At 43.7% G+C, this 285,346-nt stretch overlaps 5 protein-coding genes across 13 annotated transcripts; 2 read left to right on the forward strand and 3 right to left on the reverse strand.

The window, feature by feature from the left end:
* The first annotated feature begins 35,860 nt into the window (after window positions 1-35,860).
* On the forward strand, window positions 35,861-109,199 carry TRPC7 (transient receptor potential cation channel subfamily C member 7). The gene is given in 13 exon segments (XM_054642833.2): window positions 35,861-36,355; window positions 43,986-44,763; window positions 63,473-63,655; window positions 78,320-78,484; window positions 82,527-82,743; window positions 87,459-87,692; window positions 89,505-89,769; window positions 97,811-98,006; window positions 100,977-101,198; window positions 103,706-103,786; window positions 106,690-106,765; window positions 107,481-107,612; window positions 107,615-109,199. Coding segments are annotated over 13 exon segments (2,691 nt in total). The 5' UTR covers window positions 35,861-36,353; the 3' UTR covers window positions 107,755-109,199.
* Window positions 81,670-158,940, reverse strand: LOC143695300 (uncharacterized). 8 transcript variants are annotated; one of them, XR_013184408.1, is made up of 6 exons: window positions 158,810-158,935; window positions 135,764-135,957; window positions 130,743-130,844; window positions 128,270-128,493; window positions 124,090-124,384; window positions 81,670-82,773 (listed from the first exon to the last, which is right to left on the reverse strand). XR_013184408.1 is itself a non-coding variant. In XM_077186580.1 (5 exons), exon 1 carries the CDS (start codon window positions 158,359-158,361, stop codon window positions 157,795-157,797), a length of 567 nt encoding a protein of 188 aa, XP_077042695.1. In that variant the 3' UTR covers window positions 142,043-144,391; window positions 150,492-150,605; window positions 151,722-151,765; window positions 155,818-156,000; window positions 157,401-157,794. The 8 variants fall into 8 exon arrangements, 1 of the variants encoding a protein (XP_077042695.1); XR_013184409.1 differs by having other exon boundaries at window positions 135,764-135,913; window positions 158,810-158,908; XR_013184413.1 differs by lacking the exon at window positions 81,670-82,773 and adding an exon at window positions 87,128-87,266.
* On the forward strand, window positions 158,348-160,704 carry SMIM32 (small integral membrane protein 32). The gene is made up of 2 exons (XM_054643044.2): window positions 158,348-158,406; window positions 158,578-160,704. The coding sequence occupies exons 1-2, from the start codon at window positions 158,348-158,350 to the stop codon at window positions 158,954-158,956; spliced, it is 438 nt and encodes a 145-aa protein (XP_054499019.2). The 3' UTR covers window positions 158,957-160,704.
* Window positions 160,705-163,148: 2,444 nt separating this feature from the next.
* On the reverse strand, window positions 163,149-185,566 carry SMAD5 (SMAD family member 5). Of its 2 annotated transcripts, none has more exons than XM_077186579.1 (7): window positions 185,416-185,566; window positions 175,387-175,920; window positions 173,920-174,171; window positions 172,638-172,757; window positions 171,783-172,004; window positions 168,898-169,154; window positions 163,149-167,985 (listed from the first exon to the last, which is right to left on the reverse strand). In XM_077186579.1, exons 2-7 carry the CDS (start codon window positions 175,787-175,789, stop codon window positions 167,842-167,844), a joined length of 1,398 nt encoding a protein of 465 aa, XP_077042694.1. In that variant the 5' UTR covers window positions 175,790-175,920; window positions 185,416-185,566; the 3' UTR covers window positions 163,149-167,841. The 2 variants fall into 2 exon arrangements, with proteins under 2 accessions (XP_077042694.1, XP_054498809.1); XM_054642834.2 differs by having other exon boundaries at window positions 175,387-176,002.
* A 53,293-nt stretch (window positions 185,567-238,859) lies between these two features.
* TGFBI (transforming growth factor beta induced) lies at window positions 238,860-260,708 on the reverse strand. Its single transcript, XM_054642958.2, has 17 exons — window positions 260,515-260,708; window positions 256,222-256,320; window positions 249,990-250,054; window positions 248,852-249,009; window positions 247,737-247,901; window positions 246,876-247,022; window positions 246,041-246,182; window positions 245,270-245,482; window positions 244,996-245,133; window positions 244,612-244,757; window positions 244,312-244,448; window positions 243,682-243,812; window positions 241,702-241,826; window positions 240,697-240,799; window positions 240,419-240,498; window positions 239,739-239,763; window positions 238,860-239,575 (listed from the first exon to the last, which is right to left on the reverse strand). Exons 1-17 carry the CDS (start codon window positions 260,622-260,624, stop codon window positions 239,520-239,522), a joined length of 2,040 nt encoding a protein of 679 aa, XP_054498933.1. The 5' UTR covers window positions 260,625-260,708; the 3' UTR covers window positions 238,860-239,519.
* Between the last annotated feature and the right edge of the window lie 24,638 nt (window positions 260,709-285,346).

Below are 285,346 nucleotides of genomic sequence, written 5' to 3' on the forward strand. Positions count from 1 at the left end.
TAAATGCTTTATTTAATAGGAATTTTTCACTCAAATTTGCTATGTTTAAGTCTGGTTCTTGTGGGGTGCAGTGTAGATTTCACAGAAAGTAAATAAGAAAAGAGTAAAGGCTAGCTCTAAACAAACCTTTCTTGCTGTAGAATTTGTTTAAAGCAGAAGTTATTTCTACTACAAATAAATTACTCGCCATGAAGTTTCTTGAACAAAAAAAATGCATCTGAAAAATATGGGTGGAGAAAAATAAAACAGATTTTTCTTTTCTATAACAACTGTAAATCTAAAACCACCCTGCAAAGCTCCCTGTGCTTATTCTGGTTTTACATGTGCACAGGGGACACCATGTTCTTGCACTGAAAGACAGAATCCAGGGGTAAATAATTTTTCTAGGGAACCACATATCCCACAGATGGGCAGGGAAGATGTGTTCTCACCTGGTTCACAGCCAGCTGGCTTCATTGCTCAGGGCTCTCTGTTGCTTAATTCATATTTTCCTTGGTGCAGTCCTGGTTCTCCTCTTATTATTATGATCTTTTCTCCAGGTTGTTGTTGGTTCCTGATTTATGTCTAATGTCCTTGATATCTGGAAAGTACAGAAGTTCTTCAGACTCCATCTCTTTCCCTTTTAAGGGTTTTAAAGGCTCGAGTTTCATTTTATGCCTATGGGTTGTTACACAGGAAAAAACCAATGGAGGATCCTTAGAAATAACATTAATCTTACTCAGTGTCATTCACTTCAGGACTCCATTTTCAAGACATGCTTTCCCTGTTTCTCCCTCCCTGCCCTGCTCTGTCTTTTGGTTATTTAACTCCAGGTGTCCACTTTTCACTGGTTCCTAAATTTCTCTTTTTCTTTAACGCTGTCATTTAAGAGTGGATAAACCAGGAAGATAATGAGTCTCTGTCACAGAAATGAAAGTCATAAGGAAGAGCCAGCTTGATGCTAACTTGCTTTCTAGAGCCAATGGGAATTCCTAAGAGTGCAGAAAATGCATGCTTTTGGCTCATCCAAGCATTCAAAGCCTGCCTGTAGCAGGCTGATAAAAGCCAGAGATAAAAGTGCCTGGTGCCCTGTGTGGGGCTGTGTGGCCTGGGCAGCTCTGGCAGTGAAATTCTTTGGGTTGAAGGGCTCTCAGCCTCTCCTCTCAGCACATCCCTCCTGCTACTTGGCATGGGAAGGGCTTTGCCTCTGGAGACCTTCCACCATCACTGCTGCAGCTCAGAAGGGCAAAGCCAACACTGACAACAGCAGAAGGCTGCAAACTCCCCTAATCCCTGGCTCTGGGAGCACTGTCTAGGCAGAAAACCAAAATTTCACTCATGCTGCCTGGGCAATCCATGGGTGGATTATGATCTACCTCTGGAAAATCCGTGCCATGGACATGTTTGGTGTCTTCTCATTTAAATCTAAAATGCGTCATGAGGTGGTAAGAAAACTTTCCTTCAGTTTCTTTAGTTCTCCCTCATACCTCATTAGGCTCAGCAGCTCTGCCATGAAACATTATTTACATCTGTGCTCCTACTATTTCAAAAATAATGTGTGGGTAGACCAACTTGGAAAAATAGTACACAAAGAAAGCAGGATAGCCTTAATTAAACAAATTAGTGTTTGTCTAGTCAGTGTGATTAACTTTTGTCCCTGCAACACCCTGAAATGATAGCACTAACAAATATTGCAAGGCATTTTAAAATTAAATTAAATGCTCCTTTGATTACATTAAAGATAATGCATTTTAAATCTAGTCCTTCAGGAGCTGTTGCTCTCCAGTGACAGCACTGATCAATTTGCCTTGACTTTCCCTGCAGAAGTAATCTTTGAGTCTCCTTGAGTCATCATTTGATCAAAGGGCATTTGCAGCTGGGCTATTTGAGCAGTCTGAGTCGTCATCTTAATGTAAAGGTCCCAGGGGAAAGGAAAACCAGAGTGGATGTGCTTATGCATGGGGGTAATAAATTGATCTGAGTATGTAGATAATTACACACAGGTAGGAAAAAGCAAAAGGTTTGGAGGAAAAAAGCCCTGCTCTTTACAGCCTTGATAAAGAGCTGTTTGAGTTGTTATTTTTCCAAGAAAATCAAATCGCAACTACCAATTATTGCTACCTGCAGGGGAAAAACCATTCCTGGATTACACATGCAGGACAGAGAAGTCTGGTGCCTCATTTCTTGCACAAGAAAATGGTATGCACTGAGTATGCTCTTGGCAGGGAAATGAAAGCTGTAAGGAAAGGATATCTCCTGGATGAACTAAAATATAACATTAAAAATGTTGACATAAATATACATGAAATTACTAATACATATATACCAGTTTTAACTTGGAAGGATTTTTGGTATTTCTAACATAAATCATAGAGAGCATATTTCAAAATTATTTATAAAACTTGAAATCTTGATATTCTGTCTTGGACTTGTCTTCTTTTCTTTCCCTGAAATGCCAGGGGCACATGGTTATTGTTAAGGTGCTCAACCCAGCTTGGGAATGTTTTTCTTTTAAGCAAGCAAAGTGTGGTGACTTTTTCCAATGAAAAAAGCTATGATTAAAAGCTTATAAGTCAAAGAGCAATTTCCTGGGTAATGGGATATTTGCAAATGTATGCTGCAGTGGCTTCAGATATTGTGGTCATGCAGAGCAGGAGCTGGGTTGCTGCAGATCTCTGTTTTCTTGCTTAGACTTTGGCCTTCTTGAAATTCAATTACACAGATGCAAAATTCTCATTCTAACAGCAAGGACAGATAACACAGGGATAAAGTATTAGTGTGCACACACACACTGCCTTCTTGAGAGAAAACTAATATATCCATGTTGTTTATGCCATTCCAGTGCCAGCTGCAGGGACAGGAGTTTTTTGTCTCCAAACAAACCATGTACTCCTCAATCCCTGGCATGAAATCACAGTCCTGCAATCTGAAGCAGGTGATGTCTCCCCTGATAAATGAACCAATGGAGGAATTAAAATCTCCAGACAACCCTTTTCAGAGGGAAAACAATCTGTTCATCCCAATTCCTGACATGGAAGAAAACTATGAAATGTCAGCACCACTCTGTTGCAAAAAAAAAAATTAAAAACATTTTTGGGGAAAGTAAGGCAGGTTGGTCTGATATGAGGTGCAATATTGCTTCAAAGCACAAAGGACTTCCCAGAAATCCAGTGTGTTGAACAGAACACCAAAGTGGAATTTAAGATGCAAAATAAAAGCCTATAATCACACTTCATAGCTTCATTTTGAATTTGGAGACTGTATTAGGGATGAAGTTTAGTATTAAAGCTGTGGCTTGACATATCCCAAGGATTTGAAGCCTAGAGCTTGCAGTTCTCATTTATCTTTCTATTAAGCTCTCTGACAAGTTTCAGAAAACCAAGCAGTTGAATCTGCAGTTATTTGTGCTGCCTCATAGTAGCTAATAAAGCTGTCCTACTTCCTCAGAGGTATGTAAAAATGTAAATTGTTTTGAGAATTTGTTCGTTTACTGATGTATATTTTCCTTTTGCATATTTTCTAAATGAGTACCATGGCCTGGAGGGAGGGGGAAAGTCCTGTGAAATCCTACACTGCTATATATATTGAGATTTACTTTCTGGCTGCAATTCTACCTAATTATTACTGCTTTCTAAAATTGTTCAGTATAATGCCCAAGAGTCCCAAGACTAGAAAAAAATTGTATATTGTGAACAAGCGAAATTTGCTCATTAAGTTTAGTTTCCTCATGCTATGAGATATTTAAACAAATAACAAGCTTTAAACATCAGAGTAATTCTCTTGAAATCCTGATGCTTTGATAAATACTTAAGAAAAGCTTTTCATTGAAAGAGAAAACCATGAGTTTTTTTAAAACTATGCATTCTTTATGTATATGTTATGGCTCATTAAATCATCTCCTGACTTGCCAACTATAGCACAGATGATATTTTGATTATCAGATGCTGCCTTATGAGAAGAAATTGCAAATTCTCCCCCAGACACGTTGCTGTGGTGCAGGAAGGCTGAAAGAGCTGGGACTGAAGAGGAATTGCAGAAATTACTCAGCCTCCTTGAACATCACAGTGTGGCATTGGATGATGGAGAGGGATGTAATAAATATTCCTGTGGGTAAAATAGCTGTAAAAAGAGTGTTCTTTGTGAGTTACAGCATCTCACATATTTCTTTGGCCTCTTCCACACAGGATGTAATTTCACCATTGCTACCTAGACAGAAGGAACATAGAGATTGCTCCCATAGTATTTCACTGAATTTCAATTTTAATACTGAAATTTTCCAGTTACTCGTGGGATTTTCCTGATGGGATTGAGTCACATAGTTCCTGTTAAATTCTAAAGTAAATCCCCAAAGTCAGACTTTCAAAATCACAGGCTTGATGCTGTAACGTCAGTGATGATTTCACTCAATTGGGTACAGCAGCTCCCCATAGAACACAAATTTTTATTATCTGGAAAAGTCAAATCAGGTTTGATTTCCTCTGTGGGCTGGATTTTAGGAGGCAGATTTCTCTCACAAGAAAGGACAGGACACATTGGAAAAGCTTGAATATAGCAAACAATAAACCAAATAAACTGGACAGGCTGCTGGGTTTTGGTCTGGGCTTTGCATTCCCTGTTCCTGACACACAAATCAGGAATCAATTGAATGCTGTGGGGGTCACAGCACTCTCTCAATGTCTGTTTCTAGGGTTTTATTCCCCTCCCTGTGTTCAAGTGATCAGTTGCCATCCCCCTGTGCACAGGATCCTCCCCAGCAGCATTCATGGAGGGAGGACTTCAGACAGGGCCAATACAAGCAGAAACCAAAACAGTTTTTTTGTTAAAGCAGCTCAGTCCATCAGTGCTTTTCCCTCATTGCTGCATGAGTAGCTTGATGCTGGATACAGAAACTCTAAATATTTTATTACATTTGTACTCTGAGGAGAGGTGGATTTTGTTGACAGTCAGCTTTTACTATGAAAGGCTAGTACATGCTTCCAACATTGCAATCTATTTTTCTTGGATAAAATAGAGTGAGGGTCTTTTTAATAATAAAATGTGCAGCTCAGCTTTCAAAGAGTATAAATTTAAAGTACTCCATTGAAGTGCATTCTTTAAAAAAGTAATTTATTTTTTTTCCGGTTAAATTCAGAAAAAAGGAAAAATAATGCAAATAAATTTGTAGTTATCTCCTTGCAGAGGGGTAGGTATTTTTAGTGTTCATTAGTATCTATTTTGATGAGAATTGCAAAATTCAGATTACCATTCAGGTTTTATTCATATATTCATGCAGTTCAAAGCAGTTTTGAGTAGATGCTGTTTCCAGGTGGTTTGTAGCTTCTGTTAGAGGGTTTAATACCAGTGAATTGATGTGCTTTATTGCCTTCTCTTACCTGAATTATCCCCATTAGTCTTACTGAATTTGCTCACAAGTGTCATGGGACAAAAAAGAGGAATATTCCTGGCAATGCACACCCAACTTTGTGCATGCAAAAAATTACAGCTGATTGGGGAAAATTAACAAAAAATTTAAAATATCAAGCATTTTCCTTTTTTACACCATTCTGCTGAACGCTGCAAAGCCACTTTATATTTATAGATTTAATTCAAATAGTAAAAATCTCACAGACTATGGACAATATTATTGCATTTATGCAGCACCATGAATTTTTGGGTTGGATGTCTTATGATGCAAAGCAATTCATTCTTCATTATTCATGAAATTAATTTATACAAGCAGTGCCTAAACTTGCTCTCATAGAAACTGGAGAAATATTCTCCTTGCCTTCAGTGCAGGAAAGGACAAGCAACTGCAATATTATACATCTGGGAGCATAGACATTTCTGGAAAACCTTTTATTTCTCTATACAATGGGGTAAATGAAAGATTATGTTCAAACTTAAATGAAAAACCAGTAGAGAAATATCAATTCAGTTGTCTAAGAAGTGAGTAGTATTTTTTGCAAAGGATCAGTAAGCAGAATAAATAGAATAAGAGCTGAATAAATAAGGTTTGTATAGAAAAGAACTCCATGAGGGTATCACACAGCATTGAAGATGGGCTCTGCCAAGCAGCTCTGTGGGGAAATAAATGTATACTAAAGGGAGCCAGTGAAAGGTTGACTGAATACAAAATAATGTCAGCTTTGTGTCCTTACAGACTGAAAAAAACCATCCCCAAGCCCCCTTCCTGTCCTTACTTCAGATAAATCTGCTGTGTCCCAAGGGTATTAGAGCTGGAGGTGCCAGCTCACCTGGGCTGGAGGGGCACAGGCCCCACCTGGGAAAGCCTCTGGCAGCGCTTCCTACCATGAAATGCTGCTCAATCCCAGAGGAAATTCTTGTTTCAGTGTTAATCCTCTCCTCTGCTGGTCAGCCTGCCTGGGCTCTGGTTGTGGCTTGTCTCTTTCCAGGGCTCTGGATGTATTTTTCAAGCTTTTAGATCTTGGAGACTTTAAATGGAACTTAACCAAAAAACTCAACAGAGTCTTTCCTTGGGTCAGTTATTGATCCAATAACAGACCAAACCAGCTTCATTACATCATTTTCTGGCTGCCTGAAGTCAGATGGAGAAAAAGTTGCTTTCCAGCATTGTGGAATTACAATAACTTCATATATTCCCTCACCAGAAAGTCATCTATTCTCTCATCCTGCAATTAATCTTGCAAAAGAGCAAACAATGACATAGAATTAATCAACCACTGTGACAAAAAAATTGTGATGGAAAGATGAACCCAGCTAAAATTAATTTTTTGAGCGACAGCTTGAAGCTCAAACAAGTGGAAAACATGGTGCAAATTGTACCTAGCTTCAAGAAAGGGATTTTAATGAGAAATGCAATGGCACAGCAATACTAATCAGTTCTAAAAACACAGTCCACCTTGGGCTACTGAGTGAGTCTCATCCCCTTTCCTGCATTTTCCCTCTCCTGTGCAGCACAAAGATTGCCCTGCATCCATCCCCAGGCTGGGGGGAAGCGCTGCTGCAGCTGAGTGGGTTTGTGCTCATGTGCAAATGTCTGTGACAATGTCCTTTGGCAAATGCTGCATGAAAATATTGCTGATGGGTCTTCCCATGTATGCTGTGTTATTCACCAGGAATCAGCTGCCCAGGAAGGGCCCTGGGGGCTGGGTGGTGTCTGTCACACACTGGCAGCTGCCAGGCAAGGACAGGGACCTTGGGATCCTGATTCTGCATCATTCTGCAGCTGCAGACAGGACAATCAGCAGGGAAGTTCCACGAGTGCCAGCTGGGGCATTAAGCTTTGGTTCCTGCCTGAAATACAGCAGACACCACCACCTTCTTCTTTTTAGGGATGTTCAGCTTTGTATGCTTTGTTTCTTTAGGGTTTTGGGGGTTTTTTAGAGCAGAGAAATCTTGTGCCTTTCTTATTGACACTTCAGAGAAAATCAGGCAACCTGTCCCTCCCAAAATGCTTTTGTGCATTGATGGAAGAGGAGGAGGAGCCTGGTTAGTCCTCCCATGGATTCCTGGCTCCAGGTAAATTAATTCTCCCCTACTTTAATTGAACTTCACCTCAGTGAACAAAAGAGGTGTGTAGAACCCAGCTACTTCTCAGGTTCTCATTAACTATTATTTAGTTGCCTTTACCTGTGCTAGTATTTTCTAAGTAACTGAAAAGGTTCTGATTTTATAGCAATGAAATATTATCCTTACTTTTCTTTGCAAGTGTTTTGAAACTATCACTGCAGCCTTTTTCTTCCAGATTTTAGGAACTCAGCTGGCATGTACAAGGGTGCAGGTTTTATTCAAAGTAGCTTCCTAAATTTTCCATTTTGGAGCTAGAAAATGGTTCATTTACAGTTTATTTGTTCCTTTGGGGTTTTTTTTACAAGTGAAAGTATAAACCTACTAAATATTTCTGTAGTTGCAGTGGTGATAGTAACTCAGCTGCTCTTGGTTTCCAAATACTATTCCAGGATTGGTTTGTAAACAGCAAAACCAAGCTCACAGATTCCTTAGCAGTAAGCTGTCTTCTTATTTAAGTTTTGCTGTTAGATTTATTCATTGAAAGAATACTTGAGAAAAAGTACTATGAAATACAATTGTTTAAAAACTTTGTAGGAATAACGAGGTGCTTTACTGATAGAGTGATAAAATATGATTGCTTGGCTTGCAGAAGGCTTGTTGTATGTCTGCCTCAAATAGAAGGTCTATCCTCAGCTGTTTAATGATCATATATTTCTCTATGGTTCCTTAGAATGGCAAACAATGCACTAAAATGTACTAAAATATGGAGGTGAAGATGCCTTGATGTGCATGAGATACAGACTAACAGTGAATACATTGAATTTTTGTCTCCTTTTTGTTTCCCTCTTTCAAGTCCTTTCTAAAAATGTTGGTAATTGAATAGATAACAAAAACATAATGACATAGTGAATGATAGGCCTGACTCCCATGCAACACCCTTTGCTCTCCTCTAGGGAGGTACCCGGACACCACTAGAACAGGGCTCACAATAATCTCTGGGCTTCTGCAACTTATTCCCTTCATTTCTCAACATTCCATTGCATCTTTGCAGCCTTTTTGAGTGATGTTTCATACATACAATTAAGTGACAAAATCTATCCCTTCCCCACCTAAGGTGAGATGAGCTATTAGAAAATAATTTCCGAACAAATGTGTCACCATTGTGCAATATGCAGTTCCTGATTCTTAAATCCAGATTTTTGGGAGGAAATGAGATACAATTAATCAATTTCCTCCCCTCTTCCCTCCCAAATGGTAGTTTTCTTATTTTAATAAAACTCACCGTAATCATACAGAAAAAAAATGTTTGTCAAAAGAACACATATATTATGGCTGTGGAGCATGTCATGGTGTATAATTTGCTTTCTTTATCTTAGAGCTATTATTGTTTTCCTTCAAGTCTCCTATATTCAAGGCTAGATGACTTCAATTACTTCAGATCTGCTGTAGGTCATGTTTTCTGCTCCTACAGTCATCCACCCTTTTCATTTTAATTTTAAAGAACTGAGATAGATGAAACAATAATTTTCAAACAACTGCAACTTTAACTCCTGGTTAAAACTGGGTGAAATGGAATGGTTATTTATTTTTTTCTGCTAAGGAAAAAAATTGTTATGTTTTTTGATTGTTTCTGCAAACAGCTCTCAGAATCATATTTCAGATTTATATTGAGGCTATAGATTTTCAGAGCTATCTAGAATTAATCAAGAATCATACAAGAGCATGTGTGCAGTGTCTGGGCTCACAGCTCAGGACAGGCACTGCAAGTGCATCCAGTCCTGCTGGAAACTGTAAGGGCTCCAGCTGGCTCAGGAGTGCCCAGCACCTTCCAGACAGCCCTGACAGTGTCAGCAGCCTTGGCAGAGCACAACTGGAGGAAAGGATGATCAGAATGAGTGACCAGCTGAGTTTGGAGGAAAAAGTCAATGAATGCAGATTGCCCAAACCACAGGACAACATGCAGCTGTAGATTTCTGTCACTCCAGTATTTTGGAAGGGAGGAGAGCAAGAAGGACAGGGAGGTCCCAAAGGAGCATGAGAAACATCTGCTGCTCCTGTCCCCTGTGGCCCTGGCATATGGACCCGCTGGGAACTGGACTTTCTGCTCTGCTTTTCACACTCATCTGAGACCCCAGAGTGCTGCAGACACCCAGCTGTCCTTGTCTTCTGCAGCAGATGTGCTCTCCAGATGTCCCTGAGGCTCAGAAGCACATGTGGAGCAGCACCCAGCTTTGTTCAACTCCAGGGGAAGAGGGGGTTGAAAAAACCAAAAATATGTTCCAGGAGTTTGACCTGGTGCTGGCTTCAACTCATGGCTCTCCTGCTGTCATTGAACACTCTGGAAAGTCCTGCCAAGGGAGAGACTTTGCATTGTCCTTAAGAGCCTAAACACCTCCTTTACACTGATCACCTGTGCTGGTGCAAGCTGGAGGTCTCAGAGCTGAGAGCTAGTTATAGAGCTAGTTATGGGCTGATGGGACAGGGATTGAGCACCACATAATTCTTCAGTCCTTGTTGATGTATCCCCTGAATAATTTTTGAGGGAAATTTTCTAGGGGTTAATCATATATAGAACTATAAAAAAGTAATTTTGCCTCCTAAATGAAGATATTCCTTGGCAAGCCTTTTGAAATCCATGGTGAATCCATCCAAACATTTATTTATTAGTAACAAAGTAAACACAGCTTGAATGGAGTCAGTGCAGGAGTCAGTGCAGGAGTCAGCTCCCCGGGCAGCAGACTGCAGGCCCTTTACCTGGTGAGTAATTCTGAGTGTGCTGCTGCTGCACAGCACCCAAACTCTTCTTGAAGAGACTTTTCCAGAGCCTCTGGTCCAATCTGTTGATATTAGCACCTCCTGGCCATGGCTGACTCCTTTGGTTTATTTTATCACCTATTTCCCATCTCTTTTGCTCAGTGCTCTTCTACCCACCATTCTCTGTTAGGGTATGCATGCAGAATATAAATGTTTTGAGGATAGGAACAATTGAGTAGAGAAAGAATAATGAAAATTAATGGGGGGCTTTGGGTGACATTTATTGCCTCTTCTCCAATCAATATATTCATAGTTGGTGAACAATGCAGCGGAATAATTAAAAAAGCAAACAGCATATGTCCTTTCTCACTAGGCAAGGAACTTAATCATGCATCATTTTTCTACATCTGTCATGAGATTGTGGGTGCTGACACTTTTGAGTTGATAGATATTTTGCTCTGTAATTTGTTGAGTATGAAAGCATCCCTCAGCAAAAAAACATGAATCTAAAACATTGTTCTTGGACTTTTACCTACAAATTCTTATAAACATATTCCTGAATAAGGCAACATTCAAGAAATAATAAATGCTAATCCCAAGCATATCTTTATTTTTTATTGTCTTTTTTTACATTCCTCTAACTTCTTTTCTTTTAAGAACAAATAAACTTGATTCTATTAGCAATAATAGACAAAAGATAAGAGAGGGAAAACCACCACACAGCCCACATAACTCACACACCACAACTCAGAATGTCTGCACTACAAACAGAGGATGGGTGAAGCAAGGAGCTGGCTGATTTTTTTTATTTTTTGGATGCAATTTCACATGAGATGACCTACATTCCTGCTGTGTCTAAATGCACCAATAGTTAAAACAAAATACAAACAAAGAAAACACAGTTGTAGCCCAGAAAGAGGAGTGGAGTAATTTTGATTTATGATTGCTACTTTATTTTTCATTGTTGCAAGTCTCCATCAGCCAATATGACCAATCCTTCTACTGGACCATTTTTCTTGTCAATCACCTGCTAAGAATTTCAGACTCCCATTTTAAACAGTGAGTCTTTTGTTATCAGAAATCAGCTTTATCTTGAAAACAGTTATCTCTTAAATTGCCATCATGGGAGGGGTGGACTGGAGAAGGTTTATTTTCCAATTTTTTCCCCAAGAGCTTTCCTTTTATGCACAAAGCCTATGGAAGAAAAGGCATCGTTAGCACAGCATCAAAGAATCCAAAGAAAGGATAACCTTTTCTCAAAGCAGGGGCAACTATTAAATGAACAATTCATTTAATTTTTAGTCACCTTCTCCTTTCAAATGAAAAGCAATAGAAACACATGTCAAAGAAACCAATCATGGTAAAATCTCTGTGCAATAGGCAGACTCTAATAGAAAGAGATGATGGTACAAAGGACTGAAAAAAGCAGCTCTTCTTTCTTCTTCTCTCTTTTGTTGTGAACACAAAGATAAGTGCCTGCAATCAGATGATTTTAATGAACAATCCAGTTGTTTGGTCTGGATGGTATATTTCCAGATGCAATCTATAGAGGTGTTTGAATATGAACTGGTTCCTTCCTAAATGTTCACTCACCTGGCAGGGCAGCCCTGTTGCAGTGGATGTGCTTCCTCCAGAGAGAGCAGGCAAAGGGGAGGGAGAGAGCCCCTGCAGGAAAAAATGATTTTCAGTGCTTTTCCCACACACACACACACACTGTGCAAGGGTTCTGGTCTATTATTTTCTATTATGTTGTGCAGGACCTGCCTGGTTTGAGTGAGAAGTTCCATTTGCACTGAATAGAATACCTGTGGTAGCTGTAAAATCCCCAAGCTCTGGAGCTAAACATTCTGCTGTGTGCAATCAGACTAATACACAAATAGGAAGGCATGATGTGATCTTTGTTGCACTGACTATCTTGTTTTGGGAATGTCTGTGTGGGAGGCCTGATGCTGAAGTGGGAGACAGAAGATCACTGGTAGGAGTAACTGAGCATCATGTTACCAAGAGATTCATCTGGTAAGTACACAGAAAATCTTCAATATTCAGTGAAACTGTCTGGTTGGTAGCAAGATGCTTGGAGAAGTCATATGAACACATTAACAGGTCTCTTAAAATTCCAGGTAAATTTTGAGCAAGTCAGGATTTGTGGACAGCATTTGCTCCTAGTCATGGGCCTCTCTCCCCACACATTTTGTTACCACAATCTTTTTTGATGATATATTTAAAAAATCAGGCCTCAAGCTGTACTTTTGCCCAGAAGCGCCTCCCTTTTTCTTCTTTCCATCTCTTCAAAATCCAAACAAGTATTTGCAACACCTGAACATTACATTTATGCAATCAAGTCAATATTTTCTCAAAAGCAAAGTATAAAAAGTATCTCTCTTTGTAGAGAAGTTGAGATGACTCCAGTGTGTGAAGAGCACCAATATCGTAAACAATAATTACAATGTTCCTTTTCTCTTACTAATGGTTCTATTGCTTGTATTATTACTTCCTTTCTTATAAAATGAATTATGTCCCTGGAGCTTTGTGAAGGGATTCATATCTACTATCTAGGCCTGGGGAGGAGAGGAAAAATTCATATTCACTTAAAACATCTCATAGTGAAGTATGGAAATAATAACTAGTTAGAAAATTAAGGAGATTTCCATGGTTAGTAATTTGTGTGTAGTTTTGACTGTAACTACTAAGGCCTTATGTTGGATCTAAAAATATATCTTTATATAAATTAAAAAGATTAAATATACATGTTAGAAGTCTCCTGGGCTATTAGGTAGTTGTGTTTAGTTCTCATCTACTGGAAAAGATCCATTTTCAGCACTTGGTTTCAGCAATCTGGTACTGAGTGTGCCTTCCCCTGCTGGACCTTCATGAAGAGCACAAAGAGCACTCTAAATCCCATGAAATGAGGGTTTCTCACTCTCACAGCTGGCTGCATGGAGGGATTGTGCTTGGAAAGAAGTGGGATCTCACTGTGGCTTTGCACTGCTCAAGAGTACAATGTACAGGTTGAGTTCTGCAGCCTGTACCTGATGGTGACCTCCTGTGAGTTTACAGAGATGGAAAATGTCCCATCCTAGGGTGTTCTAGGAAATGTCTCCCAGGACATTGCTGCTAAAGGAAGCTCAGCTCTATATTATAATTTCTGTTCTTTTGGGAATACATATTTATCTGCCCCTTTACAATCAGGGTCCTTGTCTGACTGTTTTTCTTCAGTGTGAACCTTGAACAGAGCACAGTGCAGCAAATGTGGATTCAATTGTTTGCCTATAGAGATACACCCTCAGATTTCTAGCTGGAAGGCTCTAGGGATTGATATATGACATTTTCTTGAGATAGTAATCCAAAGTAATTAAAAACACAAGTCACGAATTAAAACATAACTTGAACAAAACCCAGAATTAAAATACGTATTTTATCCCTTTTATCTAGCCTTCTAATCAAAACAATAATGCTTTGTCTAGCTTGAAATGTTAATTGCATTCTATAGGTAAAGGATCAAGGGAAACAGTGCACATGAAACTGTAGCTTTGCAGGTTATGTATTTCTTGTATTTCTTGTATTTCTATGTATTTTTTGCAGGATCTGTATTTCCCTGCTGTGAATGGCACTGGGCCAACACGAGCCTTCCTGGGACAAGAGCAATCCTTACCCCTCAGCTCTAAACTGACCCTGTTCCTCCACCTTCCACAGAATCCCAGAATGGTTTGGGTTGGAATGGACTGAAAGCTCATCCAGTTCCCCCCTGTGCCATGGGCAGGAGCACCTTCCTCTAGACCAGGTTGCTCCAAGCCCTGTCCAGCCTGGCCATCTTTTTTTTCAGCTTAAATAAACGCATTTGCTTTCAGATGATAAAATAAATCAAGATTTAATATAAATAATTTTGCATTTTGTCTTGCATTTTTCTTATCCCTGTTTCTGTAGTCCTCAGTTGAGAAAATCCTGCATTACAGCTTCTTGATCCCTTTCCTAATGAGAGAAATTAAATTCAACTTATGTGACCTGCTGTGAACTCACACAGCTCTTTTGGGAAGAAGGGGAAGAACACCTGAAACTCACAGCTGTACTGGTCTCTTGAACAGAAAAAGACAATACCTGCTGAAAAATATAATATTCCAAGAATATGAGTGCTGGATATGATGGATGCTGACAGATAGATGAGAGTAAACAAGGTAATAGGAAGATATTTGTCAGTATGACAGGGGCTGGTCTTCGCATGCCCAAAGGCAGATTCCTATCAAGAGAAAAAATCTTGAATGTCTGTGAGTGGTAAAAATGGGGGGGTTGAGAATAAGCAATGAGGTGATCTAGCAAAGTTTTGGGGAGCTCAGTAAGAAAGAAGGATGGAAAGCAAGATGGTGAGATGTCTTTAGCAATCTGGCATGCAGATGGTCTGGGGATGGTCAGAGCTGGCCAAGGGCTCTGTGCTGCAGGGATGAGCTGGCCTGGGAAGGACCAGGAAAGGCTGGACACTCAATTTATACCAGCAGAGTGGGGAAGGCAGCAAAACGTGTGGAAATAGAGATGTCACACAGGCCATGCAAGGAAAATGATCTTTCAGCAGAATTCAGAGTGAACAAAGGGGAAGAAAAACTGTGGTGAAGAGATGAAAACTTTAAAAAGAACGTTTTGTCTCAGGAAATCTAGGAAAAGTTCTACTTTCTGGAAAACTTTTAGTTTTGGATTAAGGTGCATAAAAATCTGTGTGACCTAGAAGGGGAAATGAAGGTACTGCCTGGGAAGTAGGACTGGATGACTGTTGTCTACAGTGAGAGAAAAGAAGATTTGGGAAGATTATGGAAATTCCTGTGTTTAGCTATACTGGCCTTGAAACAGAGGATAAAAGCCATCAAAGGAACACTCCATAAAGGTCACTATGGTGTTTTAGAGAAATATCAATTAGTTAAATAGCTAAATTTTCTCATTTTTGGGAACTGGATCAACTTTCTGTCTACAAGTTCCTATTTCATAGGTACAAGGTACTGCCTTGCTCAATGAACAGGAAAATACATTTGTGTTACTGTTTTAAGTACCTAAAATTTATTTTAAATTTCTGTTACTATTAAAGGCTAATTTTTTGTGTGTGTATATAAATGGCAAACCTATGGAAAACTTCTACTTTCTTGTCCTTTCATTCCCCTGTTCCACTGCTCTCTCTTTAATTCCATGGTCCTTTCTCTCCCTACATTCACCTATGCAGAATAATTTCCAAAACTATTCAAACTCTCTAGGTTATTTAAGGCTACTGCCTACAAGCCATCCCAAGGGTTTTCTCTTTCAGTGTAGAACAATGTGTGCATGTTCCTGTCCCAAAACAACATCACCAGGCTCTGCAGCGTGGATCTCATGGTGCTAGAGAGGGGATGAGAAATGAATAATAACTTGTTCACTCCGGTTTTGTTTTTCATAGAATGAACCCTTTGTCTCCAGCTTAAGAAGAGATTCTGTGCTCACATTAAGAGGTGTACAAGGACAGAGTTCTACAGTGAAGCAGCTCTTGCTGAGGACTCAAAACATGCACTTCAAATTGTTCAGGAGCTGAAAGCTTTGGGAAGGACCAGCTCAGTCAGCTGCAGGAAACTCTGCTAATGTGGGGATTATGTGTAAAGTGTGATTTTTGTCTCTACCTCTGACAGAGTTGGGTTGTGATTTGGGGAGTGTCTCTTTATTAGTCAAACGTCAAAAGTACTTCTAGTACCTTTTTGTACTAATAAAAGTATTAAAGACAGAGATATGTGTTTGACACCTTAAACATTCAGAAATGCTTTATAGGTGGGGACTACACAACACTGTGGTGTTCTCCCTTGTGTGGTATAGAGCTGTTCTTACATCAATGGTTTGGATGACTCAGTCTTACATTTGTCTCTCAGGGACTGGAACCTTTTGTTTTGGATCTAGGCACCATCATTCAGCAATGTTTATATAGTGAAGTTTTCTATTTTAAGTCAGTTTCTATTTCCTTCCTGGCTATATTTAAAGAATATTTATTACTACAGACCATTTCCCCAGAATAACTAGATGAATATAGCTTTTCTAAACATTCCATAAATTAGAATTTTTTTCTTTATTACTTAGTGCAGCTATTCCATTTATTACCTTTTGTTAGGGACAAAAAATACTTTGGATCTTTCATTTTGCAAATAATTTACTGCAGGTTGGTTTGTTTCATTGTTGGTTTGTTTTATTGTATTCAGTGTTAGCTTCCAATATGGCAGGGGAAATAATTAAAAATTTGAGACACATTTTGGCATTGCATAAAAATACTGGGTTTTGCTTGGCTCCTAATTGCAGTTTCAGCTCTTGCTGTTGCTGCTTTCTGAAACCAGAACAGAATTGTCAGAATTTCTTCTGTATTAGAGGTCACAGACAGGGCAAACAAACACTGCTATTTCTAAATCATAAAGTTTGCCTAAAAAGGGTAATCATTAAGCTCTAATTTGATCAAAATATAAGCAGTGTCCTTGTAGCAGATCTCTGAGGTCTTTGAGACACCTTGGGAGAACTGAGAGATCCCCTGTGTCTTTTCTGCCTCTGATTGCCAGCACTAAGCAGGAGAGCAGAAATATGACATAGCCTCATGCTTTACATAAGGTCAACTCATTCTGCACAGGGGCCAAGTCCTTCTGAAAATAACAGCAATAACTTTTAACTTATTCTAACATCTCCAAATATTTGTCTAAATGATCTTGGTTTCTGTCCTCCTGCTGGGGTTCCAGCAGGGACAGAGGCAGCCAGGGGCAGCTCTTGTCTTTCATCCCTCTCCCAGGGTTTCCATCCCACCTTGGCTCTTCCACACAACTGCTCCTTCTGTGCCCTTTGCAGGACATTCTACTGAGCCAAATATCAAGGATAGATATTTGGAACAGAATTTTCTGGAACCCTGTGGTCTGGAGTCCCAAGTCCCAAATCAATGCTGCCACCTGCTCCTTCAGCTCTCATGCAGTGATGGATTGGAACTGGAATCCAAAGCAAAGGCTGAATTTATTGAGTCAAGAGAGGTCTGTTGCTGGCTTGATTAGAGCTTGAACTTCATCTTTTCTTATGGAGCCAATGAATATCTCTCTGGGCCACACATGCTAAGAAGTTTAAGCCTTTTTCTCTTTGAAAAATAAAGGTGCAGGAGTGCTGAACTTCCACATTGAGAACATTCGGTTGCAAAGTCAAGCAGCAAGTCCAGTGAATGCCACAAGACAAAGCCACATTCTGAGCAAGCCCAGGGATATTTGAGGTGTGCCAGTCTCCTTTCATGTACAGGCTGAATAGTAATGAAGGCAGAAATGTTTAAAGAAGGAGAACCAAGGCTTGTCCCAGGATTCAGTGGCTGGAGCAGAGCCCCCAGGGCTGCTCCTGTGCTGGCTGGGGCTGCCAGGAGTGTCTGAGCCTGCTGAGGCTGCAGTGAGATTGCAGGAGCAGCTTCTTGCAACTCTTTGGTGTGTCTGCCTTTAAATAAAGTATTTCTGTGTGCAATTCCCTCTGTTGGTTTATAAGGAACAGTTTTCATGTCTGCTGCACTACAAACTCCTCCATCTATCCGTGACTCATCTGGCAGCACAGCACAAAGAAACAGCCCAGATTAAAAATGCTTTCATACGTGGAGCTGATGGAGATTTGTTAATGTCTGAAACATTTTTCTCTTTTCTTTGGCTGCCACTGGCTTGCATTATCATTCCTAATCTTTTAAGACTCAGGGGAAAAAAAAAAAAAACAAAAAATCAAAAAAAAACCAAAAAAAAAAAAAACCAAAACCAAAAAACCAAACAACTAAAGAAGATAATTAAAGAGTTTTTAGTGTAAAAGGAATGAAGGAAAATTACCATCACAGTCTGTCCTTACATGGCTGCTTGATTTTTCTGCTCTTTAAGCAATATGAATTGGACCCATAGTTTGATTTCTTTCCATAGACTCATTTGGGGCTGTTATCTGTTTCACAAGGAAAAGCCATCAATTCTGACTTAATTTAATTTACTTTTATTGGAATACAATAGTAGAAACAGATGCTTATGTGTGGATTTGATTATACAGAAAATAAATCTTTTTAATGCTTTCAATAAATATGAATGGTTGCCCAATACTTCTCATTTTATTGCTGCATTTTTCAAACTCCCTTTGAAATTAGTTGAATTTTGATATTTATCTCAAGGTGACAAGTAAGCCTGAAAATCCTCTGGGTTTTTTTTTTCTTTTGCTTAAGGATGGCTATAGGAGTCTCAGGCTGTAGCTAACACAGAATCCACAATCTTAGAGATAATTTCTTAAAGTACAATTCTATTGTGTACACCCAATTACCATGGAAATCAAACCCCTACTGTTAGAACCTTTCACAGTTCATTTTTCAACTTAGTACACTATGAACTCTTGTTCTTCAAGTGTTATTAAATTGTCTCTTTAAAACTTCTTTCCAGTGATCACACACAAACACAGAATGACAGAGTACCCTGAGCTGGAATAGATCCTCAGGGATCACTGAATCCCAGCTCCTGGATAGGAACCTGCACAGGAACACCCCCCAAATCATACCCTGTGCCTCAGAGCCCAGTACAGCAGAAGATCAGTGTCATTGCTAAATTGGAAAGTACCTGATCACTCTGCAAACCTTCTGAAGCCACTTTCTACTACTGGACAATAATTATAGCTCATTTCTTCCAGAGCCTCATTGACCATGTACAGGGTATTAAAACTGCCCTGTTGTGGACATCAGGTGTGGACATTTCTGTTTGCCAGGGGACAGCTGCCACTTATCTCTATTCTAATCAAAGCATGAGCAGAAAACCTAAATTTCAAAGTGGTTAATGCAATTTAAAAGTAGAAATATTATGCTTAGAAGCCATAGATAGTTTTTCTTTTTATTCTGTATTCCCTCTGCAAAGGATAGTTGAAGTTACACAATGACTTTTTAGAAACTTTTGTTTTAGCACAAGAAGCACCACTGGGTTTTCCAGTGTGACCTATTTCAGCTGTTATGACAGCCTGAGGATCCTGTCGTTCCACTGGGTGGTGACACCCCTCGGTGAAGCCCCAAATGTCACCAGCACAGGCTCTAAACCTCCAGCCTGCTTTTCTGGGTGTATTTGCCACTGTGACTGGACTGACACTCAGCAGACAGTGTGGCTGGGGCACTCTGCTGTCACTGAATGGCAAAATGAGCATTGCTCATGGTTTGTGGAAGTCTGTGGGAGGCAGGAGCAGCATAAATGACACATCAAGTCTATTAAAGCAGCAGCTGAGTCTATGGCAAACTGTAGTTAAATCCTGACGGGGAGAGGCTTTTTAAATTACAATGCCAGGTGTTGGTCTCTTTTACCATGCTAAAATGTCCTATGGGTGATGAATTTTGTGTAGGATTCAGCAGGGATCAGGCTGTTTGTCCTTTTACATCCTCAGAGAGCCCCCCAGTAACCAGACAAGCACCATAATGGTCACCCAGCCTTGTGACAGGAGGGTGTCATCTTCTGTCTGCTATCAGCCAGAGCCTGCAGGACCTCAGTCCACAGAACAGGGATCAGCTGGGAGAAAACTTCCTACAAAATCCCAAACTTCTTCCAGAGATGCATCAATTTTGACAGGAATTCCCTTGGAAATTTCCACAAAATGAGGAGATGTGGCTAACAATTGCCTACAACAATCCTCTGGAGGTGTGAGAGGTTCAAACTCTTGGGACTGGATTTGTGTCCTGATGAGCTGCTGACCCTCAGCCCTTTCCTCAGCAGCACCAAATCCCAACACAGCCTGGCATGGGTCTAACAGGAGATTCTTCTCCCCTTTGCTGCCCCTCAGAAGCTGGGGATGATAGGAAATCATCCCTGGTGGTTTGGGAAAAGCCAAGGAGATTACTGGTCTCCTTTCTATTATGATATTCACTACAAACTTCCCTTCTGCAAGAAGAATCTTAATAAGGTAACTTTTGCCATCAGAGAAATTATATAACACTTGAAAATACAGAGTTCAAACCTTCCTAAAGGTTTAGATGTGATACATGGTATTAATTCACTAATTGCTAAATTAATTACTGCATGCAAAAAACCCACAACAACAACAACAAACAAAAAGATCACAAAATATCCCTTAGTTAAGAAATTGCTTAGGTTTTTCTGTTTGTTGGATGGGGCTTTTTTAAAAGCAAAAATCTGCACTGAAGCATTCTTTTGAACAGTCCCATTGCTCTGGTGGTGCTCAACATGATAGGGAAATCGTTTGATAGGAAATGAAATGCTAATTGTACCTAAAAAAGGCAGCATCTCTTCCATCTGCATAACCTGACTTGTATGGCTGTCAATAACACATCAAACCTCTAAACAGACAAGCCTAGTGTTTATGAAAACAATCTTGCCTTGAAATTTTGAATAGAGCAGAGCTTTTTTGGTTCTGAACACATTTTTTACCTTGAGGCAGCTGATGCATTTGCTGGGAGCCAGGACAGGAGTGGGGCTGGCACTGCTTAAATGAGATTGGAAAAGGAATAAAAAAAACTCTGTTAGTCACAAAGGAGTGTGCATTGCACTGGAAACCGTGCAAACTTCATCTAACATAAAGGGTATTGTCAATTACAGATAATCCTTGGTAATTAAGTATTGATCTCATTTGCTTTTTATGTCTGGCAGCAGGAACAAAGCCTGTCCCCAGGTAGCTGCCCCAGCTTGGTTTGGCACTTTACATGGCCCAGGCCATTTGAGCAGCACTCCCTCTGTGCTGGTGGGTTGGATGCAGCTCCCTGTGGGTCAGCTCTGCCTCTGCAGCTGTCAATGTGGGTCAGTGCCTGCCGTGAGGCTGCTCCTTACCTCTAAAAGCACAAACCCTCACACGCCACTTCCCAGCGTGCTGCGTTTGTCTGTCCTGTGAGAAAGCTCATTTTTCTGGAGCAGAGAGCTGGTTTTGTGCCATCAGCAGTGCTACCAGCCTCCTTATATCTGTCCTGGCCCACCTCTGCCACCAGCCCCCTGTGCCACAGCACTGCCAGCATCCTGCCTGCTGTGGCACAGCCGGGATATCCTCAGGGCCAGTGCCCATCATCTGTGCTGCATCACTGGGATGTGGATGCTTTCTTCCACCATTCAAAAGAGAACCATTAATTTACAATAAACCCCCAAAAATAACTCCCAAAAGAAGCCAAAACATGCAAGCAAAATGAAATCCCACCAACTGGCACTGCTGGAGAGGCAAATTGAGTGACTGTGGCACCAGTTTAAAGGAAGCAGTTCAGCAAAAGTTAAAAGAGAATTAAAAGCAGTAGCTCCTACCCACTACCCAATTTTAAATCTGTGTGTAGGACTCGTGATTGAGATTTACAGGTGTGAAAAATCAGTTCTGGAAGGGAAGTGCAGAGTGAGCTGATTGAAGGTAATATTCCACACCACTGGAATTAAAGACATGCCCAGTGCCAAACCATCTACAAGGGCTGGTCATGCACAAATTATTTTTTTCTGTGCGAGTGACTGAGCACTGGCACAGGTTGCACAGAGAAGCTGGGGGCTCTGCACCCTTAGAGGAACTGGAAAACTGTCTGGGCACAGTCCTGGGCACAGCTGCCTCTGGGTGCCCTGCTTGAGTAGGGGCTTGGACCAAATCAGCTCCAGATGTCCCTTGTAACCTCTGTGAATTCAAAATGTATGACCTAAAATGAGCACAGCAGTCCTTGTTAAAATTTCTTTCATTAATCAGACGGCTGTAGTGACCAGACTCTCTTGGGTTTGTGTCTTGCCTCATTTTTTTTTTTGTTCAGCCAAGAAATTCCTTTTTCTTTCCACCCAGGCTGCTGCTAAACTGTTTCTGTGAGTTTCCTGCCCTGAGCTACCCCAGGGTTTTCAAACCTGAGGCCAGCCTGGTTTTGTCCCAGCATGACTCTGCCTGACTCGTGCACTTCTGGCTGCCTCCATACAGACTGTGGGGGACCATGTCCTAGAAGGACCCCTCCTGTCACTCTAATCACACTTTAAGAGGAATCTGATCTTCACATTCTTTCCAATCTCTGCATGTTTTCAAATGGATTTTTTTTCCTTTTGCTGTTCCTTTTTTTTTCTTAGTTTCAAGCACCATTAAGAAGCCCCCCGCAGTTTTACCTCATCTTTCTGTGTCTACTGCTGTTGGTTTATAGGAAAAACATGATCTATGTATTTATCTAGTGAAACATGGTTATTTTTTCTCTAAAAGCACTCATGGCTATTTTTTCTCTTAAAGGACTTAAGTTTTCCCCTTAAGAAATCCATTGACTCTCATGTATCACTCTAAATACCTCTTCAATAGGCATATTGCTTTCTCTTTCATTAAAAACCTACTTCACCATCTCCAAAATACCTGTGTTGATATGAAAAACATCCAGATTTCCTACCCATACCAGAGGGGTCTGAACTAGGTGATCTATAAGGTCCCTTCTAAACCAAAATGTTCTATGATTCTATGAAATTAATTTGGCATATTTCCTTGCTCCTGTATACAAACCCTTGTGCAGCTTCTCCTGCCCTGTTTCCTCTGTTCCCACCATTTTGCCTCAATAGAAACCCACCAGCAGTACTTAAGTTCAAAACAAAATAAGCTCTAGGAGGGAACAGTTTTCTTTTTCTTAGGCAACACATAATTATCCACTCCTCAGTTCCTATGGAACTTGTTTTCCTATTAGGCTTACAAGGGGCTGCAGCTGTATTTTTCCCTTCAATCTCCCCCAAAAAAACCCTCATGTTGGATTTGCTTCCTGGTCATTTTAGAAAATCAGTTCAAAGCAAAACATCACCAAGTTGCCATATCTGGAAACTGCATTCCAGTGTTGATGTGCCTACACAGAGTTGGTTCCAGTCTTGTGGCAAATACTCTGCTCTTGTGATGCCTTAACATTTTGGCTTTTATATTTTTTGAATCCTGTACTGCATTAGTGCCTAACTCTAAACTCCATATAGAGTGTTAGCTGCTGTCTTCACATTTTGGGCAGACAAAACAATCCCTCTGGGCCTGAAATTCAAGGACAGCCTACAGCCTCAGGCCCTGAAAAGTATAAACAAAAGTGAATTGGGAGGAAGCAAACTGGGGGAATATTGTAACTGGGGAATATAACAGGACTTCATTACTTGAAGCTGTAATTGGAGGATTAACTCTAGATATGTAAGAGGACCAAACTTATATTTGTCTGAAAAACTCATGACCATTGTCCATCTTGGCTGTAGCCCCTCTCAGAGACTGCCCAGGGTGAACCTATTGAAGGCCTTTAATAAATACCTGCTCTATTCTCCTAACCTTGTCCAGCCTCTGCTCCAGGCAGCCTCTCCAAGGCATCCCTTGCTGTGGTGGAAGGGAGGGTTCTGACCCTGCACAGTGAGCACTGCAGTGCTCTGAGCTTGGCCCCAGGAACAGCTGGGGCAGCTGCAGCAGGGATGGGTTGGATTCCCTGTTCTGTGTAACACAAGCTGCTCAGGATGTTTGCTCAGGATTTCTGCTCAAAGATAAGAACTGGCTTGGAAGCCACCTTACAAATAGCCTCAGATTTGGTGTAACAAGGGTTTTGCCCATGCTGCAAAAACATCTCTCTTTGAAACTTTTTTATTTTAGCTTTTGACAGACTAAAACAATCTTATACTCTCTGCATTTTTATGAGGAAAAATTACTCTTCTGTTCTTTAATTCTGCGGTCCAAACAGTAATATTTGAAAGACTTCTTGTGAACAAAGCAGGGAGATTTTCCTTGTTTAATTTAGTATTCAAAGTAAGTAGAGACAAAAGATTCTAACCCCTCTCACAGTTAAAGCAGCAGAGTGGAGAGGCAGGTGGTGTGCACAGTTTCTCAAAACTGAAATAGATCTGAAAGCATAAAGTGGCCACAGTGACCTCTGTCTGTACAAATTACTCAGGTTGGTTTAGCTAAAAAAACTCCCATTTCCTGAAAGAAAACCCTGTAGAAAAGGGTTTTGAAAAGGCATTTCCTCAATGTGAGCCTGAGCAGGACCTTCAGTGCTACTTTCTAAATCTTTCCATGGAAACCTCTCAGCAGGGGAAGCATTAGGCTCTGAGGATGGTTAGCCTTTTTCAAAATAAGCATGAAAAAACATTAAAAAAATTGTTCTTGTCATAAATGTGAACAAAAATACATAAACCTGTCTCCAGTTATCAACTCAGCATCTTTATTTGTGAGAAAAAATGGGCAGGAAGGCTTCAGGAGGAGCATCATTCACAATATGTGGATGTGCTCAAGGGAAGCCCTGTGAACTCAGTGCTCTTTCTGCTAACTGGGTTCAGTTTTACTTTAGACCTTTGGTCATTTGCTGGTGCCACTGAGCCAGAGATTCTGTTCAAGAGCCCCCAGGTTCCTGTTTACTGTGTGCACTGCTCAGATGGACAAACCCACCAGTCATCCCTTGAGTATTCTCTTAAAATTCTGAACTGGTGGAGGAAATGATGCTGGATTTCCACTAGAACTGTGAAAAAGAAAGATTTCTCTCCTCTCCCATTATCACCCTGATAAATCTCTGTAAGATGCACCTTCTCACCTTTCCAAGCTTCCCTGAAGAACAGCATAAGGCAAATGGCTTTCATGAATCATCTCTTATTGACAGGACTCTCTACCTGTGTTTTGGGGAGATAAGGGCTTTTTATCTGGCTATCAAAGGTGGTTGTGGACAGAATGCATATGGCAAAAATTTACAGAACATTCTTTTTCCACTGCTTTAAGATGCACAGATACTTACAAATAAATACTGATCATAGAAAGATGATTTATTTACATTCATTAAATTTATTATGAGCCTTGGCCACGAGTTTTGTCTTAGTACAATGAAGCATCTCCTAAAGACTGAGTTGGAAATTGCACCACTGATGAAACCAGCATTTTGTAGTGGTGTTGCTGACATGGTTGACACTTTCTTCCAGTGGTGGTTCAATCCAGGTCTGTGAAGATGACTCCAGGAGTGACACAGATTCCTTTTGTTTCCTCCAGGAAGCGTTGGCTCCTGGCTGTACAGTGGCACGTTAGGCTGTGCCAGGCTGAGGGCTGTGTTACACCATCAGGCTATGGGTGCCACCCAAAAATGCTCACTTGGTGTCTGATTACCAGAAGATACAAAAAAACTAATCTGGATTAATTTGAAATTTTACTGAATCTCAGGGATTTTGTCACAAAACTCCTGCTGATTCCAGACAAAGCTCAAGGCCTTGTAATGATCAAGAAGATCTGACGTACCTATTTGCTTAAATGATCATTATAAAAAGGATTTTCATTCCACAATCTTTATTCCGATCACCACTGTGAAATCATGATAATAGATAAAGCATCAGCCACCATGTGTTATTCATTAAGCTGTGCAAACTCAACTGCAAGTGCAGAATCCACAGTAATTACATTTGGATAATTTTTTCAGGAAATATTTTTGCACAGCAGACATCTACCCAGACAATTTATTTGCAAAATACTGACTTGTGCTGGTTGGCATAAAAGGAGAGTTAGAACAATCAGGTTTCATTCTCACACAGTTTGGTGTCACTTTTCTAGAGCTGAGACTGCAATTTTTTGACTGAGCTTGAAAGAAGGATTTTAAGATGATGGGTCATTGACTGCTGGGTCCAAGAAAAAGGAGTGGAATCAGTTTGAGGTTTAAAGTGCAGTATCAGGACAGAGAAGGATTTAGGGTGATAATATTTGAGGGAAAGTCTTCTAAACAAATCTAAAGTTTTGGAGCAAAAGCCAAGGCAAAAAGGAGCTGTCAGGCTTGTCATGGTCAGGAAGACAAAAGGCTAGGTAGATTGTAAATTATCTAGCCCTTTTTTGAAAGAAATTTAGAAATTAGGCACAACCCCTAAATAATGTGAAGTTATTTGAAGTTAAGGAAGATGAAAGATGTCCTCATCTGGTGAATTAATTTACTGCTAAAGTCAGTCAATTGTTACCTCTTCAAATTCAGGGTTATTTGGTTGGATGGATGCACACAGGACCATCATCTTGTGGCAAGTGTTCAGTCTGAGCCTCATCCACTGCAGGCATAAATGCAGTGACTTGGTTCTTCCAAACTGGGATTTGTCCTTTTCGACTGAGATGTCTGTAACCATCCCCTAAATCATTGTCTACATTAATGTCTTGTCAGGAGGAGAAGAGGTATGCTGGGAATAGATCTAAGGCACCTAAACAAAGCACATCTCACCCTGGGAGTGCTTCATTCTTTCCTTTGACAGCAAAGAGAGGCTGTATGTCTAGTTCAGAGTGCCATTACCTCCTCTCTCTGTAAACCCCTGTCAGGAAAGATGAATCCCACGCCCAGGAGGTACAGAAAGGAGGCAGGGATTTCCTACAGCCACAAGTTTCTCATGTAGGAGGAGCCCTGTGGAAAAGCACAGCTCAGGCTGAGGTGTGGAGGATCAATGGGAGCTCCTTCACTGGGTGGAAATGACAGAAGGAAGGATGACCGGCTGCAGGTGAATAATTGCTGGGCAATTCCTGGGGGGATCGCAGTTAATGGAGTTGCATCTTAATTAAACCTCATCATTCAGAGCTTCCCTTGATTGCTTCTCTTTAACAGTAAATAGAGGAGGGAGGCAAATAGCACAGACTCTGACAGGAAAGTGGGCTGTTCCCATTAATGAGTGTGCATTGTGCAGTAGCTGCAGTCAGCAGTGGCATCAGGCTGGGGAGGAAAGGGGATTCTTACCACAACTGTCCTCCCCAGCGATTAGGAAAGCTCTTCAGGAGAGCTTTTGTGTTTAAGCACAAAGTCAAGACAAAAAATTATGCCTAAAATGTTATCTGAAGTGTTTTGAAAATAATACACAGCATAAGAGTTTCCCAGGCTGGCAAACTGAGGTTTGGGAAGAGCACTGTCCATATGAAGTAGGTGTGATGCTATTTATTCCACTCTTTGAGCTTTGCTTTAATTTAGGGAGAACTTAAGTCCTGGGGTCTAATGAGAAGGCTCATATATAATCAAAACAAAATAGGTTAGAAAAATATAAGCCAAACTGGCTAAAAGCAATTACTGACATTTTAAAAAACCCATAATCTCAAAAGTTTTCACTGAAAAACTGGTTCAGACTTCCTCAGACTTTCATCTCCCCAACCTGTGTTTGAGTAAAAGGAACCTTCTTTCACTTTTTCCTGCTCTTAGCTCATGTGGATCCATCCTCTAACCTACTTGGGTAGTTCTGGCACTGTTTGAAGAATAAATAATCTGATCCCTGAGCCCAAGCTGAACAGCATGAAAAAGGAGAAGAGTGAACCTACTTTCCACCACTATGGACAGATTTTTTCCTCCCAAGTAAATTTTTAATCAAAAAAAAGAAGAGAACATCCTACCAATGTCCTTTAGTCAGCACCACTCCTTTCTGAAGGGCAGGGAAGGTTATGTGGATCAGAGATATTAAATAAACACAGATGTTTTCCAGAAAGAAACTGGCTCTGAGGGTTCAGTGCACACTATTCAATATTGCCTTATATGCAGAATGTAATACACTTCAGTAATGATGCTTGAAAAAAAGTTTGGTGTCATAGTTAATCCTCTTTTGCTCAAATATTTGTATATTTTTTATCTATCAGCAGTGGAGACCAAGACTCAAAACTCAGTCACCTCATGCAAAATTCTTAAATATCACCATTGATTACTACATAGATTAAATCCAGAATATGAACATGAGGTATTTATCATTCCAGTTAGATTCACAAAGATTTGACATAAAATTCAGAATGTAAAAGGCAGGAAAGATTTCCAAGTCTTTCAACATTATTTGAAAGGTATGTTAAGTTTTTACTGCTTTCTTGTGATGATGTATCATGTATCTATTGTTCATAAATCCTGTTTTCTTGCAACCTTCTTTGCAAAATAGGAGCATGTCAAGTGTAACTTTAAATGACTTACAGATGTACACAACAAGGTGGAATGAAAGACCTATTTCCCTGCCTTTCAAAGATGACACTATTGACATTTTGTTTCCATCATGAAACAAGTATGTGGTTTCCAGAATGCTCAAATGCTGCTGCCTTTAAAATGAAGTGCATATCAAATGCTCTGAGGGAGTAATTCAAAAAACTCATTTTCCAGTATAGTAAAGAGCAAGAATTATGTGCTCTAGGCACATGAAGAAAACAAAGTAGATCAGGGTTAGTTTTAATGCAATGGAATTGTATTTGAAGACAATTGGCACACACTGATTTACTGCAATAGTACATGGGTTACATCTGTCCTCTTTTGAACTGATGTTGAAGGAATTTGCAGGGTCGAACTCCTCAGTTGCAAAGTTGCTAAATAGATGCTGAGGGGCTGTTATGCCTTTGATTTGCTTGGGTACCCAGCAGCAATCCCAGTTAAAACACCTGTGTGGAGCTGATCCTGACTCTTTGGAACTGGAAAATGCCACACCTAATACTCCTGACTGGAGAAGTTCCACTAGAGAGTTTCTGACCATCATGGCTGAGTTAAAGATCTCCCTGTGCTGAGTCTGGCACTTCCCATCTCCTGTGCCACACTGGGATTTGTGCTCTGAGTTCACCCTGCACGCTGCCTGTGCTGAATGCAGCAGTGGTGAGAACTGGAGATGGTGACAGCAGCACTGCAGGGTGTGGCACTGCTGGGTGCAGGCTGCTCTGCAAAGGATGGGGAAAGATGCTCTGATTAACGCTGCAACTTGTTAATCCAAATATCAAAACTCACTTGTCAGCTTAAAACTCCTATCTCTGAGCTCACTTCATTTGCCAGGGACTGCACTGAGAGTGATAAGAGAAATCTCATATCATGGAAGTATTGGTGTACAGTACGAAAGATGAGGTAAAGGAATGAAAGCTCTATTTTTCTCTTGAGTTTTTCTTATCCAAGAGGAAGCCAAGGCAGTGGCCAAACTGGTAATAGGCATTTAAGGCAAGTAATTGACTGCTAGCCTTCAAAAGGGATCTGATGTGGGTTTATTATCTGTCTCATTCTTCTTACAGCATATAATAGAATTTAATGCTGGAAGCCAGGTATCACATATCAAATACTGATAACTATTTCAGTTAGTCTCCAGATGAATGTTTATGGAATGCCTTCATTCTGTGGGTATTTTATTTGAAGAGATATGAACAAATAAACTTGTCCTCAGAAGAAAACCAGACTTTGCTGAATTACAGAACATGCCCAGAAAGATGCCTATCTATGGAACATGTTGCTCAGGCTGATTTTGTTATCATTGAGAGTAAGGACTTTGTTAGGCACATCTGAAGCTTACAGTCCTGCTGGCATGACATGGATATTCTTTATTAAAGCATTTCTGAAGGCTTAACAATTGTCTATTTTCTGTAAAAAATATCTGACCATGGGTCCTTGGAAGACACTCAGAGGACTTTGCTGGGATTCATCCACAGGCAGGTTCCACTTTGGGATCTGTTTTCTACTATTGTGGTCATTTAATGCAAGTATCAAATTGGGGCACTCTGTGAAATGCTGTTGAGATATATTTTCTTTGGTTTGTTTTTATTTTAATTCTACTATGCCAATCATATTTCATAGCACAACAAAGATGACATTAACACAAATTTTGCTAAAAGGCACTAAATCACAGACACACACAAAATATTTGTTTCAGATATTTTTTCTTCATCTTTTCTTCTGTGCTGAAAATGCACAGAAGAACATGAGGTACCCACAAATCTAAGCTTCATGCTGAACACAATGTTATGCAAAATAGCCTTTATCTTGTGGATTTTATTTAAGGAAAGAAAAACTGTTAGGGATTAAAGTGTTTGGCATGAAAGATCAAAGAAGGAGCAAATTGAATAAATAGAGTGTGTGGAGTCTGTTGATTTCATTCAATGTCCTGTGGACAAGGAATTTACTAGTGGTTTTGTGAACTAAGCTGTCATCTCTGCTAATTTTCTCTTCTGCTCAATCAATGTGTAGACATATTATGTCAAACAAATGCTTGGGATTCCTCCAGGCTCAACTTGGTGCAGTTAATAAACCTTTCACTCATCAGCTTTCAGTGCTTAATCTGGATTGCTTTACCTCCTCCTGCTGACTCTAGAGGCTGCTGAGAGGGACTTTATTCTCCTGCATAAAATTTTCAGTTATTTCAAGGCTTGTTACTTTCAGATAGAGAGATTGATCTGTGCTTGAGCCAATCCTTCATCTCTGTCACTGTCTCAAAGCCAGAAGAAAGGCCATTGTGTGGCTTTGCTGTCAAATGCTGCTGATCACACTGTGCTATTTCCAAAAACAACCGCTTGTGAATGTTCCTAACAATTTTTTTTCACTTTAAAATATCTTAAATGTCTAGTTCTATTTTTTTTTAATTATTTTGAGATTTCAAGTTTTTTAAGTACTGCAGGAAAGTTCACCTTCAGCCAGTTTGTTTTAGCTGATAACTCCAAGAGCACTGGCATCACAGCAGCATCCCTAAGAGGATGGGCTTTAGACAAGCTTGTTCTGGTGATAACACTGTTTACAAAACTGCTTCAGAGAGGAAGGAAGGCCAAAATCAAGCCAGATTCAGAACAATGTTTTGAGATGCTGACTTTCAGAACACATAGCAGGATGCTTTAGGACAGGCTGCTAACTACAAAAATCCTCAGCAGTGGTGCTGTCAATGCTGCTGTCACCAGCACAGTCTGAGCTCTCCATGTCTGCAAGGACTCAAGTGCAAATTTAATGGAAACCCTGATTTCAAAGGCTAAACTTTGCATTTTGTACTTCAGGCTCTTCTCAGGTAGAGTAAAACTGAACGAAGCAGGTCATCATCTGTCCCATGTTATATACTGTTTCCAGTGCACAAACATTTAGGTGGAAATCCTTCTTTTAGACACACACAGTTAATCAGGGTTCTGCTTCTTGGCTTCTTTAAATGCTTGAAGAAATGGAAAAGTTATCCTGAAGTGTTATCTCATTTCTGCTGTGAAAGAGAGGAGCTGGGAAGTGTAGCTGGGCTCCTGGGGCCTTGTTGGTGGCCAAGAGGCTCAGCAGGAGCAGGAGCAGCCCTGCCAGAAGCCTTGGGGAAGGTCCCCATGGGGGCTCAGAGCTACCCTCGAGTTCCCCACAGCACTAAACTGCCCCAAATTATCCCTGATCAAAAGTGGGTGAGAGAACAGCAGCATTGATGCTGTCACTGATAATATTATTATGATAATATTATTATTCTGATTGTTTTGGAAACCTATAGGATAAGCATGGCACAGCTGAGGGTTTGGGCTGTCATTGGTAGAGTTTGTGTTCATTCCCTAAAAGGCAACAAAAATGCAGTTTTGAAAAGGCCAGGAACAGTGCATATTTCTGGGGAGTGAAAAGTGAAAAGAGGTTTTTGTGCTTAAAATTTTAAAATAGAACTGAGAACTTAGTGTTAACATAAGATTTGCATTAAGTGGCCATTTCTCTAATATGTGGTTAAACACTTGCTTTAAAAACATTGTAAAACATCAATATTTTACATTTTTTTACTTTAAAATGATGCCATGTTTACAGATTATACTCTAGAACCAGATAGTGAAAATAGGTATAAAATATCTTACCTTGGAAAAGCAAAAATGTCTCTTTGACTTATAATTAATGTAATGTAAAAATAATTTGTGATTTTGCAATTTTCCAAGTTTGTTTTGCTCCCCCCAAAAAAAAAAATCCAAAAAGAGAATTTGCCATTGTGTTCTGATCCATAAATGGAATATTTTGGTTTATTTTATGTCTTTCCCACATTCTCAAGTATTGATTACATAAAGATTTTTTGATTCCAAACAACAAAAAACATATTCATCTTTTCTGGGGCTCTTGTTTCTGGTGTTCATGTGTATTGATTCCCATGAAAATGAATTACCTTATGTTGTTTTTTCTTTATGTACAATATTTTAGTGAAGAGTTTTATCAATAATTTTGTGCTTGGGAATACTTTTAAAGAAATGAAAATATTGAACAATCACAATTCTGTGAATCCTCTCTAGTAATCACACAATTGTATGCAATTTTGTACCTTGTGGGTTTCTTTTCCCTTAAGCAGTTATTTCATTTCAGCATAGAGGAAGATTTGGCACTAACAGATGTAAATGTTCTGTACTATGCAATTAGAATAAAATTCCTTTTCCTTGAAATTCTGCCAATTTACAATATTGTGAACAGAGGAACAAAAAAAAATGAGCTGAACATTATAAAAAATCCTGAGCAGGTCTGAGATGGAAAAAAATTAATGAAACACATAATAAGCTCTACCTATACATAGAATATTTCTTTTTTTAAATACTGGTGAGAGATATCATATTGTTCTATGATGCTTCTGGAGGGAGCAATATTTAACTGAAATGTAAGTTATTCAGACCACATCAGTAGAACTGCTGAGAGTGGATGGAGAGCACCATGAGAGGAATACAGCTGCTCTGACATCTAAATGCAATTAGAGGGTGGGATCCAGAAAGTATCACAGGGGGAAATGGCCATGGGGTCTGCAACCAGATCTGTTTGGGAAGCGTGCAGGAAGTGTTGCATAAAATCTGATTCCAAAAGACAGCAGAGGGAAAGGATTCAGAAGGGAAATGGGAAGAGTTTAGGGCTAATCATTATATGCTCAAGTGTGAGCGTGGCCATCTGGCAACTCGTCCCCAACCTGTACCCTCAGGAGAAAGGAAACTGTGGTGAGTAGAAAAGATGAGTAAAAATAATTAAACACTTGAAAGAGAAAAATGGGACAAAGAAAATTATAAAAGCTCTAAAAAGCTTTGGCAAGGGTTGTGAAGAAGCAGTAAAACTGGAGGAGAGCAGAAAAGCTACCTGAAGCTTCTTTTAAAAAATATCTGAGGTTGGCAACAGTTGATCATCCTACTGTTTAGTGGGAAACAGCAGCAAAACCTCAAACACCTGCACATGCACTTCTGTAAACAGCAAAGAATACACAGCCAGTGCAAAAAGAAAGGAGAAAAAGAGATGGAATCCTACCAACCTTGTTCATACTCTTAATGTTCTTTTCTTTATTGTTCATATTTTAGCTGAAGTGGTTTGAAATGTTGGTGATTAATACATGCATGTGTTTGAAAGAAGGACCAAATCAAGTTTTTCAGTGACTAAACAATACAGAAATGTCTGGAAAAAATGGTTTATCAATGGTAATGACAAAATGTTTATCAACAGAAGCAAAAGTTTTTCCAAAAAATCATTGAACTTCCATTTGTCCTCTTGTTTCATCTAGTTGTGACAGCAATTAAGTGGTGGAAATCATTAAGAGACAAGAGAAATTACTCTGATGAGTAACTGGGCAATTAACTACTCCTAAATCAATAAAAAAGTTTAATATCACAATTTCTAAACTTTTTTTCCCATTTGATTTAAGTTTTCTCTCCAAAAATCTTTCTTTAGTCTTTTAGTCTTTATTGGTGGTGCATGTATAACTGCTTGAAACTCCAGACATAAGCAAACAAAAATAGACTTTTGTTTAACATGAATATGTTAAGAAGTTGATATTCTCTGTCTTCAATATATCTGGGAATACAATAATATTTGAGGATAAGGAATAATGAACCCAAAAGGAACTTCAAATTTTCAAAACTACAAACCTTGAGAGAAAATTTGAAGTCTCAATATTCATTCAATGTCATGACATAACCATACAATTCCATGACTTCTAAAATTGCTTAATTGTTTCCATCTTTTGATTCTGCAGAGAAATGTGCACTTGCTTGGTTTTTGTAGGATGCAACAATTACCATGTGTTTTCTTTAGTTAAAGGCACAGGTGAGATGAGAAAAGTAACAACTTGATTCTTTAATAAAAGAATCTTGCCAGTGAGGCAAGAACAATTTTGGTACACTCTACAAGAGTGCAAATGTTTGATGATTTTTAGGAAAAAAAACCACAAGTTTTCTATGGTTTCTTACTCAATACAACTTTAGTCAGAAGAGTTTTGTATAATATTAGAAATAGATTTCTCAGCACACTCTTTTCATATGAAACTGTTGCAATAGCAAAATGCAAAGTTAATCATGATGAAAGGCAATTTGCAGAAGTTCAGAACCTTCTGCTAAATGCCTTTTAAAAGAACCAAGTGTAAGATTTCTTGGTTCTGAAGCTCTGGGTTTCCACTAGTTCTGAGCTGTGCTTAAGCAGAAACCTACAACAGTACTTTGTACGCGTTCAATGTGCATTGATAATAACAGACTACAGACATCCCCAGGCCCCTTTTTTCCCTCTCTTTTTTTTTTTTTTTTTTTTTGCTTTGCATGTTAATCTGGCATAATTAATTGCAATTGGGAGTGCTGTCAGTATTTTATCAGCTGCAGATTTATGGAGTGGATAAGATGTTGATTATTAAGATTATTAAGAAGGTCCTCCTGATAACTGAGTGCTAGACATTGCTGGGGCTTTAGGGGTTTGTGGCTGGGTTTTGGGTTTTTTTAAATAAAGGTGGGAAAAACATAAGAGCACAGAAATAGAATTGGTGAATGTTTTCCAGTGAAGTTACAACTCAAAAGAGTCAGGAGATGTAATTGCAGCTGTACAGACACATGGAGCAGAAATGCAGTGCATGCATTTCAAAACTACCTCAACAGCATAAGTGAGTGTGTAGCTGTGAGCTGTGGAGTCTTTCTTTTGCTTTCTTTCATTTTATTTTCCAATCTGCACAGGTTATCTCTTCCTACACAATGCTGATCTCGCATGAGGCCTGGTGACATCCACATCCTTCTCATATTTGCCAATACGAGACCTGATTAATTTCTAAGTGAACTTCAAGAGGCCCTAAATGGGGCAAGACCAATGCCATGGGTGCATTTTACAGAAGAGGAGGTGCTGACAGTGTCAAAACAGAGTGCAGTGAATCCTACAGGTCTGGCTGCTGCCCTTAATCCTTAGAGGTTAATACTCTCTCCCCCTTATTCCAGACAAAAACTCTCAGTAGGAAAAGACTTCTCCTCCTCACAGCTCAGGCTGGTAAAACTAACTTCATTGCCCAAAGATGTGGGATGAAAGTCCTGCATCACCCACCTTCTAATGTTTCTAAAAGGCATCATCTGGGATGCTTTTCTAGTGCCACTGCAGAAGTCACAGCAAGCTCTCTGTGGTCCTTGCCAAAACGGTCAGTGCCCTCAGGTGTTTCAATCAAATAACATCCTCAGATGATTGCACAGATTTGAGACTGAAAGATGGTGAAAAATCTCCTCCTAATCAGTGCTCTCACTTCTTGCAGTGCTGTGAGGGCATGGCAGAAGGAGAATTTGGGGCAAATCATTCCTGTGCCATCCTCCCATGTGTGCTGTTTGGAGAGCTCTGGCCTGCCTCCCACCATCATCCCTCCAAGCAGAGGGGTTCCTCCAGGCTTGAACTCCCAGAGACATGGCAGGGGAGGCAGGGTGCATTATTTGGTAAATGCATTGTTAGGGGATCCTTGCATCCAGGTAAGGCAAAGCAGGTGGCAGGGGAGTTGCACCAGTGGGGAAGGACATGGAAGGTCATGGACTTGGAGAGCCCTGTGTGACTGGAGCTGTGTGGGAGGCACTGGGAGCATCCAGGGGGGTGACTGGAGGAAGAACACCTGCTGTTACCACTCAGAATGGGGGACAGAACGATGCCCCAAGTGCTCCTGGATGCAGCTTGAAGTTGTTCTGGCAGCTCTCCCCTGCCACGCAAGGGAGAGGAGTGATTGAACTGACTGATTCTTTTGCACGTTGGTTTCACTCTCCTTTCCCTCCTCTCCTAGCACACGCACACACACAGCCCTTCTCCCCCACTTCCTAAAAGCCGGGCTCTCCTAGGTAAAGGATCAAACAGTCCCAGCCCGAGCATGGCAGACGGGGAGAAGCGGCTCCAGCCCCTCGTGGAGCGGGGCGGCACAGCGGGGTGAGGCAGAGCCTGGCATGCGAGGGGAAAGCCCCGCGGAGCCCCCCGCCCGCTGGGCAGCCCCAGGCAGCCCTGCCCTCCCTGGGAAGGCTCTGGCCCCGCCTGGGCTCCGGGCTTGAGAAGGGGGCGCGCCCAAGCCAGCATCGAATCCACACCTCCGGGAGGACAGCGGCGTGCCAACAGGGGGAGGGAAGACGGGCAGGACAACGCCACGCTCATGCCAACCTCGCAGCCGGCTCTTCCTCCAGGAGGCGAAGCGCGGGCGCTCCCGGGGAGCCGTGCCCCGGCAGCTCCGAGGGTGGGATAAGGATGAGCGGCTTGGGCGGCGGCTGCAGCACCGCGGACAGCGGCAGGACCGAGCGGCACCGCGGCCAGCGCCCCGCGGCCACGGCCGCCCGCTGAACGGAGCCTGCCCGACGAGCACATGTAAGAGCTGAGCGGGGATGGGGGGTGGATGGATGGATGGATGGGTGGGTGGATGGGTGGATGGTGCCCCTGCCCCTCTCCTCTCGGCTCCTCGCTGCAATGCCGCTCCTTACTTAGGCACCGGGAAGTTTTGTGGGGGTTGGAGAGGGCTCCGGGTGACTCGGTCTCCTGCAAGCCTGAGGATGGGCTGGTGGAACGAGGGTGGGTTGGATGCGTGTGCAGGTGGTTTGGATTTCACGAGTGGTTTGGCTTTTCACCAGTGTTTTGGCTTTTCACCCTTGGAATTTTTGCTTGCTTTCAGTGTAATGCAAAGGGCTTGTTGTTTGCTGGCAGCACATGGTTTGGAGGCATGCTGTTGTCTTCTTTGGTAGCTGGGTGAAATGTTTAAGGGTTTGTTTTTCGTTAAAGCAGTTTGGGCAAGGTGAAATGAAAAATAAAATTTAAAAAAAAAAGTGAAAGGGGACACTGTATCCTGCCTGTATCGTGCCTGTTGCAGCTTGCAAGGTCTAATGGTTGTCAGGGGTCCTTCTCTGCACATTGTTTCCTGTCTTGAGATAACTACGAAGTGAGCATTGAAAAGGGTGCATCAGTAGGGGAAAATGACATGCAGCCAGAACAGAGATTACTAGTTCTTTTCAAAGCTTTTCTTGCTCTTTTTAATGGAACTGCTTGATGAAAATCAGCGTTACACTGCCCCCTGCTTGAACAATTGGAGATTTTTCGTTTCTCTCATCACTAGTAAAAATTTATGAATGAACAGGTATTTCTCTGTTGTGTTCTCTAGTATGATCCAAGCCTGAGTTTTGAAGCACTTCAACAGTGAGGGTGAATTATTCCTAGTTCCTAAAGCCAGATCAAAAAAAAAAAAAAAGTAGAACTCATTCTTCTTGTGACAGTTTATTTGGTGGTCAAACCTATTAATGAATGAACAATGGGAGAGAATGTAAAAATAGCCTTAATTTTGGTACATCTATCTCAAGTGTTCTGTGATAAATTTTTAATAATTAGCCAACTTCACAACCAGAGATTAAGGGAAAACAAGGAAGGAAGGGGAAAAAAGTAACCTAGTACTCGTTTTATAGCACAAGAAGAATTTGAATAAAAGAGCAAAGGTGATTATTTGTCAGTCTCTCCTGCTGTAAAAGTCTTGTATTGGTGCACGACATTTCTATGGGATGGGGAAGAAAATGCTGATGATTAGTTTATAAGAAAGAGGAGGGTGAGACAGCTGAAAAGCAGCGGATGTTTTTTTCTGCAAGATAGCTGGTAGAAAACCAAATTCCATATCCTTTCTTTTTTTCCAAACCACAAGACAGAGCTGCCTCTTTTCTAACAGAGACCAGGGAGGATTTGAAAATGTAGATGCTGTTAAAGATTTGGTGGTCCACCCTAAATGTTTCTAGGCTATTGTCCTCAGAGCTTTTGCTTCACGTCACGAAGATGTTAAAAGTGTTCATGTGTGTCATTGATCAGCATTTTTTAACGGCACCAGAGGCCTGGTTTGTCTTCCTGAACATTCTCATGCTGCCATTCCCTAAAAAGATTTGAAAAGGTGTGGTTTTGCTGACTGCTCCTGTAATTCCACGAGGAGAGAGACCTCTTTCCAAATTTTTCTTTTATCTGTATGAGCAGTGGGAATGATGGGGAGAGGATATTACTTCCTGCATCTGGTTTGTAGGGCTACTCTGCAAATGAATTAAATCTGCCTGCATGGGCTAAAATTTTCTATTAATTACATCTAAAAATCTATAAATAAAAAAAACCTAATAATACATCCTAGACATGTACTCAACTTTACATGTAGGAGAATGACCACATTGCTGATGGTATTGAATTGGGGTTTTCAATGTTGGTCACAATCCAAGAATAAACAAAGTGGCACTTCAGCTTTTCAAAGCATAGAAAACTTCAGAATAAGCTGCTGCCAATCAAAGCAGCCATCCCAAATTTTACTGAGTCTGTTTACATAGTAAATCAGCAATATGTGAGAAAGGATACTTAAAATTCTTGTCTTACAGGAGAAAAAGCTTGACTTAAGGTAAGATTTTAAAGGCTGATTAAGATTTTGAAGGAAAAGGGGGTATCAGAGGACTCTAGCAATACAAGTCTGTGCAGCATTTGGAATGGTAGCCTGTTGTATATAGGATAATAAATGTATGCAGTTGTGTTCAGTCTGTGTTCCTTGCCTGAAGTCTGGAGTAGACTTCAAAATAAGTTGCAATTTTTAATTAAAAGATTAAACATTCTACTATTTTTACTCTGAAAATTTTGAATTATTCATTTAAATTGATTGATTTCTATATCAGTTTGTGTTTGCTTTTAGAACCCAATTTCCTTCTATTTTGTTCATGTTTATAGCATGTCTTACCTGGCCAGGTTTTCTGTGTGGAACCAAGGGTTAACAGAGAAAAATGGTCCTTTGATATATAAGAGCTGTGTCAATTCCAAAGAGGCCTCAGGGAGTCTGCAGCCTTTATGTGCCCTGATTCTTTTCAGAAGTATTGATGTAAGTAGAAAGAAAAATAATAAATAAAGTGTCAATTAGACAGTTTCTGAGGCTCTGCAGGAACTGAGGGCAGTATTTTCAAAATGGCTTTCAGAAACTGAAATTTTCTTTTCAACAAGGCAGAGTTAAGGTCTCATCAAAGCCTGCTCTGAGGGGTGCTTACAGAGCTTATAGAGCACAGTAATGGTCATATATCCAAAGTCTCTTCTGTAGTTTCTGAACAAAGGGGGCCATTGAAAGGACACAGGGAGACTCCTGCCAACCTCTCCCCACTTAGAGAAGGCAAACCCAAAGTGTAGTCAGAGACCAAGTGTCCCTAAAGCTGCCTTTGTAAAAGTCCTGCTCAATTTCTAGGCTTAAAGACAGGTAAAGGTTGACATCACTTGAGAATTCCAGAATTGCTGCAGTTCCTAATACCTATTGATTTCAATATCTTTCACAGACTTTGGATGTTTTAAAAACTCAGGCAGGTACTATTCAGCCTCTCCTACACACTTTTAAAGCTCTGGTTCAAAGCCATGTGTAAAAACTCCAATTCAGCCTTTTAAGGCACTCTGGTCTTTGAACATTTTCTCCAAGCCCCAGCTCCAGGTGGTAGCCCTGCCCTTCCATAGGTTTTTGTGTGGGGCTGGAGAGGCAGCAGAAGGTGCTGAATGGCAGAGTCTGGAGCACTGTGGAAAGGAAGGTCAAGGAGAGGCCATTTGCTGGAATAAGCTCCATGTGAAGCAGCTCAACTCCTTTATTATGTCCACCCTGTCCTACATGTCAGCACTCAGATCAGTTAAGAGAGTGTGGCTGCAAAGAAAAAGGAGAGTTTCAGCTTCAGTGTGTTTCTAATGCATCCACTTTAAGAACAAATCTCATGTTGTGCCATGTTCCCCTCTCAGACACTGAGTGTCTCAGTGCCGTCAGAGCCAATTGCAAGGACCTGCTCTCAGTCACTTTAATTAGAAACTGAAATGCTCCCAGAGGAAGATTTGTTACCAGCTAAATCACCTTTCAGAAAGAGCTATTCTTCTCCACTCCCCACAGGAGTCCAGACATCTTGTGGCTCCCTCAGCCATGGAAAGCTGGATGTGCTTTGCTGCAAGCAGTACTCAGGCTCTGAAATTTTTAATTTTCTTTTCCTGGACCATTTTGTCTCCAAGAGCACTGCATGTATTGGCATCCTTTCCTGGAAAAACACAGTATTTAACTGCAGTGCCTGATGAGTTTGATCAGTAGCTGTCTCAATAAAATATGCAAATACGGAGTCATTTCAATCCAAAGCACCTTTGAAGAAAAATGATAAGATAAATGCAATCAAGTCACAATTACTTTTATTAAGTGAGCACACTACACAGGCTCAGTAAATATGATTAGTTCTAAATCTGCCTGCACACAGCTGAAAAGCAGAACAGAACAAGGTGTTGAGTACAGTCGTGACATTGCAGTAGGGTTCAGTTTCCAAGAGCTTCAGGTACTGCATACTTTGCTCTTTGCACTACTGCTTCTCTTGTCATGATTCAGTGCTCAGGTCAAGTATAAGTATAACTTTTTTTCAGAAGGGGGTTTGGCAGCTGAGCATGTCTAATGAAATTATTCAAAGTTAAAAGTGTAATTTTTTATTCATCTCTACTACTCTATAAAGGTGATAAAGTGTGATAGCTGAGATATTGATCTTTGTTGATGAGCAAGGGGGTGGGGTGGTCATGATTCATCTGAGGTGAAGCCCTCTGGATGCTGGTGCTCCTGCCCTTAGCTGCAGGGAGTGGAGATCAGCTCTGTGCTGTGGGGACATCCCTGCAGAACATTTATGGCAAGATAAATATTGGATGCTCATTATCTCTGTGAAGAGCAGGTGTTCTTTCCTGTTTCCTCTTTTTCTGATGCACTTTCTGTTGTTAGAAACTGTGTATGAAAGCAGTGTTCTCTCTGAATTGGAGAAAGTGAAATGAAGGTCCTCTTTTTCTGGCATGTTTTCACATATACAACAAACAGGTGTGAATTAGCTCTAGGCCAAACTCTAACCTCTTTTTCAGGTAAAAATCTTAACTAGGCCAACAGTAATACTTTGTGTGTTTATGTTTAATTTGGGTGTGATTATAAGACTATCTGTCCCATCTATGTGGGTTGTCCTTTAGAGGTAAACCATACCTGAAAAGTTTTCTAACAAAAAAAAAAAAAAATCAAGAACTGTACTTCTACATCAGGAAAAATATCTGATAGATTTCTCACTACTTGAAATTATAGATATTTCTGAGTTGCTTCCAGCACTGACACTTAAGTGTAACAACAAATATAAGTTTGCCAAATGCCTTACCATACATGGGTTTTGAATATCAAAAATCCAAGTGGAATTCCTCCAGCTTGAAACAGCCAATAAAATTAACTGTCCTAAAATATTCAGGCATGTGCAATCCTGCTGCACTCATGGGTGATCACTGAGCACCTACCTGGGCTGGACTGGTTTCCCCTTGATCCCAGCAATGATGGCTTAAGTCATCACTTGCTTGTCCTTTCAAGTTGCTTAACATTTTAAGAGATTTAATTCAACACTCAGGGACTCCCAAGGCTGTAAATTTTTAAAGTGCTTTCTGGTTCCATAACTCCCCACTTAACAAAGTCACAACTCAGAAGTGTTTCTTTGCATGTGCAGTCCTTGCATGAACTCAGCAAGGTTCCACTACATGTTTAAAATGTAAATGCTGTCCTGAGTGGCTAAGGACAGGAGCTCCAGTTTAGAAAAGCATTTGTGCATATGGTTAAACACTTCTTTTTAACCATGTGTTACTCTTCCTGGCCTTACTGGAACTGCTTCTGAGATGAAAGCTAATTGCTGAGGAAAATATCAGTGTGGATGCATATATGTTTCCAAAATTTGGACTCCACTGAAATCAATGAAACCTATAATGTTGACTTCAAAGGGTCCCGAATTTTACCCCAGGCATTTTTTGGCTTTAGAGAACTCTATATCCCTGTCAAATATGTAAATTGCATAATTTATTTATTTAGTTGTTATTGTTTTCTCTTATAGTAAATTTCATGCAGTCTAGGGAATTAATTCACTTAACCATATTGCCTTCATTATTCTTGTATACCTCATCTCTGTGTGCTTCTTCAACTTCAAACCACGCTGGAAGGAAATAGTCTTAAGATTCATACAGCACTTTATCTCTCAATGGAGCCTGGGATGATATGTTCAGTTCCTACTAGCTTTTATTAAGATGTTACAGTTATGCATCAAAGCTTGGGGGGAGAGGTTCTCAATTATGAATCTGTTTCAACCTTGCGTGGTCACATAATTGATTCCCTAGGATTTGTTTAAATTTTAATGTAACTCTTGAAAAAAATGCTGTAAAATTTGTTTGAAAGTCTTCAGTCCATATCAGCACAAAAGTGATGAATTAAAATGATAGATACATATGTATATATTAGTGCCATAAGAACAGCAACCTTGACAATTTCAGTGTCCTGGATCTTTAGATACTTTGGGTTTCTGATAACCCTGTGTTTTGCCAGGTTCTTGCTGGTTCCTTTGTCACTCCTTTGTTACCTGTTCTTGAAGGCCATGTACCTTCTCCACTTTGTCTCCTGGCACTGTTCCCTCTTGTCACTCACTGCAGAACTTTCCAACTTCTGTAGTATTTTTTCAGAGAAACACATGAACTTTTCATTGACTGAAGGTCAGCACTGACTTGGAGAACAGATGGAGTGTGGAAGGATGAACCATTGCCACCCACTGAGCATTAACACCTGCTCATCTGTCCACTGCAGCTCAGAGGCTCCTGAAGATTTTACCCAAGTGATTTAGGACTTACCATTGGGCTGAGTGCAAATGCTGTCTGTGAAAGAGGTGTTTTTACCTTTTTACTCAGGCTGCACGTTCTGTGGGCTTTGGATGGCAATTAACTCCACATGCTTAGACTCTAAAAGGCACTGTGAGTGTCTTGAAAGGCTGCTGCAATAAAATTTTTTAAAAGAGCAACATTGAGACAGCTCTGAATGCAAAATATGAATGTTTTAAAGGCACAGATACATTTAGGATTTATGTTTATTTCATACAAAAGTGCGTTTTCTCATCCATGAGACAAACTGCACATAACATTGCTTTCTTTGGGACTTCCAGAGAAGGTAGAATAAGAATAGTTTGTCTTCATCTCACCAGCTCCAAGTGAAGGGCATTTCAGCCACATAACCAGGGAGGAAATTTATGACTCTTTTTCTCCTGCCTTCTGTTTGTGATGAGAGACCTGTGTCTTGTATTTCTGCAGTAGCTCTCTAAGAGATGCTCACTGGGGACTGCTGTGACACTATATCAGGAGTTATTCCTGTGTTTTTTAGACTCTCCCCTGGATCTGGATACTTGTATTTGAAGTGGCCAACTGTAGTTCAGTAAGAAATTAGACAATTCATTATTGAACTCTCTACATCAGGAAACAGAAAAAGGGTAGTACATACCTTGAAAAAAAGAAGGGAATGAATAGGTGGTTTTCTTGTACCAGCTGAATCTTATCAGAATATGCAATATAATTATCCTTGTTACCATGTGCTTAAAATTAGAAACATATGAACTTTATGGAACATAGTTTATTGGCCTGATCCAAGGTCCATTGACAAGGGAGAGTCCTGCTAACGTTCTTTAGGGCTCGTGCACTCAAGGACAAAATTCAAGAAGAATAGTTCAGAAAAATAACATCTTGTGTATACTAATCCTAAATATGATGTAATGAAATTCTAAACAATACAAATGGAAAATTATATATATTATAAAATATAAAAATATAAAATGATATATATAATCATTGATATTATATATAATATAATATAATTATATAATATATATAAAATAATATATTATATAAAAATGATATATATTATAAAATTAGGCATTTATTTTCCTATTTATCAAGTCAAGGATGTCCTGAGCATCCTTGTTGCAATCAGGGTGAGCAAATCACTTGTCTTTTGTTCAGCAGCTAATCTTTATTCCATGTCTTTCTGAAATGATTTTAAGTAACTGGCTCAGGCCATAAAAAGCTAGCCAGATGTGGCCATAATGACACATGTCCAACCTTCTTCCAGGTTCTGTGAAATGATGACTCTGCTGGGATATAACCAACATTCCTCTCTGGTTTTCTGCAGGTTGAGACACAGCAATTCTAAAGACATGCATCGGAGGCACGCCACCCTTCGGGAGAAGGGCCGGCGCCAGGCCATCCGGGGCCCTGCCTACATGTTCAACGAGAAAGGCACCAGCCTCACAGCCGAGGAGGAGCATTTCCTCGACTCCGCAGAGTATGGCAACATTCCCGTCGTGCGGAAAATGCTGGAGGAATCCAAAACCTTGAACTTCAACTGCGTCGATTACATGGGACAGAATGCCCTCCAGCTGGCCGTGGGGAACGAGCACCTGGAAGTGACAGAGCTGCTCCTCAAGAAGGAGAACCTCGCCCGAGTCGGGGATGCCCTGCTGCTGGCCATCAGCAAAGGGTACGTGCGCATTGTGGAGGCGATCCTGAACCACCCGGCCTTCGCGCAGGGACAGCGCCTCACGCTCAGCCCCCTGGAGCAGGAGCTGAGGGACGATGACTTCTACGCCTACGACGAAGATGGAACTCGCTTCTCCCACGACATTACCCCCATCATACTTGCTGCCCACTGCCAGGAGTATGAAATCGTTCACATCTTGCTTCTCAAAGGTGCACGGATTGAAAGGCCCCATGACTATTTTTGCAAGTGCAATGAATGTATGGAAAAGCAGAGGAAAGACTCCTTTAGCCACTCTCGCTCAAGAATGAATGCCTACAAGGGATTAGCCAGTGCTGCTTATTTGTCTCTGTCCAGTGAAGACCCTGTCCTTACTGCTCTAGAGCTTAGCAATGAACTGGCCAGGCTAGCCAACATTGAAACTGAATTTAAGGTAACTCACCACTGTGCCTTTTTCCTTGGGCTGAGAGTGCTCAGGCTGTTGAGTAGTTTACGTGTTTGATCAAATTTTGGGCTGCTGTTTGAGAGGTGGGGGAGTAAGACTGGCAGAGACTGCCAGATGTGTTAGCTATGCATAGATTCAGATCACTGTCATTCTCCAGTTAATAAATGCTTGGAACTGAACATTGCATATTACAGCAGAAGCTTAAGTTTCTGTGTTGCACACTGTGATTGCTTAGAATCTCTAGTTTGCAGCAGGAATAAAAATTAGATTGTTCAAAAAATGGAGACTCGTTTTTTGTAAGAAAGGTAAGTCTTTTAATTGAGCAATCTATTTTAGAGGCAGAGTTCTAGAGACTGTTTTAAGAATCCAGTACATCTAGTTCTGCTACAATGATAAAAGGTATAAATCAAGAAAATTTGGTTCTCTGTAAAATAATTTAAACTGCATTGCATCTTAATGGTTTGGTGCTGCATCTATGCATGATGAATTGCATGAAAAAGGAAAAGAGAAACAATCAATAAATAGCTATGAAGTTTATCATCATGCCAAATGCAAGAGTAGAGCTTGTGGAACTCTCTTACAACTTATTTGAGATTTCCATTATCATAATGAGTTTGTAAATGTTCAATGCCATTTGCAGTATTTCTGTATGTCATTTACATGATGTAAAGAGCATTGTCTCCCTTTCTAATATAAATTAGTCATTAAACCCCTCATTTTCAGTGGCTCAGCCATCAACATTAGCCTTTTTTCTGACATGGCTATTGTGCTGCTACAATCAGGATCAGTGACTCTGGGGTAATAAAGTCCATATTGTGACTACACTGGGGCAGGATGCTCACCAGGAATCCATCATTTCTAATTAAGAAAACTATTCATGTGTTAAAGCATCTTTTTCAGGATTTGTAGCTCTATAATACGAAGGACTGGGGAGATCACCCCCCTGCACCAGGCCCTGGTGGAGCTGCCTTCAAACCCAGGTTCAGTTTTGAGCCCCTCACTCCAAGAAAGAGTTTGGGATTTCTAGAACAGGTCCAGAGAAGGGCACAGAGCTGGGGAAGGGTCTGGAACAGAAGTTTGATGAGGAGCAGCTGAGGGAGATGGGGGCCTCAGCCTGGAGAAGAGGAGGCTCAGGGGGGACCTTCTCAGTCTCTACAGCTCCCTGAAGGGGGTTGTGGCCAGGTGGGGGTTGGTCTTTTCTCCCAGATAACAGGCAACAAGAGAAACAGCCTCAAGTTGTGCCGTGGGAGGTTTAGGCTGGATATCAGGAAAGATCTCTTCACAGAGAAGGGGGTCAAGCCCTGGAAGAGGCTTCCCAGAGAAGTGGCTGTGTCACCATCCCTGAAAGGATTTAAGAGATGTGAGGATGTGTCACTTGGGGGCATGGTTTAGTGGTGGCCTGGGCACTCTTGAGTTTACAGCTGGATCTTAAAGGGCTTTTCCGACCTAAATGCTTCTATGACTCTGTGCTCTCCAATTTAAAAGTAAGAAGAAAACATATTCTGGGCTTTGCAACCCTTTAGTAACTAACAGGAAAAAATTCCCAAACTACTGAGATCTTCTGGGCAATAAAATCAGGGTAAAATTTTGCAATTTCTTTTTCCCCATGTACATCAGAATGCAAGGACACAATAATTTGAAGGGGAAGTTTTATTTGGAATCAGTCTGACTGAAGCAACCTCCTTGGGCTCAGTGAATCCCAGTGCTTGAGTGAGGGTAGCTCCAGTGTGAAAGCACTGGAGGCTCATGGCCACACTTAACAACAATAATATCTCATTAATGCTCCAGCTTCATTTCATAGACAGCTGTGTATTGAGAGGAGCATGAGCAGCCTCAAGCACTGTGTGCCTGTCAGTCCTGATAAGTGTCTGGCTGCAGAAAAGTAAATATATTTCTACCAGAATCTTCTCTTGCACGAATCCTCCAGGAGCAAACCAACAATCCAATATTGAAGAGCTCCATGGTGGAGCACTGGCAAATGGATGTGAACAAATCAATACCAGGAAAAAACCCCAAAACATTAGAAACCATTTGCCAAATGACTGCATTTCCAGGTTTTCCAAGTTCATTGTCTTGTTGGAAGGGTCTCTGCAGCACACATCCATAAATGTTAGTGAAGTACCTACCCATACCATAAGTTTGTTTCAAAGATTTCACATTCCTTTGCTATATTAATTCTTCCAGAAATAAGAAAGTTCTCGAGATTCTAATCTATTCTCACTCTAGCAAAAAAAAAAAAAAAAATACCCCCAGAGGTATGTATTTATGTAAAAATATTTATTCTTATTAACATAATCAGTGTGATGTGAAATAGGGTATTAATAAAACAGTGGGGGGTTTTTCACAGAACATGACAACTTAAGAATTTATTTTGAGGAAAGAACACAATTGCTGAAAACATGTTTAAGAAGCCCACAAATGAAGAAAATTTATGAAATTAGACAAGTTCTAAAGGGCTTTTTTTGTGATTAAAATAGAATTTTCCCAGAAACTTAATATGTTTGATTCCTAAAGTTCTATAATTAAAATTGGTACTCAAGAGATTTATAAAATTATCACTCAGGATTATTTAAGAACATTATTTAAAAATTATGTGCAATTGCAGAAATGCAGTTTTCAGGAGGTACAAAGAGTCCTTGAAATGGAAAGACACAAAATTTTAATAATGTAGGTGGACAAATAGTAATTTAGTAACCTCTGAAGAAACTGCTAGCATGAGCTAATTAAAATATAAATGCAGTGCCTCTCTCCTGCTGCTTGCTGCCCCAAATCTCTTATGCAATAGCACCTTTCAGCACATCAAAATGAGAAGCCAATGCATGTGCTATTTTTTAAAGAACATTAAATTTTTTAAGCAAGTTGCCTCTTTGTGCAGAGAAATGTGAAACAAAACAGCCACATGGACCACTTTAAAGAAGAAAACTTGTGTTACCTGTGGTCGGCCAATTTATCCAGTCTTTCATTTTTTTACTGTGGCAGAAACTGAATAGATTTTTATCACCCTAAATTGCTAAGATTCAGTAATATGCTGCAAAGCTGATGAAACAGCTTTGCAAAATGTTGCCAAAACCCAAATTTTTCTTATTAATTGTAGAAAAAGAAATTGCTATGAAATTTATAGTCCATTAGTCTAGAAATGAATATGACCCCTTCTCCAAAGTAAAATGAAAAATATGGAACCAGTTGTTTCTATGAAAATACACATAGAAATGGGGTGGGTGGGAAACCCCTAAGAGACAGATTTCAGAAGAGAGAGAAGCAAACATCAGAGTCCCTGTGTATGTGTGCAGGTCTTCAAGCAATGATATTTCCTGTAGTGGAGGCAGCTCAAGTTGAAAAAGAATAACCCTAATTCAGTGCTTTGTCATTTTTGTGTATCCCACTTGAAAGCTCTAAATTAAGAACCAGTTCATTACTTTCTCTCTCTTTCTAGTTTTAATTTTGTGTTTTAAAAAATGAAACCAACAGCCACTGGAGCAAAGGCAGTACAGATTTGGGGCCTCATTTAGTCCAGTGGATGGGTCCCTTCTGTATCACCCTTGAAACACAGAGAAAGAGAGGATCCCGTGTGGATTGAAGGGTTCCAAATGACTCTGCCTCTGCAGAGTGTAGGAAAAATGGGGTAGGAAACTGAGGGGCACCTCAAATCAAAAATCAAAAGTACAATTAAAGCAATTATAGGACAAAGTTAAAGTGCTTTGTAGTTTTCCACAAAGGGACAAAACCAGATATTAGGCTAATGATATATATGTGAAGCTTTTTTGAGGGAGAAAGCATTTATTGTCAGCCTAGCAGAGCTAGGTTCTCTCTAGTCCACACAGGAAGAATTCTCTCCTCTCATTCTCCCCTTTTGATTCAAAAAAAAAAAAAAATCTCGGTACATTCCAATTTCTTTAAAAGCTTGCAGATCTTGTACCTCAGTCATAAAGCAAACAACCCTTGTGCCATCTACAGAGGATTCTGTTTGTTTTGCTCATAGAAATAAGTCTGATGTCAGTTGCAGTGTGACTAACACAGCCAGGGTTTGTCCATCTGGAGCAGGCAGGCACCCCTGAGCCAGGCTGAGGAGAAGTGCTCTCCCCTTTGGTCCAGAGGAATCCATCTCCCTGGTGGCAGCTCGGTGTAAGGCATATGCAGATGTCTGCAGTCACCAGCTGGTCACAGCCAGGTGACTCATTGCCAAGGCTGGAATATTCAAAGCAGTGTCAACAGAATTGTTTTTATATGTCTATCAAAAGCCTTAGGAGATTGAATTTCTAGCAAGCAGCCTGCAGGAAATGCCTTTGCAACTGTCTTAAAGAGCAGCATCAGCTCAATACTACTGTCCACAATGTGGAAACAGAGTGAAACCCAGAACAAGAGCTCTGTTAACTTTTCCTAAAGCAGTGACTGTGGGCTCCTTTTTCTGGTGAGATCCCACTCCACAGCCAGGACTGTTTTACAGCCTTGCATGCTCTCAAATTAGACCACATGCTTGTGTGTGTCAGGAAGCATCCTTGTGATGAAGTAAATCAGGCAAATCATTCCATTTAGCAATCCAGACAAATCAAATTAGAGACTCGCAAAGGAGGCTTAGAAAAAATTTCACCAACCATAAGCAGTAAATCAGAGCTCAGCTCCTCTTGACTAAAATGTTACTAAAAGCAAGATCAAAATCACCACCTGGAAGACATATGGTGTGTGGTCTTTGTTTACTGCTCCCACCAACATTGTCAGTGCAATTACTACAGCAAAACGTGTTTTGTTTCTCACTTATGTGTTTCTTCCTGTCTCTTTTCCCTCTAAAACACTTTCTCTACAAGCTTTTGGGATCCAAAGGCAGGTCCTGGCAGTGAGCCTGCTCTCATGTGCAGGTGAGCATCAGGTGCAGGCTCAGGAGCTGGGAGAGGCTGTGGGATGGGAGGCTGGTGGGGCAAGTCCAGTGTGTGGATACTGCAGGGATGAGCCTGAGCTGCCTCTGCTTCCACTGGGGCTGCAGTGATGGAGAGCAGCTGAGCCTCAAACCCCTCTGTTCCCATGATGCTGGAAGGGTAACAAAACAGCCCTTGAGACTCTATGATTTGCTAGGATGATCTGGCTCTCCTCCTGCCTCAGTAAGTCAGCTCCAGCTTTCATTCTGCCTAACTATAAATTGTTAACTGCACAGGATATGCTTAACTTAAACTTTTAAAGAGAAATTTCTTGGTCCATTTTCTTGGTATTTCTGGCTCCATGCTGCAGGGAGTTAAAAAAATGTCTATTATTAGACTATTTTGAAATGAGTGACAAAAAGATGGAAAATGGCATAAAACATTGAAGAGTGAAATAGTATCCTCCATCCTTTGAGAGAATGGAGGATGGCAGTGAACTTGGAAAGAGAAAAATACTTGAAAACCCTCAGACTGTAAACCAGCAGGGCTGTACTTATAAACTCTGCTTCCTACCCAGGCTGGGCAGACTCTGGGGTTTGTTTGCTCTCAGGGCTGACTGATGGGAGCTGGTGCCTGCAACTCCTCTCCCACTGAAAGCAGAAACTGGCGTGGGAACCTCTGTAATTATCCTCATGAACATTCCTGTAAGTCCATCACTTTATATCTCCGCTCTGACCCATTCTTCCTTCAGTGATCTTTTCAGCTTTTCTTAATCTCTGCCCTCAGCATATTCTCTGGCAGACATCTTGCTTCTGTTATGTTTGGGATTACTTTTTATGACTCATATTTATTATTTCAGCAAGTTGCTCTTAAAGGCTTTAGTGTGTTTATATGGCATTTGTTTAAGTTTTCATTTAATTTTTCAGACATTCTGTTCCTTTATTTTTCTTCCAGACAGGAGTTGCATATTTTAAAGAGATGGATTTTTTACTTAAGCAGCTTTCTTTTTTTTTTCCTCATGTTTCACTTTGCTGGGCTTTAAGAAGAGAAGCCAGCAGGGAACCTCAGAAATTTGGTCTGGTAGGCAGAATGTACTCATTGCCTTTTATTACTGTTTTTATTTCTCTTGCACAGCTCTTAGTCTTACCTACTGCCTGTTTTGAAAATTAAGCATCTCAGTACAAATGAGTATAGGAACATCACTACTCCCAAATGATTTTTTTTTTTAATATTAATTTTTCCAGGTCAATCTTCAGTGAGAATATTTTTTTTTTCTTAGGAACGGAGTCAGGAATGTGATTTGGTGGTTTTTAACTTTTAAAAAGGACTGATCCTTTTTTCCCCCTCTCACCTATAAACCAATTTTCCCCACTGCCATGAAAGCATGAACATTTAGAACCTATGATTTTTTTATTTTAATTTTCACTTGTGCAAAGCAAATGCATAAACAGGTACAACCAATAATTACCCAACTCATAGTACAGGAAAGAATCAAGTCCCAGTAAAGCAGGGAAACAAATTTCCTATTGTTACAAGTTTAACTTCTTGTTGGAACAAATTAGGTATTAAAATAAGAGAGGAAATTAAAAGTGATAATGGAAATAGCCTGGGAGAAGGAGAATAGATTTAAGCCTTCTAGTGAAATCAGTGCTTGGCTCACTGAGTGGGACTCACTCTGTGCAGAAGGAACTCATTCTCTATGCTGTTCTTTTTCAGAGACAAATTCACTATTAATAGCTGCTACACCAGCTTTGTCTTGATAGCTAAATTAATTCATTGTGGTTACATTTTTCTAAGGATACGTAGCAAAAACTGTGGAAAAAGGATATATATAGTCTTTCTGCCCTTAAACCCCACCAAATCTGTGACTCTTATGTTGCTCTCTACGTATTTATAAACTAAGAAATATCCTTTATATTTTGAGAGTTGTTTTGGTAAGTGCTCTTTTTAGGCTCTGTGATTAAATAATTTTCTGCCTGGCATATTGCCCAAGAAAAATGGTTTTAAAATGTTGCATGAGAAGAAAATCTTCAAAGCTTTTCAGAGGGGTGCAGAGCCATTGCCAAAGCTGGGATGTCTGGAGCTGCCTTGAGAAATGCAGATTTGTACCTCTGTGTGTGAAGGTGTGTTAGCATCACAGTCAAGCAGAGAAGTAGGTGCTGTGATTCACAGGGAAGGGTTTAACTCAGTCATCTACAACCCACACCTGTACCTGGGAAAATGAAGAACATTTTTCATGGAAGTTGTAACTCTGTTGGCAGCACAAGCCACTGAGCAGTCACATAAAATTGGATAATGTCCACTGCCCACAAGGTTATTTCACCTACCTTAGGAGTGACATTGTTGTTAAAATCTCCCAGCTAAAAAGAAAACCTCTTTAAAGTTATCAAAATGCTTTATATGCAGGAAAAACTTTTCTTTACTTTCCTGGGGAACCAGCCCATTCTCCCTTTTGAAAGACTGAAAAGGGAAAAAAGGTTCTTCCTTCTCCACATCAAAGCATAGACAATGCACCAGTGTAAGAAAATGGAACATTTGAATTAATGCTTCAATTGCCTCAAGTTGAATTAAGCCTCCCCTAAAAAATCTCAAAAACTTGAAGGAAACTTTCAACATTTGAGGATGGCAAGATAGATGCAACCCTGGAAATATCTGACTCTCCCAGACAGTGTAGCTGGGACACTTTTGTTTCCTGTGATGCTCCTGCAAGTGAGCTTTTTGGCAATGCCAGTGTGCACACCATCAGTGCAATGTTTATTACCCTTTACAGCTCCCTGGGAAGTCGTTTTTAGTCCTACTCAGTTAAGGATGAGCAACATTGCAACTGCAGCACTCACATCTTACTGCTTCCAGCTTGATTGAACACGTCCCTGGAGCAGGATTTTAGTTTAGGTGAGCAACAGACATGATCATAAAAATATAAAATCACATGGAATCCTTTTATAATCATTAATGGGAGAAAACATCTGGGAAGCAGAGAGCAATAGAAAAGTGTCACATAAGGAAGTAGCACGGCAGTTGCCTCACCACTGCCAAGCAATTCAGAAGCATTTTTGCATATAAAGCTTTTAAACCAATCACTGTGATGCTTTAGCAGGTAGAGAATTAAGTGTAAAATCTGGAACCAGTTGAAATTGCTTTAAGGTAATTTTTCCTCTGGGATTTCAGTGTTTCCTTAAAAATAAGCAGCCCATCCTCTAACAAGAGCCCATTTCTGAGGAGCTGGAAAATCCCTATAAAAATAGTTTAGAAATACTTTCAAAATTTAAATGTAAAAAGTTCAGCTTACCACAATCTTATTATTCTCCCATTTTGATCTTTATAACAGCTTTAACATGAGAGAAAATCTCAGTAGCTGGCAAAACCCATTGACCATTGTCTTCAGATTTGTAGAAGCCATGATTTCTTCCTCACCCTTTGAAAGAATGCCATGCACTGAAGCAGTGGGGTGACAGCAGGTCTGATCCAAGGCTGACCCCTGCTCATGGATTCCTCTCTTTATACAAATGAGGAGTAACATCTCACATTTCGGATCCATCACAGCAAGGCGTGGTGGGCTGTGTATCACTAGGTGGGATTGATCCCTAGCACAATCTCCCAAAGATCTGGATTCTCCCACAGGATGAACCTTTGTCTCTCCAGTCTCTAAGCAGTAAAGGTGAGACAAAGCCCTCTGTGCCACCTCCTGCTGTTCCCTGCCTGCCCTGTCCCTGTGCCGTGGCTGGGCTGGAGCCCTTGCAGAGCATCCCAAATTCCCTGCCAGCCCTGCTGCCAGCTGCTCAGGAGCTCTGAGAGCAGGGACAGTGATTTGGCCACTTGCCTGTGTTTAGTTAACAGTGACAGAGTGTTTTCCTTTCTTGCCCACTGAGCGTGGAAGACAAAATGAGTCCTGGTGCTCAAAGTGGTGCATGCTGTTGATGGCAGTGCAGTGAGAGGGTTCCTGCTGCCCTGAGCTGCTGTTGAAAGGAAAGACTCATTGGGCCTTTCCATCCCAGTCACTGGGTCCTCTGCAGGGAGCTCAGAGCTCCTCTGACTTTGAGCTTGCCCTTACACACTCACTCATCAAAGAGAATTTTCTCAGCACACTTACTTGCGGCCGCATTTCTCTTCACAGAGAAAAGCAAGGCACAACTTCCCAAGGATATATTCTGGGAATCACAGCGAGGAACCTCAGAGAAAGAAGAAACAATTCTTATCTCATTTGCTGCACCTGTGTTTGTGCAAAAGTGGAATGCAAGATGGAGATTGTTTACCCCAAGTGATGGTGTTTTTTTTCCTTGGCCTGTCAGGGCCAAGTGTATGTGCAGACTGTTGGTCAGCAGAGTCACAAGATTCTGTTCAGTAGAGTTGAGTGCTTGTGCAGGTTCAGTTTAGATTTAGTGTAATATAGTATAATAAAGTAATTAATTAGCCTTTGTATATCAATGGAGTCATCCTCATCATTTCTCCCTTCGTCGGGGTGGCCCTGCTGTTTTACTAACTGATATAAAATGGCACAGCAACACAATCCCCCTTCTTCCTCCCCTCATCAATGAGTGGTACCAAGAGTGGTCAACCTTAGAGCACCAAAGATGAAGATACTTTCAGAAAGCCAAAATCCTATTCTTATTGAGGAAAACAGGCAGAAAAGGCTGTGATCACTACTGTGATATCATTCCAATCCAACATTGGTAAGCTTTGCATTTAATTAGTGCCACCAAATGGCCAACCAACCAGCTGGTACCAGCACTGGGGTTTGGGAATAGTTAGGAGCTGGGAGGTTTGTGATGAGCAAGATGATGGCTTTCCAAAGAGTGCTGCTCATTATTCACGTTGGGAAGGGATATCTACTGGAACTGCAAATGTGCATCATGAGGATGAGTGCTCAGAACAGAATAATGGTGTTAGATCAGCAGATGGGAGAATGGAGTCAGGTACATTTATCCAAGGCACTGTAGGGAATCAATATCATATTAATGGATGCAAACAAAGTAACACATTCTGGGGATCTCAAGTCTGACATCAAATAGGATGCAGATGGGAAGTGATTTAGTTTATCCCTCATTATGTTGTTAATTGTTGTTATTGGAGATAATTGTGATGAACTTATCCTCACTGAGTCCAGGCAGACAATTCAGAGAATTGTGGATAAACAGTAATGGTGTACAAACAATTTCATATTGCTTTAAAATGGTGCTAAGTACTGTAGTATCTATGGTTTTGTAGCATTCACATGATCAAAAATGGCAATTTTCTGGAATTTAATTCGTTGCAGGGAAATTGTCACCAGTGCAACATGGAAGCAGCTCATTACCCACTGGGTGTCATTTCATTCTCACTGTCCAAACTCCAGGATCTGAACTCATTTCAGAACAAAGAGATATAATTATGAGATTTTATATTCATATTTCTGCTCAAGAAGGTTCTGCAGCACGACTTCTAGGTCTGCTCTTCTCAGAGAGAGGAGAATTTCCATAAAGTCAAGAGTGCCCTATGCCAGGACTCAGCAGCTGGAATCACGTTTTTCTGAAGTGCTTGGTTGCTGCTGATGTGCTGTGGGAACCACAATTTCACCCACTTTGATGCTTGTGACCAGTTTTATTAGAAGCTCTCCTTGCTGAGCATTGAGAACTGTGGTAGTTGGCTGTTTGAGACCTGGAAAACATAAGGTTATTTTAATTATTAATATCATTTGCAGCGGCTTGCAATTAGGTCAACATTCATTTGCAGGATGGATTTAGGAGGAGTCTTTTTCCTGATATGCATGTGCTGCTTGTAGCCAAAATTCCTGTGAGAGAAGGGACTCATAGCACTTTTGAACATACAAATGTGTTTTTTAAGCAAGTTGAAGGTACCAAATTTACCTCAGCCTAAGGGATAAACGAAGCTGTCATGAGCAAACAATTACTGTGAATTTAAATACATTATTTTCTCCTGGTTGTTTGCCATCTGATTTTCAGGAAACACAGAGGTTTCAAGCAGCTGAGCTGAAAAGAGCCATACAATTGAGGAAGAGCAGCTAATTCTTTTAGTGAAATGAAGTTATTTCATCTCAAATTGTACAGGAAATAGAAATCTTCCCCAGAAAAGCTTGCAACAAAGAGATCAGAAATGTAATATACATGGGAAAATGTCAGAGAGAAAAAGTATGGATGGCATGAGAAATGAGAAGCTTGGCCCAGAGGTAACTTTGTGCTTTGAAAAATTTCTGACATCAGAGCTGCAGAATGACCTGAAAGGAGGTTGTGATGAGGTGGGGGGATGGCCTTTTCTCCCAGGTGATTCTCAGTGTCATACCCCCACACAAGGAGAGAACAGATGTTTGAATGTCATGAAGAGGGATTTGGAGCAATGCACTGCATCATCATGAGCTTGATTTTACTGCTGACATGAGCAGATCCTAAACTCTTCTTCAACCACAAAACCATCAGAGTGTTATTTTGAAATGCATAGTTTGCATTTAAAGGGAAGCTGTTGACAGGACACTGGAGACAGGCCCTCTCCTTGACCACATTTGTGTATTCCCCACATTTAGCATGCACATTTCACTAATACCTCTGTCCTGTTTATGAGACATCCAGGGACTTGACAGTTTATCTTCTGAAAACAGGTGTTTCAGCATAAACATTCAAATGAACTAGGGAAAATCTGGAGGAAAGAAACACCTTTCACTCAGTTGAGGAATCAAAAGCTGTGGCTTATTTGTGATGTGTGTTTGAAAACAAGCTGAGGTGATAGGAAAGAGAAGCACCTCAAGCATCAAATGCCATCTTATGTTGAAAAGCTGCTATGCTAACCTTAAGACTTTAAATATTATTTATTAAAAAAATTTTAGACCAATATAATTTCTGTTCTAGGTTAAACAATTATTTTCAGAGACTTGGAATGGGGTTGCAGCTCTCTGCTGAATAGCACTGCTGTTCCTGCACAGGGATGCTCAGTAATGTCAGGCTGAAGGTGACTTTGGGGGAAAGCAGGAGAGGACATGGAGGTGTTTTTCTGGCAACTCATTAGGTATGAAAAGCAAGACTGTATTCTGTTCAGGGTGAGAACTTTGGATAAGTCAAATCGTCCATTAATTTCAGTGTAGAGGGAGTTTGCATGTACAGGAAACTTATTTCAAGTTTCAGATAGTAAAGAAAATCAATAGAAGTAATAAAAAAGGCTGAGAGTGGATTCTGAAATTTCTTATGCTAGGGAATCTAAAACTTTGAAGAGTAAGGAATTGTGCTCAGTCACAGTCCTTAACTTTTTTAAGGATTGTCTTTGATTCCTGTGTTTGCTTCCCCAAATAATACATCCATTAATTTTAGATTTTAAAAACCATCCAGACACCTTTTAAAGGAATTGTTCCAAGGGGAAGTCAAAGTAAAGTATTTTTCCTTTTCTAATGTTTTTATTGATGGAAAAACAGCTTCCAAAATTTATTCATTAGTTTTGGTCCCACTGAAGCTACATTTATCAAAAATATTAATAATTTCCCAGAAGGTATTATTGGTAGAGTTTGTAGATCTGTAAGAGCTTGTACGTTTCTAGATTTGCTAGAGCAGAAAAGAGCTAAAGTACAAAAGAGTAGAAAGGAAACAGGGAGGTGCAAACCTGTCCTTTCTGCTGCTTTTGACAGTTCACACTTCAAAGTTCTTGGAATGTTATTGCTGAAGATTAAATATACCTGTACCTGCAAATGATGCTGCAAAACACGGTAACAATTCTAAAGGATTTTCAACCCCACAGCTAGAATTACTACCACCCTCTTGTCGAGCTTCTTGAAGTATTTAATGTATCTACCAGTCAATAGGTACAAGATGAAATCCAAAGTCAGTGGTTTGATGGATTCCTGAATGCTCTATCCCCTTGGTGGAGGGATATGCTGTCTCAGACATGAGTTTCTGCAGTGCATAGGAAGAGATGAATTGCAGCTAGAAAGCTGAGAAGAATAAAGAGACATCAAAAAAAAAAAATATTCTCTTTGTAAATCAGTCAGAGCAACTGCCATTGAAATCCTTGCAATGATGCAAGGGTTGTTATTTCCTTGGCTTGTTGGAAGTCAGAAAATTTTTGGTCCTCAGTCAAATGATCCTGTTGTTTTCTGGGCTTCTTTGGAGAGGAATAATGTCAACACAGACACACACTGGTTTGTCCTTGGGCTCCTATATTGGCCACATCTCTTGGTGTGTCCTGACAGAGTCTAAAATCCCCCTTTACCTGGAGACCCCTCTGCTCTGCCATGCTGCAACCTGGCACTGCTCAGAGGACAAACCATGGCCATGTTTGTCTTGGCTCCATTTAGAAGGGTCCAAATTGCTGGGAAAGCAACAGAGTCACACTTGTGAAATGTCAAACTCTTGTATATGAACAGATTGCTTATTATATTATGCAGGCTGGAGATTAAGAAGTCAAGGTCTGGATCATTTTGAAAATGAACTGAGGCATCTGTTCCTACCTCTAGAAACATTTAGCAACCTGCACCTGAGTGGGGAAAGGTTTTAAACCAGCACTGGGCTCTAAATTCAGAGACATGCCCACGGCTATGGCACAATGTACCCAGAGCTCCAATAATTCTCTGATGTGCTGCCACTTAAGGAGCAAGAGAACATAAACCAATGTTTATGTGCTTTCTGGAGAATTAACTGTACAGCCTTGGCATAGACTGTGCATGTGGGCATTTAGTCTGGAAACAATAAGAATGCACTCAACTGTATTCAAAAGTGTCAGCAGCTGGCAAAGCTCTCTGGGAGGGTGCTCAGTGCATTTCAGAGCAAAGCAAAGTTACAAGGCCAGGACCAGGGCAGGGCCCTTCCTCAGCATCTTCTCTCATCACCTTTCCTGCCACAGGCCGTGTGCTTCTCTTCACTCCCAAACATGTGGCCAGCCAAAGACACTGTAAGTACCCACAAGGAAATCTGCCCCACAGCTTTTCAGTGCAGGCTTGTGCATATTTCATGTGGTGTCTAATTGGCAAATATTTATAAGCATTTTGAATATTTGACATGATGGTTTATTTAACAATTTCATTTCAAATCTTGCATGAAATATTTCAGCATTTTGTCCCCCTCCTTTCTCTCAGCTTTATTTTCTTTCTAGAATAATTTTTACTTGGGGGAGTTTTCTGTTAATATTTACAGAATTGTCTCTCCATTTTTTTCCTGCTGTCTCTTCTGAAAATGCTAATCTAAGCAATGCAGTATTTCTCTCCTTGATATATGTGTATGTGTGATGTAGAATAAATACAAAGAGCCAAGAGCTCAAAGAAACATAAAAAGAGACTCTGTGCAATGCGCCTGCAGCTTTCATTTGCACAGCAAATTTAATGCTACCCAGAAAAGCCAGATAGGTTCCTGGTCTTAGTTTTTCTCATTTCACTTAACTTTTTTACTCAAACTCCATCCCTCTGACCTGAAACAGCTCTTTTCTGAAAATATCTGGTTGGTTTTGAACAGATGTGGAGACATGACAGAGTTCATTTAGAACATAATCAACAGATAATAATAGGGTACTTGGAGAAATTGCAGTGAATGACAAGTACCATCAGCCTTTTCAAAACAGCAAAATTAGACATTTTTAACTCCACATGCACAACAGTGTTAGAAGAAGCAGGAAATTACTAATTTGGAATCCTTTTATTACATTCTAGTTTTTAAAAAATGATATTGTAACATTCTCAGGCATTATCCTGATCCTGCTCTGCTCACTACCTCTATTGGAAATAAAAGTCTCTTCCATGTGTTATTTGAAACAGACTGGCTCTCTTGCCTCCTGGGTTGTATCCCTCATCTTCCTCCCTGAGGCTTGACAGCACTCAGCCTGTCAGGATGAGGCCCCAGCATCTCTCATGTGTGACCTGCAATTTTTCATTAGTGTAAAAATCCATCTGCTTTATGAGCCTCTAAATCCTGAGACTTCCATAATATGGCACCTAACTGGGGAGCCTGGGAAAGTTTGGGTTACTGTCATTACCTGTGTGTGCTTCTGCTGCCCTGCCAGGAGAACTGAGCTGGGGTTTGTGTCCCCAGCCCTGAGTTTCCTGTTGTGGCACAAGTCTGACCCCACTGCCTGGCCAGGCTTGCAGCCAGGATGGTTCTCCACAACACACATTTGGACAGCAGGGCCATGAGGTGCCTGGTTTAGGGGTTGGAGCTGGCTGGCAGGGCAGGGTGAAGTGGGGACTGTCCCTTTGCACCCCGAGGCACAGTGGCCAATCTGCCCCTCTGTGCTCGGGCAGAGTCATGGGAGTCCTCAGGGCTGTGATCTTCAAAAGCCTTGCTGTAACAAGAACCACAGAGAATCACAGAATGCTCTGAGTTTGAAGGGACCCACACAGCTCCTGGCCCTGCACAGAGCAGCCCCAAGAATCCCATCATGTTCCAGAGACTGTTGAGCTCCCTGAGCTCTGTCAGGTTTGGTGCTGTGACCAATGCCCTGGGGAGCTTTTTCCAGTGCCCAGACACCCTCTGGGTGAGGAATATTTTTCTAATATACAACCTAAACCTCTCCTGACACAGCTTCAGGCCATTTCCCCAAGTTCTGTAATTGCTCACCAATTTCTGGAAGCATCTGGAAATGCATCCTTGTTTTTCTTCACCTCCTCCCACCCCTGGCTAATCTCTGCCCTGGGCTGCAGCCTCCCATCCACTGTCCCAGCTTTCCTTCCTGCAGGGAAAGCAGCATCTTGGATGCTTCCAAATGTATGAAATACAGGCAAATGTGTGAAATAAACAGTGCTGGCATGAACACCAATAGAGCTTGGATGCTGCCTGTAAATAAATCTTCTTGGCTTTCTTGGGATTTTTCCCGTGCGTCAGAACTCACAATTCAGGATTTTGGGTGCAGGTACAGAATTTCTGCTTGCATCACCAGAGCTGTGCTTTGCAAGCCAGGATCAGGAGAGGCTTGGCTGTCAGACCTCTGTTAATCTCAGTTTTTAAGTAAAGAATAATGTGTGCTTGAGAGAAATACCTTGACATGAGGAGAGTCATTGAGTGTGTTCTTGCCATCAGGGTGATCAGGCTTTTCTATGATGACTGTGAGCATTAAGGAGGCCAGAACAAAGATGACAAATGATTTTGTAAAAGGGATCATCAGAAGACACAGCAGGTTCAGTGATCTTTGAGTCTTGTTTTAACAGATGAGCAGTCTCCTGAGAGATGTAATCTGCCTGCCTGCCTGGCTGCAGAATTGCTGTAGGGCAGTTTATTATTTTATTTTATTTTATTTTATTTTATTTTATTTTATTTTATTTTATTTTATTTTATTTTATTTATTTTATTTTTCTCTCTACAGTTTGTACCTTGGATAGGATGTATGGCTGCTTGTGTCTACTTAAAAATCGGAGTAAAAAACTTTGAATTAGGAAATCATCCATAGTTTCTACAAATGTACAGAACCAGTAAAAACATTAAGGGTGGAGATGTGCATAAAGTTGGGTCTTGATAGAGTTTGCCAGCTGGGAACCTGCCATTTGCAGATGCTTTGGAAGCACTTTCCTAGTTGCTACTAAACATCTTTCTTACACGAAAGGAGAAGAGGGAGAAATAATCTAATCTAATACAAACTAGTTGCTCAGATGATGTGGAAGTGGTGATGAGAATTACCTAAAATGTGCAGGTTAAGAGATAAGCTTGTGAACTTTGCAAACAGTACATAGAGAACGCTATTAAAGCCCAGCAGAGTTCTCACCCTTGGGGTTTTTTTTAAGCTGCTGGGCTAATTAAGTATCTCCATTACCTGTGGCAGCAAGGCATTTCATTCCCACCCTACACATGTTTTCAGATCTATCCATATTTGCTGTCCTTCACTATTTCTGTATTTATTTAGAGGCTGATATTTTTCTTTGGCCATCTATACTCTCAGTGAAGAGGTAAGCTTTCAATTTATTGAAATTCATCTTGGTGTGGGGAAGATTAAAGCATGGAATTGATGTGAGAGGAGTGCTTTGAAGCCATAAAGTAAAATCTATCTTTCATTTACATTTCAGACTTTACCTCTCCCTGTATTTGAAAACATTTACTCCACAAATCCTCTCTATCTCCACAAAATGCTCTTGTACTAGATTTAGATGTAAATGGAACATTGGCTTTTGCCTGAGACATAAGAACATCTTAAATCTTAGTGCTCTAGTTTGGCACATTTATGGAAGTCTTGGTGGCCCAGCTTCTGCAATGGGGCATTCACCCAGATAAAGATCTGCTTGTTGTACTCTTTATGTCTCCTCTTAATGAAGATTTGAAGTTCTTGCTCCCCTCCATTAACAACACAATTAGAACACCTGGTCTGACTACAGCACTCAAGGACAAAAAGAGGAACTCAGATCTAAAGTTTTTTGATATGTAAGAGGATGTAAACATACAAATTTCACCTTGCAGAAAGTGTCAGCAGTAAAATCCCTTCTATTCCCCAGCTGCCTTCAGCCCCTTCTCCTAAACTCAGATCAGAAATGGCTTCTTCCCCTTCCTGTGAGAATGCCCCACCGCAGCCCTGAGGGGCTTTCTGGTTCCCTGAGATTATTATTCTGTGATTATTCAGTTGTTCTGTGCTCTTCCCGTGCATGAAAAGTGAAGCTGGGACACGCACACACATTCATGGTAGAAGTAACCTCAAATCTATGACAAAGTCATTGAACCAACTGATTTAAAATCATTAGCATCTCAGTTCTGAAGGGCAAAAACTGACCAAAGAAGTTAAGCCACCTCTAATTAAGTGTTTTAGACAGCGCTGTTCTAACTAATTAATGAATGTTTGCACAGTGCTTTGAGATCATTGTGTAACAAGGAAGGCTAATATGTTGCTATGTGTAAATGATAAATAGATAATTTAGAAAACACAGAAGCACAAAGCCAGGTTACCCTTATCACTTCATCAAAGACAAGTTTAACTATCTTCTTCTTTTGGCTGCTGGCTTAATTAGATAAGGTTCTGAATTTAATTAACTCATCAAACCTAATTTGAAAAGACCTCTCAAATCAGTTAGAGCTTGTCTTATGCTTATTATTCCTATTTGTTGCATGGAGCCTTTAATATCACCATTTTGTTATGATATGAATGGTAGCCTTAATTGTGTTCTAATTTACAACATTTACTCAGATGGTGGCACTCTCCTCATTTTTTAAGTGTCAGCATGTGAAAATCAATCACAGTTTAATTTAGGGCAGGGAAATTGCTCTTCTAGTCCTCTGTCAAGTCAGGTACAGGTTATCTCCTCCCCCATAAGTGTAATTTCAAAGTGAAATTATTTCACAGGAAATCATGTTGAGTTTCTGAAGTTCCATTTCTTGGAGAGGGGTTGTGACAATTTTCATCTGGATGCTCTTTCAGGACTGTTTAACTAAATTCTAAGGTTTGAGGCTGAAGTTGGTTTTACAACTATATAATTCATTTGAACACATCTCTGTGTGATGCTCCAGCTTGTTGTACCAGTCTGAAACTTCTTGAAAGTTATGAAAGAAAGAATTACTAGGAAAGAATCTAAACTGAAAAAATTGCTGTATATTTTACCCAGTTAGCAGGACCTTTTTCTTGGCCATATTTTTACATTCCTAGAGATACGCCACACAGAGAGCAGACATCGACTGATTGCTGAAAATCCAAATTTCCCTAGAAATTATTTACTTGTTCTGTAAAACTCGTTCTATTATCATGCAAACTGTGCTGCTGATAGAAACATTGCTAATTAAGTCTGGAGGAGTTCCTGTACTTTTGTGAAAAGCCATCAACATGCTGTGTAAATCAAATGCTTTCTTACTCTTCCAGGCAGCAGTTTTGCAGAAGTAACCTTGCTCACAATTGCTCTCTCTCCCTTTTTTCATTTGCTGTTTGCAGCCCAGCTTTCCAGCACACAATTAAATACCTTTTTTTTTTCTGTTTTCCCTCAGAATGACTATAGGAAGTTATCTATGCAATGCAAGGACTTTGTTGTGGGGGTGCTGGACCTGTGCAGAGACACTGAAGAGGTGGAGGCTATTCTGAATGGAGATGTGAACATCCACTTGTGCCCTGAGCACCACCGGCCGAGTCTAAGCAGGATTAAACTTGCTATTAAATACGAGGTCAAAAAGGTAAGCTCTTCCCTTGGGTCCCATGTGCCTTCACATTTAATTGTGCTTCTTTGATGCCACCTGAAAAATAAACAAAAGATGCACTTCAATGGGACCAGGACTGTCCCCAGAATTTTAGCAGCTTGTGGCTTGATTTGTATTTTCTCACGTGCTTTAATATGGAGAAGATTATCTGCAAAGTGAAAAAGTATTTGAAACAACTAGTCAGCCTCACAGAAGTGTGTTTTGTGAATGGAAAATGTTATTCTGCCAAATTCTAGGCCTGGGTGGTCCCAATTAATTGCTCCTACAATATGCTTTGATGGAAACTGGGCTCCTGCTGCGGGACTCGAAGAGCATTCCAAATTTTTGAGCTAACATCTGCTCTCTCATTCCCCTCCCAAACCCACCACCTGCTCCATTTTGCCTCTTGACTGTGCTGGCTGGAGAAGGTCTTTTCCTGTTATGAAAGCCATTAATTAAAGAGAATCTTAAAACATATTTGAAATTAAATGCTTTCATGCAGGAGCATGTAGCATGGAGCCAAATGTTCTCTCCTAGGATGTTGTGTCTCTGTTTTGTTCCATCACCAAGACCAAGCTGAACATCTCAGTTCCCTCTCAGTCAGATGTTCAACAAGCTGGGTCAAGCTTAGTTATTGAAATTGTTGCTTTGGTAACAGGAGGCCAAACTTGCTCTGGTGCTCTTTCAGAAAATGAGCTAATCTAAGACACAGATTGTACCTCATCATGGAACAATGCCCAGTGATCCATGACCTGAGAATCGTCAGTCACAGAATCACAGAACATTCTGAGCTGCAAGGCACCTTGAGCCTTTCCAGTGTGTGAATTCTCTTGTGCTGCTTTGCTCACTTATCCTCCTAAAACTTTGTGTCATCTTTTGCTACCAAGGCCACGAGCTGGAGCTGCTGTGCTGCTCTGGGCGCTTCCATCCTGGCTTACCCGGTTCCAGAGGGACATTCCCCATTTCTTACCCTGTCTGTATGTGCAGCTTTTCACAGTGCATGAACATTGACCTAAAGCACCAGCAGGGGTCATGTACAGTGGACCTTTTCATGTATCAATATCTTCCTAAGCCCAGGAAAGCTGAGCATCCTTTGTAGATCACAGCAACTTGTTGCACACTGGTAACAAGAGTTAATCTAATTGCAGGATTCTCAGGATGGCTCAGGTCAGCACTGTTCAGCCCATTCCTTTCAGCAGCTGGTGTGTGTCTATGTGTAAGATGAGTATTTAACTGCTGACTCCAAAACAAGGCAGTCCAGCCTGTGGGAGACACAGACACACTCAGATAAATGGCTTTGGCTTTGGCAGTGACGTGATAATGGACTGGAAATGGTCACACTTGCTGAACAAAGACATTGTGTTGTTGGTTACACAGTAATTAATTCCTTAAGAGGCAATGCACTTCAGGTGCAAGCTTGTTATTCAGTGGAGAGATATTTAGGTTTATGTATACAAATCCTGTGCTTTGAAATCCATTTCCATTTTAAGGAAATCTTATCATAGAGAGGGGTCAGAGGGAGGATGAAGTATTATGCATATTTAACGAACAGATTCTTGGACAGATTGTGTAAATTTTCAGTCACTTTTCCAAAGCTAATGACTCATCATGACTAGACCTTGTCCAGTTCTGGGCTCCTCAGTACAAGAGAGATGTGTAGCTCCTGTAATGGGTCCAGCAGAAAACAAGGATAATTAAGGCACTGGAGCACCTTTCTAATAAGGAAAGGCTGAGGGAGCTGTGCCTGCTCACACCTGAAAGGATTCCCCACCCTTGTCTGTCAGTGCCTGCAGGGAGAGCCCAGAGGATGCACCAGGCTCTGCTCTGGGCTCCAGCTCACAGGACAAGAGACACCAGACAGGAACTGATGCCCAGGAAGTTCCACCTGGATAAGAGGAAGAATTTCTTCAGTGTTCATGTGACCAAGCACTGGAAGAGATCACCATAGAGTGTGGAGTCTCCCTCACTGGGGATATTCAAGAACTGTCCCAACATAATCCTGTGCCATGTGCTCTGGGATGACCCTGCTTGGGCAGGAGTTTTATACAAAACAGCTTCAGGGACTTCAGAATGGTCTGACAAAGAAAAAAAAGAAAGAGGGATTAGTGGTTATGAGTTATTTTTTCATTAAGTTCATATCCAGACTAAATATTTGCACTCGCATGGGAAATTTTAAGAAATATTTGATGTTTAAAAAATCTATTTCTACCATTAGCTTCTTAATTCCCATTTCCATATTAATACTTAGTGCCTACAATAGGCTTTCTTTGATGAAAAATTGCAGAGAACCATGAAACACATTGAAAATTATTATTTAATATCCATTATTTTACTTTTACAGCTGCTGATGCAGTCTGTATTTCATCACATTTGTATTCCTAGACTCTGGGAAAGATGTCAAGGACTCCCACCCTCAGACAGAAGAGCAATTGCATCTGCAGAGTTTCATCAGGCCTTTGCAAAATCTTTTAAAATCTTCCTATTTCTTCCAAATTCCTTTGTTACTTCACTGTCCTCACACAGTGCAGTTACTGCAGTTATGGTGTCTAAGGAAAATGTTGTGTTCACATCAGAGCTGAAGCCTTCTTACCTCTTCTGCTCGGTAAACCTGCAGCTGGTACCTACAGCAGGTTTTTTTCCATATTAATGGAAATATCTCTCTATTTTTCCTTCTGTCCAGTCAAAGTCCCCTGTTACCTCATTCATTTTCAACTTCAAAAAAGCAATTCTCTGGTCAAATGAAAGGACACGGTTTTATTGATCCTTATCTTTTTTCCTAATTCACAAAGTTTGAGATGAACCTGTAAAGTCATTCAAGAAAGCATCAACAATTACAGGCTTCACTTGTTGGTCTCTTTTTTCCTTTTCTTTTCTTCTGCAAAGCATCCTACTAACACATGTGAGAAGATGGTGAGAAGCTTAAGGCTCTAATTCAAGGACTTCCTATAAAAGATATTTGAAGAATTAAGAAGCTCTGCTTTTACATATTTTGTAGCAAGGAGAAACCCAAAATTAAAGTAGTTTATAAAGTCTCTATAAAAATGGTGTATTGCTGTTATTCTTCACAGTTTTTGAAAGAACTGAATAATCACTCTGTACTCCAGGATTTTTGGAAAAAAAATCACTCAAATGTCCTCTGACCAAGTTTTCCAGAGGCATTTTTCTGTTTGGATCAGCTGTCTTAATGATTCCTTGAAAATTATTAAAATGGAGACGGTTTGTCAAGAGCAAAACAAACAATTTTCAAACACTTAAGCATTTACTGAGTCCTGGATTCCAAGAACTGAACTTTTCGCCCACGTTAGGGGATTGTTGCAAATTCACCATTGTCTCCCCTGGTTTATTTAGTGATGCTTTGCACCTGCTCACTTCAGCCAAGAAGGGATTTCTTTCTCTTCCAGCTCTGCAGGGTCAGGGGCACGGGGAGGAGGAGGGCAGGGAGCAGGAGGAGCAGCCAAGGACTCTGGTGCTGCTGCAGCCCAGGTGCTCACCTGGACCCTGGAGCAGGGGCTGGGAGCTCTCTCAGTGAAAGCAAACTCTGGGGGGGGGTCCAGCAGCTGCTCACAGAAGTGGCAAAATAAAAGGCAGCATTAAGGTGGGACAGGTGGTGTTGGTGGATGATGACCAAAAGTCGCTTCAGTTGCTAAGTTCTGATCCCAAGCACCATGAGCTCTGTGGCCATAGGTATCCTCAGCTGCTGCTCATGAAGGTTTACAACATCTGAAAGCTTACTGTGCTCTTGATTGAAAATTTTATAGTAATGTTTTTTTTTCCTTTTCTTGAAACATTCAAACAAATTTGTTTTCACCCAGGTACTTGAAATGTAAGGGTAGCACACATTTTTTCTCTGTGTGAACTCATTTCTAATTAAGCCAGAATATGATCCCTGCTTTTGAGAGGCAGAGGTTCAGAGGCTGGAACCAACCTTGGACAGCCAATGGTGAGAAAATTAAAGTTTTGATGTCTTACAATAAAACCATTTTGCTGCTGTATATCAGCTGCACAGATGCACATATTTAATGTTCTCGTTTTAGTCTGTACCAATATGATCCTTTCTTGTCTCTCTTTAATGTTGGCAGGGGCCTCGTGTCCACATTTACCTTTAGGTGTAAAGCTGTGGCTTCTCTGTAGGTGTACAGCTATTGCTCCTCTGTAGGAGGTGACATTCATTTCCCTTCTTTCCCAGTGGCAAAATTATCATTGCTCTATTCTTTTAATTGTGCATGTTGAGTGCCCACCTCTGTCTCCTCAGCAGCTCTGTCCATAACCACCACAAAGCCAGAGCACCTTCCTCTTTCACGAGTTTTAATTGAATTAACAGTAAGACACACAAATTGGGTTGGGGAAAAAAAAAATAAGAATTAAACAGAACACCAGATGGCTGTGTAAATCCTATTTAAGAGAGAGCTGGAACAGGAACTTTTTTCATAACTATATTATTAATAATTAACATATGGAGGATGCTCTGCACAGAATACTCATGGCTGCATTAGATTATAACTTTTCACTGTGTTGGTCACATGACTCAGACACTTGAGGGCACGAGAAGTCCCAGCTCTCATTAACTGCTGCAACAGCCTGGATGGGAGCTGGAGAAGGCCAGGAGAACCAGCCCTGCCTGTGCTGAAGGGCTTTGCCCCCCAGATGTGCAGTAACAGACACTGCCCCAGAGAAGCTCCACTGGAGCATCCTCAGCAAAGTTACCTGGGACAGCTTGGGTTCGTCCCAGGAAACATGGGAAAATAAGGGAAATTTATTTATGGGAAAATAAGGTGGGGAACAGAGGGCAGGAGAGACCCAGAAGTGACCAGAAGTTGTGGCAGTAGGAGAGCAAGGGGTGGCTCTGTGCCACATGCCATGGTGGGGGAGATCTCTCTGCCCTCAGTCTGCAGTTACCCTGCAGGATTCTGGGCACAGCCACACCTGCACACCTGCCTGAACACCCAGGGAAAAAACTACATTTGGGTAACCCAGATGAATGATTCACATCCACAGCTTCAGTTTAGGAATTTCTCACAGGACAAACATTGACCTCTCAGTGCCCCAGTGACACAGATATGGCCTGGAACAGGACAGGGTTATGGTTTACCATCTGATGAGAAGCCTCAAGGAAAGAACTTCTCAATCAAAAGAGCTTTCAGAAAGTTGTATTTTTGTTTCTGCAATCCCTCATTAATTTTTTTCCCCACTTTTTAGTTTCAAGAATATGTGACTGAGGTCTTGTGAAATCATTGATGGCCTGGACAGAGGTGGTGGGAAGAAAAGTATCTCTTGCTTCTGTCAGGGGGGAGCCAGTGAATAATGTAAAATGTAATTTAGTATCAGTGGAAGCACTGTGGTCATTCTGGACTCTAAAGCTTGTCCATGTAATTTTTCTTTTTAGAGTTTTAATTGCATGTTGCAGATGTTTTGACAGAGATTGGAAAGGGAAGGAGTTACTTCCCTTCCCCAGAAAATGCATTTCTATATCTGAGTATTTCATTAGCAAGGTTCCTTCCTCCCACTAAAATCTGTGACTCTGATTATTTCCTTTTTCCCAGATGTTTTAATTTCTTTTCTTTTCCTTGACGAATCTCATTTTGTTATTTCCTGCACATACATCCATCCTCTTAAGGTTTCAATGAATCATTTCTCCATCCTGAATATTGTCTGCAATATTCCCAGTTCACTGTAATATGCAGACTTAATTATTTTCATTTGCAAAGTGTCACAGGGTCTTAAATGTCCATCAAGATATAGACAAGTGAGCACAAGAACACATCAAAACCATTGTATGGATGTACATCACCGGTGAAAGGGCTTTAAATTACCTTTATTAATAATTAATAATAAAATTCCCATAGAAAAAGGCAATTAATATGGTTTGCTACAAACCTGACCTTAGCTGACTCCAATTTTGACTTTGCCTAAATCCCAAACATAGACAATGTTTTAAATCTCTCCTTCTGTGCCCTCTGTGGCTGCTTTTTTAGATACCAAAGGGGCATTGTTGTTTGGTAGTTTACTGTGGCATGTTTTCAGATGAATAATTCAATGATAAAAGATTTTCAAGTGGTTTTGATTTTGCGCAGATATGAAAATCCTGGAATGTTAAAGGCCGGGCCTTGCAATTCAATAGCTTGTTTTCAGATAAATAATTCAGTGATAAGATTTATTCATATATGTAAAAAGAGGAGAAATCAGACAGTAACAATAAATCTCTTCAGAAAACATGCAGCCTGCTAGAAGAAGAAACTGAAGTTTTCCAAAGAGCCAACCACCTTATTTCCTACCCTAGAGGAGAATGCTGAGCCCAAAAAAGCCCAGTCTTTGTCTCAGGAAAGTCAAATTATAAAGAAACTTAAAGGCAAAGCAAGGTTTAAACTGAACCAATCACAGCATTTGTGTAAACTCTACATTTTCTAGTTACACACATCACACATGTAGATGTTTTTGTAGAGCAGAACGAGTCACAGGAATGAGATGTGGCTCTAAACTGGACCTATGTGAAGGTTTTAAGTGTTCAAAATTATAATTTTGTACTGGATAACTCAGGTCAACCAGCAAGTAGATCCAGATAGTGGATTTCAATAAAACTGGGGAATGTGTGAGTATCCTGGGTTTTGGTGTATTTGCCCTCTGCCAAATGGCTCTAATAATAAAGATATTTTGGTTTAGAAAGAAAAAATGTGAAAGATTTTGTAAAGGTGCAATTTATTACTAGAACTGCTCTAAATACTTGTGGGTTTATTCCCTAAATGTAACTCAGAGGCTGAAGCTGAATTACTTGGGCTTTTTTTCCTGATAATCCTGGCTCATCTGGGCCTTGCCTACGAATACAAACCTTTCCCTTTGCTGCAGGTTGAAAAACACTGAAGTGAGACTCCAGACAGCAGCTCTGAATATTCACCAAGCCTGCCACAAAGCTCATCTGCAGGATGAGCAAGAACCTCATGAATATTTGTTGATGCCATTAGACAGTCAAATGAACCCCAGGGCCAGGGGAAGCTGCAGCAATGCTCAGGGCAGGGACATTTCCTTGTTCTCTGGTGCCTGAGCAATACCTCAGAGGACCTTTAGTCACCAACTGTTTCCTTTCATGCTGGGGTTAGATCCCATTGAAATGAGACCTGATCAGCTGAATTTTCTCTCATCCATGAAAATCTTTCTTTTGCATCAGGACAAAGGAATCTGGACCTGTTTTTACTCCTCCTTGTAAGGTTAGCCTGGTGCAAAGTGTTTTTAAAGCAGGGCCCGTGGCCATGGATAGAATTGAACTATAATTAGAGCAGATCTTTTTTTGTGAAGAGGTCCCAGTGTCACAGCATGGGTCTTTGGAATGGAACTTTACTTATTATTTCTAATTCATTAGCAGTAGAGCATGTACTTTTCTATTTCTCTCTTAAACTTTCTGCAGTTTTATTTTCCTCTCTTGAAGCCACAACAGCAAGGAGTGAACCAAGTTCCAGCCATATTTACCCCCTGACAATTTCAGCTGCCAGAATTCAATAGCACATGCATTTGCTAAAGGCAATTTTTTTTTCACACTCCAGAGCATGAAATAAATACATAATATATAGAATATCTGCTTCTGCTAAGGTCTCAGAATAGTTTCTGCAAAGCAAAGGGCTCTTTGTTCACTTGGAAGTTCACAGGGCAGAGATAAGGAAAGGCTTTTGCCTGTGCTGGTCCTTCCCTGCTCTGTGTGTTTTCCAGCAAAGTTCAGTAATTCCCTCTGAGCTCTGTCATCTTCTGCTCTGCATCAAGTGAAACAAATCTGTAACGGGTCTTCTACTGGATAAAAAAAAATGTTTTGACACATTTTCCACCTTTTGTTCTGCCCCCCCAAAAAGGTATGTTTCAGTTCAAGAAAAGTATTTTATTCAGTGTAAATGCAGACCCTTTATTTAGGCTTAAAGTCTTAAAAATGCCTAAAATATCAAAGGAATCTTCAAAAGGGAGAAGTGTTATAAAAACAAAGAAACTTTTTTTTGTTTTAATACATTCAGTGATTTTTTTTCCCTCCTATTTGCATGTGGGGATATGTTTATCTCTTAATTCATCTGATCCTCTTTGGTGAAATGGCAGGGTATTTGTGACCCTTCAGGGGAAGAGCAGCAATATCCTGCTTTGACCTTTCCCCGAGTTTTTCCCAGCCCTGCCAATGTTTGCTGATACTCCCACAGTGTTCAGCAACCTGCTGAGAAAGGATGATTTCATTCCTCCTTTGGTGAAGGCTTTGCTGGGAGAAGCACAGCACTGCCTGTGCAGCAAGCCCAGCTTTCCCTGCCTCCCTCCTTCCCTCTGGTTCTGCTCAAGAGCAGCAAAGCTGCCAAGGAAACCTCACCTCCCCTTCCAGAGCAGCCCTGGCTTTGGTCCTGCTGGGAGCACGAGCATGGCAAGCTCAGCTGAGGCTGTGTTTGTCTGGGAGGTGTCAGGCAATCTCTGTGATTATTCTGATGTGCTTTTAACCTTCCAGAGCACACAATGGGTGTGGTCCAGATCCCACCTGAGTTTCCAATGTGTGGATCCCTGCTCCTCTGCTCCTGACAGAACCACAGATTGGTTTGGGTTGGAAAGGGACCTTAAGGATCACTCAGGTCCAACCCTCCTGCCATGGGTAGGGCTGGTAAAATGGGAAAAGCCATGTGTGAAACCCATTTGATGCCCCCTTCTTTTCCACTTGTAATTCAGGGCACAAGGTGCCAATTGAAACCCTTTGGATGGCTCATTTGAGTCAGCACTTTCCCTCAGATTTCTGGCATTTGAAGCATTGCACACCCAGCCCAGGGTTCCTGTGAGCAGGTGCTGCAGCCTAAAATGTGTTAATAAATGTAGGTTTGCAGAAGCAAAGAGCTACATCAAAAGAGAAATGCTTAATAATGAACCCAGCAAGGTTGCTCCAAGGACATGAATGCAGCTACATGATGGAAAGAGAAATTGCTCATCCCTGCCCCTGCCAGTGTCTCTTGACATCCCCAATGTTCTCCTGAAAGTCTATTTATGCAGCTCCTTTTTAGCTCTCACTCAGTGATTAAACACTGAAGTTTGCCATGAGGCTGACAGGGAAGGCACAAGCAGAGAGGACACGACAGGAGCACCTCAGGACTTTGCAGTCCCAGGCTGATGTTGTTAGTTCTGATCTGCAGGGTTTTATCTGCCTGCACTGCTTCACTGATGAGCTTTGCCTTCCTGCCAGAGCCCCTGGCTATTCAGTGTAGGGTACATTAGCAAAGTTAGATGATTCTGTCTGACTGGTTCATTCTTGTGCCTCAGTGGTAGATTTCTGTACTTCTAAGGGAAATGGAATTATTTCAGTAATAAAAGAGATACTGGTTTCTTTCTGCACGATTAATTCCAATCATCTGAGGCTGACCTCTGTCTCTCAGCTGTCTTGCCATAAGTTTTCTTATTTCTGCTGACACCATTTTTCTGTCCAAGATAGAGACTCCTCTCCTCTCCTCTCCTCTCCTCTCCTCTCCTCTCCTCTCCTCTCCTCTCCTCTCCTCTCCTCTCCTCTCCTCTCCTCTCCTCTCCTCTCCTCTCCTCTCCTCTCCTCTCCTCTCCTCTCCTCTCCTCTCCTCTCCCCTCCCCTCCCCTCCCCTCTCCTCTCCTCTCCTCTCCTCTCCTCTCCTCTCCCAGATGCTTTCTCTGTTCAATATAATAAAAATTAAAAATTAAAAGTCTTTCTATTGCAGTGCTTTCTATCAGAAGTAAGTTTCTATATGTTTATAAAATATAAAGGTACTTTATCATCTCTGGAGTGAAACTCTTGCTTTGTTGAGCAACTATAGGAAAAACTCTCATTCTGTCATAAGAGCTCAGAAGTGTTTCCACACAATGCATATAGCATGTTAAGCTACCAGAGAGAGCTGTCACACATCAAAGTAAATAGAAATGTGGAGAAGTGATCACACAATGTGGTATCCACAGTGGTCTCTGAAAAACCTTCTTTATTCCTATATGTAAAACTCTTCTTTTGGGTCCTTTCAATTCCCACTGAACTCTTCGAGAAACTTTTTCCATATTCCAGATAAATATTCATGTCTCTTATTTAATCCCCTGTAGCACAGGGCAGGGACTTTTGGAGGTGTCAATACTTACCTGAGTCTTCCACTACCTCTCAAAAATGCTGCTTTGGTGGCTTCATTATTTGAGCTGATTGCTGTGTGACTTTATTATGGGGGTTTTTTAGCCTTTTTTAACTTAAAAAGCTGTGTGAGTGATAGGCTGGAGGGAAGAACAATTTCCTTCCCACATCAAGGGGTATGCAGAGTACCAGGAACAGAGTACCAGGAAAATCCACTGCCATGGACTGGGACCCAGGGCCCTGGGGTGATTTCTGAATGCAGAAGCACTGCAAAACGTTTTGCTTGAGCTGGCAGATCCTGATGCATTACCTTAGTGACTCTGCCCAGGAGATAAAGCACTCAATGCTTTTAAGTGGCTGGTTTTGGAGCCAGGCAATCCCCTCCACTGCCAGTGCTTCCATTTCAATCAGAGATTTCCTGCCCTCCTGCACAGCCCTGGTCACACTGCTCTTTCTTGTCTGCAGCTCAGGAGCACCCACGGTTTGTCCCTAAAAGCCTCCTTGCCTCATTTTCCAGCTCTGAGGAAAGGAAAAGAGCATTTAATGGGAACATTGAAAAAGCACTGCAGCATTCAGTCCTCTGAAATTCAATATCACACATCACCATTTGTCATTTTGCTTTGAAGCATTCTGCCTTGAAGCTTTTGTCTCAAGCTCTGTTCTTCTCCATGCCTGAGTGTCTAACCAAGCATTAGTGTCATCTTTACCTTGGTGTCAGTGCCCATCCCAGGGAAGAGAGAAAGTTAAATGGCACATCTCTGAGGAGATCTAAGACCAGTTTCTGAAATGTTAACAGAGACAAGGCTGGCAGTGCCCAAGGGGTCACTCTGGGTTTCATTAATTCTAATAGGGAAAACAATGAAAACTGTACTGCTTGCTGTAAGCAACTAACAGATTAAAACTCATTCATGCTCTGATCTTTAACTTATTATCATCTTATCATCTATGATCCTTAACTTATTTTTCCCTCATTTTTGTAATAATCAGAGTAAGATGATGTCCTGGGGTGACTTTATGATTCTGAATTATATCTCCATTCATCTGTTTAGCCCAGAAATAAATTTTGTGCCTTTAAAATTAGATCCAAGAGCAAAGGAGGGGAGAAGGAAAAGCAGTGAACTTTTTTGTGTCTGTATTCAAAAACAAAGAGCTTCAGCTCTGTGTGTTGTCTGTGTTGTCTGCAGCATGGACAGGGAGCAGGAGAGAACTCACCTTTGACTTTAGTCAGTTTTTTTTAGTTAGCTGAGGCTGGAAGGTGTTTTGGAGCTGTTCAGCTGTTGCTCAGTCTGGGAACACCAGGACTATCATCCAGGCTGGGACACCAGACCTGAGCCCCAGGGAGACCAAGAAAAAACCAAGGACATACCCATGAACTCTTTCTCCAATCCACAGAAGGACTTTCTGAATTTGCCATCTCTTCAGAGCAACAAGAGGCTCCATTGTTCAATATCATTAATCTTTTCATGTTTGTGAGTACTTTGCTTGTTAAATAAACAGAGTTTTCCACTTTTCCCCAAGGAAATCTTTTCCCAAACCAGCGGCGGGGAGGGGCTGTTTGAATTTGCTCTCTAGAGGAAGTCCTTTGGAGGTTTTTTCCCACATTTGCCACAAACCAGGACAAAAACTCTCTTGGTGCACAACATGGGGCTTGAGAAAGTGGAAAAAGCCTGTACTGATTGCATTTTGTTGTATTTTGTAATGGGATAAAGCAGTCAGTAGCCATGCTGCTTGAATTCATAATGTCTCTCTGGGTGGAGGCCTTCATGTGTCTCTGGTCCCCAGGCTTTTTTGAGGTTTTAACACTTTTCTGGTCCCTGGGCTTATTTTCCTATCTGGAGATAGCTCCAGTTTTGTCCCTAATACATAGTTTTTACAGTAGAGGGGCATGGATTAGTATAGCAATTGTGCTGGGCTCAGTGATAATGATTTATAGGGAGTTTACAAAGGTACTGGGGCTTGTTCAAGGGATGTATGGTTTGTGGTTTCTTCATCCAACCCTGTATCCTAGTTCCAGTAGCATGTTTTGGGGGTTTATTAGTAATTGCACCCCATTTGTTAGAGGAGGAGCAGGCAATGAGGCTTTTCAGCCTTTCCTTTCCTCCTTCTCCTTTGAATCTGTTGCATCACTGGTTTAGAATGTTCTGTTTGCCCTGCATGTTAAAGAGACCACGTTCTCACTCATGTCTAGAGTGAGGGCTGAGATGTCCAGAGGGGCTGATGAGACCCCTGACCCAGGAGGGGACCCGGCCATGGAAAATCCTGAGTGGTGTGGGGAATGGGAGGATTTGGGCCAAACAGATGATGATGAACACCATCTAGGCTCTGTGGCACTCTGCCTGTCTTTATTGCCTTGCACAAAATAAATTGTTCCACTGAACTGGGTTTTATGGCAATTCCTTCTCAATTTTCCTATACTTGTATTTTTATTGTAGCTGTTTCCAGACACATTGAAAAAATGGGCAGATTAAAATGTCTGATGAAGTCTCTGAAATGCCAACCAGAAGTCTTTGACTGTCTCATTGCCAAGGACAACTGAATTTCTTTGTTTGAATCAATCCTGAACAATTGCAACAGGAGGAGGAAGGCTGGGTATTGCTTGGGCCCTTCATCCCAGAAGTCTGCACATTCACCAGTGTCATTTCCCTTCCCATGAGTCACTACAAGTGTGGTTGAATTCGTGATCTCTGAAAATAAAATTTGCAAAAGGGATCAATTCTCTACTGAGCTTCCTTCCACTTTGTTTTTTTTTTGTCCATTTGCCAGGAAGAGAACAAGCCCAAGCAGCATTAGGACAAACATAAACTCCAGGCATTAGGAAATGCCTCCTTGTAACACTGCTGTCATCACCTCAGCCTTACACTTTAAATGCTCAGAAGGACTAGGACTCGTGATTTATAATTACCTTTTTTTTTGAAAGCATTCTTTTTCATGAAAGCAGCTTAAAAGAAAGCATATTTAAATGTTAATATTTCCAGGAAAAAATTCTAAAGACAAAGGACGTTAGAAGAACCCATGAATTATCTTTGTTCTGATTGATTTATTCCGTGGAAGGGGTAGAGTCTCATTTTCTTTTTTTTTTTTCTTCTTTTTGAGAAATGTAGACCCCAAAGCCTAATTCATCTCAAAAGCATATTTTAAACAGATGCTAATGTGCTATTAATGAAGGAAAAGTGTTACTGCAGAGCAATCCTAATTACTGTGCAACGTAATTAGGATTGTATTTCCTCCTGAACAGTAACAGTTCTGTTATGCAAACATCTCAAAAAGAGTCCATTAAGTTCCCAAATCAATCATCGTTCACAGGTAGTGAAGATGAAAGCACAGTCCGAATTTTCTCTGTTTTTCAGTCCCAAGAAAACGACAGATGACAGCTGAAATCCTCCAGCTGGGTGATCCAGGGCAAGGGGTGGCTGCCAGGCGTGGTCCCCATCCCTGTCCCTGTCCCTGTGGCCCCCGAGCCCTCAGCAGCCTCTGCTTTCCTCCTCTCCTTTTTCCTGACCCCCTTCCTCCTCCCCTTCACCTCCAGAAAGTTCTACTCTTTGAAAGAGCAGAGCATTTTACATTTCCCTCCTAGGAACATTTATTCAGCCACAGGACTAATAAATGAAACCCTCAGTTCTACTTATGAAATCAGCTGCACCAGCAGCATATTTATTTTTCATTTTTTCTTTCTATTCTTTTGCATTTTAATTATCCTTCTTTGTGATTAAAACAGCTACATTCACAATTGCTTTGATCACCTCAAAGAGCAAAATGAACTAAAGTTTCATCTTTTATTATAAAACTGTTAGGTAGGATCTGGTGGTGCTGTAATTTTGCCATTAAGAAATGGCCATTTTCACTTTTCTGCCATTCACAATTTTTTTGCCTCTTTTTTTTTACTTCTGAACAGTAAACTGAAGAGTCCCAGTTACAGGGTACAAAACAGGTACTTTCTGTACCAGAGCACCACAGCTTTCCCTGCTGCTTTTGAATTTGTCTTTTTGTCCTATCAGTAAAGAACGAGCTGTCATATTTTGAAAGGTACTCTGAGATAAAGCATTTAAAGTAGCAAAATACCAGCCAGATCTCATAATTTGCAGGAGAGCCCTGCAGAATGGCTCCCTTTTGGTCTTTACAAAGTGAATAGAACAATTTAATATTAGTGCTTGTGTTAAGCTGCTGTGTCAATGGCCTTGGCAAATTCATCACAGTGTTTTTCAGTTTGACTTCCAAGCCCCTCTCTGTGTATTTTCTGAACCTCAGGGTGCACTGTCTTACCCCAAGAGGAAACTTGCTCAGAGGCATTTTGTCAGTGCTGACCACTGATGGATTTTGGGGTTTGGCTCAGACATTCTGCTTTTTAGTCATGCAAAAAATAGCTTTTCACTAGAGAAGACAAGGAGAAGAGAAGCCAAGGAGCAGAAGTGATGCATGTTCTGCCACCACCTGGGGGTCCTGTGTGCCTGGTTTGCAGTTTTCTATTTATTTTTCCGTAGGACAACAAAGACATGACCTGTCACGTTCCACAGGCAAGTTCAGAAGGTTTTCCCCTGAAATCTCTTCCTCTTCAGACAATGCTACTGATGTCTCTGTTTCTGCTTTTCTTGCAGTTCGTTGCTCACCCCAACTGCCAGCAGCAGCTGCTCACCATGTGGTACGAAAACCTCTCAGGCCTACGGCAGCAATCCATAGCTGTGAAGTTCTTGGCAGTTTTTGGGGTCTCCATCGGGCTGCCCTTCCTTGCCATAGCCTACTGGATTGCTCCCTGCAGCAAGGTACAACCTCCTGATGGGCTGTTCACAGGCACTTTGCCCAGGGCCTGCAGGGAAACCCCAGATTTTCCCATCAAGATGTTGGGAAGTGATTCATGGTGTCCTCTAAGATTGCCCCAGGGGAGAGCAGGCTTGGGGCGTTGCTTGACAGACACCAATGGAACTGTCATGGTTGGAGATTCAGCTTTGCAGGGAAAGAAGTGGGGTGGTGGGCAAGAGGGTGAGGGAGTGGGGGACAGGAAAACAAAAGGAAAGAGAAATGTATAGGACATAACAACATAGGAGTGTAATGAAGAAAAAATAGAAGAGACACCAAAATTGGAAATAACTAAAGGAGGAGATTTTTGTTTTAGTTAACTCTGATGTTTAAATTCTTGGTTTTTCATGCACTTTTTGTTGTGGGTTCCTCCCTTCTTCAGGGCTCCTTTGTTACCTTTCCTCCTTCTTTCTGAGCTTGTGGTTTTAATTAGTGGAGCATTGTTGTGGTTTTAGTTAATGCAGCATTATTGTGGTTTTAGTTAACAGAGCATAATTTTGGATTTAGTTAGTGGAGCATCACTGTGGTTTTAGTTAATAGAGCACTATCATGGTTTTAGTTAGTGGAACATTATTATGACACATGGGCCTGAAACTCTGGCAAGCCCCAGAAAACTTCTTAGTGTTGCAGCAAGGACCAGACTGAATCATAAAATCTTTATGGTTTTGAGGGAAGAGATGGTGAAACCTGGAATACTGCTGCATACCTAAATATAGATCAGATGGAGGAAAAGAGTTTGGTGAGACCTAGAGGTCAAAGGACCAGAGCCAAACATTAATTTAGGTAAAATCTCAAGTGGTTTGTGGTATGAAATCTGTTGAAGTTTCATCCTGAAAGAATCTGCTCAAACAAGTGGAGATAAATAGGTGTATGGCTGAGTGATAAATAGCTTTGTCACTGCTCTTGCCACAGAAAAAGGGGTGGCAGGGGAGAAGATCATTTCACATTCAGCAATAGCCAGCAACATCATCCCTTACAAGGCAGATATCTTCTGCAGGAGGCTTGTCACAGGTACTTAAATTTGATAAAAATGACCCCTGGCACTGGTATTTTATTCAGTCTTGAAAGCATCTTCTTCCACTTCCTCTAAAAACCAGTGAGGAATCCTTTCTAACTTTATCAAACTCAAGTAGTTATAGATCCATCAATTAGTATTGAGGAAAGACTATAATTTGAAACACATATTAATACAACCAGAAAAAGTCCTTCAGTACATCTGAGATACCAAAACACGTTTCAGCCTTGGTCTCCTCCAAAATAGCTCCAAGAGGAGCACTTTGTGTTAGAGGATATGAGGATGTAACTTTATCTCCTCGAGGTCTGTGCAAACACAAAGCTCCTCATTTTTCATGGGTACCAGCCAGGACTCAGAGGTGCTCACAGAGGAGTTCATGTGAGATCCAGGCTGTGCTGTGGGTGCTTTTGGCTGGCTCATAGAGGGAATTATTGTGTGGAATTACCACCTTGGTTCCTTCATGTCAGACCCCAGCCTAGCAGGGATTTATGAAGCTGTTTAATTTCCTCCACCTCTGTTGGATGTGTTGGGAGTTGGCACACCAGCCAACAGCAACATTTGTGGTGCAGTCTCAGAATTACAGAGGCCACATTTGAATATGGCAACAGGTGGGAAGAACAGTTAGACTAGAAATAAGTGGAGAACTTAAAATAAAAACATAAAAACTAAGAGGAAAGAAACTGAGGCAACCCACACTAAAACTAAAACAGTTTTACAGCAGAAGTAAGAAATTATTGAGAAAGTTACTTGGTTTTAATTTCTTGAGGTAGGTGTATTAAAATTTAAAAATGGGGGGAGGGGGATACTTAACTTTTCTTCAGCTTTGATTTCATTATCCTAAACCTTTCATGCATTGTCATTTTTCAATGTTCCTTCCTTCTCACCCCACTAGACTTTGAAAAACCACATGTAACCTTCTAGCACAAAGCCCAATTGAAATTTCTTTCAGGCAGGTATTGTCTTTTAATGCATGGATTTGCCTTGATCAGAACAATGTAGTCTTGATTTTTGATTGGGGCCTGTGATAGAAATAACTGAATCACAAACACAATTTTTTCCCTAAGAATTGGTACCTCACCCAAAATCATCACTGTTAATTTCAAGGGCTGCAGGTTGATCCAAGGGCCTGCTATCCTCTCACAGTGTTATTGCAGAAAATTCTACACAGGCAGCATCTCCACTCTGAGCAGCCCAGTTTTGTCCTGGTCAACTTTACAAGTGTTTTATTTGGTTTTTACTGATGAACCAGTCTTGATGTTACACAACTGGGCAAAGAAATCATTTTTCCACCATAATAATCAGTTAAGATATTTAACTTACATCAGGCCTGTCTTCAGAGACTCACAGGTGCCCAGGTATGAGTCAGGGGCTCATTTCTGGACCAAGGCAGCAAGAAAAATGGAAAGTCTCTTCAGTATTTAGTAGCAGACACATTTTCCAATAGGATTTCCTACTCTGTCAACTTTATAAAATATTTTATTGACATTTTATAAACTCTGATAAGAAAAACAAATAAAGCCCCGAATTCTAGTACTTCCTTTGAATTTCTACTAGACCTAGAGACCTCTGCTTTTGAAATATTTCCTGTTCTGCCATAAGCAGAGACCAGGGCTCCTTGGAATTAATCTGCTATTGGAGATAAATATGAAAACAAGTAATTTCCTTTTTATGTCCTTTTTCCTATGAAGTTTTATTATCAAATCAGTGGATATTAAGAAAAAATGGATGCTATCTTGGCATCAAAGGGAAGGAATCAATAAGTAATAAACTGAAAAAAAACCAATTCCAATTAGCTTTGAGGGGAGCTTGGAAAGACCCCATCCAGGCCAGCTCTTCCATTGCTCCCTGTTGTGTCCAACACTACAGGCTTTGGCCCTAGTGCTCCTGAAAATGCTTCTACTCTTTCCATCATTCTGGAGTAATCTTGTCTTGGGTCACAGAAAATTTAAAATTTAAAGAGTGATATTTAAATTCATTTACCAAGAAAGCTTGTCAAGAAGAGCAGAACAATTATCTGTAGTGAAGAGACCTGCTGCTCTTGTTCTTGGCTTAGTGTATTAATATAAATCCTTGTATTCTGGGAGTAATTCTCCAGCTTTGGTACTAATTATGAGAGAAGGCTATCATAGCAAAGCATTTGAAAAGCATTACTAAAGTGTATTTAAACAGAAGGCTGTTTCTTACACATTGATAATGAACCGAGAATTCACCATTAATAAAAGATTCTAACATATAAGGATGAGAATTGTGTCCATCATTAGGATTTATATTGACACACAAGTGCATTCATATAACACAAACAAACATGTCTCTCATATAAATGTCCTGGCTCTTCATTTTCCACTCACCATATGGCCAGGGCAATTAGATATTACATGTGGGTTTAAAGAGGCACTGTAAGACATTGCCATGCATAGAAAATTACCCAATGCATAATGTCTAGTAATGGCAAATAACAACTTGAACAAATCTAAACTCGATTTAGCTAATGATCCTGAATCAATTACTGAATCTTTTTCACCGTGGGCAAAAGGTTTCAAATTTCATAGTGAAAAACATCTAGGACATCACATCAAATGTCACTGTTAGGTTGGATGTGACATACATACATGTGATCAGTGTCTAAGAAAAAAGTTTTTATTCTGCATGTTCTTCAGCTTATATACTCTTAACAAAGCATGATCTTAAGTCATTAACTACATGACAATAACCTATATTAATTGGTGCAAAGCAATTAGTGTCAATATAATTGGTAAAATTTTACAGAAATTTAATAAGGCACATATACACATCTACTTATGCACGTAGTTAGCTTACAAAAAATTTCATGTATCTTTTCTAATTTTTTTCCATCCTGACAGCTTTGTCTTCTTTTTTGCTATGGATACACTCAAAAATCATCACTTGTTATATCTTCTATTAACTCAGCTTTGCTTGCAGGCTAGCTGGGGTGGGTAAATAAAAACCTTCTGACTGTGCATGTTCCATTGCAGCTGGGACGTACCCTTCGAAGTCCTTTCATGAAGTTTGTGGCTCATGCAGTTTCCTTCACAATCTTCCTGGGACTGTTAGTGGTGAACGCCTCCGATCGGTTTGAAGGGGTCAAAAACCTCCCCAACGAGACCATCACGGACCATCCAAAGCAAATATTCCGAGTCAAAACAACCCAGTTCTCATGGACAGAATTGCTGATCATGAAGTGGGTATTGGGTAAGTAAAGCCAAAATGTCCACAAGTGCTCTGTGGAAATTCAACATCATTAGGAATGGCATAATACACAGTGGCAAGACAAAGAAAAATTAAAAAAAGATACAAAACAAAAACAAACAAAAAACCAACCCTCCCACCCCAAAAAATCAACAAAACCCCAAGCTAAACAAACAAAAAGCCCAAACCAAGAAAACTCCCCAAAACTGAAACAACTTACTATGAGTCTAGAGGTTGATGTCAAGACTTTTGATGAAAAGAGGAGTGAAGAAGTCTTTGACCTTGGCCACCACTTTTGAAAACATTGAATGTTGCTTAGCAAATTCTCATTTACTTGATTTTTTCCACTTTTCATCATAAATGCTATAGATGTTGCCTATTTCTCTCTGTTGGTTTAATCATTGCATCTTAAAGAAGGTAATATTATAATAGAAACCTGTGGCTTCACTCTGGGACAAAGTGAGCAGAAAGAAGTGTGGTGAGTCTGGCTGATTTATTACCCTGCCATGGGATCCTACTGTAATTCACTGAACCTCAGTGTCTTTGTCTGCAAAATGAATATAATGTCATTTGCTTTTCTTGTAGTGCACTCCAAGGTCTAGTGATGAAACCTTCTAGGCAAGTAAGAGCTAGATTTTATGAAATCCTCAGTATGAAATTTTTGCTGGTGAGAGGACAGTGCAGTGCTCAAATCTTAGAAAAGAAATTAAGTTATTCAGCAATTACAAAGTAAGGATTCATGTGGGTGAACCCTTTGAGTGTGAAAGTGTGCCACATCCACAAGTTAAATTTCTAAGGAGTTTCAGACAAATTCAGATGTCTCACTTTTCCTACAGGCATCATTTACTCCTGGCAGGTCACTTAGTTTGAACCACTAATCTAAACAAGTTCAGGAGAATTTATTGGGAAATTGAGCTTATCAACTCTGGAGAATCTCTGTCTACCTCTCCTCTATCTATTTTTGTTCACCACCATGATTTTGATTCTCTTCTTGCAGCAAATAATTCCACTGTTCCATAAGTACTCATGGCATTAAATTCCCCTGAAAAATAGGATATGGCTGCTCTATCTGATGACTTCCTGGCCAATGTTTCTTTGTTCCCTGTCCCTGTGATTATCAGAATCCCATACAGGATATTAGGCTAGAAAATACTGAATAGATGCCAGACTGGATAGAGTAAGACTGTAAGATTTATTTTTAAAATTATATTAAAGCAGTTGGACAAGATGATTAGATTTTAAACTAGGTATTCTTTTCTTATAGGCAGTAGGTATCTGTCTGCTTGTTGAGTTCCTGAGAGATGAAGAAAACATTTCATTTAAAGAGAAGGTTTTCACTTTTCTGGGAGTAGAAAGGTGATTCATTGTACAGACTCCTGAATATAATGAGATTTTCTAATGACTGCCTACATCTGCACTGGCAATCTTCTCTGGCCATTTTACCTGCTTGCCTCCATAAAGCTTCAAGTAATGTTTCAGCAATACTGAGGTGAAAGTTTGGTGCACATGGCCTGCAGACACCTGCACTTGTTGAGCCCCATGTGTGACCCTGAACTTCAAGGATTGTAAAAGCACTAAGGGTAGCAGCTTTTGGTGCTAAAAACTTACAGATATTATAAATACCTATATGCAAGTAGAAATATAATTGAAGTGGCCAACATAGACCTACCTAGTGTCCTTCTCTGATGGAGTGACTGTGTAAGTGCACAAGGACAAGCTGCAGATGCCATTTAACTGGGCTTCTGGAAAGCCTTTGACACGGATCCCCACAACATCCTTCTCTCTAAATCAGAGACAGATGGATTTGATGGGTGGACTGATAGATGTGTAAGAAAGCTGCTGAGGGCTGTGTGGGCAGTGGCTCAGAGTCCACTGATGGACATTGGTGACAAGTGGTGTCCCTCAGGGTCTGTACAGGGACCAGTGTTATTTAATACCAACATTAATGACAGAGAGCTCAGGTGCAGCCTTAGTGAGCTGGCAGATGGTAAATGCTGAGGCTGGCACACCTGAAGGATGGGATGAATTGTCCAGACAAGTTTAAGGAATAGTGGGGATCTCATGAGGTTAAACAAGAACAATATCCCCTTTGTGTGTGGTGCACAGAAATTTTGGCTCATGCACCCAGGGCTCATTGCTTGCCTTGGCTGCCTTTTCCCTGTGGCCAGGACTTCCCATCTCTTCCTCTTCAAATGAGGAAGGCTGGCATTTTCCTCATGAGCAGCATGGACAAAAGTGTGCACTGAAAGCAGGGGGTTTATATCTAATCCCCACTGCAAAAGCAGCCAGGGTAGCAGTTAAACTCTGGGTAGATGCAATCTGAGCACTATTAATCTCTTAATCCAACAGCCTTTGGTGGACCCAGGAAGGCTCAAAGGCAGCTCTGCAACATCAGCTGCTCCTGATTTATGTACCAGGCCAGAGGATATAAAAATCTGACAAATTGTTCCTTTTTGTGCACAGGTGGTGAACAGCACTTGCACACTCCCATTTTTCTTCCAGATGGGCTGTGCCTGTATCTTGACTCTCCTTCCCCTGCTGAAACCAGAACTGCCCATCAAGGTGACATTTCTGATTATCCCTGCTGTGGGAACAAGAGGCATGCAGGAGCCTAGGAGCTGCTCACATCCACATCTCAGAGCATCAAACTCAGGGAAACACCCCCTGCCAGAGCCACTGGGGGCCTCAGAAACCCACACTGCAATGTAATCCTGGCACAGCTGCTTTGTCTAACTACTTCTCCTTATTTCTTACACCTCATCTTATGTCCCATCCCCTGAATTTTAGCTGACTTTTCTCAATACTTTTACTAAAGAGGAGCTTTAAATTACTCCCTCACAATGTATATACAATTACCCAGCAATACTGACCAAGTAATTACTGTAACTTTTCTACTTGTCCTGAACAGACATTTTTAAAAAATGATTGCCACAAATTTGGGTAAAAGAACAGTGGAAATTATAGGCCAATAGCACGTCACTTTCACAGAGGGGTTCTTATTTTAGTCAGACTCCTCAGTTTTAGACACTTCTTCATTAATCTGTGGCTTAGGTATATTAAGTGAGCAAGATTAAAAATAAATTTGGATGGGAATCATTTCTGGTCATCAGTGAACAAGTGCTTGGTTGGGCAATGCTACCATGCATGTGCTATTTCCTTAAGTGCTTTAGTACCTTTATAAAGCACACATGTAATGCACAGGGCTAATGGCTCCCATCCATCATTTCTGGAATGCTTTTTCTTCAAGGTGGAAATGTGTCTTTAATATTTCATCCTTGCTCCAGGAAAATTCCTGAGAAACCAATTCTTCCACCTTCTCCCTTAGGCTATTTATTATTAAATCTCACTCATGGTGTGGGATGAAGCTCCTGCTTTTACACAGCCAAGCACCATGGAGGAGGAGAGCTGGGAGGCTCCTCTCCTGCCCTCTGCCCAGCATCCTGCAGGTCTCAGGCTCTCTGCCAGGACAGACCTAAATCAGGGCACATCTCCAGGGAGTTCCCAGGGCTGTGGAGCTCACAGGCTCGCTGTGACCTTGGCTGATGGGGCTATGGAGAGCTCAGCTTTCCTTTTTCTCTTTCAATCCTTCCCCATGCGCAAGGACCGAGAACAGCAGCTCTCCTCTCCTCCACCTCAGGCTAAATTCCCAGTGACCTGTTTCCCTCTCTGTAACCCCAGTGCACCCCTGGGGACACCCCAGGAGCTTCAGAAGGAGCCAAGCAAAAGCATTTACATGCCACACCACGAGAGCTTCCAGCAGAGAGGATGAGAGGAGTTCACAGAGAGGAGAAGATTGCAGGAGGCCACATGGAAATTGGCAGGCGCTGCTCCTCCTTGATTAAATGTGAATTTTGCTGCTGCTATGGAAACAGGACTGGGTAGAGCGCAGGAAATATTTATCAGTGGGTTAAATATTCCAACAATTTAGCTATTCAGGAGCAAGATTTCGGCCCTGGAGCCCTGCTGGGATTGAAAGTTGGGCAAATTGGTGAATCTGACCTGAGTTCTTTGACTGAATTCACTTGTCCACTCCAGCTCTTCCCAGTGGGACATGGATGTCAAATATTTGAATTCACTGGGTTTGGCAGGTTTATTTTTAAGTCTGTTGTCAGAAATCATCAATTTGGGCTAAACTCAGTGTTTCCAAAGTGGTGGTTCAGACTTTAATATATGGAAATTCATTATTTAATACAGAAAGCTTTATGAAATTGTAAGGAACGAATTTCTGTCTTACCCTTTTTTAATCATACTAAACTTACTATTGAACAGTTCTGTTTGCACTCTCAAAATGGACACAGCCACTATCTTAGGGAAGGAGGAAAAGAGCAGCAGAGCAAGCAGTGCCATCTTCAGTGCCACGGTGTAGGAAGGGTATTCTGGGGACAAGAGAGGAAATCTACATTTTTTCCAACTGCATCAGGAGTAGAATTTTCTAGTGTCATCAGAATTTCCGAATGGTGCTTTTTCTGTAGTCATCATCAGAAATCAGCTTTTCCATTGACTTATATAGTGACATTTTGAGATTTCTGCATCATAAGCACAAAAGGTTGTATTAATTTTTAAGAAAAGATGACATGAGCCATTCTCAATTCACTTGTTTAATTAAAGTCTTTTGCTTTGATCTTAAAAGCCACTGCAAGCAGGAAGCAAACAGATCTGTCTGAATAGAGGAACATGTCCTGTGTTTGCCAGCTAAAGATGCTCTGATCCCTCCACAGGTATGATATGGTCAGAGTGCAAGGAGATCTGGGAAGAGGGTCCACGTGAATACGTGGTGCATCTCTGGAACCTGCTGGACTTTGGGATGCTGTCCATCTTTGTGGCATCATTCACTGCCAGGTTAATGGCTTTCCTCAAAGCCTCTGAGGCACAACAGTACGTAGATCAGTACGTTCAGGATGATGACCTCAATAATGTCACCCTTCCCCCTGAAGTTGCTTACTTTACCTATGGTAAGATGCTTTTTGCTATCTAATATTTCCTGTTCTTTTAAGTTAATGTGTGGCAGTACTGAAAGCAGCTTTCTTTTTGTGATATTTATATTGTTTTCTTCTAAATAAAGCAAATTATTTTCCCTAGATCTACCCATTCCAGCCATCTTCCTAACCAGTCAGAAAGGACCCAAACCTCACTCAGCCTCTGCTCTTGTGCTACAGCCACATTCAGGTCAATCACATGCTGAAAATGTAGCTTGAGCAACAGGTAATCAGGAACTCTGAGTGAGCAGAATAGAATTTAAATTACAGATGAATTAATCTGCTTGGCTTTCCAAATGAGGGAGGAGGGAAATGTGTGAACAAACACAGGATCTGAGGCTGCAGTAACTCTGCATTTCTGTTACATCCAACACCTCTACAAAAATAAATAAGAATAGCAATAAAAATAGCTGCTGCTCATCAAAACCTACATTTTTGTAGAGCCTGTATCATCTCTAAGTGCTGACATTGGGAAATACAAGCCACAGCAGTGCCTTGAAAATGTTCTTTTGGATGGCTGAAATGGTTTTCCTTTGCTGTACAGAAATGAACAGAGCTTCACACACGTGTGGGGACCGGAGACATTGCACACCTCTACCAGCTCTAGATGGCACCTGGGCAAAACCCATGGGGATTTTTGCTCACAGGGAACTGCAGAAGCTCCAGAACTGGGCACTAAGGAGCACCAGGGGCTCCCTAGGTGTTCTGCTGGTTGTTCTGGTGCTGCACTTGGGCAGGAGAGGAGAGCTGGGCCAGCACTTCCTCCACTTAGACCCACAGAGCCCCAGAGCCACGGGCCTGAGCCAGAGCAGTTCCACAGGACCTGGGGGCCCCAGCAGCTCAGCCTCTTGCACCCCTCCCTGCCCACGCAAGCCAAGAGCCACGGGGATGGGGTTGTGGCTTTTCCCTCTCTGCCTTGCTGCTCACCCATTTAAAGTGAGTTCATGACACAAAGGTGCAAAGGGTCCAGAACAGAATATCCCAACAAGATCCTGTGAATTCCTCCATCTGCTGCTTTTCCTTTGGTTCAGATTACTGCAAATAATGCCTAAGTTTAGTGCTGTGGCCCTGAAGATGTCACATGTTTTAATGTGAGTCTCAGTCTTTCCATCAAGAATCTGAGGGGATGCAAGGACACTTATAAGCCATGTTAATACAAATGTTTACATTTCAGCAGATTAGGTAAATGGTGCATATTTGGGGCTTTCTAAAATAGAAATATTAGAGTAACTAGACTTCAGAAACCGGTTTTAATATAGAGATAATATGAAAATGGTACACAATGTTTATACCTGCTTTATCTAAACAAATCCTAACTTTCTTATCTAATGGTGGGGATAGAAGATCTTGTTCTCCCTAATGCTTCCTTTCCAAATACTGACACAGTGCCCTGTATCCAAATCTACAGCTGTACTCCACTGTGTTGTGGTTTTGGTTCTCCATCTCAAGAGCTTCAATTGGAGAAAGCACAGCACAGTTAATATTCAACTAGGAAACAGAAAATAATCGAGTTTGTTTAAAGCCATGCTGGTTTTTTTTCACTGTGTGGCTTCAGTAAATCCCAGTGATTTGGCAATTTCCTGCCTTTACCATGTGAAAAATACAACTAATTCACCATATTTGTACAGCATGTTGTGGTCCAGTGTACAGTTACCCCAAAGTTGTTTTTTTTTTCCTGTTTAACTCCCACCCGAATGCAAGACTGAGTCTGGAAAAGGGTCATTTATCATAGCAGCTTCCACCTAACCCTTTTTGTTACTAACACCCCGTGTACATGTATTGTTTTAGCCAGGAACAAGTGGCTCCCCTCGGATCCCCAGATCATTTCAGAAGGCCTGTATGCCATAGCTGTGGTACTCAGCTTCTCCCGCATTGCTTACATTCTTCCAGCCAACGAAAGCTTCGGCCCCCTGCAGATCTCTCTGGGCAGGACCGTGAAGGACATCTTCAAGTTCATGGTCATCTTCATCATGGTGTTCCTAGCCTTCATGATTGGGATGTTCAACCTTTACTCTTACTACCTTGGTGCAAAGTACAACCCCGCGTTTACAACGTGAGTACCCGCGGGACGAGGCTGCTCTGCAGGGCTGGCCCCCCTGGCCCTCGGCTCAGGGGCTTCCTGCTGCAGCTCTGGGGGGAAATCACACCCAGGTTTTGACAGGGAAACTGGTACCACTGATTTATTAAAAAATATGGGTGTGGATCTAGTACCGATATCCAGCTGCGACGGACAAAGACTCTCTAACAGTTCGAAGTTAGAAAGTGTGTTTAATGTAGGATAGCTCCCAAATCCACACTGCAATTTACAGGTGATTACAGACTCCTTTTATCTATACAGGTATTGAATACCCAGAATACAAATGCATATTCATCACCTTGGTACATCCCATTCCCTGCTTCATATGGTAATTAGTTCAAAAGCTATTAAGCATTTTATTAAGCGTATTAAGTGTAGTTTGTTCCTTGAAATGGGTCGGTGGTCCCTTTCATGGGGAGGGGTCCCAAAATGAGGAAGTAAATGAAGTCTTCCTCGTTCTGACCTTTCTACCTTTTCAATGCAAATACGACAAATTAACCCTTGGTAGAACTCCCATTCCCTGTCTCCAATTGGTTTCAGAACAGAGGAGGCCTACAATTGTCTTATGTTCCTAAAAGCTATTTATCAGTTTCTATATTCTTCATTATAAACCCAGCTAACCAAACACTGTGTTGACAAGCAATGAATTATTAGTTAACTACTAACTCTTAACTTCATCAAGGCCTACCCATTTATTTTAATTAACTCCAATAAAGCTTATCTCTAACTAAAATCTTAGCTCCTCTGAAATCTCTAAATTCCTTAAAGTTTATGTCTCACCACAGCCTGCAGCCCTGGCAGCCAGCTCTAGGCCTGAGTGTAGGGAGAGGAGCAGTTCAGATCTGGTTATTTCTGGAAATCAAACATCTGGAAATGTTTGTGAGATGTTCAGTTCGATGTGTCAAGAGAAGCAGTGGAAAAGTTAAACCTAAGATTAATGTTCTTAAACCTGTGAGATGAAATGTGTGTAAAATAAGGAAGGCTTTTTCTTCTCTGAGAGCCAGCATTGTGGGTTCAATTCCCATAGAGGCCACTCATTTAAGAGCTGGACTCAATGGTCCTTGGGGGTCCCTTCCAACCGTAATTGTGTGACCTGTTTTAGGACATCATCCCAGTGCAGCTGTGATTATCGGGTGCCCTTCTGCAGAGCCAGCTGCTGGCCATGGTGCTCAAAACAGAGCAAAACCACCCAGGGTGCCCGGGATGTGGGGCTCAAGCAGAAACCATCTGAAAGCTGCACAGAGCATCCCACCAGGCTGCTCCCCACAGTGGCTCTGCCTGGCCACGCTCCCCTGCCAGCACTCCCAGCCCTGCAGAGCTGCCTGTGCTCAGGGTCCCTCCCTCACCTTGTCAGGGATGTTGGGAAGAGAAGGAGGTTGTTGCAAATGCCAATGGAATGAGGTTCAGGGTGAGGCTGCTTTTGAACTTAGAGCCCTTTGGTGGGGTGGTGTTCACAGGGGTTCCAAGATGAGGGAAGAGACAAGAATCTTGACTCCATGTTTCAGAAGGCTGATTTATTATTTTATGATATATATTATATTAAAAGAAACTGATATATTAAAACTATAATAAAAAAATAGAAGAAAGGATTTCATCAGAAGGCTTGAAAGGAAAGGGAAGAATGGAATGATAAAAGCTTGTGACTCTAAGAGAGTCTGAGCCAGCTGACTGTGATTGGCCATTAATTGGAAACAACCACATGAGACCAATCAAAGATGCACCTGTTGCATTCTACAGCAGCAGATAATTATTGTTTTTCTTTTCCTCTGAGGCTTCTCAACTTCTCGGGAGAAAAATCCTAGCGAAGGGATTTTTCAGAAAATATCATGGCTACACTTTGGTGGCAGGGCAAAATGCAGTCTGGATTCTACAGGACCCAGGAACACAAGTCCTGATCCTGTAGGGGACAGCTGAGGTCCTGAAGGAGTTTCCAGAGCAGGGGACAGTCCTGTTGAGTATGAGGGATGTGTCCCATGCATCCAGGGGGAAGCCTCCTCCCTCTCTGCAATGTGGCACCAGCACAGCATGGGACAGCCTGTTTTGTGTCACAAATCCACCTTGACTTGCCTTAGGGACACAGTGGGGAGGGTTTTCCTTCCCTCACACCTGTCTTGGCATGATGTTTTCCCCCTGCTGTGAGCTGACTTCCAGGAAACCACTCCAGAGCCATAGAGCCTGAGCCCACAGTGGTGACTGTGAGCACAGCAGACATTTGATGCTGCATTTGATGTGTCAGTCCTGGGACGTGTTACACATGAGCCTGGGGCTAAGCTCATCACTCCTCTTGGAGAAATTACCTTTCCAGCATCATTTCTGTCCTGCAAGTTGCTGTTGCCTTACAGTTTTACCACACCACCCTCTTGTGCCACATGTAACCTGTAACACAATGTTTACTTTCCCCTGTTGAGCCAAATTTGCATTCTAGACCTCTCCTGGAGCCTTAGGGTGCATTTTAGTGGAAGGATTTATGAGACCAGATACATTTACATTTATCTGTGCTCAGTAGTTGGGGAGAAGAGAACTGAGTGTGTGGGATGTGACTTGCTTCAGATTCGAAAAGGAGATGCCCTTGAAGCACAAGATTTAATGAGAATCAAGGCTGTATCACCTCTGGCTGCCTGGGGGCACAGCAGCCCTCACTTGTGGCATCCCCCAGGCACATCCCTGGAGAACAGCACTGACAAATTCCAGCCACTGGTGCAACTCAGCCCAGTAGCTCTCTTATTAGCACTCATTATCTAAGTGCATCTTCCAGTAGTTTGCGACTCCATTGTCAGCGTCCGGCTGGCTCCAGCACTGCCAGCAGCACGGGGGGCCCTTCTCCCGATACCGGCTTCGGGATAGCGCCTGAGGCAGTGCCCAGCTTGCGGCTGCAGGCACACCTTGTGCAGGACGGAGTCTGGTAAAGGCTGCAGCCAGCGGAAAGAAGAGGGCGGACTCAAACTATGGCTTAGTCGGAGCTTTAATGAACCCCACGGGGACCAGCAGGAGGAGACGAGGAGGAGGGAATAGCAGCAGGTTTTAAAGGGTAGGGAGAACAAGGGAGGTGCCAGGCATTGGGCCAATGGGGGTACAGTGGGGAGTGGGGTCCAAGGGATTGACACCTGAGCAGCACCAACGGGGAACATTCTGGGGAGGGGCCCCGGTCCCTCAGCCAACCATCGAACTCCCCTGCTGGAACATTCTAGCAGTAAGGGCGGGGAGTGAGAGTGATTGGCGGGGCACTGGGGAGGGTCAGAAGAAAAGATCCAAGGGTTTCCAGGGAAACCGGGGCGGAGTTTAGGGGATACATTGTCCGCTGAGGTGGAGCCAGGGAGACAGACAGCTCCAAAGGCGGGAAGGGAGAACTGGGGCAGAACCATTTTCAGACATAGGGGGACTGGAACAAACCAACCTAAGAACTTAACAAAACACACTGCAACAGTAGTTACTGTCTTTTGATTGAAATAATGATCAAACATTCACTAAAATGATGACTGCTCACTGGAGTAAAGATTGCTTTGAATGCCCAAGGGATATTTGGACTGGGGAGACATCCTCCTTAACTTCAGCCTGCTGACTACTTATCCTGGGGCAACTTCATGTTCTTACAAAGCAAATCTTCCATGAGCATAAAATTTCCTTTCAAGAATTTGGAAGAGCCTTTAAAAATACTTACTTTCTTCTGATTATTTAAACATACAGGAGTGGCAAATGATGATCAGTGGAAACGAGCCCTTTCATCATGTGAAACAAAGAGAATAGATTTACATTCGTTCCAAAAATCCTTCTTAGACATTCCATGCAACAAACTAGAAGGCCTGAGGTAGACAGCCTCAAACAATTTTAATAGGAAAATTGCAAGGTTGTTTTGGCAGATGGGCAGACACCAGTTGTAGCAATTCCTCCTGCTCTAGTTTGGGTGGCTGCTTGTTGGCCTTGCTGAAGGTGATGGTCTCCTGATGCCATCAGCTTACTCATGGAAAGGAGGAAGATTTCAGTATTGGAGCTTGGCTATTGCAGCTGTCCATTCCCTGAAAAATCCCTGGGGCAAAAAGGGGTCATGCTTACTTTGGTGTCCTCATAACCCTTCTGTGACTGCAGCAGCATCACAGAAGGCATCTCCTGGGAGCATGTTTGTGAATTCTGATGAGGATAGGTGAAATTTTAGAGCGAGTTTTGCAGTCAGAAATGTGAATATTTAACTCTGATTCTCAGAGGTCACTTGGACAGTTGTGACAGAAAAAGACCCACTGGATTTGTGCCCATAATTGACCGTGGGCAGTTCCAAACAGCATTGGCAGCTCCCTGGATTGCCTCAGTGGGAAGCCTTAGACAAACAGCTGCTCACTAAAATACTTCAAATTACACATTTAAAAAAAGCACACCTTCCCAGGGCAGTATGTAAGCAGAAAAAAGCGTGTACACTGAGGGAATTGCTTGCTTAGTTCTAATGATAATAGTTAGTGAATATTTGGTTTAACTTTCACCCTCCCTTTCTACTGTACTTTGAAATTGTGTACTCAATTTCTTCTCTGTTCATCTACAGAGCAAGCACATAGCACCCCAGTGGCCTCTGCTTTGGGTTATTATACAAGGTTTCTGTCATTTCTCTCCTTTTGATGTTCTGGAAGCAAATGAAATAAGGATGCAGTTGTCTTTACTCCACACTAGTTAAATATAGAAATTATTTAACTAAATACACTTTCAAAAATTTTTGGAAGTTCTTCAATGCTGAAGAGCAGATCATTTCCACAGCAGTTGCCACCACACCAGCTATGTTTATCTGTTTATCAGATGCTGTGTACAGCACACAGCTCTTGAAACAGCCTGTAATTAAGAACATGCTATGCAAACAAAATCGAAATGGAGGCAAGGCTGATTGTGTTCATCTTGCTTTCTGCATCAGAAATCAGGCTGAAGGCTACAAGGCAAGGTTTTCTGTCTCACTCTCCCCAAAGGGGAATGTGACTCACTGCTCAGTGCCAAAGCTACTTTGAAGCTTGGAGGCTTTTTTCTACTTGTTTTGTTTTGTCAAAATGTGATAGTTTTGTAGATTGCATTGACTGTGTTGCTTTTTTGGCAGAGTTAGTTCTCAAATTCATTTAAGGAGATAAATCTGAAAGGATGCCTTAAGGTTTCCTAAGGAGGAGGGCACAAGACTGATATGAAATGAGAGCCTTGCCATGATCCTTTTTCATGAACAGCACACTGCTGTATACAAAAGTGAGGAAAATCTGCAAATAAATAATTGGCTATGCACTGTTAGGAAGCATCACCTTCCTCAATACAAATTCTTTACATTTTACTGCAATAAATATAATGAAACAAACAGACAAACAATCTCTGTGGTCTCCCCAGTGCAGTCAGTTCTAGCACAGTAAAGAGGGTGATTGCTGCAGAGCCACCTCCACAGGGAGCATCTGCCAATCTGTCACTGCCAGACCCCCCTGCTGCCAGGAGCTGTCAGTCTGGGCAGGACTCCTGACTTCCTAAATCCTTCATTTGTTTGCCTTTGAGAAGGATAAAACACCTGCTGACCTTGCAGGAAGGGGGTAAATTGCTTAGCTGGCAACAAGGAGACACATTGGCATCTTGGAATCTTTGAGAACTTGGCTCCCAACGTCCTCCTCTCATGTTTTAGTGAGATGTTCTTGAAAAAAAAAAAAAAACCACAACAAAACAAAAAGCCCAGCTGATGTTCCCTGCAACCTGTGCCAAATCTCGTGCAACCTGGCACTGATCTAAAAGGGAGAAGGAAAGAGTCATCCAGCCTTTGGGAAGGGTAGGGATGGACTAGTACAAGGTCTCCTTAAATCATTTCCTCTGACAGAGAGACCTGCATCTGCCTGGGGGCACTGCTAAACATCATTTTTGGCCTACAGGTTGGGTCAGCCTCTCCAGCAGCCTCCCAGTCCCACCACCACGGGCACTGGTCCCTTGCCTGACACTGGAAATCAGGTTTATGGAGATGACAGAGGAACCTGGCAGCCCACCCTTACCTCTGGGGCTCAGGGTGGTCAAGGCTGCTCACAGCTCTCAATTTACTTTTCAAGGAGAATCTGGCACTGCTCGAGTATAGAGGTCAATGCTCAAGCTGCAGAAAAGGAGCAGAGCTGACACATTGTATTAAAACCTGCCAGCAGGGTGGAAAACTCAGGGAACCTTTCTAAATTAAAAAGGAAAGTTAATAGCAGGGTGCAGCTGGGCTCGGGGCTGGAGTTATGGTTTTTATTAGTCTGGGAAATCACCTCGGTGGTGGGTTCCAATGCCAAAGATCATTGGTGTAATAAACTGGAAAGCACAACATCTATTGAAGGAGCAGTGGCCAGATTGCCACTGCACAGTGCAGGGAGTCTGACACAGTAATGCCAGGTCAGCACTGCTGCAGATGAGGGCAGCAGAACAGAGCAGGGTGTTCCAGGAGAGGAAAAGCAGGTGGAAAAGTGATGGCACCTGAGTGCAGCATGGTCAGACACCCCCCCAGGGGTATCTCTGCAGCCCTGCAAAGCAGCAGAGCAGGGTGTTCCAGGAGAGGAAAAGCAGGTGGAAAAGTGATGGCACCTGAGTGCAGCATGGTCAGAACCCCCCCAGGGGTATCTCTGCAGCCCTGCAAAGCAGCAGGGTGAGGGAGTGGGCATCAGTGACTCTGGGGATCCGGGAACATTTATTTGTGCAACATTTATTTGAAGCATCACTCAAGGTCAGTCCCCACAAAACAATATACAGAGTAAATATTACACTATTTACTGCAGTTTTACTACTACTTGTAAATGAGCTATGGAGTACAAATTATGATGATAATTAAAAAGCAGTTTGCTGCAGCAGAAAGGAGCTGTCCGGGAATTCTGCACCAGCCTTTCAAAGGGTTGAAATTAATTTCTCTTGCTTTTATGAATGGTGTAATTGACACTGGAATTGATGTAATGTTTATTTTTCCTGATGAATATGCCATGGTTTGTGTCTATAAGCTGTTTCTATAAACAGATTTAGCAGGATTAGTAAGATGCTACCCTAGTAAGAAAAATTTCATCAAAATAATTTTTATGGCAATGTTTCATTTGAAGGTGCTCCCTCCTGGCAGGCAGGAGGAGAAAGGAGGCAATTAACTGTTAACAGGCTCAGCAAAGGCAAAATGCCTTCTAAGTTAAATATTAGGCAAAATGCTTTCAAAATGTGCCAGCATCCCTCCTCCTCCTCCTCCTTCTGTCCTTTTCAGTTGTTGCTGCTCCCCTCCCTTGTTACTGCCCCAGCTCCTTGTATCAGACTCTCCTTCTGACCTGTTAGTCCAGCTTCATTCTTTCCAGCCCCACTTCTCTTTGTCACTGGCTTATTCCCCTTTTCCCTGTCTTTCAAACTTTTAATTTTCCTCTTGCTCCTTTCTACTTTCAAGCAAGGATAATAATCAAATCAAAATGCTTCTCTGCAACATCTTCTACCACTCCTTAAATCCAATTTCTTCCTACGAATGCTTGGGTGTCTGACATGTTTGGAGTCCCAAAGCAGGGTGGGAAGAAAATCAGACTATGGGAAAAAAATCAGACTATATTTGCACTCTGTGTTCTTTATATTAATGCCACAATGCAGAACTTTTCAATCCTTTCTCCTGGGTAAAAGACATGCTTCTCTTCTGCCCTGGAAACTGCAGAGAATGAGGTCAGACTTGGTTCTGTCTTCTTGGGATGAAACAAGAGTGAGTGAGTGAGTAGAAGCAAAAGCCCTATATAAAAAGTTTCAAACTGCAAGTTGCCCATGGATTTTTCATCCCTATTAGGGACACAAAATCCAAGTGTAATGCACCTGATAAGAACAGATGGAGCAAATCAGGGCACTCTGTAACTTTGTAGTATTAATCAGAAATCATATTTCTTTATCAAATCAGGAAATGTGATTTGGCACATCCCTGGGTGATGGATAATGGGTTGCAATAACTGTGCCAAGATATATTTATATTTGTGGATTGCTGCTTTTATTATCAGCATGTGGCCTGGCTAACCCAGTGTCAACTCTATTAAGAGATTGTTTGTTTTATTTTTAGGGTAGAAGAAAGTTTTAAAACCTTATTCTGGTCAATATTTGGCTTATCTGAAGTGATATCTGTGGTGCTGAAGTATGACCATAAATTCATTGAGAATATTGGATATGTACTCTATGGAGTATATAACGTGACTATGGTGGTTGTGCTGCTTAATATGTTAATAGCCATGATCAACAACTCCTATCAGGAAATTGAGGTAAGATAAATCAGATTACAAACACAAACTTAATTATTACTGATAATGAAGATGCTAAAAACCCAAGGAGGCTGTAGTTTACTTTACATCCGAGGTTAGAATCCTGAAAACATCATATGTGGTACAACAGTTAAGGCTGAGTCTGTCCCCAAATTAAGATTTAATGAATATTAAACAATTAATCATTTCTATAACTATTTCAGCTTCCTTGTTTTTAATGACCCTCTGTGAGTAAACCAAACTTCCTTAACAGGTATTTAATAAAAGTGGGTTTTGATATCTTTTATTTCTTTTCTTGATTATGATAATTTATCCATGTGTGTTGCCTTAGCTGCATTGCTTGCTTATGACAGAGTAATATTTCTTCTGACTTTTTGCCCTGTTCTCTACTGCTTAAACACTCCAGCCCATGTAGATATGAAACACATGTGCATCCATGAAAATGTTTAGAAATTCCATATTGTCCAATTACCAGGCATAAAACTTGACACAATTTTTTTGAAAAGTCATTAGGGTCTGCAAAACATGACTTTGTGGACATTTACAAAAAACGTCTTTTGAAGCACATAAACAGAGCCCTCAAGGAATATTAATAGGTTTCTGCAGAAAGGCATTTGCAGGGTTTACCCAGCCCTGTTCAGTAGTGTGGCTATTAGCAGAGTGGATTTGCTAAATGCTTTGGACATAAACAACTCTCTGCTAATCTAAATAAAGGCAGAAAAAAATACATTATTTGGATAATGTTAATGGTGAGTCACCTTTTACTTCTGATTTGTTAAATGTCAAACTTCTGCAGTTGGGTTTGTAGTAATTACTTGTCCTAATCTCCCCTCAAAACCTGACATTGAAAAAGGCCAGGGCTGAAAATATTTTCTCACTGTAATGTTGGATTCATCCATGAACCGTAGTACAAATATAACTCTATCCTGTGCATGCTGTAACTGAGTCTAAATGTCAGAGAGACCTTACACATGCTCTCTGCCCCAGAACCTTTCAGGACTGCAGAAAGCAGAGTCATTTCTCCAAAGGTTTCTAATTACATAGGATCAAGCAATTCCCTGAGTCCTATTCACCTGAAACAAGTTTTACTTCAGAAGTGGTCTCAGCCTCTTACTGCATTTTCCAGTTTATTGTAGTAGACAGAGATGCTCTTAAAAAAAAAAGGTCTCTGAAAATATCTGAAGAGATGGACTATAATAACTTTCCAGTTTAAACTTTGTGAAAGCCATTTTCTTCGAAAAATGGTTTGTCATCCTTCTTGATGGCATGGAAAGTTTGGAAATTTTGTTAAAGATTTCTTGCAACTATCAGCAAGCAAAACAAGTCTGAGTGTTTGGCCCAGATCCTTCTAATTGAAGAAAAACTAGTTCTTCTCCTAGTAATTCATTTAAGTACTCATTAGTGTGAGATTTCGAGAGCTCTCTGTGAATCTCTGTGAAGATTAAAGAGAGTTGTAGAATCTGAGCCATATAGGTTGGAAAATCCTATGAGCATTCACCCAGGTGGCCAAGGCCACCACCAAACCATGTCCCCAGGTGCCACATTGACACATCTTTCAGTATCCCCAGGGGTGGTGACTGACTGCAGAGGAAGTCCCTATTGCCAAAGTGTTTGTCTGACCAGAGCAATGTCAATAATGTCCTGGGATGGACCTTACTGAAGAATTAAATTCCATTATGGTCAGTGAGCAGATGGTTTGCTGTTAGCTGCAGTGACAAGACCATATTTTCTTGCCTTCCATTTGACATCTCTCTTTACTGCTTCTGGTTTTCCTGTGTTTATGCCTCAAGTATTGGTGCTTCCTGACAAATCTGGATTTATGGAAAGAAATCCTTTTGCTAGCCACAGAACAGAACTACTCCCATCAGTAATACCTTTAACTGCTTAACAGAAAGGCATTAGAACTCTTCACTAGTGGTTTGTTCTGTAATTCACCTAAAGAATTCTGTGAGGTGCAACCCCAAACCATGAGAACAGCAAATGGCAGAAGGGAATGCTGCTGCTCTGGAGAAGGCACATTGCTGTAGCTGTGGCAGAATTTATCTCCATGGTGTCATGGCAGTTCCTGAGCAGGTTCCAGAGGTTCAGGATAATCAGAGGGAATGAATTCCAGCAGAACACAGATGTACAGGGAGCTGGCAGATCCACACCTCTGCTGCTGCTTCTGCCCTCCATGTAAAGCACAATGAACACAGTGGTACAGCAGCTGTATCTGATCCTTTCTTCTGCCTGATAAATGCTCCTGGTTCATGGCCCTGAGCATCCTCCTGTATAAATGCCAAGTGAACGATTTCCTCCATAAAATATTAGCTAACCTTGCCCTTGTTACTTGGAAGTGATCCTAGCCCACTTTGACAATTCATAAAGGACATTCACAGACACTGAATGACAAGGTTTTCACCACGTTCATCAGTGACAGGAGGTGAACAGTAGGAGACTTAAGGTGTTTAGGGATACATGGCGGTGAATACAGACAGGAGCCAAGAGGAAATCAGCTGATGATAGAAGAATGCTCATCCAGCAGTGTCTGAGCCTCCCTGAGGGGATTCCTGGCCAGAGCAGTGGTAACAGATGGCACAGAGCACTGCAGTTCATCACAGACAGTCTTTGCTGTTGTTGTGCTCATAAAAATTTTTTCTGCTTTCCATGTCTCTATATTCTGACACGTTCATTTGTCAGCATAGCAAAAAACCAGATTGTTACTGAGACAACCCTTTGATATACAAGGAAATAGTCTAATATTTGGAACACACATACACTCTGTTTATGCATAATTTTGTTTAAATTTTCCTTGTTTTGAAATCACCACAGAGAAGCCTGCAAATACACATTTTGTGCAGGGGCCTTGTTCTGGGAGGCAGAATTTGGTTGCAGCTAACTCCTACCTGTATGTTTGTCCTGGTCAGAGCTACATTCCTTTCTATTTACTAATTTGGATGTTGATTTGTTTTTCCTTCTTCCCTTCCTAAGGAGGATGCAGATGTGGAGTGGAAGTTTGCACGTGCCAAGCTCTGGCTATCCTACTTTGATGAAGGAAGGACTTTACCTGCTCCTTTTAATCTAGTGCCAAGCCCTAAATCATTTTATTATCTCATACTGAGAATAAAAATGTGCCTCATAAAACTCTGCAAATCTAAGGCCAAAAACTGTGAAAATGACCTTGAGATGGGGATGCTGAACTCCAAAAAACGGGTATGTTTTATCTGCACTTTTCAGCTTCTTTGTGGAAAGGATTCATGCCAGGGAGGTTCTGGAGGGGGCTGGAGGGTACACAGGGACAGTGGGGACAGCACAGCCTCTCACAGGACTTCACCACTGCACGTTGTTCTATCATATTGCAAGCAGAGGGCCCTCCCAAAGGTGTGGCCTCATTGCACCAGGCACCAGGGAAAGGGCGATTTTTGTAAAAGCAGGCACTTTTTAACTTTTATAAAAGCCAGAACTTTTTAACTTTTATAAAAGCAGGCACTCCAAGGCCAAATAAGCAAGGTCAGAGAGAGGGGCAGAAGCAGAGGCACAAAGAGGTTCACAACTTGTCTGGCTCAGGACCATTGTTCCAGGCTCTCCCAGCTGAGCTGTGTGACACTGCCCAGGGAGGGGACAAGAGGGTGGCACTCTCCAGCTGAGATGTGTGCAGGCCACCCTCAGCTGTAACCTTGGAAGGAAGACTGAGGAGAAGGGAAGGGAAGCTGGAGGAGGCTTTGCAGAATTTGCCTTTGGGATATGTAGACTTTAAGATCTGCCTGGATCTCTTGGAGGAGCAAGCAGAGCCCTCCAGCTCATGGTGAACCCTCCTGCTCATGGTGAACCCTCCTGCTCATGGTGAACCATCCAGCTCATGGTGAACCCTCCTGCTCATGGTGAACCATCCAGCTCATGGGAACCATCCAGCTCATGGTGAACCATCCAGCTCATGGTGAACATCCAGCTCATGGTGAGCCCCCAGCTCATGGTGAACCCTCCTGCTCATTGTGATCCCCCCAGCTCATGGTGAACCATCCAGCTCATGGTGAACATCCAGCTCATGGTGACCATCCAGCTCATGGTGAGCCATCCAGCTCATGGTGAGCCATCCAGCTCATGGTGAGCCATCCAGATCATGGTGAACCATCCAGCTCATGGCAAACCATCCAGCTCATGGTGAGCCCCCAGCTCATGGTGAGCCCCCAGCTCATGGCGAACCATCCAGCTCATGGTAACCATCCAGCTCATGGTGAGCCATCCAGCTCATGGTGAACCATCCAGCTCATGGGAACCATCCAGCTCATGGTGACCATCCAACTCATGGGAACCATCCAGCTCATGGTGAGCCATCCAGGTCCAGGCAAAGCCCACAGCCTCCAAAGAGGATCATCCTCCCAGGAGTTTGAGAGAGCTGCTCAGGTCTGGTGCTCACCCACTCTCTGCCAGCACCTAAATTGAAGGGAGAAGTCTGTCCATGGGGTTTACTCTGTATTATCAAATAATTTAACCATCAACATGGGGAGCATTGCTGAGATAGACAAGCATGTCTACAAATTCATTTAACACTGCTATTGATTACTGGAAGAACCACTAGAACAAAATGAAAGAAGTGTTTCTCCTTCAAATAATGATTTTTAAATGCTTTTAAAATGTTATTTGAATCAGACTGCACTAAGCTCACTTTGTTTGAAATTTAATTTCTGCTTCAAAGCCTAAAACAAAGTAATAAAATTTTCTCTAAGCCTCTGCTTCCCCAAGCCTGATGAGGGAAAGTGTCTGGCTTGCCCTTTTTCATGGAACTCATGCAAAATTCATATTTTCCATGGCTGTAGCATAAACAATTAAGAATATCAGTCATTTCTTGCTTGCCTATTGATTTTGTTCACGTATCATCTTCAAGAGTCTCTAAGTTCATGATACACCTGATGAGTAAGAAAGACATTTTTTAAAAATTACACTATTATTTCAGATTTTCAATCATTATAAACATCATGACTTGAAAGAAAAAAAATAAATCAGGATCTCTGGCTCAACCATGGAAGAAAAGCCCTTATCCAGGGCCTCTCCTCTACACAGAATTGCATATAGGTGCAGAAGTCTATGATATTTATTCCTTGAATAAGTGACTTTTTTTTTTGTTAGTATTGGATCGAAAACCTCAGAGGTGGATTACAGTCAAAGAAATCTCCAACAAATTTTATGTGTAGTGTCCAGAAAAGTCTCCTTGGAAGCTTCTAGAGCTGTCATGCCTCTGATAAAAATGAAATTGTCTGTTTAAGAAATGCATCTTTTTCTTGACCAGAAAGAAATAGACAAGGGTACTGCTGTTTTAAAAGGACTTGTGAAAATCAATTGTGTTTCAGAATTTGGTTTTGTACCACAATCCTGTTCTTCCAAATACAAGTAGTGATCTCTTGTTCTGAATTGATAAGCATCAGCCTCATTAAGATAAAAGTATTTTGTGCCTCTTTACACCTTGGTGTCTAAAACTTGTGTGTGAGTACCATTTCTGCCTAGATAACTTAGAATCCAGATTTTTCCATTAATTTGTGTATTTTTTGGTTTTTTTTCTGTCTTCCAAATATTTCCTCTTTTGGCCTGAATGTTCTGGCTTTTACTCTGCTGTACACAGAACCATTTCCTACTGTTTTTCTAAAGCTCTGCTTGGTTTGGGGCTGTCTGGGTATGAGAAGCTATCATTGATTTAATCATGTCATGATGTTTTATAATTTCAGAAAGTTCGTTTTCACTCTAGCATTCAAAACACAGAGAGTTTTTCTGGGAAGAACGCTTACACCAAGCCCACGAGATACCAGGTAATCAGAGCATGAAAGCAGGAGCCAGGGGAGAGCTCTGCCAGTGCCCAGCTCCTGCCTGCAGGAATCACCTTTGCCTTGTCCCAGGCGATGCTGTCCTGGCACGGGCACTGCCTCAGGGCTGGGCTGGGGTGTTCTGGAAACAAAGGCAGCCTGTACCCCATGGAAACACGCATGGTGTTAGCATTTGTCATGCTAATTAATGCCTCCCGAGGGGGTTTAACTCAACACACATCACCCAACCTTTACTCCTCCCATCTTGCATTGACGGCATTTCATCCCCCATGGCTCAGCCACCTCTCCAGCTGCTGCATTGACATTTGCACGTGCTTCCTCTGGCTCGTCCTGCCCAGCTAAGCCTGCAATGTGCTACGGTTCAGAACCCCCCTGTGGCTGCAGAGGTGGCACAGGGCACCACAGCTGCCTGTCCAGCTCCAGTGTGGTGCCAGCAGATGTGCAAACGTGTCCCAGGGCAAAACAGAATGTGGCACACAGGATTTTTGCCTTCTTTTTTAACATAAAGTGGAAAGGAATCTGATGGCAAGTGTTGTGTCTGAAAGGACTGACATTAAAGATAGATGAGAAAAATAATAGTTAAATTGGCTAAAATGGGCAAGGGCAATTCCAGAAGTGGTTTGTCCTATGTTGGTACAGCTTCCAGCACAATGGGCTCCCAAGCTGTTCAGCAGACCAGTAAGAAATTTCTACTGGTTTTAAAAATTTTTCATGCTTTTCTACCAAAATAGGAGGGGTATCTAAAAATCTAAGTTAGAAATGGGATGCATTCACTCTGGCATCTGGAGTTAGTTGGCTTGATTCTATCAAAGGAAAAGGGATGAGAGATTGTGCCCTGCTCAAAGTGGCATTTCAGCACTTCTGAAACATCCCCATCCATTCAAACCCACAGATGATGTGTCAGCCTCTGCTGGACTGGTTCTCTTCCTGTAGCTATTATTTCTCAATGAGGCCACCCAGTGTTTATGGTAAATTAGACTTTTATTTCCAATATTGAAAAAGCCAAAGGTGAAAATAGACAAAAAAATATAAGTACCTGTTATTTTGTTTTAATAATGCCAGGTTTGTCTTCAAACTACCTTAGAACATTTTGGTTGCTGCAGAAAGAAATTGCCCAAATAATATAAGGAGAATGTAATAGTCTGAACATAAAGAAAAAGGAGCAGTGTGATAATTTGTCTGGAAAGCTTTTCTTCTACAACTGGGAAAACCTTTGAAGCAGTTGCTTCTTTCTTAGCAGTGTTTATTGAGGGATGTATCTGCAGTCTCTGCAGTCTGTGTGCTTAAGACTACGTATGAACAGTGCTCTAGAGGGATAACAAAAATATACAGAATTTAAACATGCAATATTTTGAAAAGCATGAGGAACAATTCAGTACAGCTGCCATGATTTGGGAATAAACTAGTCTAGGAAAAATGATATCTTTATCAAAGAGAATATGGGAACTGGTGTAAGGAGAGGTTATGTATCATTTTTTTCCAGGTAATAAGAACCTGCGTTCTGATTCCTTGTTTTAGTCTAAATCTTCTCTGACTTCTGCTCTGGAAAAAAAATTACTTATTTTTGGACCCAGGATTTCCCTACTTTCCCCAAACATTACTTCATTTATGTTTTCTCAGGTGACAGCCCTACCTCCCTCTGGATTCTACTACCTTGGCCATCTCCAGCACACCGTAGGTGCACTGTACCTCATCTCTGCTGCCTTAGCCAGATGCCTCTGACATACAGGACAGTCTTAGTCATCCCATATTCCATGGCTGCATGGCATATACAAATGACTGGATCCTTCTTTGATCTCCACAAGCCTTTTGCACTGCTATAATCCTTATTTGGCTAGTCAGAAAAAAGAGCAGGTGTACTGTTTTCTTAATGTCACACCCTTTGTAGCATTTTTCAGATGTTCCAAGCAGAGATGTGATTGCTTTGTGAAGGGAGTCCATGCTGGGAGATGCTTCTCCTTTAACACTGGACATCTGGTCAAAGACACTGAGCTCTCTTGTGTTTGCAGAGGATGTATGTAAATCTCTGTCTCTAAGAGAGCAGTTCTTTTTATGTTTATATATATTTATTCCTTTTTTCCTTTATAGGTTTTTATTCTGAGATTTTTTTCCTCACTGGGGTATCTTTTCTAAAGTGAAGACAAGGCTATCAGCTGTACCCCAGAGTGCAGCCCAAAACTGCCAAAGTTACTTTCCTTCTAGATAAATGGATCTTAGGCATTCTTGGAACAATAGCACATTGCAAGCTCATATCCATAACTATCATCTATTCCCATACTTACTCTTCCTTACTAACAATCATCTTCCATTTTGTAAATTTACATGGCTTTACATTTTTCACCATATATGTCTCTTAAAATCCACCATTTCCATAAGAAACTTTTCTCCCTTAAGTCAAGTTCCCCACCTTTCTTCAGACTCTCTTTTCTCTGTCCTTCTCTAAATTTATTTTCTTTTTAAAACCCAATGACAAGGGTAACAAAATCTTTCTGTGAACCTCAGGTCAGCTGCATTGTGAGTGAGTTTGCTAACATCATTAATTAACCACTTATTTCTTCCTGTAAAGTACTATTAGACAGCAACATGCTAAAAGAAGGCTCTTGGAAGAACCCATTTCCTTAGCTTTTTATTGGATCATCTGTGTTTTCTTTCTGTCTGTGGGACATACTCTACATTCACATGCATCCCACAAAGAACCCCAAAGTGCTGAGTGATAGAGTGACTGTCAATCAACTACTGTAGCACAATGTTCACAATGTAAAATGTAAAATAAATGGGGGGAAAAGATAATAAAATATCCCTAGTGAAACCAGATGTTTGGGTTGCTCATAATAAGTCTGGCATGTGGACAGTCTCCCACTGAAGGAGTGTTTCTGTTCTCCTTCCAGAAGATAATGAAGCGTCTGATCAAGCGCTACGTGCTGAAGGCTCAGGTTGACCGGGAGAATGACGAGGTCAATGAAGGCAAGTGGAATTTTATAACTGACCCACCTAAGGAGCATGAGCTGTTATTGCTGCTGATCTGGCCAGTAGGAGGGTTGAGCTTAGTTAAGATGCTCTGTAGAGAGATCTTGCTCATGCTCACACTCAGGTGAGCAGTGCTGACTCTGAGCCACCCTTGTGCCCTTGGAGTTCCAGGTCCTTGTTTGTCCTCAGCTGAGCACAGATCTCACAGGATCTTCACCCTGCCCTGCTCACCCTGTAGCTCTGCCACCAGGGTACTGCCAACACCCAAGCTTACCCTGGTGTCTAGGTGAAGCATTTTCTGACTGCCCTGCCCAAGCCTGCCACAAGGACTCTGTTTGAATGGGATCCAGATTCATATTGCTGTGGTGGCATGTGGGATTTGTGTGCAGATGGAAAGGAACCTCTAACACCTCTTAACTACCCTCCTGCAAACGCCCTGTGTAGCTGGAGATCAGATTGTGGAGAGAGAACAAATTTGAGAAAGAAACATGAACTCTCCCCACATATTTGCTGTTGCTGTTGGTACCAGTACTGCAAGTACAGGTTATTCCTTGTAACTACAGATATTAAATGTGTAATGCAGGGAGATCAAATGCAGCTCCACACACATTCCTGACAGAACACACTGCAATTATTGCTCTCTCAGGTCTTGGAACCATAGGGATTATTGACTTGGTTCAGTATGGCTAACAAGAACATTTTCCTCTTTCAGGAGAACTTAAAGAAATCAAACAAGATATTTCCAGTCTCCGCTATGAACTCTTAGAGGAAAAGTCCCAAGCTACTGGTGAGCTGGCAAAACTAATACAGCAGCTGAGTGACAAGTTTGGGAAGACCTTAAATAAGGACATTTGATGGTGAATACAGAGAAAGACAACTTGTTTTCTAAACATTGTTCATTCTCAACCAGCATCTTAGGAGGGCAAGAAACACGTGAAAGATGGGTACTGCACACTCAGATTTTGCTGACAAGCAAGTGTTGGTAGGAGCACTTTGCTTTTCTCCCACACTTGGTGAGTGACCAGTTAAATCTTTTCGATACAAAAGCGACTTTATGGTAAAAATCTATGCCCCTCAACAGAAACAGATGCACCATAGAGAAGGCACCTCCAATTAAAGGCAAAAAAATGCCAGATCTTCATTCACCTGACTCCAGAGAAGACAATGTAACTGTGCTCATTAACACCAACAGAGTCTGTACTGACCAGGAATGGGTGAAGCCTGAAGGAAAAATGTGCCAAGCATATTCCCTGCAAAAATTTTTAAATTCCTATTCTTGGGTGTATACTCTCCTTTTATTTACATTTTTTTGTTTACATTGGCAACCCTGAATATAACTTTGGCAACCCTGAATATAACTTTGTTCAGCCCTGTGGCTAATGAAAAGCTAATGAGAAATCATCTGTTGAAGTGACCAAGGCAGTGAACAAGAAGTAGACACTGACAGCATTGGAAAAATGAAATCAAGCTTGTGGGGTAAATTATCCTTTAACCTGATGAAAGGATTTCCAGCCAAACGCTCCTGTCCACCTTTTCCAGCTGTATTAGCTAGTCTGCTGATGGATATGGTCTCTTTGTATGCACTTAGCCTCTCTTTTATCTTTAGTCGATCCCATCTCCGATAACAGTGGACTGAAATATTCGTCATGATGTGAAACTCACTTCCCAGGAATACCCAGAGATAAAACACCTTGTGCTAATGTATTCAGTTCAAAGAACAACACTAATCCAGAGACAGCAATGCCACTGAGCTCAGCTTTCAGATTCCAGAGGTCAAACTGCAAGCCATAGGGAGAGATCACAAAGAACATTGCCCAGTAGTTTCCAGCCTTGAAATTTGTACAAAAAAGTTTCGATTGAACATTCTGACCAAAAAAAAAACAAAAAAAAAGAGGAAATGAAGGAAAAATCATTGTAGAAATTGTTGTCATGTTTTTGGCTCTTACAGAGGATGAGAAAGGGATTCAAAGTGTTCTAAGGCTGTGGTAATAGAAGGATCACACTTTTTCAACAGGAAAGTTGTAAGTCTGTGCAACAAAACTGCAAACATGGATGGCTTGGGTTTTCATGGTTGGCTACACGATTTCAACTACTTAAAGCACACCTTACTACTTGGGAACCATGGAACTGGACTGTTTGTTTACATGAGACACCTATAAAATGAACATGACATCTAGGTTTCAGCTGAGACAAACAAGCAGAGCCAGAAGGTGACCTGTGATCAGTTCTTAAGTGCCAGATGAGAATACATATAGCCTATTAGAATAATAGTTATATTTGTACAAAAATAAAAGAAAACAAAATAAAAAAGTGTACTGTACGTAGATCTGTTTAGAGAAAAAAATACTGTATTTTTACCTTTAATAAAATTATCTTGTATACTGTAATATTTTTACCTAAAAATGGAAAAAAATAAAATTACCTCATAATATTTTGTTGTCCACTGAGTGAAATATTTGCTTGATCTTTTGACTACCTATTACATGACCTTTGTTTTTTTTTGCTTTTCTCCCATATGTGAACAATGAAATTATTATACAAAGTAATTTTACCATAGTCATTCTGAAGCCTGAAAGAGCCAAAATGCAATGCTTAAACTAAAATACATTTTAAATGAATAAAACTAGGGAATGGTATTTACTCAGCACTTTGGGCTGTCTCCCACAGCAAATTTTGCCAATATATTTCCAGTTTTCTCCATAAGAGGAAGGAATGTATTTCATGGCAATGCTACTTGTCCCCTCCCCACCTTTCCAGCCACTGTGTAAAACTTTTTTCCATTTGAAAAAACAGCCCTGTTGTCACAGCACCATCTTAAAATTTAATCTGATTACATCTCTACACCAGGCTCTGGACCAAAGTATTCCTTCACCCTTCCCATTCATTGTTTTAGGGATTTAAGGAAAATTGTTCTAGGTAGAACTTACAAGACCACCATAATTTAAATTTCTCATGATATTGAATGCAAGTCCTGCAGAAGGGTTTAGTTGAAATGCTATGATGCAGTTATGTTTCGTATATTCCAACGCAGCTCAGCAAAATGCCTGATCTACAGTAGAGCAACACCTGCAGGAGATTCTTCTACTGCTAAATATTGCAATCAATGCATGCTCTGCTCAGCACAAAGAACTCCATAGTGGGCATAACTTTGGTGCATTTTTGGGTCCCGGGTGGAGGTGCAGCTGTGCCCATCAGCTCCTGCCCTTCCAGCATCTGGAAGCAAGTGAAAGAGTGCAGTCCTGCCACAGGGAGTTAGCATGCTGCTCTCACTCAGGAGCCTGCCAAGAAACAGCACAGTATTCTCCAGGGCTTCAAAAGTAGACTAAAATATTAAAAATATTGTTTAAAAAAATCTGCTTCCTACCCTTTTGCATTCACATTCTTGAAAGTATCAAAGTACAGAGACTTTATATAAATATTCATGACAAGCAAAATCCCAGTACATCAGAGCACTTTTCTCATCTGGTCCCAGTAACACACCCAAGAAAGTTGTTCACTGTGTATTAATGGACTGTTGGCAGAAGCAGGGTTTATTCTCCAAGGTCAGTTTATAAGAAATTAAAATTAAGAAGCTTCACTGAAAGAGAAGCCTGAGAGAACTTAGAGAGTTTGAAGAGGAAAAGTCAAGGTGGGTGAGTGCCAGATTGGATGAGACCTGAGACATGCGGGTCCCCTGTCCCATTTCCCATCACCAGGGGACCTCCTGGCAGAGCAGTGTCACATCAGCTGAGTTGGATTTCCTCCAGTCTGTGACACCTCTGACCTTTGGCTTTGTAGTGTAGGACTTGGTATTCCTTGGACAAATTCGTACTGTGAAGGGATGGAACTTTTTACACAAATTATTTGTAGATACAGAATTATAACTTTTTATGGGAAATAAGAGAGGTCCTGTAAAAATGAAACTAATCTGGACTCCTCCACACAAAGGTGAATATTCTCCAAGAGATGGTCACAATTCTGCAAATACCACAGGCCAATCAAACTGGAACTGAAACAGACACCCTGAGGAGGATCAGAACAGTCATTCATGAGCCACTATTGATTTATTGACTGCCCAAGTCTCTAGGCAGTTGTTCCACACCTTGCAAAGGCCAAACCAGTCAGCTGCTGCCAACAGAGAGGAAACAACAGCAGGAAGCATTAACAGGAGTTGGTATTTCATGGGGCTGAAGTGCCTGGTGTTAAGCAGGGACCCCAAGGGACAGGTCCCAGAGCAAAGGAGCTGCCCAGGGGCACCTGGCACCCTGGCCCTGCTGCAGCAGCAAGGGCTGGATGGGCTGGGCAGCCACAGGGCAGATGTGATGCTTCATGCTCATCTTTGCTCTCCAGCTGGATTCATTCTGCCTGTAACCTTGTGGAGGATGACTAACAAATACTGTCCTCAGTTCCCAAAAAACACGGTTTAAAAGTAAATATTATGAAGAATATGAATGGTGTAATGAATAATGGCTTACAAGGCTGCCTGCATCCTGACCAGAGCTCATATTAAATTGTCAGAGCTAGGCTTTATTTTTAATTAATCTACATGAGGAAAGCATTTCCAGCAGGCCAAAAGAAATTGCCCTAATTAAAAGATACAAGAAATGAATGATCACTGAGTGAGGACAAGCCAGGACACAGTCCATCACCACAAAGGCAGGAGAGCTGAGCAGCGTGGACAGGGCTCCAACCACGTCTGCAGCTGAGAGCAGATCTCTGCTGCACCATGGCCAGGTCTGGCTGCAGCCCTGGGAGGAGGCAGGACCTGCCCTGCACCTGCCACACAACCCCTGTGCTGCCTGCCTGGCAAACAGAGCATTTCATCCTCAGCTGAGGATGAGCAACCCTGGGTTACCCCCCTGAGAAACCCACAGGCAGGGAAGGGAGCCACAGCCCCAGGAGGGCTGGCAGGCAGTGCCCAGGTGGGCAGGGTGGGTGTTTCCTCTATCCAGACACTGTAAATACCTCCCCTGGGACCTGAAAAACAGTTCTGCCCTTGCTTTGCCACAAACCTCTCCCCACTGCAGTGTCAGAGGCTGCAGGCAGCAGGTCCCAGAACTCCCCTTGCACCCTGGCTGTGACTGGGCTGTGAACCCTGCAGGAAGCACACCTGGTGCTGGACAGCAGCCTGCACAAGCTACAGCCTTAAGGAACTGACCTTTTTATTGAGAAAGGAGGAGTTTTATGCATTTTTATTGCACAGGGGAAATGAAATAGCCTTAGCTTCCAGTGAAGGAAGGCAGATGCAGAGAAATTCAGTGATTTGCCTTAATGACCTGAAAGGAAGGGCCCAAAAATGGGGCTGTGGTTCTGAATCTTATTAGAATGAAAATATGCTCATCAGCTTTGCCCTCTCTTAGTCCCTGTTCTGCATCTTTGTAGGGCATATACTCCTCAGTGAGGGATAGGATCTGCCAATGCCTGATGCCAGCAGCACAAGAGCAACAGGAAAAAAAATAAAAAGAATGATTGCCTCAGTGATCATATATAATTTTGGGAAGCCAACCCCTTCAATCCCTGGGAAATTTTAGTGGCTCTATATCAATATGCCTTCACTATTGTTGAATTTAAATAAAGGCAAATAGGAAGGGAGGTTGCAACCAAAGAAACAAAATAACTAAACTGATTCTGAAATTTGTGATGACTTTTACAGCAGGTAAAAGGACACTCTCTTCAGGTCATTTGAGACAGACATTTAACACAAACCTGCAGTGTGACAAAGGGGATTAAACAGTTAATGAACAGCTAATGATCCTGTTAATATGCAACTAATGTTTACTATAATACAGACTAATATTTAATTCCCTTACTAATGATTAATTATTGTGCTGCAAGGTTTTAATTAGGCTTACATAGCAGAAGCATGGGGGGTCTGGTGAGGAGATGAATTTTTGTGTGAAGCCACTGCCCTGAGTCCAGGCTCTTCCCCAGCAGCTGCCCCGGGGTGGGCACAGCTTTGACAGCTCAGCACAGCCCACGTGGGAGGGAGCAGGAGATGGAAATCGTTCCCTTGTACATCCAGGTGGGTGGCACAGACTCATAGCAAGTTGCTTTTAAAAACAAGCTGATGGAAACCTGTCCCTGTGGCCTGCAAATGAGAGCATCCTGCACTGTGCTCTCCCCCTGAGCAGGGCTCCAAACCCCTCTGCCCTGTTCCCAGCATCCCTTCTGATGGCAGGCACTGCAGCAGGGATCGCAGGAACTCACTCCAAGGTTTTCATTTGAAGAGGAAAGCTTCCATGAAATTAAAAAGCTGGTTTGATGCAAAAGTGCTCTCTGTGCAAGAACATGCTTTGGGCCAAATCTTCACCATGATTCCCAAACACAATTAAAAAACTGAGTTTATCCTAAAAAGCAGCTCATTGGGCTTGTGTGTATAAAAGCAGCACTGACTGGTTCTGTCAGTCATTCCTGCAGCCAGCCAGGACAGACAGACAGGGCTTCAGCAAGATACTCAGAAGAGCACACTCAGAAGTTGGAAATAGGAGTATTCCCAACTCCATTGGCAGCCAGCCAAGTGACCCCACAGTTTAGGGACTTTGATTTTTGTCCCAGATTTCAGGCAAGGCTTTGGGTGAGCAGGCTGGTTGGAGGGGCAGCCCCTAAGCCCACCTTGGAGCAGAGCTCAGTGCAGCAGCACTACCCCAGTGAGCCCAAAGCACAGCAGGCAGTGAATCACAGAGACCTGAGCAGAAGCAACGTTCACTGCACAGTGAAGAGACCAGAGGGACACTTTTGTGCTTGTTCAACATTCTGAAGTGCTTGTTGTGTACCTGGGAGCACCTGGCTGGCCCCTGCTGCCATCTAGGCATCACAGCAGAGCCACACTTGTCCTGCTGTGACAGGAATCCCTGTGGGACATGGGTGTGGTGGCAGAGCCAGCACAGGCACAGGGGCTGCAGAGTGGCTGCTGACACTGTCCTCCAGGGCAGGATGGAAGGGATGATATCACAGACTTGGACCACAGACCTAGAGCAGAACAAGGTGGGAGAGGTGAATGCAGGCAGGAGAGGAGTGAGAATGAGGGAGGAACTTTGCACTCATGGCAGCTGAGCTGTAGCATGGAGACTGAGGTGTGCATCATTGTCTGTGCCTCATTGTCCTTTGGGGTGAATTACAGTCCATGCTCTCTGAGTTTTACTGCTGAGTTTCTTTAAATATTTAGAAAAAAAATAATTTTGGGGGGTGAGGGATGGGGCTCATGTTCTGCACCCATCCTAAAGGGAAAATGATGAGGAGGGAGGGATCCAACTAAAAATACAATTAAATGAGAGGGAAAAGTGGGTGTCAGCAGGCATAAGAGAAAATAACAGCCCTTTCTCAATTGGAGTTACAGCCACCATCATGAACACCTTTACCCAAGCTGTGCTGGCTCAGAGCTGACCCCTGGGGACAAACAAAGCAGGGATACAGCTGCAGAATCTGCCCAAAGCCACCCCAAACACTGCCTTTGGCTCAGAGACAGCATCATAAGCTGGTGGAACAATTGTGCCTGGTAATGTCAGCTCATGCCCAGACTGCAGGAAGCCCTCAGCCCCACAGGTACCTGGTGCTCTGAGAGGAAGAAACTGCTCTTTGTTTGTTTGTTTGTTTGATTGATTGGTTTTTTTCAGGAGTTTTTCCTGGCTTTTGACTGTAAAAGTTGAAAGCTCCTGTACCTGCAGAGAGCTGTGAGGAGTTTCTCTGTATTTTCTCCATGCTTTAGGATAAGCTGCGGGTGTCTCATGGGGATTTCAGCGGGCATGTGCATTCAGGAGGGGAAAACACAGCCCAGAGCTCTCCCAAACCCGAACTGCTGTGCATGGGAGAGAAGGGAGGGGATGGAGCCGTGCCTCTCGCTGCTGGTTGCAGTGGGAGCCAGCAGGTTGTGCTCACGAACAAGAAATCCAAGAAATCCGCAGCTCGGCCGCTGGGATGCTCCGCAGCAAAAGCAAAGCTACAGGAAAAAAAAACAACTCCTCTTTCTGCAGGGTTTTTCTCCAGTTCATTATAATCTGTTTTAACAGCCCATAACGTGATTTAACAGCCCATAAAGCCACAAGGATCTGGCACTTATTAAATGCTGTTGTTAAGAAAAAGAAAGGATGAACTGATGTTTTCTTGTTAGAAAGCCAATATTTCTTCAGCTGACTTTGATGCACTCAGAGAAGTTTTCTGCTTTTTGCTGTCTTACTCTTTTTTTTTAAAGTGTCTGCTGTCTCCTAGAGGACAACACCTTTCAGTATCTCTGATTTGTACCTGCACAAAATACAGATATAGAGCTCCAGAAGAAAATTCCCTCTTCAGCTGAATTTTTTGTGTAGGACCCACTGTGGCCAGAACTGCTGTGTCCCTAGTATAGGGATTCTGCTACTTGAACTGATTTAAAAATATAAAGGTTATGTTCTCTTCCAATCTGTACCTACATAGACCAACACCAAACTAATTTAAATTAGAAAATAAAAATGCCTATTTTGGCTATAATCTCACATGCAGGGTTTCCTTAATCCATTCTTCCAGTTTTAGTAGTATCTCTAAGAAAGCATGGACAATTCTTAAATCTGAGGTACCAAGATGTTTGTGACAGCACAATGACAGACAGTTTTTTCCAAAATCTGAAGGGGAATCCCTCCAGCTTTCACCCTTCTTGGAGCTGGAATTGACCCTTGAGCCTCTTTCTTGTTGCCTTCCTTTGTGTAAGGCCACAAAGCCTGTCCTTAATTAAAGACAGCACTCCAGTCACAGCCTGGATCCCCTAAGTGCAGCAGTGGCTCAGACCTGGCTGTGTGAGAACAGCTTAAACCTGGGTGCTCCCAGAGGCACCAGAGCCAGGGAAGGCTCAGGAGCCCAGAGCAGCTCCCCAAAGCCAGCATCAATTTATTCCTGGTGCTCAGGGCTCCAGCAATGCCAAAGGGACTCCTCTGGGGCTGGGGTGCAAGGCAGGAGTGATACAGAATTTTGGGATGACACATCCACCACACGTCAATTTAAATTGGGTATTCACAGCAAAAAAGCTGAGCTGGCCCAGATAAAGAAGTTCAGCTGTTTCTTGAAAAAAATAATAAAGCAGACAGAAAAGCAGGCTGCTGTAATTGAATTAGTGAAGATCAGAAAAGTCAGGATGAGTCCATCAACAGCTCTGTGTGTCAGTCCCAGTGCTCCCAGTGCTCCCAGTGCTCCCAGAGCCCCGAGCTGCAGGGCCTGGAGCCACCCCCATGCCATGGGCACCCCCTGAATGTGACATGCTCAGCCTGAACCACAGCCTGCATCTTGTTCAGGCACAGGGCTGTGGTTCAGAAACATATTGTTATCTAAGTCAACCCTCTCAGCCAACCAATTCCAGCAACTCACTTAGAAAACACCACCCACGTTCTGTAAAAATTCAGGTTTGAGATGCAGCCCACAGAGATTAATGAGGGTTTGAATTTATGCCTCAAGAGCTTCCAATGGTTTGGTTTTTCTGCTATACCATTATAATCTTCCTATACATGAAGGCTGCTCTGCTCATATACTTCCAGAAAGGGCTTGATTTCACAGCTAATAAAAATTGCATTCAGGAAAATTAAATAAATAAAGCAGCTGCTATTACTCAGGCTGCAATTTAGCACAAAGTCTGGTGATGCAAATTAGCGTGCAGTGGCCAAACTGAGTTTCAGGTGGTGTTTTTCTCAGCTGAAGCTCTGCCATGTGCAGGTGGGCCCCATGAAAGGGACCCAGTGGGGTGGGGGCTCTGCACAGCCCCTGCACCTCTCCTGGTACTTGGGGGCACTTTCCAGCAGCCCCCAGAACACCATGGGGTGTTCCCTGTGGAGAGCTTTTCACTCAAGGTTTGAGGAAGGGCAGAAGCCAGCAAGACCCTTCCAGTCTTGCTCAGGGCAGTGACAATTGCAGCAGCCCTGGTGACAATTCCTCAGCACTCAGATGCTGCTGGCAGCCATCCTGTGAGTGCACCCATGAAAAGCAACCAAGCACAGCTCTGCACAGCCCAGGCACTGCAGTACAGCACTGAACAGGGTGTTAGCTGGGAAACACCCCTGGGAATTTATGGTTATAGTGAATTTGTGCTCTGTTGTGCTACAGCAGGCACAGGCAGCCCTAGCACAGCACCAGGGTTCTGCCTTTCTGTGTCAGTGTTGCTTTTCAGATTTCATTTTTATCAAAATTGAATTGGACACCCTGGGGGAAAGGAGGGGCAAGAATCCCAGCACTGGCTGGAAAGCCAAATACCCTTCTTCACACAGGCTATCAGAAGATGTCTCTATCCTGTGCACCTCTCCCAGAGAGGACAGAGAGAACACTTGCCTTTTCTTAGCCCTGAGTATCTCCTCTTACATATTTCTGAGTGACCCAGGAACCCATAAAGCTGCAGGAAAGAAAAGACATTCTTCCTCTCTACACATTCCATGGGAGACACTGAAACAGCTCTCAGGGTGGTCCCACTGACCAAGCCCAGAATGACAGTGGGGACCAGCACTGTCTGTCACTTGTGATATTCCTGCTCCTGCATCCCTTTGAGCCTCACTGTGCACAATCCAGCACAACTGTACACACTTCATGGGTAATGTACTCAAAATAAGCATTACTCAGACTGATGACTAGGTCTTCCCTTACAGCCATCTGGATGGTTTATTTTAGAAAGTGATTTGGAAAACAGCGCTTTATTCATAATTATTCCGAGGGCTCCGTTAGAACCCAGGGGCTGCAGGGATCCAGCTCCTGCCTGGTCTGGCTTTTCTCTCACTGGCCTCCAGCTTCACAATCCCCTCAGTAGTTCCCACAGTTTTTGAAGGAGGAAGATCAGATTTATCATTAACCACAACAGCCTCTTATCATCAGACTTTGAACTGCAGCACCAGGCGGGTGCCAGAGGTGACCCAGCACAAACTCACTGACCCAGAGCCACCATACACACTCCAGCACATCACCCTGCACTGGGCTGCAGCCCCTGACAGAGCTGCAATTTACATAAATGCAAATTAATATTCAAACTGCTCACTCAGGCCTTTGCTGCCTTTCAGTGTGTGTCACTTGCTGCACTGGAGCCACCGTGGGCATTGGCAGGTTCAGGATGCCACCAACACAGGTCCCAGGGGCTGGTGCCATCCTGCCACGCAAAAAGGGAGAGGCACTTTAAATTTAGAAGGGGTTCCTGTGTATCTCATCCAAGCCTCATGGTGCCTAAATTATTTATTATGCATTTGCTGCATTATTTATTGAGTCCCTTTTGCCCACACATGCAAGGAACATGAGCCAGTGGCTCTGCCACAGATTTCATACCCCATCCTAGCTCCAACAGTTCCTTCCCATCCTCCTCCAAAGGACAGATCACCTTGCTGTTTTCAAGGTAAATATGTTTTCCCTTGGGTGCAGAGTATGGAGGTTCCAGCCAGCCTCTGGAGAAGCAGGATTTTGCTCAGCAGCTGTGCCAAAATGAGCTGAAATTATCCCCCAAGATCACAGGAGGAGTTTTTCTATAAATGTGGCCCTGGTCACTGTGAATAAGGAGCCCATCTCCCCCCAGGTGTTCACATGCCCTGGAGGGCACTGCTGACTCTCCTGCTGTGGCCACCACAGCCATGGAGCATCCCCCGTCTGAGCCACTGAAGCTGTCAGGGACTGGCATGAGGCTGTGTCAGGGGAGGTTTGTGTGGAGTGTCCTCACCCAGAGGGTGGCTGGGTGCTGGGACAGGCTGTGGTCACTGCACCAAGCCTGACAGAGCTCAGTGGGTGCCTGGACAACCCTGCCAGGGACAGGGTGAGGTCTGTGGGGTTGTGCTGTGCAGGGTCAGGAGCTGCACTCAGTGATCCCTGTGGGTCCCTCCCAGCTCAGGATATTCTGTGACTCCAAGGCTGGCTTTGCTTTCCCACATCAGGGCAAAGCTGCTGCCTGCTGTTCCACCAGAGCCGGTGCTGCCTTTTCAGAGAACATTTCCATCTGTAATTACTGCACAATGGGACAAAGTGAGGGTGCTTTGATCATGTATTCATGATATCTCCCCTGCTTTGAAGATAACTCTGCAGAGTGACAGCAGCTGTTTTAATCTCCCAGGTGGTGCCAATAAATACAGGAACTGGTAGTTTAACACAAGCTATCCATGTTCTCATATTCCTCCAATATCTAATAATAGAACAGAACTGTGAAATATAGCAATGATCCCACAGCTGCAACCACCTATTAAACCAGGACAAGACATGGAAAGGATGGCTGTTAGCACCATCCAAGCCAGTGAATTGTCAGATGCCCTCCCATCTGCAGAAAGGATTGCAGATTTCATTTATTTCTCCAATAGCTGTCAGAGCAGAAAAAAAGGAAGGATATTTTAAAAGGGTATCAAAAATCATCACTGTCTGGACCAGGATGGAACCTCTTAAATTGTTAGATTTCACAACAGAGTCTACATGGCACTTCTGCAGGTCTTTCATAATCCTGCCTTGTCAGAAGGTTGTAGGGCTGCCTGTGATTTGATCTCTGAAGTAATTGCTAGTTGGGAGAAATAAGCAAGACCATTCATTATATTTCACAAAGAACAAAACAAAACACAAAAATAACAAGACAGAGAATAGATTTGGCCTGTTGAAACAGATGGATATTCCCTCAACTACATTTCAAGGGCAGGAAGATGCACCAATCTCTTTCCCACTGTGGATTTTTAATAAAAGAAGCAGAAGCAAACAAGGAGGGTTGATACCATGAAGCTGCAAAGGCAGCTGCAGTCTCAGGAGAAGCAATTTTGCCTACAGTTTGTGCTGTGTGGTCTCCAGGGATGTATTCTTTGCTGGCATTAATTGGCATGGAAAATCAATACAGGCACGTTTATAAGCTGCAGTTGTTGCCTGGGTCTTTCTTTGCTTCCCCTCCACTGGCAGGGATGTGCTGTTTATTGACAAATTGCTCCTTGGGATGATATGTGCTAACTCCACAGTTCCTCCAGTAAACTCATTTCTCTCTAATCCCCTCTGGTGCAGAGGCTTATGAAGGCAGTTGTGATTCCTGGATCTCTGCCTTTGGCTACACCTGTGATTAATGGCGTTCCCCAAGTCTTGCAGATTTGGGATTTTGAGAATATGGTGGGAGAAAATTTGTATTTGTCAGGCCCCAGGAGTCTAAAGTGTTTTGTGTCAAATCTTCCCTGTGTGGCATTACATTATCCCCATTTACACATTATTTTATCCAGACTCTCCATTTCAATTAGCAAGTCTTTAGGGGTCCCTTGAATGAAAAGATGAAGAAACACACTCAAATTTTTTTGCTGTTCTTTCCCTTGAGACTCCAACCATTTTTGGCTGTACTCTCCTACATATTCTTCTCTTATTTAAACATGAATAGTTTACTCTTTTTTTTATTTCTACTCAATTTTTCACTGTTTTAGTATTGGTTTTTGCATTTGCTGCTGGTGTGACATTCCAGAGAGGACAGGATGGATGCCCTGCAGTCCCAACAGAGCTGTCTGCTCTTGCTGAACCTCTGGGACTGAGTACCATTCCTTGCTCTTTACTGGAGATCTGCTAAGGGCTGAAATGACAATAAATAAATAAATTAATCCAAATTGAGACCATACTGCACATGGTTAAGGGGGAGTTAAGCTGGCTGCTGGTTTTCCCTCTCAGTGGCTTTATCTCCAGGCCAGCATCAAAGAGATTTGCTTGACAGCAGCCAAGCAGATGGAAACAATAAATATGCAATAAAATAATTGCATGGATTGCACTTACATGGGAATGAGAGCAGTAAGGGGGGTGTATAGAATAGTACAACTCCACAAGAAAGAGTCTGCAAGTGTCCTGAGGAAAGGAATTTCTGTTCAAAACCTTCTGATTTCCCAGCATTATCATCTGGTCTAGCAAAAGGCTCTGCCTTTCCCTGAGGATGTGGTGCCAGCTGTAGATGACATTTGGTGCCAGGTTGAGTGTTAGTCCTCAGCTCCCCCTTTGTGAGAAGATGCCCCTGTTGGTGTCCCCACAGACGTGGGCCAGAGGAGGAACATGGAAAGCTGAGAAAATTGGGATTGTTCAGTGTGGAGAGGGAAGGCCCTGGGGTGGTCTTTTTGTGGCCTTTGAGTACCTGAAGAGGCTGCAAGAAATCTGAGAGAGGCTGTTTTACAGGGCTGGTAGTGCTAGGACAAGGAGGAATGGCTTCAAACTGAAGGAGAGAAGGGTTAGATGGGATATTAGAAGGAAATTCTTCCCTGTGAGGGTGGGCAGGCCCTGGCACAGCCTGCCCAGAGCAGCTGTGGCTGCCCCATCCCTGGCAGTGTCCAAGGCCAGGTTGGAAGGGGCTTGGAGCAACCTGGGGCAGTGGAAGGGGTCCCTGCCCATGGCAGGGGATTGGACTGAGATGTTCTTTAAGGCCCCTTCCAACCCCAACCACTCTGATTCTGTGTCCAGGCCTGACTCTTTGACACTGCTAAACAAGGACAAAATGAATCCAACTTTGTGATGCTTTTCAAAAAGGAATTGCTCATATCTCTGAGGGTTTAAATTATTCTGTCAGACATTGCTGCTGGCATGAACTGTTGGCATGGAGACTGATGCGAAATTTAATACAACATAAATAAAATATTAATGACATAGGAGAAACCAGTAGTGATTTAAAGAGATACTGAGCTGCCAACCAAGCTATGGAGTTCATCATAGGAACAACAGGGAAAACAGTGATTAAAGCTACAAAGGCAGTGAGGAACAGCTTCATTCTGCCAAAGTCTTCTGACCATCGAAAGCACTCAGAAAGGTCTGGTTTGGCAGAGGGATGAAATTAAAGACTTCCCCAATTTTTTGTTTTCATTTTCCCCAGAAGAAATAATGGAAGTCCCTGCATCAGAAGCAGCAAGGCCGGGCCAGCAGGCTGTGGGACATGGCTGAGAATGCACCAGACACATCACAGCAGCCACTGAGGGCAGAAAATCTCTGCCCTCAGTCTTGGGTTGCCTGTGCAAGAGGAAATATAGCCAGAGGGGAGGAGAAAGGATATTGCTAGAGTAGGGTGCCCAGAGCAAGGAAGCATTGCTGATTATATTAGCATGGGTGTAGTCTGAGAGATTAAGGCTAAAATCCCTGTTTCAATAATAAAATTGTTCCAATAGGTTCAGCTGATTCAGATTCCAACCCAGGTGTGCAAAGGTCCAGTTAAGAGTATTTACTGAAAGCAGTTTGTAAAATGCATCCCATTCTCCAACACCATCACCTTTCCCAGTACAATTTTTGGGTTTAGTGCTGCATTGCCAGTTTGAGAACTCTTTTTCTTCTGCAAAACTATTTCATTGAAAAATTCCCAACAAACCTTCATTCTGAATACTCACACTAAGTTATATTTGTAGTCACATGCTTCCAAAACATACAAAGATAATGAGCACTGAGTGTAACCTAGAGCATGATGGAAAGCACTACATGAAATCAGATACTTATATGAGCTTTTCACAGGCTCAGGTAATTGAAAAGCTGTTGGCAAACTGTCAGAGAGAGTCAGCAGAGAGGCAGGAATGATCAGAACAGGTCCTGAGCTGGTGCAACCAACACAGAGCTCAGAGTCAGACCAACTCCATTGAAACAGCTGGTCTTGGTGGACATGGAGGTACAATTTCATCCCAAACCAGCATTTTTATTATTTATTAATGTCTAAATGAATGGGAAGTAAATCCTCTCTGCTCACCTCTTTTCTCTTTACAAGCCTCTGTTATCCACACCCCTCAGTCCAGATCCTGCCACCAGTTGTATGGAAACAATATTAAAAAATAAATAAATTTTCTGAAACCTGATAATTTTCCTTTTACATAAATCATAAAAATTTCTCTTGTGAGCATTGAAAGAGAAAGGCTGAGTGGTTTGGGAGTAATGCAAGTATATCTGGGCTAAATACTTGAGAGAGAGCTGGAGATGAAAGACTCCCAGATACCATGTATTAGTCATAATTTAAAAGCCCTGTCTCCAGGAGATAAAATTGTCCCAAGTAACTTCTATAAATGCTGGTTTTCTAGTACAGAACTTACAGCACTTCCTATTGAATGCTCTGTGCATCACAGAGCATCATCACAAAGAGCCACAGGAGGACATTATGTTGGGTGACAATGGAGACCAGAGCATAATCACTGGGGATTTGTGCTCTATCATTAACTTACCATTCAAAATGAACCAGAGAAAACAAGAGGCACACATCCTCCAGAGCCACAGGGCAACAAATTCAAGGGCCCTTTTCTGTTTGCAGGTGCAGATCAATCAACTGGGCATTTGTGCATGTGCAAAAATGGTCACAGTGCCTCTTGCACAAATGGGAATAATTGTATCTGAAATATTTGAAGCATAATCTCATTGTAGGAAGCTCACACAGGCACAGGGATTAGTGGGAATAGTCACTGAGACAACACACACAGCACAAAATCAGTTCACATCTCCATCAATTATTCAGCGAACGAGAGCTGATGTTGGGGCTGGTCCGTGGCTCTGTCAGTTTATTGCACACTATCTAGAAAGCTGCATGAGGTGCTTATTGACTCATGGGCATGTGGGGAAATGCAGGAGAATGGTGTGGAAGTGCTCATTAAAGTGTTTAGCACATGCACCTATTGTGCTTGTTTTCCTTCTATTGTCTCTTGGGCAAGGCAGGAGGCTGGGCCGTCTCCCAGAGAGGATGTCTGAAGTCAACATCAAAAATATTTTCCTGGGAAGTGGATACAGATTTATAAACAAAAGTTCTCCCAGGCAGAGGCCAAATGTCCTCATTGCCTGGTTAATGTCACCCCTGCACCTTCCATGGTCCCTCTGGATGTGCCCCACAGAGGACAAAGCTCCACTCCCACCTGATGGGGATGGGCGCCTGCAAGGGGCTGTGCCCTGCCCCAGTGATGCTCAACACCTGTTCCTCTGCACCTCCTGCACAGAGCTCCCCTCCACGGGCTCTGCATTCTAGACTGGAACTGTCTCTATTCAGCAATAACCACCCTGCAATTCTCATGTCATTTTAGGAGGAAAAGACAGGGAAAACCAGGATGCTTTATTCAGTCACTTAAAAAAAAAAATGTTTTCTTTCTGTCAGTGCCCATGACCCCTGGCAAAGATTCTAAGAAAGGCTCCTGGTTTCCTGGTGTCCTGCTCTTTTCTATACCCCTACCATCTCCCTTCTCCCCATGCCTCTAGCCTGTCCACACTTTAGAGCAGTTCCTTGCACTGAGGGCTCCTAACTAAGCTCCCACAACTGGGATCTTGCTGTTAATCCCTCTCAGATGAACCTTTTGGTGGTGTTTTCATGCTATCACATTACATCTCCATTACTACAACCTCAGATGTTACTGTAGTCCCAGTAAGTGCTAGCAAAATCGTTTGTGAAAGTACTTGTAATTAGGCAAATCATTATAAACACATTTATAGTAGCTCACCTAGAAGCTGAGCATTAGGCTGCTCAGGAAAAGCTCATTTCCAGGCAAATAGGTTCCAACATCAGCTCCTTCCCACTGCAGAGAGTGAGGGTGATTGGAGATGAGCAATGATCCCAGCTGTGCTCCACCCTCGGGGAGGGCAGTGGACAGGCAGCAGAGAGGGCAGCACCCTCGGGTGGATTTTTCTGGAGCAGGGTCCCACAGGAGTGTGCTTTCCTGGCTGTACTGGGCAGAGGATCCACGGCATCCATCAGAGGGGCTTGACAGAAGTCGGCAACAAGGCACAGGATTAGCACTGGAAGAGAAAACCAGCAAATATTCAGTTTTAAACAGCAATAAGGCCAGAGTACATGAGAGGTGCAATTTTTATTATCTCTTTAACATCATGCAAAAGCAAGATCTTTCAGCAACCGTATCAGAAAGTTCCCTCAGGTGCCTGCTGAGCAAAGCTCAGAGAGCAGGAAAGCCACAGGAGTCAGCTGCCACCTCTTCCCAAACAGCAGAGGTGCTGCTCTCTTCAGGCATTCACCATTGTGCTCTTTTTACAAGACGACTAAAACACCTCTAAAAGCACCCGTGTTGTGCCAGATTTCTCCAGAGGAGACTTGCCTGGAGGAATTTCAGGAGTTTGCATGCATGCCCTCCTTCCAGCCCACCCCTAGGGCTGTTTGCTGTGACTGGAGATGCCAACACTGCCTGCACACCTTCCTCCCTCCCACCCCTCCATCCAAGCTCAGCTCACAGGCTTTGGTCACTAATTGTACCAATGAAGGTTGCCAAAATAAACCAGCTGGTTTTGTGCAGGAACAGTAGCCTTTATGTAATTTCTGTCACCTTTAGCTGTGACAGTGGTTATTATCAGCTGAGGAGATGGGAGCATCAAGTGGAGATGTTTTCTGCTAGATCACAGCCGACCTCCTGCTGCCATTTAAATGCTTCTCTCATTGAACATTCAAAAGCTGAAGGGCTCAGACACATTCTTTGCCCCTCATTTCACCACAGCTGACCCAATAACACACAAAGGGAGCTGATTTGCCTTTGGAATGCCAGATTTTGCAACCATGGCAATACGTAAATGTGTTTCCCTTCCCCCTTCTCAGGGAAGCTAGCTGAGGTACAAAAGCCCGAGAAGAACAGCAAAGTTTGTCTGCTCAGTGAATCTGGAGTGAGCAGGCAGTGACACCCAGGAGGGATTCTCCAAAGAGTTCCAAATTGCCCCATACAAATCCTGGCCAAGGGACTGACAGCTTGCAGGAGCCATACATGTTAATCTGCTTAGCTGAATTTGCTACAAGCTTGGCCCAGCTTTTAGGGTTTGCTCTAAGCTACCAAACAGTCCTGTCTGATTACTTTTACTCCTTCCAGCACAACTTTCTGAGTCAGAAGAATTTAGTGTTCCTATGGCAGAAAATTATAAATTCCACTTGGACAAAGTTTGTATGCAAGGAAGTTCAGAGCCTGAGAGGAACCTCAATGTAATTTTCACCTTGTGCATTCTCCGAATTTCATTGGTTTGTTTTTTTTTTTTCAATGAGAGAATACTGATACTTCAAGAGATGCTTTAGCACAGCAGAATGAAATATTCACACCTGTAGTGAAACGTTTAGTGAAACATGCTCATGTAGCCTTTGGCTCACTTTGGGTGCTCATCTCACCGGTGATTCCTGCCCTAATCTTGTCACATGCCATTTCTCTGGGGGATTGCAGCCTATTTTCCAAAGGAAATGAAAAAGTCTCCTAGAGACTTGCAACAAAATCCCCGCAGCTAAATAGGAAAAAGCTTCCACGGCTGCTTTGTGGCTGCTCTCCAGCCTTTCCTTCGGCTGGGCTGGCTGCTCTGCCAACAGGAGCTGCTTTTGCTGAAGCTGCTCCTGCTGAGCAGCTCCCACCCTCCCACACCCAGCCTGTCCCCAGGGTGTGTTTATTTTGTTTATTTTCCTGCTGCGGGTGCAGGCGGCAGACGGGGCAGAGCAGATGCTGAGCTCCATCCCTGGCTCTGAGCGAGCAGAGCTTGGCTCAGTCCCATCCACCCTGCCCGACAGCGCTGGAGCTGGCACTGTGCAGGGACAGGCACAGCTCCTCTCATGCTTTAGCCACTGTGCAGGGACAGGCACAGCTCCTTGGTGCTGCTCTAGGCACTGTGCAGGGACAGGCACAGCTCCTCTGTGCTGCTTTAGCCACTGTGCAGGGAAAGGCACAGCTCCTCTGTGCTGCTTTAGCCACTGTGCAGGGACAGGCACAGCTCCTCTGTGCTGCTTTAGCCACTGTGCAGGGACAGGCACAGCTCCTCTCATGCTTTAGCCACTGTGCAGGGACAGGCACAGCTCCTCTGTGCTGCTTTAGCCACTGTGCAGGGACAGGCACAGCTCCTCTGTGCTGCTTTAGCCACTGTGCAGGGACAGGCACAGCTCCTCTCATGCTGCTTTAGCCACTGTGCAGGGAAAGGCACAGCTCCTCTCATGCTGCTTTAGCCACTGTGCAGGGACAGGCACAGCTCCTCTGTGCTGCTCACTGTGCAGGGACAGGCACAGCTCCTCTCATGCTGCTTTAGCCACTGTGCAGGGACAGGCACAGCTCCTCTGTGCTGCTTTAGCCACTGTGCAGGGAAAGGCACAGCTCCTCTGTGCTGCTTTAGCCACTGTGCAGGGAAAGGCACAGCTCCTCTCATGCTGCTTTAGCCACTGTGCAGGGACAGGCACAGCTCCTCCCGTGCTGCTTTAGCCACTGTGCAGGGAAAGGCACAGCTCCTCTCATGCTGCTCACTGTGCAGGGACAGGCACAGCTCCTCTGTGCTGCTCTAGGCACTGTGCAGGGAAAGGCACAGCTCCTCTGTGCTGCTCACATGTGTGATGGTGTTCACAGGGGTCCCAGGACGAGGGAAGAGATGAGAATCTTGACTCCATGTTTCAGAAGGCTGATTTATTATTTTATTATATATATTATATTAAAAGAAAATTATACATTATAACTATACTAAAAGAATAGAAGAAGAGTTTTCATCAGAAGGCTTGAAAGGAATAGAAAGGAATCAATAACAGAAGCTTGTGACTCTCAGAGAGTCCGAGCCAGCTGGACTGTGATTGGCCGCTAATTAGAAACAACCAACAAGGACCAATCAAAGATGTACCTGTTGCATTGCACAGCAGCAGATAATTATTGTTTTTCTTTTCCTCTGAGGCTTCTCAGCTTCTCTGGAGAAAAATTCTAGCAAAGGGATTTTTCAGAAAATATCATGGCGACAACCATGCCAGAGTAAGGCACAGCTCCTTCGTGCTGCTTTAGCCACCATGCCAGGGAAAGGCACAGCTCCTTCGTGCTGCTTTAGCCACTGTGCAGGGAAAGGCACAGCTCCTTGGTGCTGCTCTAGGCACTGTGGCAGGGAAAGGCACAGCTCCTTGGTGCTGCTTTAGCCACCATGCCAGGGAAAGGCACAGCTCCTTGGTGCTGCTTTAGCCACCATGGCAGGGAAAGGCACAGCTCCTTGGTGCTGCTTTAGCCACCATGCCAGGGAAAGGCACAGCTCCTTGGTGCTGCTTTAGCCACCATGGCAGGGAAAGGCACAGCTCCTCTGTGCTGCTTTAGCCACCGTGGCAGGGTAAGGCACAGCTCCTTGGTGCTGCTTTAGCCACCATGCCAGGGAAAGGCACAGCTCCTTGGTGCTGCTTTAGCCACCATGACAGGGTAAGGCACAGCTCCTTGGTGCTGCTTTAGCCACTGTGCAGGGAAAGGCACAGCTCCTTGGTTCTGCTCTAGCCACTGTGGCACAAAGCGTTTCTGTGCCCCTGGACCTGCTGGCAATGGCTGCAGGAACACCCTGGCAGCAGCAGCAGCATCCTGTTGTTCTCAAGGAGAACTGCCCCATCAGTGCTTTCCCTTTGCCACCCGCAGTGTCCGTCTGTCCTGGCTGGCTGGGAGGAGCAGGACACACAGCAGGGCACAGGGCTCAGCCTCTGCTCCTCTCTGTGTGTCAGGCACATCCCTGCCTGACGTAGCACCCAGTTTTCAGGAGGTTTTACTGGAGCTTTGCAGAGGATGCTCTTGCACAGGTGAATGTAGGAATCGTGCTCTCCCAGCTCTCCCACCAAAGGTAACCTGTACCAGCCCCTTCCTCACCACTTCCAAACCCACAGACAAACTCCATTTAATAATGAGGTGTTTAAATGCACTAACACACTCTTACATGCAGAAGCAGCTGTTGCTAAGAGAAGCAGATGCTCGATTTCTATAGAGGCAGTTTACTCAGCAACTGGTGCCAACACGGGGCCTCATCCTGCACGGTGCTGTTGCTCAAGGAGAGCAGGGAACCATGTAGGAGGTGCTGAGCATCTTTCTATTCTTTTCTGTTTCACACCTTCTTGAAAACAGGCGGTGTCTGTAGCTCAAGGAGAGCAGATTTTGACTTCCCTGTGGAAGGAAAACATTCCCCCATCAACAGGACATCTGAGCAAATGCTCTGAAATTAGTCACTCGTTTAGAGCACATAAGAAATGCCACATCTCTGATGTCACATTTGATATTGTGGTGATTCTTTGCTACTGTTTCCCATTGGCTCCAACACCAAAGACTAGAAACACCATGGGAATTAAATATTGTTAAGGAATTTATCTGAGAATTTATCAAATGTGAGCCACACAGCTCAGGCTGTATTTTACTCACCTGGGAATCTCAAGGCATCCCTGAAGGCTTTTCTGCAGCAGTGGAAAATGTTGGAAATGTGCTCAGTTGTGACATGGATGCCTACACAGCATGGGATTCCCTGGGCTTGAGGGTCCCAGGGGGTTCAGGAATGAGAATGAGCAGGTGGAAGTTGGAAGGCATGAAATATCCTGCCATTCTGGGGTTGTGGGTCCTTGAAATCTGCACCTGGATACAGGATCTCCAATCTTCCAACCACCTGAACATCCCAAGCCCTTCACACTCGCAGGACATCTTGTGCCCAGCTGCATTGACTGGAATAATGCCCATCCCATTAACTGGAATATCTCCCTCTGGGTTACCTCAATTGCCCAGAGGTGGTGAGGTCCCATCTGAATTTCCCATTTCCCAGCTTGCCTGTCTCTCCCAGACAGCAGGCACAAAGGTTACAGCAGCCTGAGGCACCTTCAGAGAGCACACAAGGCATGGAGCCCTTGCTGAGGTGTTGCTCTCACTGCTCACCAGTGCTACCCCTGCTTCTTCCCCTCCCACCATGGCCTGGGACACACATCAGGTAAGCTCTTAATAACTCTTCTCTGTTCCTATTTCATTTTGAAGGCTGCTGTTCCTACTTACAAGCACTTGGATGGTGAAAAGCCCTCAGAATTTTCTGGTAATACCAGATCAATTAAAAAAAAAAATTCTCTCTGCCTACAGAACTTGCACTCTCTACATATGGTCTACTCTTGGTTATTGGTCAGTATAAAATCCAAAATTACAGTATCAGCATTTAATCTGGTTTCAAAGGAAGATTATCCCCAGATTTCTATAGGTGTAGCATCAAGCAATAAGAAAAACTGTGATTTTAGGGAGTTGCTTTTTTTGTGTGTGTGTCTGTGTCTACAGAGATGGTGTGAAGCTCTGTGACATTTTCCTCCTGCCCTCAAATCTGCCTTATGCCTCCCACAAAAGAGCAGCTCTTTATTCTGCTGGGAACTAAACAGAGAGCAGAAACCATGGTTAAGTGCAGGCTTGTCTCTCCTGCAGCCACAGGAGAAGACACAAGGTCCCTGCAGGACCACAGCAACCACCACAAGAGCTCATTTGCTGAGTGAAGGAAGCCTCTGAGGGATGAGGGTTGGGGTTGGAGCACTCCCCTGACAGCTCCTGCACACACAGATGCTTTATGAACTTGTTTTATGGAGGTGCCAGGGATTTCTAGCTCCACTCCCAGCAGAAGGATGTGCTTACCTGGTGTGTGCTGCCAGAGAACCCCAGCAGGGCAAGAGCAGCACAGGCTGCAGCCGGCCCTGGGCTCTGTGTGTGTGCTCAGGGTGATGTTGGCCAGGCAGGAGTCTCCAAGCCCTTCCTGCATCTGTCTGCCTGTGTGTGAACTGGAGAGACCCAGGAGAAGACCTGACCTGTGAAATCTCCACCTGCAGCCCCTCTGGGAGAGGGGAGGGCAGGCACAGGGGGCCAGGGGGTGCCTGAGCACAGCCAGAGCTGGGGGAGTCCAGGCTCCTCTCATCCATCTCCACCCCAGGGAGCAATGGCCACACCAACCCCATGCCTGGCAAAGGCTTGCCCAGCCTGCCCTTAGAGACCCCAGGGACAATGTCCCAGAGCCCCCTCCCCAGCTCCATCCTGTGCTCTCACCCCCTCCAGTCACTCAGCCGTCTCTTGCCACCCTCCCTCCCCATCAATCACATTTTGTCTGTCTTCTTTGGCTTTGTTCTGCTTCTTTTTCTGTTCCCTCCCTGCCTGTTCTTTCTCTAATTTCTGACATTGATTTCAACACCTTTTGTTCCTCCTCATCCTTGTCTTCCTTCCCCAGATCCTCTTTGTGCCTGTCTCAAGCACAGTCCAGGCTGTGCAAAGTAATCAGCTCTGAAAACCTTTCCAGACTCTATTTTCCTTCTTGGAAAGAATCTCAAAACCAAATAATAGATGTTTATTTTAATTAATGATAGACCAAAGCCTAGCATTAAAATCTCCTTCTGCTGACAGAATGCACTTACCTGACTCCTGATTTGCTCAGTCAATGAGGCTGCTGGATTCTTTCATTGATTCCAGCCAAGAAAAGTGTCCCACAGCAGACTTGGCTCTGCACATAAGCAGCCCTGTAATTACAGAGCACATCTGTAGTTAGGTTAAGGCAGTCTGCTTCTGCAACCTGTGATTTTCCAGGCTTCTAACCAGGCAATGATGGGACCTGCTGAACCAAAACTTCTGCACTTTGCTCCTTGGTGAGTGTCTCATTGCAGCAGGGCTCCAGAGAGGCAGGACTGCAGTTTTTAGTTGTATAAACAGATAATTGAGAACCCTTCCCACCTTTCACATTACTCTTCCCATTAGATAACTGCAGTGAATCAGGGAGTTCAAGCCCTCAGTGCTGTGAGTCCTGTGCAGTCACTTCCCTGAGACTGAAACAAGTCTTTCCCTGGTGTCTGAGTGGACAGAATGTCTCTGTCAGGGTCTGTCTCAGACTTATTCCATGGACAAAAATCAATCATGACCCAACTGAATTTTCCTTGACTCTCTAGGGCAGGACAACTCACTTGTTTAACCTTTGCAAGCATCTTCTCCTAGTACCAGTACTTCAAAGAACTGCAGAATCACAGAGTGGTTTGGGTTGGAAAGAACCTGAAAGATCATCTTGTTCTAACCCCCCTGCCATGGGCAGGGACACCTTCCACTGCCCCAGGTTGCTCCAAGCCCTGTCCAGCCTGGCCTTGGACACTTCCAGGGATGGGGCAGCCACAGCTGCTCTGGGCAGGCTGTGCCAGGGCCTCACCATCTTCACAAGCAAGAATTTCTTCCTTACACCTAATCCAAAGCTATTCCTTTCTGTTTGAAGGAAGTGTTGAAGCCACTCCCCCTTGCCCTATTGCTACATCTCCTTAGAAATTCCTTGGTTTCCCCCACAAAGGTTTTTTGGTTGTTTGGAAGGGGATTTTTTGAGGTAAATATGATAAATAATATTTCACACTGAGAATTGAGTTAAAGGCTGTTAATATCAGCACACTGCTTTCCCCTCTGCCTGGATAGACACACCAGTGTAAGTTCCCAGTAGGTATCTGGGAACTTTTGCCATCCCCATGTCACATTGCCACGGGTGCCTTTGTCATGCCAAGTGCATCTCCACATCCTCCAAGCACTGGGCAGGCTTCTAAGGAGGTGCTGAGCAATTGTTGCTGCCAGCTCCTGGTGCTCCTCAGGAAATCCCCATCCAGCCCTCGGTGCTTCTCTCTGAGGGCAAACAGCATTCACTGGATCTGATCCAAGAGGAGACACAGCCCGGGCTGGGAACAGCAGACAGAAAAGCAGACTTGCTTCAGTGCAGGGCACCGTGTGTGCTGCAGCTGCCAAAATCCCTGAGGGAGGATGACCCCACAGACTGATCCCAAAGGCTGGCAGAGCTGGGGAGAGCTGTGTGAGCACTGTGTGAGCAGAGCTGGGGAGGGGCTGTGTGAGCAGAGCTGGGGAGGAGCTGTGTGAGCAGAGCTGGGGAGGGGCTGTGTGAGCAGAGCTGGGGAGGCGCTGTGTGAGCAGAGCTGGGGAGGCGCTGTGTGAGCAGAGCTGCAGACGGGGGCAAGCCTCGGGCAAAGGGGCTGCAGAGCCCAGGGAACAATCCTGGCCATGTCACTAACCCTGCTCCCCCAGTGTCATCCTGGCTGAAACACCCCAGTGACATCCCTCTGAACAGCTTTTCAGACAGAGTTTGCAGTACCCCCACCTGTAAAACAGGTGATGCTGCTTTTGGCAGGATGCTGCAAACTCTCAACCTCAGCAGAAAGGTTCCTAATCTGTCCATTAAAGTGTTGAAGACAAACTTGAACAAATATCCTCCCCACAAAGTTTGTTTAAATGACACACTTTTTACTTCCCAATTTTATGTTAATATTTCTAATTTTTTTAAGACAAAAAGCCTGGATCTGAGACATCAGCCAACTTCTACTGATATCTCAGCAGAGATATCTTCTGCTGGCTGACACATCCTTTGTGAGGCTACAAAAGAGGAGCAAAGGTCTTTAGTAGAAAAAATATTTTCAAACATAAGCAGATATTTCACAGCGAGCTGCTCTCAAAATCAAGTGCCACTTAGTGGATCAGGCATCACTCCATGAATTATCTTTCTGCTGATAAACATATCTATATACACATATATGTATGTGTGTATATATAAATACATAGATACAGAGATTCATACATTATACAAAAATACAGACATATTGTATAAAATAACTGATAGCACTGGGCATGAGGATGGCTTACTGAATACCTGGAATAATCAAAGAAGGCAGCAATTATTTTTTTTTTCCCCTACAGGAGAAGGGTACTTAACAAAATTCCAATTTAAGCATTATTTATAGGGTAAACTTGTCACCAAAGCCTCTTGCAGTGGAAATAAATTAGGGCTCATCCATCAAGAGCAAATGCTGCTGTTCCAGCCTGCCCTGGTGCAGTTTCACAGCAGACTGAGCCATCTCCCAGCATTTCCCCAAGCACCTGGAGCTGATCCCATCTGGGCTGGGTGGTTAATCACCCTTTCTGCACAGCACTCCAGATGAAGGCAGCACCACATTAAGGTAATCTGGAGCTGCCTGATTCAGATAATCAGAGTCACATCCCCAGGGCTTGCCTCCACTGAGAAACACAAAACAGCCAGGATGTGAATTACCAGGATGTGAATTATCAGTGCCACAAGCCTTTGCCTTAGGTCCTCCTTCTCCCCACCAAAATTAACATCTCCCTGTTCAGCCTAACCCAGATACACAGTGAACTGGGCTCAGTGACCCAAAGGCAGTTTCAGAGAGGAGGGAAGGTGTGGTGATGGAAATTAGTGTGAAAACTGCAACTTGGCAGGATCAGCTCTGCTGCTCCTTCAGACATTCCAGGTTGGTCTTTGGACATCTCTCCCTGTGGAGGTGGGAATGTCATCTCCTTCACTTCCTACCCCTCTCTTATTTTAACTAATGAATCATGCTTTACTTTTCCTTCTTTTCGAGTCCTTCAAAGTTCCAGACTCCTGCAATATCAGCAGCAAATAACCTCTGCTGCTATGAAATGTTATTTTATCATTGTTAAGTGTCATTTGTCATAGCAGAATGACACTTCTGATTTCTTAAAATGTTCCCCATGTGAGAGACCTTGGTTCCCCCCTAATTAGCAAATTCCTTTCTGGTATTCAGAAATAAAGGACATATTGCACTCTAAAATTTCAGGATTAGCTGGAGGTCACATCCAGCATGGCTGTGAACCCTCCTGAACCATGGAAGAGGTGAGAAGACCACGGACAGTATTGAATCATTTTTGTCAGAGAAAGATGATTTTATAGACTTTTATAACAGAACACAAGACCTTGGAAATAATTTCTGTATGAGAAAATGACAGGGAAAAGCAAAGTGCCCCAGAGCTGATGGCTCAGCCCCAGAGCAGCAGGCACAGAGTCCTTCAGCTGACAGCAGCTTCATTAGCAGCCAGGCACGCTGCATTTGCTCCAAGGTGCCCAAAACACAGCAGACTGACAGCCCTCCACTGGCTTTGTTGGGCCTGTTAGAGAGAGCAGCAGGGAATCAATTAGCAGCCAGGCTAATTAAGTGATACACAGTGTGGACTAACACCCCAAAGCCTCTCTCAGCCCACAGAGAGGCTGGACCAGGAGCCCATCACTTTGAGGCTGCAGGAGATTTAAGGGAGAAGTCAGAGACAAACAAGGACAAATTTGGGCAAACTGTGTGAGATGCTGCTCCATTGTGCAGATAAATCCACAAATCCAGACTGTCCCAGAGAGCAGAGATTTGCTGTGGGGCAGCTCTGCCCACAGCCAGCTGCCAGCACTCACATTCCCTCCCCACCCCATCTTCACATTTTTTGTAAAGTTCTTCTCAGCCTCACATTTTTTAAAGTTCTTCCCTGGTGTGAAAAACCTATTTGGACTTTGGGGAGAGAGTTTTCTACTTGAATCCTAACAGTAAAGCACCTTTTGCAGGCAGCAAATTACTGGCCAGCATAAAAAATATAAAAACCCAAGAGGAAACAGAAAGTAGGAAATCCAGGAAAATAATCACCCACTTGGCCAGACTGAAAACAGCAGATTGCTTTGGAAGCTTATCCAGACCATGTGCAAGTATCCAAGGTTTTTCCCTTTTAACTGTCAAGTAATCTATACCTACCCACTTGTGAACTTTAGTGAAAATAATGAACTGGCACGTATTTATAGCAAAAGTCATGGCACATTAGGTATTCCAAAGGACTTATGTAAGCATCACTTTCTTTAATGCAGTTTGAGAGAAACTGCTTTAAGAAGCTTTATCAGCATAAAACATATTTTGAATTTAATGGAAATTAGTAATTGGCATGGCAAAGTCAAAGCCATCTGAGTGGGATGGCTTACCCCTGTTGGACAGTATTTTTCACTAGCTATAATGGTTAATCTGCCAGTGGAGGGAGGAAAATTCTCTTCTATTGTCAAATGCACTGAAACAAAGGAGGAAATTTCTGCAGTGGATGGGGACTTTGGGAAATAAATGGAATATGGTAAATTCTATGGAAAAAGGTGCTTTCTTCAAAATAAATCCAATTAACCCTAAATTGAGGAAAGAGTCAGAGCAATGTCCCTATGACTGAACAAAGCACTGGGGTTTAGCCTGGCCTCAGCCTCTCTCTCCTGAGCAGGAATTTTCTTGTGTCCAGGCAGGAGAGTCCTGGTGTGAATTTCCCACTGAAATCCTCTGCTCTGAAATATTTGCACCTTCTTCACAGCCAGTCAGTGGTCAACTCCAAAATACATTTTATGTGCAAATGGCAGAGCCTAAGGCTTGGATTTCCTTTCAGGAGCTGGTGGCAGAGTCCAGGGCAGCCAAGTCCTGTGTTGTTACACATTCCTGAATTTGTTCCATTAGATGTATGAATTAAACATACATTTACATATGGAGAAGCCTGACAAGGCTTTGTGGAGTTTAATTTATACCCTGAAGTTTGTTGAGCTTTGTCTCTTACCCTGCCGTTCTTGCAAAGAACACCCAACCCCACTTACCACAGTAGATGAATTTAGAAGAAGGCCACTCTCTTGGGTCTCAGGATAATTTTGTCACTTGGGGTAGTTAAGGACACCTCAGGCTTGGGATGCATCCTTCTGTAGCTACAAGCCATCTGCTGACAATCATTCCTTCACAAATTCACTCCCCTGCTATCATCAAATAGATCCCTATTAGCTGGAAATGAAGCTCCCTGCAAAAAACAAAGGGAAAAAAAAAAACCAAAACAACAGGAAAAAAAAAACAACAGAAAAACAACCCAAACAAATTCTGCTTAAAACCAACAACATAACCTCAAACCCCCTCCTAAAAAGGACAAGTCAAGGTCCCTCATAGGAGGGGGTAAGTCTTATTTATCCTAAATTCAGCCAGCCTGTGGGTACTGCAGGGCTGACTACAGCCTCCTCTGGCCAATCCTTCTTGGTGACTCCTGCTGCTCCCTGAGACTGCAGTGCTGTTATAAAGCTTTCCTATTAGCTATTTAAAAAGAGATCATTTTGATTAACAAGACTTTTCCTGAATTCTTCTATTTTATGGCACTTATCACTTGCTGAATTTTTGAATTCTTCATTAGAAGCAGCAACCATATCAAAGCAAGAGTGGTTACCAAGGGTTGTTGGGTTCCAAATGAAAGCCCAAATCCCACAGGAGTTAGGGCTGTGAAGATTTGTAGCCTACTAAAATCTAAGATCTAATGAAATCTCCAGCATCCCTATGCCACTAAATGTATCACTTCCCTTCAACAAAATGAAACTGCCATACCTCCAAGGCTTGCACTCAGACAATTTAATTTCTACTTTACATATATACAATTTTCTTTTGTTGTAAAACTCTGAACTCTAAAAAACATATTGTCCACCTGTCACTGTCTTCCAGAACCTCCAGCACTGAACTGATACTGCAATCTTTCATAGAAATACTCCTTACTCTCCACCATGAACCCCTTGGGGCAAGAAATTATTTTTCCCCTCTTTTTGTGTGTTGTGCCTGACACAGCGGGGGCCAGATTCACATCAAGCAGCAGATAATAGGATCTGCAGCATAATGAGTGATAACAAGCAGAGTGGTAAATGATGTCATTTAGTGGATACTGTCCCTGTGGTTCACTGATGGCAGTTTTTTTTATTGAACAGGCTTTTCTTTACAGTTTCTTACTGATTTAAAAGTCTGTCTCTACCATTATGCCTGTCTGGGTCTCTATTTAATGCTTTCCTACTGCAGCTCCTCTTTTCCCATCCCTCTTTCTCAGCCTGCTTCAGGGAGTTGGAGATTCTGTTCTTGTGTATCCTTTTCTTTTTCTTTGCCTTTCTTTTCCTTCCTTTTCCACTCTCATTTCCCAGCCTGGTATGCACTGTGGGCAGTCAGGTGCCTCTGAAGGCCACAGTGGGACTGCTACCACAGAGAAGCAGATTTGCCCCTAAACCAGAGATGATCTTCACAATCCCACACTTCAGAACATGCAGCAGGAGCTAATACAGGGCTGCTTGGTGTATTTCCATTAATCATCTTGCCCTCATCCCATCTGCCACCTCTTTGCTTTGGTGTGGCTCACCCAGCTCCCAATTTCAGAGCACTCAGTGCAGAAGAGCAAATTGAATCCAATCTCTCAGCACAGCCTCCAGCATCTGCTGCCCCACCCTGGGATCCCTGCACAGGCTGCTCAGTGCCAGCCTCATCCCTCTTGTCTGTACCACAGCTCCCATTAGACCAAATCGAGAACATTCATTAATTTGTACCTGAACTCGGAAGTTTCACTGAGAAACATATTTAAATAAATGTTAGAAATAACATAGTTAGAAATAATCAAAGAAGCTCTGCTCTGTGTGGAAACACCTTTTGGCCATGTCTTGTCATTCTTTGCAGGGCAGCAAAGCCAGGAGCCCAGCTCACCCTGGGAGCTCATCTCTGCAGGTCAGAAGCAAGTGAGAGATGCAGGTGCATAAATGGAGGGATGGGAAAGCAAAACAGGGAAAGATAGGCAAAATTCCAAGGCTTATACCTTTGAATAAGAACCACAATTATATGAGTGTGGATTTCATTATTAACATTTTTTAAAAGCTACTGAAATATAAACAGAAGTAAATTATCAGAGCAGTGTGTTTACCTCCAGCAGTCTTACCTGTTTTTATAACGGATTTTCTCAACAATTCATAAGTTTTAAAGAAGATGCTTTTAAAACCATGACCATGATGTTTGATTTACCACAGATACTGAGGCCAGGGTGTTTTCTGGCACAAGAGCCAGAGCAGGAGGAGGCAGCACTGGAGTCAGGCAGTTCCAGCACTCTCTGATGAAGAGGGTGAAGTCCCACCAGCCCCAAGCTGCCCTTTGATACCACAGCCAGCTGTTTCCTGAGTTTTGGCCATGTTTGCCCTGAGAACACCTTGTCCTGCATGGCTCTCTCTGCATTGGCCATTCATGGGTTTCAGCAGATCTCTAAACGAGACATGATTGTCCTTTCTGTACCAAAATCAACTCAGTGAAATGATGAGTCTGGGTAAACTACTGGAAATCCTATCATCCACCAGCCCAGTTCCACTCTGCTTTCTTTTGGAGCATGCTACCTCAGGCATTCACTAATTTGCCATTCATTACTTTTTCTGGAGCCCAGCTGCATTGGCTCTACCCCTCATTTCTTTTCCTCACAGCACAAATCATTTTGATGCCTGCATAGCTCTGAACCAAAGCAGCCATTTCTTCCTGCTCAGCTCAGCCTGGTCCTGCTGCTGGAGAAAATTCATGTGCCTGCTGTTCTCATCCATCCCTGGAAAGGGGGAGGGCAGGGCTGTGTTTAATAAAAAATATCTTACACTGTTTGCTGACCAAAGAGTTGTTCGACACAAGCTCCATTCTTAGCCATGTTTAAATTATTCCCTAAGCAAACAATGCAAACTGCACACTTCATCTTACCCCACACAAAAATAAACAGAACACACAAAATATATGGTTCTGGTTTAAGTTCCCATATAAAGAACACCAATTTCCACTTTGCTTAAATATTTTCTGCATAATGTTTGCTGGTTAATTTATTCTTTACTGGCTACAACAAATTAAATGTCAGAACCTGTTTATTCTATGAATTTTTAAGTCTAATAGTGAGTCTCCTATTTCAGCTTAAATAATGTTGTTGATGAGATACCTCTTGATGGATTGCATAAATAAAGCCAGATACAGAGATTAAAAAAACAAGAGCTAGGTTTTTTCCTTGTTTTTTCTGAGTTTACCAAAGATGCAAGTCAATAAATAAAACAGCTCTATTTTCCCTAAATCTTCTCAAGTCTTTGGGTGTCTTGTAGAGGTAAGAAAAGACACCACCTGCAGGATCCCTGCTTTGGGGTCCTTCCTGCACATCCCCCTGTGTCCTGTCTCAGATGCAGGCAGGAGGCCGGAGGGGATGGGGTGAGGCTGGATCCCCCCAGGGCTCTGGGACCATTCCCTCCATCTCCCAGTATGGGCCTGGGACAGCAGACTGGGAGCCACTGAGGCCAGCCCAGAGCACAGAGCCCCTGCTCCTCAGCCAGCACACTCAGCCCAGCCCGGGGTCATTCCTGCCCTGCACTGCAGGCACTGCCAGGAAGGTGGAGAAAATCCCCTTTTCACCCTGACCTTTGGAATATGGAGCTGTGTCTGACATGTCAAACACCAGATCTCATCTGGAGAGACAATGTCCAAGGAAGGACCTGATCCATCATGGCCCTTTATCCTGGGCTCGTTCTGGGCTCTTCAGGGCTGCCCATAGCTTGCAGTAAGATCCTGTCTGAAGTTCCCACATGCACTTAGTATAAATATTTCCCACTAATTAAACAATTTGCTCACGAGCTGTAAATGGATTAAGCCTGGCAAAGACCTTGTGCATCTCTAAAGCCACCTTATGCTAATCCACAAACAAATTATATCAATTTATTTCACACAAGAAGGCAGAGGGAGTAAGAATCAATTTAGAAACACCCTGGCACTGCCAGGAACTTACCATAATTTTCACTGCAGAAGCAGATGTTGGGCTGTTCTCTTGATTCTTGAAGCTAAAAACCAAAGCAAGGTGTAACACAGGTCTCCAAAGGCCCAGAGCTGCCATCCACCTGCTGCCAGCAGCTCCTGCCAATTGCCATGTGCTTGGAGCCCACCAGGGATGAATTCTTGTATTAAGACTTTTTTAACAGGGTCAGGGACAAGCTCCTGCCTTGCTTTCACTACTGACTGACTTAAAACTGTCAGCAGCAAGGGGTGCAGGGGTTGGCAGGGCCCAGTGTGTGTGAGTCACAAGCTGCAGCAGGGCTTCCCTGGGGACAAGTCACTGCTGGCTTTTTGGATCTGTCTCACCATGTCACTTCCCACCAAGTGTATATAAAGAGAAGTCAATCAAAAGGATAAAATGGGTCTGATTCATGGGGGTGTTTCTTCAGATTTAGGCAATTCCACCCAAAACTCTGCTTCAGAAATGCAGGAAAACTGAATGCAGAAACCAACAGTAGGAGCAGAGCAATTTCTGTGATGCAGGAGCAGTGATGAAGCCCTTGAGGGAAAGGAAGGATGCAGGTGGAAAGAGCAGGAAGGAGATTGCCTCAGTTTATCAGTTACTGATGCAATGAACAGAGAAACAAAATGGGGAAGGCCTGGGGTAAGGAAATGAAGTTGTGGCTGCTGCTGAGCTCTGCTGGTCCTGCTGGGTCATGCAGGGGGCTGGGCTCCCAGCAAGGGCACAGGTGGGCCATGGGCAGGGGTGGATGGAGAGCAGAGATGCTCTCAAGGAGGTATCAAAAGTGCAGCTCTTCTGATAACTGGGGTGTTCCTCTGGCTTTTGGGGAGGCTGGACCAGTGAGGGTGGAACACCACCACTGGGGAGGATGGACCAGTGTCAGACCCTTTTGTTTGTGCCTCCAGTCTGAGGATGAAAGGGCATTTCTGGACACTGGAGGGGCAGGAGGGATGGCACTGGCACCTTCCCAAGGAAGACAAGCACATAACAACTGTTTCTCACAACATCAAAGAGTTATTAGACTCCACTATCTTATTGTACCAGTGAGTATTCCCAAAAGAAGTGGAGAAATACTGGTCTGATTTCTCTCCATGGCCAGGGGAGTGCTTGTCCTGGCTTGGCAGCAGGGATGAGACAGCTGGGCACAGAGGTGTTTCCTTTCAATCCATCTCTGCAAAACCTGGAGGGCTGGATCCTGACACTCCCAGGAGCAACCTGCCCAAGTGGCTGCTCTCCAAATGAGATTAGGACAGAGGAGTGTTAAAGAACACAGAATCCTAGAATGGTTTGGGTTGGAAGGGATTTTACAGATCATCCTGTTCCAAGACACCTCCCACTAGACCAGTTTGATCAGAAATGGTAACAAAGCTGACAGCATCCATGCAAAGTGGCTCCTTCATTTAAATAACTCTTAACCAAAGTTTATTTCGTAAGCAGCAGCAATGCTAAGAGGGACAGAGCATCTCTTGGAGCTTCTTCTCACTAATAAATTCCAAACTCAAGAGAAAAGACCTGTAACTGAGACAAAGGGGATTTACTTCAGTTCTTTTTGTATCCGTGTAGGTTGCTGAGTCGTTTCTCAGTGAATTACAATAGATCACTCAGCTCAGAATCTCTTTACAGTCTTCTGGAATTAGTTCCAATAACAAGTGATGGAAATATTCTATTCAGGCAAAGGATTAGGAGAAGATACACACACTCAGTGTGAAAATTAGCAGCTCATGAGAACAAAATTATTTCCTCTCCACCTTGCCACCAAATCTGCAGGCAGCAGTGGGTTCAAGCAGCTGAAATTAAGGGCAAATCCATGTTTTATGGGAGCTGAAGGAGTCACCCACTGTGCCCAGCATCTGTTGGGGGTCAGACCAGATGCTGAGATGACCTCAAGGCTCAGGTAGGGGCTGGGATCCAAACAGGAGGTGGGTGCAGCCCTTGGGAAGGAGCTGAGCTCCAGCCTCCCCTGTCAGAGGAGCCCCAGCCCCGCACACAGCTCATGCTAGAAGGGAACAGGGGGATCCTACAGGAATGGCTCTGCTGAACTTCTCTGCTACTGTGAGGGCAAAACAGAGCACACTCCCCCATTCCTGTGCCTTGGTACTGGCAGGAATCTGCTCTCCACTGATGGACTGAGCTGTGTGACAAACACTGCCTGAGGGTTCAGAGTTATCATCGAGGGAAGGGGCACATTCAGGGCTGCTTCACTGGGACTCAGAGCTGGAAAATGCTTTCAAAATGCACTGAATAGAAATATAGATCAGTAGAAGAAATACTGTCACAGTAAGGATGGAAAATGACACCTGTGTCTTCATCCAGAATATCCATTTTTTATTCTTCACAGCTCATATTTTAATGGCTTTCTAAGGCATCATGCTTAATTCTAGTTGGTTAGTAACTAATGGCAATTCAGTTCATTGGTTAGTGATGACTATTGTATGTGGCCATCAAAATCTCTCCTCTCCAGAGGTGTTTACACTCTTGTCTCCTGGGAAAAAGGTGTTCCACACAGGTAGAATCTTTCTTCTCACAGGTGTAAATTGGTTCCCACAGGAATAGATTGATATCCAAGCGGATTTTCACTGTTACAAGTCCTTTCTAACAGGAGCTTATCAGGCTAGCTGTTAGCTGTACCCAGCCAAAGCAGCAAGGCCTGAACCATGATTTTACAAGGCCTTTCTCTTGTCAGGTTTTACCCATAAACCACAAAATACATCACAAAATGACTTTTTGAACATCACTGTCAACAGACCCAGTATCAAAAGTACTTTTATGGCAAGTTTGCTTGAGAAAGAGACTGTGGAAGGCATTATTCTATGAATATTGGTATATTTTCTTCTGCAGGATGATACAGCACAGACCTATCAATGCAAGCCCCAAGGCCTGGGAACAACCCAGATTATCTTGAATATCAAAATGTACAATTGTGCATCGCCTGCAAAGGCAAAAAGATCACTTGGCATTGTGTGACTACAGCCTCGTTATCATTGTAACTTAATTATTATTTTTACTGCAAAGCTTTTCCCAGTGTCAGACCCACAATCATCTCTAAGTAAGAGGTTTATATTCCTCTTCCTGTAAATCAAACTTGGAACAAATAAAATTTTGTGAAATTTTGTTGACCTCCTGCTGTTGCTTCTGCATTAGCCTGCCCCAGCCAAATCCCTGTGTGTCCTGTTGGACAAACAGTCCAAGTCCTTCCACCAAAATTACACACTAGATTTGCAGCCCCCTTGTGTTTTATTATTCCATTGGAGAGTAGAAACAGCATAAGAGTTATATAAGGAGTGACCCCAAAACATGAGAAACTCTCAACCTCTGCACAGATCATCTCTGAACTTGCAAAAGGGCTCAGTTGGTTGGCTAACAGAAATATTTACCCAGCTAGAGGGAAAATACTCAGCCACAGATTTTTATCTAACAGTGTCTCTAGTGACAGCTTAACATGGAATTTGTACTCAAAGGGGTAATTTAACTTCAACAAGCTTTTCCTACAAAGAACACTGAAAATTGCACTTTCTCTGGTCGATGCTTTCTTTGTTTCTGGTATAATGTTCTCTCAGCATATAGAAGATTACTCATATTTTGTTACTCATATTATTTACAGACATAGGTCTCAACACATACACAGGTATTGTGTGTACCACTGAGATGTTGGAAGGAAAAACTGCTGAGATTTCCACCTCTTCAAGAGAGAGAGGTTTGAACCAGTTCCCAGATGTCACATGACAGTTAAAATAGAATTATACTCATGTTTTTATTCAAATAACTACTCTAAAATTACAAAAGATAAGTACTACCTTTCAGCATGAATAAACTTGAATACATGCTAAAAATAATCCCACATTAACTCCTGAAGTCGCTGCCTTCTGGAGGGTGTAAATGGATGGAGTTTGCTTTAGATGTTTTACATAACCATATGTCAAAAAATTCAATAGAATGAAAATTGCATATCTGAAAAGTAAATCGCTATTTGAGAGGTAGTGTCACTTATTTTTTTAAACAGTGACTCAAATCTTTTATCTAAGATAAAGACTTTTGATGCAAATAATTTTTTTTACTCTGGTGGGAGAAAAATTTTAGGAGATGGACAAAAAGGTCTGAAACAGTCTAGGGATTAAGGTACAATTCTCTCACCCTCACTTAGAACTGTTTGTACTTAAGGATGTGAGTAGCCCTGATGAAATCAATGAACTCCACTACAGAGAAAGGGACAACTCAAAATGAGGAGGGCAAGCAATGTCTGAGCCACTTCTAATAAATGTCCTCCAGTGGCAGGCTGTGGTTTCAGCTCTGAACCAGAATCCTCTCCTTTTTATCTTTTTGCACATCCCAGCAGATTTCTGCCTCAGCCAGCTGGTAGGAACAGCACAGGACATCACATTTTGGCTCTGCTGCCATGGAGGATCCTGAGCTCCTGCAAGCTCAGAGAGGAGATATTTACTGTATGTCACTTATTTCTTAGAAAGTTCTCTCAACACAGTGTGTGGCACTGAGGGACAGCACAGCAAGGCTCCAACAGCTGGCAGGGAGTTTCTTGAGAAGGCAGGGCTGGGCTGTGTGTGTTTCTCATAACTCAGAGGACAATTTCCATCCTCGATTCAGGCATTGCTTCCACCAGTACATTCCACCAGCAGAACTGTGGAACAGTCTGGAACTGTGAATAATAAAAGAAGTATTAACCCAAGTACACAGATTACAAGATACAGCACAAACAGCTTCCTGCTATATGGAAGGGTGAGTTCAGTAAATCCAAGTAAAGCAATGCCATAAGTAGGCAAAGTACAACACAAAATGAATTTGTGAGTACGAAGCAAAGAGTTTGAGAACTACTGCAAATGGCAACTTCTGAGCATTTAAAAGGTGGAAGATTATGCCTTGCTGGAACAGAATTATTCAGGAGTCATCATCTGGGCTGTAGTGTCATGCACAGGATCTCTAAATACCTTGGCACTCATCCTGCCATTTCTGTACACATCTTAATTACAAAGACACATGTTTTCAAAAATTATGGTATATATTATTATAGAACAGTTCTACTTCCCAAGAGCAGTGGTATCCAAATTCCAAGCTGATAAATGTGCAGTGAGCCTCCTTAATGTTACTCAAAGTTCCAGTGTCAGGGAGGAAATTACATACTGGACCAGTTCCCAGAGAGGGTTTGTAAATTCATTTGGGGTCCCTAAACACTGTGCATGTGAGCTGGTTTTCCAATATGTTGCTAGGCTCAACATCATTGAATAATTTTGGGGAAAGAAACTCCCTCTAGAAATCCCAGGAGTGGGTAGCCTTTCCAACACCGAGTCTTAGCCTGTAGTGTCCAACTCAACATCCATATCTGGTAGGACAGACTGACTTAATTTTTCATTACTGAGATCTATTCAGCACATAACTGCACAGTTCTCCCTGCTCTGAGCTGGTTCTGCTCTGATGACTGCACCCCCTGGAAGCAGAAATTCCTGCCTCATTTGGACATCAAATACCACGCACTGGGGGTGGGAGGCTTTGGAAAGGTCCGAGCTCACCCTTCTGCCTCCTGATGTGCATCAGAAATCCTCCCTGCTCACACTGCAGCACAGAAACCAGCACAGACCTCCTTCACAGCCAGGCCCTGCAGTCATACACTTGTAAATCATTCTCAGCTGTGGATATTTATGATTCAAACATTTCTTCTTCTATCAATAAACATCCTTCAAAGCCGAGCCTTTGCTCTGTAACGAACTTGAATTCAACAAGCAAAATTCAGGCCTTTTTTGAAGATCCAAACAATATGAATATGCAGTTAAGAATCTTTATCTTTGCAATCAGTCATTTGCCATCATTTTCCTTCTCTCTACTTTCAAGTTTTAGCAGAACTGTGTGATATTATGTCTTACATAATACAGACTGGATAATTACCAAATGTCCCATATGTTGTAGGTCATTCCCACAGCTGATAATGCTTCAACTCTTGCCTCCTGTTTCTCCATGAGCAGGCATCCTACCCAGTTTTGATGCACACAATAGATTGGGTAAATAGATTTACCCAATATTCGCAATACTTACAAATTTATATTTACAATGTAAAAGAAAAGGATTCCTTTCCATTAACAAAAAAAGGAAAAGAGAGGAAAAGAGAGGAGAGGAGAGGAGAGGAGAGGAGAAGAGAAGAGAAGAGAAGAGAAGAGAAGAGAAGAGAAGAGAAGAGAAGAGAAGAGAAGAGAAGAGAAGAGAAGAGAAGAGAAGAGAAGAGAAGAGAAGAGAAGAGAAGAGGTTTTGAACTACCAGAGCAAAACATTTTAATTAGGCTGATGAATAAATCAGTCCAAAGAAGTATCAGAATCTTTCATGAGATGGCAAAATTTATCCAGCTGTGAATCTGAGGAGTGGATGCTGAGGGCAGCCTGGAATCTGGGGCAGAGACAGGAAATTATACCAACAGCTGCAGGAGAAGAGGGGTTATTTTATTTACATGAGACACGATAAGCAGCACGGCCCCTGGCACAGGATTCACAAGAAATCCACATTGCAGGACTGTCAGTGCCTGACACTTCAGATCCTCAGGTACAGAATTCCTGGGGCTCCCACAGCCTCATGTTTGGGGGAAGGTAATGGGAGCATTTTGTGAGCAAGGCCAGTCGTGGCTCAGCAGGAGAGGCACGTTGTCATGTCAAACTGTGTAGATGCAGAACTTGCAGGAGGATTTCTTTTTCTTTTTTTCCCTGCAGTTGTTTTGTTTAGCCAAGTATAATCTGTATTTTAAGGCAAACAAGATGGTGGTAACAAATGGGTTGCCTCATTCTCTCACAGGGCTTTGTGAAAGGGGAAAGTGATTGTGCTGCCTCACCAGAAAAGATGGTGATTTCAGAAAGTAAGCTCAATTGTCTGAACAATATTCTGCAAACGAGTGAAAAAAATTTGTATCAGAGAACAAAGGATGAGTCACAGAGAATTACTCAATAAGAAACAGCAAGTCAACTTTCAGAGGATTTGGGTGATGTGGATATCTCCTGAAATTATGCTTCACTGCAGCATCAGTCATGATGGAAACAAGACACACAGCAGTGAAAATACCCTGTCATTCCATAAGTGGAAAATTTCAGGTGACAAAAACCAAAGCAAAACTCAGTCACACTGTATTTCAGATAGCTCATGTAGACTCTGCAAGGTGAGCCCAGAAATCTCCCAGAGAAGTCTGAGGGGCAGTGATGTTTTACCCACTACCCCATCAGGAACAAGAGACTGATGACAGGAATGATTGAGGCTGGATTTTGACACTTGAGCATACATAGAGTAGGTGTAGAGAGGATTACAGTTATGCACACAGATGGAAGAAGTAGATCACTGGAGAACAGAAGTGTGACAGTATTAAGACAGATAAAGTAATTTATTTCATAGGAAACGATTATACAGTTGAGAATCGTGGGGAGCTTTCTTTTCCATCAGAGTGAAAAGGAAAGAATATCTGATTTTATTCCACATGATCCACAAGATGTGTCATGTGCTTCTGATGGAGTCAGAGACATTAAATGGTTTAGAGAGTGGGTGAACATTTGGATTTCTACCTGATTGACAACGTGCAAGTCAGAGAATTGGCCCAGCATCAATGAGTATCTCATTAATTTTGGCATTAAATACTGTCAACACTGAGGGAAGAAAGTCATGTAACAGGTTCAGAATCAAGACATTGCCCTATATTTGAAGAATCAGCATTGAAATTAATGTAATTTTACTAATTCCCCGTCCCAGCCTTTGCCCTGTGGAAGCTGGAACAGTTCTTGTGTTTAGGAGTGGAGTTTTTATAACCAGTGTTTCTCAGCGTCCACTTCATCTGGTGACCAAACTAAAAAAAGCCAAAACTCTGCTGGCAGTCACCCACTGGGAATTATCTTGATGTCAGCAAGAGCTTCCACCCAAATCTGGCACAATATGGTCTCCTCCTCAGAATTACAGGGTTTTGTGTTGCTTTGCAGCAGTGGCACCATGCACAGATCAGAAAATATTCTGCACTCAGGTGCTGATGCTTCTGCCTTCTGTCCCAGGTAAGGTGTGCACCAAGCAGGGCTGACTCCTGGCTGCAGAAAGGTTTGTACTTGTTGTGTTCTGGCATGCTGAGGCCAAATTCTCTCTTTAGACAACCCAGGAGTTCTACAGAAATTAAAATATGAAATCTGGAATTCTGCTTGAACAGGATGGAAGAAAATGAGTCTTTAAGGAGGAGAAGCAATTTTGAGGTAGCTGAAAAATAATTTCAGAAATTAATTGCCTTTGAAATAACTGGCAATGCTATCTAGGCACCAGGTAGGCAATTATTTATTTTATAAAGTAAGAGTTTTAAAGGATGTTGAAATTGGAGAGCAGAATACTTGTATAAAATATATGGGTTTTCCTGCTAGTTTTCCATAATGTTATCTGTAAAACACATACACACAGTGCAAAGGCATCAGAGCCTTTCAAAGCCTTTTGTGTATTCTTCCTCTGCACATTAGAGAGGGAGATATTAAGAGCTGAGCAAATCATCAAAGGAAATGTATGTGCCTAAATTTTCCTTGAGTAGACTACATATTTTCTGAGGATCTGAGTCCAGAGACACCAGATGGTTGTTTTTCTCAGATATTTAGGCACCTACACATGCAAATAGGTGCCCAGCAGTATTTTCAAGCATGTCCAAACGCTTCATTCTCGAAATAACCATTGAAAATATTGATGCAACATTTTCATCCTACGATTTTTTTTTTCTAAAATATCAAAGGAAAAAAAATACTTCTGTGGAAATTTTTAATTGAAGAGATGAGCACCCCCAGGCTACAGAGTGGGGACTACACAGATCTGGGATATTTCTGCCAAATGCGACACTAGGCAGTGGAAAGTGATGGTGGCAGCTCTAGGAACAGCCTGGCACTGGAGGAGTTAAAAACTGCAGTTAAAGAGAGATTAAAAGCTACAGCCAAATTTAGTTGTGTTGCAACCATGCAGTTAAACATCTCTGTCTCTCCCTGCCTTCCAGGATTCCCCCAAAACTGAATGGGGACACAAAAATACACTTGGCAGGGGTGATGTGAAGAAGTTCAGATGACATTTACCCTACAAAAATTCAGCAAAAATTCCTGAACCCCAAAAAGAGGAGAAGGAAGCAGCTCAGACAGGAGAAGATGAGAAGTACAAATATGAAACAAAAATATCAGATTTACTCCCCCTTTTCTAAGAACATGGATCTTGTGCAGCTGAATGCCAGCAGAGCTCCCTGATAACCAAAGAGCCTGTGCTGGGTTCTGCTGAAGAGGAATTGGGTGTTACTTCTGTTCTTAAGAAGAATAATTGATATTTTGTCCTAGAGATACCTTTTTTAGATTCCTGACACTGCAGTAAATTAGTCTATAGCAAAATACAAAGGAAGATGGGCTTGGGAACAATTAAGGAGTTTTAAAATGCAACAAAAAGTTACAGGGAAAAAATCTCTTTGCTATAATTGATAGTTTTCTCTCAAAGGGAATTAACCGAATTTTATGACTTTGATCTTCTAAAGAATGAGGTTCTTAACTTCATTAGTCATTTTGCTTCAGTTTCAGCATGGATGCCACAAGAGAGAAACCCCCAGCCTTTTAAAAGGGGCAATCCTCCTACATTTGTCACAGCTGCCCTACTGAAGTTCAGTTCAAGAGAGCAGTTAGAGATTTTGTGGCAGAAAATCCATTATAATTAATGAGCATTTATAATTAATGGCTGGCCTGATGTAGCCTTTGAGAAGGATCACAGCTTTTCTCCTTGTGATCTTAATGCAACAATTTCACTTTATGATCACAGCCTTTCTATCTACTTAAAAACTTAGCAATGGGTTAAATGATAGCAGGAGTTAGATAATTCCACTATTAAGCAAAGTTAAAAGCTCTTTGGTTTGCTGTTCTCAGAGACTGCACTAACTGTTCTGATTGTGAAGCATGAATTTTAATAACAATACTGTACTGTACTCCTCACCTGCATAGGTTTAGAACTAATTAAAATGCATCAGGAATGTATCTGCTTCTATCTAGGCAAGGAACATGACTGAGTAACAGATCTTCCATCACCTCCAAAGAACCATCTCTTGCTAGCACACCTTTCCTCTGCAAAGCTAAAAATCAGATCAAGCTTTTACTTTACTGATGGGGGAAATCAGTTGCAAGTATTTCTATTTGCTTTATATTTCATGCAGTTTCATGAGCACGGTCACAGGTGAGAAAAAGAAAATATTGTTTTTCCAACTGATAGTGGAGTTTGAGTTTCTCAAATTTATTTCCGTGAAATCACGGCAAAATGAAATTAAAACCAATTTTCTTGCTCCGTGAAGGAGCAGCTATTGCAGAAGCAGTAAGATTTGAGATTATTAAAATAACCCTTGTCACACCCTGCTAGATTTTATTTCCAGGTACACTCAATAACCCCGAGCTGCAGAGCAGCTTTGCTGCGGTGGCCATGGGGACCAGGGCAGCCCCTGGAGATTTCTCCAAGGCTTCCCAAAGCTCAGCTGCTCCAGCACTGCCATCCCTGTGGCAGCGTGGGCAGCCCCTTGATGAGTGCTAATTCCAGCCTGAGGCAGGGAGAGGCAAGCTCGGAGCTGTCACAGCTGGGGAGGGACAGAGGGGACACAGGGCGCTCACAAGGGTGAGCTGTGCCACCCTGGCTGGGATCCCTGCTGCAGGCATTGGCACCTGGGCTCCCACTCACAGCTCTTGCTCTCCAGCCCTCCCTGGCAGCTTTCTTGGGCTCTCTGCTCCTCTGGCTCTCCCCACAGGTCTCACCAGCATCCTCTCACAGGAACAGGGGGTTGTGCATCCAGGGTTTGTGCATCACCAGGAAAATCTCATCTGATTCAAGGCTGGGTCTGCTCAGGCAGGGACAGAGCATTGTCACTCCTGTAATAAAATGTAGCTGAAATGGAAGGTGCTGACAATGTGGAAATATGTAAAATTCTGTAATATCAAATCCTTCTCTGGGATTCAGACTCCACTTCAGAACAAGGAATAAACAGACACAGAAACCTGATGTACATTTCTAAGAGCTTTTTGTCTCCCTTTTTGGGTGAGCATCTTCAGTGAACAGCACAAATCTTTCAGATCAGCTCTTCTGTAGGAATGGAAATGATTAATTTACCCTTCCCTTGTACATCTGCAGGTGTTTTTAGAGAGCAGAAAAATAGGGAAGAGGTTGCTTTTCTCAATTAAGGATTTCACAAAAAGAAATTGAAACAAAGTTTTTGTTCTGCCATCCTACAGATAATTTATTTCAGCTTAGGACACAAACAAGATTTCAGCTGGAGGAAACCTGGTCTCTACTGAGGGCAGACCACCCCCTGCTATGGGCAGGCCCCGTTTTCAGAGGGGCTCTGTGTGTTTTAGAGGAGGTTTCTATCACAACATCAGAAAGACCCTGGAGTTAAAAACAAGGAATGTGATTTCTTGAGTCAGAGTGTTCTGAATGACAAATTAGAAACCACAAAACTGTTTTTCTTTATCAGAAAGCACACAAGCAATTAAACTCCCCAATCCTTGGCCTGCTGAGGAACACTGTGTTCAATTTTCCTTTAATTTTTTCACAGTCATAGATGGAAATACATCTTAAAGCAGTAGCCAGCCACACTGAGGGACTGGTGCTCCAGTGGGATGATGGTAGAACTTTCCAGAGAGTGTCAATAGCTTATTAAGATTTCAGCTTCATCACCCCCAGGGTTCAGCTCCATCTTCCACCCTGTTTTAGATGCTTCTTTAGTTTGTTGGGGTTTTTTTTCAATTTTTCCACATCAGAGCACCTTGCCACCTTTACTGATTAATCCTCTGGCTCCCTGCAGGGTAAGGAAGTATTACCAAGTCTGTTTTTCAAAGCAAGGAGGAGTTTGCAAACTAAGGTATTGCAATATAGACATCTCATTGCACAGAACATGACCAGAGACACCCAGGCTTGGCATGCATGCATGGGCTGTAAAACAGCTTCCCTCTGTGTGTCTAGGGGATCATCCAGGTTTAATATCTCACCTTATTACTTGCTGTTGACTCCCCTCAGAGCTGACAATATCAACCTTAAGAAAAGCAGAGCAAAAATCAATACTCAGAGAAGAAAGGGGAGCCCCATCTCCCCAGGCTGTCACTGCTGCCTGACAGCCACAGCCAGAGCTGCCCACCACTGCCAGACCCTGCCAGGGCTCAGAAACAGAGGAGGAAACACTTCTGACACCAGACAGGTGAGTTGGACCAGCAAGGAGCCATAAATAAAGGCAGAGTCTGGTAATAAAAGAGCCCTGTGATGATCTGGGAAGCTTCACAAATAATCCTTGGCTCATCCCAAACACCTGATACTGGCAAAATTAATGTAGGGAGGAGGAGGAGGGAGATGCCAGAGGATTTCTGCCTGAGAGTTCTTTGTCAAGACACTTTGTCAAGAGATGATGGGGACCCCCAGCCACTCCTGGTCTGAATGCCCTACAATGAAGTTAACACTACAGTTAAATGGGAAGTTTTGCAGCATCCCAGTGGAACAGGCAGGAGGAGGGTTATACACACAGGTGGGATATCTTTTGTGCAGCAGACTGAAGAAAGACTCCCTTTAATCCTTTTGAGAAGAGACATGGATAGGAGACAGAGAAGCACAATTTTCCACAGCCTCCCCAGAGGATCTATTCAGGATGGGGCTGACACTGCCTTTTATTCATCTTGCAAGTTGGTGAGGGACTGCTGACACCAGAAGCAAACCATGTTCAGAACTGAAACCTTGTTGAAATTGTGTCCCTTCATCCTTTCTTTTCTTCCTAAAATTCAACCCCCAGTAACTGGGGTTGAAGGCTGGCCATACAGCCCCAGAGAACAGCACACAGCCCTGATCCTGCACATCCCTGTCCCAGAGAGCACCAGGCTGGGCCAGAAACAGCCCCAGGGAGCGTCCTGGGGCTGCAGGGCCAGCACTGCCATGGTCCTGAGCCAGCACAAGAGGCACCACCACAGTGCCTACCTGAGCCCTGAGCTGGGGGAAGCTCTGCTGCTGCTGCAGAGCCCAGCCCAGCTCCACGGCCCCTTTTGTTCCCAGCTCAGCTGAAAAACCAGCACTGTTGGACTCAGGATCTGTCTGAGTGTAAAGGAGGCACCAAAGACAACCTTTCTCTGTAACGAAACCTTTTGGTTTTTCTTCCAGAGCTCCTCCTGCTCGTGTTCTGTATGTGTGGATGTATGGGAGCTGCATCCCCAGGAGCATCACTGGATGCCCACCCACATCTCCTGGCTGGGTGAAACTCTGTCCAGCTGTGCTTTGCCTTCTGAACACACCAAGAAGGTGACTGCACAGAGAAAATTGCTATTTTTGTCAGGACCCAGGGAATCCATGCACACCCACACACAACCTTTCACCAAGGGTGAAGCTCTTGCCCCTGCAGAACCCCCAGAGGCCACGTGGAGCTGCCCACCATGCTGGGCCAGGGAGGGCAGGCAGGGAGGCTGGGATGCTCCCACCATCCATGCAGCAGCCAGAGTCACTCCCCCACACCCACTGGAGCAGTGGCAAGGCTCACTGGGATGGCAGGAGGTGTGTGCTGCTTATTGCCCATCCCAAGGCTGGGTGAACCACAGCACTGTCCCAGCCTGGAGAAGAGCACAGGATTTGGATGCAGCACTGACCAAAGAGACACAAGCTCCCTTTTATAGAATCCCAGAATGGTTTGGGTTGGAAGGGACCTTAAGATCACCCAGTTCCACCCCACTGCCTGAGACTTCTCTGGAAACTTCCTAAATGCTCCTGCTTTAGCTGGTGCAAACGTGTCCTGAGGAACCTAATGGCAGCAGTTAGTTTGAAATAACACACACAAGCTCTTCTGAAACAAAACATTTTCATGCCTTCTCTGCACTTGAGCCAATTTCTTCAGGCATCCTGCCCCATATTTAAGAACCAAAGGCAAGATCCCCACATCAGGTGTCTAGCACTAAATTTTATTGCCCTGCACTTGAAAATATGTTCCTAAATATCTCAAACTCAGGCACCTGGAGATAAGCATTTGCCTTTGGAGCGAACAGAAAAGGAAATAATTCCTGTATGTTATTTTTATTTTCTTTCCTTTATATGGTTTTAAGCTGCTTTTATGCGGCACTGGAAAGTTCCAGCCCGTGATTTGTGGCATTCTGGTCTGCTAATAGAAACATCCCCCTGCCTGCTGCTCACTCTGCAGAGCAGAAGGATCGTAATGCAGATTGTAAATGGTTGCATTAGGGAGAAAGATAATGTTTCTTTCCACTTTCATTTCCCCGGGTTGGTGTTTATCGTGGTAGGGGTTGCGTAAGCACATGACAGAGATCATGCATTATTCACCAGGCTGGGGCTGGGGAAAGGCTCCAGCCCTTCGGAGCGTGGATCCACGCCCGGCAATTCCCACCCGCCAGGGTTCGCGCTGCGTGTGCTGGGAGCTGGGCTGAAGGATTGGCAAAGCAAACAGGATTGGCCTGGGGAGCAGCAGGGATGGGGCTGAGGGGCACAGGCTCTGCTCTCCCTCTCCTCAGCTCTGCACAGTTTGTGTCATTATTTATTTCACTAGACTGGACCAGAACTGCCACCGAGTCGCCACAACCATCAACCAACTCCTAAACAAAACACCTGAACAAAATCTCTTGCTCTTGGATGTATCTGAGGGCAGACAAACCCAGACATGGGGTGACACAGGAGGAGGGAGAAGCCTTTCCAGCCCCAGACTGTCCCCATGATGCCACCAGGGCCAGCAATGCTGACCCAGTTTCTAAGCAGGACAGGAAGTTGCAACACTCTAAAGTTTATTATCATTAAACTCTAGCCAGTGTCAGAGGCCCTGTGTTTGTCCTTGCAGTGCTACTGCCAGTGCACATAAAAACTAACAAAATCAGCCACTAAATGCTGGCAGCCTTGGGAAAGAATTAAAAAAATCCCCCAAACCAAGAAACAAACCCAGTGAAACTACTAAATAAGGAATAAGTTAATGAGGAAAAATTAAAAGGAACTGAAGACTTTAAAAACTCTTCCAAATTAAGGACAACAAAGAGAAAGGATCAGCTCTTATTTTTGCAATTAAGGTGTTATTTATGGCAATTTAGCTGTTTAAAGATTAAGCCTGGATACCACAGAAAATACATCTGATTTACTCCCAAGGCTTCTCATCAGTTTGTATATGAGCTCCAGCCAGCCTAAAAGCAAGAGGAGTTCAGACCTCCCTGTGTGCACACAAAGCTCCTGTAAAACACCCCAAGGATTGATCCCCACGCTGGGCAGCTGCACTGTGACCACTGGAAACAATCACAGCCCTGGCAGCAGAGCTGGGACACGGCACCCTCAGGGCAGGGATCTTCCAGGAATGAGAGAGAACATTGTGTGGGAGCAAAAGGGAAAAAATAAAGACTCTGGTTCTGTGGGTACATGCAACCTGCAGTGAAGAGAGGTGGAGAGAGGGTGCTCACCCTGTGTGTGCAGGGCAGAGATGCAGCCCCACGAGGGATCTGGGGGCATTTACAGGGCAGAGCAAACAGCACCTCTGCCCTGTCCCAGCAGCAAGGGAACCACCCCATGCCAGGGCTGTGCCATCCTACCCCAGGGACACACCCAGGGGAGTGCAGGGAAACATCACATCCCATCCCATCCCACCCCATCCATCCCACCCCATCCCATCCCATCCCATCCCATCCCATCCCACCCCATCCCATCCCATCCCATCCCATCCCACCCCATCCCATCCCACCCCATCCATCCCACCCCATCCCATCCCATCCATCCCATCCCATCCCATCCCACCCCATCCCATCCCATCCATCCCATCCCATCCCACCCCATCCCATCCCATCCCATCCCATCCCATCCCATCCCATCCCATCCCATCCCATCCCATCCCATCCCATCCCATCCCATCCATCCCACCCCATCCCACCCCATCCCACCCCATCCCATCCCATCCCATCCCATCCCATCCCATCCCATCCCATCCCATCCCATCCCACCTCATCCATCCCATCCCATCCCATCCCATCCCATCCCATCCCATCCCATCCCATCCCATCCCACCCCACCCCATCCCACCCCACCCCATCCCATCCCATCCATCCCAGGACTGTGCCATTCTCCCCAGGGACACACCAGGATAATGCACCCCATGGGCTCAAGGGATGGAGTAAAAGATGCCAAGGAGCCCCTGGCAGAGCCCTTTCTTCTGCACCACACCTCTGTGCAGGGAGGAAACACATCAATGGCCATGACACCCCTATGCATCTTTTGTTGCATTTTCCTCCTGTTACAGAGTTGGAAACATCTGCAGAGAGCCTGTATGTAAAACATTAAGACTGTGCACACTATTTGTAGGATTCAGCCCCAGACACCTTCTTGGTTTTCTTACATATTGGTAACAATATGTTACCAATGAAACAATAAAGGAAATAATGAAACAATAAGGAAATAAATAAAACAATGAAAACAATAAAGGAAATAAATAAAAGGAAATAAATTAAAAAAACCCCAACATGTAAAGCTTTGTTAAACTCAAAAAGCAGTTCAGAGAGGAGAGAGCTGAAGATGGGATGGTGCTGGGAAGGCATTCAGCCTTGCCGTGCTGCTGCTCACAGAGTCCCCTCTTTGAAGGAGGCATGAAAGGAGACATTTCAGCATGAGAGTTCAAACTCTGTGGCTCTGTTGATTTTTCCAGCCCCCACGGCTGCCTGCCTCGGCATCCTGTTCTTTGAACGTGCAGAGTAAATAGGTGTAGCTCCTGTGGCTCTGTGGGCAGGAGATGTGCTCCCAGGAGGAGCTCTGGGGGCAGGCAGGAAAAGCCCCTGCTGCCATCCTGAGAGCAGCATGAGGCACTCAGTGCACTGGGGCTGAAAAACGGCAGGAAAAGAGAGAGAGGGAGAGTCGAGAAAACCTTCCATAGAGGGAGAGCTCCTTGTGGATGACAGGGTGCCCAGGACTTGTGAGTAACACACAGGTAATGGCTCTTCTGAGGATGGATGCAGGAGGGTGGGAACAGCAATGTGACAGAGATGTGTGAGCTTTCTGCCACCCCAGCAGAGCTGCTGGCGGCACAAGGGGTTGAACTGGAGCACCTGGAGCCTGGCAGGAGATGAGGAACAAGCTGACCAGGGCCTCAGAGGGTGCTGAGTTTTTATTTTATTCAAATCTAACTGACCAGAAGATTTCTCTTCTCTTCCTTCGCCCTCTCTCAGCAGAAACATTTATTATGCTAAGTGAAATGTTTAACCACTGGCACTGTTGGCTGCAATAGCTCATCATAAGCAGCTTTAGCGTTTGCTGGGATCAGCACCCTGGGGCTGGAGGTGGTGTTTTCCTCTGCCCGGTTATTCTTCCTTGCTCCTCTCGTCTCCCCGGCCCATTTTTCAAGTTCCAATGCGTTAAAATAAAAGTATTAACGGCGCTTATCTGATGCATGGGAGATTGTAAGAGCAAGCTGGCGAGCAGCCAGGAGCTAATAGCAGCATAAAGCAATTTGCTGAAAAAAAGAATTACCATGCTAATTGTCAGGCTGGAGAGGGTGCTGGGGATCACAGAGGAGTAAAAAAAAAAAAAAAAAGGACATTGATTACTCTAGATTTAAACAATAAAGGGATGAAGAAGAAAGAAAGGTTTTGAAGCAATTTTCTTCTTTTTTGTCCCGTTCTCTGCTACCCTCCCCCAGCTCAAAACCTCCAGCCAGAGCCTCAGGCACTCACGGGAATTTATCCGAAGATCTCTTCCTTTTTAGCATCGTGTCAGTGCCAGCTGCACCGCGGGCTGCGGAGCTGGTCGGCAGCACCGCGCAGCCCTGCCCTGTGCCCTGCCCTGCCCACGGAGCGGGGGGCAAAGCCGGGTCTAACAGAGCCGGGTCTGACAGAGCCGCACTGCCCCAGCCCGCGCCTCGGCTGAGCCCAGCGCCGGGGGAGGCTGCCAAAAGCTGACCCATTCCCAGCGGAGCTTTTTTGGGGTTTCTTTCTCGAACAAAGGGACATCGCTCTTTTTTTATTAATTATTATTTTTTTTAATTTATTTCTCTCAAAGCAATGAAGGAGTGCCTGGAAAGCTCAAGCAGAAAGCTCAGCCTCTTCCCGCTGGCTCCAGAGAGCGCCGCTAACTGGGATTAAGAAAGTCAACTAATGCTTCCCAGCGCCGGGATTTCAGCAGCGCGGAGCCTCCCGAGGCAGGGAACCGCGACGGCAAATCCGGCCGCATCTCCAGGCAGGCAGCAGCCGCCTCTGGGCGCAGATGCCGTTTAACCCCGGATTTATGTGCATCCCACTCCTGCAGAGCCGCTGGAAAACCACCGTGCCTCCCCTTGGCGGACAGTGAGCGCTGCCAGCCCAGCCGGGGCTGCTCCGTGCCCGCTGCCAGCCGGGCTGAAGAGGCTCCGTGTCCCCCAGCCCATGCCGGAGCGGTGGCACCGGGCTCACAGCCTGCTCCCAGCACATCCCTGCTCCGTGCCCGCTGCTGAAGAGGCTCCGTGTCCCCCAGCACATCCCTGCTCCGTGCCCGCTGCTGAAGAGGCTCCGTGTCCCCCAGCACATCCCTGCTCCGTGCCCGCTGCTGAAGAGGCTCCGTGTCCCCCAGCCCATGCTGCAGGAGCGGTGGCACCGGGCTCGCAGCGCGCTCCCAGAGCTCCCCGCACATCCCGGCTGACCGGCAGATGAGCCAGCGCATTCCCCCAAACGAGGAGTGCTGGGAAAACCAGGGCCAGGACACGAGGTACCTGTATCATTTTTGATTAATATTTGCGAGTAAATGCTGTAGATATGAGGCAAGAAGATTTAAAAGAAAGTCACTGAGCCGTGCAAGTGAATTCATTTGTTTCAGACAACATGCGGCTGGGTTGCACCCTTTTACAAGCAGGAACATTATTTCTTTCCTATGCCAAAGACTGACTGCGTTTGCCCTCCTGTTTTACTTCTGCTGTGGAAGAAATTTAAGCAAGAACATGTATAGTGAATTGCTCAATTCTACCAGTGCCACTGAAGCTCACCTAATGATTCAGACCAACACGCCCTACCTGAGCAGCACTCCGAGACCCGTGAGCTCCTCTGCTCTTTACATGTCGACAGCCAGGGTGTTAAAAGAAGGGGAAATAAATAAGCCAGACCTGGTGACTTACATCATTCTATTTTTCTTTCTGTTCTTGACTGTGACATTCATTGTGTTCTTCATAAACTGCCAGCTGAAAAATTCTTTTTTTGCTACTCTTCCTTACGACAGATCGCTCAGGGAGGCGAGGAACCCGTGGAGGACACAAGCTGTCTGACACCTCTCATCGCAGCAGGAGCAGGCACCACAAACCCTGTGCAATAAGGAGCTAGTGCCATGTGCCAGTGCACGGATGTGAGCCCCTCTAGAGTAGTGGGCAGGAGGAGATTGCTCAGAATTCTGCTGTGTGCCAATCTGAGTAGCTGTAAATAAAAAGCTCCATTATGAACTGAAGAGAATGCTTTAGCAAACTGATACAGGTTTTGCAAAAAATTGCCCCGTGATTCCAGATTAAGCTCTGTGTGTATGCAAATGTCATCATCCACCCATTCAGTGTCCATACAAGGATAATTGTATTAACAACAATCACTGATTTGGGCATCTGGTGGAGCTTGTTCCCCCATGTTTAGGAAACCAAGCATCAAATGTACAAAACCAGTGTATTTACCTAACAGCTCCACAGAGATGAGGTTACTTTCCAGACCTGTTTTTCCCAACTGCTGCTGGAACTGCATGGTGATGCTGTGGGAGGCCTGCCAGGCAGGAGGAGAAAATGAAAAATGTTTATTTAGGCTTTTGATTGTCATTCTGTTAAGGGTGTTTTTGATGTTTGAATGCATCATTGATCAAGTCTTAAGTTACTACTTATGTGAAACACTTACTACCTAATGAATTTATTTTCATCTTTCATAAGCTGCAAAGGAAATTATTTGCCACAGCATGAAACCAAAATAATCAGGCTGGGGAGAAGTGGGAAAAAAAATTAATATATTTAATATTATGCAAACTAATGAGAAGTGTGAGCAGAGTGCTCCAAGTTTGATACACAAAGTGGATAAGTTCTGAAAGCCATAAAACACAGCTTTATAGGAATAGTAGCTTTACTTTACCACTCCTTGCTCTTCATCTAAACCTAGCCCAATTAGAAGTATAAATTATCAATATGACAACAGCTTGATTCAACACTGGTCACTGGCAACCCCTACCATTTCAAATTACTATCTGATTTTGTTCTAAAATCAGAACAAAAAAAGCTCCTGCTTAACACTGGTAGGTGACAAACTATTTTGTAGATGTTGATTTCTTGTAAACTTGCAGTTACAGCACAATTCCAAATGAAGCTGCATGAATGTGGGAAAAGTGTCCATAATTCCCACAAACAGCAGGCAAAGGGCTTGGGTTTTGGGTTTTTTTGTTTTTGGTTTTTTTCAAATCAAATGGCTCAACATACAGGAGAATTGCAGCTATCCAGAAACACCTGGATCCAGTGTGTTTCTGGATAGCTAAATCCCAAATCCTACTGAACTACAAAAATAGTCCTAAATCCTATTTTAGCTGCAGTTTTGGGTATTGGATCATCTGAAATGGGTTCAAAGTAGTGTCAGATGCTGCTCCTAACCCTGTTCTTGACCTGCAGAGTACTCCAGAGGAGATGGGTGTATATATGTGTACATAACTTATTTCATCCAAAGGAGGAGATTTAACAATGCAATTACACACAGGCTTGCACTTAAGAACACAAAGTGTGTATATGTGGAAGTCTGTTTGCAAGCTTCTTCTTTTATAACCCAAAAATTGCCCAGTTGATAACACTTCCATGTCATTGTCTTTGTTACCATGTCTTATTTTGCTCCAATAAGCTAAACTACTCCATAACAGATTTCAATATTTTATTCCTTGATATGTGGCCAATATTTCCTCTGAACCAAATTTAACCAGTGTAATTCCAATTAATGCAGAAAGCAACAATAAATGCAAGTGTATTTCTCTCAGCCCTTTTTGAATAAATCAAGTTTTATCAAATCAGACATTTCTTATTTATTTTTAAGTAATGACAGCTTGTTTTCAGCTACCAGCCATAATGAGTTTGGTCTAAGAATTTCTGCTGGCAAGAGCCTCAGAACCTGACAGAGCACACGTTGCTTTGCACTCTTTATTTAAACGTTCAAGAATAGCTCCAGAATAATCCTATTTTTCGCCACAGCCTGGTTGGAGTAATACTACAGAAGAACCTGTCATGCTGAGAGTATTAACTGATTTTCTGGGAATGCTTTTATCCATGCCCTGTGTTGCTCTCATCAATATCCAGGATCATTTCTATTGCAGAAGAGAGTTTCATTAATGATAATTTGAATCATAGAATCCTAGAACAGCTTGGGTTGGGAAGGACCTTAAATATCATCCAGTACCAACTCCCGTGCCATGAGCAGGGTCATTTTCCAATGCCAAATTGCTCCAAGCCCCTTCCAGTCTGGCTTTCAGCATTTCCAGGGATGGGCTCCACCATAATTTTAGCCAATGTATGAAACATGTGTGTAGAAAACTTTCTGTTTTACCAGGCTCAGATTCAAGCTGACCAAAAAAATCTACTTTCCAACTGCAAGCACACCAGGGAGGGACTGACAGGCATTGCTTCACTTGCTGGAACTGTTTTATTGGATGCATGACACATGTTGGGTCCCATAAAGCTTTCTGGTATTAATCTGCTGGTGTGTATAAATCCCACTTGTCTTTCTGAGATTTTACCTTGCCCCTGCTGTCCCACATCAGCTGTAGCAGGAACATTTCTGGCCATGGTCCCTGTCTGTGCAATCCCCACTGGCTCAGTCTGTGCTAACTCAGAGCATCCCTCTGGTGACAGCCACACCGACTCCTGCCTGAGGCAGGGGCTGCAGGAGGTGACAGTGACAGTGACAGAGCTGCCTGTGACACCTCAGATGTGCTGCCCACTGCTCCTCCCTCCAGCCGAGCAGGGGCACATCGAACAGCAAGAGTTCAGCAATTAAATATGAAAGTGACTGAGCTGGCAGAAAGCTGCTCTGTACTCCAGGACAAGAAAGATCTCTCCTGTCACGGGTACAGGACACCCAATGTTTAATTACTTTAATTTGCTTTTCACATAGCAGTGAACAGAAGCAGCCTCTGACTTATTGAACACGCAGTGTAGGCTGGAGAGGGGGTGGAAGAGGGCTGGTTTCACCCAAAACTTTTTTTCCATTTGTAAAAATCTCATGAATAAAGAATTTCAGAGGTTGCTTTGGCCACCTACTCCCAGAGTTGCTACTGTACCTCCAAATTCTGCAGAAAGACCAGTGAGATTAAGAAAAACCCCTCTTCATTTCTACATTATTTAAAACTTTTAATAATCTAAGTATTTTGTTTGCTTGCTTTTTACTTAAAAAACTGCCCATAAAAATCCACATAAAGCTTCTGGAAAGCCAATAAGCCACTGAAACTTCATCTGAGATCTCAAAAATTAGGCTGTATAATCTGTGTAATACTACCACAGTAAATCTCCTGGAGGATTTTCATGGCAATCATTGTCTTGGAAGCAAACCCAGGAAAATAGTACAGTATCAAGAGTTTAATTAAAAAAATACATTTTTACCTGAGTGACTGGATTCTCATTCAGAGGAAAAAAAGCTCTTATTATTGAGAAAATGTCAGAATTTCAGAGCATTACTGCAGGTGGCAGTCTGCTGGTAAAATTAAATCCCAAAGCAGGAAGCCCAGACAAGATAAAGTTGTATCACCATCTTTGTTTCAGTTTTATACCAGCAAAATCATTTGTCATTGTGGAATTGGGATTCAGTGTTTTTGTACTCATCCTGCCAAAAAAAGATTTAATATATGCACACCACTTTTCACCCTCTATTTCTGCAGTATCTTGGTAAACAAGGGAAATGTTTTCTTCCCCTCAGTCTTTAAAAAGAAGCTAACATAGAGTTCACCAAAGTTCTAAATGTACATTTTACTGCAGCAGTACTGAGTTACAAGAGATATCTGAGCAGCCTTCAATTCACTGAAAGGCTCTTGGTCAGCAGTTCAAGCTCAACACATTCAGGCACGATGAGTTGGTTCAAAATGTTATGGTTGGCCACAGTGGGAAAAAAAACCCCAACCACCCCCAACAGTCAGCAGATTGCTGAGGTCTCACAGAAATACTTCAGTTGGCAGTACAAAAAAGAGTTACATAAGTACTATCAAAATGATACCATTTTGGCTAGCTGCATTCTACAAGAAAAAAGAACTATTTAAAATGAAGTTAGGAAATAATTTAAGTCTCTGCTTCTGAGAGCACAGCAGCTTTCACGTTTCCAAAAAGCTACAGAAAAGTATTCTTGAAATGACAGGATCACCTTTGTGTGAGGAGGAATATGGACATGGAGAGGCATCAGCACGGGATAAATTAACCCTTGTAAACAAACACTTGAGACACAGAAGTACAGAGAAAGGAAATCAGAAGAATATGTGGGGTTTTTGTTTTGTTTATTGAAATATGAGCAGCAGTATGCAAAAAATATCTTTAAAAACATAACATAGCAAAACCTAGTAATTTTAAAATTAACAAAATAAAAAGATGTTTAGAGTTAAATGAAAAAACCTCATTGCTAGAACTGTGTTTTCTACAATGTAAACAAAAGCATAAAGGTTATGCTTGCAACAAACACAGAAGCAGGTTTATGGAGCAGCACAAGAAAGCAACATTATATTGTAATCTGATGGTTTGGTCTATTGATTTGAATTCAGAATGGGAAACCCTCCTCAACAGAAACTTCACAACTCCAGAAGAAAGTTAGTCACATGTTTGTCATTTGAAGCAAAACATTTAGAAAATGGTTTGGTTTTGTTTTTGGTTTTTGTTTGTTTCTTTGCCTTTCCAGAAACCATCACCAGCACTTTGAGCAAGTAAAACAGTATCCTGAAAAAGTTACTATTTCAGACTAGTGAAGAAGCCTGACACATTTCAATGTCCTCTAGAGTCAGACTGCAAGAATCCAAGTTAATCTTACACCCAAGAATTGACAACTTTCACATTTTAATACTGTGGGGGAAAAAAAATCATTGCTTCAAGCAAAACTAAAATAATTCCAACATTTTAAACAATTCTATCCTGAATTGTAACACCTGGGCTGTTTCATCATTCTTTTGCCTGTTGGGCTGTTCTGTCAGATGTGTCCCTCACTGGTCAGTCATGCTAGGTGGTTTTATTTTGGTCCTGTAGATTCTATAGCCCAGTGTCAGCCCTTCATGCCTGATGCAGTTAATGAGAGTGACACACAGGCACTGCCTGGCTGCCAGCAAGGCCCAGGTGTGTGAGGAGGCACAGCCAAGCTGCTGCCTTATCTCAGGGACTGTAAAAGCACTGCCAGGAAAGCCTCCAGGATAAGCCTGCTCCAGGCTCTCTGCTGGTATTGCCAAAGCTGTCAACCAGTGCTGGGGCTGGTGCAAAGCAGAAAGAGGCCCAGAAAGAAGAAAACACACTACAAGAGCCAAATGAGGTTTTACTGAGGAGCAACATTCAGTCTAAGCTGGGCTACACTGGAAAGGCTCCATCTGCCACTACCACACCACTGGCTGAGTCCATCTCCCCATCCCTCTCCCTAGGCCAGGGGGTGATTTCTGCACAGTGTGCTCTACCAGGAGCAGCACTCCCTGCTCTGGTGACACTTTACACACTGTTGGCACCAAACAACTTTCTATCCAGTCTATCCATGCACCCAGATCTGAATATTGTATCAGCAGCACAGATGAACAAAACAGGATTAGCAACATCATGAACCAGTAGCACACAAAATCTGCTAACCAGAAAGCTCCCAAAAAGCCCTACCAGGAAGGACAGAGATGTAGGATGCAGACAAACCTGACTGGGTTTGCTCCTGCAAGCCTGCCCTGCCAAAACCAGCAGTCACAAGGATATCCCAGCACTGCAGCTACTGCAGTTCCAGAATATGTACAAAGCAGAAAAATGCCAGAGCACTTCAGTACTTAATGACAGCATCAGAAGTGGGTTAACTGGATATTATTGCAGAAATTATGGTTCAGTGCATGGGTAGCCAATCTAACCACAATACTAGCACTAAACACCAGCTCTGGCTCACAGCACCCACTGCAGCACCCATTCTTGAGTCATTCAGTCAGCCACATATAAGCATACAAGTGAACAGAGAGAAGCCAGGTGAAAAACATTTTGGATAAAGTAAAATCTTGTACCTACAACTGCAATCTTTCCTTAATTCAATGTGCCATGTCATTTATTACATAAGCTAGTCAAGAAATATAATATTCTGTAGTGTTAAATATACATATTCAGCAACTTGACAAATGTCAGGCCCCAAGAAGAAAATAGAAGCAGGATCCTGTGGCCAACTGACTTGGCATCTTATTCAATCAAAAGAACTGTCTGTGGGTTGCAGCTCCAAAGAATGAAAGGGAAGAAACCAAAGCTAAGTGGCAGATAAATGTTACTCCCCTTCTCCTGAAGATGCACTCATCTGTTTTCAAACATACTTGAGAAACTGTTTAAAAAAACAAAACAAAACACAAAAAACCAAAACAGTAATACAGAAATTCCTGTACAAGAGAACATTAGGGTTCTGCAGAAGTGTTACATTTTATTCCTTTAAGGCAATTCATAAAAAACATTTTAATGACACGTAAACAATTCTTATCCTCTAAGATCATTTGTTACTTAGGTACCATACGATGCACGATTTCCACACTTGAGGAGAAACTGTCATTCAACAGAAGACACAAGAACTTGTTTAAAAAATAATTTTCTCAGGATTGCAGTAATTAACTGCAACACATTTTTTAATAAGTATTTGCATAATAGTTTTCAGTCTCTCCCCCAAACACTGAACCCTTTTCTGAAAAGGTGTTCAGGAAAGAGAAAAAGCAAGGTGAGTTTAAAAAATATAATAGGGTCTTTCTGCATGCAAAATTTTGTATATAATTCACTTCTAATTTTCTTAACATGTTTCTCTCAGCCTCTTTTTTATGATATAAAGGACAGAAATATGTCTATGTTATGTAACTGATTTTAGTGTTCAGTACAGTGTTTAAATTCTCTACTTTGCCAAGTGCAAACATGGTTAAGTTCAACCAAGCCAAGTGCAAGGTCCTACACCTGGGTCCCAGCAATCCCAGACACACCCACAGGCTGGGCACAGGAGTGACTGAGAGCAGAGAATGACTGGGGGGGTGATGGCTGATGAAAAGCTCACCCTGACCTGGCACTGAGCACTCACAGCCCAGAAAACCAACAGAGTCCTGGGCTGCATCCCAAGGAACATGGGCAGCAGGGGGAGGGAGGGAGGGAGGGAAGGCACTGCCCCCTCTGCTCTGCCCTGGTCAGACCCCACCTGCAGTGCTGAGCACAGCTCTGGGCCCCCAGTGTAAGAAGGACATGGAACTGCTGCAGCAAGTCCTGAGGTCACAATTCTGGTAAGGGGACTGGAGCACCTCCCCTGCAAAGAGAGGCTGACAAAGTTGAGGCTGTTCAGCCCGGAGAAGGAAGGTTGAGTGGAGACCCCATGGGAACCTTCCAGCATCTGAAGGCGCTACAGGGAAGCTGGAGAGGGACTCTTTGTCTAGAACTGTAGTGACAGGACAAGGAGTAACAGGTCCAAACTGAAAGAGGGCAAATTTAGCTTAGACATACAGAAGAAATTCTTTACTGAGGCTGGTAAGGCACTGGCACAGGTTGCCCAGAGAGGCTGTGAATGCCCCCAACCCTGGCAGCGTTCAAAGCCAGGTTGGAGAAAGGCTGGAGCAGCCTGGTCTGGTGGGAGGTGTCCCTGCCCATGGAAAAGGGGGTTGGGACAGGGAGATCTTTAAGGTCCCCTCCAACCCTTAACATTCTGTGATTCTTTAGATGTGAGAGAGAAATTCCATTGTCATATTAACACAGTCCTTCAATCCCATAAAGATGCCAACCACAGCTACAAGTCTTCTGACTGAAGCCCTGCCATCAGGGACAGGATCAAGAGCACAGTTTTATGCAGGCTACAAAGAAGTGATTACTTTTGGTCATTACCAAGAGGTCTGAATTAAATTACATGATCTGGAAGTAAAAGCTTCTGCATTCAGTTACTCATTTGCTAAGCCACTCACAGTCTTCAAAGAGACTCAAACTCATACTTGAAAGTGAATTAAATACAGTGTAATCACTAATACTGCATAATGTCTACTGAGAGACTAAAAAGGCCTAACACAGATCAATTCCAGACTGGTAAAATAAAGAGCTAGAACACCAAAAAGAAAACAAAAAACTTATTCCTTCCAAAAAGTAGTAAGCACTGCCATTTACAAATAGTAGTGTTTATGTTAAAATAGAGAAAGGTACCTAAAAAGAAATAGCCTTGGCAACCAAATCCAAACGGCATGAGTGTAAATCAAAGCAAAACAAGAATCACTACTCCAGAACCGTGCAGGATGTTTACCTTGGATCAATTACTACTTTAAATGGTGGTTAAAAGAGATATTACAAAACCAAAGTGGGAAAAGGCTAAGAACTGCTATTCTGCATTAATATACAATGTGTTTATGACAGCATTTTCCAATAGAAAATACAAGTGTTTTTACACCACTCCAATATTTGTAAAAAGTATATTTCATGTGTACATTTAAAAAAAATCACATTGTTCAATCTGAGGCAAATTAGCCATAATAAAGTCTAATTTTGCTTATGACAGATGTCAACCGTAAGATGTTAAAACACTAAGCTAAAAATACAGCTTGCAAGCTGGAGCTGCACATGTTCAAACAGTTTCATTAAAACACATTAAAAAATCCCAAATTATGATATGTATTTATTTTCTGAAGTCAGTCTTCATTAATTCTTGTCCCTACAGGACAAAAAGGTTTTCCAGTTAAGACATTTGTCTGTTTAAGTTTTAAGGGGAAGAAGGGGAAAAGTGTTCTGAATTTTTCAATAGACTATTTTTTCCCTTAGGGCTCAACTGTCACTTAAGCATCACAAGAACAATTTGAAATGTAAAACTGATTAGCTATACACAATGGAATTGGTCACAAAGGGATCTAAAAAAAAAAAGTTAAATCATAAGATCCATTCTCCATATAGCTCACAGTATCCACTGGAAGTTTCTCTAGAATTAGAATAAGTTCACTAAAAATAAGGCTGAAGGTGGAATTGCAGCACTATGAAACAGATGAGATGGGATTAAGAGGAGAACCCATTTGTGTAAGTACTTTATCCAGCCACTGGAGGGGCCCATGAAGATGAATTTCTATCCAGCACGGGGTGCTCGTGACATCCTGCCGGTGATATTCAGCTCCCCAGCCCTAGAAAATGAACAAAAGGGTACTGATCAATTTGAGGACATGATTGTCTTTTAAAATAACTACCAACAAGAAACAGGAAATCATGATCTCAAGGTATTTATCTGAAGGTAATTCCCAATCTAGCCAGACTGATCTAAAGGAACAAACCTGAGGCTGGGAAGGAGCAGGAGGGAAGCTGCACCTGGAATCCTGAACCAAGTCTTGCATGCTACAGCCTCCTGTGGAGCCCCTGAGGATGACTCCTGGCCATGGCCACATCTCTCTTCTCTTTCAACCTCCTGTCCCCTCTCCTCCACACTCTCAAACTGAGCAGTATTTGTCATAACTGACAAAAGCAGTGAGACATCTTTGGGACAAGATGCAAACAGAACACCTGGAAAGCCCAAGTTTGGACTCCACACTAAACCTGAGACAGACAACATCTTGATTAAATAATACTCAGGAAACACTCCTGTGAGAGTAACAGCACACCTTGACTTCAGGAACTCAAACCATGTCTTTTTTCCATATCCAGGGATTTTTTTAAACTAATAATCCATTTGAAGAAGCTGAAGATTTTCTACAATAATTTTGCTTCTTTCTACTCACATTCTTTTAGTGGACTTGTTATTCACTTTACTGCTTGAAATTTAGACCATGAACTTAAATCTCCTTTAATAAAATTACAGCAACCATAATGAATAAATTCCTGTCCTGAATACTAAAGTAACTGAATACACAGCCAACATTCAATATAAAATCTGTGCTTTTCCTTTCTTGCATTGATTTCCTTCCCCCTCAGTTAATCACTTTAAATATACTTATAATTGAAAAGAACCACATCAGGCCAGAACAGCTTTGCTGCAGTGCTAATGGAATTACTGCTAAATACCCAACCCCACAATAAACTTAAATACCCTCAGAATAATTTACCTTTACAAAACTCATTCGAATGGTGCACATTTTGGTGAGCTCATATACTGCTTCAAATCCATGATTGACAGACTGAGCTAAAAGCTGAGCAAACTCCTGATTGTTAAAAATCTTCAGGCTGCATCCACTGGGAATCTTGCATACAGTTGTTGGATGAAAGCCATGGTGGTAGTTGCAGTTCCTGCTCTGTACAAATATGCTGCTATCACTTAAACACTCAGCATAGACTTCTCCACCAACATAGTAGAGATGAACTCCTTGAAAACAAAGATAAGAACATTTCAAATTACTTTGTTGTCTCTGATTTCGAGGTAGTTATCTTAAATTCTATTTTATTGGGGGAAAAAAGAGTAAGTTTCTGCCTGAGGAGGTTTTCAGGAAAGCTTTTGCTTGCATTGTAACACACCCTCATTTCAACACAGCAGGCTCATGATACACCAGCCACTAGATGTCCTTCTCTGATCAATTACAGAATAGAATGAAAAAATTACTGCCACATTTCAATTGTTATTTCAAGCTATTTTTCTAGACTATTTATGTGAATTTATTATTAAAACCCCAGTTTTATACACCTGGCAGCTTCTACCTATGCCAAGTAGAACAGAAATAGGTGTGTCCTGGGAGAAGGGTCAGTGATGGGACATGAATGAGAAAGAATATCCACAGTCTGCTCAGATTTTCAGTACATTTTATCAAGCTGAAGGACAGGTAAGTCCAACTAGCTGCTCCACTTAATTACCATCAGGGTTTACAAACCTTAACATCAACACAGCCCCCAGATTAATCACATCTGTCTGCATTCAGCTAGGCACATGTTTTGAAGTCTATACAACATTATTATTGACTAAAAATTAATATACAAAAGCTGCCCATCCTTTCAGCACCCAAACTCATCTGCTGCCTGCTGCTTCACTGAGAATCTGCCTTCCCTCCCCTATGCCAGTTTTACATGCTTGGGATCCAGCTCTGTTTAAGTCATCCCTGCAATACCCTGAGAATCCAGTAAGGACCATCCTGTGATGTGCCAGAGGAGGCTGCAGGAAGTCAACAGATGCAAGTTAATCCATCAGACAGCAGCCACTGCTGTGAACAGTGCTAGAGCCACTTGGGACTAAGGTAGGATGGAGGTTGCAGAGGAACTGTTGGCTTCAACAACTACAAGCAGCTGTCACAATCTGGGGTGGGCAAGACTGCATTTTCACAACACAACCCTATTTATTTGAAAAGACAGTGACCACCACTTGCCAGCTACAGTAAAAAACCTTAGCACGCAGGATTGACTAGCTCTAAGGAGGCAAAACCTCAAGACCTTTCAAGCAAAAGCCTTAAATAAACAGTATTTTATCTCTAAATAACCTTAATTGTTGTCAGAAGAGTCACCATAAAGCAAAGTTTAAGTTCAATAATTACTATTAGAGATGCAGCCATTTTAAAGCTCATTACTATTCTACAATGATGATGGGTCCTGGTTACACTTCTGACCTTAGGCAGATGCATAAGATTTCTCTGCCAATACCACTAAAAGGGGTGAGCCAAAACAAAAGAGCCTCACAAACCACCCACGCCCCACAAATCACTTGCTCTCCTTTATAATATTATTTTATTTATAAATTTTTTTTGGACAACTGCAACACAGGCCAAGTTTCCAACAGACACAAATAGAACTTCTGGTCTCCAAATTATCTGCAAAATTTTGTCATATTTATAGTTATTTCTAATTAAAAGATTGTTATGGGAAAGGGTGAACTTTCATCAATCAAAACCCAAGACCAACTTTACCAAATGCTCTTAGGTGGTAAAAAGGCTTCTAAACATGTGCAAGAGAAAGAGGGTTCTCTTCTCAGGACTGAGTTCATCACAAAAAAAAAAATTCAGAAAAAGTGTTCTACAATTTAAGATAATCCAGGCACATTCCATCCAAGATGAAAACTGTGCATCTCTATGTACTATCAGCCAAAACAGTAAAGGAAAACTAGAAGATCTTGCAAAACCTGCTGTCTCCAGGAATCCCTCCCACACACATCCACGCCCCATGGATTCACTCAGACAAATGAGCCCTTGCAGTTTTGCATTAGCACTTCAAAGTCCTGCTGCCAACTCACCAAGATATTTGAACATACTGTAGACAGAAGGTAATACCTTACAACAACAAAACAAAACAAAAAAAAATCTCTGACATACTGCAAAGGTGTATGCAGGCAGAATTTAAGAAGCAGATATAATGTGGAGTATCATGGTATATCCTGTAATGTTTCTTGGTGCTGAAACACAGATCACTACATTTACCCTAACAAGCAAGCCCCCATGGCAATCTATTTTGGTAAGGCAGGGGGAATATTTAGTCTTTTTAATTAGTGACAAAGAAAAATGCAGGCAATTCCTGACTAATTAGAATCAAACCATACCCAACTAAGTTGTTTTCTGATACTGGAGAGGTAGATAATGTATCACATCTCAGATTACCTCCAGCATTCTCATCTGAGAACTATCACTGCTGCAGTGTAGAGAAATAAAACCAAACACTTGGTTCATAAGACAACTCAGTTTTACCTCTGTATAAGACAAACTCAATTTTACCTTTGCCGTAAGACAAACCCAGTTTTACCTCTGTCATAAGACAAACCCAGTTTTACCTCTGTCATAAGACAAACTCAGCTTTATCTTTGCCATAAGACAAACCCAGCTTTACCCTTGCCATAAGACAAACCCAGCTTTACCCTTGCCATAAGACAAACCCAGCTTTACCCTTGCCATAAGACAAACCCAGCTTTACCCTTGCCATAAGACAAACCCAGCTTTCCCCTTGCCATAAGACAAACCCAGCTTTACCTTTGCCATAAGACAAACCCAGCTTTACCCTTGCCATAAGACAAACCCAGCTTTACCTTTGCCAATGTGCCGCCGAGTGTTCTCGATCGTTGAGTTGCGATTCACGTTGGAGAGCAAGCCTAGGCAGAACCTGTTCTTGTTATTGGAGGGATCTGTGAAGCCATCTACTAAGACACTTGTGGAAGATGCATGGAAAGCCTCCCCAACACGGTTATTTAACTCATAATACACAATGGAACACCAGTGTTTGGGTTCTTCATAGGCAACAGGCTGAACATCTGAAAAGCAAATGGAAGGAACAGTTTAGGAAAGAGTTAAAACACAAAAGTTACAATTGTCAAGCAGACCTTCCAAAACACCAAGCCAAGTAAAATCAGAGTAAACAACTATGATGGGCAAGAAGTGTCCTGATTATAACCTTAAAGATTTTGACCTTTGTGCATTTTAGCTGGCCAGTTGATTTGATGATTGTTTTCCAATTTTAAGCCTGATATTAAAAACAACCTTACACACACACACAGAGAACAGACTATGTGATAGCAGGTAAAACATAAACCTTCTGCCCACTTTTAAAAAATCTGTTATAACTGGTATTTTGGGACTCAATTTTCAGAGCCTTTGTGCAAATGTTATTCCAGCAACAGACAAAGGTAGCAGAAAAGGAATGAAAAAAAATTCAACTCACTGTAAGCAACATTATGCACCTGAGGCTTTGAAAGGAAAAGATGAAAATAAAAATAAGCAAGGTAAATTTTATTTCTCAATTATGTCTCTTACAGCCAGAGTAAGGGGCTAGGAGGACTGCTTCCACCTACCAGCAAGATTTACTGGATTTGAAGTTATTCATTCAGTTTGGTCATGAGTTGCAAGACACCAAACTATGTAATTTTACACCAGACTATACAACTTACCTCTGGTAGAAATATTTGGCATGATCTGAGGGATCATTGTATTGCTTGTGTCCATAGACTGTGAATTATCCTGCCCCATTTGTTCATCAGGGGGCATATATGCAGGAGGTGGAGTATCAGCTACAAACATGAAAAAAATAAGAATAAATTTCAACAATTTAGAGTATTTATTTATACATTCTACAGTTGTAAACATACAAAAATATTACCAAACAAGATGTTAAAAAATTTGGCCTCATTTTCAAAGAAATCTGAACGCAGCCAGCTGTCTTTACAGTAAACTCCTGCAATAGCTGAAATTTTACCTATGGAACCAATAACAAGATTGGAAACTTGAAAAAAAATAAGAGATGCACTTTTTTCTTTCTGCATTTTTTTTTCCTTTAATACCTGCACTCCTTGCATTTGGGATGGATGACTCTGCTTCCCCCTTTTTGTCACGCAAACATCAGCTTTCTTGCCTACCCTCTTCTCAGTGTTCAAAAACAAAGCAGTAGAAGAAGTAACTATTTGCTTAGTATAACAAAGGCCTAGAAGAGTTTGGGGGATTTGCTGCTCCTGCAGGCTGAGCTCATTACAGAGGTGTGGATCTGTTTTCTTCCAACAGCACAGCACTGAGTGTGGCAACACCCCACTGTGCCCCATAAATGCATCCACCCCAGTACTTGGCCAACACAGATGCTCTCTGACTGGGACACTTCTGGGGAACTGAGCAACCAGATTACAAAGATTAGGCCACTGAGCTAATGGAAAAATAAAATCTCTATTAAATTACTGGCTTTATAAACCACACCAATAATCACACAGAATCAGTAAAACTTCTTTCCTTTGTCTCTATGAATTGTTTTTTCAGTGTTTTCCAACTTGGTTAAACAGAATCAGTTTAATCTAACTTGTTCCCAACAAAAATGGTTCTTTTTTCCAGTTAAACACCATATTTTAAATGTTTTTATTCAGTGAAATATATCAGTAAACTTCCTGTTGGGCATCCTGCTTTTGATTTCTTTTCATTGCTATTTCTTCTTCTAAAGTATGGATAAGTTATTCTGTAGTGAGGCTGTGCAAAAAAACTCACCAGTATTACATCCATGACAAAAAACAGTTGGAAAAATAAAACTGTAACAATTAACTCTGACCAGTGTCAAAACTAGGAATAAAATCCCATAAAATGCAAAAGAAAAAGCCATTTATGGCAAACACCACGAATTCCTGAGGTCACGGGTCACAACAACACGTGACATTTCAATGATTTTTATTGAACTGCCATTCAGGCTGTACTCACCTGGCAGCTGAAAGGGACTGGATGGCCCAGAGCTGGCTGGGGAGCTTGGGTAAGTGCTGCTGGCTGGAGAAGGGGGGTAGGGGCTGTTTGGTGAGATGGAGAATGGAGTGCTGTTGGGCTGCTGGAAGGAGTCCGGAAACGTCGCGTTGTGAGGCATGTGCGGCTCGTTGTGGCTCAGGTTCCTGAACTGAACTAGCAGGCTGTGCTGGGGGTTGAATTCACTATGTCTAGGCACTAACACTGGAGGTAGAACTGCAAAAAACAAACAAATCCCAAATGCATTTAGGTTAAAACCTGAGATATAAGGTAAGAGATACCAATAATGTGCTATTCTGCTCAGACTCTAGCTGGGGTGGAAAGAGGAGCAGGGGATGAATGTGGCATGCCTCTACCCCATCCTCTCCTTCATTTTTTACATCATTCTTAATGAAAGGTTCAAACTTTACTCTTGCAAGAATCACAAAAACACACACATATTTCACAGCACCAGAAGGTGACCTTTTTCTAAAATATAATAAACTAAACCAGGCTACATGTGGCACATACTGAAACACTGATGCAGAAGCGCAAAACTTACATCTGCACACGTTAGCAAATCAGAGAAAATGAGAATACAGTCTCTATTACTACAGTCAAACTCTACAGTTACATATTGTCCTTTCCACTGAAGAGAAACAAAATCTGTACTGCCATATATTTTAGCTCCAGCACTGCTGGAGTTTGGAATTCCAGTGCTGCAGCAGTGCACTTGAGCACTACAGTCAATGCAGCAGAGTTACAACCACTCTGGGGAGCAAGGGAAGTAACTTCCCACCACACTGTCCAGAGCAACATTCTTCATCTCTCCCACTGCAATCCCAATCCTCCTCACCTTTCCCACAGCACATTTTAAAAGCAGGCTCCTCACCTGACACACATCTGACACATACCTCCCTCTAACTGATCACATCTCCTGCTTCTATTCATCTCTGCTGTCTCCTAGCTGGAAGTCATGTGGGGAACTCTACCACCCTAGAATTTTATTAATTTTATTTTTCATCTTTTCAGTTCATGTCACACACTGATTAAATAGCAAGCCCCTGAAAGGCAGCCACCAACATCCTTGCAAGGCCTGAGATTGAAACAAGTTTCTCAAAGAAAGTGAATCTGAAAGCACACATCACTGCTTTCTATTTCACAACAAAGGAGAAGATTGCTACTAACTTTAAGGGCAGCAGGCTAAAGAAGTCTGTGGGTTAAAGGTGACTAATCCCAAAGAAAACAGCTCGGACCATTAGTACAGAATGGACCACACACCTCCCCAAAACCCCACCAGTAATGTACCCTTTGAACATTCCTCTCCCAAACTGCCTCACACACCACTTTCAATTGGTTGTACAGTACCAGAGGAGGAGGAGGATGGAGTGAATAGTTAAGTGGTTACTAAAGATTCTGTTCAGTTTTTCCGACAGTAACTTTCAAACATACCTGGGCTCTCCACCCTCTTGTAGTGGTATGGATTAATGCAGACTTCCTTTTGTTTGGATCCAAAAGGAAATTCACAAATATCCAAGGGCTTCAGCTCGTGGTGGCTCTGCAGATCCGGCCAGCGCCACACACGGCAGTAGATGACGTGGGGAAGGCCCTTCCTGTGAGAAACCTGCAGCCGTCCGTCCAAGGAGCGGGGGATAGTAACGCACTTGCTGGGCTGCCCTGGGCTGCTCAAGGCTTTCTCCAGTTCTTCCATAGCACCCTTTTTCTTTTTCAGCTTTTTTACCAAAGCATCAACAGCTTTTTCTGCCCATTTTTCCTCTTCATCTCCTTGTTTCCAGCCCAACAGACGCTTTACAGCTGGGCTAGTAAAGGAGAACAAACTGGCCATTGACGTCATTTGACACAAGTCTTCAAAAAGTTTGTCGGGTTTTGTCTGCTGGGTTTTTTTGTTAATTAATTTGGTTTTTTCCAAATAAATGTCAGTGTACACCCAAAGCACTTATTGCAGCTGATGAGCCGTATTATTTCCTGGAGGGTGACAAATGAACATAGAGATGTCAGTGATGAAGCCTTCGCATCAAAAATGATGATGGATTCCTCCAATTTAGTTCTAGTAAAAAGATAATTGAACAAGGAATTAGTAAACAAATAAAGGCTGTGGTAAAACAAAAGGCATAGATGAGAAGACTTCCTCTTTCAACCCTAGCATTGCACCTGACTTTGTTTCAAAACCAAATCCCAGAAGTACTATGACCCCACTCCAAAAAAGTGATCAGTCCCCAAAGCTTGCACTACTGATTAGTGGGAATAGGAACCACCAAGGGATGATGGTCAGTAGAGACAGCACAACTCCCATTAACACTCCTTAATTTGATCCCTTTCTCTCACAAGATAAGCTTGAGGAATATACTTTCAAACTAGCAATATAGCCCTGTCATGGTGCTGCACTAGAAAACTAAACTTGCTTTGAAGAAACAGGGAAGAGGCAGGCTGGAACCACCAGTTCCAAGGCCAATACTGCATGGAAATACTCAACTTCTCAAATGGATCTTTATTTCCAAAAAGGAAAAAATCCTAAAGCATCTGCTTTTTCTTGAGCTCTAATTAGTTACCCCATGTTTTTGAGAATATGAAAAGAAATTAGGAAGAAACTGCAGACAAAGAACACATAGCACAATTAAAAGAAAACCCAATAAAAAGCACAAACCAAACCTTCTCCAGCCACCCAGAGAGGTGGTCAACCTTTTTTTAGCTGTAGCTAATTTTATGCTGCACTTCCTTATATCTTTTAAGAAGAGTATTTGAAGAGCTGGATATTTTTAGCCTTGGCAAAAAAAAAAATTGTTTTCTTCTCCCCAGAAAAAAGAAGGGGGGAAAAGACGTGGTGGAGTAAGCATTAGAAATGTGACCTTTACTATAAAGTGCCTCGGAAAGGAGAAGAGCAGAACAACTGGCTCATGAATGGTGTTTTACCACTCACCAGTCCTAATGCAAATCCTCCCCCCAGCAATTTAAGGAGTACCGATGACAAGAGGAAATGATGGGCTGTGGCAAAGAACTGATAAGAACTTGTAAAATCCCTTGTGAATACTAAATAAGCAAGTATAGACAATGAGCAGCTGGCAAAAAGCAAGAGCAGAGCTAAGAGAAAGGATGTCAATAACAAAAGATGCTTCCTCTCTTGCTACAGAGACTGCCAAACAACATTGTCTCTCCACTTTTGATAAACCACGGTGAATTAGAACACCTACCCCAGCCCAAGACACCAAATCTGCACATAAGAGAAAAAGGGGGTGGGGGGGAGCAAAATGTTAAATATCTCTATGCTGGTTCTCTTAGATTGCTACCTTTAATCACAAAGATCTCTTTTCCTCCCATCTTTGATACACTAAAAGTCACCTGATAAGGCTTTTCAAGTGTCTGGGCACATTTACAGGCTCACTCAGGCACTTGGACAGATCCTTCTATGTAACAAAGCCATGTGCTAAGCACCAGCAGCCAAAGCTACAGCAAACATCCCTAGGCAGGGCATTTATGTCCCAAGTGTAACCATCCTATATTTTCTATCATGGAGTTAGAGGGTGAGGAAAGCAGGGAACAATCCCAAGGACACCTGGTGTTCCTTTACAGGAAAAAAATCCATTTATTTCATGCAGTAGCTTAATCCCATTGGTACTTCTTTGATTATTCAACTTTGTTTCAGTAATATGGAAAAAAAATCGGAAAAGCAAAACAAACAGAAAAACTGTTTGAAGGTCTTTCTTCCTAGAGCTCTCATAAAAAAACAAAATGGAAAAAAAAAAAAGAGAATAGAAGTCTCCCACTGCTTCACTAACTCCCTAGAAGAAGGTATTGAGAAAAAAACTAAAGGAAAAAACTCAAATAATTATATATCACCTGTTTTCTTCAGAAATATCACCATGTCTGCACTTTCAGACTAATTTAGATCCCTTGGACTATTACACATGAGAATCTTTGCACCCTTCAAAGTAACAGGAAATACATAAAGGGAAATAAACTTGGCCAGGAACTCAGACTGAATTTTTTCTTTTACTGAGGATAAAAGTTTACTGTTTCAAAAAGTAAAAGCTGTTTATAGTTGCAACTAACTTACTTTCAAGCCTTGCATACATTCAATAGCTGCAAGATCAGCAACTGCTCACACCCCTAGAAAAGGAAATGAACCCACCTAGAATCTCAGACCAGAGACAATTAAAATGTTCTATTTTTGCTCTCAGCTATGCTTTCAAAGAATCTTATGCATCATCAAGGCAGAAGATGCACTGGAAATTCCTCTAGTTAAGTTGAGCTCAAAGGAGATCGTAACAAACATCCCCTGATCCATCCCATTACAGGAGCCCCATCTGTATTAAGAATCCAAATGTAAAGATCTACAATTCTATGCTATGATCATGTAAAATTTTATTTTGTTTTTCATTATTTTGAACATAATGGATCAAGTAGAAAAGATACTTTATTTGTTTTCTACAATTTCAACATCATTTACCCACAAATACACTCGTGGAATAAACAAGCTCACTAAAAGGAAAGGAAGTTGGAACAGTTCTACTAAGATGATATTTTGCAGTAATTTGTGTTTGTAGGGCAAGTGGCAAGGGAATTATGATAAATGACTGTCCTACAAACTATCATTTTAGAAATAATCTGTTCACAGTAAGTAACATAATTAACTCTAAAAACTTTACATTTGAGGGCCCACCAACAAAAGCAAAGCCTGGGAAAACAAGTATTTCAGAACCATCAGAACAGATCACACTGTTCTGATCAACAGATTTGATCAAAACTGCTTCAACTTCTTCAAAAAAAGTTTCCGCATACATGCTTGTAACTGTAACCACTGAAAAATGAGACTGTTGAAGTCCTTAATGTCATTCACTGTGACTCCATTCTGGCCACTTAGGAGGCTTTAAAGACTCTTCAGTAGAAGAGTATTTGAACCTGTTCAAGGAAATCAAGGCCAAGAAAGAAAATGCAACAGAATACGAATAGGCTTTGACAAGTAAAAAATGACACTGAATTTATCTCACTGCACACCTGCCCAAAGTTCATTCTGGATGGCAAAACACTGAAGGTTTACAGCTTTTGCCTTTCTTAAGAAAACAAGGCAGAGTTAAAAAGGTTCATGAATCATGAGCTGGCTTCATGAGCTATTTAAGGCCACAGAGCTGTAGGTTCAGGTATTTAAGTAGAAACCAAACATTTCCATGTAGAAATTGCAATTCATGCAGGATTTTTAGATTTCTGAATGTGTGGCACAAACCACATTTAGAACATTTACTTGCATTTGCTGTAATTTCAGCATCTAATTTGTGAAAGGTTTCTAAGTAATCCTGACATCTGCCAGGAACAGCTTCCCCAGATCATCTGTACTTACAATCAATTTCTTCTGAGGCTTAAAAGCCCAAGTTATGAGCAGTGATTGCAGTACCACAGAGCATCACTGAGCTTTGAATACAGAAACAAATGCTTTAAAAAGTCACATTTTCATTCAATGGTGCACAAATTACTCTTATTGCTGCACCTCTAGACACAGCTGGTAACAACTTTCATGGGGAAAAAAAGCTTCCTTAAGAGGCAGAGGGTCTATTATGCATTACCTTCTTTTATTAAGTAACTTTTCAGCCAAGCTACAAGAGAACATCAACAGAAAACCACAGTGTTACATTAAAAAAGCTACAAACACTCTTTTAGGAGTGAGTGTAATGAATTACATGGAGTAGCATGAGGGGGCTTTTAAAGGGCAAGTATAAAAGGAAGTAATCGTTGTATCAAAATTAGACTTTGGGGCATGCATTATTTATACTTTAAAAGTTCTTGTTAATGACTACAGCAAATGGAAGGAAACTAGTTGGGTGAACAGATCCATTGTTTGAAGCCCCTCATTAATACTCCAGCCAGATCTAAACAAAGTTGGCCAACAACAGAACCTATATTTCATTTAAGCAGTGGGAGAACTCTACCACCTTCCATCTGCCATCACAAATACCGAGCAACTCGACTTCCCTTCATCAATTCTTGTGAAATTTCCTTAGCCTTACTCCATTAAACTGGCAAGTTCAGTAGGTCCACTTGATGCCATACCAAGGAATCTCCTTCTGGCTAAAGGACCTGAGCAAGAGTCACTGCAGAACAGAAAATGTAACATTAAATATGCTGTACCTAGTTTCATGAGATGCATTTTGTATGTAATGTATTCTCCAATTGATTCCAAACCAATTTCCCACCTGCAAAATCTAGGTTTGAAGTACCATTAACCAAGCAAACCATCATCCCAAGCAGCAGGGCAGTGAATGATGCCTTCACAAGCACAAGAATAAAATGGGTAAAACCATTTTAAAATGGGCAAAACCAATGACCCTCATGCCTTCCTACTGCCAGCACTAAGGCTGTGTTCCAATGTACAAGGACTATTCTCTTCCCACTAATTTACTTGTTTGCAAATTCAGGAAGCCTCCTGTAGCATCAGACCCAATGTGAAACAAGGAACTTCACTGCTGATGATTAGAAGCTGTTTTGAGACTGAACTTCATACAATAAACAAAGCACCACTTATAAGCACAGCACAACTGGGAGTTCATTAGAGCTGCTGCAGATCTGCAGTTAAAGCTGTTCTGCAGTTAAAGCTGCTCTCAACTTTATTGCCCTTCAAACTCAGAAATGCTCAACTATTTTGACTCCATACACACATTAACATACATATTCATACAGAAAGCTCAGAAACTGAACTGCAGTAGTATATTATAGTGTGTTATGCTATATACACAGATCAATACTTTCTTTAAAACTACAACCTCACACATCATTTCACTTGGCTTTATTAAAATCCTTCTTTCCTTATAAATTTCCTGACAGGAACTGTGCAGGATTGTGCTTGGGTTTTATTATCATTTTCCCAAGCTTACATTGTAGCCTAGCACACAGTCCCATGCAATGGCACATTTATTAAGAGTATTTTCTTGAAAACAAATACAGCAGAAATTTTAGTTCCACAGTTTCTCCATACACATCAAGCACAGAACAAATCCTAAGACAACACTGTGATTAAAAAACTTGTTCAATGAACTTGAAGGGCCTGCATCCTTCAAACCACTGCCACAGCCTCTCCATAGAAAAGATTTCTATTCAATCACCCTGTGCAACATCTCAGCCACAACGAATCCCACCAATGAAAAAAACTTATGGGGACAAGAGGCAAAAGAAGTTAAGTAAAAGATCAAAGAGATTTTATAAATCATATCAAAAAGGAACTTGTGGTATTTTCATGAGAACTGGCATCCTGCTGACCAAAATCTATGGTAAGTGCTTTTACCCTAGCACTAGATTTCTTGCTTCAAACATGCCTTGTAAGGAAATATCATCTAACTGATAATATATGTAAACAAGAAGACAAAAGAACTATCTGGTATCTTCTAAACTTTTACTAACCGTGACTGCCCTGCAAACAGAAAAATCTACTGACAATTGCTGACAGGGCTGTCTCACACAATACTTTTGCTTTTAATTTCCACATCTGTACACCATCTAACATAGCTTAAAAAATGCTGAAGCATTTAACTCTGTCAGCTGAGAAGTATTTAACCAGCACTCTCTTATAAAAAACCTAACAAACTCTGAGGCCAAGCACAAGCAGCAAGTAATACAATTTACATGGAAGATGTAACTCAGATAGCAAAGTGATGCTTCTGCTTCTTCTTAAAGTTTCCTCAAAAACTACCATCAAAAAATAATACCAGTGATAATGATTTATACCACAAAAGAGGTCCAGGCCAAGAGAGCTCCACTGCATTTCCAAAGCATCCTCATTTCCATCTGATGCCAATAAAAGCTCAGAAAAATTATAATCAAAGAACAGTTTTGAATTTGTTCTGCATCATGGCAAAATTTGAGTTTAACTCTGATACAGGGGAAGGGAGAGGGAGGGAGAAAACACCAAAACTTGCTATGCCTAAAATAGTCTATTTCTTAAAGCATCCACATTTACAACAAAAAAATCCAATGCTCCCATGGCCCTGGTCTCTGCAGCTGCACTAATTACTGAGCAATTAGCCTATGCAGAAATACTCAAAACTGTAATTTCCATCTTAGAACCAAAACCTGTCTTCCTTAAGTGTTTTATCAGAACTGTACATTTTCTCACTTCTCTGTTTCAGCTAAGTGGCACTTTCCAGCAGAAGCATTATGCTGGAAAATGCCACCATCAACAGTAGACAGCCCTGAAACTGCCTCCTGTTTTTAAGGTTATTTAAGATCTACTCTAACCAAAGCAGATAACTACAACTTAGAATCCATTTCTTAATTAAAATTCCAGAGAAAAGCACTGCTACATTTCACTAAACATGAAAACAAAGGCCTATGCCTCCATTGGTAGGTTGGACATGGACAAGCAAGTGGGTGATTAGGAATGACCTCAGTACTACACTTGGAAACAAAAATGGGAAAATAAAGGACATCTTGTGCTTTTCACAAACCCTAAAGTATGCTAAAAAATTAACAAGCTGGACAAAGCCTTCTAAAAATGTAAACGCTCATGTGCAAGACCTTCATTAAAGACCAAGATTCTAAATACTATGAGTTGGCAACAGAAAGTATAACCTGGAAAATGGGCCAGCCAAAAAGCTTTAAAAGAAGACAAAAAATAAAGATGTATATGTGTGTGTGTGTGTATACACTTCATTCCAACTGAATTGCATTAAGCCTGTGACAAGTTTACAAAAGCTACAGGATTGGAGGGAACACTGACAATAGTAATTCAACAAGGTTTTTTTTTCCCCCTCGCACAGAATGAATGAATGGCAGAGTATTCTAAATTTGTCAGTTTGTGACATCCACTGACCCAGAATTCAGAGACACTACTTCATAGTTGGTGTATCAGTAGCAGGGACTCTGACAAAGATCCTCTGTCAAGGATGACAGTGCTGGCAGGCACAACCTTGCTGGTAGGTCAGTGGGGATAGGACTTGGCAGGCAGCGTCCTGCACCACGCCAACCCACGCTGGTCAAGCGCGCCCCAGCCCAGCCAAACTCCTCTACGTGCTCACAGGAACAGGGCTAAAAAGGCTTCCAGAAAACAGGGCAGGAACTTGCACTGTGACTAATGATAACGGCAAAAGTGTTAAATTACTGCTCAGCTGGCTTTTAATGAGCTGCTTATCGTTAGCCATGAAGATATCTCAAGTGCACTCAGCTCACACAAGAATAAATCTTCTCATTCTGAACACGAGCTGCTTACCTGTTATTAAAAAAAATCAGTAAAGATCTTTAAAGAAACAGTAACAGATTAAAATAAAATTCATCCCACCAAATCTAACAGAGACATTTGAAGAAACTTGTATTTTAATTAAAAAAACCCAAACAAACATGACTATAGCCAGCAAGGCCTTAACTGGAAGGAAGGGAAGACACAGGGACTTGCACAGAATTGCCACAGGGGTATTTCTGCAGGTATGTAATTCAGCCAAGAGCAATAAAAGAGTCCCTTGCACTTTCCTTAGACATCTATAAAGAAAATAGAGGACAGTTTTCTGCAATTAAATATGTCCTCCAAAGCATTAAAGATCTCAACATAATTTGCAAAGAACATTCAAATAAGCCCAAAAAGTTCCTTAATTAAGCATGAGCACTCCATCTTGGGAGACAGTTTTTTCCAGCTCAAATAATATTCTGTGATCATAAAAAACCTCTGCACAGATCACCAACTCCAGGTGCAAGATTAAAAATCTGACTTCCAACAAGTACAAAATAGTACAGGGTCAACAATTACAGTTGTTCCTTCAAGTTCCATTAGAGGTTAAAACTACAACCCTGAAAAAAACCCAAAAAAAACCACCCACACAGCTGTACACAGCAGCACACCCTGTTGTGATCTTTTGTCATCAATAGAAAGAAATGCAGAAGAAGCCTCTCTTCCTTCTTTTCCATTTGTCAGCCCCATCACCACTGTCCATCTGGGCTTCCACCTGGAAAGTCCTCTTCAGAAAAAGAGAAAATTCCTATCTCAAGTGCATGTCCTCCACATTTGAAAGGAAAAGAAAGATTTGAAAAAGGTAGGTATCCCAGTAAGCACATGGTTTCTTGGGGTTTTATTTTGCAGAAATAAGTGGCATTAGTCACTTAGCAGCAATTTCAAGGCCAAGTGAACAAAATTATAATATCAGAGGTAAGAGTAAACCACTATCAAACGGTAGGGATTAAGACATTAAATCCAACACAGACAGGGCACTCTCAAAAGTTACAACACACTAATTATGAAACATCTTCAATTAAGTTATTTGCTGCTTCTATTAACTTCCACTACCACTAGCTGCCAACTTCATAAAGCATTACAGGTTTTGATGAGCACAGGCACATGCCTGCAAGTGTTTGCACCTTTTTCTTTACTCCAGTCAAACTGTGATTCCTCAGAATACCAGGAAGATATTCTGAGCAGAACTTCTGTAACTGACACACGCAACAACTACGCTCCTTTCAGTTTTCATTCTTTTTAAAGCCACCCATGGAAGGCTAATTATCTGAAATTAACGAAGGAATGAAAACAGCATGAGATTTCATCTAAACCCATCATATACTGACAATCTAATTTCCCATGACAGACAAAACTTTGCTGATGCAAATTCTGACAGTTATTCCTTGGAGGTTTTGTTACAGCATTGAGCCCAAGTGATTCACTGCATGGAATTTCTAAATCCCTACCTATTCTACCAAGAGACTCAACAACTATTATTGAACCTGTTCAATAATACATTAAACACTACTGCTGAATCAGTTCTTCCCTATCTCACTTTCCTGCGAAATATCACTCAATCACCTTAAGGTCACATTAGAAACCCCACAACTGGAACAAAGCACAGATTATTTGATTTCCAGTCTTGTGCTTTTAACCGCAAGAGCATATTTCCTCTATTAAATTTACAACCCGCAGAAGACAAAAATTGCCATTCTAAATCCCCGAAGCTGTGCATCTGTTGGCAGGCAGCTGTCAGGGCTACACGAGAGGAAGGCCAAGGTGGACAAGTGTGTAAGTGTGTGTGTGTGTGTATGTGTGTGTGTGAGCCCGCACATCGCCTCCCGCCTCTTCACCAGCGCCTGCAAATGTGTTTGTTGCTCTCCCCTCGCTCGCTCAGGCCTGACTCCAGTTAAGAGAGTCCTCGAATCCTCCCCAAAAAACAAAACACCCGAAAAAACCCAAACAACAAAAATAAGAGACAACCCTCTCGAGCCTCCGCGGAGCCCGGCGGTGTCCGCTCCTGTACCGGCACCACGCGTGTCCGCGCAGCCCCGCGGGCGGCCCCGCGCTCTCCTCTCCTTCTCGGGGCTGCTCCTTCCCCCGCAGGCCGCTCCCCGCGCCCTCCCGCCCCGCCGGGACCCCCGTGTTACCGCGGGCCCGCCCGAGGCCTCGGCCCCGTCTCCCTCCGCACCCTCACGGCCGCCCGGAACCCGACTCGCGGCGCCGCGACCCCGCGGCCCGCAACCTCCCTCCCCAACCATCCCGCCGCCCCGACCCACCCGGCGCGGAGCAGGCGGCCTCCCCGGGGCGGGTGTCCGTGAGGTGCCGGCTGGGCCGCGGCCGCCGCTGCTGCTGCAGCGAAACTTTGCCGGGGGAGGCGGCGGGACGGGAGCGGCGGCGGGGCCGGCGGGGCCAGCGCCGGGACCCGGATGTGCGTGGGGCGGGGCCGCGCGCGCGCCACGGCGGCGGCGGGAGGAAGCGGGAAAAGGGCCGGGCCCGGCCCGGGTGCCGTGTGGGAAGGGGCCCTGTGGGGAATTGGCCCCGCGCTGTGAAAGGGAGCGAAATAAACACAAATAATGAATTACTAAATAAGTGTGCGGGGTTCGGTGATCAGAAAGTAACGTCTCACATAACGGAGCAGTAGAAAAGGTCCCGAAGGTCCCGCTGCGATGGCGGGCACTGCTGGGGCCGAGGGTCGGCGCTCTCTCGCCGTACCGTGCGCTGCTGCCCTGGGAACCGGGGCTGTCCTCACAGAGCCCCCGGCTCACTTGGGCTGGAAAAGAGTTGGAGATCACTGAGCCCAACCTCTGACCAACACCGCCGTGCCAACCAGCCCATGGCACTGAGGGACACGCTCAGTCTTTCCTGAAACTCTTCAGGAACAGTGACTGCCACCTCCCTGGGCAGCTCCCTGCAATTTCTGAGCACCATTTCTGTGAAGAAATTCCTCCTGGTGTCCAACATAAACCTCCCCTGGTGCAGCTTAAGACTGTGCCCCCTTGTCTTGTCACTGCCCAGGAGCAGAGCCCGGCTCCTACCTGGCTACAACCTCCTTCCAAGGTGTTGTAGAGAGTGGGATGGTCCCCCCAGCCTCATCTCTGGGTGTTATCCACAATGTCTTGGAGCAGCTGAGGTCCTTCAAGGGGCTGTGTCTCTGAGTAAATTACTAAAATACCTAGTGGAGCTTGTGTCAGCGGTGTCAAGGATGGCTATAGAAAGGATTGCATAGATTAAGATTTTCCTACTGTGTATAATGCCACTATGGGACAGACTCTTGCCGTCCTCATTGTGTGACATGGAAGTGAGCACTGTTGCCTCAAAGCTGCTTTTGGACTGCACAGAAGAAAATTTCAGAGCGGTATTGGGCCAAAAACATATCCAGTGTGGCACAACAATGTCTGACCTCGGTTAAGCATACTGCAGGCACAAGTGTTTCTTGTCATTTTTAACTGAGTGAATTATTAGATATGAGGGTATTTTAAAGAAGAATGTGCAATGAGTGCAAGGCTGACCCACACTCAGCTCTGCTCTTCAGGGCCAGGTAGAACCATTCACCACAAACTATTGTTGAGGTCTGAACTCCAATGGCTTTGAAAAATATAACTTTATATGGGCAACAGGAATGTCCACAATTAGAGGAAAGTATTTCACACTTCACTCACTTCACAACACAAAGGCTGCTTTCCTCAGAGACTGATCATGGCCAGCTTCATACATACTACTGAACTAAGCTAAATCCTCATCTGATAACTACAGAAATTCCTACAGATTTTCTTCCTATGGTCAAAAAAAAAATTGTGTAGGAACAGATATATGTGGCAAACCCATTATTTGTTCATAAATTTGTGTGTCTGTAGAACATGTAACTACAATTAGACATCTGGCATGCCAATTGTATCTGGCATGCCAACTGAATCTTGCTATCAGATTCCTTTTGGAAAAAAAATAGAAGCATGCAAATATGGTTGAAAGTGATTCTATATACATATAAAAATACATATATAATTAAGTTACAAAGAAGCCACATGCAACCTTGTGTTTTATTTGTTTAACTTAAAGGTATATCATCTACCAAAAAGAAAAAATAAATCAAGAAAAAACAATGTAAAGTTCAAAGAAATAGGGAAAAATATCAATTGAGCCAAGCTGAAATTTCGATTTCAAGTATATTTGAGCTTTGAAGAAATTTTCTTCTGGTTCAAAACTACATGGCTCTTGGATGTAAACAGAAGTTCTTAAGAAGTCAATTAATAGCTCAACAGGATATCTCTACTAAAGTTCATGGCAGCAGTGAAGGAGCAAGGCTTTGGTGTAATTTAGTCCCAGAACAGAGCTAACCTTTGGGGACTCCTCTGTATCTCTGCACCAGCAATTGTTCTGCTTTGGCCAGGCTGTCCAAAATATGGGACAAAAAATAAAACAATAACTGTTGGCCTTTTTCCAAATCTTTTGTGTAACTTAATTAATAAACCAAGTAACAAACAACAAATTGGCAGCAGGCATTTTAGGTGTTGTTCATGTGCCAACCATCATGTCTCTGGAAAACAATATGTTCTCCTCTGTTGAGGAGTTACAAAACACTTGTATACTGCTGGGTGAATCTACATCACAGAGCTCCAATGCACTTCCTGCTGTAGAGGTTTCAGGGCTCCCTCAGTGATGAGGGAAGCTGAAGGTGTGCATGCAAGAGTAGGGGGAAGACAAGCAAAACTCTAACATTTCCAAAATTAAGTTTTCCTAAAAATTCTCAATTTAAAACTACAGGCAATGGAGACATGTCTGCTTGCAGCACACCCTTCTCAGAAAACAGTGATTTTTAAGCACAATGCAGAGGCTATTTTGGAGTGTGGTAGTAAGAAATATGATAATTGGTCTGAAAAGTAGGTCTCCTTTTTTTTCTTTTAGTGCCATTTTGTCACAGACTAATGTTGAATGGGTAACCTCCAAATGTCTGAAATCAAATTATCTCTTTGTAGTCAATGAGACTGATAAAATACAAAACAAGTGACATTGGCTACCTGATGATTCAGGTCTGTGTGCCCTTAAGGCCACAGGAAAATTGACTCCACTTTCACCACTGCCTATTCATACATGGTCTCCATCATTTGGATCTCTGGTGCCACATTCCAGTGGGTCCACTCTAATAACATATCAAGTTCAATAAAGGGACAACAAGGAGACTCAAAGCACCCTGGACACATTTTCCAGAAATCCAAAAATTTCACAAATTCCTGAATTTCACAACTCATGGAGCCATCGATCCTATTTTATCACTGTCAAACCCAGATTTTCCAGCACACAGACATGCAGCTGTGTTAATCCAAGGAAAAATGACTACCTAACCTCCCTTACCTGAATGTTTTAATAATTAAATTATGTTAGATTCTGCAGAGACAACTGCACATGTTTATACTTGGGGGCCTGCCTTATAAAGTCAGCTGAAGTACAAGTACCTGTCTGATTCCTTTGTGCACAGGCTAATGGCAATGAGGGCAGAAAAGCACCTTCCCACAAAGCTGAGTTACAGTAGGTGTTTATGTCAGAGTGAGAGATAACCTCAAAGTCTGATCAAAGTACAAAACAACCAACAGAAGAACTACCTACAGCTATCAGGCCTTCCGTGGTTGAGAAGTGTGAAGTTCAAGAACTATCTTAGATTCCATTATTTTAATTTTACTCTCTGGATTTTGAATACTATTCCTATATTTCTTAATGAAATTTTTAGTTGTTTAGAAGTGAATTAGTATGAAAATCAAATAGATTGTTTGAATTATAAGGAAATAGTCTTGAAAAAAAGTTGCTTTATCACAAAACTATGGCCTTCCTTTAATTTCTTAAATGGCTGTATTGTTCAATTTCATTCTCTATCAACTTTCTAATTTACTGGGGAAAGAAGGTGGAATGTTGTTTAAAAAAGAAAAATAAATATATGTAAACAGTTGCCATGTCTCTACCCACATTAAGCATTTGCAAAGCCACTTTATGTTAAAAAAATCCTGTAGTGTGAAAGATGGCCTGGATATTTAAACCAAATCTAGCTTAAAAACAGAATTAGGGGAAATGGATAGGATAGCTCAAGAAAGTTCCACTCTCACAGCTGTCAGCTGAGAAGAAATGGGGGAAGGGGGAAATGCTGAGAAAGGAATTTATTTTTTTTTTTTTGGCAGTGAAGAGAGGAACATGCCATCCCTGTTTGAAAAGTTTCAGGGTGGGAAAGGCTAAGGAGGGGCTAACATACTATACATACCTTTATGTATATTTTTGAGGCAGAAAAACAGTGTTGTGTTTAAGCAGAGTTCAGCGAGTGGAGAGGGAGGGGACATTCACTCTGGCCATTTGGTTCTCTTAAATAAGCCCACAATTGACAGCAGGCTGAGAAAAGGCACAGAAGGTGGTGGGAGGCTGCCTCCCAAGAAGACAATACAAATGCTGTGTACCTTGCATCACATATGTAAGAAAATGGAAATAACCTTTAGTGTCTGGAGGAAAGATATTAAAGAGTTTATCAGCAAGGCCCTCAGAGGTGTAGGCTCCTGTGAAGTCACACTCACTGGCTCACAGCCTTTGAATCCCCAGAGCTAATTCTCAAATTAAGGAGCCTGTTATTGTTACAGCCACACTTCTGGGTACCTTGCATGACAGCTCACAGAGAGAAAGGGAGAGAAGAATTAGCCTTGTTTCCTGAAGCTACAGATAGAAGACATTAACATGAAATTGTAGACCAGGTGAGGGAAGGCAAGCCAAAAGTATTCTTCTGAGCAAGTTTAAAGCTGCAAACTTCTCTTCCTAGACTGGGAAAAGAAATGGGCTGAGACACTTAGCTAAATAATGCTATGGGACATCTATGGGGATGTTAGAAACAAAGACATAATTATGTAAAAGTTTTGTAAGTTCAGCTCCACTGCACAGAATAAAATTGTGAATGTACTGGGTATGGTATATCCAGTTCAACAGACCTGAGAGTCACTTAGGATGCAAAACTGAACACATAATTCAAGAAAAAAAGCCTGAAAAATATATTAAAAGGGCAACATCCTAAGAAAGGAAAAAGGACACTGCAGGAAGACTGAGATGTGTATGAAGGTATGAATAAGAGCATTTGCTTGAGAACTATCACAAAGTCCACATCAGAGTGGGAACCACCATTTGTTGACACCTATGGATACAGTCCAGCCAGGGCAGAGTACTCCTAAATCAGATCTTCTTGGAATGGGGTGAAAACCTTCCCAGAGAAATGGAAAAAATGTCCCAGCTGATGAACACAAAGTATTATAGTGCTCTTAGAGAGGAAATGGTAAAGATAGTTTTAAACACCTCGAATCCTTTGAATATTCCTCTGGTGTTATTTTTCTGGACCATCCCCAGCTTGCCCTCACCATCACATCAGCAGTATAGAAACATGCAGTGCTCTCATTCTTCTAAATCAGTGATTTTCAACTATTTCCAGAATATGACCTCTCATTACAAGAGCACTTTCTGGAGTCTGCCACCTGCTACTAACCTCAGAGAAAAGTTGTCTTTTTTGTCACTTTGAGGAGTTGTCTTGACAGCTCCTCAAAGCTGTCTGCAGCAACCAGACCAATTTCCTATGGACAACAGAGAAGGTGGACCATGGAATTGAGATAGAATATGTAGTACAGAACTAGGATGAATCTGACATCATAGTGAACTCCTTACAGGTACCATAACCCTGTGATCACCATGAGCTTTTTTCTCTGATGAAAACTGGCTTCAAATTAGCCATGAAGAAAATTGTGTCTTCCTTTCCTAAAGGTTTACTCCCTTCCCTCCATTTGTTTTATATCCCATACCATTAGTCAAACATGGAGATTTCTGGGTGAATTCCTCAACATTATCTCCTGCATGGTTCCAGTTTTTCCTAGGGTTTTTCAGTGCCCAGCCCAAGCACTGCCTTCCAAGCATGGTCCCTTTTGGTGGTCCCTGGCATTTGGGTGGGACACGTGCTCACTCCAGGACAGTGAGGAGATCTGACATGCAGCCTCACATAATCACCTCACTCACCATAATCATCTGCTGACACAGTCATGAGCTGTGTCATCCAGCAATAGAAGGACCCAACATCCACAATAACTGTGCACTGAAAACTTGCATTTGTGGCTCCATGGCCAAAACCACAGGAAAACTATTTTTAGCACAACGGTGCTCTAAATAGTGGAAGCTCTGAAAATTTAGCTCACATCACGGGCCAAATTCTGCTCCTGGTTACACCCACTCTATGGAGAAGCTTGAGTATAGTAAACAAAGACACTCTGAAACAGAAATTAATTTTTTTTTAAGTGAAGATTTGCTTATGAGCAAAATAAGTATTTTAAACTTTTAATGAAGAAAGGTATGCATCCTCCAGTATTTCCTCTGGAAATAAATGAAAGGAGAAAGGAACTGTTTGAAACTGAAGCTCTCCATTACAGTAACTGTATCTGTTGTGATAAAGGTAATTCTTCCCGCCTGTATATGTGTGAACCATAGAGCTGACATCTCTCCATTCATTACACAGCCACTTTTGGCCTAGACCAGTGAAAAGAACACTGAGTTTATCTTTATCTTAAGAGAAGGCAACACAGATGAGTGTAACCTATGAGTAACAAATCAGGTTTTAATAGCTAGACCTACACTTAATTACTCACAAGCCAACTTTCTAACAGCCGTTTTATCACCTCAGGATTTCCCAACACAAAACAATTAGTGATGGCAGTGCAGAGCACTCAGGCTTTCTCATGTAGGAACTGACAGGACCTGACTTTCTCCTTCTGGGTGTAATTCCAACGGAGTCACCAAGTCACAGGGTGCTGAGCCTTTATAATTTGCATTTAAATTTTGTGGCACACTTAGGGACACAATTTTGTTTTCTAGCCTCATGACCAAATAGTTGGGTTTAGTAATTTCCTCTGCCATATCAAGATCTGCATATACAAGCATAATAATGTCTATTGTAAATTAAAGTGCTTTTGGGCATAGTGTAGTACAGGACTTGGACAGTGTGTTGCAAGCTATTTGGTTTCTCTTACCAAAATTTCCACTGATTTTTTTATTGTTGTTTTTCTGGGTTTTTTTTGGTTTGTTTTGTTTTTGTGGGGTTTTTTGTTGTTTTGTTTTGTTTTTTGTTAGGAGAAGAGGAAACTGGATCATCTTCTAAACGCAAAAATTTTTGGAAAAGCCAGTAAGATGAGAAAACCATAAAACAGTAATATAGTAACGATGTTATTTCTCACTCACTATCTTATTGTTGATGAGTCTTCTTGCACTCTTTAAGCACTGCCCTATGACATATGTTTTAAAAGGAAGTACAGGAAGGAAAATCAAAAGGCAAACAACACATTTTCAATTTAGTTGCATTTTTTCTAATCCGATGCAAATTAGTATTGTTGTTGTCTAAATACCTTCATATGTAACACTGTAAAGGGCAAAAAATAAATTCATAAATGCTTCAGCTGCTCAGCCGGCCCTGTGTAAGGCACTAAAATAGTTCACAACCATAATTACAATTCACCACATCTTGGGAATGACATTTAGGATTCTCGAGGCGCTTTTAGATAATTTTTAGACTCCGCATAGAAGTTCAGCTGTCACAAAGTCAGTTTTATTTTGTAACAGATTTTATCCTTTGGAATGTTATGTTTGGAGTGAGCTGAAGATATGGAAAAATACATGCAATATAGTTTGCTTACCCGACTGAAATATAACTCCTAAAACAAAGCTGAAACTTTTTTCCCCCTAATGTTGATATCCCAGCCTGTGCTTGTCCACAGCTATTTAGACTTGGAAGTGGGGGCGATGGAGGGGGGAAGCAGGAGAAAAAACTTTCCCCTACTGCACTGCTCTGACTGCATTAGTGGAGTCAACGAGAATTCCTGCTCTCTCTGCAGTAATTAAATAAATATTTAACATTGCGGGATTCAGTTGGAATCCCAAAAGTTAACAATAGCCTGAGCTATCGGTGTCGCTATCTCAGGGGTTCTGCTTTCACGGGGGTATATTTAGATCTCGGCCACATCGCCCACTTGCATTACGAATAGTAAAACCCCCTCTCCTAAAAAGAAAAAAAAAAAAAAAAAAGAAAAAAAAAAAAGGAAAAACGAAAAAAATACCAAACCAAGAAGCTCGGTAAAATCTGGAAACTTTTACAAAGTGACGCCATCTCCGCGGATCTCCTTCCCTGCTGCACAACGCACTTCAAAGCGGAACAAATGCAGCGGCCGGCAGGCTCGCGTAAAAAAAACCAAAACACCAACCGAAAAAAAAAAAAAAAAAAGCAAAACAAAAAAAAAGCATTAAGGAATGAACACAGCATTACCTTCCAGCAATTACTGCAGCTCCATTTCCTCCCCCTGTATTTTGTCACTATCTCCCCTGCAGGGACCCCCGTGCCCCTCGCCCCGTGTCGGGCACAGCCCTGCGGACGGTCCCGGCGCGGCGACACCCCCGAGCTGCCGGCGGACAAACCTCGTCCCCGCTTTAGAAACTTTCTGCACAACTCGTGTGTCAGGTCTTTTTTCCCTTCCTTCTTTCATCCTGTAATACCGCCCTTCGCGCCGATGCAACGCAGCCATCTTTTGTGCTGTGCCTTTTCCTACAATCCCTGGATTTTGCCGGTGTAAATCCTGGCTTTGCCCCAGAGCCCGCTGATCCCTTTTGGTGATTAATTTATCCAGTTTGCAAAACGGGAACTGCGATCACGCTGTACTGATTCTTTGCATTAAGTCTCTCTGCAGAAAAAGAATAAGCACAATCTGAGTTTTTAATGGATATAAATGTGTATGTGCTTGTATAATATGTATAAACAGATATGTATACACATTTAAGGTATTCACATGCTATGTCTATGCTCATATCAACACACACACCTCAAAATTGGGAAGTTTAATTAGGATTATGGTGCTTTTCATGTAAAAATTATAAAGTATGAATGATCTTTTTACCAGGCCTATGTTTGCATTTTACTACTCTGTATGTATAAACAAGATGGCAGAAATGGAAAGTAACATTTGTAAATGAGAATACAGGTTTGCAAAAGACAGGTTGTTCTCTGTGTATCTACTGAGCTAAACACCATAAAAATGGGTTAGTCTTGTTGACAGCAGAGCTCACAGAGGTTCCAAAGTCCAGTCAACAGGAACAGTTTCACAGCTGCACCCCCTAGAAGAACCACTTAATACAGAACATCAAATGTATGCAATTAGATGCCTGTAGAATCAAAACATTTGTTATTAAAATAATGCTAATCATTAGCCCTTGCTCTTCATGAAGATGACTAGAGCTGTGAATGACCAGCTCAACCCTCTCAAACCCCAGTCTGGGAGAAACTTTGTGTCTCCCTCACACTGCAAGCTTGAGTTCCCTTGCCAGAACATAAATGTTCTGACAAGATTTGAGCCAGCAGTGGAAAGGAAGGTTATAACCCCCTGTGAGGTGTTGGCTTGTCAAAGGAAAGTCAGACTTAGCAGATTACTGCTGGTTTTCTTTGAAGGATTCAGCCAGAATTTGAGAAAGATAATATTCTTCTTGATGTATTCAACCTGGATTTCTGAAAGGTTCTTGGCAACGTCTCCCACTTGTCTTAGAGAAGATTATCTGCCAGGGAAGAGGAGGTAACATCTTCTAATAGGTGTAACTGGTCAAGCAAAGGCAGAAAAGAGTGATGGTTTCTGGTTCCTTTTCACAGCAAAGGAAGTGGAATTTGGCAGGGAAGAGTGCCCATTGGTGCTGCTCACTGTGTCACTGGGTGAGCTGGAGAAAGCACTGAAATGAGCTGTGGATAACAAAGTCATGTATGAAAGTGAAGGTGAGGACTTGGTGTGAAGAACTGAAGGACGAGTTTCCCATACTGAGTGGGAAATAAAAGGTAGATGAAATCCAGTCTAGATATAAATGCAAAGTAGCACATGAGGGGGTGAAGTAACATCCAAGATTACATGATCTAACATTATCACCCATGCTATGTTTTGTAATAGTTCAGTGCAGGTATTGGATGAATTTTTGATCACCAAGGAATGCACTGAACATCAAGAATTGCTACAAAAGCAATAGCAAACAAAAGATTGTTTCCATGCTGGGAATTCCTGGTGCACCTGCATCACAGGTTCCAGGCAGAGGGCCAGTTCTCCATGTCAAGGAAGGATTGCTACATCTAGTAGAGGTACAGACAAGCCAAAAGGAGTGGTCTGAAGATCAAATGGGTCCCATGTAGAGCAGGCCTAAATATTCTCTTCCATCTTGAAAAGAAACAGCTGAAAAGGGATATTAAAGACATCTGCACAAAGCCCAAATTGAAAAGGTGAAAGAAAAGCCTTTGTCTTCAAGTTCTGGAAGAAGAAAACTTAGCTGCAGGCTTTTGAAAAGAAAAAGTTCTTTCTTCACTCAAAGTGTAATAACGAGTTCAAATTTCTGCCCCCAAACATTGTGGATACTAAAGCTTTACATGAGTATGAGTTCAAAAATCAAAACTGGTGACAGAGTAAATTCACGAAAGCAAAGCCCATTAAAAGTCATTAAATACAAGACACTGGTCTCTGGCTCTGGAAGTCCATGGTTGCAAATTGGTGGGTGAGGATTCCAGGCCATCACTGCAGAGAAAATGCTAGCAGGCAGAACAGTCATTTGGCATTTGAAAAGTTTTGTTTGATGGAAGAAAAGTCCTTTTGAAACAGTAGTGCCAGCGAGGAACATTGAATGGAAAAGCAACTTCCAAAACTTGAATTTTGACAATGATGAGATGGGATTGCAGCTGAACTTCTCCTTTTGTCCATTCTCCTCCTTCTCAAAACTAGCAGTAAAATACAATGTATTTCATGAGGTACTTTAACAAATTTAAATAGACCCATCTCAATTTATGACAATTTATATAGACACATCTCTTCAGTGGAAGAGATGTAGGCCAGAGATTCTTTGGTCCAACTCAAAAGGATGGCAACATACTTGAGGAATATTTGATTATTACACTTTCTAAGAGGAAAACATTTCCATTGCTATTAGAAATACGAACAATATTAGGTTCAGCTAGAAAATGCCACACGTCCAAAATCAGTCAGATATATCAGTGGCAATTTCAGGGCTCAAGCTTTTAATTTAACCCCCAATTTTGATTCCAAGGACTTCTCTGATGCAGAGGATCTTGGGTGTATAAACACAGAGCAGTTATAGTTGCTCTGCAGTTCCCACATTTCTCTACAGTTCTCTACATTTTGGGGTTTTGCAGAGCAAGGAGGTTTTTCCATTCTAGATTGCCAAAGAGCTGTTTCTGAGAAAGCCACACAATTCAACTTGAAATAAGCTCTTTCCTGCCTTTCTTATACATAACTCATCACACCCAGATTTTAATATTTGTGTTCTTGTTTCAAACCTACTCTTCTAATTTGTTGTATGAGCAATGTCTTGATTTTCATGCTGTTGAACAAATTTCTTGGAAAAATTCTGGGTTTAGTGCCAGGTATTATTAGTGGGATAGTTGGAACTGCTGATAGAAGGCTATAAACTTTAGTTTTAGGAAAATACTGATTAGTGCTTACATTTAAGCATAAGGATAATCTCCCATTTATTCAGTGAAGTATTTATGGCTGTGCTTTACTTTAAGCCCACGTTTAAATTCAATTAACTTCATTTTAATAATGGACTTAAGTGCTCTGCTCTCTCAGGTTAATAAGACCATTGGCATTTCATTTAGCTGGCTGAGCTTGTTTTTAAGTAAATTTTGTACTCTCAAGCACAAACTGACAAACATGCAAATAAGAGTTACCTTTTTGCCTAAAGACAGAAAATGATAAACCAAGTAGTTTTCCAGTCCATGAGGGGAAACACCTAGGCAAGGAATAGATTTTCATTTCCCTGATACTATCATATTAATTGTCTGGAAGTGAAACACTGCCTTGCAAGGAGCCTTTGTGCCATCTTTGATCTCCTTCTGTACTTGAGCAAAGAGAGACACAAGTGTTGTTTTCCATTGAAATGAAGGACGTTTGTTTGCTTGTTTTCTAGACAAAAGCAAATGTCTTTGAGACATTGTGGGCCACAGCTCCACTTGATAGAAACTGGCACGTCTCTTTCATTCCAGGGGAATTACACTCATTTTACACCTCAGAGTACATCTCAGAGACTTTCCACGTCATGTATGAACTTGAATAGAGAGATTCTGTATCATGAGGTGAGATCATAATATGCAAGTGTTTCACAGACATAAAACTATGAGGTCTGGGAGTGCTTGACGGTAGCTAGTAAATACAGTATGGTCTAGTCATTAAGTGGGACCAATTGTTTATAAGCAGAATAAACCAGTTGGTAGGCAGAGCCAAAAAGCAGTTTTCTTTACCATGGCACTCCTAATTAACAGCTTTTCCCCACTGAAGCAATAAAATGAAAAATTATGGTTTTATTAAGTCTTATGTGGCTCAAAAAAAGCCCTTTCAAATGTCATTAACACTTGATCTGTTCACCAGAGAAGTAACCATTTTAAAAAGAAGTTAAAGAATAATTGAAAAATTTGAGGATAAACCAGCTTACAGAACTGGCAAGGCTATTTCTGATGCAAATTGTGAACTGGCCTAAAACAATGCCAATTTTACCACCATTCAATGTTAAAGGAAATAAATTTTGTTATGTTGTCATAGTTACTTCAATTAGTTTGAAGTAAAAGAATTTCAGTATTTTCTAATGCTGTTAGTGTTTATGGAACCAGACCAAAAGCAAGCCCAGCAAAATTGGAAATTCTGGTTTTCACACAATTACTTCTATGAATAATATTAGCAAAGACTCAGTATGAAAAAATACCTTGAACACATGAAGCACACTTCCATTTTTATATTGTGAACATTACTGCAATTATTTTCACATACAGGAAAATGTATTCCTGGCTGAAGGGCAACAATACTGAACAGGTATTGGGAGAATGTCAGACAGGAAACTTGGTACCTTCAAAACCAAGAGTTTTGAGTGATTCACAGCCAGTTTAGAGCAGCTCAACTCTGCAAGAACTGGCAGGTGGCTGTGGGTACAACCAGCACCTGAGCTGCCACAAACACTTGGGCACATCCATCATCTACCCCAGGCAGATGGTCAAGCCCAGAGAGGTGGAAGGAGAGTGGGCTTTCCCTCCTCCAGGCCAGTGTTGCTGCAGGAAGTTCATATGCATAAGAATGAAGTGACTTTGAGAAGTTGGCATGAGCACTTCGGGGTTTTCTCTCAAATTACAGCATATTGGTGCTGCTGGTGGCTCAAAAATTTACAGACAGCATAATGCTAAGTAGGATGGCTTCCCCATGTCCTGCCCTTCATCTGACTGATAAACACCCTTTTCTAAGTTGAAGGAACACTGGGTTTGGTTTGAAGAGGTCCCTCTGGCTGACTGCTCCCCCTTGCCTGCCTTTTGTCCTTTCCACTTACTTTCACAGGCTTTGTATAATCTGCGTATAAGCCCTAAAGATATTGTTTTGTCCTTTCTTCTAAAAGGTAAAAAAGTCTGAGGACAGAATGATTTCAGGCTGTTCAAATTCCTGACATGGAAAACCCTGTGGTTAGTCAAAAGTAATCCTGTTATTTCCACCAGTTTTACAACACTATAACCATCACTTCCCATTGGGTGGTTTTGAAGCTACATCAATGCAAAGGGAGAACAAAGTTAAACCATCCCATCTTCTGAGTACAGAAGGGCTTTGGAACCTCCATAAAACTTCACTTCCTTGTTGTAAATGATAATAATTCAGGACAATTCTTCATAGGTTCTTTGCATTTAAACATCAAATGACATGCAAGGCTTCAGAAGCACTCACAATCTGTGCTGTGAATCAGAGGAAAAGAAAGCAGTAAGAGTTAATAACTTCTTTGGAGCAAATCATTATTTACAGCTGGTTCACCATTAATGTGTACTTGAACAACCACTCTGAGTTCATAAAGTTCAGTGGATTCAGTAAATTTAAATGAATTATTGTATATTAAAGGCCAAGTCATATGTGTTTTTATGTAGGCAAAAGCTTCACTGTTTCTTTCTGAATAGGGCCTGATTAACAACAGAATTCAGCTCTATGTTAATGCACCATTTAGTGCCCCACTTTTGCACACTGCAATGCTGCATCTGTGCCCATTTCATGTTCTCAGCTAAGTTAAAAGCCAAAAAGAATAGATTGAAATGGTGCATTACAAGTATCTCACACATAGTCTTGCTTATAAGCTGAATGTCTTTTTTTGTAACCAAAAAATGGCCTTCTTTCCTGACTGAAGGCCTTTTCTAAATCTGAATCTGGCTTTTAAAATTCTTTATGGTAGCAGAGAGAAAAATCCCTTAATCTACATGGATGTTGTGCTTACAGATTTTCCTCCTTGCACAGGGCACAAAGAGCTGCCTGGCCAGTGCGTGGTTCTGGGGGAATCATCCATTTTTATCACTTTCAGTTATTGTTTCCTTCCCTGGCCACAAATATTTCCCACAGTGCCACTGTTTTCCCCTGGCCTCCTTACTCATCCAAGCTAATAGTTAGGGGTACACTGGGCATTTTGTTATGCTATTTTTTTATGTTCTGGTAAGCATGAAAACACTCAGTAGGGATTCCATTATGTTTTAGCACTTGTGTTGAAGGGTGAAATAACTTCACAGCCTGTCAGAGGAGTGATGCATCATGAATAGTTCCTTCCTTTATTCTACATATTTTTATTTAAACATTCCTAGCCATGTTTTGTAACAAGCTGCTTTCACTGTACTAGACTGTCCAGAGGAGGAGGAGGATCTGTTTTAACTTTCAAATGACCATGAAAGATTGGAGAGAAGAAATAAACAAGAACATCTCTGTGTAAAGTTATCAAACTTTTTGCAGGCATCTGAGGCTGGAGAGCCAAATGTTAGCAAAGAATTTTTACCTTTGTTCAAGGTTTTGCTACCCTTGTTTTCAAAAATTTTTATTGTTTTCACCTGGGTATTGATTGATTCTCAAACTGTGACAATTTTATCTCTTTTGTAATTTGAAGGCTGAATCTGTCAGAATTTAGGTGGAGAGAGCAATAGGCAAACAAGTGTCAAAACCCCATTGGGTACCCTTTTTACTGAAAGTCTTCAAATTTTTCTCACAAAATTCTGTTTCCAACACAAGAAAATGTCAGCTTTGACATTTTTGCTCTGTTGCAAGAATTCACCTCATTATCACATCCAGCTAAATAACTGCACCAAGCCTTTTATTAATGAACATCTCTGATGAGTGAAATTCCCAAACCTGTTTTTAGGTTATCAAATTTGTGAAGGTCATTTCGCCTTAGCAGGTGGCCCTGCCTGGAAGGGACTGTGACATGTTCAAGAATGGATCATCAGGGAGAAGAGGAAAGGGAATTTTCCTCCCCTCAAAGCTTTTCACAGTGCAGTTCAAGCCTGAAGTTACTGAGTATTTCTGACTCTTCCTCATCTCTAAAGCAAGTACATCAGCAATGAAAGGGTTTTGTATATACACAAGTTGAAGTCAAGTCACAGAAATGTTGCAAAGTCTTCTCCATCTGAGAAGTTTCTTTCTGGCTTACTCATTTCCCTTTTGCATTTGCTTCTGGAAGTTCTCAGGGGTTGGCCAAAGCCACCAACTCTGATGGTGCATCAAACCAGGAGGACACATGATCAGCACTACAGCCTTCATTATCTTGCCTTATGCACTGACCTGTGCTTACTGTTAACATTGCTTAATTAAGCCACAACATTATATATTCCTCCAGATGTTCACCTTTAAACCGGTCTAGATATAAATTTTTGAATGCTAAGTTGAAAACCTCAAGCAATATCTTCACAATACTTGAATCTGGAACATGTGTTGTCACTGTGCCCTAAGCCCCACTCATATTAAGCATGACACATGCTGCCCAGAGGCAGGCTGAGACTTAGGTCATGACTCAGAGTGCTGTTCATCTTCCTTCCTTAGGGTTTCCTTCCTCCCTGTGTCCAGGAAGTGGGTCCTACACCAGCTTTGTGCCAGGAACAAAGCATGGCCCCACGGCTGCATCTCGAGCTAACCTCTGGCAAAGGAGAGGAGTTCACTCACACACAGCCCCATCAGTTCCTGTGACATCCAGGGGAGGGACAGAGCTGCCCTGCTGAGACTGCTCACTCTGGTGCTACCCCTGGTGTTAGTATCAGGAGCATCAGGAGCATGGAGCTTGTCCAGGGATGTGCTCAGCAAACCCACACCTGGCCAGCACTGTGTGCAAATTCCTTCACCCAGCATCACTCAGGATGCTGGTAGCTGGTGGCCAGCAGCTGTGAAAAGCAGGGTCATGGCATGCAGAGACTGCAAACTGTGCCTTGCCCAAAGTCACAGGGACACTGTGATGGACCTCCAGAAATCAGTGGTGTCTGATCAACCACCACACTGAAACCAGAGCTCTGCTTCCCAGCAGGGGCACAGCAGTCTGGCTGGGATTGTGGACCCCAAGGTACCTACATGCAATGACAAGCTTCCTATCTCATCTTCTGCTCCTAAAGCAAAAAACAGGGCAGAAGAGGGGCATGGCACAGTTTTTAAATCAGTCCATTACTCTTTGGAAAAGATGGCAGTGAACTGGACTTAGGCATCTTGCACAGAAACAGGAGACTGAGAACCCTCTTCCTAAATCTCTGTAGTTCTGTGCTGGATTTACAAGTCTTAAAGACAAAGTTTATTATCAATATTCCCCTTATGACATGAACTGGGAAAATTTTTTTTCACCCTTGGCTAGGAATATAACCTAAGAATAACACAATATTATCTAATGTAACCTAAGCATGGTAACACAATATAATCCTATTGGCACAGTAGAAAAAGGTTCAGAACTGATTAAAATAAATGGCTGTGTGGATTCAGTGGCACAGATGTGCAACTAAAGGGTAGCACCAAAATAATAGCAGAAAGCTTTAGAAAAGCAGTAAAACATGTTGGATCTATCCTCAAGCTGCATTGCTATTGATTTGCTATAATGGGAAGAGTTGAAAGGAACTTTAGCCTCCAAACCCGAAGGAAGCAATAACGAGGTCCCTAAAATATAATGGCAAATTTACATAAAATAAGGGGAAAATCTGAAAAAGTTCTTCACCATGTAGCCAGGCTGCTCTTTTAAGAAGTCCACATAGTGGCTGGGGTTTGCAAAAGCTATTCAGTAAATTTAGCAGCATGAAGGTAAGAGTAACTTGGGGATTTTTTCAGTTCCACAGTGTTGATAACAAATCCCTTTTCTTTTTTTCAGTTTTCTGAGAATTTTGAGAAAAATTCCATTTTTTCAATTTTTCCATTTTTTCAAAATAAAATCAGCTTTTCTTTTCTGATCCATTTGTTATAGATGTAACTGTGAACAGCAGGAAAAATTACTGGCTGCATGCAGTGTGTGCTTAAAGGACACAGACCAGACTCCAGGCTCCCTCCTGCCTCACAGACGTTTTATCAGTTGGAAGTAAATGAATAAAAACACAGAACTGATTTGCATTTGCAAGCTCAATAAAAGAGAGAGAATGCAGAAAAAGTAATCACACAGGAATGTACAGAACATTAAAACCAGCAGCAGAAGATAGTGTATAGTCAAAGCACAGGTACTTCATCACCATATTTTCACTCAAGTACTCCTATCCTCAAATAACCTGCATAAAAATCCCTGAAAGAGGTGGTGGGAAGACTTTAGAAGATGAAGGAAACAGTCTGAGGAGAGCATGGAGCTGGCACTGAAGGATCACAGCCAGCAAAAACTTTTTGGGTTGAACTTCTTCACATCAATACAAAGCTGCCCAGTCACAGGCTGGGCTCTCTCTCTCTGGGTGACCAGAAGAGCAGATAGGACCTAATATAGAAAATGGACCTTTAAGGTTTTCTTGGTTGTAAATTTTACAGTTAAGTCAACATCAAGTTGAGAAGCAAACTCTTGGTGAAGAAGGGGAGTGGAGAGGAAAGGGCTGGGCACCCAGAGCTCAGCAGTGCCAGCTGCCATAGCAAGTGGCATTCTTCATGCTGAGTGTGCTGAAACTAAATCACAGTGATCACAATGAAGCAGGTGCCATAAGTGTAGAAGTGTCTGAGTGGTGTCACTCTGGTCACACACTCCTCTCATCAGGGCAAGAGTGCTGCTTGGACAGCCAGAGCCATTGAAGAGATGTCTTGTACACACTTCTACCATCCCTGGTCAGAAGGAACCATCTGTGCCCCCAATTACAAACCAGGGGCCTGATCCCCAGTCTATTGAAGTCCATTGAAAGGTTTCCATTGATGTCAGCAAGCACTGGATGGGCCCTGGAGCTTCACTGCATGCTCACAGCATTGTGACTGATGTCAGCTGGAGCTTTGCTGGGTGAGTTTCAGGACTGGCTCAGATGCCCAGTTTCCTCTCCTGCTATGATGGGTAAAGGGCCAGCCTGCAAGGACAGGGCCGCAGGTTTTTATGCTGGTTCTAAACAAGGACCAATATTCTGCATATTGTGCAGCAGCCTTGGGCCGTGCTAAATTAATGCCATCTGCTCCTGGCCTTCCTCCCCTGGCCTCCTCCCACCTCCTCCCTCAGGGGGCTTCTGACAGTAGAGAATAGCTGCAGTACAGTCACAAGCATCACGCCTCTTCCTGTCCCTAACACACCCTTTGCACCCTTTGTTTCTCTCTAAGTGTCATGGGTGGAGTAGGATCCCAGCACGCTGGCTCCAAACCAGCTGGCAGCATCTGGCCAGCCTCAGCCCCATTTTTCCCAGACTTGGAGGACCTGAAGCAGGCAGAGCCTCAGCTCTACAATCTCCAGGGGTTAATGAGGGATTTTTTTTTTCACCCAGGAGAGGAGTTATTTCCAGTGATGTCACTCCCAGCTGAAAGCTTACGAACTTCCCAAATTCAGAGGAGAATTGCAAATACCGTGTGAAATCTTTTCTCACCCGAGGTTGAAACCTTTGCCAAGAGCCCTGTCAGGGCAAGGATCCCACCACTAGTCTGAAAGTTCAAAAGGTAGGAGCCATTTCTCACTATCAGTGTTTGTGAGACCCAGCTGAAAGGAAAGATCCTAATTACATTTGGCATTTCTAATAGTCAGTCTCCCACTAAACAAATGACATCATTTGTGGCATTGGCAGTAAAAGAGTCCACTGTAAGGGACTGTAAACAACAGTCCATCCAGTCTCATTCTACTCTAACAAAGGAAAGTGAAAGGGGGGGATCTTGCTAAATGACTGTGATGTCCACTTTTTTTTTTCAAGGATTAGACGTGTCCTGATACTTCTACAAAATGGTTTTGAAATGGTGGATGAAGCACACTGGGAAACTGGGAAATCCCTGCACTCTGCAGTGTGCAGCAGCTCAGGCTGGGGCTTTCTGGGCCTGAATTTTGTGGGTCTTAGAGATGTGAGAGGTTGGTTTGAACCTACCTACCTCTGACCATGGAATGCTGTATTTGATATTTCCCTGGGATGCATTTTGAGTACTTATATTCTCAATTTCTCTTGGAAAAAATATGTGTGCTCCTTCCTCTTCACCTGTGGGGGTCACAGCTCACCTCTGTGTTCAGGGGGGAAGGGATGGTTGTGAGTGAGCCTAGAGGGAGCTCCCTCTAGAGAGGAACTGATCGGCTCTTTTGGGAATGAACTCTGCAGGATTTTGGTGTAGAAATGAATCAGCCTGGCCTTACCAAGGAAATACCATGATGCAGGAACTGTGCATCAAATCATAATGAAGGGAACAGGCAAAAATCTCTATATATAGTGTGTAAGACTGCTGAATTCCAGTCTCAGGTTGTGTATTTTCTGTTTTTTCTGTGCAGCAGCCTGGGAATCAGGACAACGCCGGCTCAGAGTGATCCATGCTGCCAATTCAGGAGGATTCTTCAGAGCTCTTCTTTCCTTGTAATGATCCTGCTTGACTCTGCTTAGTTTGTGATATTTGAGGGCATTGCAGCGGGAGGAGGTAGGAACACAGCCCATTAATTGTAACAGGATGAGGGTAGGGGAGGTTTGATATCCACATGCCCGTAACTGTAACCTGCATCCAGCTATTTTCAGCCCTTCATGCAAATAAAAGCAACATTTGCATTCAGATTGCCCTTAGTGCATAGATGTGATGGATGATAAATTAAAAGTGCAGCACAAGGACAATACTCATCTGTTACATGGCAAAGAAATACTTTTTTTTTTCCTTGCCAGGTTCTGTGGATGGATGCCTTTTGCCATATTTTTTTTTTTGGCAATTGCACTTACACTGAAAAGCAACTGTTCATCTGGGCTGGGAGCTGGAGTATTACCTTAATACTTTCCCACTACTCAGTTTTTGAAACCTTCTTCCTAGCTGCCCTTCAGATAGCTTCCTTATCCTAAAGAAAAGTCTTCACTTTGGTCTTTTTTTTTCATTTGCAAAAGTATGGGATGCATTCTTGATGCAAGCCTATGGGAAAATCCTTCAGTTATGAAAGGAGATGTGTTCATAATGTTCCTTTCTCTTATTAATTTAGTTACAAGGCGCTCTCTGAGTCCTGTGCAGTATCACCATGCAAACCCTTTCACGCTAGTTAGGCTTCATTCACAGGAGCACTCGCCTTGCAGAGTGTGAAAGAGGCCATTTATGCTTAATAATGATAATAACCAGCAGTTGGAGACTGGGGAAAGAAAGGAAAATAAAACCCTGCAGAACTTTACAGGAAAGGACATTTAGTGTTGCCAGGAGGGTGAGGAGGTCAGACATCTGGTGGTTAGTCTCACCCTGGATTACAGGCAGGAATGCTGGGCCGTGGAGGTGGGGCTGGGCTGGCCACCGTGGCACAGGCTCGTGCCCCATGGGACATTGGGGTGCCCCAGTGTGCCCCCCATTTGCACCAGACCTCTTTTGTTTGGGGGTGCAGAGCACGCAGGGATCTCATTCTGCACAGCCGAACTCCCAGGGAATTATCAGCAAGGAGAAGTTAATGCCCTGGCAAAATTTAGGAGATTAAGTCGGGGTAAAGACTACCAAGGAAATATTTAGGAAATCCCTCAGAAATCAAGTCATATTCAACCTTGTTAACCATGAAAATGCCCAAGAGACCTGTGTGCCCTCACTGGGTGGTCCCAAGCTTTCTGGGCACAGCAGCCAGTGACAAACCCTTCCCATGAGGAGCCCCAGGCATTGCTGCTTCATTCCCCTCCTGTAAGGAAGAAACATTGTGAGTGCTGCACCTGAGAGTATCAAAGCCCTGCAGAGTGCTCCTGAGGGGGCACTGGGATGGAGAACCCCTCAAGTCAGCTCTCATTTGGCCAAGGTCACTGAAATATAGAGAGCAAAGCCTAGAATAATGCTGAGCCCACAAGTTGTATCTTAGTATCAAAGTGTAGGATCTCCTGATGTTTTTCCTTTTGGTGCTGCAATGTCAACCCCCCAGCATTTCATTGTAAGTTACCTCAGACATTCACTGTGTTCAGTTAATGTTCATCTCCATCTATTTTTAACAAAAAATAAACTCAAATGCACATTGGAGCAAGACAGTATTTCTCTGGAGTATCATGAGACTGCTTGATCACATCTTTTCCTGGCACTTAGTCCATCAGTTTATGAATTATTTTGTTACACTGAGTACATAGTTGATAGTTTAATGGCTGGGAGTGATTGTTCTCAAAATATGGATGGAGTTGTCATGAAAATACATAGCTAGGGTTGCTAAGGCATGGTTAAATTAAGGCATGCATTGAATTCTCTGTTGTTTTAGCTGTTCTTTCCTTGCCATGTTTGGAGAACATCCTATCTAGTGCAATCCTCCAGGACATCTTACTGGATTCCCCATCAGGCTGTGACTAACCCGATGCTTTGGGTCACCAATTTGCCACCCCTGGGCTGTGGCCAGGCCCGTGCAGCAATGGAGGGGCTGTGATTGGCCTCCAGCACTGCCTGTTTTGCAGTACCAGGAATTCCTTCCAGACCCTTTGAACTAAATTCTGAACAGACTTGCACTTCAACAGAGCATTTGGCTCCATGATACATAGGAAGGTTTTCAAGAGCATGGAAAAGTTCAGACAACAGTAAGAACTGGTTTTCTAGAATTTGATTTTAAGGGTTTTAAAAGCACTGATAGCAACAGATGGGGTCCAAGGAGATTTTCAGAAACACATATTGAAAGTGTCACCCTGCCTTTGCCTCCACAGGCCCATGCAGCAATTTGTTCAGAGAAGGGCACCCCAGAAATTCCAGTTAGAAACTCAGATAAAGAAGATTTTCATTGAGTATCTCTGCACTTCTGATCGACCACAGCATTTCTGGCTTCTCTTGAGAGAGCTCAGCTGACACCAGTTACATCTCTGGCCATATGTGACCTGTCACTGGGAGTATTTTTCATGCAGCCTTACTGACAGACATCATGTGTGTGGGTGGGGTATGGGAAGCATAATTACCCTAAAAGCAGCTCCCCATAACCAGCCCACTTCAGTATTCTCAGTAGGTTTAGTCTGTGCCTCCCCATCTACACACAGTGAAAAAGAATATGCACCAAATCCTTATTTTTGAGCAAATATCTGTGGGAAAAGAGCATTATTGGCAATTCCATGCAAGGTCTTGAATCCATGCGGGTATCTGGAACGTGAGTAAAGGGAAACCTTCAGACTGAAACTCAGGGAGAAAAAAAAACCAAAACAAACAAAACCAACCAAAAACACAACCCAAAAGAAAATCAAAAGCCAGTTTATGAACATGTGGAAATAAAATTTTCAGACTTGCTAAGTGAAACAGAAACAGAGGCCCTATATTTAACTGAGAACATCCTATTGCTCTGGACAAAGGAAATTCACAGCAATAAGAGCTAGCAAAGAAAATACTTTATCATGAAATCTAGTGACACAGACTAATAACTAATCATGGTAACTGCAGTCAATACCTTCCTTGTAAATCCAGCAAATAAATATTCAATGCCCTGTAAGTGATCTTCAGCCTGCAGTGAAGATGACCCCAAGTACATCCCAAGCACATGGGAAAAGGATCAAAACAAAAAGGACATGGTGGTTCTTAACAGAAATGACATTATCCGTGGAAGGGACAAACACACATGGCCTTCAGATTCATGTAAAACAATACCAGGGCTGCAGCAGGGCTGGGACTGGGAAAAGCAGATGCTGCCCAAAGCAGGATCTGCTTGTGAAGTTTAATGTGCACAACACACATCAGGAAATCAGAGCCCTTTCATGAGTCAGAAGAGCTCATGGAAAGTGCATTTCCAGCAAGCATCAATGAACCAAGTGACAGAGTCAAGAGGCGGAATTCAGCCCAGGAGCCCTAAGTTCATTTGGCCTGGTTGAGTTTGCCTGTATGTTCAGCTTCTTGGTAAGAAAGGAGCCAGCTACAGAAACAAGGCCTGGCTTAAGGTCAGGAGCTACTGAAAAATGTAGGAATTCTGCAGCATTTCCTCTTAGAGATGCTGTTATCCACAGCAAGGAGCAGAACATTTCAGCTGGTGCTCATTCGTGTAAAATTAAAAACTCACACAAAGCACAAGGATCCCTGAGACACATGGGGAGCCAAGTGTTTTTGACTCCTCCAAAGACAAATTCAGTTTAACCCTCAAATCTAGAGCTGTTTATGCAAATGTAAAAAAATCTCTGGATTTTAATATGTGCCAAATCCATTGCTTTGGCTAGAGACTCAGATTAACTTTGGGCCAGTGTAACAGACCAAGTGATTTATGAAGTCACCTTCACAGTGCCTGCCATAATTTTATAAACCAAATACAAGATGCAAAGAGTTTTAGAAGCATCCAAAGGCAATATTGTCCTCCTTGTACAGTACAAAGCTGTGCAGACCACATGGAAGTCACCAGCATAGTTTCTGACAACTAAAACATCTTAATTCTTTTAGCATTAAAGGGAGTTAGCAAAAACGTCTTCATTCTTCCACATTCAGAGGAACAGACGTGGAAAATTTAAGCCATGTTTACAACTGAGTTAGAGCTAACACACAGCTCAACCATGAAAAAAAGAACAGATAAATCTCACTGGATAAAATAGACAAATATTGGTGGTGTTTATGTTCATGGTGTTCATGAGTATATCCAGAGGAACTGACTCCATGAATGGTCCTGGTGGAAGGTATGGAGCTTCCTCTGTGTGTGCAGTTGGGAATTCATTGTTTTCTGTGCACACAGCTTACAGATGGGAGAGAAAGAAACCTCCACACAGCTACAGCTGCCTGTAGGAATAGGAAAGGTCAGGTCACCACATTTCAGGTCCTCCATTCCTCTCCCACACCAAGGTATTTGCAGTGAAATTTTGGAGCTCGAAGGAGGCAGCAAGGACTAAAGCTTTTCCTCACCTGTCACTACCAAGCACAAAGAGGTGATGCTCAGAGCCCCAGCAAGGAGCTGCAGGCATCTGCATCCTCATTCCTTACCACTGCAGCACTCCCAGGATCTCCTGTGGGATCCTGTGCAGCCACTGCTGTGCCTTGTGGGCAGGGTCAGGTGAACAGCAAAGCTCAGAAGTGCCCAGGGAAACAGCTGGGTCCTGTGCAGGGAGGTGGCCACAGCACCAGTGTTGCTGTTGGGTGCCCGCCTTGCCCAGGGCATCCAAAGGGCTGGGGCATCCAAAGGGCATGCAGGGAGTACAGGGGCTGCAGCTGCCCAAGGTTTAGGATGTGAATGAGTCTGTCAGGGCAAAGGAAGAGCAGCTTGTGCCCTAAAGCTGTTCTTCCCCTTCCTTTCTAAACAAAAAACCATCTTATTCCAAGGCTCAAAAGATTATTACAAGCACAGGGGTGACACCTTCTCTAAAAGGATTTTTAGAAGATTTTTAAAAGCTTGTGTGCTTTTTCAGAGTGTTATCTTAGGGAGTTATCCCATGAGCATCACGTGAGGCTGAACCTCCCCTCCAGCCCCAGAGTGACAGCCCTCGCTCCCAGTGAACCCAGCCCTGGCACTGGCACACGAGCTGCCAGCCAGGGAAACATGCAAAGCAGCCACTTGAAAAACAAAATTCCCCACTTTCTCGTGCATGTGGAATGAGCATGATTTATCTGGGAAGGAATTTGCCCTCAGTGTTGATCTCCTTAAAAGAGACTGTAACTAAAATAGCTACAGGCCGCTTGAAAATTAACCAGTTGTCGTGTGCAGTGGCCTTCCCATTATTTCCCCTGATGCTAAACCCAAACTCTCATCCCAGTATCCATGTCAGTATGTCCTCAGCCTCTCTCCCCAGCAGACAGGGCAGAGATGGGTATCCCTGCAGGGTGATTGCTAATTCCACAGAGGAGCTGGAGCACCACTGCCACTGGCAGCTGGAGCAGAGGAGCCTTTCCCAGCCTGCCTGGGCAGAGGGCTTCCCAACAGTGGGAGAGTTATTTGGGAGGCAGGGAAGAAGCCAACTGACACAAATTGCTCACCCAGACAAACAGTCAGGATTGCAAGTATCAGGAAGCAGGATTAGAATCACAATTTGTTGGCACAGACATTATTGGCTTAATATTGTTTGTGAAACCTAAAATGAATTGACTGGGGGGAAGGAGGGGAATCAACCACCCACCAAAAAAACCTCGCAAACAAAACAGTCTGTCCTTTGTAGGTTCGTATACAAACTCTCCCACACAGCCTGGGACCAAGTTTTGGATCAAGGCCTCAGCTTGGCTTTCATTTACTGGCCAAAAACAACGGAGTGGATTTAGGGGGGCAGGGCTGCCGATGCGAGGGAGGTTGTCATCTCCTTGTGTTGGCTGGGCTGGTTCATGTTTCCCTGTCTGCATCCCAGCTGCAGCTGCCTTTGCAAGGAGGAGGGAGAGGATTCCAACTCACTTTGAAAAGGTCCTCATTCCTGATGAGTGCTCAGAGCTGGGTAGGATTTAACCCCTAACACCTACAACTGTCTGTCACCAAGAAGTGGTATCAAATCTGAAATGCCTGCAGTGATGGGGCACACCTTGGGCAGGAGAGCTGCTGAGGGCAGGGAATGCCTGGGGAAGCTCCAGAAAATTAGGTGCTGTCCCACACTGAGGCATCATCAGGGTGTTTGTTCCAGCATCATAAAGATGATGATGTACTAGCTGATGCAACAGCAGGTTTACCAAGTCTTTTAACTCAGGTCATTATTCACAAAAATCTTTGGTTCAGTCTTTTGTTTAGAAAAAAAACAAGAGGTTTTAATGACTCTTTAAAGACATCACTACAAGGACTGCCAGATTAACTTGCCAAAACAGCATTATTGAGCTCCTGGAAATTCATGGCAAGGAAACGTGGCTTTAATGTACCTCATTTAACTCCTCTTATTCAGAGGAGTCAGCAGGTGTATTTCTGGGAAGCACTCGAGATGCTAATGGAGACAGCATGCAGTCAACAGCCTTGCTAGAACTGGAGTTACACAGTTGGAAGGAAAAATACTCTTTTTCTCTTCTCCCCAGAGGTCTGCAGAGGCAAAGTGATTCTTTCAGTCTCTCAAAATCCAGGCTTTATATTCCTCTCCACTGCTTCAGCCAGAATTTATCCCCACCTCACTGTGCACTTCACACAGATACCCCATTCCAGCAAACCTCCCTTGATGGACCAATGCCTAAATACAGAGGCACTTATTTATGTACTACTCTTGCAGTGTCAAAGTAAATACTAAGTGATGTTCTGGAACACAGCTTGAATATCTGCCCTAAAGAGCTGATTATTGTTCTTGGAGCAAAGCAGCACAGCCTGGCTCAAGTGAACCAATGTCCACAGGAGCAAAATCAGGGCAATGTCACAGGTGAGACAGGACAGGTCTGTGTTTGAGGCACAGAAACCCTCCCTGTCCTCTCACTCACCTGCTTTAACACCTCACCTGAAACATCACTGCACAGTTTCTGTACTTGCCCAAAGCTGTTGCAGGTGCCATGACCCAGCACAGCCTCTCCCATTTTCCTTCCTGCAGACCCAGCTCCCCACGAGGTGCAGTCACTGCCAGCCCCACACTCACACACCACTCAGTGCTCCAGGCTGAATTCCTGTTCTTTGCAAGAAGAAACTGGAAGCTGCCTCTTGCACTTCCCAAGAGAGTGAGTACTGACAGAGACTTGTGAGCCCACTCTTTTACCCCTCAGATAAAGGCTCTCAAATAATTGGAGATTCACTGATCTGAAAGCAGGATGCTATAGCACTGCTTGTCCTGGCCTCAGGGAGAGTGCAAGTGGAACAGTTCTGGTCTTTGCTTCCAAAACTGCTCCATCTGATGGTGAATTGATGTAAAACATATCCATAACCCTAGAAATGCCCTTTGCTCTAATCTTCCAGCCCAAACACCAGCTCCTTTGGCAGCCTCGCAGCACTGTGCCAATGCCCACACCCAGTTGTTCAAACACCTCTTAGCACAGAGGCTCGAGTGCTTGGAGGGGGATGTTAGCAGAGTGCCAAGCACAGTTACCTGTGGAAGGGACCCTGCAGACCACCAACTCCAGTCCAACACCCCCAGGGCAGCAGCCTGGCACCTGTGTGAGGGTTGAAAGTGAGGTGATGTCTATCCCCTCCTCCCCAAGCCTGGCAGTGCTCCCAGATGCAGCCTGGCCCTATCAGAAGTGCTGCTGGTGAGTGTGCAGAGAGCAGCACCACCCCCAGGTTCTGCCAAAGGGACATCCTCTGCTCCTGGGACCATAACAGCAAGAGGAGAATGACAGCAGAGCAAGACACAGATCTTTACAGCTTGCCTTTGTGCTCCCTGGGCAGAGCAGTGCTGGGGACCTCTCCCAGCTGGCCAGTGCTCACTCTGCCTTGCTGCTAGTGCCAAGTGTGTGGCAGCAAAGATCAGTGCAAACAATTGCTACTGGGCTGGGTGCATCCTAACACGAGGCAGGAGACAGTTGGAGGAGATAAAGAGGGAATTATTCTGCTATTTCCCACAACAGAAGTCTAGATTGTGCTAGTGAGAGATGAGGACACCTTCTCCAAGCAGAGCAGTTTGAAGCAATGATGCTGTTTCCCTTGTTTCATTAGACCTTCCTGTCTGAAGAACACAATCCTTCCTGATGTCCTGCATCTGCTTTGCTCTGTATCCATGTTCCTTTTTCTCCACTTATTTTCCTTCCCATGCAGGTATTTGTAGAGCAGTGCAGGCAGCAGCTGATGGGCACGAACTCCCCAGCCCCTCTGCCCTCCTTTTCCCTCTGTGCAATGGGTTTCTGGAAACAATGTTGGATTGCTCCTGCTTACTAAATCAGTCCTGGTTTTTACAGCACCATTTAAACTACTTCCTCAGGAAATTTCACAGGCATACTGGCAGGCATTGATTTCAAGCAGAAAATATCCCAGCAGGAAACTTAAAAAGGAAAGATGTGCTGTAATTATATCTGTTCTGGGCTTGCAAGACAGAGGAAGACAAGATATAAACTAACACATGCACTGGAGCTATAAGGTGCAATAATGCTCTCATTAATACAATCAAAGCACTCCAGAGCACAATTCAGAGCACAATTCAGAGCACTGTTCTTGCAAACAGAGTTTTGAAGTCACAGCTTTCTCTTTGGTCACACACGTGATCCCAACAGCACTGATGCTCAATGGCACAGACCATGTCATCTCAGCACTCCTCAATCCAGCTAGACAGGCACAAACTGTTAAATAACCCTGACAACTTCTGGTCCACAAAAAGAGTGGACATGCAAGCCCAGCCTTTCAGCCAATTTCTAGAAACAATAAATGCTTTGACAGAAGAAAGAAAACAGCACAATGAAAGGGGATAAAGACTCTGAGACATATGAAAGTACTTCACACTGTCACAACAACAGACATTCATTTTACACAGCTTCTCTGAAACTGCCTTTTTCTCAGCCAGATTAGGATCTGCACATGCAGCCTGCCCTTTACCTAAATGAAAATTTATCTGTGGTGCCTTTTTCCTTCAATTCATACATTATTCACAAAGCAGAGATGGGTTTTGGGTGATACTCACTTTCAAGTGAAATTCCCAAATGATGATATGAGGGTTGGGGTAGGGGATGACTAGATTTACAACTTCTTTTGTTTCAATTAAACTGATTTCAGGTCTGTTCTCTGAAAGGAGAACCCTACTAATCAAAAGGTATATCCTGCTCTGCTAGTGTCCCAAAGCCAAGCCCCTGAGGTTGGGCAACATGGACAGTCCAGGGGCAGACAGTGTCACATAAAGGCTTGGAGAGGTATTAATCCTGTTAGACAAGATCCTTGGGGATGAGATTGAAACCACAGACCTCATAGTACAGGCTGCAAGTGGGCACCAGGAGCCACTGAACAAGAATGTTTTCACTTTTAATGTCCTTGAACCTGCACTGGTGAAGACAGCTCCCTGCAGAGCCAGTCCTTCTCTAAAGCAGCAAAACCAATAACTTCACTCAAGAGATGGATACAGTGAGGATTTTGCTGAGGTTTAGCCATGCTATTGAAAAAAATATTAAATCACTATGTAATTCTTGTATCTGAAAACCTGTCAAATAGAAACTTGATTTTTTTTTTCTGAACCTGATTTTGAAGTAACACTGTCATTAATATTTGTGACATACAAATATCACATTTGTTTATAACAGGGGGAAATACACTAATTTTTTTACATCTCTGTTTAGAGCAGATTTACCTCTTGCAGTTTCCAGGGGGGGAAAAAAAATCTTATTACTGGTACAAACAGGAAATTTGGGCAAAACTTTATAACAATGCTTTATCCATCTGCTTTGTGCACAGGGCATTCCTGGAGATGCTCCTTTCTCTCTCGGTCACTTGTTCCACCTTCCTTACCAGAGAGCTGAAGAAGAAATCAAGTTTTGATTTCCAGGCTGGGTTTTGCGTTGTTACAGCCCAGCTATTTATACTCTCTGGAACAATAGGTGACCTTGGCCCGGCACTTGCGCCGCCCGTGCTGCATTGTCCGCAGCATTCCCACCCCGCTCCTGCCTCCCTGCCCTCCCAAGGCTGCCAAGCCCTTGGACGCAGGGTGGGGACATCACAGAAATCATAAACAAAGCCAGGCAAGCCACAGGGCTCAAGGCTCCACCGAGAGCGTGTCCAACCAAAGGCGGCGAGAGGTGATTTCTCCCTCCCACGGCCAGCAGGGATAAACTTCCCTGCTGACCTCTGCCATGGGATTGTTTCTGTGCTACCGACAGCTGCTCCTTGCAGTGCAAGCCAGCCTCTCCCTGGTGGGTTTCTGCCTGGCGAACCAGCCAGGTGTGCTGCTTTTCCTCCCGGGCTGGTTTCGCACTAAGGCAGCTGCAGTTGGAGAGGCGCAGGGCGGACCCCGCTGCGCTCACGCTGCCGAGCAAGGCCGTGTGCCGCAAGGAGGGGACGCTGCCAGCGCCACCGCCCTGGCACAGAGCTGGAGGCGCCGGGAGAGCCTGGCAGGGCTCTGGGCACATCCCCGCTCTCTGAAGGCGGAGCCGCCCTGTACCAACCGGGCAAGGCCAGCCAGGGGCTCAAGGACCCGGGCAGCAAGGGGTGTCAGGAATCTTTCCCGGGGCAGAGGATTCCCTCTCTTGCCGTGGGGCCAGAAAGACAAACCCGCAGTGCCAGCGCTGCCCGTGGGGAGCCCGGGCCGAGCGGTGTCGGTGCTGCTGCGGGCGGGCTGCGGAGCGGAGATCCCCACCAGAGGGACCCATTGCCCAGGGCTGCGAGCGCCGGGCTCCGGCAGTGGGCTGGGCAGCATCCCCCGTGGGCTGGGCAGCATCCCCCGTGCCCCTGGGCAGCATCCCCCGTGGGCTGGGCAGCATCCCCCGTGCCCCCGGGCAGCATCCTCCGTGGGCTGGGCAGCATCCCCCGTGGGCTGGGCAGCATCCTCCGTGCCCCTGGAGAGCGTCCCCCGTGCCCAGTGCCCCATGGCAGCATCCCCCGTGCCCAGTGCTCCGGCTGTGCCCCCGGGCAGCATCCCCCGTGCCCAGCGCCCCGCTCCGGCTGCCCAGAGTCGGCTCTGTGCTGTTCTGCTCCTCCCCGGGTCACGCCTGGGTTCAGCTCTTCCAGAGCCAGGAGTTTATGGGTAGGGTGGGAGGCTCATCTCATCTCATCTCATCTCATCTCATCTCATCTCATCTCATCTCATCTCATCTCATCTCATCTCATCTCATCTCATCTCATCTCATCTCATCCCATCCCATCCCATCTCATCTCATCTCATCTCATCCCATCTCATCATCTCCCGCAGCATGGGGGAGAGAGCAGCCCCACGTGGGCTGAGCCCCTCAGCAGATGCCATCGGAGCTCCCCTGGACCATGACTGTTGGCTGGAGTCAAATTCCTGCAGTGATGGCGAGGAGCTGCAGCCCTCACTTTGAGCCCAAGCTGGGGTGAATATCTCTGGATACAACTGCTAAGCCCCAGGAGAGCAAGGCCCTGTTCTCATTTTCAAAGAAAAGACACATGCTCGTTGTTCCAGGATCAGCTGCCACCAGTGCATGTGAGGAAGGAGGTGCAGGAGTCACAAGGTGCTTTTGGCCTCACAGCTTGGCAAAGCTGCTGAGGAGCCACCACTGCAAGAGCACAGGGACTTAAACATGTCAGCAACTTCCACCCTTCCACACCCATCCCAAACCAAACCTTGGTGAGCAAGAGAAAGTGCACGTGCCCATGAGACAGACCAAAATCCAATAACCATTCACTGGGAATCACAGTCCTTTTCTACCCCATTTAGACCAGAACCTTGCATTTGCAGTTTAAATCCAAGGAGATAGAGAGAACATTTCACTCCTCACCATTACATTTGTGTAGGGATTTAATTCTGATTTGCAGACTGGAATCGAATCAGTACATTTGCATACAAGGGTTTAAGTAAATGGATTCCTCATCTCTCATTAAACCCCACTTTCTTGTGGGATCTTCCCATCCACACCTTGGAGAAGTGGAACACCCATTAATGCCCAAAATCAAGAAGCCAGATACAATTAACCCCTCCATGGGTAGACTGGAGGCTGAATGGACGAAGGGGACATTATCAGAGTGTCTGTTTAAGGCTGCAAACTTTCCTCCTCCCTCTCCCAACAGGACCCTCAGCTGGCAGGGGGCCCAGGGGCAGCAGGAGCCTCCCATGGAAGCAGTCCTGAATCCCAGCTGCTCTGGTGGGAGATTTTTTTTTTCTCTAGCACAAATCTGAGTATAATTAGGCTCCCACAACAATTAGATTAGAGGTTAGATTGCCTCCCCAAATCCCCAGGAGAGCCACAGGAACAAGGAGAGGATATGGAGCTGCAGTTTGTGCCAGCACACACCTGCAGCACCCTGCAGGTCACGTAACAGGGCATGTGTGACCCACTGCCTCCCCTCCCTGAGCCTGGCTTAGCAAAGGCAGCCTCAGAGCAGGAAGGCTGGGATGGGCTTTAATTGCTGACCCTGTTTGCAGAAGAGGTTCAGGGGTGAGTAAACACACACAAACATTTATGAGTAGAAGTCTGCAATTAGGCCCAGATTCCAGCTGGCTTCCTTGGAAAGGCTCTGGGGTTGCTGCTCTGTCACAGCATGTGTGGTGCTATCATGAATACACCACTTCAAAACCTTTCTCTGGAATGCTCAGAGCACAGAGGTTTCCTTCCAGACCCACATTCCCAGAACTACCTGGTGCCTCCATCCAAGCTGCATCTCCCAACCACATCACCAAATTTTACAGAATTTGACTTTAAAATCCCCTTCTGCCTCACATCATCACCTAAGAGATGGCTGGGAGTTTCGAATTTTATTTGTGCTGTTAAAATATCCACCAGTTGTCAGGAGTTTTTTGCTCACATCTAATGGCACCACAGTTCAAACATGCTTTGAATGCACCACAAATCCGGTCTAGATTTTTAAATATAAAGATAATTTTTCTGTGGAACTATTTTCAGTGGCGATAGGAATAGTAGTTCTAAATGATACCTCAAAAAAATGCTAGTCACCCATATGCACGACTCCACCTGTTTAATAATAAACTTTGTACTGCTTAATAGTGAGATGGCAGAACTCCAATCTCAAAATTGCCCCCAGCCTTTGCAAACATCTTGTGATTTCTTGCCTGAATGATAAGGTCCAAAATGAGCAGCCTTTCCATGAGTGAGAAATAATAACTGCAAGTAAGAATCACCAGGGCTCTGCATTATGTGCAGACTAATTCTTGTATTGATGTTAAGGGAGTTTCCTTTCCTGATATGATAATTTCCTTTAACTGCTGAACTTGGAAGGGAGCCATCCCTGTGCAGCTGGGCAGGGCTGCTCTGTACAGGCCATGGAGATGATGTTTCTGGAGTGGGGAGGGCAGCTCCCAGCTCTCTGCTCCCCAGGTTTCATAGTGTGGTGTCAGGGGGAGTCACCCCAGGAACCCCAGCAGTGGGATGCTCCAGCCAGGCTCTGTGCCTGGCAGAGGAGGAAAGCCCCCAAGCTCTGCCTTGATTTGCTGCTCACTCAGGGGGGTCTCTGAGGGGCTGCTGCTCTGTGAACACAGCAGGCTCCTGCCAGCTCCTGAATGTTCCACTGAAAAGCTCAGGTGATATTTAGTCTTAGTTTTGCCTCTTTGGGCAAAGGGTTTCTCCTCACCAACAGTGCTTGATGTCCTCAAAACACCCCATCTTTTCCTGGCCCTTTGATAGTTTAAAACCATTACCCTTTGACCTAAAAAAGGTCAGTTTAGGTTAGATGTAAGGAAGATTTTTACAATGAGAGTGATAAAACACTGGCACATGTCCTCCAGACAGATGGTGGATGCCCCATCCCTGGAAACCTTCACGGTGAGATTGGATGAGGCTCTGAGCAGTTTGGTCTAAAAGGTGTCCTGGGTCCCTACAGGGATGTTGCACAGGATGGCTTTGACAAGGTCCCTTCCAAGCCCAACAATTCTATGATTCTTGACCCCTCACTTGTTCCTTGTTGCAGATTTTTCCTCTCCTCCTTGGCACCCTCCAGGTCCCTCTCCAGCCCCACAGCTTTCACTCAATGGCACACAGTGTACAGATGTTGTTTTGGTGGGTGATTGAGCAACATCTCCCTGCAGCAATCTCCAGGCAACCCTGCACCAACATCTGCTTCAAACCCTGTTCCCTCAGTGCCCCAGATGTGATTTCAGCACAAAGTCATGTTTCATCAGTAGCTGAAGCAGTGATGCTCTAAGGATTATGTGTCTGTCTCATCACACTGAGTGCTGCCCATTAGCACTCCACAGGCTTGAAAGAAACAATTCAACAAAAACCAAAGAGCTTCAAAGGGGAAAATATTCCCTGTGGCCAAGTTGAACTCCCACTGAATTCCCTGTAAGTGTTTCCACTGACTGCAGGGTGAATTTGCTCCAGGCCAGTCCCTATCCAGGAGGCAACCTATAAATGGATGATATTTCTGTGTGAGTGAGTCATCTATATGTACAGCCAAATTTAGCTTCTTTCTCCACTAGGTCTTTTGTCTTGTTGTTTCTGTTTATGTAAGGAGCTCTGTCCTTCTGTCACCTCAACACTTTAATGACCAGACACTTGGCATCACACACAGGGTGGTGACTGTGGGCTGCAGAACATGGAGCATCACCTCCCAGCTTTCTGCTTGAACATGAATTTATTTCTTCCTTCATAGAATTGTAGAATTGGTTTGGTTGGAAAATACATTTAAGTTCATCAAGTCCCACCCAACACTGCCAAGTTCCCCACCTAAACCACATCCCCAAGTGCCACATGTCTTTATAATCCCTGCAGGGATGGTGACTCCACCACTGCCCTGGACAGGCTGTTCCAGTGCTTGACAGCATTTTCAGTGAAGAATTTTTTCCCTAATATCCAATCCAATCCTCTCCTAGCACAATTTGGTGCTAGGACCAACACCATTTCCTCTCATCCTGTCACTTGTTACCTGGGAGAAGAGACCAACTCCCACCTGGCTACAGCTTCCTTTCAAGGGCTTGTAAAGAGCAATAGGGTTCACCCTGATGCCAGAATTTCCTTATGAGCATCACCTTCTACAGTAAAAATGTGTTCCCTCTATTTTGACATAGAACATTGCCATGAAGAACAAAGAGTGTTTCAGAGGACCACACTGGTTTATAAAAGGTTTTGTTAGATGGCACCAAAACAGGAGTTTGCCCAGACTCAGGTCCCTGGGAGCTCGCTCAGGAGGAGTGGGGCTCCCTGGCATCTGCAGCAGTGCTGTGGTTGTAGCAGCTGCAGGAGTTGCCAGCTAGCTATTGCATCCTCCCTGACTGAAAACTTTGTTTAAACAACAACAAAAGAGCATGGAGTCTGGAAAAAGATGTCTGGAATTCATGATGGGAAATGGCCTTCAAAGTCAGAACACAGCACTCAGCCATTACCTGAAATCTGATGAGCAGCAAGGGAGCAGGGAAGGAGCTACACCCTCAGCTTTGTAAATCCAGACAAAAGAAATTAAATTCTGTGGCTGGAGAGCTTCAAAATGTTTGAAAGAAATAAGCAGCCTTATCTGTTAAAAGGGTTTAAGCAAAGTGAGACCAAGACAGCTCTTCAAGAACACCCAGAAAAACAATCAAAGATAGGAAACAAATCTCTGTCTGCTTCCCCAAATTACCACTCAAGTCAAAATGAAGTAATTTAGAAACACCTGATGTGTTCTGAGAGCAGATTGCTGAAGACACTGGCAGGGAGAAGTAATAGAGAGAGAAGGCATTGAGAAGTCATGAGACCTCCCTCAGACCATGTGTTTGAGGCAGAGGAAGAAATGAAAGCTGTAATTACTCAAAGGAAACATTTCCAGAGCCAAGAATTATCCAATTAAAATAAAGGCAGATAAATACAGGACGAGCCTGAGGACAAGCAGCAACTCCATATTCCCAAACTGGCCCTCTATAAACAACATTTTCTGCCAGAAACTGGGCTTTCTGGAAACTCCAGGCAACCCCCACTTTGAGGGATTCTTCTGGGCAAACAATTTGTGCCCTAAAAATACAATCTCATTTGCCAGCCTGTGTACTGCTGACCTGCACCTCAAGCACATCAAAGCCAAGGCTTTTACCAGCCACATCCCTCCCTCCACCAGGACCCTCAAAGACTCACAGCCCCAGTGCAGAATGGGATGTTGTCAGGGAATGGCAGGGAATTTCACATTCAGAAAACAGAAGGGATGCAAAAGCTCCATCTCCTTAGTTGGTGTTTTCCTGCAGGAGCCAGCAGAGATGTGCTTGGCTGCCTGAAACACATCCCTGCCCATTTGGACCTGCCCAAACTTCACTGGCTGCACTGCATTCCTGCATTACTTGGCTTAGAATCCTGGAATTGTTAAGGTTGGAAAAGACCTCCAAGATCATCCAGCCCAGTCTTTGACCTAATTCCCCTCTGCCACCTAAACCATGTCACGCAGTGCCACGTCCATTTGTTTCCTGAGCACTTCTGGGGATGGTGACTCTGCCATTCCACTTAATGGAACCAAGGGTAACCCTAGAAGGTGTTGAACTCCCATTTTTCACAGGCTACAGCCAAAGGCACAATATAATGTCAGAGATGGTCAAAGAAACTTTTTTCAGGCTATGGAAACTGGGTGTATAATCCTGTCACCTTCCTGGATCAGCTTCCCTGCACACCTCAGTGCTTTTGTTCCACACCTCATTTCTTGGTGTTAGAGGTTAAATTGTCCTCACCTTGAAAAACAAGAGCTCAAATTTTCTCTGAGGGAGGAAAACATATTGAAATAGAAATATTAATGTAATATTACCTCTAAAAGAATAGTTGACTGACAGTTCATTTTTCCACCTTAAATGTAATTCTCAGCTTTGAAAAATGCCATTAAATTAAATTAAATTAATTTATAGCAACAAAATTAGAATCTAGATCGATGGAGAGATTTCCTTTAATTTACAATTCTTCCTCTTTTTTAATTGTTTGGCTCAAAAGCAAGCAGAGCTTTTCTTATCAGTCTTTCATGCTTATTGTTAATTTTCCTCCATAAACGAAACTCCAGACATCTTCCTTGTAAAAGCATGCCAGAATTTACAGTGGCACCAAACTCAAGCAATAATTCCTGCAGAAACTAAGCAGATTTCATTATTGTCAACATGTTTTTCACATCATAGGAAAAGGTTGGACAATTCAAATGTCATATAAAAGGATCATTTTACTAGAGGAGAAGACTGGAGGATCCCAGTCCCTTGATATTTTTACAGTTCTAATTCCTCCACAAGGCAGGGAACAGAACTATAGAAATACATAGGAGAAAAATACTGAAACCTTGTAAAATACTTGTAATTTCAGCAGAATTTGGACCAGCATAGGTATGCAGAAATAATTTTATTTTGCATCCCTTTCAACTCTTAGAGAAGGTTTTGGCATCACTTTTAGCTGGAGAGACTATTGCTGCATGAAATAGGCCTGCAAGGAGGTTTGTTAAATTGAGGAAGAAGCCAGAACACCTTCCAGAGAGAAATCCATCCTGGAGGCCAATGTTTAAATTCATCTTTAATTCTCTATTCACCTTGTGCAGCCCCAGGAATTCCAAGAGTGCTGGGGGATTAGACATTTATCTTTACATCCTCTCAGCATCCCATTAATTTTATTCTTATTTTAAAGGAAGCCTCATTTGTCTCTCTCTCCTCACTTTCTCCTGCTGTAACCTCTTGTTTGAAAGTTTAGGGATACAAGAGCAGGTCGTGCCAAGGGACAGCTCCTCAGTCTGTGTGGAAGAGTGCAGCAGAGAAATAGCAAATGTCAAGAGTCCTTCTTTCTTTAACCCTGAAATTCATTGTGATTTGGAGGATCTGCAGGGCAAAAAGCCCAGGAGGTTACAGGAGAAACTGAGTGCACAGAGGAGAACACAGAAATAATTCTTCTACCATCCCACAAGAACAGATGCAATCAGCGACCACTAATGGCAGGGCAGACAAGATCAAGAACAGCCTTTAAAGCTAAAAACCCATTATTAAAATATGAAAGGGTCCAGAGGAGAAACAGAAGCCCAAAATAAACCCCCCAAAACTTGAGGACCTTCATACCTTTGGGCTGTTTTCCACAAGAAGAGACAGAGAGGGTGATGCCCAGGGACCTACATCTGTCCACACTGGAGCTCAATTTGTCCCCCACAGTTTATCATGTACATGGTGCTGCTGAACTGTGGCAGAGGAAGGATTTAAAGGATTTAAGAGAATACTTTTTCCATTTACCAGCCCACACCCAGGTTGTTCCACTTTTCAGTGGAGTAACAGAAAGTCCACCAAGTCCTGATACTGTTGAATAAACTGAAATAATCTTAATTACATGGCAACAGACACATATCTGTGCTGATGTTTAACAGATGATAAAGAAATTGAAACTTGAGATTTGTAGTTGATTTTTGAAGGATTTCTTGATGAGACTGTCAGTGCTGACTCCAGAACAGTTCAGTCCCAGAGAGACTGAGGCTCCAGTGTGCCTTAACATCACCACCAGTGATGGTAGAAATATTAAATCAGGAGCCAGCTGGTGGGTGCATGGCCCTTGCCTGGCTCTCCATCTGCATCAGCATTCCAGATTGCATAGTGGAATAACACAACCACACAGAGAGCCACAGTCTTTGAAAACCACAGGGCCCAGGCAGAGACCTGAGCTTTTTGGTTGCAATAGAAACAAAATATTTTGTGAATAAAATCAGATGCTTTCTTCAAGACCTTAGGGTCATGCTTGGAATTTAACATGTTGACTACAACCAAGGAAAAAAATGGCACATGGTAGAGCAATAGCCAGGAATCCTAATGGGTTTGGTACTCAATGGCACTATCCTGGTTTTGGTTTTAACCAAGAATTACTATTCAAGTAGTGTGCCATCAATTAATATTTTTAATTAAAAATTAGCCACATCTGAAGGGAGGGAACTGAGAGCTCTTGGGTTGAGGCTCAGTGAAATCAGTCCTGATTCTACAGGGAAAAACCAAGGCACTTCTACTTGCTATGAAACATTGGATAATAGCTGGTTAAAGTGGATCACAGTACAGTAGCACATCTAAAACAACTTTGTGCATGGTGAGTTGGCTGCAAAGGAAAGCCCTGGACACAAAATATTGTAGACAGAATGAAAGCTTGAAACAGCAATAAATTTAAGGAAATGTTTTCTGAGATCCCTAGGCTGTCAATGTACAGTCTGAATATATTAAATCTGCTGTGCTCTTTCCACAACTGTAATACTTGACATGCTTGAAGGAACCCTATGTAAATAGGCAAATAACTTGCTTATATTTTCTTTAGCAAAACTGCCATTTTTGATGGCACTGGGCTGTGAGCATTGATACAGCAAGTTGTGTTCATTTTCAGAATGGAACAGAAAAGAGGAACAGGTAGCATGAGAGACCATCCCAGGAAAACAACACAAAAATGTGCAAAACACCATGACAAGCAGTGTTCTGCAACAGCTGCCTCCCCTGCCCTGCTCCTGTAGGAGACACTTCAATGTCTGGAAAGAATGGCCAGTACAAAGCAATAGGCATTTGCAATGAGAAATTCTAGTTTCTTTACCTGTCATTAAATTTTTCACTTTTGTGTGCAGCCCTTCCTGACCTCCTTTTCCAAGTGCTTCAAAAGAACATTCTCTTTCCATTAGCTACTTACCCTTTTTAGGGAATGGTTGCTTTGGAGGAACCAGCCAGAAGCTTATCCAAAAGGCTACAGTTTGGACATGAACAAGAGAAGGGAATAGCTTTCAATATTAAAAAAGACATTTTCCATTAAAATTTAGATGTCAAGTGAGTAATTCAGCATGTGGAAGGCTACTGCTGGGAAGAGATGTTCGTGTGGTCGTTAATGAGCATAGGTCATCCAGCCCTGCAGCCTCTGGAACAGCCTGGATGTTGGAGACAAGACAAGAGGAGCTGGACTCAAAATCTTATGGCCTCAGCCCAGCCCCTGCTAATGAGTCATTCTGATCTGGGAACGTTTCTGCAGCACAGCTGCCCTCAGATCTGAGTGCTGACATGCATGCTTGGGGTCTGCAGAGACACAGGAGAGTCAGACACTGCTTCCAACATCCCCTCAGAAACAGGGAGCTCAAATGCTCCAGGCTCACTCACAGACCCTTCTTACTCAAGTAGTACGAGTGCTGAAAATGGACAAATCTTCTCTGCAAGTCTTTTCTCCTGAAAAACACCCAGAGATGCAGAGCAGCAGATCAACAGAGGGAATCCACAGAATGCCAAGGAGCCACCTGGGCCAGCCTGTTTGTGGCTCTCTTGAGGGAGGAGGATCCCAGACACCTTTACTAGAGCCAGTTCTTTGCACCAGCAACAGAAAGGAGGCTGAGGACCTGCTCCTAAGCAGCAGGAGACACCTGGAGACCAGCATGACCTGTTTTAAGAAAGTTTTTCAGCTACAAGCAGTTCTCAATTGCCCTGTGGCAGACCAAGGCCTATTCTACCAAATGTGATTTAAATAGCTTTACCTTTATTCCCATGATTTAATGAATTTGGGAGTAGAAGGAAAAACTCCAAGTAGCTCTTATATTCATCCAAATCTTCCATTTTCTTCTGACATTTCTTCTTTCCCTTCTCCTCCCTTGGCCTCCCAGGGCCAATAACATTTCCATGCCATAAGCTGGAAACAATTAAGGCAGAGACAACAGAAAAACATCCTTTACAGATTAGTTCACGTAAGTAATTGCATTAGCCTTTTCAGCAAACTGTGTTAAAGCCAAAAGGCTCCTGGCTTCAGTGGCTGCAGGAGGTTCCAATTATAGTCACCCTTGAACAAATAAAAACACAGGCTTGCTGCAAGTGACAGCAGTTCTGCTCCTACAGTAATGGTGTGACACCATTAGGACATATCTGACTGCCAGAGACATGGATATCTATTCTCCAGAAAGAAATTACTAGAACCAGAAGAATGTGGATGGAGTTTATAGTAAACATCATTACACTACAACCTTACACTAGTGGTAGGTTTTCTACATAAGGCTCATAAAATGCAAGGCATCTGTCTGTGCAAAATGTAGAGTGATGGAGGAAAAAAATCCTCATTAAAATCCAACAGATGAAACACAGAACAAATTCCAGAGTCTTTGCCAGATTGAGCTAGCAGCAATTGCAGCCACTGGAGAACAAGCCTTTATAGATGTCTGCATCCCATCAGCACATGGATGGAGAAGGATGGGGAATCATTCCCAAAGAGATCTTGTGCCATGCTTTGAAAGGCCACACTGATGTGAACATGCCCTGTGTACATGCATGGAGCTGCCAGAGGCAGCAGTGGCATTACAGCACTGAATTATATACAGGTTATGTGTCTGTTATCTGTACAGTTATATAAAGGTTATGTGTCTGTTATCTGTACAGTTATATACAGTTATATGCAGCTTATGTGTCTATTATCTGTACACTTATGTACAGTTATATATAGGTTATGTGTCTATTATCTGTACAGTTATATACAGGTTATGTGTCTGTTATCTGTACACTTATATACACTTATATACAGGTTATGTGTCTGTTATCTGTACACTTATATACAGTTATATACAGGTTGTGTGTCTATTATCTGTACACAGATTGTGTGTCTGTTTACTTAAAGTTTGTTTGAGTGGAGCAGCAGATTGTCCAGGGCAGCTGTGGGTGCCCCATCCCTGGAGGCATCCAAGGGCAGGTTGGACAGGGCTGTGAGCAGCCTGCTCTGGTGGGAGATGCCCAGGTGATCTTTAAGATCTCTTCCAACCCCAACCATTCTGTGATTTGCTGGTCTGACAGCCGTAGCCAAAGCACTTCCAGGGCTGAGCTGCAGCAGCTCAGGGCTTGCACAAGGTGATGTTCAAAGGCACCATGGGAGCAAGGAGGGGCCAGACCAGGAGCTGTCCCATGCCCACACAAGGCAGGCAGGTGTTGGGGCCACCTCAGAAAGGGCTGGGAGCTGGTGCTGCACCATCACACATTTAAATTCTGGACATGGTTGAAAATAACAAGGGTAACAGAAGGTTTCCAGAAAGGTGTGGGCTGAAGGAGATAACTCAAGGGTACATCTATGAATAGATCCCTGGTGGGTGAAGCTCTTCCAGAGATCTAACACAAGTCTTTGCTTTTGGATCAGTGTGTGGCACACACAGGTCACCAAAGGGTGGGACTGTAAGGGGTAAGTCAGCCCAACAAGAGACATGTGCTCCAATCCATGGGCTGAACAAGCCCAGAGTTGCTCAGAGGTGGCTGCCCAGGCTGCTGGGCCCTGTGCTCTTGTCCCTGAGCCTGGCACTGTGCTACAGCCTCAGCTGGGTGTTGTTGCATGCATGTGAGTAGGTTCAACCACAGCTTCCAATACAGCAGAACCTCAGAGCCTCAGTCCTTCTGAAAGATCCAGTTTTAAGGGTCTAATGGAAATGTTGAAGTTATAGTCATTGCTTTTGTGATGAAGAACCAGAAGCAGGCTGTAAGCAGGCAAGGTGAATTTTAATCCATTGGAGGATTTAATCAAGCTGTTCCACTATTGCAGCCAGGAAAAGTCAAAACCTGATTAAACCTGACAAGTTCATTCTCTACATTGTGGAGCCAAGAGCAGATGTGAGCTTCCTCCTAAATCCCCAGCAAGTTCTGTGTGCTCAAGGGATGCCTCATGCCTGGCCCATGGAGCACAGGGTGGCAGCTCAGGGTACATCCTCTCCTCCAGACTCCAGAAACCACCTGGAGCTTGGTGAGGAGCCAGCCAGCTCAGGAACTGCCCAACCTTAGTTCACTGCACTGCCTGAGTCCTCTCAGAGCCTTGCATGGTCTCCTGGATCTCTCAGGTGGGGAAAAGCACCAAGCTGCACCTGAGGGATGGCAGAGTTTCCTCTTGCCTAAATCCAGCCCGAAATACCAACCTCAATTCCTCCAGTCCAAGTGTGAGCTGTGCTGTGATTGTCTCTGTCTCTTACCAAAAGTCCCACCCAGGTTAGAACAAGAAAGATTTCATTGTGCTGAAGTTTTACATTCAGTGAATCAGCAATTCCCATCAAAGAAGGATTTCACTGGAAAACTCCTAAACCAGATCAAATTTTCTCCTAAATGCAATAAAAATTCCAGACCAGATCCTCAAGTGCTGCAGCTCCAGTGCCCAAGGCAAGGAGGAATGATGCCACCTCAGCAGTGACCTGGCACACTTTGTGCTTTGGCCAGTGTTTTCCTTTTGCTCTTTAGGGACTCCCCAGTTTACCTTAAATAACCCAATTTGCAGTGGGCAGCTGCAGCTAGATCTGTAACTTGCTCCTTTTCCCCTGTCTTGCTGTTCCAGCTGTTGGTGCTCCCTTGCTCTGAGCTCTCTGGAATGCTGGTGTTGGTTGTGGCTGGTGCAGACCAACGTGCTCATGATTCAGTGTTGGCCTTGGTCTGCAGTGAGTCAGCCTTGCCTTGCAGGACATGGCATTCTGCTGCCATGTGGTGCTCTCCACAAAACCCCACCAAACAGACTCTTGGCATTGCTCTGATCCTGCCATTCCTTAGGAATCCATGGAGTCTGGGAGAGGAATGGCAGAATAGAACCTTTGTACTTATTTCTGTTAAAATAGAATGACAAAAAGTGGGTAGGAATCAGGTAAACAGGAATCAGGTAAACAGGAATCAGGTAATGCCCATCCAAGCTAATGGGGACAGACTGAGAAGTAACTACAGCCCAAAGCCACTGAGCTTACCCTGACCTGGGAAGAGTAAAGTTCTTTCTGAATCAGGTTCTTATTTAGAGCTTAGTGGTAGGTAGCCAGAGTTTTTTCATTGGTTTTGAGAATTAAATGAAAATGTGAAATGTTAAAATATGAGAATTAAATGAGAATGTTAAAATAGAATTACAAAAAGTGGGTAGGAATCAGGTAATGCCCATCCAAGCCAATGGGCACAGACTGAGAAGTAACTACAGCCCAAAGCCCCAGAGCACCCTGTTCTGGCAAGAGTAAAGTCCTTTCTAAACCAGCTTCTTATTTAGAGCATAGTGGTAGGTAGCCAGAGTTTTCTCATCAGTTATGGCCTTTCCAAACTGGAATTGTAAATCAAGCTCCTTGTCACAGCCATAGCATTTGAGCACAGTTCAGCTGCTTTGTCTTGTATCTGTTTGTTTGGGGTGCTGCTGAATCCCTGTGGCCACAGGAAGGCACTGACCATGGAGAAGCTGAGCAGGAGCCACAGGACAGCAGACAAGAGCTGCTGTCAGGGCAGGAGTCACAGGCAAGGGTTCAGCAGTGCTGATGCAGAGCAGCAGAGCCAAGCTCAGGTCTGAGTTTCCTTGCTTTTGTGTGCCAGATCCACACCAAGGCTTTGACCAGCCCTTGGGTAAAGGCAGTGGGCAGGATTATGAAAAGCCATACCTGGAGGGAAGGTAGGTATGGAAGAGCAGCCAGATGAGTGCCCAGACTGACACTGTTGGATCTGTAGCAGTGCATCAAAGAGCTCAGGGACTTAAAACTGACCCATGGCAGGGAAATGCCTTAACTGCTTTTTCAAGCCTCACTTGGTGACACTGAATGCTCCTGGTTTCTTTGGGGGCTCCTTATGCTTAACTCCTAGTTAATTCCTGCTTAAGTATTAACTAGGAAAGAGACAAAACATTTCCCTTTGCTGAGATGCCCCTCCTGACTGCCTACACATCTGCAGAGGCTCAAAGCCACATTTCTTTTGCACTGTCTGGTTTGAATTAGACTCAGGAACTTGTTCCCAAAGCCAAAACATGGAGAACTCGTGACTCATGCTCCATCACGCCTGTCCTGGCCCCGGGGAGCCTGGTCCCTCCTTGTTGAGGAGGGCAAGGAAAAGCCAATGATGCTTTAAAGGGTATGGCAGGAGGGTGCTGCAGGTACAGGGAGCTGCTGAGGAATCTGTGCATGGTGTGTGCACTCAGCCAGGATTGGAGAGCAGAAACCAAGCCCCTGCTGCAGGTGATTTAAGGCCTGAGATGGAAACATCCCACAGCAGGACAATTCCTGAGGGAAAAGTCACTCAGGCATGACAGACTAGAGCTTGGCAAGAGATGCACTGAGAGAGATGCAGCACTCAAGGGAGCTTGAGGATGGACTCTGTGGTGACAAAGAACTGGCAAGGTGTCCTGTTAAAAAACCTCGTGACTGAGAACATTTGTGGGGATAAGATCCAAAGGTCCCCACTTCTCCTGCCGATGAAAAATTCCACTTTGTTCTCCACATGTTATCTGGAGTGACAGTGTTTAAAAGTAATGGCAATGGGAAGTTTTCTGTCATGCATGGGGTGAGAACAGGCAGGATTTCTGCCTTCTGGAAGGATGGAGACTGAGCCCTTCCTTTGGCCCCATGTGCATCTCCCAGGGTGTTTGGGTGCCAAGTGAGAGACACCAAACCTAAGAGCTGAAAGTGGGGTTTTGGAGATGAACTCCTGCAGTGTCCCCACACCATGAATTTTTTCTGGGTAGTGAGCTGGCAGTGCAGCACTCCACATTAGCAAGGAAGCTGGCAGGGACCTCTGGGCCCCTGCAGTGCCTCTGGCTGCTCACCAGCATCACTGCCCTTCATCCCACACCAGGCTGAGACCCTCCTTGATCAGCCCCACCATAAACTCAACTGCTCACAGGGCTGCCCCCTGCGTGCTTTATTTCCCACCCTGAATTAAAACAGATCCATTCAAGTAGAAAAGCTATGAATAAATTTCCTGCTGAACGCCACACTTTAAACTGCAATAAAAGCTTCCTGAGATCTTACTACCATTAGTCTCTAAAATTTACAAGATTTCTCAAAACTTCATTTCCTTGGACAATCTTTTTGCCTCTTAAGATGGATTCTGCTCATCAAAACCCACCCAGAGGGTGCAATGCAATTCAGTCTATGCACTCCACAGCTCACCATGCACCATTGACCTGCTTCAAAGAAAATTAACTCTCAAAGAGAAAGTGGATAAGGATTTGCTACCAACAGCCAGAAGTTAAAACCAAACAAACAAATTCTCAACATCAGAGAGCTCTTCTCTTTCCACTAAGGTACTATAGTGAGCAGAATTTAATTGGAAAAAAGAGATGAAAAATATCTGTATATGGAGGTAATTGTGGGAATGGTATCAACTGAGTTATTTTGATAATTTATTCTTCAGAAGACTCAAAGTTTTTGATCTGCACCTCATTTTGAAGATGCTCAAAGAATACAATTTCAGATTTTATATGTGCACTGAGGATCTTTGCTTTATTCCATCTCTATTTCAATATCATTGACTAGGAAATTACATGAATCATTTTTAAAAGCCCAATAATGCTTTTTGCCTGAAGTTGTGTTTAATGAATTCATGAATGGCAGAAGTTGTTTAAAATAGCTAATTCCAGGAAGATTTAGTGTTGCATTTTTTCCATGTTTTAGTACTCAAAAATATTGTTTCAATACCAAGTTCTGAATGAGCAGGAATTAGAAAGTCCTAGAGAAGAACTTGAGAGGGGGGAAAGAGGGGAAAGCACAAAACATGAAGTGAAAAATAAAACAGAGCTCCATTCCCTCAGGTGGCCACTGCTCCCACCAGCCTAATCCCTGGCCCATTGGTTTTCTTTTAAATTGTGTATTCATTTTTTCCCCTTGAAATTACATTAGCCATGTCTGTGTTGAGATATAACCTAATTTTCTTCTTTAAAGCCACCTCCTATATCACTGTGCAGACACACTGCTTATATGCAGATAGAAAATGGCCTGGCTGAAAGAACTAAGACTTCAAGAAACCATGAACTTCCCTCAGGATATGGAACACTGGAAGCCTGTTGCTATTTAGACTCTTTTTTTTCTTTTTCTTCTTTTTTTTTTTTTTTTTTTTTAAATACTGATCTTAGCTACAGTTTACTTTCCCCACTTAGAAACATGGAAAAGTTTGTTCAGCTTAAAATTTCCTGTTTGGCATCAGCAGCTGCTGGCTATAATATTTATAAATATTTCAGCAGACATTTCTAGGGAGATCTGGTTGCAATTAAGCAGTGAGTGATGGGGCTGTGCAGTCCCTGAGCCCCAGGCAGCACGGAGGTGACCCTGGGGGGAGAGGGGCCGCTGCTGGGTGAGCTGTGTGCTCTGCAAGGAGGGAGTTAGCAGCCAGCAGCCCGACTGCAGGGGGCCTGTGTTCAAACAGGAGAGTGAAGTCCCTTGCCTGTGCTGTCCAAATATAGCAGCTCAGGAGGAACATTTGGTCAGCAGGCCTGGGACCACCTACTCTGAGCATTGCTCACTGTGCTTCCCTCCCCCAGTGCCCTCAGGCATCCCCAGGCTGTGCAGTGCAGAAACTCCTCCAAGCAAAGCAGCCCTCCCAGCCTGGCAGCTCCTGACATCCCAGAGTGTCCTCCTGCCCTGCTACACCAGCCTGGTACCATCCTCTGCCTTGTACATCAACCTGGTGTCATCCTCCCCTGCTACACCAGCCTGGTACCATCCTCCCCTGCTACACCACCATGGTGTCGTCCTCCCCTGCTACACCAGCCTGGTGTCATCCTCCCCTGCTACACCAGCCTGGTGCCATCCTCTGTCTTGTACACCAGCCTGGTACCATCCTCTGCCTTGTACACCAGCCTGGTACCATCCTGTGCCTTGTACACCAGCCTGGTGTCATCCTCTGCCTGCTTCAGCACCCTGGTGTCATCCTCTGCCTGCTACACCAGCCTGGTGTCATCCTCTGCCTTGTACACCAACCTGGTACCATCCTCTGCCTGCTACACCAACCTGGTGTCATCCTCTGCCTGCTACACCAGCCTGGTGTCATCCTCCCCTGGCTTCAGCACCCTGGTGTCATCCTCTGCCTGCTACACCAGCCTGGTGTCATCCTCTGCCTGCTACACCAACATGGTGTCATCCTCTGCCTTGTACACCAACCTGGTGCCATCCTCTCTGCCTGCTACACCAGCCTGGTGCCATCCTCTCCCTGCTACACCAACCTGAGTTTCCCCCAGTTTTCATTAATATGAGCTAAAGCTCAGCAAGTGAGGGTGAAGGAAGAGCCCAGATGAAGGCAAGCCTTTGATTTCCCAGGCAGGTGTGTCCACAGCTTTCTGAAGCATTCAGCTCTGCAGAACCAAAGGCAGGTTACTGCCCCTCAGGCAGCCAGCACCTCCCTTCAGGGCTTCCCGGGGAAAATTTCTTCTCACCTTTTTTAAATAGCCTCCAATATGATCTGAACTGATCTGCTCCTTAACAAAATAAAGCCTCCAAACATCTCAACATCTCCTTGGACTCAGAAAGATTTTTTTGTGCAGTTGATGCACATCATCCTGCATGGACACGCTTTCAACCCTGGCTTCCCAGTGCTCTGTGCTGGGCAGAGGGGGAGAACGTTCCTCCCCAGTGAGCCAGCTCACCCTGGGAGTCAGAAAACCCCAGGAAACAGCCAGTGGTGTTCCCTCAGAAACCACTAACCTGAAAGAGCAGCTCCCTTTTTACTGCAAAGGTGCTGAGCAAGGGGGAGATTGCTCAGAGGAGTGGCAGGGGGAGAGGACACACGTGCCAGTGAGTTCTTTCCCCTGTGCTCTGGTTGTTACCTCCCTGCTGCTGCACCTGCAGCAGGGTGCAAAGGGCAGCCCAGAGCCTCTCCACGTGTCCCAGTGACACCAGTCACACAGCCAGGCCCAGCTGGGGCCTCGTGGCAAGCAGAGCTCCCCGTGGCCCAGCCCAGGCAGTCAGGTGTGAATGAGCATCATTCCTGCCCTGTCTGCACTCCTGGTGGAGGGCATCTGCCAGGTCTGCACCAGGAGCTCTAGAGCACAGGAGATGCTCCAGGCCATCACAGCTCAGTGCTGATCCTTTCACTGTCCCATCTTTTGGGTCCTCAACTCAAAGCCTCTGTAGCTTCAGGAAACTTTAGAGCACAGGTCATTTTATTACAGTTAACCTAGTTTATTTCAGGAATGTAAGGTAGAGGCAGCCCAGAAGAGGAAAGCCCATAAAAGAATTCTGCAGTAAAAAAAAACTTTTATGGGAGAAGTGACTTTAAGTTCCTCATTTGCTGGTGTTACGTAAAAAGAGGCAAAATGTGCTGAGCAAATAAAAGGCAGTGGCACAGCCTCACCCCCAGCCTGTTTCCTGTCCTACACAGCAGCACCAGAGCTCCTTAAGGAGCAGCATTTCCTGAGCCTCAAGTGCTCCAGATGCTGCTGTCCTGGAGCCCTTTCTGCTGATGCTCCTCAGTTCCCCTTGCCTTGCGTGACTACCCTGCAGCTTGGCTTTGTTTATTCCACTTTTCCTGCTCTTCAGTTACGAGCCACAGAAAGGAACCAGCCACTTTTGCTGCCCCATTCCCTCCCTGGTGCCAGCGCACGTCCGCGGGCAGCGGCGGGTGTGTCCCTGCCATTGCAATGTCAGCTCCCTTCAGCTTCCAGGGCAGCAATCACTGAGCCACACCGTGGGCTGGGTGGGAAAGGACCTGAAAGATCATGTAGTTCCAAACCCCCTGCCATGGGCAGGGACACCTCCCAGCAGGCCATGATGGATCTACCACCGTCAGGGACAAGCCTGTCAATATTTCTGTCAGTATTTCTGTCTGAAAACTTTGTGTTCTGGGTGATAAGAAGGGTGAGGATCTGTTGCCTGGCTATGAGGAGGACCAGGTGTAGCCAGGTTTGGTCCAGTCACACTTTGAGATGCCAGCTCCAAGCTGGAAGCCACATCACCACCTGTGTGGTGCCCAAACACATTGGTAGGGGAACACACAATTGTGCTGAGCACAGGATTGGGATGCTCAGAGTTTACAGCAAATGGATCTATCTTCAGGTCCCTGTTATAAAACCAGCCTTAATTATAAATTCATGACTGCTGTCATGGTCATCATGACACTTGACCTTCCTTCAGAGCCATCCTCTGGCTCTTCCCTTGTGGAGGTTGGTACCTTCCCAAGGGCTACATGTACAAAGATAGTATTGTAATACTTGGGGATTATCTGGGATCTCCCCCTAAAGGTTCCTGAGAAAGGTTTATCCCAATTGCAAACTCTGAAACAAAGGCAGAAAGCTAGAAGACTACACAGCAGCACTGGTAGAAATCCTGAAATCCAGGAATTTATCCTCCTGCCTCTGCAAAATTTAACAAATGCCCTGAGACAGCCTTCAGCTTCTGCACAATTATTTTCCAAACAGGAGAACTTGATTCTTCTCCCAGAAGGAGCAATTAGAATAGAAGGAGTTTTGCATTTGCCAGCTAATAGGGCTTGATGCACAAGCTGCATGTGAAAGAAATGTGTGACTTCCAAATTCAGATGAAGTCCCCTTGGAAATGCTGAACAGAGAAATGACAGGTCAAAAGCCAGAGGCAGCCAAGCCCTCTGAAAAGCTGCAGAAATTCAAGGGAAGTGTAGCAGGACAGGTATGCATGGGGGGTCAGCCCATGGCAATTCTGTAAAGTGCTTTTCAGTATCATGAATGGCATCATCCAGCAAACCAACCCTTCCTGTCACCTTCCTTTCCAGGAGGTGAAAAGAAATCCTTAGAATATTGTCCCTTAGCAGGAGATGCCTTCATGTGGCACATCAGGCACTGCCACCCTCTGACTTCTCCTAGGAAAAGTGCTGAGCTTTTGCAAAGTGATCATAAAAATCTTAAAACACAGTAAGAGGTCATTCACTGTTGGAAAGAAGGTCCCCCTAAATATTTTTCTGAAAGGTTTCCGAAAAATGTCTCAAATGTGTCTCCAAAAAAGACTCCAAAGAAAAACAAAATAAAGCAAGAGTTGCCTGAGTGCCTCTGATCCCAACTGCTCCTTTGAGCTTGTCTTTCACCATTGTTTTTTCTCTTTGCCCCTCCTGGGACACCAGCTAACTTTCCAATAAATCACATGTAGAAGGAAGAATTTCCCCACAGCACAAAAGCAGGAGTGCAGTTTTCCAGTGACAGCCTATGGGTGCTTCCCCCGTCTCCAGGTGACCCCTTCCAGGGGTCAGCACATCTGGCTCAGCTGCCCTGGCTTCACTCAGGCCCCAGCCTGGCCTTTGACACAGGCAAAGGCTTTTCCTTTCCAGTGCTCCCACACTGAGGCCCAGAGCTGCCTTTGCCCACCCTGCAGCCCTCCCAGCCTGGCTGCCCCACAGCACTCAGGGCAGGCCAGCTCCCAGCCTCCCTCATCAGCCAAGCACACAGAGCTCCCAGACCCCCTGGCTCTGCAGGAACACGTGTTTTCCACTGCAGCCCTGCATGTCAGATCCCCTTGGAACAAAGCTCAGCACTGCTTTTCCTCTTGCCTTAAATATCTTTGCAGAAGGCTGCCAGAGAGCAAAAAAAATTTCTAGAAGAAAAGCACCTCTGGTTCATATCTCAAATGAGCAGAACCACATCATGAAGCTTCTCAAAATACAGCATTTTGCAGTCAACATTTGCTTTTCCAGTCATTCAGAGGCACCACCTTCTGTTCATTGCCCCAACCCTGGAGAGCACTGGGGCTCCTCTGGCACACGAGTGACCCACGAGCAGCAGCCTGGCCATGCTGGCATCATTTTGGGACATAGAACACATTCAAAAGCTGTATTTTCCCTAAATGGATTTCTGCATGCATTTAATTACTTTGCTTAACTGGAACTGCTGCAAATGAAGGAATCATTATTCTAAAAAATAAACAAGGGCAGCTGCATATCCCTGCAAATTTTCATTTGAAAAACACTCTTGACTCTTAAGGAGGGGAAATCAAAATTCTCCTTCAAAAGACTCTTATTTGGTCTCAGTTTACTGTTTTTGCCCCAGTCCTGAAGGAGCACAGACGTGGTTCAAGGTCATGGTGACGTTCAGCCACAGGCTGGGTTTCATGAGGAAATGCTCTGACAACACTGAGATCAAACCCCCTGGTGCAGTATGGCTCTGTGCTGGACACCCAGTGCTGTTTGTCACTGAAGGCCAATCCCAAATGCTGCCCCAACCCTCATTCAGCAGTTTCTGAATGGGGCTTTGCTTCTCCCCCTCCCTGAGTGTTGTTATCTGCAGACTCCTGCAGCTCTGGGAGGGGATGGGTACCCAGGGGGGTTCCAGCTCCTCCATCATCACACCACAGCCCTTGGCTGGGACATCCCTCAGGCTCCCACACCCAGCTGGGCCCATGGGAGCTCTCTGCCCCTTGGCCAGCACTTCCCCAGGGAAGTTTTGTTCTGCCTCAGCACCAGCAACTTCCTTCTTCCTTTCACTTCCACCTTTCATCATATTTAAAAAATATTAAAAAGATTTCTTTAGAAAATGACAGATAAGTTTTTATTCCCATCATTTCAGGACCCCTCATTTCCCCATCTTTCAGCTGCTGTCCTCTTGCTTCATCCCTGGACACCCCTTGAAGGCTGAGGCGTTCACATCTCGCTGCCCTTGGTGGAATAATTGGCAGCACTCACCCTCACATCACTGGATAAGGCACAGTGACAAAGCCATGGGGAAAAATATCCCCAAAGTGTCACTGAATCAAAGCAGGGGATCCAGTCCCTGCTGATCAACTCAGACAGCTCAGCCACTGATCAAATCCATCTGTGCATCCCTCCCTGAACACAGAGGGGTGAGAAATCCATTCGGAGCAGAATGAGCATTAAGAACTCCCAAGAGTTTCCACACTGAGCTGTAATCTGGAGACACCAAAACCCTGGGGAGCTGCCCAGCAGCCTGTGGGAAGGCCCCCTGTGATGGCTTCCCAGGTTGTAGGATCCAGGGAAATGACAGAGCCAACACAACAGGGAGAGCAGCCCCCATCTACAGCACTTGGGGGCTGCTGCTGGCACCCCACAGAGGATGGGACAGGCAGCAGGAGTGAGGCAGGGAGCACTGCCAAAGGAGCAGGGAGAATAAGCAACAGGAGAGAGCAAAAAGGGAATTGGGTTGAAAGGGTAATGCACCTCTATCTACTGGAAACTGCCAGGACTCATAAACCTCCAAAAGCAAGCCTAACAAAGCCAGGCCACACAAAAAGCACAAAGGAGACCATCACCCCATCACCACACATCCCAACACCTGCCCAGGAAGCATGGAGTGAAAAGCCAGGGCTGTATTTCCAGGAGATGAAAACTGGTGTCTCAGCTGATGGGACTGCTCGTGGTTATTAAGCTCACCTAAGCAGTTTTCCCTACTCCTGCCTGCTCAAGTGGCTTCATTTTGCAATGAAACAATTAATCACCAAGCCAGATGCCAAAAGCTGTAAACAAGGGGCACTCACCTAGATGAGGAGCACACCTACTTTTCACCCTTCCAAGTTGTGAAGACTTTGTATCTCTCAATTATGAAGCATCAAGGAAGAGAAAATAAACCAGAGCAGATTTGATATGGTTTTCCCTCTTTCTCAGGCTTTGGAAGAACAGTAATTAGTACAACAGGAAGAAGCTGAGCCTCCCCCAAAATCCAATTCCCTGATACAACTGTTCTGCCTTGGGCTGCTGGGATTAGGTGGCTGGAAATGTTCCTCCTCAGCCTGAAATACCAGGGCTGCATCATGCCAGAAAAATAACAAAGAAAAATGAGGGAGGGTGGGGCGAGGGGTAGTGAAGAAGAGAAATAAAAGAAGAGCTAAAAGAGGAGCTGGGTATTTTTCACACATTTGAGTTATGTAGATGACTCTGAGCATGTGGGATTTCAGTTTGGGCTTTTAATAGAAGGAGAACTATCAGGGTATTTCTCTGCCAGAGCAGGAAAAACAATCTTGAGTCTTTTGTGTTCTGCACTTGACACCCTCTTTCTCTTTTCTCTTTTTTGCCTCCCACTCCTGGGTTTCACCAAGGTAACAGCGACCAGGGAGTGAATCTGAAGCCACGATGGGGAGTGGATGTGGCACTGAGCTCCAGCTGCCAGCACAGGTGGCTGGGAGGATGTGCATGGCTAAGGATAACTGTAACTGCCCCTGTGCTCCTTGGACAGTGACAGTGGCTGCACATGAAAGCACCAGCAAAAAATGATGCCAGGCCAGGATCAGAGAGGAGAAATGCAGAAATGCTCTGCCCTTCCACTCAAGTAACTATTAGGCCCATCAATGTTGATCCAGCCAAATCTGATTCCCCTCCTTCCCAGGTTTGATCACCTGGTGCCATCAGGCAATTCAAACCAAGCAAAAACCCAACCAAGCACTGTAATCACTTTTTATACTTATATTTTTGATTTTATTTTTAATTTTTATTAAAAAACAACCATTATTAAAAATGAATCATTTACTGGAAGGCTTCAGCCAGGGAGAACTCTCATTTCAAATCTCATGAACAAAATGCAGCACAGTTATAACCATAGGCACAAAAAAAAATACCCCAGTTAAAAAAAACAGAGAATACTTTAAACCATAGCTTATAACTATGCAATTTTCTCAATGTCAATAAAGAGAATTTTGTTAAAAGCCTGCAGATCAGAATTTCATGGAAGACTTTTAAAATCCAAGGGAAGAAGGAAGGACATGCTTATTTAAAAAAATAAAAGTCCCTTGAATGTACCTATCAAGCCCAAAAAATTGAAAGTTGGTGAATAATTTTATTTTAAAAAGAAACAAAACAAAAATTAAACAAAACAAACAAAAACCCTTAAAACATTTCCTTGGTCTGGGAACTTCAAAGTCAAAACCAAATAAAAATGGTCTTAAAATATATACATATATATGGCTTTTTGTTTTTCCTATCCGTTTCTTTGCAAACAAAAATAAATTTAAGGGTGGCATTTGGTTTTTAAAAACGGTTCTGTCCTTCTCTTCAGCTGTCAGCTGGAGTGGATGGGATGGAGGCACTGACTGGTGGCTGCTCACGGTGGGCTCAGAATCCCCCCGAGTTCTCCTTCATCCTGGCCAGTATCCGGGAGTAGACAGGGGCTGCCAGGGGGAAGAGCAAGCGGGTGGGTGACACAGAGCATCCCCTGCCCCTCTCCTCCCAGCCATGCCACACCTTGCTTAGAGCAAGGGAGGAGGAGAAACCTCTCTTCAAGGGATGGGGGACACAATGGAAATTAGAGGTGAGCTGGAGAAGCTGTTTTACCTAGTCGAGGATTCCTCTGAGAAACCTGCATGGAAAGAAAACAGGGTTTGCATAAACTCAACTCTCCAACAGCCATAAGAACAGTTTGTTTGTCAATAGAGTTATCCTTAATCTCCAAAAGCTATGGATGGATGGCTCTTCATTATTGGAAGCTGATATATAATAGTACCATGCCAAGGTTACATTCACAGTGTGCTGCAAACTGAAGCTTTGTGTTGCAAAATTGTTATTATTATAATAATTATTTTTATATAATATAATTAAAATTATATATTTTATATATAATAAAATTATATATTATACAATATATATTATATTATATATAATATATTTTATATATAAGATAATACATATTATATATTATATATTATATATTATATATTATATATTATATATTATATATTATATATTATATATTATATATTATATAATTTAAATGATATTAAAATTAATATAATTTTATTATTATTTCTTATAATTAAGAATTATATAAATAATAATTACTTATTATTTCCTACAATTTCCTATTAAATCATGCAAGAAGAGAGGATAGATCATTCCATGGAACACATACACTCACTTTCTTTGGAAGTCAGTGTATGAATGTCACATGATTTTCCAATAATTATTACCAAAATGCAATTTCAGCAGTTTCACAGTGAGAGGTTTTTCCCTTTTACCTTGGATAATGCGGATGCCTGTTTGAAGATTTCTAATGCGGGATCTGCAGGCTCATCACCTCTTTCTTGTGGCCTTGAAGCTAAGGGTGAGACAGTGAAAGCATTGAAATACTTGTCAGAGCATGCAGGCTGCTTCCTTCTTCTATTTTCTGCTGAAAATCCCACTACAAACTAATCTCTCCTCACCAAACTGAAGCAATTGCCCCAGGTCCCCAATCCCTCCCAAAGCAGTTTTGCTGTAACAAGGTTGCTCTGGACATTTCTGACCATGGACCTACCCTGTGGCTGTAAGACAGAATTCACAGCATAAATGACACCATTTGTGGCCATGATATCACTTTCAGCAACAGGCTCCTTGTTGATATGTATTATGTTGTTCTTCTGTTCAGTAAAAGAAAGAAATAAAAAATGTAGAAGATGAGAATCTTCTGTCATTTCCAATGTTATTAAAAAAAACCTTTCACTTTGCATTCATTCATTTACTGGATGGTTGAAGGCATTTTCATTCCTCTTGCCAATTAAGGAGAATATAAAGACAAATTATAGTCTGAGTATGTCCTGGAACGGCTGGCAGGCTTTGGACTTCCTCAGTGCAACTGGCTGGGAATGCTGTCCCATGGCAGCAGAGCACATCCACCAGCACCCTGCCAGGGGGATGGCTGTGGAGATGGGATCAGGACAGGGCAGAGCAGGGCTGCACATGGGAAGAGTCCAGGATGCACCTTGGCCAATTCAATACACCTGGAAACACAGCCCCTTCCATTTTTTTTTCCTCCCATTGTGTTTTCTTATGCATAGAGTGAGCCATGATTGCTTATTTTCTGAAATGATTTTTTTCCTCAATAGAGGATCCTACATTCCCTTATGTAGTGTAGAGTTTTTGAACTGAAATTATATATCTAAATAAACTCTGCTGCACTAAGGGAGTCCATGCAGAGATCATTTTCATTACACAAAAAGATATGTTAGCTGAACAAGCTATTCATCTCATTTATTTATGTTTTTCCCCCCATGACTCAGGGTTAAATTTATAGCAGCTCCTGGAAATCATTTACAACTGGTCTTCTGGGGAGAAAGCTGAAGCAAACCACATTTCCTTCTTCCAGCTTGTTGAATTGAACAATGGCAACAGTCCCTCCAGTACAGCCCAGAAAACACTGGTGGGACTGTGGAGATGCTCCCACAGCATCCAAATGAGCACAGACATGAGCTGTGGTCCATGACATGATAACCAAACACGGGACAGCCCTGCAGAGCACAGCAGCCCACCTGAGGTGACTCACCATGCTCACTTCCAGCTTGTCTCCCTGCATGGATTTCAGCCTCACCAGGGCAGTGACCGCGCCGCTCACCAGGATCTCATCAGCCACGTGGAACTTGAGGATGTTGGCAAGCTCCTTGGCATTACCTGGGGGGAGAAAACCTTTACAGCTGCACACCAGCACCAGCACTTGCTTCCCATAGTTCACGTGCTGGAATGGAATTACTTGGAAAACACCATAATTTCCTGGAAGTGTGAAGAAACAATGTAAAGTTGTTTCTTCAAACAATTCACACCAAAACCAAAAAGCAGGCAGAAGGACCTGATTAGGGCACTGAGGCCACTCCTGCCTGGGCAGGTCAGGTTCCCAAATCCAGAAGGACACTCTCCCAATGTCCTTGGTACCTACCAAGCCTGCCCTACACCTGAATTCTCTCATTCTTGGGTTTTCATCCCTCATTCTCTCACTGTGCCAAGTGAGAAGCTGCTTCTCGGAATGAACCTGCTTCTCTTGCTGCTTTCACTTCCCAAGGAAGTCTGGGATGGGGTGGGGAAAGACCCATGTGAAATAAGGAAGCAGATAGGGCATTCTGGTATTTCAAATGTCACCAAGGCCAGTGTCACTTGGCAACAATCCTCACAGCTGGGTAGGAAGGGGAAAAGTGCAGCAGAAGTGACACGAATGTCTCATGGACTGATACCACCCCACTGAGTCTCTACTCATACAGCTGTGCTTTGAAACAGATTTTGGGAAGATGAGGTGCTTTCCCTGCACCATCTATTTTCCAGAAGAGGTGGTGACGTGCACAGCTCGGGCCAGTAGCACATCTCCATCTCCTCCTGCAGAGGACACAGGGTCACCAACAAGCCCCACAGACAGACAGACAGACAGACAGAGTCACTGTCAGCTACAGGCAGCTAGTGCAAAGGTGGCCTCCAGCCACAGCTCCCTCCCACATTTTTCTTTCAATGTTTTCAAAGACTCTATGCCAGCTTTTTTCCTTAGGGTGGCCACAGTTCACTCTGCACACCCTCACCAGCACAATCCACCTCTGCATCAGAGGCATAAGCTAAACATTTGCGTGGGGAAAGAACATCTCAAGTGTCTGCATCTGGGAATCTTCATTCCTGCAGCAATTTACAATGGCTGCAAAACACTTCTGAAATATTTGTATGTTAAGCATAAGGCTAGACTGATATTACTGGTTCCTCATCCCTGCACTTAAAAGGATAACCAGCTACCAGGGGCAGATGCTTCCCAAATTATGATGTCAATGTTTGGCTGGGATTTAATGACAAGACATTACATTCAAATACCTGACATTGTTTCCAGCCACAACCAGTTTTCAACATGAACAAAATAAAAGATCATGCTGCTTATCCAGAAGGGAGTTATTAAACATTCCCGTGCTTTTCTCCACACCCAGCCTGCATGCCTTTGCTTTTCAGGATACTGGTCTTTGTCTGAGCTAGAATGGCACTTAGCTAGAATTGTTGGCTTCTCAGGATTAGACTGGACCTCCTGCTTTGTCAATGTACATGGAGAAGGAGGAACAGCCCCAGCCTTTTATTACTTAAATTTCATACAGTGTAACTTGAGGCTGTATGTGGATTATGCCTTTTCCTTACAAAACTTACTGCAGACACCCTGATCCTGTGCTGTCAAGAGTCACATTCTCACTTCTTTAATTTCTTTTAGAAATATCTGGGAGTTATCTCACTCACACCACCAGTACAGCCAAATTAAAAGGCACAGTGAGTTTGTGACACACACTACAAACATATCTTCCAAGAACACAGGCAGTACAAACCAAGCTTGGGGAATCCAGTGCCACTCTCTGCATCCTCAGCTTCTGCTCATACAACTCCATTGGGCAGGAAGCTCATGCTTCCAACAGACAGACCCAAAGAATGAGATACAACAGAGAAATTTGGCCATTCCTCTCAGTATCACAGCAGTCCCACACAGCAGCTCATCCCCCAAATGTGTGGAGATGCTCACCCAGCAGTTTGTTGAGCTCCCCCTGGGGCATGGCTTGGAAAGCTTCGTTTGTGGGAGCGAACACGGTGAAGGTTCCCGGCCTGTTGAGGTTCTCTGTCAGCCCTGCAGACTGGATTGCAGCCACCAAGGTACTGCAAAGCAAACAGGCATCAAATGCTTCACTGCAAAACACTTCACTGGTCAGCTGTGTGCTGGGCTCAAGGAGAGCTGGGGAGTTACAATGTGAAATCCTGCTGGGGTGCAGCAATTCAAATAGCCAAAATGGTGATTAGGGAGGAAATGAGCTGTGGGGTCCAATGAGAACATCTGAGAAATGGCAAAGCAACCTGGGAGTGCTGACTCCATGGGGACCAGGTGGTATGAGGAGTCAGAGAGGTCTGGCTACAGTGGGCAGAGATGGCTTCAGAGCCAGATTCTTGTGGTATTGAGGGAACCACTTACTCTTGGCTCACAGTTGACTGAGGGTTATTTGAAGTTTCACTCCCTATAATTTAGAGAGACCATGGTTTTGGATGATCTTTCTATGCTAAAAAACATATACATTGTCATGACTACAACCCATAATAAATAGAAACTGCTTTGGCAGCTCTTTTGCTTCTAACTGGCACTTGGGAAGAGCAGAAAGGTCACCTGAAGCGATGGTCTGCCTTGAGAACATCCATCACTGAGCCAGTAGGAGGGGTCAACATTTTGTCCACACTAAAGAGGGTCCCAAACCTTCCCCTCTTGTCATGGGCAGCGATGCAGGCATTTTCAATGCAAAGGTTCTGCAAACACAATCACAGAAAAGAAGACTTCATTAGAATGCTTCAAAAGAGAGATGTTGGTGCTTTCCACAGTGCTCATTTCCCCTTTTTACACAATTGCTGTAGCATCAGAACACTGAGCATCCCCCAGCCCCGAGGAGCACAGCACACAGGGAGGACTCACGTTGCGGTACACAAAAACCCTCAGCTCCTTGTCCCCCAGAGTCTGCAGTTTCTGCCCATGATACAGATATTTGGAGGAGAGCTGGTCTTTAACAATGTGGTTCAGAAGCAAGTTTCTCATGTTGCTGTCAATAACAGGGAGTCCATCTGCAGCAAAAAGTGTGGAAAGAACCAGTGATTCACTTAAAATGGCCATTGAGCCACTAAAACCACTCAAATACAGAGCATTACCCACATCAGTTTTATATTGTAAACCTGGATGCCACTGCCTCGAGGCATTTGAGAGAGGATTTGCATACTTGTGCACTGAAATCTGGCTGAAAACTGTTTGAAGAAGATCTGTGGCCCAAAGTGATGGAAGAAAGGGATTTAATCCCTGGTTTACCTTTGAACACATTATTCACTGGGGCAAGGAGGGTCACTCGCTCACTGCCAGTTAGATGAGAACTGAGCCCAGCTTGTCTGAAAAGATCTGTAGACTTGGAAACTTCAGATTCTTGTGCCAACTCAAACACAGTCTTAGCTGAAAAGAAAAGCAACACATAGTTACCTTGCATTAAAGGTTATCCACTCATCACTATGCCCCCTAAATCCAGGATTTCCTTGGCAAAATAGACAAAAGAAAGGCAGCAGAAAGAACTGCAGAGAGGCAGCAGTACCTGAGTCTGGGATCAGCAGCTCATTCACAAAATGCACCACGCCGTTGGTTGCCAGGACATCCTTGTTGGCAATGATGGGCTTCCCGTTGAGGGTCAGCTCTTCCCCACTGCAGCCCACGTCCAGGGTGGCTCCTTCCAGGGTCTCCATGGTCAGGCCAGCAATGATGGCCTCAGCACACATGGCTGACTTCAGGATGTGATGGTTCAGCAGGTCTGTGAGAGAGGAGAGTGCCTTAGTGAGCTGCAAACACCAGCTAGGAAAGTGTTGCAGCTTTCAGGGATCCTGTTCCATGGCCAGGGTGTACTCCATAAAATGCAGTCATTTTAAATTGAGCTGATTTCAATTCCACAGCCTGTGAAATAAAATGCCTAAAAAGAGTCACTTTTTATAAACTTTTGCCAATTTCAAAAGGCTTCATGTGGGTACTCGACACAGTTGTCAGGGGAAGTTACATTGATTAGATTTTATTTTTCTTGCATCTTGATGGATCAATAGAAATCACCACTGCAAAAAGGGCTAAAAGAAAACTCAGAAAAGGGACTGCTTCAGCTCCCTCATCCATATCTGGATGCCACTCCTGCTATGTCTACACATCTACAACCAAAGGGAGCTGGGCTGTCCAGTTAACAAAGATGGACTCTGTCACATCTGTTCACTGCAGCTGTTGTCAGAGCGTATCAAGGAGCTGTTGACTTGTCCTTGAGAAAAAATTTAGAAGAAGTGAAAAATACTCTTCAGCCTCTCAGTGGCCTCAGTGAACAAGCACTCACCCCTCAGGGCCTCTGGGTCTCCCAGGATCCTGTTCAGAGTTTCTCGTGGGATCTTCTCAAAGGCCTCGTTGGTGGGAGCCAGGAGTGTGTACTGGCCTTCGCTCTCCAGCAAGCTGCTGAGGTCAGATGCAGCCACAGCAGTCTTCACAGGAACAAGGAGAGAGGGAAAAACACATTCAGCCAGAATACAAAGGTCAGAAACTTTTTCCAGGGACACACTAAGGGCCAGACTTATTAAGGCTTTTATAATTTCAGAGGACTTGCAAAAAATCCTGAATAGCTTCATTCAGCACTTTGGTCCCTTTAAAAATTTGACCCAGCCCCATGGTTCTCTGGTGTTCCAGAAATTTGAGTACAAGAGCCCTTTTTTTTTTGGCAAGACTGAGAGCTAGTTTGAATACCCAGATATGCCTGGAAAGGCTCACAGTACTTCCAGTGAATAATTCCAATCAGAACCCACATCTGGCTAACTGCAAATCCCCTGTGTGTTTTCCTTAATTTGGCAAATACCAAGGCAAATAAATCAGGACACGTCAAATTGGAACAGTTAATATCTCCTAAGGCTAAGACTCCCCTACAAGAATGAGGAGACAGACTCAGTCTCTCTGTTTTCTGAGCAGCCATAGAAGGGTGACAATTACTGTCACAAACCCTACTTGCACTGATAGCAAGCACTTCTCTTCCTAAATCAAAAGGAGATACATTGGTACAAGGAACTCATCAGCAGCTCCAGGCTCACAGCCCAAGACACTGGCAAAGCTCTTCAGGACAATTCATTGGGGGTGGGTTGCCTGAGCATCTTTAAGGAGAGCTGGAGCAGGCAGTGCTGACTGACCCGGAGGGTTTCCAGGCTGTCCTCAGTCTCAATGATCTGCTGGATGGTGTTGGTGGTGGTGGCGATGACCTTGTCGATGACATGAACCACTCCGTTGGTGGCGTGGTGGTCAGCTTTCAGCAGCCTGGCACAGTTCACTGTCACAATCTGCACAGGGAAAGACCATGGCTGTTACATGCACTAAAACCACTAAAGCCAGAAGGTAAAGTGCTGCTTTTCTATTTCTATTTCAAACGCAGTGAGCACTTTATTGAGTCGGCAAGAGCAGGAGTTGTATTTCCTTAAAATATCCTACCTTCTTTTCCTTAAATTTCCCTTAAAATTTTCCACCAAAAGTGAGAATGTTCTATCAAGAGTGTTTGAAATATTTCAAATTTAAAGAGCTTTGAAAATCATCAGTGGTTTTGTCTATACTCAAGACTATGAAAATAAGCCAGGACCAATACTTGGGCAAGCAGAGTTACACAGCAGCATTGGCTGCAACAGCATGGAGCAAACCATCTGTTTAAAAATATCATTTTCAAACTCCTTCATAGTATGTATCTTAATAGCTGTCAACCTAAGCATTCCAAAGTCCTGGAGGTCCCAGGACAGTGTAGGAGCAGCAAGGCAGCTGGAAAACAAGCCTGCTGTGGGTAGGTTTAATATGAGCAAGAACTTCTTCACTGCAGGTGAGCATGTGCTGGAACAAGTTGCCCTGAGAGGGTGTGGGGTCTCCCTCACTGGAAACATCCAGAACCATGTGGACACAACCTTGTGCCATGTGCTCTGGGATGACCCTGCTTGGGCAGGGAGGTTGGGCCAGGTGAGGCTCTGTGGTCCCTTCCAGGCTGAGCCAGTGAGAGCCTGTGGGTGCCTTACCCCGTTGGGATAGTGGTGGATCTGGATGGGCAGGTTCTGGTACATGGAGCTGAGGGTGGTGCCGTGTTTCAGATCATCTGTGAGCACCCGTTTGTCCACCATGTGGTAGCGGAGGGCGTTGAGCAGCTCAATGTTAACGTTGCTCACTAAGGAATCCAGAGTCTCCTGAAAATCAGAAAAATCAATTTTTCAGTACTGAGTGCAATTAGGCATCTGCTAGAGAGTACCAGGAGGTCTGGCTGCTCCCAGGGGGCTCCCAAGGTGGGCGTGTAGGCATGAATATTAAGTGATTCATTCAGCCTCATGCCATTTGTATAAATTAAGAGCTCAGCTTTCTAAAATCTTTGTCTTTTGCCTTACAAAAGCAGCCAAGAGCTCTGACACCCAGTCCTTGGCACACAAAGGGATGATTGCAGCTCCAGAGTGGGATCATTGCACTGAAATGAGCAGTAAGGCAAAAGGGCCACTGACAAATACACTAAAAGACCTTTCCTAACAGCATCATCCCTGCAAGGGGCTCTGCTGAGGCATCTGGAACAAAGGCTTGGCAGTGGAGAGACCCATAAATATCCCCCCTCCCTGCCCTAGTAATTGTTCTTGTTCACAGGGATGCTCAACTGGGGTGGGAGCAGCAGCAGGACAGCAGTGACCACTTCAGGAGTGGAAATATCACAAGACATGGAAAGAGAAAATCAAAATGAATGTAAAGGAAATGCATATCTAATTGAGCATGTGACACAGTCATGTGGGAATTACTGAGGCTCCAGCTGGGACTGGCTGTTTGTACAAATTAAGAACAACCAGAATGGGGATGTAAGGGACAACAAGAAAACTGGTAAGGGATGGGAAGGTTCTTGCTGCAGGTCTCAGTTCAATTTCTAATGGTAACAAGCAGGGAACACTGAATGAGGGGATTTCTACATCCACATCTCTCTGGTGATGGGATCCTTCAGAAGCAAAGCTCTGGAGCTGATGAACCAGCACAATGAAAACCATCCTGGAAATCCACAGCCCTTCCTCTATCAGTACTATGCCTATCCTGGAGACCCCTGCAGAGCTGGATCTCCACTAGGGAAAAATCAGAGGAAGAGGAGAAAGCAGAGGGATTATCTTACAGCAGACAAGGATGCCCAGGCCTCATTGCTGGGAGCAAAAATTGTAAAACTTCCAGGTCCTTCTATCTCTGGCCTCAGGTTGGAGCGGTCGGAGTAGAGCTGTGTGGTGGCTGACCCAACTACTCCCAGGGTTTCATAGATGTTGGAAAGTGGCAGGGCTGAAAGAAGAGAAGGTTAAGTTCCCAAAAACATCATTCCTCCTTCTGGCTGAATTAAAGCATTGCTGGTGAGAATGCTGGGAAATGAAGCACACCAGGGGATTGGTGTCTGTTCAATAATTAGATAATGAATAATCATAGCCTGACAGCTTCGCCCTCAATTACAGCAGTGTAATCCAGGATCTACTGCATTCTTGGAAGTTTGAATGGATTTGTTCTGGGTTTATACAAATGTGATTTAGGCAAGCAAAGACATTGATTGCTTTCACCCAATCCTGTTTGCATTCAGGCTTTTGGGATTTGGTGTTGGACACTGCTGGGCTCAGTGTCCACTGACCATGTGCATCAGCCCATGTGGTTAACTTGGAACCATCAGACTTTTGTGGAGGGAAGTGTTCCAAAAGCAAAAGCAGAATATGGCTTTCTTCAATAAACTCAGTTTATTCCCCCCAATATCAACTGTATTTTCTCCTAAATAAAAGTTTGCTAACCCCATGCTTGCCAAAATGTTCAAGGCCAGTTTGGATGGGGCTTGGAGTGACCTGGTCTAGTGGAAGGCATCCCTGCCCATGGCAGGAGGTTGGAACCAGATGAACTCTAAGGCTCCTTCCAGTACAAACCACTCCATGAAAATGAAAATGAGCAGATATTGGCAGAGCTGTCTCTTCCTCAATTCATTCCTCTGAATTGAATTTCCAATACAGATATATTACTTGCTGGAATAAGTAGGTCCCTATGGCCTTCCCATGCTCGATTAAGTTCAATTACATCCAAGGTTCTAAGTTGTCTGGAACATTTAGCATGCTTTGGAGCTGATCTGACTCTTGGCTGGTGCTCCACCGAGTCCATTTTGGACTTGTTCGTGGCAATATTGTGCAGAAATCACAAAAATTAAATCCACTTTGGGCAATTTTCTAACATTTCCCCTTACTAGGCAGCTGTATAATTTTAAGTCTAAAAAATGTCAAGCATGTTTTTACCAGCTGGGCAGCCTTTTTCTCCAGGAACTTTTTCATATCCAGGACAGCACTCGTAACTGATTACTCTGCAATAAGAGATGGATACAGCAGATTAACCAGCAGTCTCACAGCTTTTTCTCTATTTTATATAATTCTGGGTCCATCCATGTTGGGGATGTTTCCAAGCAGATTTTCATTAGAAATACAGACTTCAACAAAAGACTAACCACACTTTTATCTCCTTCAGGGCTGCATGTTGCCAATTTCTCCACAGAACAAAAGCAGACACAATTTCTTTTCAAAAACACACTTTCCAGGAGACTTTATACAGGCAGTGGATGGAAACTGATTCCACAGTCCCAACAGGACTGCCAGTGCTGGTTCATCTGGGCACATTTCCCATGGGATTTGGGATCTCCTCAGCTGACTGCTGCTGTCACATCTCATCACTGCTCCACCGTGGCTCTTTGACCAAACCAGCCAAGCATTTCCCTCTCATTTCACCCTCTTTCTGTCCACCACCAGAAATTATTTGCTTACTTATGGGCAAAACCCACAAGACAGACCTGGAGGGAAAGGTGAACCCTGTTCTCAGATACGTGCATTGGCACGAGGACTTGGGAAAAGCCCTGCAAGGAGAAACTCCACCTTGGAAATTCCCCCTTGAAGTGGTGGGATGTGCATGCCCAGGCAGCCTGGGCAGCAGCACAGCACAGCTGTGTCCCTGTGAGCAGCCTCAGAGCAGCGCTTCCTTCTGGCTGGCAGCACCGTCCCCCTGTAAAACCAAAGGGGTCAGAGGCACCAGCCCAGGCTGTCCTGCTGATTTCAGACCCTAAATAAGCAAGAGCTGCCTGAAAACTGCATCCATCATCTGCAGCTCAGTTATCTGATTGAGAAAGAATCATCTCAAAGGTGGCCATTTGAGGGAACGTGGCTTGATACTAAGAGGGAGAAGAAAAAAAGAAAAAATGAAAAGGGGAAAAAAAAAATGAATCCAGAAGTTGCCTGCTCATTTTCCCCAGGGGATTCTTTCACCTATTGCTCTGTGCTTGGTGTGAAATAAGTAACAAGGCCACCTGATTGATGGGCTGAGAGAGCCAGGGAATAGGTGTTCCTCCCAAGCACAAGCATTTCCTCTGTGCTCCCAGCTGAATTTGAGACAAGTAGGATGCTGTACTGCTGAGGGTCAGCACACTCACGCAAAGAGAGAGGAAAATCCTCCAGCTTCAGATATTTGTCATCATTTTAACAAACAGTAGAAATGCCTGAGGTTTAATAGGGAATTCTTCAGGGTAATTAAGAGCCAGAAAGTGAAACAAATACCTGCTTTTGTGTGACAGAAGCAAATAAATTCTGTGTCACGGTTTCCTAAGAGAATTACAAACCAAACCCAGACTGATTGTCTAGACATTATATATTCCATGTGGGAAAGAGTTTGCCTAAAGCAATCCCTTCCTTTGACTACTGGAGATCTTAACACCCTGCTGCTCTGCTTTCCCAGCCCCCTGTCTCGTGTTCATTGGAAACACACACTTTCTTCCCCCACCACTTCCCTCCCCTACCTCCAGTTTTTCTTTTTTTCACCCTAGAAACTAAATCCAGTCTAGACAGTTCCCTTGGTTCAGACCTGTAATCAAAGATGAAGAGCTGATTAAAGAGAAATCATTCCAAAGTGCTGACGAAGGCTTTCAAACCCTTACTTACAGATCAATTGGAGATTAATGAGCTGCTCCAAAGGGGCAGGGCATGGATGCACAGCCTGTGGCACACTGGCTCACAGCTGCCCCTGGTGCCTGCCAGGAGGGGAGGGCACTGGCAAGGGATGCAGATACCTGGTCAAATGTGGAACTGGATGGTGCTTGAAGCCCAGTCCCAGCCAAACCATTCTGGGTTCCATGACTGCACCTCCTGCTTTTCACTGGGTTTGTGGGCATCTCCAGCAGCAAAGGAAGCTCATGGCAAGAAGCACCAGGGTAGAAACGGGGCCAGCTCCACTTGGGCAGGGACTCCCTCGAGTCCCCTGTCTCACTCTCCCACTGAAGGGGGCCCTCAGCATCCCCTGGTGTGTGTCTGGCACCTTCAGCATCCCCTGGTGTGTGTCTGGCACATCACCATCCTGAGCTCTGGCAAACTGCTGCAAGGGGCCAGGTGAACACAGAAGAGCTCAGCCAAGGGCTGGCACCTTGTAGGAGCCAGAGATGAGGGTTATAAAGCAGCTTCAGCTTCAGGCATTTGGCCTCCCATGGCTGGTGGACCAGGTGGAAACAAAAGCCCACCCAGCCCACCCAAAGGCACCATTGAAGGGGTTGCTCAGGGGTGGCCTCAGGGCTTATCCCCAGCTGTCCCTGCAGCCACCTCCAGCCCTCAGAGAGGAGCAGCAGAGCTGGGCTGAAGGATGCTCCACATCTCAGAGCTGCCTTGCCCCACACATCCATGGGGCAGGGAGGCTGCCCTTGGCACATCCTGCTCCAGCTGGGTCAGAGCCACATTCTGCTGCCCAGGGAGGAGAACTTCCCTTGAGCACTTCCCAGCCACTGCTGCACTCTCTGGGCTCTGCACAAAAGCCCTGGGAAGTGCCCAGTCCATCCCTGCTCCTGCTGCCTGCTCCGTGCCCAGTCCCTGCAGCATCAGGACACGGTGGATGCCAGCACTGTGGGTCACACACAGAGCATTTGTCATCCACTCTGCAACGCCTCAACCACAATTTCCTGACCTCCTCAATGAGTAATTTCAAGTCAAATCTATAGTTTTTTAGCCTCTGGTTTTGAAACACTATTTCTTTAATGTCTATTTGTAGTCTGCCTGCAGAAGAAAGCTTCTTTAGTTTAGGCTTTTATTAGTCATTGTTCCACTGCTGTCGCATTCTTAGGAGCTGAAATTAAATTTAAAGTGCATTTTTCAAGGTAATAAAAATAAGCTTAGGCATATATTAGTGAAAAAAGATCCATTTGTAATAATTTCCTGTAATAAAGCCCATATGTTTTGTTTTTGTAAAATAAGTGCCAGTGACTTTTTTCTAAACTGAGGTTGTCTTCATTCTCAAGACAAAACAGGGGATGTGTTCCATTGCAACCCCAATTCTGGAAGAATGAGTCCAGTGCACAAGGGAAGGAGAAAAATATAAAATACAAAGGCAAAATGATGACAATATACTCTGAATGAACTACTTCTTTGACTTTGGAATAACCAACAGTGGAAAGTTACCTAATTACCAAAACACTTTTGCCTCAGCACTCCTTGAAATCAAAGCAGTGTCAGACTTCTTGCCAACTATCTTATCTCCCTTCATCAGCAAAGATAAAAACTCTACATAAATCCTCTACCTAATTTCCCTGTAACTGTGTGAGCCAATACTTCAGCAGAGAAAAACAAACTAAAAAAAAAAAAAAAAAAGCAGATAAAGAGGCAGAACTCTTCATCTGTGGTTTCCAGGCTGGCTTTCCTTGCTGCTCCAGTCACTCTAAGCCTCCCAGTGCAGGATGTGATCCTTCCACAGGAGTGAAGCTGTGCTGCAGGAGTGCAGAATTGTTCTGCCTTCCTTGCTGGGGGATGGATTTCTCTGCTCAGAGCCAGCTCTGCAGGAGCTCAGCTTTGCTGCTCAGCAGCTCCTGCTCTCTCACTGACCTCCCTCCCAGCACCTGTGTGAAAAGGTGCTCAGAGCAGGAAAAGGAAAGAAACCAAAGCAGCCAAACCCATCATCCTAGAGCCAGGCATTTTCACCTGGAACACACAAGCAGCTTGTGGCACCAGTCACCCTTTAAGCAAATACAGAGGAAAACAGCCAGGTCAAATGTGAAGCACATGAGATGGCTCAAGGGTCTCCTCCCCAGGACTGCTGCTCTCAGGTGGGAAAAACCTTTCAGGAGGAGGAGAAAATGGCCATGCTGACCACGCTTATGCAGCTCCTCCATCCCCCCAGGGCTGATGGGGGTTCCCCTGCCTGTGAGAGAATCACCCACTCAGCTTTAGGAGGGGACTGCTGACCACAGATCCCAAGCAAAGGCTGCATCCACCCAGTTATGATACATGTGCCAAATCTGGGTTTTTTCCTAGGATTTCAGGGTATTCTCAAAACCTCCCATGGACCAGCTCAGCCCAACAGGAGGGGCCAGTTTGGAGGTTCATGCTGAGCACCATCAGCTGTGCCCACCTGATCTCCTGATCTCTGACACCTGAGCCACAGCATCAGACTCCTGACACTGCTGCAGGAATTTGACTGCTACAGCACAATGCATCCTGTCCTTTACAGCCCCAATGACTCCTGATTGCTTCCATATGCCAGGCACACCACGTCCAGTGGGAGCCATCACAAGCAAACATTTGTAATCAGAGCTGTCCCAGGGTCCCCTGGAAACTCTGAGTCAAGGCACGTGTCTTTTGTTCTGCACCAGCCCTGCTGAAGGAGAGAGCAGGGCCCAGGCTCAGGAATGACTGGGAGGAGAGAACACAATAACACCCATTGTGGAGATGATGTAAAGCAAAGAATAGTGAGCAAATTCTGTGGATAATGGAAAGATTACCTCATAGGTTAACAGGCAGGTTAACGGTCTGTGTGCTTTTCTCTCAGTGATGCATCACTGGGTGAGACACTTGGGTAAAAGCAGAGAAAATGAGGTAGAAGAGTTCACCCCAAATGAAAGAGTTCTCCTCAAATGAAATAATGAAATGCTGCCAGATGCCAGTTATTCCACCTCCTCCTGGAGATAAGTGGATGAGTTTGTCTGTGCCAAATGCAGCTGCACTCTTGGTTTATATAAGGTCTGTTTCTCACTTGCTTCAGAGCTAAAGAAATCCATGGCTGGACTGCTTTGCCTTTCAGTGACCAGAGCAGCAAAGCTCTCCCACACCCACAGCTGAGTTGTGTTTTCTTTGGAGACACACTGAGCTACTCTGTTATCAGAAAAGGCAATGATGAGACCATATTGCTGTGCCATAACCTTGTCCATGTCATGTCAAGAAGCACCATTATTCAGCCAAGATGACAGCCTGAACTCTAATGACCCAAGCTAAGCCTTCCCAAAATTCTGTTTGTAGAATTAAGGGGAGGGGATCTGGTTGCTTGTTTTTACAGTATTGCCTCTCCTTTTTTATTCTGAAAAGAAATTGGACATAAGGAAAACGATGGTGCATGCACACTGCATGGCACAGCCAGCAATACATCCTCCTGAAGTAGAGAATTGTCCTCCTTAGGGCAAATTCATGTGAAGAACAATGAAAGGCCAAAAGCTGTGCACAGCCATGACTCCTGGTTTGCTTCCCTCCTCCCCACACCAACAGCACACATGAATCCTGACAGCCAGGTGTCACAGCTAAACCAATGATGGCAACACGAATCACCAGGGAAGAAGAGCATGTTGCTCTAGATCTAATTACCATTTACACTGAGCCATGAGGGAAACAAATGAGATGATTTTCTCCTCTCTGTTCTTGACCCTGCAGATCCAGGCTGAGACCTGGCCCCAAGCTCTGATCCCACAGCCAGGACTGCTCAGGGAATCTTTGCACTGGCCCTGGGTGTTGGGATGGTCCATGCAAGGGAGTCCAAAAGCCCAGCCTGGACTACAGCAAGGAAAAAGATTCTCTGCTCCTGCTCTACAGCCTGGCAGATAGTCAAGCATGCATAGCCTTAATTATCTGCTGACTGCATCTTTCAAAAGAATGTCCCGAGGCTGCTCACACAGATTCTTCATGCAACAGCTACTTGAATATTATTGTTTGCAATGTTAGACGTGGAATTGGCCTGCAAGTCTGATTAACTTTCCTGGTGGAGTCAGAGAGTGTTGGCTAAAGCTAACACCTCTTTCCTTTTATTTGTTTTCCCTTCCAAAGCAAACAGATGGAGATGAATTTTACATTCTCTCCAATATCCATCAGCTCTGGGCTGCCTTTTTTCCGCCTTTTTTATTTCTCAAATCTAGGCAGCATTGAGCCTATCATGGAGACAGTACTAGAAAACATCTGGCCTACACTTCATTACAGCACAGAGAGCTATTAAAGTATATATAGAAATGCAATTAGAATAAACCATCAGGGTTTATGTTTACATGGCACTTTTCATTCTTAACATCAAAGTGTTTTAGAAAAACAAATATTTCTTAGGGGGTAAAAAGCTAAAACAATTTTTAACACGGACACACGTGACACACACACCATGGGCTCTGACATCCCACATCTGCCATCTGCTTCTGCCACCCAGCACCCACCTCCACAAGGGGGTCTTTGGGGAGACCCTGTCAGGCACCCAGGGACTTACGTGGACTTCCCACAGATCTTCCTCTGGTACCACTGCTTGCAGTTGGTGAAATATTTCCTGTTGGTGCCGATCAGCTTCTGCACCGCACACACGTTGGGGCTGCAGGGAACAGAGCACAAGAGGGTCCTGTCAGCCTCCCCCTGCCAATGCTGACCCCCAGCACGGAGCCAGACCCCACTGACAGAGCCTGGAAAGCCCTGCTGGGATGGCAGGGGAGGAAACCTTGAGAGCTGCAAGTCAACTTGCTCGATTCAGCCCTACAATGACTGCCATGAAGTGGAAGAAGCAGAGAAAGAGATTTCTCCTGACTCTGCCAGAGCATCTCTTTCTTCACTAAGTACAAATTCTTGACTTTTTTCCATGTTCCACCTCTCACCAAAATATAAAGAAATCAAGTAAAAATCCTTTGGTCAGAATTTCCATGGTGTACAGCTACTTAAAATTCAAAACTCAGCTAAAACCCCGGAAATTATGCAATAATACAAATCCTTGCAAAAGAAACCATTATTTTATTGTCTAGGACATAAAAAAAATAAAACGGATATTTATCAGCCTACAGACTTGCATCAAGCCCAGAACTTTGGCTGTATGATAGACCCAGCAAATTCTGGACATGGATGCTGAGCTGAACGAGGGGAAAAGGAGCAGTGGCACTGCCCTCCCCTGCTTCAACACACCAGAAATGACAGCACAGATCAAGAGGGGCTGTACCAGCCCATAAGGTACCAAGAGCTCCTGCTCAGCAAAAAACCTGGTTTGTGTTCCATGTGTGAGCAACCCTGCTGAGAGCTGACTGCAGCCCTGCAGCTTTCTAAGAAGTGGTATCACTGTGAGCAGAGATGTGGTCAAGCTGGAGCTGGGAGTTTCTTTGCTGCTGGTTTGGCCAGCACAGCATTTCCCTGCTCTGCCTGGCTCACCAGCTCTGTGGTTTGTGGCCAGCAGCCCTGGCCACGTGTGTAAGCAAAACATGGTCAGCACAAAAGATATGATTTATGGATCTGGGTTGCAAGGCCATCAAGTGCCTCTGGGCTTGACCAGAGGTGTAGCAAATGCTCCAGCAAGCTGAGGATGCTTAGCCCAGCTGAGGCTGGAATCCCAACGCCACCACCATGTCCCAGTTGCAGCAGCATCACTAAAAGTATGCACAGCATTGGCTGCCAAGCAGATGAAGGGAAAACAAATAATTAAGCAAAACACATAAATCATCACTTCAGCCTGTCAGAAGCGCTCTGTGCTGTCCAAGGCAGATTTTCCATTTGCACAAACGAAACTCCCAATGGGGTCTGGAGATGCTCTTGTGAAGGTCCTGCTGCTGTGCTCAGGAGAACAGGCAGCAGCCTGTGTCCTGCTGTGTCTGACCGAGGCACTGCCCCCCAAAATGAACAAAAGCAGAGTTTGCAGCCCAACCACCAAGTCCTCCTGCGGCCGTGCTTGCTTTTCAGCGGCATCCCAGAGGGGCCAGCCTGCCATCATTAGCATGAATTAACCTGAGGGTCTCCCAGAGCTGGCTGACTGCAGTGCCAGCCTCCGCGGGAGCCTGGCGTGCCTTCAATGAGCCTTTGTTGCTGCGGCTGCTGCAGGGCCCTGCGGAGGCAGCATCCGACCCTGCGTGTCCCAGGCACCTTCATCCTGCCCCGAGGGGAGAGAGAGGAGCTGCGGGACCGGGGGACACTCAGCTCATCATTCCCCCATTGCTGCCACATCCAGTAATGGTGGTTTGTTTCTTCGTGAAAGGATTTCATTCAGTTTCTGTGTATAAGGCAGGGAACAAGGAGCGAGACCCTACTGAAAAAAAGTTAGAAATCACAAACCCAAACTTTCAGCTGGTGCAAACTGGCCCAGACTCAGCAACTTCCAAGCCAAATCATCGCTTAGAGAGACGTCTGTGCTCTCTGACTCAGCCCACCTTGGCCACCCAGCCCTGCCGTGCCGAAATGTGGTTCCAATTACATCGAAATTCCAAACCTTGCCTCGATTTTAGCATCTGGCTGACGGCAGTGGACAATCCCTCTAATATTCATCTTGACAAGCCTGGCTACTGAAGGACTTGTTTGATCACTTCCCCCACATCCCCAGGAGCAGCCTGCCAAGAAAACCCTTGTGCCTCCAGGACAGTACTTCACTGCCTTGATCCCAACTCCCTGCCTGGGACTGCAGCTCTGTGGGGCTGCTCCTCCCTCCCTGACTTAGGGGGAAAACTTCTTTCCAGTTTTTGCTCAGTGTGGAAAAACCCCTGCTCAGGGCTGTGTTATCAATGATTCCTGCAGGCACGCTGTAGTAGCGGCTCCCTGCATTGCATGTCCTGGTTCCTTGCCCGGTCTGGCTTAAAATGAATTTGTCAACACTCTTCCCTCTCCTCGTTGGAGTTCATCACCTCTGCCATGCCGTTCCCAGCCAGCCACGCTGACTCCAGGATAAGACTGCCTATTGTTCCCCTTCAGCCAAAGCCTTTTGCTTGGCAGCAGCAGCTGGGAGCTGCTGGGACAGGGGCTGCCCTTGGGAAGAGGCTGAGAAAAGCAGCACTTGATGCACAGCCCCAGATACCTGCAATGGCTGTGGCCATGGTGCTGCCCAGCATCACCTTGTGCCCACAAAGCTGGCTGGCTTTGGGAAGAGCACTCCTACATTTTCATTTTCAAATGTCAGTGTTACTTATGCACTTTTCAGCTCCTCTCACTGACTTGAGCTGGTTCATTTTAAAAAAAAAGTTAATTAAGACATACAAGTTTTGCTGTGGAGCCAAGCTCTGCCTCCCAGCTTGCTCTGGGCTCAATAGGGGCATTGATGGTGTGGGGGATGCTCACAGCAAAGGGTGGCAGTCCTGCTTGCACATCCCTCTGGAGCTGGCTCTGACAAGCAACACAACACACCCCACATCCAGGATGTTTTTGGCTGGTTTTGTGCTGCTGTATCTCTTTGGCACATCATTAATCAGTGCTCAAAATTCCGTGTACATACAAAAGTTAGCTTGGTAAAAATCACCCTCTCCATCACAATGGGAGCAGTGAGCAAGGAGCTGTGGTCAGCTACACTGGGTTTATCTCAATTCAGATGGAAGTTCTGGCATTCCATTGTGTCTTCCAAGGCACCAGAGTGGACCAGAGTCACATCTTACCCAGTGCCTCTGGTAATTGTGCAGGGTAAAAGCTTCTCCCTGCAGAGATGAGTGCACTGATTTACACCAGGACTGCCCTAACTTATTCAGCCTGAGCAAACTTCAATCTCAGGGCTATCAGCAGAACTATTTACTTAGTTTCACATCACACAGACAAGGTGAACAAGATTCACAGTATTTCTACGTAAATCACTGCAATTCTGGCATTATTGACCCATTACAAATAAATATCAGCTCAGAATTTGCCTGTTGGATTGTGTGCCTGGTCAGGCATACAAACAGCACGTCCCTTGTCATAAATCCTGACCTAGATCCCTGCCAGAGAATGTATCAAATTGCAATATTTAAATGTTGGGAGTTTTTTTATTTAAAGCATTTCATGACCCTGCTTCCAGCAACGCACTTAAACAGAAGCTTCAACTCAATCACTGTCACCATCCCGAGAGATGGAAGCCAGCTGAAAGGTCCTTCATCCTTTCACCATTCTTAACTCTTAGTAAACTTTAAAAACAGTGGGAACAACTATTTAACATTGGGTTAGTTTTCTGCCTATTAATGAACACTCAAAGTACTCACTCTATAACAGGCTGTGTATCAAGCAAGAGAGGTCTACATGCATTTTTCCATAGGCCTTATCTTGTAACGTCTATGAATGAATTAGTGATTATTTTTGTCAAGAAAACTTCCAAGACTGAGGTTTCCAGTCAAAGAGTAAGTTGGTGCTGACTCCACAGAGTCATTGAAGGGTTTTTTTCATACAGATTCATAAAAACAAGAATTCTTTCCACAAAATCTTTAATGGCTCGAAATCTAGGGACTTTTACCCCCTTTTTCCTTAACAGGGATAAACTGATAAAGAAGCATTGGAGGGTCCAAACTGACATCTGCAACACTAAGTTTCGTGATGGAAACGGGGAAAAGTTACCCAAAGAAAAAAGGTTACTGGGGATGAAAGACAAGGAAATGAGAAAGAGAAAGAGTTACCTCTTCTCTTCCTCTTATAAGAGGAAGAGAAAGAAAGCAGTGGTTGCTGAGAGAGCTCCCCACGGTGCCCGCACGGCCCCGGCCCGCACAAAGACCCCGGGGCGAGCCCGCACCGGGCGCATCCCCCGCGGGCCGGGCAAGCATGGGGGAAAAAGAGTTTAAAAGAGATTTTCCCCCTCCCTGCCTCCCCTTACCCGTGCTGCCGGCCGCGGAGCCGGCTGTGCTGCAGGACCTGCTGGTACGGGGACTTGGCGGCGGCGGCGAGCCCGAGCGCCAGCAGCAGCAGCGGCAGCGGGCGCGCCATGGCCGGGCAGCGCGACGGGACCGGCTCGGCTCGGCTCGGACCGGTTCCGCTCGGCTCGGCTCGGCTCGGCTCGGCTCGGCTCGGCTCGGCACTGCTCGGCTCGGCACTGCTCGGCTCGGCTCGGCACTGCTCGGCTCGGCTCGGACCGGCTCGGCACGGCTCGGCTCGGCTCGGCACTGCTCGGCTCGGCTCGGACCGGCTCGGCACTGCTCGGCTCGGCTCGGCACTGCTCGGCTCGGCTCGGACCGGCTCGGCACGGCTCGGCTCGGCTCGGACCGGCTCGGCACAGCTCGGCTCGGCTCGGCTCGGCTCGGCTCGGCACTGCTCGGCTCGGCTCGGCTCGGCTCGGCACGGACCGGCACGGCTCGGCTCGGCACGGCGGCAGCGAGCCCCGTTAAATGAGGCGGCGGAGCGGGGGCGGGAGCGGCCCCGCGGGGGGAGCGGAGCCGCCCGGCCCGGCCCGGCCCGGCAGGAGGGGAGGGGAGAGGGGAGAGGGGCCGCCCCCCGCCAGGGGCATCCATCCGTCCCTCCGTCCGCCCTTCCATCCGTCCCTCCGTCCGCCCTTCCATCCGTCCCTCCGTCCGCCCTTCCATCCGTCCCTCCGTCCGCCCTTCCACCCGTCCCTCCGTCCGCCCTTCCATCCGTCCCTCCGTCCGCCCTTCCATCCGTCCGTCTGCCCGCACTTCGCTCCGTCCGTGCCCCGCAGACGTGCCGCGGGGGGGAAGCAGACAGGGATGTTTTATATCCCCCTTCAGGGAGCAGCGTTTCATTTTCAATTTCTTCTGCATCCGGACCTTCCCCTCCACCTGCCCCAGGCGGGATTCAGAGCGGGTGGGTGCTCTGCCCCCTCCGGGATCCCCCTGCCCCCGGGGGCTCTCCTGCTTTCAGCCCAGCCCTGGCACACCCGTGCTGCTCCCAGGTCCCCTCAGGGCCTCCTGGTGTCCACCCACTCCCAGCCACTTCAGCACTGGCAGGGGTCACCCTTGGCAAGAGGTTTCTTGTTGCTTTTGTACCAAACCAAATGAAAGCAGGAGGTTTTAGGCTGAGAAAGTTGGGGGTGCTCAGTCTGGAGAAGAGAAGTTTCAGGGACTTCTTAGAGACTCTAACAGTACCTAAATGAGGCTTACAAAAAGGAGAGCAACTTTTTGTATGGGTAGATAGTGTTAGGACAAAGGAGAATGGTTTTAAACTAAAGGGGGAGAGATTTAGATTTGATATTAGGAAGAAATTATTCTCTGTGAGGTTGCCCAGAGCAGCTGTGGCTGCCCCATCCCTGGAAGTGTTCAAGGCCAGGCTGGACAGGGCTTGGAGCAACCTGGGACAGTGGAAGGCATCCCTGTCCATGGGAGGAGGTTGGAACAAGATGAGCTTGTAAGTTCTTTCCAAACCAAACCTTTGTGTGATTCTATGATTCACTGCAGCATCCCAGTGTTTGTAAAGGATTTGCCCTGATTGGACTGACATCAAAGTCAAAGGGTTCTGTCCTCCCTAAATCTGCCTGGGAAGCAAAAGGGGTCCTTTGGGGCCACTTGCCCTAAGGGACAGATCTGTGCAAAATCCTCCTGTGGCTTTGCAGACTGGGCAGTGGCCAGCAAGGGCAGCTGCTCAGCAAAGGATGGGAATTGAAATGTGTCCAGCAGGCAGCCACTGAGCCAAAGAGAAGAAGTCTTTAGCAATATCAAGCACTTTAAATTTACAAAGATTTCCCCCCCCCTCCCCCAGTAAATAAATCTGATCTGCATAAAACCTATTAATTGCTTCTTGGAAAAAATTCATTAAACCATTCCTCAGTCAGGTTTCCTCTCCCCAGGGAGTGTTTCATTACTTCCTCCATCTAAGTAGGTAAATAATGAAATCTTACCTGCAAAGACTCATGACTCCAGCATAAAAGACAAGAAACAGAGGTCTCAGGTCTTTCTGAGGAAAAGGTGATGTTTTAAACCCTCTTGAGCATTGCCTGAGAGCCTCAGCTGCATCTCTGTAAAACGGAGGCAATTTTATGAGCCTCCAGTTCTCTGTTTAAAAGAGAGCAGTGATCTGTGCTCTGCCCAGAAAGGGGTGACTTGGTTCCCTGGCTCTGGGCAAAGATTTTCAGTTGTGAAGCCCGATCTGATGGTTGTGCATTTTCCCAGGTCAGAGTTAGACCCTTTGGTCTAACTCCTCCTCCCCAAGCTATTGCAATTTTTTTCTGCCAGGGGAAGGCTTAAAACTCTTAAAAACAGAATGACAAGCGGAGAGAAATCAAGCAAAGGCATTGCCAACTGCTGAGGCCCGTGAAAACAGCAGCCAATTGCAATTTCTCTGAAGAAAAACATCAAAGATCCCACATGGTGGCAGAGCCAAGCCATGGGTGTAGGCTCCTGCCTTGCCCCCACGTGCTAGGCTGCTGTTTTGGGAATCACAAGGTCCCTTTCACTCACAAAGCTGGTTTAAGGTGTATGAGCTTCTCTCCCAGACACCCCAAGGACCAGGAGCCCCAGGTCCTCAGAAGAGCATCTTTCCCCAGGAGCACAGGGCTGCCTGTCCTGGCATGAGCCAGCAGGACCCCCTGTTCCTATAACAACCTTCCAGAACAAGGGTTGATGTCCTTGAGACACCAAACCCCGCACCGTACCCAGCAGAAGTTTGTTGAACCCAAAATGCTGGAAATTAAAGTGACTAAGATTTTTCCCAGTGAGATGTTCCCCTGGAGCTTAAGCCAACAGAGAGTGAGGAGGGACAGGCAGCTGTGAGGGGTCAGGGTGAGTGTGGGGAGGGATGGGACAGCCCCACTGCCATGCTGTGCCAGCACTGACAGCTCCTGGCTCCCCCCAGTCACATGCAGGCAAATCCACTGGCAAATCCACTGCTTTTATCTACCACTGCTGCTTTGCTTCCTCGCCATCCCTCCCTCCCAGCCCAGCTGCCTCCTCGTTCTTCTTCAGTGCATCTTTATTCATTATTCCTCTCCAACAGGACTTTCTGTACTGACTAAGCTTTCAATTAGCTTCTAGAATCCGTTTGAGAGCAGTTCAAGTGTTGCAAAGAAATATTTAAATATACTGGGCTATCAGACTGTGACAAACCTATTTGTGAGTAACCAGTGCTTTGATTTGCACTTGTTTTAACCTCTGCCTCCAGACGGATGTTTAGTTTGAAATGAAATCCACGGGCAGTGGACTCTCTGCACACTCATACAAATACTCCAAAATCAATCATGTAGAAAATTGCACTCTACACAAATAGACCCTTCTGTACACATTTCAGACATAACAGCTGTTCCACCAAAAGGGAGGAACCCAAAGACATACCCCAAGCCAAACGAAGAAATCTTCAGCAATAATAAACATCTATTATTTTAAAAGCTTTTCCTGTATAAACAAAACTGAAGGTTGAAATTACTGAATCATTAAGACCATAAATATTTTTCATGTTGTTCTGTGAGCTGCACAGAAAGGCCAGAAGAAGAGATTTTGGACAAAAACCACCTTTCCACCTCTCTAGTAATAGTTTCAAGGTAAATAATCAACAGCATAAAATTAAAATTGGTTTCTTTGTGTGTGTGCCATATTAAATTTCTGCTATCCTCAGAAAAATCTCTGATTCCCAAAATAAAAAGTCATAGTGATGTTTGGTAATCCTCACATTCCTGCAACAGGCTGAATCTCAATTTCATTCAGAGCTCAACTTAATGGTGATTTCAGGCTGAATTTCTTTTCTCCCAGAGTAGCCTCTGCTCTTGTTTTCACAAGGAGAAAAAGCACTGAAAATATCTCTGAGCACCTTTGTTGTGCTTTTGTTTGAAACTGAGCGGAATTTATTCGGAAGAATGAGAAGGTGAGGTTCCTCCAATTGCCTCCTGTGTGTTCCTGGAATGCCAGGCAGGAGGCACAGTCCTGCACGGGACACGGCAGGATCAGAGCAGCCCCAGCACAAATGGGGCTGGAGCAAACACAAACGGCCCAGAGAGGGGATTGGGAATATCACAGGGCAATATTCCCTGGTGGCAGCCAGCGGCTCATGCCTGCCTTGGGCTGGGAGTTCAGAGCCAGGAACTGCTGGGAAATGACAGTGACCACAAGCCATGCATACATTGCAGTGAAATACTTCCCATCTCATCCCACACCCTCACTCTGTTCCCTGCTTTCACTGTCCATACTGACATCAGAGGAATATATTTCCCTTCTGTGTCTTTCTGGTTCTTTTGGAACAACTTCTTCACCCCAAATGCTCCCGCATTTGCCTTTCGGGGCTGCTTTCCATGTCCAAAGTGCTAACGATGTGGCAGATGGTCCTTCACACGTGCTCTTGCTTTCACACATCAGTCTTTTAAAAAGATCCTGATAAAGATCACATAATTCCCTTCGTTTCCCTTCTCAGACAGCTCCAGTTGATGTGTCCAGAGCGTGCTGGAAAAGGAAGAGAGCTAATCCCACTTGCCTCTACCACACACGGCAGGGACTTAATGGGATTTATGTTCCAGATCCACTCCAAACTGTGTCCAAAAGGCCCTCTATATATTTGAAGTGTTATTATTTTGTTCAGTAACTCACTAATAAAATAGAGATAAATGCAATATATCGCCCATGTGATGAATGCAATACTGCATATGTAATAAATGCAATACATCACCCCATGTAATAAATGCACAGTAACATGCATTAAACTACATAAAAGGCCAGGTTGGAGGGGGCTCTGAGCAACCTGGTCTAGTGGAAGGTGTCCCTGCCCATGGCAGGTTGGTTGAACAAGAAGATCCTAGGTCATGTGTTATGAACTGGTTTAAAAACAGAAGAGCAAAGAAAAAGAAATCTCTGTGAAGAAAACGGGAAAAACACAGAAAGGTTCAACATACACCGCAAAACTTGATTAAAACCAAACGAGGCTGGATGTTGGTTCCAAAGAAAGTGATATATTTGATTTAATAGTAAAAGAGGCAAGGAGAAAGAAAGAGAAGAAGAAAGAAAGAAAGAAAAGGGAAGGAAGGAAGGAAGGAAGGAAGGAAGGAAGGAAGGAAGGAAGGAAGGAAGGAAGGAAGGAAGGAAGGAAGGAAGGAAGGAAGGAAGGAAGGAAGGAAGGAAGGAAGGAAGGAAGGAAGGAAGGAAGGAAGGAAGGAAGGAAGGAAGGAAGGAAGGAAGGAAGGAAGGAAGGAAGGAAGGAAGGAAGGAAGGAAGGAAGGAAGGAAGGAAGGAAGGAAGGAAGGAAGGAAGGAAGGAAGGAAGGAAGGAAGGAAGGAAGGAAGGAAGGAAGGAAGGAAGGAAGGAAGGAAGGAAGGAAGGAAGGAAGGAAGGAAGGAAGGAAAAGAAAGAAAGAAAGAAAGAAAGAGAAAAAGAGAGAGAGAGAGAAGCATGCAGGGGTGGGGAGGGCAGGGAGAGACTGACAGGGGTTAGGCAGACACATGTCACCCTTCTGGGGGTCCCAAGGACATCTCGTGGTTTCCCTCCATCTGGTCTTGGTGCGTGTCCCCTGCCTTGGTGCTGAGTACAGAATCCAGAGGATTAACACAAGTTTGGGCCACTGGGAACACCCAGGTTTCTCCCTTGCAGGGCCCCAGTTTGTCACTGTCCCTTGCAACACTGAGGGTCCATTGCAGGGTCTGGGACCCCTTTGTGGGGGCCTTTGATGGGCCAGGAGACGCCCTCTGCTGCCCTCCACATGGATTTTTCCCCGAGTGAAGGGTTCCCTCCCTGAGCTGCTCTGCACAGCAGAGGATGGGTGTTCACTGCCCCTCACCAGAGGCTTTTTCAGCACACACCCAAAACCTCTCCTGACCCTTGGTGTGAGGTCTGTGCCAGCCTGGCAGCTTATGGCCCCAGGGCTGTGCTCTCCCCCCTGAAGGTGCTCAGCTCCATCCCTCAGTGAGTGTGTTCTTCTTCCCCCAGCCCAGAATTGAATCACTTTATCTTATTCCATCAGTGAGCAGTCCAGGGCCTTAGCCAGGGTGTGGTGGTCTTCTCTACAGCTTTTATACAGTTTTGCTATAATAGGCAGAAGTCCTCCATGAAGATGTTTTAGCCACAAATTTCAACATTTCAGTCTCTGACACCAGGTTGCCTTAAGTCCCATCCAACCTGGCCCTGCCAACAGCCACTGGCAACCTGGAAGAATTTCTCCCAAATACCCCATCCAACCCTGCCCTCTGCCAGTTTACAACCACTCCCCTCTGTCCTGTCACTACATGCCCATGTACAGGTACTGTTTGTTTGTCTCTCTTCTCTGATTAACAGTGAGGATACTGTTGTAGGTCTTGTTAGGTCTGGCCCAATTAATCTCCACTGAGCAGGGCTGAAGTGCCTCCCCCAAGCATTCAAGCAGGGTTGTTGCCCTGAGCTGGATGGGACAGGCACCCCTTGTCCTGTCCTCAGGGGCCTTGGGAATGCTGGCCAAAAAGGCAATTACACACAATATTCTACTTCCTTTTAATATATCATTATGATGGATGAAAAATGTGCTTTATCTTCCCTTGTATAAACAAAACAATTCTCTTACTTCATCGTATAAACTTGCAAGTATCTTCCCACATTAGATACTTTGAGAAAAGTCTTTTTAAGAACACCTCTCTGTTGCTGTTGCTCTCTCATTTGCTGACAGGCACACACACAAAATAAACCCACTGAATCTCAGGAGCAGAGCTATGGGCCAAGCTGGTATCTCGTCACCTGTTTTCTATTTTCCCCTCCTTCCCATTGCCCAATATTGCAGATATATGATACAGTAGATTTACAGAGCAGGAAGTCACAAGAAGTAGCAATTCAACTTTCAGGGAATAATTCAGGGCCACTTATTCATATCATCCATGTATATGAAAAATAAAAAAGAGAGATAGAAAACCTCTCCCACAAGACATTTCCAGCTCTTGCATGTTCTCATTTTATTCCTTATCCTGCAATTTATCTTCTTACTTTCAGCAAGCCAGCAATGAAGTAGAGAACCCCTAAGAAATCTTATTCTGACATACCTTTCTGGGGAATATTCATTTCCATGCATAGCTGCATAAGCCATGGAGAAGTCTGTGGCATCACTGGAGAGCAAACCACTTGACAAGCAGAGTCTGCAGCCCTTAAAACGGATAAAAGCAAGTTTTTTCTGGCCTGCTCCATCTGATTTAAAGGCCTGATAGACGCCCAGCATCAGCACAGTAATCTGCTGAGCTTGGCCCCAGGCCATGTTGTAATGCAGGAAGAGAGCAAACGTTGGAGCATCCTGAGCCAAATTACAACTGACTGTTATTTTGGGATGCTAAGCTTTGAAATCTGAATTCATTTAGTTTATTATGATATATTGGAACTTCCTTAAAAAAAAGAATAAAAAGGAAAAAAACCAAACAAAACCCAAGGTACTCATTAATTCTGGTTGAATAGAACAGGCAGAAGAAGGCATTGCCTGCCAAAAAGATACACAAACTCCATTATGTCAATAGACCATCTCATAACCAGAGCTGTGTAGCCAGAAAGCTGCTCCTGTTGGCCTGCAGACTCTGGATGAAGTTCAGCTCCCTGAGAACATGACAAAACTCTGGCTTCAAGGCCAGCCTCAGAAAGTGCCTATGTGGCTCAGAACAATAATTTCAGATTTCCACATTTTATACTATGCTAGACCCAACATGGCAAGGTGGGAATTGCTCACAGAGCATGAGGCCTCTGCACAGGAATCTCTCCATGCATTGCATGTGTTATGGAAGAGAAGAAAAAGAGCCTTAAAGCACAAAAGTGCCATCATGTTCCCTACTTTACATTTTCCAACATATTATCCATACTTCTGAAGCAATCCCAAAGGTTTATCCAAGCCCTGTGGGTTCTTGCAGTCAGGAGCATATTAAAAATATTTAGAATCATTAAGTTCTGGGAAGGTAAGAAACTGGAGAACACCAGAGTGTTTCTCAGGGCTGCCTTGCCTTGTTTGAGTCACACCTTAAGAAGAGATGCTGCATCTAAGAGAAGAAATAGGGTTTGAAATAATAATGAAAATTTAAAAATGATTGGTATCTGTTACATGTAGTATGTAACAGCCCTGATATCCCAGTTCTGGAGAGTTATACAAGTGTTCAAGAAACGTGCTGATGTGGCCCTGTGACACTTAGGGACATGGTTTAGTGGTGGGCTTGGCAGTGCTGGGTTAATATTTGGAAGTGATGATCTTAAAGTGATGATCTTTTCCAGCCTTAATGATTCTGTTTGATACAGATCTGACACTGGAGAGGCCCCGCACAGCTGGGAGGCAGAAAACTGACAGATCTCTGCTCTTGGTTTCTGTAAGAGCTTGGAAAGATGTCACTGGCCACCTCCACACTGATCCCCACAGGGCTGGACTGTGTGGGTACAGGAGCAAAACAACCTCATGTGCTCTCCTGCCTGGCATCACACCATTGGCAGCAAAACACCTCCTCAGGCCTTCCTTCAGCTTTGACATCACACTCTGAAGGTGATTCTGTACCTCAGCAGCTCCTTCATGTCTGGATTTCACCTTTTCCTTCTGCTTCCTCAGACAGAGACACACCATTCACCACTGTCTGCTTTGGGGCTGCATGCCCAAAAAGCAGTGCTTTCCCCCAGCCCATGATGCACATGCACCTAGAAACCCCAAAACCATAGGGACACACACTTGTCAATGAGATATTGCAAGTCCACCATCACCATGAGGAATTCTGGGGGACTTAGACCTTAATTGAGTTGCAGTGGTTTTCTCGTTACAGCTGAGCAGATAACATGACAAGGCCAGCGACTGCTTCTAGGAGGGAATGATTTAATGATATAATCTGCAGTGCTTGCAGAGGCTCCTTGATAAAGGGCCAGGCAAACCTGGAGGGGTTTGGATCCATTTCCTCACCACTGCTGAGAAGCAGCATTGCAATATGTGTCAGGAGGGTTGAACGGAAAATAATTGCCTTCATTGTGCAAGTTCAATGTACAGACACATGTTCCTGGATAAAACACCTTTACAGCCAGCCAGGGCCATGTCGTTTATTTTCCATAAAATATGAGGAGCAGCATTTTTTACAGGTTTCAGTCAAGTATTTGAAGCAGGCACACTCTGATTTGTCCTGCAAGGCACACACACACATTTCTGAGCTCACATGCACGTAGGTTTATGGCTTTTTACAAGAGATGCACTTGTGGGAATAGGTCTTGTAGAGGATGTCTGAACATGCACCAGGACTTTGGCATAGCCAAGGCAGTGAGAAACTTGAGACATGGATTTTATAGGAGACATAGCACGTTGTAAAGCAAGACATCTTGGGCTAAAATCCAGTTCCTCTTCTTTAGATGAACTGAGCTCTTGATTTTGGTGGGGCTTCTCACTCAGAAAGAGTCAACAAACTCAGCTTTGGTCACTGATGGGAAGAGTCAGAGAAGTGATTTCTTTGGTGTGATGCAATAGGAGTTTGTATTCCCATTAGCCCCAAGTGCCTGGAAATCTGGAATTCAAATGAAGCAAAACCTCACTACAAATAAAGATTTTCTTAAAGCCAAAGTAGTTTCCACCACTACTTTTAAACAGCAGAGCTGCCAGCTACTGAGAAAGTGAGTAAGTGATGCTCTGGCCTGGGAGGATTCCAGTAGGATTAGTCTGGCAGTTCTAACATGTCCAAGACGGACTAATTTCTTCATTATTAGTTTTTGATTCTTCTAAGTCTGCTTTTCACAATGGTTTGGCACTGTCCACACTCATCACTCTCCAACTCTGGAGCTGGCAAGTGGACACATTTGCTTCTTTTACTGCAGCCCAGAGAGGGGCTGATTTACACCAGGAGCCCAGAGTGCTGGCAGAGCCAGGAGGAGCAGGAGGACAACGTTCCCTCCTCCAGCTGCTGCAGGAGAGATGCTTCATCCATGAGCAGGAACAAATATTTATCAGATGGGCTTTCCAGTCATATGGTCCTAATCCTTGCAGTAATGTGAAACTCCCTGGATGAGGTCATGCTTGTTGAATCCCAGACTCTCCTTTTTTTTCTAGAGGCCAGGTCAGGTAGGTGGAAGATGGAGCACACTTATCCCTGCCTGGGGCTGGCCAGGAGTAAAACCACAGGGGTTTAGGGACATGATGTGCAAATATGCACCTATGAACACGCACAAGGGCTTGCTCCAGAGCACGTCAGGGCTGCCAACACTGAATTTCCAGCACCAACTCTGGGCACTTGTTACTCTAACTTTCTAGAACTTGGCAAAATCCAATTGTCAAACTCCCTGAAAGCTCTTTTAAGCACAAATCCTTCTCAAAAGCGAAGAGTATGATAAAACAGTTTTTTAAAGGTCATTTAAAGGTCCTCTGAGCTGATTACTGCTGGGAATATTTGTTTAGCTGGCTAAAGTATCTTTGACTTGCTCATTAGCTTTCGCTGGCCTTTGGTGATTTACACTTTAAACTGAAGAACCAGGGAATTCCCTGACCATTTTCCTCCAGTGACTCTTTGAATCCGAAATTGTCCAAATTAGGAATTGTATGTGAATCCTACTGAGGTCTGAGCTCATGGGTCCTGGACAGACCCTTATTATTTCAGCCCAGATGGTACTAAAAAAAGACCATCTCAAAACCATGAGACATCCAATGGTATATTTTTGGAATGCCATGCTTAAGATAATCGTCCAAATAATGTGTCATACTCCTAGAAACAACTTCAAATATGTTGCTCATCAGTACACAATGTATAGCAGCACCATGTCTAGGCATGAGGTTATCTTGAGCAGGACTGAACCGAGGCAAAGAACACAACCAACTTATTGTGGGTGGCATTTGCAGCTGGAAGGTTTCCCAAACCTCAGTCAAGATGAAATTTGAGTCACTCAGAAGAACCTGACAACCAAGTAGTCAAGAGATTGAAAAGGCAGATCATGTCCCTTGTTTTGAAACAGCCTTTAGCTGTGCATTTTTCTGTAAGACTGGGTGATTTCTGAGCATGACTAACCCAGAGCAGCCCCTTTACCTGCAGCCAAGCTCAGGTCTCCCACAGACGAGCTCTGTCCCAACCACCAGCCCCCAGATCTGACTTTGGGAAATCTCTCTGCCACTTTTTGCCATAACTCTTCTTTCTTACATCACAGGAAGATGAAGCCAACAGTTAAAACCTCTGGGTCCCATTGGCTCTCCCCCAGGTCTGCAGCAGTGGCGGGACTCCCACGTTTGTCTGGGGTCTGCTGGGGCCATCCTGCACAAAGGCTGAGCCTCAGGAGTACTCACAAAATCTGGGTGAGAGTTTGTAGCAGGAGGTGATCTGGGGTGTGGCTCAAGCTCTGCTCACCACCTCTGTGGGGAAACATCACTGAGCCCCAAACACCCCATCCAAGAGGGGAAGGTGGCTGGGGAGCCAGAGAGGGGAGAGTCCCTGAGCTCCACCACCCTGCAGAAACCCAAACCCTGTGGGTCTGAGTGTGTTTTGCTTTTGGCACACTGCAGTTAACTCCAATAAACAACTGGAGAACGGAAAAGCAAGAGAAAGTGGTTGATGCTGCAGAATGCTGTTGTTTACTCTCTTCCCTGAGCAGGTCCTTTATTTATTTCACATGTGGGAAGAATCAGCCCTCGGATCTTCAGTTTTCTCCTTCCACCTCATTCCCTTCAATCCATCAGCCAGGGAGATTAGCAGTGTCACAGGATCCAGACCTTTCTGCTAAATCCCTTCCAGATGTCCAGAGCCACAAACATGTCAGTCACTGACAAGAGCCTAATGACAAGTGGCTCCCTGTTCATCAGGGCTGGCTACTGTTTCCTGGCAGAAGAGCTTTCTCTGCCCTGCCTCCAAAAGCAGGGAGGGGTTTGCAGGAGGGATTTTATTCCTTCTCCAGAAACAGGGCTGCTTTCTGGTGGGTCATGAGGAGATCCCCATCCCAGCTGGTCTTGAGACCTGCCCTGGAGCTGCTGCTGGAGCACTGGCACAGGGCACCACCTTGCACAGGCGTTTTAGGATCTACAGAGAGAAAACAAGCAGCAGATCTGTCTCCAGACAGTGGGGATTGACAGCCCCAGGCTGTGAGGTTCTCCAGAAATTTGGTGGCCTGATTTCTGTGTTGGTAATGGCAGCCCCAGGGAGCCAGGCAGGAACTCAAGCAGGCACTGAGGTCAGGCTGGCTTCGGAGAAAAGGAGCAGGTGGGAGGGCTGGCTGGGAGCAGTTCAGGATAGAAGAGAGGGAATTCTTCTGACTGTTCCTTCCACACAAGGAGGAGAGCCCTGTGGTGGGGCTCTTGTCCTGCTCATGGAGAAGGCTGTGACTGTGATGAGGGGCTCTCTCAGGCACAGAACACAGCAGGATTTTGGTTCCAAGCCTGCCTGCCAGGTCCTTTTCTTTGCCCAAAGACATGTCATGGTTTTCTTGACCTGTTGCAATACATCAAATTTCATCCCTTTCTTCAATTGCATTTTGATCAGTTTGTGACTGCTGTGTTGGATTTGTCTTATACCTCCATCTCCACACAAGCTCAAGAGGTGCTCTGTCAAGCTAAATTATCCTCAAAAAAAAATCAATACTATCCATTGTGGAGATTTCTGAAGGTTGTATTTCCCCCTCCTTTCATTGCAGTTAATGGACAGAATTTTTGAAGTACAGCTGGACAGGAAAGACTCTTTCTTCCATGGAAAGTGCCAGTCTCCTTTCTGGGATGGGCAGGCAGGACTGATGCAACATCCTTTGCCATGCTCCCAACCACAGCACCACAAGGAAATGTAATTCAGCAGCCCAGCCCACCTTGGCACAGAGACTGCAGTGAGATGCCAAGCCAGAGCTTGGGCTGAAGCCTCTGAGAACTGTTCCTTCAGTGCAGCTGCTTATTAACATGACCCTACTTGGGGAGATTTCTTCCTTTATCCTTTGAATTACAAAAACCATTCCAAAACTTGATCCCCATGAAGGCTGGGCATTGTGTCAGCTCTAAGAAGCTGAAAATAGTGATGGGTTCGTTGCAGTGAACAGAAAAACCCACTTGGAGTCTGTCATTTGGATTTATGGATATGAAGTCTGCTCTTTTGACATAATCTTCTTGATTTAAGCTTGTGGTTTCTGCACACAGTTTCCATTAAAATTAATGTAAGTCATCTGAGCAAATCTCTCCCAGGTTGACAGGATGAAATGCTCAACTCTTGGAGATTTATTCCTTGTCCATGGGCTTCAGCACTGACCTGTGCAGGACCCAGCCCACAGCTCCCTGTGTTGGAGCCCAACAGGACCCTCAATGAGGGGTACAAGGGGCCCAATGGGGACACACAAAGCACCAGGGAAGGTTGGCAAACACTTCTGAGTGTGTTAAACTGAGCGCAGCCTCAGAACAAGCTCCAGACATTTGCTAGATAAAGCAATAAGTCAGGCCTTTCTCACCTCTTTGTGCTGCAGAGATGCCATGGGTTGGGATGTTCTGCCTGGTGTGACACCAGCTTCACCACCAGCATCACTTCCACAGCAGTGTACCCTAAATGGGTGGAGCAGAAAACAGAGCAACTCAGCAAAAATCCTAAAACACAAGGTTTGATTGCAAAACAGCACAACTGTGTGCTGTAAAAGAACACAGATACCTCCTCAGAGACATTAGTGCCTCATTTTAACTCAAATCCACTAATTTTGCAGAGGATAGCTCACATCACATCCATTTGAAAAGCAGCTGGAGGCTGAGCCCTTCCCAGACTCACATCAGCCAGGGGAGCCCAGCATGGCCAGCACTGCTTGGAACCAGTCCTCCAAATTTCCTGACACAAAACCACCAGAAGATGTGTCTGTGTGACACTGAGCCCACAAGGGCTGACTCAGCTCCTTGCCTCTCACACAGTTCCCAGGGATGATTTATTTCCTTTTTCCTCCACTGCTATCAGATCCTTGGCCCTAGGAGATGACCACTGGCTCTCTCCAAAACGAGATCTCAGACGTTGGGTGCTTCAGGGTTTCCCTGAGGAAATTTGGGGAAGCCCATCTCCCAGAGCCCTGTCCCTCCTCTCCCCAGCCCAAAGGTGGGTTTGCTTTCCATCCCCTCAGCCTTTCCCTGCTCCCTGCTCCCTTCCCCAATGCCCTGGGGAGTTGCCTCATAGAAATTGTTCCTTGAAGTAAATGGAAATAAAGGAAATCTCACCTAAACCCCAGAAACCTGCAAAACTGGGGTCCCCTGTGCTAATATAACAGCATGCCTCCCTTCCCTTGAGCCCTGTGCATCCCCAAGGCTGCACCCAGCACACCTGACAGCCAATGCCTCCCAGCACCTCCCTCCTGCCCATTCTCAGCCTGCCTCCACCTCTTCCCACAGCTCCATTGGTGATGGAGACCTTGGAGCCCGAGTGCAGCCCTCCTGAGGAGCAGACAGTATGGTGGAAAGCACAGGTGTCACCTTATTCCTCCCCAATGAAGGACAAAACCAGGCAATTATCTTCCAGTGAGGGACAGGGCTGGTCCAGAACACCCAGGAACCCCCAGGCACTGGCTCCAGCAAGGTTGGATGGAAACAGAGACCTTGAGGGGAAAAGGAGATGGGTGAAAGTGGGGAGCAAAGCAAATGTTTAGTTCTGACACTTGTAGCAGTGGTTATTCATTTTCCAGTAAGTCCATACTGCTCTCAGCCAAAATAGTCATTGCACAAAATTGGCATCATGAGCCCTGGAGGATTTGTGTGAAGTGTTTATGGCAGAGCACTCATGTGTGGAGTGTCCTGCAGTGGCTGTGATTGCTCCATGGCCTGGGGACAGCCTGCAGATGGGGACACTGCCACCAGGAATGGCAGCCCTGGCCACAGCCCCTGACTGGCACCACACAATTCTGAAAACAGGGCTGGTGACCTCCACCAGCAAAGGTGAGCATTGCTTGGCTGGGGTAAGAAGAGCTTGATATTCCTATATATCCTGATTAGTGGATTAATCAACAACTGCATTAAATTATTATTTTTTAACAATGATTAATTTAATATTTTTTCTCCCTAAAGTTTGGAAGGCTCTAAGTAACCTAAGGGAAGAAAGGAGGATATGGGGCAACACTGATTTTAACAGGAGGACAGGTCCAGTGCTATCTAAGTACTGCATTTAAACCAAAAATCAGAGAAGTAAGCAGGCTCCATACCTGCCATGGGCTATTTAGTTCTCATTGCTCTGCTTTCCCTGCTGCCCTTCACTCCCTTGGCTTTTACAGAGCACACACTGCACTATTGTCCCACAAAAGCTTTAGTTCAGCAAATGAGGAATAGATTGCAGAGTCTGACATTATCACAGCCCATGATTCACCTCACCCTGGAGCTACCTGTGGAATGCTCCTCACTGCCATTGAGGCTCCTTTGCATTCCCTGCCACCAGCAGAGGGGACCTGGGGTTACCTGTGGGAGGATGAACCCACCAGCAGGAGCAGTGAGAGGAGCAGCCAGGGGAAACCAGCACAGCTGCTCATTGCTGTGCCACATCTGGAATTAACCTGTCACATCAAGCTGTCACCTGCAAGCCCTGAGCTCTCTGTGCTCCCCAGACTGTAAATCCTGGTGCAATCCCAGCACCAAGGAGCCAGGGATGTCTCACTGTAAATCCTGGTGCAATCCCAGCACCAAGGAGCCAGGGATGTCTCACTGTAAATCCTGGTGCAATCCCAGCACCAAGGAGCCAGGGGTGTCTCACTGTAAATCCTGGTGCAATCCCAGCACCAAGGAGCCGGGGATGTCTCACTGTAAATCCTGGTGCAATCCCAGCACCAAGGAGCTGGGGATGTCTCACTGTAAATCCTGGTGCAATCCCAGCACCAAGGAGCTGGGGATGTCTCACTGTAAATCCTGGTGCAATCCCAGCACCAAGGAGCTGGGGATGTCTCACTGTAAATCCTGGTGCAATCCCAGCACCAAGGAGCCAGGGATGTCTCACTGCTGCTCACAGATCCACACACACCAATGACAGCTGAGCACCTGGCCCATGCACTGCACTAAGCCCTTGGGCATCTTCAGCCAGGGTTTTTCATATTTTTCAAGTCAGAATTTGACTTTCCTGTTTTGTCTGCCCACAGGGAAATGTCTGGCACTAACGTTAGTTCCCAGTTCTATTGCCTCATGTTCTGCTCAGTCTGTAAAAAGCAGAAAAGAAGGAATACAGGGGCCTTCCCATTTAAAGGAAAAAAAAAAAAAGAAAAGAAAGGCAGAGTGGGAAGAAGAAAACACAAAAGCATTGAAATAGTGAAATCTAGTCTGTAAAAAAGTCATCAAGAAAATTTCCTGCCAAGTCATAGCTCCAATTTCTGTTTATCTAGGAAAAAACCCTGTTTCTCTTCCTTCCAAAGGCTATCAGATTTTTTCAGAATAAAAAGCAAATAAAGAGCCTAATGTGAGGAATCTGAGCTAATGTTATAAACCCTGTAAGCAGTTAAATAATTAAAGACCTTCACTGGTATTACATGGAGATAAATGATTCCATACAGCCCAAAGCTGAACCGTACTCCTGCTAAGTACCTTAGTCTTAACTGCAGGAATATAGGAGTACCACATATAAATCTCTCCATCGTCTTTTCATGTGGAAAAACGAAGTGCAGTTGGTTTTGAAGATCAATGGAGTTGCTGTTTTCATTTTACTTTATTATGCAAGCATGCTACGTGGGAATTTTGGCAGCAAGTGATCCGAGAAGCCTAAAAATACATTTGTTGGCATTAGAGTAGCAAGCAGGACTTTTGATCAGTGATAAGGTATTATTTGTTCATATATATACACACATGCATCTGCACATTTATTTCCAACATGTTGCCATAAATCATGTGAAAACACAGAGCAGATGTGGTGCTGCTCTCGTGGGGCTGTCGTGCCTCGGTTGTGCTTTCCTGGGAGCTGACCCACAGCAGGCTCAGCAGAACATGCCTGGGGGATAAAGTAATGCTGCTACTGGAAAGGAACATTTATACATGGGGCTAACCTGCTTTTTAAACAGGAGAGGTGGCTTGTCTGCTTTGCCAGCTCCTGGATGAGTCAGGCTGCACGCAGATGGTTTCAGTAGAAGAGCATTTTCCAGTAAGTGGTCATTTGTCATGGTCTGTACATCCAGGTTTCCTCAGACATTTCCTGGCCCATGCAGGGGCATGCAGCAAAGCATGGTTGTGTTTGGAACATTGCTGGACCCAAAAGAGGAGCAACCAGAACAGAATGAGTTAAAAATGACTGGTCAGGAAAAACTGTTTACAGATTGAGGTTTCCATCTTTCCTTCTCATGGGGAACTGCACATGGGGTGGAAACTGGTTGTATTTATCCCCACTGTGCCCAAGCCAAAGGATTTGTGTATCCACATCCCAAATATGCAGCCTGAGGCAAGATCTAAATAACTGTTATTTCTGAATAAACTCTTTAAATTCTGCTTGGCTCACTGCCCATATTTCTAAGGGCAGCACAGTGACTGCTGCAGAGATACATTGCTTTGCCATCCCTGTTTCCCTATACCAGAGGCTGAAGGGACTAAAATAATAATTCTCTCTATAGATACATAGCAATTTATTAGAAACTGAGGATTAATGCAGCAAAATCCTCAGCAGCAGCAATTAAAATACAGAAACAAATGCACCTTTAAGCAGCATCAGAAGGACTGTAGCACAAAGCAATTCCAGAAGTATAGATACCTTATAATACACATTTCTTAGATTTTTCCAGGCTAATCCACCAGCACAGCTTCCATGTTTGAAAGAACTATCAAAAAACCACCATAACTGGGTATTTGTGAGGAACTGGGCACAACAGGAGACCAACAGAGAGGTCCAATAGAAAGATTTATGTATGGAAAGAGAGGTGATGGGCAAAGGAACGGGTCACACAGGGCCAGTTTGGCTCTTGGCAACATTTCCAGCAGCGTTTCCCACATATCTGGGGACCTTCCCTCAGGACATGGGACTCTGGGGATGCCAAGAGCACATTCCAGGGGTGGAAGGGGCAGAGGGACACCTCACCCCAGTGGCACTCAGGGAGAGGCCAACCCAGCAAGGTGAGGCAGGACCACAAGAGAAACGTGGCAGAGTTTGCAATGCCCCTGCAAGTATTTTCCACTTCTCAGAGCAGGAAGTCAGCAGTGAATGAAAAATCAGAAACCCAAACCCACCAGTTTCTCTGCTGTTCTTGCCAAGGGGCAGCTCTAATTCATCCCCTTGGCCATCTCTGTTGAGTTTTCCTCTGTACAATTTGCTAAACAGAGGGATTTCCATGGCTACCACAGCTTGCCGTGGACAGGACTCCAACACTCAGCACATTTTGCTGGGGGTGCAGCTGAGAGCCCAGTGAGCCCTGCTGGGGGCACAGAGGGGGTGTCAGGCACTAACCCAGGCCAGGGGTGATCGATGGGGAGAGGCTGCTCTGTCCCTGCTTCTCCTTGCTCTGGCCTAGAGACACAGACACGCTGTGGCCTCTTGCTGTGGCTGTAAACACTGGGGCTGACCCTCAGCTCCCTGCTCTGGGATTACCCCTTGTGCATGCACCAGCACCTCCAGCTCAGGCATCAGCTCAGCTCAGGGTGGCCAGCTGCCAGCATCCAAATATTTTCCCCCATCTTTTCTTTTTTTTTTTTTTTTTTTGGCATATGCATACATAAACAAACACAGACATATTGCATCAGTGGAGGGTTCATAGGAGGGAATTGCTGTGCTAAATTCAAATATTTTTTTCTTAAAAACCAAACCAGTGCAATAATTATTTTCCACCAAGATCATATATTTTCCTACTTTTGATGTCTAATAAGCTAATTTCAATCAAGAGGTGGTATAATTTCCTGCTTTTGAAGTCTAATGAGTAAATTGCATGGAAACCTCCATAAAACAGAGAACTCATTAATAAATGTATAGTCTCTTTGTCCAAGACTTCCAACTTTAAATCAAATGCACAACAACCAGATGTTTTTCACATTACTGCATTTCAGGATTTTACTGGAAGTGATCTCATCATACATACTTAATGCAGGTATCCAACTGTGCATGTTATTTGTATCACGAATCAGACCTTGCAGCTTTAGGACACTGTGTGGCAAACACAGCTATTGTTTAAAGTGGATAAAATTTATGTTAAGCTTGCCACAGGGAGATGAAGGAGCCCATACTGGATGCAATATGCTGATTTTGATGAGTGTCAGAAGTGAGGAAATTGTATCACTCAAATGTTTGAACTTATTTTTAGGAAACACTGAGCCACTGTTTCTGGAAAAGATATTGAATTTAGGCAATCTAGTAAATCAAAGACTTTTCTGTTTTTCTTTGAAGTAGCAAATTAACTGCAAATGCAAAAAAATTGAGACCAGGACAAAGCTGAAACAAGATGTATTTTTTTTCAAGGAGAGTGAAAATGAAGGCTCGCTTCAAGGGGGAGGGGAGGTGGAATAACTTTTCAGTTGGAAAATACTGCTTCATCATTCTGAAGAACGTACATACAGCTAGGTTGGGGGTTGAACTCTTTGCTAGGAAGCATGTCAAACTGGGGAACAGAGTTTCCTTCCCTGAAGGGGTGCAGAGCACAGGATGCAGCTCAGCTTGCACACCATGGCTTCAGCTTGCTTTGGCCATTAGGGAAATACCCTAACGGAGCAGTGAACTCAATACCCTGTTGGAAACACCCACTGTGGAATCATGTTAATTGGTCACCTCTTGATTGCCAGCAGGAGCTGGCTGAAAGCTTTCCAGGACTGTTCATCAGCAGAGCAGGGCAGTGGGCAGCCCTTTGCTCAGGGCAAGCTCACAAGTCCTGCTCATTGCAGAAGAGCCTGAGCAACTCCCCTTCTGTTCCCCTCAAGTCCAAGTAAGACTTTGAATTTACTCAAGAGTTTAGGAAATGCCACAGGAAGGTGTCTCAGGGGACTTAATTTTTATTCATTTTTTGTTCCTTTTACAACATTTTTTATTCCTTTTTTTCCATTGGAAATTTGCTGAAACAGAGTAGCTGAGTCCCCCACCCACCATGTCTCCAGCCTGAACCAAGGGGCCACTGGAGACAAGCAAGAAGAAAACAAGGAGGAATAGCTTTGAACTGCCAGAGGAGAGGGTTAGATCAGATATTAGGAAGAAATTCTTCCCTGTGAGGGTGGTGAGGCCTTGGCACAGGTTTCTCAGAGAAGCTGTGGCTGCCCCATCCCTGGAAATGTGTAAAGTCAGGTTGGATGGGTTGGAGCAACCTGATCTAGTGGAAGGTGGCAGGGATCTTGGAACAAGATGAGCTTTAAGGTCTCTTCTAACCCAAACCATTCCATGATTTAATTTGATAAATATATGAAAGGATCTTATCTTGCCCTCCAAATCAATCCATCCCACCTGCACTGACACCACCCTCCTGCAGAGATCTCCTCTGCTCTGCTGCTGCATTCCAGGCCACCCTCAACAGCAAATGGGGGGAGTCTCAGCCCTTCCACAGAGAAATTACCTCCAGGAATGAAAATAGTGACCTTCACACAGGTCAGCTTTGACCCACAGCACCAGTAATGGGGAAACTGGAATACTGACCAGCATCTGGCTGGTTTCCTCTTTGACAGGTGTGGGAAGTTTATCCAATCTCTCAGACCATTCATTGGGATGGGGAATTTCTCATTTTCTCTTTCTAACAGGGGAACAGTGACAAGGAGCTGCTGCATTTGTGCCTCTTACTTGCAGCTGAATCATCTCACCCCACCACATCTGAACAGGTTCAGTGGAAACTTTCCAAGCCTGGTGTAAAAACAAGGATCATTTTGGCACATAGAAACAAAAAGAAAGGTCACATTTAAATGAGGGAATTTAGAGAAATAATAAGCTTTTCAAACACATTAGCAAGCCCTTTAGTGATGCCTAGAGACAGCTCAGAATGAAGAGATCAATCAAGGAGCCATAAGCAGGAGAGCACACGGTCCCAGGCTGTCCCCAGAGCTGAGCTGCCCATGGCAGCCCAAGCCTGAGTGTGGCAGCTGAAGGGCTCAGCGTGGCTCCTGCAGGAATTAGATCACTCTTTGGCCCTCATCAGATCAATGGCCATGGCTGCTGCAGCAGCCAGGGGGGCCCTGCCTGGGTGCACCAGCACATCCAGCATTGTCCTGCTCTTGGCTCTCCCTGCCTTTGCAGGAAGAATAAATCTGGAGCATTGCTCACAACACACACACTGATATCCCATCAATAATCTCTGTAAGATCTGTAGCTCATTATGAAGAGAACACAGTCTTAAATTAGGAGGCTGAATCCAATTAGGCTGCATAGAGTTGCCATGTTGCAGGTCTTAGGGAGAGCACAGAAGCCCCACCCCAGTGGAGATGTACAGTTTACATGCTGGGTGTTCAAAGAGCAGATTCTGCAAAGCCCCTGATCATTTCTGCAGCACTCCTCATTATCCCCATGCCAATTCCTGTCAATCATAACTGGCACTGTGAAATAAATAAACCCTCAGACCACTGCAAAGAGGTTGGGAACCTTCTGGAGACTTGGCACTCCTGTCTCACTGCTCTCCACTGGGGGAGCTTGGCACAGAAGCTCCTTGCTATGAGGATATCAAGGCCTTGATCAGCACAGCCTGCAGCATCAAACCCTGGTCTGTAATCCAGGGAAATGATCCTCTCCCCTCTCACCAGGCACCAGCACACAGAGGCCACAGCCTGCCTGGGCACCGTGTGGTGAGGCTGCCCTGCTCTCACCATGGCTGTTCCTGCCTCACCTGGGCCAAAAGTCCTGCAGGCTCTTTGGAGGACCAGTGATTGGGGGCTTTTGTTCTTTTGTTCTTCTTTATTTTTTTTTTAATTTAAAAAAGCATGAAACCAGACTTTGCTGACCAAAATTGACCCCCAGCAGTTCTCTGGCACAGCTTAGCTGACCTTTGTTGGCAGGGGAATTATTCACAGCTGGTTGATATCAGGATCATAACCAAGCTGATGCTTTGGAATGGCTGCCTAGAACAGAGGCTAGACAAGGTTAAGAGAATAAAGTGGGTATTTATTAAAGGCCTTCAATAGGTTCACCCTGGGCAGTCAGAAGCCTCCCAGAGGCTACACCCAAGATGGACAATGGCCATGAGTTGTTCAGACAAATAGAAGTTTGGTCTATTTGCATATCAGGGGTTAATCTTCCAATTACAGCTTCAGGTGATGAAGTCATTCCCCCAGTTTGCTTCCTGCCAATTCACTTTTGTTTATTCTTTTCAGGGCCTGAGGCTGCAGGCTGTCCTTGAGCTTCAGGCCCAGAGGGATTGTTTTGTCTGCCCAAAATGTGAAGACAGCAGCCAACACTCTATGTGGAGTTTAGAGTTAGGCACTAATGCAGTACAGGATTGGAAAAATATAAAGGCTAAAATCTTAAAGCATCAAAGTGACTTCTGAACCCAGCACCACAAGGGAGAGCTTCATCACTGTGGCATCAGGCTCCTGATGCACACCCAACTGTGCACAGAGCATGGACACATTTCAAAACTTGCTGTTCTGAGGGAAAAAGCTCACATCAGTCTACAGAGACACTGGAAGGAACAGACTTTGAGCACTGGGACAGGTTTCATTCTTGCTGTAAAGGAAAGCTAATTTTGCACAATATTTGCATTTTGGAAGCAAAAGTCTAAAGTTCAGGTGATGCACCAGATAATGCTCTCCTGTGGCACCTCTGACACTGGGAACTGGTAACATGAGGAAAGAAATATCCTGCCCTCACTACAGACAGTGCTCAGCACATCCCAAAAAGTATTACAAAGTTTTAACAGCTGCAATACAATTTGATAGATAAAGGCTTCATTAAAAAATATAAGATTAAATATAAAAGGACTCTTATAAGCCTCCCATCTGTTGCCTATTGACAAAAGTTTCAGACAGCTGGATATCAGAATGTTTGCTGAATGGACTATAATACTGAAATATTTTTCTCCAAGATTAACTAGAGATTGTTTTTTGTTATGGGCATTAAACAACTTCAGTTTTCAGGAAGCAAAAGGGCCTTGCAATCAAACAAAAAAGGATAAAGAGAAGGGTGGGAAGACAAGCTTCCCTAAAAGCTGGTTCTGGAGATAGGAAAAGCCACTGCACCCTCTGCTGGAGCCTGGAGAGGGACTCCTCGAGTCTGACTTCAGGCAAGCTGCACACATTATGTGTTGTCCTGTCCAACAGAAATCAATTTTTCCTGACAATGTCTTTCCAGTTGTACAGCACAGATGAAAGCACAGCATGGCTTTCATCCCAATTAGGGATGAACAGTGGTGCAAATCGTGCTCTAGATAGCAGGAATTATAAATTCAGAGTCAGCCACACCTGCAAGGTAATAGGGCAGCAAACAAGTTTGTTTCCAGCAATAATTACAATTAAACCTCTTTTTAGCCCAAGTATCCAAAGTGCTCAGGGACAGACTTACAGCAGCATCCAGGAGCAAATGGGGGAGATCCAGCGCTACTGGTTTGGGAATATCTGGGTCAGAAATGCTGGAGAAGGGCCAGGCACCCCTTGCTGCTGGGGTGAGGAGCAGCCACAAATCAGCTGAAACAGCCCTGGGCAAGCTCCAAACCCAAACAGCTTTTGGGGATCCTCAACCCCATGTGAGCCCCTGCTCACATCCCAGCGCTCTAGGAGGGGCATGGCCAAATTCTGAGGGACAACAGAACAAAGCAGAGGCATCATCCAGCTCCAGAGCTGGGCATGAGCATGGCCTGAGCTAGAGCACTCCTAGTTTCCATTACAAACCATTAGTCCATGAGGTTTTCTAGAGCCACAGGTGTTCCCCATTTCACAATATGATCAAAGCTGTGTGTCCAAGAAGGACCTTGCAAAAAAATAGGAATTTCTTATTAGAGATGCAAGAGCATGCAGACTACCTGCAGACAATTGATTATTTTCTAAAAGGGAAAAAACCCTGCCCCATCCCTCATTGCAGTAAAGCACCAAATCCTAGGGATGTTTTAATTAATCCTCACCCACCAGTGAAAGGAAACTCTTAGCAGGAAACACTGTTTTCAGAGGGAACTCATAGAGGAGAGTTATCAGCACAAAGGTAATAAAACCACAGGGAATGATCAGTGAATTTAATGGCACAGGAAGGAATTATTTACAAACCCTCTGTTAATGGAGAAATTGAGTTATCAAACCTGGAGCACATGTTCAGCAGCAGAGTGCTGGTACCACTGTAAGTGGCATTTAAGGTATCACAAAGCAGCTGTGACCCCTCAAATGTATCAAGGGAGGCCCTGCTCATGCCCTCCACTCTGAGGGATTGCTGCCCACAATAAAAACTTGCTGCTGGATACTCAGTGGCAGGTTAAAATTAAATGAGATGTATTTTGTGGAATTTATTTTTAATTAAATTAGAACTTGGATGATTTAAATAATGCACTCTGGCCCCAGCATTTGTGGCTCTGCTGTAGAATATCTCCTCACTCAGAGGAGCCCAGGCTCATTTTCTGGCTTGTCAGCATAACCACATCACTCCTCTCTCTCCATGGCTCCCCTGTTATGTCAAACTCATCGATTCATCTTCATCTCACAGCTCCTGAGCTCATCCCCACGCTGGTCTCCTCCCACGTGCTGTCAAACCATCAGCACCCACTGCAATCTGCCAGCCCCACTCCCCTCCCCTGGCAAAGGCAGACTCCAGCCAGTGCCCTGCCTGGCTGCCTGCAGGAGAGCTCCTGTTCATCACCCAGCTATCCTCCTCATGCAGGACAGCTCTGCTCTGTGGAAACCCAGGGCACTGGGAATATCCCTCTGTCTGCTCTGGGTGCCCTGACCCCCAGGGCAGCACTGACTCTGACCCTCATCCATGGAGGAAGTTTCCCAGATGTCAAGGTAGACTGGAATCCGCACAAGTGTGAAATAGATTTTAGAGAGCAGTGCAGGTGCATCACTTGGTGAGAAATTTAGGGTTTGGGATTTTTACTATG

Source organism: Agelaius phoeniceus, chromosome 15, assembly GCF_051311805.1.
Source record: "Agelaius phoeniceus isolate bAgePho1 chromosome 15, bAgePho1.hap1, whole genome shotgun sequence".
In the NCBI taxonomy this organism is placed as follows: domain Eukaryota; kingdom Metazoa; phylum Chordata; class Aves; order Passeriformes; family Icteridae; genus Agelaius; species Agelaius phoeniceus.

Coding starts and splice junctions, on each gene's coding strand:
- LOC143695300 (XM_077186580.1), bottom strand. CDS start 158,361: ATGCGCTGGCTCATCTGCCGGTCAGCCGGGATGTGCGGGGAGCTCTGG.
- TGFBI (XM_054642958.2), bottom strand. CDS start 260,624: ATGGCGCGCCCGCTGCCGCTGCTGCTGCTGGCGCTCGGGCTCGCCGCC. Junction 249,010..249,989: donor AGAAAAAGGCTGCCCAGCTG/GTAAAAACATGC, acceptor CTCTTCTTTCAG/CCCTGCCACTTTCCAACATC. Junction 241,827..243,681: donor GGAGCTCAACAAACTGCTGG/GTGAGCATCTCC, acceptor TTCTCCCCCCAG/GTAATGCCAAGGAGCTTGCC.
- SMAD5 (XM_077186579.1), bottom strand. CDS start 175,789: ATGACGTCAATGGCCAGTTTGTTCTCCTTTACTAGCCCAGCTGTAAAG. Junction 172,005..172,637: donor GCCAAATATTTCTACCAGAG/GTAAGTTGTATA, acceptor TTTGCTTTTCAG/ATGTTCAGCCTGTTGCCTAT. Junction 167,986..168,897: donor TTCGAATGAGTTTTGTAAAG/GTAAATTATTCT, acceptor TTCATTTTCTAG/GGCTGGGGAGCTGAATATCA.
- SMIM32 (XM_054643044.2), top strand. CDS start 158,348: ATGAGCCAGCGCATTCCCCCAAACGAGGAGTGCTGGGAAAACCAGGGC. Junction 158,407..158,577: donor AACCAGGGCCAGGACACGAG/GTACCTGTATCA, acceptor CCTATGCCAAAG/ACTGACTGCGTTTGCCCTCC.